Genomic DNA, 271888 nt, shown 5'->3' on the forward strand with positions numbered 1-271888 from the left:
ACGAGGAATAATGCTAATCACATCCATCAATACTTTATTGTAAAATCATAAATTAATAAAAATTAAAGTAAAGATCCAAATCTATAAATCTAAAATATAATGATATAATAATAATAATAATAATAATAATAATAATAATAAATTTATTTATACAACAATACTCTTCTTCCTTAATGCCTACAAATTCTCTAATCTCTCAACCACACCCTCTCTCTTCCATGGCGTGAGTAGGTGCCGAGCGAGCTTCCCTCACTCTTCTTCTTCTTCTTCTTCTTCTTCACTGACTCTCTCGCGCATTCGAACTTCGATCGCATCGCCGCCGACGCCGCCGCCGCCGCCTCCTCCGCCGCTCGATCGCCGGAGCTCTTCCCGCTCGCTTCGCATTGCCTCTCCGTCGCGTTCTCCGCGGGCGGGCGGGGGGGACCGATGCGCGTGCACCGGCGGTAGCGCGGCGAGTTACATGAATTCGGACGCGGAGGAGTCAATCCATGGGGCCTAAGAAGCGAAGCTCTGCTCCCAGGTCCAAGCCGTCTCCGGCGGCGGCTCCTCCGGCCGCCGCCGCCGCCGCCACCGATGGTCGCGGCCAAGGCGAAGGTGAGTCGAGCCTTATCTCGAGTAGGGTGAAGACCGGGGTGGGGAATGAATCGGAGGGTTCGGATTTCTCCGCAATCAAGCTCGAGTGCGAGCGAGCCCTAAACGCGCTTCGGCGCGGGAACCACACCAAAGCCCTAAGGCTGATGAAGGAGTCGTGCTCGCAGCACGAGTACTCGCCGCACTCGGCTTTTATTCATAGGGTCCAGGGCACGGTGTGCGTCAAGGTGGCTTCTATTATCGATGATCCTAACGCGAAGCAGCGTCACATGAGGAATGCCATAGAATCTGCCCGTAGAGCTGTCGAGTTGTCCCCGAGTTCCATCGAGTTTGCGCATTTTTATGCAAATTTGCTTTTTGAGGCGGCAAACGAAGGGAGGGACTTCGACGAAGTGGTTGCGGAGTGTAATAGAGCGTTGGCTATTGAGAATCCTGTTGATCCCGCTAAAGAGAGTCTACAGGAGGAGAGCCAGCAGAAGATTACGAGTGCCAAGGCGCGGATAGAGCACGTGCAGGGCGAGCTGATAAACCTGAAACAGAAGTCCAGCATCGGCTCTCTCTCAACTTGGATGAAGAACATCGGTGGTGAAGAGAAGTTTAGGTTGATTCCCATTAGGAGGGTCACAGAGGACCCGATGGAGGTACGGTTAGTTCAACCCAGGAGGCCCAATGAGATAAAGAAGGCGACTAAGACGCCAGAGGAGCGGAGGAAGGAGATTGAAGTTAGGGTTGCTGCTGCAAGGCTTTTGCAGCAGAAATCTGAGACTCCCGGTGCGCAAAATGAGGGTGACAGAGGATTGGATTCTTCTGGTGGGAGTGGGCAGAGAGGACGTAAGCCTGGGAAGAAAACCGGGTCTTCCGCGGAGGGGAAAGATTGGGTTCGGTCTTATTGGAATACTCTGAGTGTTCCCAAGAAGAAAGAGATGCTTAGGATTAGGATTTGCGATATCAAGGCATATTTTGGATCTGCAAATAACAATTTGGCCAATGAGGTTTTGTCAGAGGCTTTGGAGTATGCTGAGACTAATAAGACATGGAAGCTTTGGGTCTGTTGTAGATGCAGTGAAAAGTTTCCTGACTCGGAATCCCATATGCAGCATGTCGTTCAGGAGCACATGGGTAACCTTCTACCAAAAATGCAGTCGGTTTTGCCACAAAATGTTGACAACGAGTGGGCTGAGATGATCCTTAATGGCTCTTGGAAACCACTTGATCTTTCTGCCGCACTGAAGATGCTAGGAGATCGGCAGAAATGTCAGGGCACCAATTCCAATGAGGACTTTTGCTCAGAGAACAATGCAGATGACTGCGATGACTACTTTAAAGATGCTTGGGATTCTTCCCCTGCTAAAAGTGATTTTGGTTATAATTGCAATGGTTGTACCGATAAAGACGGTAATAACTTTGATAAAGACGTTGATCAAGTTGGGTCAGATCCAAATCAGGTTTTTATTGATAGCTGGCCAATGTTGGATGATCCTGAGTGTGCAAAGCTCTTGGAAAGAATCCGTTCTCTGTTTGAGGTTCTTATCAGAAACAAATGCCTTGCCGCTAGCCATCTTGGTAAGATCCTCCAGTTTACAGCAGATGAACTTCAGGGTATCACTTCAGGTTCTCAGCTCCTGCACCAGGGGGTGGATCATGGGCCGACTCGCATATGCTTATTAGGAGCAAGTCAACTGAAGAAGATCATTAAATTCTTGCAGGAGCTTTGTCATTCTGCTCGTTTGAGCAGATACTCTGAGAAGACTACTAGCCCCACGGATGATGCTAACTTTGTATCACAAGAAGTAGAGATTAAGGAGAAAATCATCCTTAGCGGGGATGCGTCATGCTTAATCCTAGACGAAAGTTTACTTCCTACAGAGTGCACAACAGATAGTAGTCATGACTCTGCTGCATATGATGCTGCTGGGTTGACTTCTGGTAAGGTAGGCGCTGATGCTGATGCTGATGCTCTGTTGTCCTGGATGTATGCAGGTCCCTCAAGTGGGGAGCCATTGGCATCTTGGGACCGCAGAAAAGAAGAGAAAACACATCAAGGAATGGAAATCCTCCAAATGCTTGAGAAGGAATTTTATTTACTTCAGAACCTCTGTGAGAGAAAATGTGAGCGTATTGGCTTTGAAGAAGCACTGCAAGCACTGGAGGACCTTTGTATCGAGGAGGCTAAGAAAAGGGAGAACGCTGATGAGTTTGCGTACCGAAGCTTTGAGTCTGTTCTGAGGAAGAGGAGAGAGGAACTTAAGGGCGATGAAAATGACCTTACTTTCGTTGGCAATAGAATTGAGTCAGAGGTGATAGGAAGGGTCCTAAGGGAAGCAGAAGCTTTGAATGCTAATCAATTTGGATATGATGATGCTTATAGCGGAGCAGCTTCTCATTTATGTGACCTGGAATCTGGGGAAGATGAGGATTGGAGAACTAAAGACTATCTGCATCAAGTAGATACTTGCATAGAAGTTACAATTCAGAAACAGAAAGAAGAATTTTCTACTGAGGTTAGATTAATTGGATACTTGAACGTTAGAGCCTTTTACCCTTGTATTGAGCTTTCAGTTGTTTGGTGATGCAGATTAGCAACATCGATGCTCAAATAATGCGAAATGTCGCTGGGATGCAGCAATTGGAACTTAAGCTGGAGGCTCTTTCTGCATACGATTATCGGTCGATAGTGCTGCCTTTAGTCAAGTTGTACATGAAGGTTGGTTTCTAGGCTATTGATCTGCTTAGGTGCTTCATTTGTAGGGACTTACTTTTGCACCTCTTGTGCTGTTTGCTAGACACACTTGGAGTATCTAGCAGAGAAAGATGCGACCGAGAAGTCTGATGCTGCGAGGGAGGCATTTTTGGCGGAACTTGCCCTTGATACACAAAAAGTCTCTAAAGTAGGAGGCGACACTTTGAGGCATACACAAGAGAGGACAAAGGATAGGAAAAGGCACAAAGGGTACAGAAAAACCAAGGCCACCAAGGTTTCAGCACCATGACCTTTTCTTCGTTGAGGGTATTTAATACAAATTTAGTCTCTCACTGATCTTTTTTTTCTCAATAGGCCTGTGGAATTGATGAGCAACTAATCTTTTCCCAAGAGACTGATGAACCAGAGTAAGTTTGCTGATTTGATGTCACTACATGTAAGGAAAATAAAATGCGATATGGCTATAACTGCTCTTGAACTCCACTTGATGCAGTTCTCCATCGGTGGCATCTGATGGCGACCGGCCAGATTCTGATATCATAGCTTATATGAATGATGATGACTTGAAAGAACAGGAAGAGGAAATGAGAAGGAAAATTGAGCTTGAAGCTGAGGAAAGAAAGCTTGAAGAAACTTTGGAGTACCAGAGACGAATTGAGAATGAAGCCAAAAAGAGGCAGCTTGCTGAGCAACAAAAAAAATCCACCACGTCTTTGAAGCTGGATCAAGTATATCCTGATGTTACTTCGGAGAGTCAAGCTGACTATCAAAATGGACACAAACAGTTCAAATCTCCTTTTCTGGTAAAGATAACATCTGCTCTTTGTTACTTGTCGTTTTGGAGATACTTTTCAATATAGATGTTGGACTGTTTACTTGAACACTTTCTGCTTATTCACAGTGGAATCACCTGCTTTCTTTAATGGATAGTTTCACCTAGAATTTCCAGCAGGATCTTTACGAGTTTGCTATTTTCATGACAGTTGGGACTGAAGAATGACCTGCCAAATAATCATGAGACCACTTCAGTGTATCCTGATAATTTGAAGAACAAAAGTACAGATGAGGCGAAAGTTCAAGGAGGTTGCAATTTAACAAGAATTATGCAGATTGAGGCTTGCACTTTGATTCAGATCAATCAAATCTTTTCTCCATTTTGCAGGCCTTCCCTATGGAAGACTTTCTGAGGAAGGTGTTTTGCTCTCTGATAGACGAACAGGAAGGAGAGGCAGGCGCCATAAGAGTTCCACCAAACCATTGGAGGGAAGCTATGGAAGTTTTCCTTTGGGAAAAGAAAATGTTGAAGCTGGGAATGCACATGTTGAGGGTCCATTCCAAAATAACCAAGATGCAGGTGGCGGTATGTTTGTATGTCACTGAATGTCCGATCTAGAGTTACTTATTTCTACGTCATGGGTTAGTTTTGTTGTTGATTTTTTACTCGGATCTTGTTAAAGAGACTTCTAAGAGCACTTGTTAAGCAAACAATATAGTAAGTTTAAATTTTCATTGAAGACATGAACATGAGTGAATTGCAGTAAGTTTCCGTATCATAAGAAAATGAAGCATGCAAAAGCTATCATTTTATATTTTTGGAAGGACATAAGTTATAATTTAAGGAAGTGCCCCTTAAAAAATCCTTTTTATGAAGCTTGTATTTCTGGAAGGAATTGGCTGATGTCCTAATCATTGGCAACAATGTGTTAAGAAAATGAACTAATCTTAAAAATTGCAAAAAGATTAAGAGAGCTTGTTTCACATTTGGCATGGTTCTTTAGAACATAAGAGTCCTTTCCATCTCTTCCCTCAACAACCACCCTGCTCGATCAAACGAAGAGAATAGGAGTGGAAACAAGAGGCAACCTATTAATTGGTCAAATTACTTTCATTCCTAATATTGTTCAAGAGAAAGTACTTAAACTTAGCTTTTACTGTTTGGCCTAAAAAAAGTTACCTTCTTTTGAGTACTTTTTTAATCACCTGTTCGGTGTTCGCTTCAAGTTCACAATTCATCAAAGCCTTAATAGCCTATAAGTATTCTCCAATTCAATATTGGCACATCATACAATGCACAAGGGAGGAAGAACATATGTTCGTTGAATTTTAGATAAACTGAGCTCTTTGGAGCCATTCTAGTAGCTTGTTTAAATTTCTTGTTAGAGATATTAGGAAAAGTGCATCTCTTTCTTGTTGTGGATTTTAAATCTGATTGTTATGGTGAAAATCAACTTTAGGAGGACATCAGACAAAGACATTGAGACAATTACAAGCAGAGGAGGATGATGAAGAAAGATTTCAGGCTGACCTTAAAAAAGCTGTTAGCCAGAGTCTTGGTAAATTTCTTCATAGTTTATTTGCAAGACCTCTCTTTTTTTTGTCTTTGTGTCTGTTGATGACTATACTTATCAGCAATTTTTGTTGAATGTAAGGAGATCAATTTTTCTGATTGACTACTATAATTTAGCATGTTTTCCTATTGGCTGCCATTGCATTGACATTTTTTTTCTTGGTGATATACATCATCATCACAAATTGTGCAGAACACTAGGCAATTTTTAAAGCTTATAAGTGCGACTATTCTTAAGGGCGCTCAGATTCTTTTCTGTGCTATCATTAGGTGATCCGTGTTAGCTTTGAATATGATGTCTCATGCTTTCGTCGGTTGCATTGCCGACCATCTGATTTACTGATAATCTGATTATGATAGATAACAATTTTTTGTGGCTACTTGTAATCTAAACATTAAGAGCAAGGAGCGATAGTACAATTTTTTTCCTGAACCCTAAACTTAAACACAACACTAAGTATCATATATGACCTGTATGTTCTTGACCAACAAAAAAAAGGTTGACCTGTATCCAAGCGTGACTTTGTATGAATTCAGGCATTTTTTTATTGGAAAATTGGCCCCGATTGGGAGAAAAGTGAAGCAAGTTCGACAAGATGGAATAACCCAAAAAGTACCAATTTCACGAGAAAGAGATTGCATGGAAAACATCACTCATTATTCTAGGAGACAGTGTAGACAGGGGTTTGATGTCTTATAGGTGAAATGCTAGATAGAATGGCATCAACGCAACTTCCTTTGGGCAATAGAATTTCTTCTTAGGTGTGTGTAATGGTTATCACTCTTAGAACATTACTCTTTTGCGGTTGATGTTGATTAGTGTTATCTCCCTTTCTCTCTCTCTCTCTCACACACACGCACGCACGAGCACGTGGGCACGAAGGCACACTTCTGCATTTGGAAAAGCAAAATACTGACTTTGCTTTCTGTTTCAGACACATTCCAAGCACATCAGAAGTCCCCTTTGGCTTCTAGTTTACTGAGGTCACACAAGCCATCCAGAACTGCAGATGATGACGGTGTTATACATGGTGAGGTGGTAATAGAAACCAAACACGGGGCAGATTTGTTTGGTACAGGATTGCAGAACGAAATTGGTGAATATAATTGCTTTCTGAATGTAATCATACAGGTAGGTTTTATGGAAGCAATTTATTACCCTAATCATTTCCTTCTATGGCAAGCTTCTGTTTCTGCATGATTCCAAGGTTACACTAACCTGACTTTTTGTTCTATTCTGTGCATTTATTCAGTCACTGTGGCATTTAAGGCAGTTCCGCAATGAGTTCTTGAAAAGATCTACACTAGACCACGCCCATGAGGGAGATCCTTGTGTTGTATGTGCCCTTTATGATATCTTCACTGCTCTGAGCACAGCAACTGCAGATGCGCAGAAAGAAGCTATTGCTCCAACTCCTCTGAGAATAGCTTTAAGTAACTTGTACCCGGATAAAAATTGTTTCCAGGAGGTAGACTTATTCTTTCCTTCTATTTTATGGTTGTTTTAAATGGGAGATTGGAGGAACTCTGACAGATTAAAGCAATGAAACAGGCTCAGATGAATGATGCTTCTGAAGTCTTGGGAGTAATTTTTGAATGCCTTGACCGGTCATTTACGTATTGTTCAAGTGTTTCTGATGATAAATCCAAGGAGAGTAATTCTAGAGGATCTCGGGATTGTAAATCTTCTATTGTACACTCTCTCTTTGGAATGGATATCTTTGAGCGAATGAATTGCTACAATTGCGGAACGGAATCCAGACACTCAAATTATACTTCGTTCTTTCATAATATTAATGCCAATGCCCTCAGAACAATGAAGGTATGTCTTATTGGAATTAGTGATTTTCTTCACTGGCCACTTTCTAAGGTTAATGATGAGAGTCAATCATTTTTTCAAATAAATTTTACTTTGCTAATCCTCTTCCCCCATATCTATCAGGTCATGTCTGCGGAGAGCTCATTCGATGAGCTTTTAAATCTTGTGGAGATGAACCATCAGTTAGCTTGTGATCCAGTGTCTGGTGGCTGTGGGAAGCTCAATCACATACATCATTTCCTGTCTACTGCACCCCATGTTTTCACTACAGGTAATTCTTGGCAGCTGAGGTCAAAGCATCCTTTTTTATCGGAATTGATTGCGCATATATATATTTGATTTCGTGTTGCAGTTGTAGGTTGGCAGAACACATGCGAGAGTGCTGATGACATAGCAGCAACATTGTCAGCCCTCAGTACTGAGATAGATATCAGCGTCCTCTATCGTGGTCTTGATCCTAAGCATATGCATAACTTGGTTTCAGTGGTACGTATATTTGTTATCCTCGATATGTTTTTCCCCTAAGATCCTGCTTGTGAGATTACGTTACTTGCTTCCATTGGTATGCAGTAGGGTTTTTGCCTCAAGACCCTACACATGAGCTTAGAGTAATCCAACTTTCAGAAAAAAGAAAAAGAACAAAACAAAAGAACATAGGAGTAATCCTCTTCTCGGTATGGGCTGCCCACTGATGGTGTTTTCCTTTCCTTTTAAGTAGAAAACGCTGTGAATGTAAACCAAGTGAGGTTTTGTAGAGTGGAAAACGCCTTTACCTTTGGAAATGCTTTTTGCATCACACTTTCCCCTTCCCATACTAATCACTTTATGCGATGCTAGTGTCCAAATCTACATGCTTGAAACTTTGAGGGCAATACTGGCATATGACTGACTAATTAGTAGTTATTGGCGGAGAAGCTTGAGGTCATTACCTAATGAGATAGTCTTGTGTGCTCGTACAATCTCCATGCCATTGTAGCTGTTATTATTGTATAGTCGCTGCTTGATGGTAGCATTAGTTTGTCCTCAGATATTTTCCGGTGTTATGATAATGTACACAGATTTTCTCATTCTCTTCTCTCTGTAACTGGGGGTTTTTTCTTCTCATTTTGTACGTAGGTTTGCTACTATGGGCAACATTACCATTGCTTTGCCTATAGTTATGAACATGAAAAGTGGATCATGTATGATGATAAAACCGTCAAAGTAAGTTTAACATTTCATCTCAATCATGAGATTGTTTTTGCACAATTGGCAAAATATTATACCTTTTAAATTTACAGCTTGGGCATCTTTTGTTTTCTTTCCCAAGAAAGATGTTGATATCTGTATTTGATTGCATAGGTAATTGGTAGCTGGGCAGATGTTCTCACAATGTGCGAGAGGGGACATTTGCAACCTCAGGTTTTGTTTTTTGAAGCTGTGAAATAGATTGATTAATTTTCCTCTCCATACTTTTGCGGGCGCTGGACAACTCAAACATCTATGTTAGGGGAGCTTCGCTGGTTTCGAATTGTGAGAAACTGTTCATACCGGGATATATCAAAGCTCTTGCTGTTCAGATAACGATTACGTGTCGCCAGCATTTTAGAAAGAAGTTGAGAGAAGACTTCATACGAAGTGAAGTTTGGTGTAAAATGAGAAGTTTTGACGATAACATTGGATTTTGCTTTGGAGCACTGGGTACTCCCTAGAGGAGGAACAATGTATTGAAATTTTGGTCTTCCAGGAAATTAGAGGTTGGAGGAAGCCGTGTTCTTCGACAAGATTTATTGAGAAGTAGGGTCCGATCCTAAAGCTTGCTTGACAATCCAATAAGGTGGGTTTGCCGAGGATAAAGACTGTAGGTACGAGTTTGTCTGCCCATGTATATTTGGGAGCCTATCACGACGGCATCTCGGGAAGTGGTACATCCAGGCGTTGGCAGGCGTATACACCAGTTGTTATAGCTGATAATTATTCTAGGTTCAAAAGCTCTCTACATATGCTTATATGAGAGTATTTTCCCCAAGTTTAAATTGTGTATAAGTCACAGCATGGCCCGTGGCCTTCGACGTCTATGACTGCGAAAAGGTATTCTTGTATGTCATGAAATTATTTGACGGGGAAAATAAAAATAGCTTTTTCTGTTACGTCGGAATTCTGTACAGAGTCAAGTCCTTGTGATTTCTACAGATTAATGTATACTTGGTTCTGTTACATGGATGGCAATTTCCGAGGCACGCCGTCCATGAACTGAACCGGATGTCGGTACTGGATGTCGGTTTTACGTCTAGTGAAAGGAATCCCATTTGAGAGTGTTTGTTCTGTTGCTTCATTGGTTGCGATGGTATAATAAGCCGCCCCGGTAAAATTGCGGCATTAGGTTTAGGCCAGGTTAGACAATGACTTTTTTCCGTAGGGATAATGAAACAAATAGTTCTTGAACTTTGGCCAAATGTGTAATGTGGTCCTTGGATTTTTTGGTACTTTGTCAACGTAGTCCTTGAACTATATGAAATTGTTTAATGTTGTCATTCCATTAATTTAAGATAAGCAACAAATTATAGTCCAATGACTAAATTGAACATGTATCAAGTTTAGGGACTACATTGAATAAATTGATCGTTTAGATACCATATTGAACAAATTGAAAGTTCAGAGACCACATTGAATATTGAGCTAAAGTTTAGGAATCACATTGAATAAATTTAAAGTTCATGAACCATATTACATATAGGGCCAAAGTTTAGGGATCATTTATGTCATTTTCTTTTTTTTATGTAACAGGTAAATTTCAGGTGTCGACTCCGGTCGACAATGTAAAACATATGCATTCTTCTTCTCCAATGCCATGTTGAGCTCGATTACAATGAGAGGTTGACATCTACAACAAACATATGTTTTGAATCGCTGTAACGATTGCGTTTGTGCAATCCTAGGGCGGCGAGACATTCTCGACCACACAAAACTTCATGCGTTTTTCTAAACTCGGGCTGACATGTGTAGTGATCTTCCAAGAGAATAGGACTCTCTTCTGAAACTCTCCAACAAGAAAACTTCAGGAAACACGTCCGTCGAAATCGGCCTCGCCTTTTACTCAGTCTCTCTTCAGACTCATTCACACCATGCTTCCTTCGCTATATCAGTCTCCAACTTCCTCCCACACCTTCCCCTTCTTCTCTCTGAGCGCCCTATCGATAAATTCTAGCAACTCCCGTCCATCCCCGCTTCGCTTCCCGAGAAGTTCCCTTAGTGTCGGAGAGGTAGTAAAAAAGGAAGGGAAATGACCCTGAAGGGTGGCGCGAGCCAGGCATGCGCGGCGTGCAAGTACCAGAGGAGGAAGTGCAAACCGGACTGCCCTCTAGCTCCTTTCTTCCCGGCTGACCAACCGGAGATCTTCCGGAACGTGCACAAACTGTTCGGCGTGAGCAACGTCCTGAAGATACTGAAAGGCCTGCATCCTAGCCAGAAGCACATCGCCATGAGATCCATCATCGACCAAGCGAACATGCGCGATTGGTACCCCGTGCACGGTTGCTACGGCCTCATCCAGAGCCTACACTACCAGATACAGCAGGCCAAGGAAGAGCTCCACGCCATTTACGAGCAGCTGGAGATGTACAGGCAACAGAACCAGATCTCTCCTGTCCCCGAAGACGTGCCTTCTCAGTTGGAGTTAGGCATGGCCCCGCCAAACGGCGCGCTTCCTCTGTTCCACCACCCGCAGCAGCAGTACAGCGCCGTGGCCGCCTTGCCCGCTCCGCAGAATCACTGCGGCGACAATGGAGGCGTCGCTGGTTACGACAACTCCAGTGACATGGTTCCCAAGGACAATGTCGAGAATGCCTTGTGGATGCAAAATCAATACGCGAATTACGACAACAGCAACACAATTCAGATGGCTGCGTCGCAGCCGATGGGCGTGCAGCAAGAAATAGTCCAAGACTACAATGAACTCCAACCTTTCTTCGACACCATTGACGATGCACAGTCTTATATGGATTCCAAAGAGGCATGCGACTCAAGGTACGACTCTTCTTTCACGTAACAGCTAGGAGTCTCGTCGAATCTAATACAGTAACAGCAAAATGCTTGAACGCCCTCATCATACTTCAATGCTATTTACCTTTTCTTGTTTCTCTTCATTGAAGAAGTAAAGAGTTTAACCGCTTATGCAGCTCGGAATCGTCATTGAAGGATACGAGGCAATCCATCGAGCATGCCGGCAAGAACGAATTGAAGAGCGCCGCAGCGTGCTTCAGCCTCACCAGTGTCAACTGATCGGACAACACTCAAAGGGTCTACCCTTTTTTTTTCGGTTCATTAGTTTTGTTACTGCAGTTCCCGACTTTTCCGACTTCTCCTTTTTCCTATTAAGAAATTCCGAACATCGTATAGTCACTCTGTATGCATATGATAGACACGACATACTTTGCTGCTTGATGCCTAAAATTATCGTACCATGGTCAATTGTTATGAACGAAGCCAGTGACGCATGATGAGATCGGATAATCTCTGCGATGGTTTGTCTCTAAACAACTGCAAAAGCATCTGTGGAATGTACAATACAAATCAAGTCGTTGAGCTCATTGATTGTTGTTGTTGTTCTTTTGAGTCCCTTTTTAACTACTTTAAGAAAGCTCAAGCAGGACCAGTTATTGGATGAAAATCCTACCGATCATTTCAGAGATATCTAAGGCCGGGAGCTTCTATGGCACTGCCGTCGTACTGTATAACATTACTGCACTTGGCACAAACATTTGTGACTTAACTTGTTGCAATGTTGGCACACCAGAAGCTCTTCCCACCCATTTCATCTTTTCCCACTATGAAAAGGTGAACTTTCTATTTCCTCAAACACTGGATTTTTCTGCATCATGTGAAGCAGATACATGGAGAAACTCATGCGAACCTAAACCCACTTAAACAAGAAAAACAAGCAACATTACTCGAACATAGCCCAATTCCCCCATGTTGACGGATCGCAAACTCTTGCTTCTTCCATTTCCCTCCTCAGGAGATGGAGATAGTTTTCTACGTCAGGCAAAATGCAGAATTGTTTTTTGCGCTATCTGAATGTCAAGGAGAGTTATCTGATATGTATGCGTCTTAGGTTGGAGTCAAAGCAGCCTTGTGTTATATGAACCGCAATGAGGGCACTTGTGATAAAACCAATGAAAAGATGCGCTTCCTCTCTTCTCGCAGTCGTTGCAGAGAATAACCTGTTAATACGTTTTCTGTCATTTTCGATGTAAGTAAGGACTCACAAGAGAAGAAGCGAACTAAAGCATTAAGCTACATCAACCTGGGTCTTGCTAGAATACTCATCTGGCATTTGCTCCTCGGCCAAGAGTGTATCCAGCATTTGAAAATAAACCTGCACGATGTTGAAATCTAATATTTATCAAATAAATCCCGTGTATGCTCGGTTCTTGTAAACTCCTTTTCGCATTTCATTTTGTCGACCAACAATGACGGCGTCATGCCAATCAAGAATAACAACCTTGTACATTAAGAAAGGAAGTATAATCAATATGTCAAAGGATCTTAGAGAACAACAGAAGGCTCATTCCTGCTAATGCGAGAGAGAGAAAGAGCACATCAGAATATCGGGCAACTAACCTGCATGTCTCCTAGAGACTTGCTACAAATCGGACAAGTATAGTGAGTACAGGTATACTCCTGGAAGCAGAACGAGAATCGTCAATCTAAAGTGAAATATTTGTATGGAGAGACATGAAGACCAGTGACAAAGAAGAAATGCATACCTGGAAACATGCCGAGTGCATCAAGTGGCCACAGGGGAGGGCCTTTACTGGAGAGTTCGATGTAAAAATGTACTCGTGGCAAATAGGGCAATTCTCTTCTAAGCATTTCTGTCTGCATTTGTGAACTGAAAGGGAGTGCGACATGCAAGCATTGCAGTTCATGCAATGGAAGTAGTCAATGCCCAATCCCTTTCCCACGCGACACAAGTTACAGTAAGGGCAGTGATAGATTTCCCTGTGAAATAACTTCCATCTTTAAGCCTTAGCCAACAAACTCTTATCTTACCGAGTAATCCAACAAAGCGAGAATTAATGCATATAAAAATGGGTCATGTTATTCTGTTAAGTAAAAATCTGTGAGTTGTGACACTTCTCTATATAGCAAGAGAATTTGAAGAAAATTAGAGCAGGAATATATTTGCAGTAACAAATATGCACAACTAGTGGCAGGTAATCAATGTAACTTGTTTCCCCGTTAAAGGAAAGAGCAGGACATACTGCATGTTATGGCATTGAGGGCTGTTCCCACCAACAACTATAGTTGCTAAGAGACGTTCTCTCACCTTTCATCGTCATATATGTTACAGATTCTGCAATAGTATTTGGCCATCACTAAATTATCACATGAAGCTGTTGAGCATGTGGTTCCAATTGGCTGAATCGTTAAACATTTCATGCACATCATTTTGGTTATGGATTTCCTGTATCACATCAAAAGATCAGCCAAAGTGCCGAGTACTAAAGTTAGAACCTAAAACTATGAGAGAAGAAGATGCTCACGGATCATGTCATATTGCACGCACCTGTCAACTGAATGATCGTTTTCCTCATCGTGGCATCGCCTGCACGAGTAGAGTTGGTTGCAACATGCAGCGAGAAGCTTGCAGTTCCTCTTGTAGTGCTTGCATCCGTAAGTCGTCTTTAACTGATCATGATAGGATGGAGAATGACCGGGTATTTCTTCTCCATCGCTTGAGACAGTGACAGCCGAGTTAGATTTCTGGTGTGCAACAATCCAACGACTGGATATTCATGCAAGATAGAGAAAACTGTGTTAATTGGGTAGTCTAGTCATTGCTTAAAAGTGGGAGTAAAAAAGTAATGATGATTCAGAAGTGCAACCTCATTAACAGATTCTGTATGATGGATGATTTCTTATGCAGGTCCAAGGAAGAATCACGGGACACTCTCCTAATTGCAGCTTCCAGTTCTTCTTGACTCATCGCAGAAACATTCTCTTGGTGCTCGGACTTTTGGCTGACTTGCAGATGTTTATTTGGTTCCGCATCACCATTAGAAAGTTTTGTGCACTTGGAATATTCCACATCAGACTTATGCCTATTCAATTTTGCTTTATCAACTGCGCTCATTTTCAGTTGCTTGGATTTGGAAATGGTAGCATGCCCTTGCGGAAAGTTAACTACTTGGTTGCAAATTTTCTCCCCGTGTTCCTCAAGGAAGTCTTTGGATAGATACGTCGAGATTATCTCTAAAGGATCTGCAGTCTTTGAAGGCGAGATATCCGATTCCACCTCCTTCTCCACATTATCCCCCTCCCACCATTCCAGCAACCACTCGTCAAACATCGTGTTTCTCGTCACGTGTCTCCATGTGGACATCAATGTCTGCTGTTCTTCGGGTGTCAAAGATTCCATAAGCCATGGTATCATATCTTGTAGTACCTCTGCTCTTATTCTACCAAGCATGCAGCCTATGATCTTTTCCTGTTCTGCAACAGATAAGCATTCCCTAACTGACGACCAAATTTCAATTTCCTCATTTCGGATGTGATCAGAGACTATCCTATGCATGGACCTGCACATATCCTGAAGCTTCAAACAAAGATGACGATGCCTTTGCCTCACACTTAAATCAGAATTATTTGAAGAAATGAGCAATTTAGAGATCTTATCCAGAATGGACGATATATCGATAATGTGTTGAGCTTCGAGTCTGTGGTCAATGGTGTAGGAGAAGCATATGTTCTGAACTTTGCCCTTTTCTTCTAAAGCTGGAAAAGCTACCTCATCCTCCGTAGTACTGTGAATTTGATACAAATTACATAATAGAACAAATCGTTTACGGAAATCTTCAAGGAAACCGGCATCTTCCGTTAGTTGAAGTGTTTTTTGGACAAGATTTGTAAGATCTTTCTCCATAACCTTGTGGAAGAATAAGATAATATTGACTGGCTCCCACCGATCCATATTGGAAATGACATCATTCTTCACTGCTGGAAACTTTAAAGAGTTATCCGATGCCTTCGGCCTCAAAGAAAAGAACGAGCTCCAAGCAATTCTACCAGAGTGAGATGTATTCAACTTAATCAGAGCGGCCGAATCAGTTCCCAATAACCTGGGATAAGATTCTCTGCAAGATTTATTATTCGATTGTGAGGTTGAAGCAGAATACTCAGCTTCTCCCTTGAAATGTTCGGGCAGTGTAAACAACCTTGTTTTGAACAAATATTGTGGGTCCGTCCTGGATTCATCAATGGATTTCTTGCCTGAACAAGCGATGTGGAACCACTCGTGCAGTAGAAAGGTGAAAGAACTGCCAACCGTACTGTCTCCTTGTTTTATGTTAAGAAGAATGGACCTCAATTCATCCACAGATAATTGAGCCGAAAACCAAGTGATCACACATTTGATCCATCCAAGAGGCAACGTGCATATGCTCGTGTGCAGAAGCTGCATTTGCATTTCATGACTGCAGTTTTTGCTAATCACGTTAAGTACCTGACAAAAGCTGAAATAATCTGCATGACGATATCCTAGTTGAAAATGGTTCGGAAACATAAACAACTCCCTGGTGTAAAAAGCAATATGTGAATGTGCTAATCTAGAAAGATATTAACAACCCTCATTGTCCTAATTCGGTAGAATTCTGCATTGAAATGTTGGTCCAACTTAACTCTTTAGGGGCCATAGTGGACTGGAAAAGTGTACCTCTGTCTCTTGGTAAGAAAAGAATCTGTTGATTTCCATTAGAAACAACTTCAGTTCGCAGGAAAGCTGCTCTATATAATTGCATCGGAGCATCTCATCTTGCGCATCAATGTGAAGCAACTGTTGAAGACGTCCAATTTGGCTCTCGTACACAAACCAATCAAATGAGGAAAATTCACGGCCATTGGCTAGTTCATTTAGTTCATGATAGTAGATTTGATGCAATGCATTGCTGCAAGTTGGAAAGACGCATAAAGAACATAAAAAATCAGGAAATAGAAAAACAGAAACGAGGTAGCCCTCAATACGGGAACATGTGAAGAAATAACGTAGAGTATGAGTACCTATAAAAGACTACCACATCTAAAAGGAACTTCAGCTGCAAAAGTACTGCTGACAAATTGGAAAACACCCCTGAGCTTTTGAGTAGATGGAGCGCCTTTAGTGCTGTTTCCAAATCTCTCCTAATGGCGCCGTGCCAAATATTGAAACCATCAATCAGAGAGAATTTTGGAATTTTTCCAACACTCATTCGCTGCTGCTCGAGAGTGCTTTCCGCACTTGCAGATCTGCCATCTAAATCATGCATTGCTCTGATTTCAATGTTGTCCGTCAAGTATGATTGATCTTTCTTCCTAATCCAGCCGATTATTACCTTTTGCACAAGAGGTTTGAACTTATTAAACACAGGAAGTAGAACGTGGTGCCTCAAAAAGATTTGGCATTGGCCTACCTCCTGCAGCAGGCTTTCTTTGGGGACCGTGTCCTTAACAAAATCGATGATTTGTTCCTGTTCGTCAGGGGAAATGAAGGAGATCATCCATGGAAGTAAATTCTCTAGAAGCATGGCCGGGACACTGCATAGGAATTGCCAAACAAGTGAAGCCTGTTCTTTCTGGGAAAATCGTTGCATCAGCAGCCGAAACACCTAAAGTCATGTAAATTGAAGTCAGAAGAAAAAAGTAAACAGAACAAAGTTAATCGATGAGAGAATATTTCAGAAAAATATTGAGGGTATCAGTTCGTACAATAAGTCCCATTTTCATTCTTATAGTTTGACACGATGTCTAGCAACTAAAAAGTGAGCTTCCTTGCGCATAGAATGGGCAAAAGAAACAGCTTTGACATCATCAGATCCTTATACGTGCTAAACAGTACAAACGAACTGTGCATCTACTCGTCTTCAAGTAGCTTCCATCACTATACTCTTCAACCGTCCAAAATATAAAAAAGGATAGATCGTAATCGCTACCTGCTTTTCTTCCTTACGCATATGCTTGCAAATGGATGACTGGATGGTGCCGAGGGAAAGCACGAGCTCTTGATATGGCTTGGGCTCATTATCATCATCCTCCATCAATAAATCAAAGAATAGAATGGTCGAGTTGAATAGTTCGCCTGTGCTTCTATGCTCGAGTGAATATGTACACACCACATTTTGTACATGTGAATCTAATGCCAGAAATATAACCTGTCAAGGAAACAGCAAAGAACCACTTTATGTAATAGAATCATTATGGTTATCACCTAATAAAGTATCTAAAAGTTAAGATACCTATGCTCAGGACATGTCGCAAAGATTAAGATAATGCATGGCCCAGTTTGACTTTCATCTTTTAAAGGTTGATGAGTATGCCAATTATGAACTAACCACAGATACAAGTTTAACTTAAGTGTCAGCTAACACGGAATGGAGGCATTTGATTTTTTTTTCAGCCTTTTCAAAGTGATTATCAATTTGCACCCTTTCTGGTGGTCCGACAGTCAATTGGTTTTCTTATCTTGAATGGTCCGAGAGCTCAGAAGTTTCTGCAGAACTCCACTAAAGCTGTGTTGATGTGCATGAATGCAGTGGACAACAAAATGATAGTGTTGATTCCCCCTTCGAGGTGAATTAGAAAAGCAACTATGATTTTGACGCTGAACTATGATTGAAAGGAGAAGAAAAGCATAGAGCACTCTACGTAAGAGTAATCAATTTGTTCCTCTTTCCAGAGCTATCAATTCTCCAGACATGATGTTCTTTTGTCTGAGCTAATGTTTTGAATCACTTCCCACTATCTTCCCAGACCCCACCTTGAATAAAGCTGTATATTCTTTGTGAAAGGTATCGCTGATAAAGCTCATTGCTCAAGTTGCATAGAGATCCAATTATATAGTCACAGGCAGGCACGACCTTTTGACCTGACAAAGATTCTCATATTTTTCTTCTCGATCTTCGACTATAAAGCCGAGTTTAAGCTAATCGCCGCGATTACTTTTGGTACCAGTTTCGATTTCTTTAACACAACACCAAAACGAGTCAGGTGGTCATTTCTCTCAGACACTTAAATAACTAAAGATTGCCCAAAATTTAGAGGATTGAAAAAGGCACTGTTGTCTTCTGCCTTTCTCAGCATCCAAGCTAAAACGATAAGGAATAAACTATATGTATAACAGAATCAACACCCTAACAATACAATGCCTGATCCTGATCCTAACCTCATCTTCCGCAGCGCTGTGGTACTCGTACGCCAGCACCAAGAACTCGAACCTCCCGCGGAGCTCCCGCAGGCGTTCCTGGCGACCCTGGGGACCCATCTCGGCGAGGACCGCCGCGCCACGGCGGAGCTCGGCAAGCTCTGCGCGGAACGCCTTATGGAAGTAGACCAGCAGGAGGATCGGGGCGTCCGCGAGCCGGATCCCGGAGAAAGATTCCTCGGCCTCCCGCAGGAGCTGCGGCGCAGCCGCCTCCTCCTTGTCCTCCTCCTCCTCCTCGGCGCCGGCCGGGCATTCGGGAGATTTGCCGCCCCCCATGTCCCGTGAGATCGAACATGTGGGGGTCCGTATACAGAGAGAGAGAGAGAGTCGTAGAAGAAGAGGAAGAACAAGAAGATGTGGCGTGAAATTTATCGACGGGGTTTCGAGGAGTTCTCGGTTCTGTAGCTACTCCCAGTCGTTCTTGAAGGTTTTGGGGGAGCATTTTTAAATTTCGGTTACGTTTTTAAAAATCGGTTGACCCGGAGGGGGCGACAGCAACGTCGTACCTAACGGCCTTAGGAGCCAACGTTTCTTCTTGTCTCGAATCTTACGGCATGCATCGTCCCGCCGGTCGACCGTTTGAATTCCGAAACGAAACGATCAAGCCACGCACAAGCGATGGACAGCTCACGGGGCCGCTTCTAAAAGACCGGCTCGAGTTTCAATTCTGACCCGAACTCTCTCTTTTTTTTTCTTTCTCATAAAAAAGCGCCAACTTTAAGTCGAGTTCTTATTATGTCCCGAACCTTCTTTTTTGCCACGAAAAAAGGACAAATGTTCAGTTGGGACCCAATTCCGGTTCAAACTTTTCTTTTTTACTATCGTGAAAAGAACTAACTTTAACTAGTGTCCGAATTCTAGCCCAAATTTGTTTCTCTTGAAAAATGAGAAGAATTACGGCCCCATTTCCTTAAAAAAAAAAACACAAACTCGAGTCTCAATTTTGGCTTGAACTTATTTTTTCATAAAAAAACACAACCTTTAGGTCGAGCTTCTATTATGGATGGAATTTTTTTTTTCTCATGAATAAACACCAACTTTCAGTTGAGTCCTAATTCTGACTCAAACTTTTTTTCTTTTTGTTTCATGAGATAAACACCAATGTTAACTCATGTCCTAATCCTAACCTAAATTTGCTTGTCTCGTAAAAACATCAATTTTTAGTCGATACTAAAATCTGGCCCTCATCAAGTTTCCGTTGAGTACACTTGGAATGATCCATCGAATTTTTAACCGCATCATTGGGTAGAAACTTAACAAGGGGTCATATTCAGATCCTGATTGAAAGTTGGTGTTTCTTTATGAGACAACAAAAGGTTCGGCCGGAACTGAGACCCGACACAAAGTTTGTGTTTTTTTATGAGAAAAAAGTTTGGATTAAAAATTTGGACTGAAAAAAAATTAGGATAGAATTGAGATCAGACCTACAGTAAGTGGTTTTGAAGGGAATTAGGTCGAATAATTATTGTTCAATTAATAAATTCAATCCGGGGCGAACCAAGCCGAATTAATTTAATATAGTTGTTTTCATCGGGTCCACCCCACGCAAGGTTCATGCCGCTGCCAATTGGGACATATAATATCCATGCACATATTATATTTAGATCTAATGTGTCCGGCAAGTATATGACGTCATCAGTTGGTCGTGGATTATGTCTCTTATGTCATACTTGCTTTTGATATTCGTCTGGTCGTGTCCGTACTGCGCGCGCGAGAAGGCGCGTGCCGCCGCGGGCCGTCCACGTGCTGCCCACGCCTTTTCCGTGTGGAGCCGGTGACGTGGCGCCAGCGGATGTGGCGATTGGCCTCCTCCCCACACGAACTCGGCCTAGTCAAATAAGTAAATCACACATCAACGAGGTCGACGGTCAACGCAATGCGTAGATCTACTTAGCTATTTTGTACAAAATATGGATGGCTATACGTAGGATGGAGTCTAATTCAATTTATAACATGAAGAATCGCGATAAGATTATACCCGTTTGAGGTTTTCGATGAAAAAGATCGATCAATCTCAATTTGTGATATTTCACACGAGATCTTATATTGCGTCGCTCGTCGGGCAATTTGGAAAAATCGAATGTTAAAGTGAACGATGGAGTTCGTATTTCAAGACTTAATGCAACTAAAATACAATGCCATGCCTTCACATTACGTGGTCCAACTAATGGAAGATTTGTATTTTGCAAAACGTGGGGGGATGGTCGAATTAATGAAACCCTTAAGACATATGGCCTCGAAAAGAATAGGTTAAGATCTTGATTCCCAAGGAATTCTTGAGACTAGGTCACAATTAAGCAAAACGTTGCAAATTCCTAATATTTGTTGGGGTGTGGTTCATACTCCTATGGGGATTACTTCCTTAATTCAATTATGTTTCCTATTTTGAATAAGTTTCCTAATTGAATGAATTCCTAATTGGAGTAGGTTTCCTAGAAATAGGTTTCTTATTTTGAATCAAATTATTACTTGTAAATATTCTTTTTTTCTTGTAATTGAGAGATATAGCATAGATGTGCGATGTGCTAATTATAGTGAATTACCTAGCTAGACGTAGCACTAGTTTAAAGGTGAACTAAAATAAAACTTTACGTCTCAAATTCTCTTTCTCGCTTTTACTCTCTATTTCCTTTGTGATTGTGCGTCAAATCCTAACAATGTTAAGTTCCGATGCTAGCTCTAATTCGAGGACGGCAGTTGGCTGTGTCTGCTTAAAAATCTTACTCGGTTTAGCTTGAAGGTTTCTTTGGAATGTGCTCAAAATGTATGAATTCGCGATGTGGGAGATTTGTGGGCAACGGAAAACCGTGTTGACTAATTTCAAATACAGTTAAACTGAATAGAGTTGTGCAACTGGTTCGAGTCTACCCTAAAATCGAACCGAACCAATCATGGAAACAAGTTCAGTTCTCGGTTCCAATAGAAAGAGGTCTGGTTTTCGATTCCAAATTTTGGTTGGAACTGGTATTCCAAATTTCTGTATGTTTTGTACGGATATTTTACTTTGAACCGATTTGTTGCTCAATATATTTTGTTGTGACTGCTATTTGTCTTGATTTTTTTTAAAAATAAAACAAAGAAGAAGAAGAAGAAGAAGAAGAAACCCGTTCCCGAGTAGACCCTAGGATCGGAAAACGAGGTAGATTTCAGGTTTCATCTTTGAAACCTGATCACCTTGAAACCGATCACCCTTAAAACCGATACGGTCGGATTATTAGCGGCGTGTCTAAGTCTTGGCCTTTTGAGCCGGGTCGTTGAGTGTAATTTGCCCACAAACGAGGATTGTGTGGGGGGAAAATTACCAAAAAAGTCCTAAACTTATTGCAATTGTGCCAATTCAGTCCATCCGGCCACTTTTGGCCTGTCGGCGCTGACGTGGACGTCGGCTGGCTAACGTGGCAATATTTAATATATATTTTTATTTTTTTCCTTTCTCTTTTTTTTTTCTTTCCTATTTCCCCCTGGCCAGTCAGGGGGAGGCTCGCCAGTGAGGTGACCTTGCCGATCCTGGGGACTGGTGAGGGCGAGCCTCACCCAGCTCCGGCGAGGGCGGAGCTTGCCATGGCTAGGCGAGCTCAACCTCGCCCAAATCTAGCAAGGTCGAGCCTCGCCATGGCTGTGCAACGGCGAGGGTGGAGCTAGAATTTTTTTTTATTTTTTTTCCTTTCTTTGTTTTTTTTTTTTGCCTTTCCTTCTTCCCCCGATTCAGTGGTTGGACCGGCCAGGGGCTAAGGCCGGCGAGGTCTCGCCAGCCACTCGAGAGGCTCGCCCTCGTTGGTCACTGGGGAGGCTCACCCTCATCGGCACTGGCGAGGGCGAGCCTCGCCGTTGCTGGGCGAGGCGAGGGCAGAGCTCGCCATGGCTGGGCGAGCTTGACCTCGTCCATAGCCATGGCGAAGCTCGACCTCGCCAGATTTGGGCGAGGTTGAACTTGCCCAGCGACGGCGAGGGCAGAGCTCGCCCAGCCATGGCGAGGCTCCGCCCTTCGCCGGCCCTCGCCAAAGCTAGGCGAGGCTCACCCGGCGACGGCGAGGCTCGCCCTTGCCGGCTCTCGCGAGGGCGAGCCTCCCAAGTGGCCAGCAAGGTCACCTCGTCGGCGAACCTCCCCCTGGCCGGACCGGCCAGGGGGAAGAAGGAAAGAAAAAAAAAAAGAGAAAGGAAAAAAATAAAAAAAAATTATTGAAATATTGCCATGTCAGCCGGTTGGCGTCCACGTCAGTGTTGGCCGGCCAAAAGTGGCCGGATGGACTAAATTGGTACAATTGCAAAAGGCTTAGGATTGAATTGGCCAAAAAAAAGATTTAAGACTGAATTGACACAATTGCAATGGAAATCAAATTCTTGCCGTAAATTGATTTCTGAATTCTTTCCATAAATTGATCTGTGGAGGAGAAATCTGCTTTGTAAAACATCTAATTCTGTTCCGAAATTGATTTAATGTAAATCTGTTTTGATTTGTTGATTTTTTTGTACCTAAAAAAATTTAAATTTTACTCAAAGTGGGTGGCCACATGTATTATAAGCCATTCTATAAAGTTTTGAAATTTTTGATTTTTTTAATTTTTTGGCACCTAAAAATTTTAAATTTCACTCAAAGTGGTGCCAAGATTCTGCCATTTTGTGAAGTTTTGAATTTTTTTATTTTTTTATTTTTTTTATTTTTTTGGGCACCTCAAAAATTTAAATTTTACTCAAAGTGGTGGCTACGTATATTCTAAGCCATTCTCGTAAGTTTTGAAATTTTTTATTTTTTTTATTTTTTGGCACCTCAAAAATTTAAATTTCACTCAAAGTGGTGGCTACGCGTATTTTAGCCATTTTCATGAAGCTTTGAAAATTTTTATTTTTTTATTATTTTTTTTTTTTTTTGGGCACCTCAAAAATTTAAATTTCACTTAAAGAGGTGGCCACATGTGTATTTTAAGCCATTTTGTGAAGTTTTGAAATTTTTGATTTTTTTTGGGCACCTCAAAAATTTAAATTTCACTCAAAGTGGATGGCACGTATTCTAAGCTATTATGTGAAGTTTTGAAGTTTTTGATTTTTTTTTTATTTTTTTGGCACCTCAAAAATTTAAATTTCATCGAAGTGGGTACCACTGCGTATTCTAGCCATTCGTGAAATTTTGAAATTTTTGATTTTTTAATTTTTTTTAAGACTCAAAAATTTAAATTTCACTCAAAGTGGATGGCCACAGTATCTTGCCATTTTGTGAAATTTTGAAATTTTTGATTTTTTTTTTTTGAAATTTTTTATTTCTTGTAAAATAAATTTGGGCTAGAACGCATTTCTCGGAAGAAAGCTACAAAAAGTAGCTTTCTTTTTAGCCAAAACTCATTCTGAAGAAAATTCATTCTAGAAAAAAAAGAATGAAGTTTTACCAAACGCGCTTTTATTCCGTAACGCAAAATCGCTTCTTAACGCATTCCAAAATTATTTTAACAAACGCATTTCTATTCTCTCGCATTCTGGAGCGAAATTCTGCTCCAGAATGGATTCCATGCGCCCTTAGAACTTTTTTTGTAATTTTCCTTCGTGTGGGCTTGGTCGTCTCATCTTGCGACGAGCTAGCTTCCGCGCGCAGGCCCGACCCGCATCACCGAATTGGGCCTTGAATTTTAATTGGGCCCGCGCTCACCAGCTACGGAGCTCTCCCGAGGGAACGGGCCGAACATCAAGGGGCAATCTCGTCGCTTTGGACACGTGGCGCGCGGTGATTCGCGTCTCGGAGCTGCGACGAGGAGAGGCGTATTTTCGTGCCTTTCGGCCCTCCTCCTCCGCCGGTGGTGAGCTCTGCCCCTCTCTGCTGCACGCATTCGGGTCTGGTGGTTTTTGGCCGCCGCGACGGTGGTTGCTCGCTCGCTCGTTCGTTCTTCCGATAGCCGAATCCGCCGTCGAATCGATCCCTTCTCGCGCGCTCCGATCATCGCCCCTCGCGAACCCGCACGGCAAGGGAGAGAGATGAAGACGACGAAGGGAGGGAAGGTGATGAACCCGACGGACGCGTACCGGAAGGAGCTTCGCAAGAAGGAATTGAAACGGGTGATTTGATTTGATTCCTGTTCGCTTTTCGAGTTGTCTATTTGGTTATCGTGTTCGTGGAGTTCGCTTTGCCCTAGCTTTTTTTTTTTTGGGGGGGACTTGATTCCTCACTGCCTCGAAGCGATTGGCATGGCATGTCATTAGGTTTTGGCTGATTGTGCACCCCGGCGCGTGAATTTTTCGCTCCTCGTCGCCGGGTGATTCTCGGTGTAGAATTAGCGTATTTGGCGATCGCTCTGTCTGATTTTATGAGCTCGTGTTGCTGTCTGTGGTTTTTGTTGTTCCAGAACAAGAAGGAGAGGAAGAAGGTGAGGGAGGTGGGGATTCTGAAGAAGGACCCCGACACCTTGAAGGAGCAGATTGAGAAGCTAGAGTTGATGAGTAAGTGTTGGAATTTGTCGATTTCTAACTCGTTCCGTTCGCAAGCTTGTTAGTTTTAGAGATGCCGAGATGTGATGGTTTATCGAGATTGTCTTTATGCTCTCGTTACTTGTTGAATGCAACTTCTCCCTTGATTGAATGTAGAATTGAATGTAGATGGTAGTTAGAACTTTGAAGTTTGCGTGACTGGCTTGATGTTACCGTTCTCTGGCTTATTTTTCTCGAAGCGATGCTTATATGAACTACTTCCTGGTCTTCCGGGAGTGGGTGGGCTTAGATGTAGTCCTAACTTAGTTCAGTACTGGCTCTATAGGGCACCAGAAGGGGTGCAAACCCATTGTGAATAATGTAATCCTATGTTATGTTTTAAGTAAAAATGAGTGTCTGTCCATTGGCATCTAATTGTGCTTGTCAAATGACACATTTTATTGGATGAAGTTTGTAAGTCTAGAGAACCGGTCACACTCACTTCAAAAGTAATTATGCTATTCGTTCTATAAGGAAGAAAATACTTATCCTATCTGTTAGAGAAGGACAATATCACAAATGGAATGTAGTGACATCGACAGCGTAGAGAAACGGGTAGCGAGCTTTGTATAGTGATGGCCTGATGGGGTTTCAGTGGAGAAGTCTTCTTCGTCTATGTGACAATTAATACAGTGGTGACTTTGCAAAAGATGCCATGTCACTAGCTCAGCGTGCTCCAACTTTTGTTTTTTGTGCAGTTTTGATGACCGAGACATGAAGGCATTGTAATAGGCAATACTAGTAGCATTCCGTGTGTTGCACAGGCGTGAATTTTTTTAATTTGTGTAAAAATATAACATGTATTTTGGTTATTCTTCAAATTATATCCTATTTTATATGAATCTTGATCTTTTGAACAAAATAAGTTTGGAATTCTTAGTTCATATTATGTAGGAACTGGACGACACTTCGAAAATTCTCGATTGTTGTTTTTATATTACATAGGGATCTTTTCAATGTTATCAACTACATCATTGTCATATCGAGATAAAATAATAAAAAACTTCCAATGAATTACTCAGTAGAAAGAGTTACAAAAAAATGTTAGAATTTTCATTAATTACTAATTTACAACATCAAAGCTCATTAGACCTAATGTTCTTTTTTGTTGAACAAAACACATGGTATTGAATGAGGCAAGCACAAATTCTTGTTGGAAGCAAAATGTGTGGAGAGTGCAAGAAAAGTACTCCTTGCAGGGAGATGATTAATCACATGCAATCTGGAGTTTTATTTGTCACTCTTAGAGGCAACCCTTGAGGAAAAGTTTGTGATTATATATTGAACATAGATCATGTGCTTCTTATATGTTGATCGTGCTTTGATTGGTTGAGGGATATTTTGAATGTAGGTTTTCAGCATATAGAAATAGCAAGAATTTCTTGCATGTTTAGCAAATTGCTTGTATCTTGTTTCCTTTTTATCTTTTGGATTTTGTAAACAACATCGCATCTTTTGACTTGCTCAAAATTGGGGAATTTCGATACAATATTCCATGCCTTTGCTTTACAAGGGCCTGAAATGGTATGTGTTTGCTGTGCCTGATCACCCAATCCTAAATCGGGTTGATGGGCTGGCCCATTAGGTGTGATGTGATTACTATTGTAACAAACTACTAATTTTTTGGACCAGAATAGGCTTGATGTCCCAACCAATATTCTATTACCCTCTCTTTCTGTTTCGATTTGTGTTTTTTTGCCTGTGTCTTAAATCTTTGCTTGTGTTTTGCACTTCTATTGACGAGGGAAGAGAGTTTGGCAAATTGCACATTTCTCTCAGGCTTTGTAGAATTTCATCCTTGTGTTTGTTCTTGTATTTCAATGTAAATTCTTTTTTCATTCTGGTTTGTGGCTGCAGCTTGTTTTCATAGCCTCTTCTGATAGGTCAAGTGCACTTTTTTTGTTGTTGTTGCAGAAGCTGATGGTGCTCTGGATAAAGCTAGAAAGCACAAGAAGAGACAACTGGAAGACACACTTAATCTTGTTCTAAAGAAGAGAAAGGTATGTTTATTTATGTTCTTTCATGTTTCTTTAAAATTGTGAAGTCCTATGTTTTCAAGTAAACGATCACGTCTATAGGAATTTCAGGAAATTCCAGGACTTGATTAGATATTATTCTGGATGACGTTATGCTTCTGTAGTTATATCCTTCATTGTGGCACAGAAATAACTCAATATTCCTCCTTCTATTGTTTATTTATGAAGAAGGTTTGTCTTTTCAATTTCTTTTTCCTGTTTTTGTATTGTAAATGATGTACTTGAACAGTTCCCTATCAATGCATTTTTATCTCACCAAAAAAATCCACAAGCGACGCTAGTGCATTGATTGACATATAGATGCTTTGTCTTGTGATTGAGTGAAAGTCTTGCTAGCCAGTCACTTTTATAATGATTATCTTTTCGTTTAAATTTATGCTCGAGAATGTGGAATGATTTTCTTTCCTTCAAACTATGGCTTTTTGTCTAAAGTTAGTGCTAAGCATGCTTGCATTGCATATAATGAGGGGTGGTTGCTACCAACTCTGTGTAGCTTCCTGCTTCCATCTATGACACAAAAGCCTAGGACGTGATTTGTAGGGATGAACCTCTCGTGTTCTTCCTGCCCTTTGTATCTTTGCTGGATGAATTGACAATTGGTTTGTTTTGGTAGAGGATAGTAGAGAAATGAGGTACAGGATCTCAGGACAGGCGTTGCTGATGATGTTAACCTTCCCTTACCTCCTTTTTTGTTTGTTTCTGTGAGCTTTCTTTACTTTTACTCTATGTCTGTTGGCAAATGCTAAATTTTTTCACTCATGTTCTTAGTTAACATCAAGATTTGATAGACTAAGATTTAATGAAAATGAGAACTTTATAAATCTCCAACTAAAACAGCACATGCTTGATAAAAATACGATAAAATTGAGACATTCTGGCAGAAGGAAAAGCAGGTGTGGCCTTACTCTGAAAAAGTCGATTTTATATTTCAGTTTCTTATATTCGGCTTTGTAAACATTAGAACTTGAGAGTGTCGTGTTATTTACAGGATAATAGACAAGACTGATGGACAGCTTGTGATATAGTTCTTGTGGTCCTTGGTATGAATCTGGCTTCTGAGTCTCTGGGTAATCCCTTTTTAACTATCAATTTAATCAGCTCTGAGGGAAGGATTCCTATTTTTCGCATATCTCCAAGCTAATTGGATGATTGGCTAGACGATTGTTGTTCGGAGAGGTGATTTAGCTGTCACAAGGGGTAACATAAAAATATTGCTAACTATCTGTTTGAGAAGATGATGATGCCTTTAATGGGTGGTATTTTGAATAATTCTTTCATTTTCAATTAAATTAGTACTTGGCAGCACCTTTTTCCCGTCAAATACATAGCAGAGGATGAAGATATTGATTTGACAATGTTGATGTTTGAATGGTGCTGCTTAAGAATTGTTCACATACATTTTTGCCCCCTTTCCTGATTGGGTGAATTTAAAAGTTGATGAAGAAATGGGACAATCTAATTGGAGCATTCTTCACCCTTTGTTTAATGTAAAATGCATTATTGATGCGTGAAGTTCTTTGAAATGTAATCAGATGGTTGAGTGTTTCTTTTCTTTTCAGAATGTTCTCTCCATCGGACTATCTTCTCTTTGCACAATATTCTTTTACTGTACCATCTTTAAAATGGAACAGAGAGTGTCAACTAACCTAATCTGGCCACCAGTAATGAGCGGGCTGTTTTGTGTTATTGTACAGGAATACGAAGAGAAGATGCGTGAAAAGGGTGAAACCCCTGTCATGTTTAGGTAGGCTGTATTTCTTTGTTTAATTTGCACATTCATATTGTTTTTAGTCTTTATTTTTGTGTATTGAGAAATGCCTTCTCTAGAAATAGTGAGTTTTTTGGATTTGCAGCCATCTGGGACCCCCTCGAAGAAGGGCAAGTGCAGATGAAGAGAGAGTCAAGCATCCCAAGCCTGAGGTAATTCATAAGTAATTTCAAACTTTAGATCCTTTTTCTATTTACATCCCTGACATGATCTCCATTTTTGGTGCAGGATTCAGTATACTACCATCCTACTCTCAATCCCACAGGAGCCCCACCACCTGGGAAGCCTCCAATGTTTAAATCATCAATAGGTAATTTTTTTTTTCTTATTCTTTGCTTTTACATGCTCTCTTGTCATTTTTCTGAGTTATCAACTTTGTGCTGCAGGACCTAGAATTCCATTATCTGCTGCTTCTGCAGGCACTTCTGCAGGTGCATCATCATCTAATTCAGGCGCAGAGGATGATCCTTCTGCAGTTCCGCCCCCTCCTCCACCTCCTCCTCCTCCTCCTCTGCCATTGGCCTCTGGTGATGCCCCTGCCTTAGCCGCATCTTTGCCTCTACCTCCTCCTCCTCCATTGCCACCAAGGCCTGCTGCCACCAATGTCAGTACTCCTTTGCCTCCACCACCTCCAGGTCCCCCTCCTCCTCCTGGTCCACCACCTAAAGAACCTGTCACAACTGGCCCTTTACCTCCACTGCCTCCACCTCCGCAACAATCTGCTCAGCCACCTCCTCCTGGGTTAAATGATAGAATTTTATCTACATTGTCAGCAGATCGCCAGGGACCTGAGGATGCTCAGGTAAACTCTTCCTATACATGTGTAGTATCAACTGCAATAGTGAGATAGACTAGTGTGCTGAAGTCTTAAATATGAAATTGATGGATATCAAAAGCTGAAGTTTAGAAGTAATATGTAAATACTAGTATGCGCAAGTCTTTACTCTTAACTTGAATGTTCTTGCTATTACTCGCTGGCTTTAGTGATATATGTAAATGGAATTTAATGTTTACCTGTCCTCCTTTCTTTCAACTGAAGGTATCTGCCATGCTTCCATTACCACCGCCTCCTCCAGGATTGCCACCGAAGTCTGCAGGTAATCTGTCTGAGGGCTCACCTGAATATGAAGCCAGTAATCCTTCCGACAACAAGGATGTCACTAACTTGGTCCCACCACCACCACCTCCTCCAAGGCAACAACAGCCAGTGCCTAGACCTGGTATGATCCCAACCATGCAGCCTGATGTGTTACCACCTGGCATGTCACGTTTCCGGCCGCCGCCACCTCCACCAGATATGCGACCACCATTATCTGCTGCCGGGCTTCCCAACCAAGGGGTCCCACCAGGAATGATGGTTCCCTTGCTTCCAAGGCCACCATATGGCCCTCCACCCGGAGCCCCTCCGATGATGAGGCCCCCGCTTCCACCTGGTCCACCACCCGCTCTGCTAGAAGATGAACTCGCTGCTATTAGGCCACCTGTACCCCCGAAGCCATCATATGTGAAGTCGGCAGCCCCCACTGTTGTCAAGAGGCCACTTGCTCAGCATACGCCAGAACTTACGGCCATGGTGAGTCCATTCTCCATTTGCTCACTGCTATCATTGCATCTTCCTTTCTGGCCTTAGGTGTCATTTTCAGTACTTGGTAGTTTTAGCTGAGCATATTCATGTGGCAACAGGTTCCTGCATCTGTTCGCGTGAGGCGAGAGTCTGTGGTTGCAAAATCAAAACCGAAGCCAGCAGTCTCAACGACAGTAGCGGCCCCGCGACCTGCAACTCCTACAGTTGTGAAGCCAGAGGTTGTTAGTTCATCTTCCACCGCTCCAAAGAGCATTGATGACTCGTACATGGCTTTCTTGGAGGACATGAAAGCACTCGGTGCACTGGACAGTTAAAAACTCGATGGCAGCCTGTGTTTTCAATAGGAGGAACAACATAAATCCAAGACACGGGGAGAACTTTAAACCTGGTACAACAGACTTGAATGCTGTCGAGGTAGCGCTACTTGCATCGGTAGATTCCTTCTTTTGCTGCCAACTTATGTCGGGTCGCCAGATTATCGCTAGCTTTGAGGTTAGGGAGAAGTGAGACGTGCAGTTCAGATTCTGTTCCTATTGGAATTATCTTCTCATTTTGTTCATTCGAACTGAAGGCTGCTAATCTTCCATTTTTCTGTTCAGTGTTGATCCGCTACTAATTCGAAAGCCGGGGTAATTTGAGAGAGGAATTCAACTTTGGTAGTGTAAAATCTTATGCTTTCCCTTCTTATTTATAAACTTTCAAACAAAAAAGCAAATCAAAACGACAAAGTAGTTAATTTATATCTTTGTCAAGAGGCGTGCTTGGCTTTTGCTTCTCTTTTCCACCATATTATTGAATAAAGTGAAAAAGGTGGGTGGCGATGGACGATGCGTTGCGATTAAAGGTGCGTTTGTCGCAATCATTCTGTTCTCGAAAATAATTTTTGTTAAAAAATAATTTTTTTTTATTTTGTGTTCGGAAATAATTTCTAAGCATTTGAAGGTATTTGGTAATTGCCCAAAATTTTTATTCTTGGAATATAAAAAGAATATAAATGCGTTTGGTAACCGCACAAAATTTCTTTTTATTAATAATATTTTAATAATAATTTTTTCTTTTTCTTTTTCTTTCCCTTCCTTGGCCATGGCCAGGTCGCCGGCGTCGGCGACCAGTCAAAGTCCAGGACCGGCGAGGGCGTCGCGGCCCTCACGCCCTCACCGGAACAGGCGAGGGTTGGACCCTCACCGTTGCCGTCGCCAGATTCGGTGAGGACGGCTCGCAGCTTGGGTGAGTGCTGCCCTCGCCAGCGAGGGTTGGACCCTCACCGCTGCCCTCGCCAGATTCGGTGAGGGCGGCTCGCAGGCTATAGCCCTCGTCGGCCCTAGCCTGTGGTCGGTCGCTGGCAGCCGGCCACAAGTCAAGAAGATGAAGAAAAAAAAAATTATTTTCCATTTCTGATTCTTGTTTCGAGAATCAGAAAGCAACTTTTTTTTTGTTTCTTAATTTTATTCCAAAATTGATTTTGGGAACAAATTTTTGCAAATTCGTGTCCGGGAACAAAAAATTTACCAAATGAATTTCTGTTCCAAAAATAATTTTGAGAATAAAAAATAGAAATAGTTACTATTTGGCCGGTTGTAAAAAACGCCCTAAGCGGGACAAAACGAAACTCCAAAGAGGACGTCGGTGTTGCTTTAACGACGAAAAAGGGCAGACCAAGAGCTCAATTCAGTGCAAGTGGCAACCGCAACTTCGTTGGATATTGTTATTCAAAATTGGGCCCATGTGTTGGGTTGACTCTGACAACATGGTCATCTATCTATCGGCGGGTTAATGTGGACTTTGTTGTTCTTCAAAATACAGATTCTAGCCTATGTAAGTTATGTTCTTGCACATCGGGCTAACGAAACTCGTAGCTTCGAATTAACGCGGTCTTTCTTACTTTCTTAGTATCTTGCGAGATGGACATGTATTGTAGGGTGACTTGAACTTGAGTATGAAGACTACCCAAATGTGAAAAATGGAAGGGCAAAGACGAGAGTTCGGCTTATTCTTAACCCATACTCGCACGAGGGATGTGATTTAACTGTAAGTCGATCTGATAAATTGAAAAAGTAGCATCTCATTACCTTGGGAATGATGATTATCCAAAAAGTCCTAAATTCGGTTATAAATATTTTAATTGTGCTTATTTAATCCTATACCTATTGACGATTTATTGATTTAATTCTAGACCTTTCTTTGTGTCAATTTAATCCTCAAAATTTTGAAAATTTACCAATTTAGTCATAACAATATTATTTGGATATTTGGCTAGATGGCCTACGTAAAAAGTTTAGGATTATATTGGCATATCAAAAGATTTAGGACTAAATTAGCAAATCGTCAAAAAGTTAAGGACTAGATTGCCACAATTAAAAATTTAAAAATTGAATTAGCCAATGTACAATAGGTTTATAATTTTTTGGACAGTTTTCTCCTTTACCTTGTAATTTGCAAATCACTACTTATCTGACTTGAGTTGGAAGAAAGAATGTTGCTCTACTATAATCCCGGTCTTGAAGTAGCTACAGACGCTACCAAACACCACGACATCAATAGAACAACGATATAATGGTGACTTTCTAACTTCTCAGAGTCGATGTGAAGAGTGCTGCAATGCAGAAAAGCGTCTCTTTCTCAAAAAGTCAAAGCTTCAAAAACCCTCTTCATCTTTTTCCTTTTCACATTTGCCCATCTGAACAAAATTCTTTCTTGGCTTCATCCTCGCCTGAGGACAGGCCAAGAAGAAAAAGCTACTTCTCTTTTTCGTTCTCTTTGTGAACCAGAGAACGAAAACGGAGGAAGAAATGGTCATCTGGGTCATATTCACACACCATTTTCGCTCTCAAATCCTCGCCCTCTCTTGCGCGTTTCCCTCACTTGAATTGATATCAGATTAACATATAAAGAAAGCCAAAACCCTTGACTATTGCATTAGTTAATCGTTTATTACAGACGTGCAGAGGTATCGTCTGACAGTGACGATGCGCATGTGACGACCCTTTTTAAGTTTTATCTAGAAGAGTTTGCCTGGACAGGCACGACACTCGTTTTTCGCTCGTTTGCCCCGTCTCTGGGTCCTCGCGTTTGATCCTGTGAAAAGATGCAAAAGACATAAAGAAAAGAGAGGAAATCTTTTACCATCCTCATTGTCGGCAGTGAACAGAATCTAATCTTATGCAAGAACCATCTGTAGTTTTCACGTGCTAGCATTTCTGCTCTCTTTTCTTATCTGTTTAATGCATATTTAGCAAGAAAAGGACATTATGCCATCATCATGACATGTGGGAAGTCTTGGTTTTCAGCCTCTGTTCGACTCAAAGCGCGAGTGGAGTTGTGTATTGTGTTTGTGTGCATATTTGGCAAGTTTCTTGAAGTTCGTTTGTCTTTTTGGGCTTGTGGAAGTGGAATACCGTTTGAGCTCGCAGAGAAGAGGCGATGGATGGGGTCACAACACACGACACAAGAAGACAACCAAGATTTCCAATGCCAACTTGGGGCTGAGAACATGGGGGAGGGTTCCTTCTCAACCACCCCAACTAAATTCTTGGATTGAAAAATGAAGAGGGAAAGCTTATTCATGTAAAAGTCAACTGTGGAGTCTCCCCGGCACCACCTCTGTCTCTAATTTTCAAGATTTGTGGAGATCTGTTTCCGCCCAGCGATTTGCACAATAGAAAAAGTCTAAAGGCTAGGGAGTCGTGACTCAGAGAGAGAGAAAACTCTGGCTAAAGAGACAGCAAGAATTGTTTATATTTCCCGCTTCTGGATCCTGTTCTCGAGAGATTATGTAGAGAGAGAGAGAGAGAGAGAGAGAGAGAGAGAGATGGGGCCAATAATGGAGTGAAATAAAGGAAGATAGAGAGTAGTTGACAGTGCTCAGAATGTTCAAACCACCTAAAGCTTTGGTTTCTCTGTAGATAAATGTTTCCAAGTGTCAATTTGGAGCTGTGCCTTTCAAATCTTTCACCGGGTGTATAACAAGTGCAGAGGGTGATGTGAAAAAACCATTTTTTGGGGTTTCTGGTGATTCTGGTATTTGATGGGTGGTCTTCTTGCTCTTGTCATTCTGGTTTCTAGCTCTCAGCTGATGTTTCCTAGTCCCACTGCTTCTCTTCCTCTATGCACTGATTCCAGTAAGTTCAATTTCTCTCTCCTTGCTTTCTTTTTCATTTTGCATTTTTAGAGTTCACGATTTGCTTTTGCCATGAAATGTTGTGCAAGAAATGCGTAATTGTCTGAATCCTCTCGATATCTTCCTGTAATGCTAATAGGATCACCAAGTACCCAGACAACTCCACTGACATTCTGCCCTTACAATGGAAGCACATGCTGCAACTCCACCGAAGATTCGCTATTGCAGAAGCAGTTTCAAGCCATGAATGTATCCAATTCTGCTTGCGCGTCGATTTTGAAATCAATCCTCTGCGCGGTACGCCCTTTGCTTGCCCTGTTTGTTAAAATTGCCTGTTGGCTGTTGAACGGAAGCTGAGATTTTGGGCTCATACTTTGACTGAAATTTTTGCACATCTCTATATGGACGTTGATTTCCGAAGAAAAGTTCTAATGAGGCAATAGTGACTTTTGGGCAACATGATTGTTTTCATTATCGGATAGTGGATCGAAGATGCTATAGCTCTCATGATGCTCACTTAGCCATTGATCATAACCTAGTCAAAGTTTCCCATCCAGAAATCACACGAGTTTATCTCCTGTGTCATAATACTCACTTAGCCCATGATGAGAAAAATTCTTCAAATGACACTCATTCAAATTTATTTGATTTGCTTTTTATTGCTCTCGGTGAATCTTTAATAAAATTGTGGACTCATCCGTTTTCCCTCTATCACGGCTCACAGAAATGTGATCCTTTCTCCGCCGAGTTATTCACGGTAGGTTCTGTGCCTCGGCCAGTTCCTATCCTGTGCAATTCGACTGTTTCGGCCAATTCATCGCAGTCCAACCAAGCAGAGACCGACTTCTGCTCCACAGTATGGGATACGTGTCAAAACGTACCGATATTCAACTCACCCTTTGCACCTTCCTTACAAGGACAAGCCGGAATACCGGTCAATGCCAGCTTCACCAAACTGACTGCATTTTGGCAGTCCAAAGGAGATTTCTGCTATGCGTTTGGTGGAGCATCACTTGATGATTCTGTATGTTTCGATGGTGAGCCTGTTAAGCTGAATAGCACAGAAGCACCGAGCCTCCCAAAGGGGTTGTGCCTCGAGAAGATAGGGAATGGGTCATATCTTGATATGGCCGCCCATCCTGATGGCTCCAACCGTGCTTTCTTCTCTGACCAGAAGGGTTATATTTGGCTCGCTACTATTCCCGAGCAGGGATCGGGAGGATCTTTGGAGATTGATCAGTCCAGTCCCTTTTTAGACCTGACTGATGAGGTTCATTTCGATACAGAATTTGGGATGATGGGTATTGCAATCCATCCGAACTTTGCAGAGAACGGCCGGCTGTTTGCTTCGTTCAATTGTGACAAGTCAAAGTGGCCTGGTTGTACAGGAAGATGTTCGTGCAATTCAGATGTGAATTGTGACCCTTCGCAGCTACCTTCTGATAACGGGGCTCAACCGTGCCAATACCAAACTGTCATTGCAGAATATTCTGTTAATGGTTCTGCATCTCAGCCTTCTTTGGTACATACATCAACCGCGACTCCTCTTACATTGTTGCTTTTTAAGGGACAGTTATGTGATCAAGCTTTCATTGTTTGTCCAGGCAAAGAGTGCCAACCCCATTGAAGTGAGAAGGATCTTTACTATGGGCCTTCCATTTACCGCTCATCACGGAGGACAGATCCTCTTTGGACCCGCCGATGGGTACTTATATTTTATGATGGGAGATGGTGGCTCGCCTAATAACTCGGGCGACCCCTACAACTTCTCCCAGAACAAAAAATCGTTGCTCGGGAAGATCATGAGGCTTGATGTCGATAACATCCCAAGTGAGTAACAACATCTGTAGTATTATCTTCTTTTGAATGTGTTGTCTAATCAACCTAGCTTTTTTCTCTGGATTGTTTCAGGTGTTGATCAAATAGACAAACTTGGATTCTGGGGAAACTACTCTATACCCAGTGATAATCCCTTCACTGAAGATAACCAGTTGCAGCCGGAGATCTGGACTCTGGGGATGAGAAATCCATGGCGTTGCAGCTTTGATGCGGCAAGGCCTTCCTACTTTATGTGTGGAGATGTTGGGCAGGTTAGAGATAATTTCGCGTTCATCATCTTTAGCTAGCACTCATAGTTTTTGTGTCAAAGAAACGTCTCGACCGTAAAGGGTTTCTTCGGTGTGTATGCCATAGTTACTTGCTGAAAACCACTTTCAAAGCCAATGTAATATGTCTCTGCCTCCGGCTTCGTGCTAAACACTTCCTATTAACTGAACTAAGTTTCTCTTTGCTGGGGTTCTTTCAGAAACTGTCTGGTACATAATTTGAGTGCTAATTGACTGATGGACATCATGATAGGCACTTCAAGTCTTTCTCTGAACTAATCTCGAAATCGATCGTCGTAATCTACAGGATATATACGAAGAGGTCGATCTAATCACCAAGGGCGGAAACTATGGCTGGCATTATTTCGAGGGTCCGTATCGTTACGCCTCCGATGGAAATACTTCAATAAAGGCGACAAACTTTATTTTTCCTGTGCTGGGTTATAATCACTCTCAGGTTAATAACAAGCTAGGATCCGCGTCCATAACCGGCGGCTACTTTTATCGGTCAACCACTGATCCGTGCATGTATGGAAGGTTAGTAGCGATGAGCGTCTATTTGCATTTGATGTTGTGCATTTGGTACTCATTGTTGATGTCTTTATTTGGTACTCACTGTGGATGTTCTGTATGCATGTCTTGGTCTATTGAGTTGCTGCAGAACGGACCACTTAACTAAAATATCACGCATTGTTTAGGTACTTGTATGCGGATTTGTACGCCGGAGCACTCTGGGCGGGCGTGGAGACTCCAGACAATAGCGGCAACTTTACTTCGAGTGAGGTACCCTTCGGCTGCGCGAAAGATTCGCCTATAAAGTGCGACTCCATGCAAGGAAGCTCCCTTCCGTCTCTGAACTATATCTACTCTTTCGGGGAAGACAATCGCAAGGACATTTACATCCTGGCTTTCAATGGGGTATATAGGGTCGTCCGCCCGAGTCGCTGTGGCTACACTTGCCCGAAAGAAAATGTCACCGACGTCTCGACCCCGGGTCCGAGTGCAACGCCTTCGGGTGCAAACCTGTTGGCCTACAGATACAGCAGTTTGTGTGCCTACTTGCCTCCCTGTGGTTATTCCTCTGGGGCAACATGTAGCCCCTTTCCAGTGGCCCAAAAAACGTTGTAATTCCACGCGAATGCGTGCTCTCCGCCGATTCCGACCGAGTGTGAGTTCCAATTTTGCTTGCAGATCCGAGTGTTCTTGGGAGTTGTTGAAGATCATCATGGAAATTTCTTTGAACTATGTAAATAAGGCGCATGACATGTTTTCACAGAAGACGATGAACTGCTAATGTCAGTTGGGCCAATGGGGTCAACTGTGGGCCCTTTGCATGCAAACAGTAACATGTTGGCCCGAACCAAGAGATTGGGTAGGGTCGGGTCGGGTCGGAAGAGATCCGACTAGAAAGAAAAGGAAAACGTTTGTTGTACCTAAGAAGAATATGCCAAACAAAATATTTAGTTTTTTACCAAAATGGCCAAAGAAAAAGGGTGAAATTGCAAAAAACTTATTTAAGCTAGGTCTAATTGTCCACTTAACCAAGAGGACTAATTTGACCCCGAGTCGAGGAAGGTCAATCGCTAAGGACACTTACGGATGACCGGATTTTGAAATAAAAGGGACGAGAAATAAAGACCATACATCAAGAAGGGCGCAATTTGAATTATCTAGACCATGCTCAAAGAGATGAATCGAGCGGTCGATGGGCTTGTCTCCAGATCAAGCGTCGAAAACCTCGTGAAATTCCAATTTTTTTTTTAAGAATATACTGAAATGATTTCGTGTAATCACAAGATATCGATTTGCGATTTTATGACGCCTTTTTCTTATTGCGACTCATTTTGTCACCTTTTCTCCTTCACATACATCTTCATGTCAGTTGCCGGTTCTGTCTGCCTCTCCCCAATACTTCACTAACCCAAAATAAATATGCACAAAGGCAATGAAAGCAAATATATATTTCTTGGTCATTTTTTTTTTCGAAATTAAATTTGCAAAATAAATTATTGCCCTTTATTTTTTCCAAATAGTCTTACCAAATTGCCCTCATAAAGGGGAACGACATCTTTATAGAGCAAGTTCGGAAAAGGAAATGCACATCTAATTGAGTTTTGTTAAAAGCGTTCGGCAGGCGGTAGTACTCCACAAGCAACTAAATAAAGAAAAAATACCTGTTTAATGCGCAGATTACCTTCGAGATACGCATAATCAATGTTTCGAAAAACTATATACTTCTCACATTTAGTTAAATTTATTCGGTATATCAAGACACTCGTTAACAAAATCCTATTTAAATAAGTGCGCGACGAAATTAATTTAGGATTAATATTATGAAAAACTCCAAACTTGTACACATTTAACAAATTTATGCAAAAATAATTTTTTTACCACTAAAATCCTCAAGCTGGTACGCATGTGATAAATTTATCCAAAATTAATTTTTTTTATCACCAAAAACCTCAAACTGATACACCTGCGGCAAACAGAAGAATTGCCATGTATCATCCAACTCGACAATTTGACAGTAAAATTTAACGAAAACTAACGAATGTTAGGTTTTTTGAGGTCAAAAAATTAATTGAGAGTAAATTTGTCACATGTATACCAATTTAGGGTTTTTCGTGATATTAACCCATTAATTTATCACCAAAAAAAAAAAGAAAAAAAAAGAGGATAAAAAAGAAAATGGTTAAAACTACGAAAAACCCCAAACTGGTATATCATTTTTTGACCGCAACAATCTGCTCAGCCACCTCCTCCAGAATTTTATCTACATTGTCAGCAGATCGCCAGGGACCTGAGGATGCTCGGGTAAACTCTTCCTATACATGTGTAGTATCAACTGGAATAGTGAGATAGACTAGTGTGCTGAAGCCATAAATCTGAAATTGATGGAGATCAAAAGCTAAAGCTTAAAAGTAATATGTGGATACGAGCATGCACAAGTCTTTGCTCTTAACTTGAATGTTCTTGCTATTACTCGCTGGCTTTAGTGATATATGTAAATGGAATTTAATGTTTACCTTTCCTCCTTTCTTTCAACTGAAGGTATCTGCCATGCTTCCATTACCACCGCCTCCTCCAGGATTGCCACCGAAGTCTGCAGGTAATCCATCTGAGGGCTCACCTGAATATGAAGCCAGTAATCCTTCTGACAAGAAGGATGTCACTAACTTGGTCCCACCACCACCACCTCGTCCAAGGCAACACCAGCCAGTGCCTAGACCTGGTATGATGCCAACCATGCAGCCTGATGTGTTACCACCGGGCATGTCACGTTTCCGGCCGCCGCCACCTCCACCAGATATGCGGCCACCATTATCTGCTGCCGGGCTTCCCAACCAAGGGGTTCCACCAGGAATGATGGTTCCCTTGCTTCCAAGGCCACCATATGGCCCTCCACCCGGAGCCCCTCCGATGATGAGGCCTCCGCTTCCACCTGGTCCACCACCCGCTCTGCTAGAAGATGAACTCACTGCTATTAGGCCACCTGTACCCCCGAAGCCATCATATGTGAAGTCAGCAGCCCCCACTGTTGTCAAGAGGCCACTTGCTCAGCACACGCCAGAACTTACTGCCATGGTATGTCCGTTCTCCATTTGCTCACTGCTATCATTGCATCTTCCTTTCTGGCCTTCTGTGTCATATTCAGTACTTGGTAGTTTTAGCTGAGCATATTCATGTGGCAACAGGTTTGTTGAAATATTATCCTATATTGATTGATAACGGGTCCTAAATGCTCTTTATATTCATGTGGTCTCTCTCCACCTAATAGCTTAAGCTCAGGTGAGGCGAGAGTCTGTGGTTCCAAAATCAAAACCAAAGCCAGCAGTCTCAATGACAGTAGCGGCCCCGCGACCTGCAACTCCTACAGTTGTGAAGCCAGAGGTTGTTAGTTCATCTTCCACCGCTCCAAAGAGCATTGATGACTTGTACATGGCTTTCCTGGAGGACATGAAAGCACTCGGTGCACTAGACAGTTAAAAACTCGATGGCAGCCTGTGTTTTCGATAGGAGGAACAACATAGATCCAAGACATGGGGAGAACTTTTAACCCGGTACAACAAACTTGATTGCTGTCGAGGTAGCGCTACTTGCATCGGTGGATTCCTTCTTTTGCTGCCAACTTGTGTTGGGTCGCCAGATGATCGCGCTAGCTTTGTGGAAGGGAGAAGTGAGACGTGCAGTTCAGATTCTGTTACTATTAGAATTATCTACTCATTTTGCTCATTCGAACAGAAGGCTGCTAATCTTCCATTCTCTGTTCAGTGTTGATCCGCTACTAATTCGAAAGCCGGGGTAATTTGAGAGAAAGGAATTCAACTATGGCAGTGTAAAATCTTGTGCTTTCCCTTCTCATTTATCTATTTTCAAACAAAAAAGCAAATAAAAAAAGACATAGTAGTTATTTATTTCTTTGTCAAGAGGCGTACTTGGCTTTTGCCTCTCTCTTCCACCATATTATTGAACAAAGTGAAAAAGGTGGGTGGCGGTGGACGACGCTTTGCGATTAAAGAGGGGTAAATCGATAGTCCGAAGAGGACGTCGGTGTCGCATTAACGACGAAAAAAGGGCTGACCAAGAGCTCAATTCAGTGCAAGTTGCAACAGCGATTGCATTGGACAGCGTTTTTCAAAATGGGCCCATCTGTTGGGTTGACTCCGACAAATGCATCTTTGTCTTTGGAGACAAAAGCGTTAGGGTTTAGAACCTTCTTGCGAAAAACAACATGGTCATCCATCCATTGGTGGGTTAATGTGGACTTTGTTGTTCTTCACGATACAGATTTCTAGCCAATGTAAGTTATGTTCTTGCGCATCGGGCTAACGAAACTCCTAGCTTCGAATTAATGCGGTCTTTCTTACTTTCTTAGTATCTTGCGAGATGGACATGTAAGGTGACTTGAACTCGGGTATTAATACGACCCGAATGTGAGAAAAGGAAGGGGAAATTCTTAACCCATACTCATGCGAGGGATGTGATTTATCAGTAGGGGTGTGCATGGTCCGGGTGGGCGGTTCCCACCCCGGAACCGTGGACCGCCACATAGACCTGGTTCCAAAAATTGGAACCGAGAATCGCCGTCGGTTCCATGGACCTACCCGAGAACCGGACCGCCGGCCCGGTCCGGTTCTTGGGCGGGTCTATGGAACCGGTCTCAACAAGTTTTCCTAGACAAATAAAACAAAATCTGTGGACCAACATCGGATCAACAGAACAAAAGAAAAAGAACATAATTTTTCATACAATTCCTACACTATGATCGATTATACTAATCACATCATCCATAAATCAAGTAGGTACCCATTAATTATTGGGAAAAATGACCAAGGTATCCCAACTACACAAGAGCTTCAGACATGATAACAAAATTTCTTCTTTTTTTTAATTTTTTTTGGTCAGATTTTTTTAATTAAAAATTAAATAAAATAATATATATTATTATTATATTACCGGTCCGATCCGGGTGGGCGGGTGGGCGGTTCCACACCGGGAACCGGGAATCGGCCCAAACAGTACCGGTTCCAAAAAATTGGAACCGGGAACCACCGGTTTCGGTCCGGTTCCGGGCGGTTCGGGCGGGTCCCGGTTCTTTTGCACACCCCTATTTATCAGTAAGTTGGTCCGACGAATTGAAAATGTAGCATCTTGTTACCTTGGGCATGATGATTGTCCTAAATATATTGTACAACAATCAATTCAATGCTATTAATTATGCTTATTTAGTCTTAAACATTTTAACGATTTGCCAATTTAAGTCTAAGCCTTTTTTTTGCCAATTTAGTTATGAATATCTTGAAAATTTGCCAATGTAGTCATAAAATCTATTATTTGGATATTTGGTTGGAAGAATTACATTGGCAAATCGTTAAAAGATTTAGGATTAAATGGGCAAATCGTCAAAAAGTTAAGCACTAAATTAGAACAATTGAAAGATTTAAGATTGAATTGGCCCCGTTTAGGATTTTTTGGACAGTTTTCCCCTTTGCCTTGTAATTTGCAAATCACTACTTATCTGACTTTTTTTTTTTTGCTAAATACTACTTATCTGACTTGAGTTGGAAGAAAGAATGTTGCTCTAATTTAATCCCGGTCTTGAAATAGCTACAGACGCTACCAAACACGACATCAATAGAACAACGATATAATGGTGACTTTCTAACTTCTCAGAGTCGATGTGAAGAGTGCTGCAATGCAGAAAAGCGTCTCTTTCTCAAAAAGTCAAAGCTTCAAAAACCCTCTTCATCTTTTTCCTTTTCACATTTGCCCATCTGAACAAAATTCTTTCTTGGCTTCATCCTCGCCTGAGGACAGGCCAAGAAGAAAAAGCTCCTTCTCTTTTTCGTTCTCTTTGTGAACCAGAGAACGAAAACGGAGGAAGAAATGGTCATCTGGGTCATATTCACACACCATTTTCGCTCTCCATCCTCACCCTCTCTTGCGCGTTTCCCTCACTTGAATTGATATCAGATTAACATATAAAGAAAACCAAAACCCTTGACTATTGCATTAGTTAAATCATTTATTACAGATGTGCAGAGGTATTGTCTGACAGTGACGATGCGCATGTGACGACCCTTTTCAAGTTTTATCTAGAAGAGTTTGCCCGGACAGGCACGACACTCGTATTTCGCTCGTTTGCCCCGTCTCTGGGTCCTCGAGTTTGATCCTGTGAAAAGATGCAAAAGACATAAAGAAAAGAGAGGAAATCTTTTACCATCCTCATTGTCGGCAGTGAACAGAATCTAGTCTTATGCAAGAACCATCTGTAGTTTTCACGTGCTAGCATTTCTGCTCTCTTTTCTTATTTGTTTAATGCATATTTAACAAGAAAAGGACATTATGCCATCATCATGACATGTGGGAAGTCTTGGTTTTCAGCCTCTGTTTGACTCAAAGGGCGACTGGGGGTTGTGAATCGTGTTTGTGTGCATATGTGGCAAGTTTCTTGAAGTGCGTTTGTGTCTTTTTGGGCTTAATGGAAGTGAATACCGTTTGAGCTCGCAGAAAAGAGGCGATGGATGTGGTCACAACACACGACACAAGAAGACAACCAAGACTTACAATTTCAACTTGGGGCTGAGAACACGGGGTAGGGTTCCTTCTCAACCACCCCAATTAAATTCTTGGATTGAAAAATGAAGAGGGAAAGCTTATTCATGTAAAATTCAACTGTGGAGTCTCCCCGGCACCACCTCCGTCTCTAATTTTAAAGATTTGTGGAGATCTGTTTCCGCCCAGTGATTTGCACAATAGAAAAAGTCTAAAGGCTTGTGAGTCGTGACTCAGAGAGTCGGAAAACTCCGGCTAAAGAGACAGCAAGAATTGTTTATATTTTCCGCTTCTGGATGGTGTTCTCGAGAGACTATGTAGAGAGAGAGAGAGAGAGAGAGATGGGGCCAATAATGGAGTGAAATAAGGAAGATAGAGAGTAGTTGACAGTGCTCGGAATGTTCAAACCACCCAAAGAATTGGTTTCTCTGTAGATAAATGTTTCCAAGTGTCAATTTGGAGCTGTGCCTTTCAAATCTTTCACCGGGTGTATAAGAAGTGCAGAGGGTGATGTGAAAAAACCATTTTTTGGGTTTCTGGTGATTCTGGTATATGATGGGTGGTCTTCTTGCTCTTGTCATTCTGGTTTCTAGCTCTCAGCTGATGTTTCCTAATCCCACAGCTTCTCTTCCTCTATGCACTGATTCAAGTAAGTTCAATTTCTCTTTCCATGCTTTCTTTTTCATTTTGCATTTTTAGAGTTCACGATTTGCTTTTGCCATGAAATGTTGTGCAAGAAATGCGTAATTGTCTGAATCCTCTCGATATCTTCCTGTAATGCTAATAGGATCTCCAAGTACCCAGACAACTCCACTGACATTCTGCCCTTACAATGGAAGCACATGCTGCAACTCCACCGAAGATTCGCTATTGCAGAAGCAGTTTCAAGCCATGAATGTATCCATTTCTGCTTGCGCGTCGATTTTGAAATCAATCCTCTGCGCGGTACGCCCTTTGCTCGCCCTGTTTGTTAAAATTGCCTGTTGGCTGTTGAACGGAAGCTGAGATTTTGGGCTCATACTTAGAAATTTTTGCACTTCTCTATATGGACGTTGATTTCCGAAGAAAAGTTCTAATGAGGCAATAGTGACTTTTGGGCAACATGATTGTTTTCGTTATCGGATAGTGGATCGAAGATGCTATAGCTCTCGTGATGCTCACTTGGCCATTGATCATAACCTAGTCAAAGTTTCCCATCCAGAAATCACACGAGTTTATCTCCTGTGTCATAATACTCACTTAGCCCATGATGAGAAAATTTCTTCAAATGACACTCATTCAAATTTATTTGATTTGCTTTTTATTTCTCTCGGTGAATCTTTAATAAAATTGTGGACTCATGCGTTTTCCCTCTATCACGGCTCACAGAAATGTGATCCTTTCTCCGCCGAGTTATTCACAGTAGGTTCTGTGCCTCGGCCAGTTCCTATCCTGTGCAATTCGACTGTTTCGGCTAATTCATCTCAGTCCAACCAAGCAGAGACCGACTTCTGCTCCACAGTATGGGATACATGTCAAAACGTATCGATATTCAACTCACCCTTTGCACCTTCCTTACAAGGACAAGCCGGAATACCGGTCAATGCCAGCTTCACCAAACTGACTGCATTTTGGCAGTCCAAAGGAGATTTCTGCAATGCGTTTGGTGGAGCATCGCTTGATGATTCCGTATGTTTCGATGGTGAGCCTGTTAAGCTGAATAGCACAGAAGCACCGGGCCTCCCAAAGGGGTTGTGCCTCGAGAAGATAGGGAATGGGTCATATCTTGATATGGCCGCCCATCCTGATGGCTCCAACCGTGCTTTCTTCTCTGACCAGAAGGGTTATATTTGGCTTGCTACTATTCCCGAGCAGGGATCGGGAGGATCTTTGGAGATTGATCAGTCCAGTCCCTTCTTAGACCTGACTGATGAGGTTCATTTCGATACAATATTTGGGATGATGGGTATTGCAATCCATCCGAACTTTGCAGAGAACGGCCGGCTGTTTGCTTCATTCAATTGTGACAAGTCAAAGTGGCCTGGTTGTACAGGAAGATGTTCGTGCAATTCAGATGTGAATTGTGACCCTTCGCAGCTACCTTCTGATAACGGGGCTCAACCGTGCCAATACCAAACTGTCATTGCAGAATATTCTGCTAATGGTTCTGCATCTCAGCCTTCTTTGGTACATACATCAACCACGACTCCTCTTACATTGTTGCTTTTTAAGGGACAGTTGTGTGATCAAGCTTTCATTGTTTGTCCAGGCAAAGAGTGCCAACCCGATTGAAGTGAGAAGGATCTTTACTATGGGCCTTCCATTTACCGCTCATCACGGAGGACAGATCCTCTTTGGACCCGCCGATGGGTACTTATATTTTATGATGGGAGATGGTGGCTCGCCTAATAACTCGGGCGACCCCTACAACTTTTCCCAGAACAAAAAATCATTGCTCGGGAAGATCATGCGGCTTGATGTAGATAACATCCCAAGTGAGTAACAACATCTGCAGTATTATCTTCTTTTGAATGTGTTGTCTAATCAACCTAGCTTTTTTCTCTGGATTGTTTCAGGTGTTGATCAAATAGACAAACTTGGATTCTGGGGAAACTACTCTATACCCAGTGATAATCCCTTCACTGAAGATAACCAGTTGCAGCCGGAGATCTGGACTCTGGGGATGAGAAATCCATGGCGTTGCAGCTTTGACTCGGCAAGGCCTTCCTACTTTATGTGTGGAGATGTTGGGCAGGTTAGAGATAAATTCACGTTCATCATCTTTAGCTAGCACTCATAGTTTTCTGTCAAAGAAACGTCTCGACCGTAAAGGGTTTCTTCGGTGTGTATGCCATAGTTACTTGCTAAAAACCACTTTCAAAGCCAATGTAATATGTCTCTGCCTCCGGCTTCGTGCTAAACACTTCCTATAACTGAACTAAGTTTCTCTTTGCTGGAGTTCTTTCAGAAACTGTCTGGTACATAATTTGAGTACTAATTGACTGATGGGCATCATGATAGGCACTTCAAGTCTTTCTCTGAACTAATGTCGAAATCGATCGTCGTAATCTACAGGATATATACGAAGAGGTCGATCTAATCACCAAGGGCGGAAACTATGGCTGGCATTATTTCGAGGGTCCATATCGTTACGCTTCCGAAGGAAATACTTCAATAAAGGCGACAAACTTTATTTTTCCTGTGCTGGGTTATAATCACTCTCAGGTTAATAACAAGCTAGGATCCGCGGCCATTACCGGCGGCTACTTTTATCGGTCAACCACTGATCCGTGCATGTATGGAAGGTTAGTAGCGACGTGCGTCTATTTGCATTTGATGTTGTGCATTTGGTACTCATTGTTGATGTCTTTATCCGGTACTCATTGTGGATGTTCTGTATGCATGTCTTGGTCTATTGAGTTACTGCAGAAAGGACCACTTAACTAAAATGTCACGCATTGTTTAGGTACTTGTACGCGGATTTGTATGCCGGAGCGCTCTGGGCGGGCGTGGAGACTCCAGACAATAGCGGCAACTTTTCTTCGAGTGAGATACCTTTCAGCTGCGCGAAGGATTCGCCTATAAAGTGCGACTCCGTGCAAGGAAGCTCCCTTCCGACTCTGAACTATATCTACTCTTTCGGGGAAGACAATCGCAAGGACATTTACATCCTGGCTTTCAATGGGGTATATAGGGTCGTCCGCCCGAGTCGCTGCGGCTACACTTGCCCGAAAGAAAATGTCACCGACGTCTCGACCCCGGGTCCGAACACATCACCTTCGGGTGCAAACCTGTTGGCCTACAGATACAGCAGTTTGACGTGCCTAGTTGCGTCCCTGTGGTTATTCCTCTGGGGCAACATGTAGTCTTTTTCAGTAGCCCGAAAAACGTTGTAATTCCACACGAATGCGCGCTCTCCGGTGATTCCGACCGAGTGTGAGTTCCAATTTTGCTTGCAGATCATAGTTTTCTTGGAGGTGTTAAAGATCATCATGGAAATTTCTTTGAACTATGTACATAGGGCACATGACATGTTTTCACAGAAGATGATGAACTGCTAAAGTCAGTTGGGCCAATGGGGTCAACTGTGGGCCCTTTGCATACAAACATTGACATGTTGGCCCAAACTAAGAGATCGGGTCGGGTCAGATCCGACCCAAAAGAAAAGGAGAACGTTTGTTGTACCCAAGAAGAATATGCCCAACATGATATTTACCAAAAAGGCCAAAGAAAAAGTGTGAAATTACAAAAATTTATTTAAGCCAGGTCTAATTGTCTACTTAACCAAGAGGACTAATTACTCATTCGACCCCGAGCCTACGAAGGTTGATCGCTAGCGACATGAGAAATTCATCTTTAGATGACGGGATATTTCGGAATAAGAGGGACAAGAAACAAAGAATGTACATTAAGAATAATGCGATTTGAAATTATCTAGATCGCACTCGAAGCGATGAATCGAGCTGTCGATGGGTTTGTCTCTAGATCAAGCATCGAAAACCTCGTGAAATTTCAAAATTTTTCAAAAATGTGTACTGAAATGATTTCGCGTGATCGCAAGATATCAATTTTGCAACTTTATGCCGCCTTATTCTTATTGTGACCCTTTTTGTCGTCTCTTTTCCTTCATATACATCTTCATGTCATCGCCGCCGGTTCTATCCGCCTCTCCCAACACTTCACTAACCCAAATAAATATGCACGAAGGCAATGAAAGCAAATATATATTTCTTGGTCATTTTTTTTAAAATTAAATTTTCAAAATAAATTATGACCCTTTTTTTTTCAAATGGTCTTGACCAAAATTGCCCTCGTAAAGGGAAACTACTTCTTTATGGAGGAAGTTCAGAAAAGGAAATGCATATCTAAATGAATTCTCGATAAGCAACTAAATAAAGAAAAAAGACATGACTATTTAATGCGTCGATCACTTTCGAGACAGACACGATCAATGTTTCGAAAAACTATATGCTTCTCACATTTATTTAAATTTCATCGATATATTAAGACACTCGTTAATAAAATCTTATTTAAATGGGTGCATGACAAAATAAGTTTAGGGTTAGTACCACAAAAATCCTAAATTGATGCACCAATAATAAATTTACCAAAAATTAATTTTTTGATCACGAAAAATCTTAAACTAGTACATCTATGATAAATTTACCCCAAACTAATTTTTTGACTGCAAAAAACCCCAAAAACCGATATATAAGTGACAAGTTTACCTTCCGTTAGTTTCCGTTGAATTGAACTAATGCAACGAAAAACCACAAATTAGTATACCTGTGACAAACGGATAGTAAAACCTCGGACTAATACACTCGTTAACTGCCAAGTGTCATCCAACTTGACAATTTAACGGTAAGATTTAACAAAAACTAATAGAGGGTAAAATTGACATAAATGTACCAGTTTGGGATTTTTGGTGATTTGGGGTAAATTTGTCACGGGTACACACCAGCTTGGGATTTTCGTGATATTAATCAATTAATTTATCACCAAGAGCAAAAAGAAAAAAAAAAGAAGAAGATAAAAAAGTAAAGGGTAAATATCAAGAAAAACCCCAAATTTGTATACCTTGCGATAAATTTACTCTAAACTAATTTTTTGACCACATGGAACCTCAAACTGGTATATTTGTGACAAATTTACCTTTTGTTAGTTTCCTTTAAATCGGATAAATACCATGAAAAATATCAAACCGGTACACCCGTGACAAACAGAAGTACAAATCCCAAACTGTTACACCCGTCAACCGCAACGTGTAATCAAACTCGGCAATTTAACATTAAAATTGAATGGAAAACTAATGATAGGTAAATTCGTCTCTGTTTGGGGTTTTTTGTGGTTAGAAAATTAGTTTATGATAAATTTATCATAATTTTACCGGTTTGAGATTTTTTATGGTCAAAAAGTTAATTTGAAATATAAATTTGAAGCTTTTCAGTGATATTAACCCAAAAGTTAAAAAAAATTACAAAATACCAAATTCAGGTGTCCTCCTCCTCCTCCTCCCCCCTTTTCTCTCTCTCTCTCTCTCTCTCTCTACCCTTCTTCTTCTTCTTCTTCTTCCCTTTCCTTCAGCCCTCCCCCCGTCCCTTCTCTCTCTTGTTTCTCTCTCTTTGCAAAAAAAAAATTTCACTTGCAGAAGCAGCGAAAAGTCGCAGGAGCCACACCTCCCCCGTCAAATCCCTCTCCATTCCCCACCCCCGCGCTCCCGATGCCCTTCCCCTTCTCTCTCTAGAACTCCCCCCCCTTCCCCCCCCCCCCCTCTCTCTCTCTCTCTCTCTAGAGCTCCTCGATTCTCCAATCCCGAACCGCCATGATCTCTTCCGCCTAATCCCCGGGCACCCTAAGCTTCCCCCCCCTGAACAACCCCCTTCCCCGATCTCACCCCCACCCCCCAAACCGACCATGTCCTCCGCACCGCCCCCTCCGATCCCCTCCGACCGATCCTCCCCCGCGGCCGCCGGGGCCCCGAACGGCGGGAGCGGCGGCGACGGCGGAGGAGGCGGAGGCGGCGGCGGGGGCGGGAGCAAGGACGACGACGCGGCGCAGAAGAACGGGACGGTCGTCGTGGTCCCCACACGGAGCGGGAGGCCGGCGCGGGCGTGCGCGATTAGGGCTGCCTCCAGGCTCCAGGCGGCCGCGCAGCAGCAGCACCAGCAGCACCAGCAGGGGGCGGGGGAGAGGAGGGCCAAGGCCGCGAGGAAGGAGGAGCGCGAGCGGGGCGAGGAGGAGTCGCCCGCGCAATGCGCCAGCAGCAGGATTGTCACGCCGCTCGTGGCTGCTCCGGAGACGGGGCAGCTGCCTCGGTGGAGCCTCCGGTCCATGTGGGAATTGGCTTCGATACTTAATTTCTTGCATGTGCGTGAGCTCGTTCGCAAAAGTCTTATGTTTTTTTTTTTTTTTCCGGGGAAGTGGCGTGGTCCTTCGTGTGGGGAAGGTTTTGATTTATATTTTTTTCTTGGCTTTGGTTTGCGCAGGTTTTTAGGCATTTGTTGAATATCTCGGTGGAGTTCTCTGCGGAAGAGTTTGAAACGGCTTTGCTCTCGCCCAATGATACATTAGGGGATATACACATGCCTCTGTTAAAGGTTGGTGCTTTCCTGTCATTGAGGTGCTTGAACTTGAATTGAACTTGTAATGCGCTTTCCAAGTCATGTTTTATGGTTTGCAACCCTTTGTGCAAGGACTTTTATATGGAAGGTTACGTGGTCATGTGATCGTATCTTAGCCTTCGATATGTTTTTGCTGAAGTTGGCTGAATCTTAGTTGGTTAGTCACATGGAATCTGACCGGCCGTTGAACTTATTGGTGGAATAGCCCAGAAATGTATCGTTAGCCAGAAATCCATTTAGTGTGTTGCTTGTTCCTCTAAAATCTGCCATAATTTGGGAATGTAGGCTTTATACAGTTTTTAAGTCTAATGTCATCTTCCTTGTGAGGGTTGAGGGAAGTAGGCAAGATTTCTTGTCCGGGAACTGAGTTTTTTATTCTGTAGAGTGAGCAGGGCGATGGATGAAACATTATGATTAAGGAGCGGCGCTGAGGGGTAAAGCTGGGTGCAAGTGATAGTAGTTTATTGCTGGAAGTTTTGCTTTGGTAGATAAATTAATCAGCAGTTACATTGGAGTAATGGCTGTTTTTTTCCTTTTGTGCCCTCGGCTATTTTCGATGACTTTTTCATGGTACTGAACTGTTTCTAGTTGTGCTTAAATCTTAACTCTTTTGTAGGCAATCCCTCCAATTACAAGGATGGCACTTACTCGCGATACCTGGGTTACTGTCTTGTGCAGAAAGTTGAGAGACTGGTGGCATTGGGTAATTTGAACCTACTATTACCTATAACCAACAGTTCGCATGTAGTTTTGTCTTTTTGCCTCTGGGTTTAACTTGAGCTTTTACAGGTTGCAGAAGGGGAGTTACCCATTGTTGCTTCACATGGGTGAGTGGTTATGCATTAGATTTTTCTGCACTTAGTTAGGGAGTATGTTCTGATTCTATCTTATTATGTTGAGTTATTTTTTCAGGGCTGAGGTTGAACTTTATAAATCTCTTGACCCCGGGGTCCGTGTGGTGATCCTGAAAGCATTATGTGACATACGTGTAGAGGTATCCATTTAATCATGATAATGAAAAATGTCATCCTGCTGCGTGCTCTTCTGCTTGCTAATATATCTATTCATCTGTCTGAAGTACTTCTAGAGAAATGATATGTCAAATTCCTGCATAGCCAACAGCATCTCATCGGTAAATATGCTTTAGAAGTTAATGTGATCGTTGGATATGAAAGAATTGTGGGTTGTGAAATACCTTACTGTGAGAATAGGAGACCGTACCCGCTAAGTCCTTTGTAGTCGACTCTTTGGTTGTGGTCTGTGATTCCTGTTTCCTGAAACCATAATATCAAATATACTATTTGTTTTATTTATTTTCATCATTATCTCTGATCTTTATCAAGTTGCTTCCATCTTGGAATATCTGCTGTGTACCTAAGAAATGCAAACGTTTCTTATTCAGGTTTGTCGTTGATTTTGATTACTCTTTTGCTGTTGATTTTTCTATGCTAGAGTTTGTTACAAGTAGCTTGACCATATTAAATATGAAGGTGGTTTCTCTCCTGAATGTATTACACACGAGCCTTTGATCTCATTGCTAAGATGGGGTACAGCTTCTTTTGCAGCCACTTTTATTCTCACCAAAAGATCTAGAAAGTTGTTAATTGACATGTGTGCAGCTAATTGACTTTTCTATGTGTTGCGCTGAGACAAAGTTATATCATCACTGAGTCATTCTCTCTTCTTATCACTTTCAAGATTTTAGCTTCGATTCATTGAGTTCACCATGCCGAATTTCCTGAATTCGATTTGATGAAACTTATGCAAGTTGGTAAATGTTAAATGGTTGAGGACGGGCTAAAAGTCCCTGGGTCTTTTGTTTATGTCTGATGCAGTTCGTTCAAATGGAATATGCATATTGTCAGATTACATTTTCAAATGCCTAGATATGTCATTACTCCACAGTGAATCTTCAATTCTGGCTTGGCTTAGGGATTTTGCCCAATCAAGTCAACTTTACTTTATATTTTGGGAATATTTAATGTTGGCACTTATAATGTTTGGATAAAGGAACCCTTCATCTAGCTTCCTGTTTTTTTTTCCTGCTCTGTTTTTTTTGGACGAATTTTCCTGTTTTGTTTTGAAAAAGGGGGGAAAAAGCAAGGTAATGAGTACGACATCGGTCTAGCAGTCAGATGTTCAGATGTTACTTGAGTGTCTCCATTCTTTCTTGAGATAGGCCCTAGGCTAATGATGCAATAAACCTGACTACATTTTGGACCCTGTATTTGGCATTCGTCTAGTTGATATGTTCTTCTGTAGTTTCATTTTTTTTTGTCATGGTCTTTTCAGTTTAGACAGGACTAGTGAAATAAACTTTTTATGCTATTTGCAGCAAGAAGATATCCGGAGCTTCATTGAAAATTCAATGAAGCACGGCATTCAACTTTCAGCTTTCCGTAAGGAGCGAATTGGAGGAGATTCAAATGGAGTCCATTATTGGTGAGTGGTTGAACTTATCAACCATCCAATTCCCCACGTTACTGATTTGTCTTTGCAGTTGGTTTATTTTCTACACGTTGTTTATTTTCTGTACTGTGGGAAATTTTCCCAGTACATTCTTACCCCACAGAGATCTGTCATAGTTTGTTCTCATGCATAAGTGCTCTACCTTTGTGTGAAGTGTAATATTTTTAACTTCAATACTTCAAGTTTTGTAAGAATTTATTTGACGTTGGTGTAGGTACGAAGATGATCCAATAATTGGTCATCGACTTTACAGGGAGATAAGGAAAGTTGAGGTTAAAAGAGCGAAGGCAAGGGGTTCCCAGGTCATCCCCATTGCATCATACCAGTGGGAAACAGTTGCAACCAATTTGGATGAATTTCAAGATGTATCTGTGAGTTACAAAAAGCATCTATGGTTATATTCCTGGGTTAGAATAGTTAATCAATTGTAGATGGTTTTTTTATCTGACTATGTAGTGGACCCTCAGCATATTAGGTGGAGCAATGATGGTGGAAAAGAAATGAGAACTCCTATGTTCTTTTTAGTCAAAAGTTAAATTTGCTTTATCTGTTGCAAATGCTATGCATGTGAAATCTATGTTTTCCCACCTTCATCAGTTTCTGCTGCTCTGTCTTATCATAAGTGATATGCTCCAGGAGAAGCTTTTCTCCAGTAAAAACAGGACAGAGGTGTCATTGGGGAAAAAGTTGAAGATAGACATGCTTCCCGAGATTGAAAGAGTTCACAAGGTATTACAACTTCAAGGCAATATTGCCTCTATCAATGTCTGGACGGTTACAAATTACCTGTGGTTTCCAGTACTTGTTCATCCCAGGATGTTGCTGTGTCATCCCCTTATCTGTCTGCAATTTTTTTTTTATTTAACTGCTTGATTGTCACAGAGGAAAGAGAGGCTGCTTAAAAAGCAACACAGAGAAGCTCTTCTGCTTGATAATTTCTTGAACATGGATGGGCTTGCTCCTGGACGCTCCCTTCGTGATAGGAAACCTGTCACCTATACTTTCGGTAAAGAACACAAATCGCCCTCTTTCCCTATGTTCTGTTACTACTGCTCTGTTTACTTTTGAAATCAAAATCGAATGTAGGATGCAATGCACTCCTCCCTGTGTGTGCGCTATATTTCCTTTTGAAAGGAGTCAATGTCTTATTCCAGCTATTGTTGCATATTTTCACCAAAATTCCATCATGAATATGCTCTTTGCTGATATGATTCGTCTAAAAGCAGCTGACTGCCCTGATGAACGTAACTCTGATCGCTCAAATATGTTGGGATCGTTCTCTAATAAATTCTTTATTTGGTCGGAATTCTCTAAGCAATTCAAGGGTATATTTTTCTCAACTTTCCAAACCCTCTTCTTCACTTTTCCACGCAATGGGCGAATATGCCATTTTCATAATCCAAAGCATTTTATCTCGTTACTTGAATGTACCTGTATTGCCTCGTAAGTAGCAGATGGTGTGCTGTCTGAATATGTGGAATATTTTTTTGAGCTGTGTTGCTCGTGTGTTTCTTTTCATGTTTGGTCACACTGTCAACTTCAACTCAAGACATTTTAATTGAATGGTTGAACTACTCTCGTATTTCATCAGATGAATTTTCATCTATCTAAGGTGATTGATATGGTTTATCTGCCATGCAAATTGCTGTGTTTTCTCTTTTTGGGGTTTCCTTGCCTTAAGAAGTATGAGAGTCTGGTGCTTTGACATGCAATATTCTTGTATGATGATGATGTTTATGCATATTGATGGGCATGTAAATTTATTTTGCAGATGATTATGACCGATCTATCAACGAGGCAATCAAGATAACCAAGTATGGAATTTGAATTTTATGGATTCCTATATTGTATATGTTATGATATCACCGTTGTACATGTTAGTGAACCTGATTAGGAATGGCAATTCTCATGTACTTTTCAGGCGTAAGCAGCCTTCACCAGAACCTACCAACCGAAGAGAAGGTGCTTTCATCAAACCTGAAGCTTCTGCAAATGGTAAATGGAGTGAACTCTTGCATGCCTCTCCGTACACTGGTTTTAGCGCCGTATCTCCTGGGTCACCTGATTTTGATGACATGGATGATGATCAAAAACCCGAAACCTTGGACCGAAGGTACGTCAAAATCTGTTTTTATATCATATCTTTTGACTGATCATTTTATTCATCACTAAAAAATTACGCCCAGCTACAGACAAAGACGGAGGCCTCAAAGATATTCGGAGAAAGACTATGTTGAAGCACTATCGGATAATGAGGCAGACTTTGACAGTGATGATGATATAGTTGGAGAAGCTGTTTATGACGAGGAGTATCTCAGGAAACGCAAACAAAGAAGGGTGTCCAGTAGCTCTGAGGGAGATGAGGAGTATCGTTGGGATGAAGAAAATCCAGAAGAAGAGGAAGAGGAAGAGGAAGAGGAACATTCCTTGGGTATGAGTGATGAGGACAGCGATGAGCCTCGAAAGACTAAGAAATTGCCTGGGCGTACACGAAGGGAAACCAAATTAAGATCGGTGGTTGATCTACAGTCAGGTCTGAGACGTAGTAAAAGGGCGACGAGGAATCGTATAAATTATCGACAGTATGAGCTCTCAGAATCTGAAGTGGAGACTGCAAAACCTAACAAGTGGCATACTAACAATGAGCAATCAGAAGCAACCGAGAGTGAGGGGTATTCAATGGAAAGTCAAGATTCAGAAATGAATGGTAATGAGCAGGAACTCAAAGTCGATCATCCTGTTGCCAATCACCCCAATACAGCAGTAAAAGAAGATATTCAGCTGGCTGAGAGAATTGAGAGCCCAAGCCAAGAGGAAGTTGCTGATCAGCCAAAAAGACGTTTTCTTGACCTCAATGAGCTTGCTCCTGGGTCAGGCTTTGATGATGGTCCTAACCCTGAAACGAAGGATGATGATGAAGATGATATGTAAAGCTCCCGCAAGGTTAGTATTACTTTCTGATGGAAGCTCATTGTACCATCTGAGGTGCTATAAATTTTGTATCGAGCCTGCAGAGGAAGTTAATGATCAGATTTTCTCTTATGGCGTAGCCAAAGCAACTGCCACAGTGAGCAATTGCTTTGACAGGCAGTGGGATCACGGTGTAGGGAGCTATGTAGATTAGATAGTCATTTTTTAGTATGGCCACTCTCTTAAAAATCCATAGGATGGATTGGGATTTGTTGGGAGATGTTGACTTGGCCCAATCGATGTACAATAACATCTAACTTATATGTGAAAGATGTCGCTTTGATGTTTAGGCTTTAATGCCCTTGTAGTTCTTTAATTTTTGGCGATCATTACGATGATCTGCGCGTTAGCATTAGGGTTGGTCGGATCCATAAAATCATATTACCACCTCAGGAAGTTATCGTCAGTGTAATAGAGCACCAGCCTCTCTGGTTAGGCAACTAATTATTCTTTGAAGGCATCATTTCTTCGTGCATCATTTTAGCATTTTGATTCTCGCACTTTGAAGCTGATGGATATGTGCTTGATGCTCGAGACTCCAGCTCAAAATGCTTTCCAAAACTGCTCGACCTGAGGGGGATGTGCCTCAATCGCGAATAGGGTTTCGATGGTATGCAGCCGAACCAGCAGTATCTGTTGAAAACGTGGTTATGATAAAAAAGAAAAAAAGCTTCCCTCTTAGTGTTTTGACAAGGTCTTTCTTATTCAAAAGATTTGATAACTCTTGGGTTGTGATTGCTAGTTCGGATTTGAGTTTAGATAGGATGTTAAGTTATCTTATCCGATGTTTGGTGACATTCTCCAAAATTAGATAAACCCAAATACATCTAAATAAAATGCCAGATAAGAAATCTGGGTTAGGGAGTGGGATAAATCTGGATTGAATGTAAAATTTAAAAAATTAACACGCATTAGGAAAATCTCACTTCAAACGAGACTCACTGTCCTAGGCATTTCTCACCGACGGCACTCCACCATTTTGGCGACCAACGTGACAGTCCCTCACTCCAGCGTTCTCAAGTATCCTCGCTGGTGCCCTTACTCGCTGTTCACTTGGAAGGCTATGGCTCATTACCTCATCCGTGACTCCCTCTCTTTTCTCAGTTGGTTTTCCATCACTCCGGCATCCTTGAGTATCCTCAATGGTTGATGGTGCCTTTGCTCGCTGCTCACTTGGAAGGTTAGTGCTCATCACCTCATCTGTGGCACCCTCTCTTTCTTAGTTGGTTTCCAGATTTTCCACCATGATCTCTTGGTTCCTCTCTCTACTTCACCTTTAATTACTCATTCTCGGCCTCCATTGTTCCACAATCTCTCTCTTGGTGGACTCTGAACTAAGCGTTCATCAAGTGTTTATGAAACGCCAAAGAGAAATCGCCTTCGGTTCGGAATTTTACTTAATGGAAGAGGTCATGTCTGTTGAAAGTCGTCAAGCTCCTGAGGCCGATTCCCGAAGACTGCTTGTTGACGATAGTGATTGAGAGGGTTTGAGTCCTCACGTGCAGATATGGGATATTGAAATATTTTCAATGATTTTCAACTATAAGAATTTTAAAAGATTTTCAATTCTTTCTTAGGTTGCAGATTTTCAAAATTTTCAAATCCTATCTTAGGTTGCACCAAATATTTGATTGGATATTTTTACGATCCGAACGATATTTGAAGGATTTTAAATCCTCATTTATTTTATCTTATCTCAATCCGAATCTGGACGACCAAACGCAGTCTTGCTATTTGACTAGGACTTATTTGTACTTTCCATCCCCGACTCTTGTTTGAGCGTAGGCCTCATTTTGGTCCAGCTTCACGAGTGGATTAAAGTGGACAAAACAAAAAATGAAGTTCCGTCGACTTGATCTTAATTCTCTGTTCGACCCCTCATCAGTTTTGGAGTCTACGGCCAGGTGCAAACCAGCGCTCCTTCTCCTGTATCTCCAGAAGTCGAGCAACACAAATCTCGTCCCCAGTCCCACGGGAATAGACGCGATGGAGTGACAAAATACTAACCGACATGGCAGCGATGTCTTGGGATTTATCGTGCCCATCGAATCGGTTGTCCCCCCCTTTATCGTGCTTTTAGATACGCGTTGCAAAGCAATAAGATAGTGGCCGATCGGAATGGCGGGACCTTGCGCGGCGCGCCGACAAGGTATCTCAATCTGAACCCTCAAAATGCACGAGGGAAGAAGATCATGTAGAGAACTTTGGGGGTGGGTGCGTTTTTGGGACTGAGCCAAAATTATTACTGATCAGGGAAAAAGACAAAGGGCTCGTTTGGTTCTTGCTGTAGTATTGGGCTATTTTTTTTATTTTGCAAAAGGCTTTGGGATTTTCTTTTTTATTAAAAAAAAAAAGCTTACCCTTCGCCGGCTTCGGCGAAGGGCCACGGCCGTCAGCAAGCTAGATTTGGCATCGGTGGCCGTCGCATGACCTCAAGCGACCTCGTCGGCCCTTCGCCAGCCAGATCCGGTGTCGTCAGCCACCCTCACCAGCTACCCTTGCGCAAAGAAGATGAACAGTAACAATGAAGGCAAAACCGGAATATTAAAGAATAAGTTAGGGTCATTTGAAAAGAAAAAAATTGATTTCAACATTTGGCAAATTCTGAAACCCCAAAGCTAGTTCGAAAGCCCATGAATGCTTGCCAAACGCCTTAGCATTTCCCCAAGAGACTTTCGTGGCCAAAAAACCCCTTGAAAATGCTGAACCAAATAGGTGCAATCCTGAACTTTGACTAAATAAGCAATTTGATGCCTAAAATTTTAATTTATTCAATGTAGTTCCTAAACTTTTTTTCTAATATTCAATATTGTCTCTGAACTTTTAATTTGTTTAATTAAATCCCTAGACTTTTGGTACATGTTAAATCCTTGAACTATTCACATTAAATATCTTTATATAGTTCAGGAACTAAATTAAACATGTACCAAAAATTCAAAGATCACATTAAACAAATTAAAAATTGACATTAGGCTAAAATTTAAGAACTATATTTAATAAGTTAAAAATTCAAAAATTAAATTACATATTGAGTTAAAGTGAGGAGATTATTTGTGCCGACATCCTACTAATTACTCATGTTGGGACAGGAAACTTGGGCCGTGTGTGTAGGGATTTTACATATTTCAGTCCAAAGATTGGAGGTGACGAGGCACTGACATTGAATTGCTTCAAGAGAAAGAGCACTACAATCGAGACTATGCTGAAAAATTATTTTGCCTAGAGGACCTAACAGTTACAGCATTTAAGATATCTTCCCTAGCGATATACGAGAGATCTGCAGTAAACCAAGAACCAGGAGGGTCTTGGTACATACAGAAGATCCTAGTCATGTACAAAATTTATCTGCCTTAAGCCCCTTCTTCCTCTAGCCATTACCCATGTCGGTATCTCAGAACGAATTTCTGCACTTCGTCTTCCATTTCACCTCCTCCTGGAACATTGTCGCAGCACTTGCTGAGGACACCTATTGCGATACGGCTTGAATTCGCTAAGAAATCGAATTCCAATGCCCAGATAAGTAGAGCAGCATCAAATTTCAAAGAATCTGGAGTGAAGCATAATCATCACCTTGGACGCATTTCAAGGGTGGCAGAGGTTTTTGAGATCCTCCTCCTTGGCAAACCAGCTGGGAATTATCTTCAACAGATGAGGGTAAAGATCCTTGTAGGAATTCTTAATAGTCCCTTCGGCTACTCTAGTGGCCACTGATATATCTGCAATTATGACCATTTATCTTATGTTCAGTCATTGACGCGGTATTAGCACGTGCATGAATCATAACCCAGAAGTCTTGAGCTTTCCAACCTTTAAGAGGCTTCTTGTCACTAGACAGCTGAGTTATGATGTAGATAACGGCTGCTGCAATGGATATAGGGCTCCTCCTGCATAGATTGAGAATAAGTACTTATACAGATGAGAACAATCGTGTGAACACTAGTAAGATGGTCCCAACTCTTCTGCCAAAAAGTTATTGCATACATGTGCCTAGAAAATTCTAACAAGCCATAGCGCATACTTTGGGGTATGCATTTCCTCTGAAAAAATTGTGGCACAAAAACTCATAAAAAAAAAAGCACCGTAAGGTCGCTACGCACAAGACCATCTACAGTGTGCCCAAAGGTACCTTGCACCTGAATCTCATAACAAACAGCTGTTTGTCTATTTAATGCATGACGCTAACAGAGAAAAAGCAACCTTTGATTATTCAGCCATTAGCTAGATGCATACAGAAATCAGTGATAAACAAAATAAAATTTGGGCCTCTTAAATTTTCTGCATTTAGAAACCCGGAACTTTCTTCTAAGTTTTCCTTTTTTTCTGGATAGAGAGCAAAAACTTGCCAATTGCCAAACACAAATTATCAACATAAATACAAGAAAATCTGACCTTATGTCAAGCTCTTCAGACTTCAGGACAACTTCCTGGGCAGCCTTAACTTCTTGATTCGTCATTCCAAGATTAGAGCAGAAACGTCTCTAAGGGTTCACAGAAAAAATCAATGGCTCGACTCTCTCGCTCAAGAAGTTGAAAGAAAAAAGTAGAAGCAAGTGGGAGCAGCAAAAAGACCCTTATTTTCCACCAAGAAGCATACCATGTAATCTGCAGCATGTATGGCTCCCATTTCTACGGATTGACCCATCTCGCCCTCCAGCAGCTTTACTATGAACTCTTTTGCTCTGCCAATTTCCTTTTTCGTAGCTCCATTGGCGACAGAGCATATTTCTAGTCGTGATTGACACATTACACGTTCAGATAATTTACAGCCCAGGAGTCTACTTCTAAGCAAATACAACACGAAAATTACCTTTCACTGTGCGAGGTTTGTTCTCTTGCCGGCAAGCGATATAGAGGCAAGCAGCCAATATCGCATCAAGATTCCGTCCTTTCAGAGGTTTCTGATCTTCCACCTTCTTGTATATCTCATTCGCCCGGTCCTGTGAGCCAAATTCACGAGCCTGTTTAACAGAAAAATAAACCACCGAAACGGGCTAGAACAGAAAGACAAGTAATTCCGAACCCGACATTGTTCAGAAAAGTTACTAGCATTCTCAGCGATCGCAGCATATACCCTCGAGAAGCAAGAAAATAGAACTGGCATACCTTTATCGTCGTAACGAGTCCTAGCCTGAAACAACAAAATTACACCAGTTACCTCAAGAAAGACCATAGTTATTATACAGGGAAGAGGAGAGCAAATGCCCCAGAGCTTGCACAAGACAAATCAAACACAAGCCATGCCCAAGTCCGGGAGATTGAATTGACACTGACCGTACCAAGCAGATCTATAGTTCCATACCCTAACACGAGAAGCGTCAAATGCACCCCACCTTGCCCTTAGCAACAGCAGAAGCTGAAGCTCATACAAGCTTAAAGAATTCACATCATCGTTACCCAGAGCCATTGCTCTTCCTAAAATTTCTCACAATTCACAACAACAAATTGGAAGATACAGCAACAAGAGCCAGTCGCCCGCATACCCACGACGGAACCCACGAACGCAACGCCGAGAATTCGAGGCGTTTACCTATCGGACATGATGGCGATGGACTTGAAGGCCTGGATGAGGTTGCGGTCGGGGTTGGCGCCGCGGCCCTGCCACTTGCCGAGGGAGGAGCTGAGGAACTCGCCGGAGGAGCCGTTGGGCTTGGAGATGACGGTGGAGAGTCCGCCGTCGGTGAGGAGGGGGTTGTAGGGCCCGCCGACGCGGACGGGGTCGTTATCGTTGGACTCGTTGGCGAAGGTCCGCCACTCGGAGGTCTCGTCGATGGAGTGCGCCTCCAGCACCAGGCCGCACTCCGAGCAGATCGTGTCCCCCGCCGCGTGGTCGAACACCACCTCCGTCTGCTTCCCGCAGTCCCTGCAGTACGTGTCCGCCATCTCCCTCCCCCCTCCCTCCTAGAGAGAGAAAGCCCTCGTCCCTCCTAGAGAGAGAAAGCTCCCCCCCTGCGCTTTCTCCTAGAGAGAGAAAGCTTCCGCGTTCCCCCCACCCCACCCCACCCCTGCGCTTTCTCCTAGAGATAGAGAGAGAAAGCTTCCCCCTGCGCGATTCTAGAGAGAGAAAGTTCGGGCGTCGCTGGCTGGTATTATTGCTGTTGTTTTTTTTTTTTGTAAGTTTGGGGTTTGGGGGTTTATATAGAGCCGTTCGGCTGGAGGTTGAAGAAGAAGATGGAGGGGGGGGAGCCAAGAAATTGGAATTTTTTTTTTTTTTGGATAAATTCGACAGCATTTATTTCGTTTTCCTTTTTCCGGAAGAAAAAAAAATTCTTTTCTTGTTGTTTTCTTCTTTTTTATCCCTCTCTCTGGAAAAAGGAAATATGTAGTTGGTTAATTCAATTAGGATACTTGATTTTTTTTCCTAATTCCCCCGAAAAAGGAAAAATGTCGAGAATCGTACAGTAAGGTTATGTTAATTATGAGATTATGGTTGCGTCCGTCACGTTCGGGATAACACAGGTATCGTTCGCGATTGAAAAAGGTCTTTTCCCCGAAGGAGTGACCGTGTAAAAAGGAGAATTGAATTGGGATATTGCTTCTTCTTTTTTTAATTTCCTGTAAAGGAAAAACGTCGAGAATCGTACTATGTGCTTATGTAGATATGGGATTATTGTTGCATCCACTGTTAAGGATAACAGGAATATCGTTAACAATTTAAAAGGTCTTTCTTGAAGGAGCGATCGTAAAAGAAGAGAATTGAACTGGGATATGGCTATTTTTCCTAATTTCCCAAAAAAGGAAAAATGTCGAGAACCGTACTCGTAAGTAGGGGTGTCAACGGGTCGGGTCGGGCCGGGTTTTCATGATACCCGACCCGACCCGAAACAATGAATATATGTGAGCTATCGCACACCAAACAAGACCTCGAACATGATATAGCAAAGACAATCGGGTCGGGTTCGGTTCGGTTCGGATCGGTTCGGGTTCGTGTTTAGAGGTTTACTAATCATTATTGAAATGATACAAAAGATAGAACAGAAAGGGGCTAAGTACATTGATAAGGCTTCGTTGACAAAACAATAAGCTGGCCTTTGCGGCTAATATGGACATTCTCTTTCCAACTATAGATACCCCATCTACATTTTTGTTAGTAGATGGGCCTTGACAATTGTTGTTTCTTCCTGCGGAAAAATCAGTCGATTGCTACGCTTTCTACCACCCATCAACTGTAGAATTCCTACCCTAGCGAAGAGCTTGTGTCTGCAGCTTCATCGTTACTCAAGCTAGATGGCATCTGTGTGGCAGAACTGCATTCCGCATAATGCAACGAGAAAACAGAAGCAACCAGATTCAGTGAATGCTGAAAGTCTTGTCAATAAAGGTAAAGCAGGAATTTGGGGGAAAGTTACAGCAAAGAACCCCGAGAGCATTGCAAAAGCTCCGAATTTGAACACTCAACCAAGAATTCAGCCCAATGTAATCCCGCTGGATACGAAAATCAAAAGCCAAGCAACACCACTGTCGCACCTTAAACATCGCTTGAAATTCAAAGCACGCAACACTAGCACTATAATCACGAATTACAACACCGTAACCCCTTTACCCCAAACTACACCCGAAACAATGAGAACGAGCAGAACGCAACTAGAATCGACCAATCGTGCACCCGAGAGAACGGGAGGAGCACGCAATCAAACGAACGAGCCAATCTGGGTGCAAGAATCACTTTAACGCGACGACCCCATCCAGCGAACACCAACCTAACACCCAAAGGGGAAGACTCACCCGAAGGGACGGGACGGCGAATCGTACCGTGAGGTTATGTTAATTATGGGATTATTGTTGCGTCCGTCGCGTTCGGGATAACACGGTATCGTTCGGGAACGAAAAGGTCTTTTCCCCAAAGGAGTGACCGTGTAAAAGGAGAATTGAATTGGGATATTGCTTCTTCTTTTTTAATTTCCTGTAAAGGAAAAACGTCGAGAATCGTACTATGTGCTTATGTAGATATGGGATTATTGTTGCATCCACTGTTAAGGATAACAGGAATATCGTTGACAATTGAAAGGGTCTTTCTTGAAGGAGCGATCGTAAAAGAAGAGAATTGAATTGGGATATGGCTATTTTTCCTAATTTCCCAAAAAAGGAAAAATGTCGACACCCCTAACTGTAAGCTCCCGTATATTATGAGCCTGTTTTTACATTCACAGTCGTGACGAACACGAGTACAGACTGTCGGATGTGCGACACACGAGTACAGACTGTCGGATGTGCGACGTTCATGTCTCGAATCAGCTTCGCAGTCGGATTCTCCCTCGCATCAATAACCTAGCACCGAGTACCTCGGTTACTTTGGTCATTGTAATGTGATTTGATTAAGGAGGCGATGTTTGAGGGTCCGTTTGAAAATATAATCTTAAAAAACGATCATCGATATCGCTCGAAATAATTAGTTGATAAAAAATGTTTTCATTATCGACAATCGTTCGTGTCTAAATGTTTTCATAAACAATGAAAATATCTTTTGTTTATTTATTTTTATAAGCGATCATTTCTCAAAAAAATATTTTTTAAATTATTTATTTTATCAAATCATTGACCTATCTTGATAAGTGCAATCACTTTCCTTTGAAAAAGCGTGTTAAATGAAAGACAAGGACGTTTCAGAAAACGGGGCGCCGTTTTCCTCTTTCGCCAAGAGATAAAGAGTTAGAGGCGAGCGAAGAAGACGGTCAACAACTGAACAAAAACATATAAAGAAAGAGAGGCGAAACGCTCCGTACGTCAATGAACACGGGTCGTTTCTCCTAAAGTTCGAGAATAACGACGTCGTTTTTTTTATTCCGATGACTATTCCTCTTCTTCGACGGATGAACAACACTTTTTTCTAACCAAAGATGGATTAGGGCACCGACCATGCATGATTGCAAGAGTGATAAGTGACAAATTGATGAGAAATTATCGATTTGATTGCACGAAATGATGTACATATCGATTTGTTTTAAGTTGAAAGTATCGCTCGTCTCGCCTTCTTTTTTTTTCTTTTGCGATTTCTCTTGTAGTGAATAATGAAAAGACGGGAAAAAGACACGGTTAACATGTTTCCGCTACCATCTAACTTCGACTGCTTCTTTACGTGATTAGTTAGCGACTCATTTTTTTTTTCTCCTCTCACGATCACCTAACTACGCGTGTGCTAACACATGCCCAAGCGCTAGTACATAATGTCTTCAAACTTTGAAGATGTCAAGTGTTTTGTGGTAGTAATTGTTGATGTTTAGGGTGAGGTAGAAAATTACGACATAGTGTGTGTGGTGGATCAACCCCAATTAGGGTTAATTGCCATGTATATTGGAAGAGTGATCGGTTATAATCAGGTAACAGATAAAAACGTAATTATAAAAAGACCCCGTAGTATATATAAATTATGCATGAAAAATAATTAGGTAGTTGGATATGATGGTGCAGGAGATGACTATCAAATTTTTAAATGCGAGAAGCATAGGACTCGGTTGGATTGCGGCTTAATTGAACTTACGACTCGATTACATTTTTTGGTAAAATCACAAGACTTGATTGAGCCATTGAAAGGTTTGGACTGCAATTTAATTTCATCCATAATTTACTTGTGGTGTAATTCACCATTTATTATGAAAATATCTAATATGACGTGTTACATGTTGTTGCTTAATACGTGATAAGATGATAAAAATTAAATAAATAGCTCAGAAAAAAACATTGAAATTCTATGGCTGTGACCAGACGACCGCCTCAATTGCACAAGAGAGATTCTGCCGATATATAACTAGTTCCTAAAAGAGAGTCCGTGACATCCAGAATTTTCTGTGTCCAAAAACAATGCTTAGGTTATAAAGCTAAATATTATTTAGCTTAGAAATCGGGTGGACACGTAAAAATCTTAGTTGGATCTTAAATTTTGCGAAGCATCGGAACCACAGAGACTGATTTTGCTGCGAACGTAATCATCCCGAGTCCGACGTGTTGAAATTAAATTGATAAATGTTGATGTATATGATGATGGCTAGAGCGATGTAAATTAATTTACCGTCATCTTAGTTATCGATGGGGACGGATATTTTTCGAATTATATTTTTAATGATTATCGAGTTTGAATTTACTAAATCGAGATTTTCCCAGCATTCGGTATGATTTACTAATAATTTTGGTAAATTCAAGTGTCATGGATTATATTATTTATTTTTAACCTTAGTTAATTATTACTAATCATAATTTACTTACATTAATGGAGAATCATTCATTGGCCGAAGTGAGGGATTTCTTTCAATATATGGTCACCCTCTTATCTACCCATATTAAGACACATGTTAGCCACTTGTCCTTTAAAAATATTTCATGTTAAGCCTTTTGTTCTCTAAAGTTTGGACACATAATGCTCACTTATCGTTTTAATAGTGCATGAGGCCAAGCGTCACTTTCAGATTGAGACTCTTATACTAATTTTGGCACCTAACACTAAGCCATCATCACCCTTAGTATTAGTCAACACTCTTATATTCTGATCCCATTCCACTTGGCCATATAATAGATTAGACTTTACCACATGTAACTCTAAACTGAAGGCCATCTTACATCTAGGAATGTTACTCCAAGTCATTCATCTTTCAACTTTAGTAATATTATACTCAAATTCACCTCGGCCATATCACTTTACCTTCAATTTTCAAAAGAAAATTTCTTCTAACTTTTGATCTTGGATTTTATCTATCAAGAATCACGAGGTGGTTAAGGCATTTGATTGTTCAAGTTTATTTGAAGTAAGTGAAAATTCTAGGCGTTGAGTTAGATTAATCTACTTAGTGTTCTAGACTTTGTTGTTTGTTGTGTGCAAATTTTGATTTTGGGTTAAATCTAACGTTAAGTGTGAGTATGTGCAATAGTATTGTAAAGGTATTGTAATTGTTTGATTTATCTTGTTGATTATGTACATGCCTAAAGGTGTTTGATTGGTTTTCTTAAGGTGTAGTAACATATTGTACTTGAAAATGATGACTCTAAGCTTGGAAATGTTATCTTTTTAATTTCATATTCAACCGTCGTTGGTAATATCTAGCTTAATTTGTTGATCAAATTCACTTGTTCGATATGTGTTTGATTGGTTTTCTTAAGGTGTAGTAACATATTGTACTTGAAAATGATGAATCGATGTTATCTTTTTAATTTCAGATTCAACCATCGTTGGTAATATCTATCTTAATTTGTTGATCATATTCACTTGTTTGAATATATTCACTTGTTTGATCAGATTCACTTCCTAAATGTATCAGATTCACTTCCTAAACGTATCATATTCACTTTTCTAAATATATTCACTTGTTTGATCATAATCACTTTGATCAGATGCACTTTTGGAATGTATTTACTTGTTGAGTATATTCATTTGTTTGATCAGATTAATTTGTCTGAATATATTCACTTATTTGATCGGATTCACTTCCTGAATGTATTCCACTTACCGAGTATATTCATTTGTCTGAATATAGTCATTTGTTTGATCAGATTCACTCTGTGAATATATTCACTTACTGAGTATTCACTTGTTTGAATATATTCATTTGTTTGATCAGATTCACTTTCCGAATATATTCACTTGTCTGAATGTATTCATTTGTTTGATCAGATTCACTTCACGAATATATTCACTTACTTAGCATGTTCACTTGTCTGAATATAGTCATTTGTTTGATCAGATTCACTTTATAAATATATTCACTTATTGGTATATTCGTAGGTCTGAATGTATTCATTTGTTTTATCAGATTCACTTCCAAAATATATTTACTTGTCTGAATATAATCATTCATTTGATCGTATTCACTTACGATATATATTCACTTAATGAGTATATTCAATTGCCCGAACATACTTCCTTGCTGTTTATATCTGGTTTCTGAATATAATCCCATGTTGTTTCCTTACTCGATTGTTTGACTACGGTATTTCATTTCGTTGATGAATGTGTGATAAAATAAGAAAGAGGGCATTGGTATTGAAACACACGCAATTATTTTTTATCATTACTTTCATGAGAAATGAAAGGAGGTAATCATGTTATCATCTTGTGATTGTTGAAAGGGCAACGAAAGTGTATTTCGAATGAAAAAAATGTTATGCACATGTGGAAAGTATTATGAAATGCAAATTCAGTCGCCCACGTGTTAGTGGCGACGATGCCCGAAATTTGGATGCCCCACGTGCCATTTCAGATTTGTAGGATGGTCCCTTTTGGACATGACGATGGTGGGAACGAGATGATGCCGAAAGCCATCAACCCTTGAGTTGGATGATAGCTTGGTTAATGTTCAGGTATGCTTTTGGGTTAGTATTGGTGTAGAGACGCCAATTGACCCGACCTTTTTCCTATGATATTTGTATTTTGCTTGGACGATGTAGTAAAATTGTAAAATTGATGTTTAATATAAATAATGAGGCATATGTTCATTAACTGAACTCGTGTGATTTTCTTATAAGGGAGGTGGCGAAAATTTGGTTGTGCTACCGCATGCGTAATTATAATTATGAATTATAATCGGTAAATACACGTGTCACATATGATATTATGAGGCGTCACAGAATCAACAACAGCCACCTTCGGAACAGTCACCTTTGTTACCGCAATCACCTAACACTGTTGCATAACGGTGAGATCGGATTTCGGTGGGCATCACAAAATTGATGAGATGAGATCCACAACGATCAATCAACGGCCGCTAGCAGCTTAAGCAGTGGCCCCGACACTCAAGGTACTTACAAGCCAAAGATGGTCTCCAGCAGACAGTTTCTATTGGCGTTAGCCTCCAAGAAAAAGGTTTCCCCGAGCCGAACCGAGATCGGCCCTCGAGCGCAAAAGGTAGAAGGGAGCTCGATTATAAGAACCATTTATCGAGCAGGGACAAGAGTCGGCTTTAGTGGTATTCTAGATATTCGATCGGAGCTTCGTTCGGGATCTTTCCGGGCTTTTTCCGGTCCCGAACTCCAAATGCCGGATAGGATATATTTGTTTGCCACCCTCTGGAAGAAGTATTTGTGATTGGGCCGGATCGGCCTGGACCGGTCCGGTTCTTGCTGAGCGGTCGAACCGCCAAGATCCGCCCAGGACGACCATTAACGCCTTAAGCTTTCGGGATTCAAAGAAGAACTCGCAGGCGAACTCGTAAATCGGTTCGCGATTTCTCCATCCGCCGCCGCCGCCGCGACGGGGACCTCATCGGAGGAGAAGGAAGCGGCGGATTCGACCGGCTCCGGCAACCCCAGAAAAATGGTGGCGATCTCCCTGTACAGAGGGAACCTCCACCGGGTGCCCGACGTCCCTCGCCGATGGCTCATGCCCGATCGCAACCTCTCCCCCAAGGACTTCAAGTCCCTCCTCCACCGCCGCTCTCGCGCCCTCTCTCGCGCCCCCTCCGCGTCGATCCCTCCGGCGGTTCCCGACCTCGGTTCCGGTCCGGGCCTCCTCGACGACGGTCGGCCCCCGCTGGAGCCCGAGGCGGAGAAAGGAGCTCCTGACCTTGGTTCTGGTCCGGGCCTCCCCAGCGACGGCCGGCCTCCGCTCGAGCTCAAGGCGGAGAAAGGGAGCGTCGAGGTTCGCGGCGAAGGGACCTCGCAGGGCGGCGTCGCCTTGAAGGAAGAGGTTGATGACCATAGAGAAGCCGTCGACGGTGCGAATCGTTCGCCGGAAGCGAAGCCTGATTGGGCGGGCAAGTCCGTCGATGGCGGTGGAGGTGTCCAAGTCTTGCCTGCCGAGAAGGTGGAGGAGCCGGTAAAGGATGCGGTGCAGGTACGGGAGTTTAGCTTTGGCTATTGAGTTTTTCCATCCTTCTCGCATAATTCGAAGGGAGAGACATAGTTCAATTGCTTGTTGTCTGAAAGAATATGCGCTGGAACTAAAAAGGATGTTTCTTTATGGTGAATTTGGCGTTGATTAGTTGCAATATGAAAATTCGTATCTGTCCGAACCTCGGGAGAATTACCATTTGCAAGGCTGTGTACTTTCTATCCACCTATTCAAGTGACTGATAGAATTTGATGTACTTTTACTTGCTAGGCTGTGGATAAAGTCGATCCACCAACCGACAAAGAGAAAAGGAAGAAGGCTGTTGAGGAGAAGTTGGAACTTTTGAATGCCAAGAAACATAGTTTAGTGCAAGTTCTGAAGCAGGTGAGTGGACTTCTTCTTCTTTTCGCAGCGAAACTAGACAAATGCATGATTTGCCGATAGAGAACTAATGTGTTTTGCCGGTAGATCCTGAATGCAGAAGAGGAATTGAAGAGGAGGAGCATGCAAGGAATGGCTGTTCGGCCATCTGTTCCACTTCATGTGGATGTTATGAATGACTCTGGCTCAATGACCAGGCTTAATACCCCTAGAATGGGCTCCGAGGCCCACCTTGGCGGTGATGCGGAAGGGGGAGAAGCAGATGATGCCTCAAATCATATCATGCCTTCTCGGCCTATGCATCGCATGAGCAGCGTGTCACCATCTTCGGAGTCCCCTCTTAGAAGGACTGCCTTGTCGCAGTACAATTTGGTATGAACAGCCATGTTTCTCTGAATTACTAATCTTTTGCATTATACCTGTTTGCTTGAGACCAGGGAATGACTCAGTTAGCTCTTTGTTTAGAGCTACACCTACAAAACTGTATGTCTGATTGGGTTTTCTTACCAAGGGAAAGCTGAATATTCAGACTGCAAATTTACAACCTACGCTGTTTCTGAAAATGTTTTGACTAAATATACCTTTAGTTAAATACATCTATTGTTTATCACAACCATATCTCTGATTCAAACCATCTTAAAGAATTTTGTATCAACTACACGGAATACTTCAAATGGTCTCCCAGGGAAATTGTCATTTGTAATAGGGAGGCAGCTACAAGCACGTGTTTGATAGCTAAGGTTGATATTCGGATAGATGAGAAACAAGTCGTGCAACAGGATGATTTAGCACAGATCAGTTAATAGCATTGTTGATGCTCACTCAACATTTTAAGATTGAACTTTGACGTGGTATTGGAAAACCACAAGTAACTGAGTGAGGAAAAGCTGTTAGTGACTCTATATTTCCAGAATAGTTTTCTCTGTCCACCATTCTGTTTCGATAGTCTTATGGCAGCTTTTCCTTATTGGATGTGTCTCTAAAATTTCATTACACAAAATGGAAAATGAAAATTTTGAATGATCAGGAAAGAAGAATCGGAATTACAACTCTTTCTGCATGAGCTTTACTGGGTTATTCCAATGCTAATGGACTTTCTTAACCAATCTGTATGTAGAAATTATAACATTCGGCTTTTTACTTTCAATTATTTTATGAAAGAAAAAGTTGGGTTTGCTTTTGAGAGTTTTGGTCCCTTGGTATAGGAGCTATTGAATGTGTATGTAAACATAGAAGCACATTAGTGCCTGGTGGTGATTATATGCTAAATAGTAATTGAGGCAGCCATTAAAAAGTTGCTGTTTCTGATTTATTTTTTTTTGTTTATACGTCACATTATATGAAATTTGAAATTGTACAAGCTCATCCTTTTTCGTTGCTGGCCAAAACTGCATAGTAATCAATGATGAGAGGGTATAATGGGGAGATGTTGAAGATGTGAGAAGTAAACTTATATGGTGCATTAGCTATGATATGATGCGGGCAGTTTTGAAAGGCAGTGGCACTCAATGGGATTTTAAATTCTCAGCCTCTCACCTTCTCCAAAAAGGTAAGAAAGAAAGGAAACAGGTTGGAGCACATATTATCCTCCTTAGCAAGAGGGGGAATGCTGTCCTTGTGATGTAGTATTTGCTCTTATAAGAGGAAGACATGATGAAGGATGTATATCATCTTGATAACTACGATTGGATCATTATGTAAAACTTTACAGGGAGCTCCCGTATCGAGTGAATTTAAAGTTGTCTCAAGTACAAATCCAGACACTAGAATTCGAAGTTCATATAATTCCAGAGAGAACCATAATATCTGGTGCATACTTTTGCTTGCAGGTTCCACATCCCTCCCGATCAAGCTTAGCCGTCAGTGGTAGTCCATCCCGCTTTGCTCTCCCCGCTCCCCAAGCTAATCTAGCAAATCTTCCTGCAGTTTCTGTCTCAGGAACAAATTATGTTGCATCCTCACCATCTCCAGCAGCATCTGGTGGCACTTCGGTTTTCAAGGATGCTCGACTACCTAGTCCGTGGAATTAGAAATTACAAGCTTCACTAGATGCATTGAGCTTTATTTACTGTTCTTTCCATTCATTGTGTAAATTTGTAATTGGCTATATCCACCAAGGACCTGAGCCGATTTCATAGTGTTAGTTTAGGGGATTCCTCCAAATTAGTGGCGGGATGATAGTCCGTAGTTTTCTTGATTTGGATACTTGATTGGACCTTACTGACTTGTTGCTGTCCTGATTGAGCCAGTGTTGTAAGATGATCAGATGCAGTGAAATGCTAAAGAGCTTTAATTTCTAGAAACTTAATTGGCGGCGTGGAACCCTTGTTTATGATTGTATTTGTCAACTAACACTACTTGCTTGGTTGTCAGGTAACCTGCTTTGGTGCGTCAAAAGGTGACTGCTGTGGTGTTTAGTTGTTTCCGAGGGCTTCCAGTTTGTCTAATCCTTATAATTTTTCAGACTTAGATAGGAAAACATTTCTTATTTATCAGGGGAGCTGAAGATTCAATACATTTCTTGTTTATCACGAGTGTTGAATCACGTTCTTATGTAAAAGCTTTCGGTCGGGAATCCAAGAAAGCCTTTTGGATGAAGGGTTTAAAGTCCACGCTTCGAGACTATCTGCTCGTAACTGTGCCTGCAGATGAGGTCAGAGAGTGGCAAACTTGTACCCTGCTGCATGAACTACAATTTAGGAGCAGCGCGGGTGACTTGATCAATGGCTGCTGCACGCCTGCTTATCGAGAAGTGGTGAGTTAAGCCGGATTTGTTCTCTCCCTCTCTACTGAACTGCATTTTCTATGCGTATGAGACTGCTTGGCTTTCCCTTTTATTGCCGGCACTCCGTTATTCATTAGTTCTATAAGCATAAGGGCGGATAAATTCGATCGATTCTTAAGCCCGCGTCATTTTTGGACGGCGAGTGCTGTTCTTCGATTATGGCAAAACTTTGACATTGTTCTTGTAAGTTAGCACAAGGGGGTATGATTGTGAGTTATCAGCATACATCTTAACTACCCATGTGGTTCTTTGCTCTCTAATATTGCTGATGCCTTTATCAGTCTCATCTCATTGGTCACGTAAAGCCCTCCTCGTTTACTTATCTGATGTCATGAACATGCATTTAGCGTCAGTCTCTTCCTTAATACAATTAAATTATTAGAAGGTCAGACATTGCTTTCGGAAACTTTGCATCGCGGTCATCTCACACCTTCCTTATAAATCTCCTTAACGTGAGATGACAGATTCGTGGGATCGAGAGAATATACAAAAGGAGGGCGACGGATTTTTGCAGCATGGATTTTAGGGCTGTGCAACCGGACCGGTCCTACTCGGAATAAGACCGGACCATCCTGAAAACCTGTTCGGTTTCAGTCGGTTCCAAGTGAAGAACCACCGGAGAAGCGGACCAACCGAATATATTTTGGAACCGGTTTCTCAAAGTCTAAAAACTCTATTGTTTCTCTTGACATCTATTTATCGACATCTTTTTCTCTTTCTCTCTTTTTCTATGTTCTCTCTAAGACTCTCTCTTACTTGCAATTCACCACCCTCCTCGCGCGCTTGCAGCTTGTCATCACTCGTTTGAGCCTCGCAACCCTCGCTTGTTCTCGACACGCCCTCACTTAAACTATCGTTAAGTGATTGACTATATTGTTTGTTTTGTTTGCCCTCACTTAAACTATCGTTAAGTGATTGACTATATTGTTTATTTTGTTTTTAGGTGGTTAGAATTTAGAGTAATATTTTTATGGATGAATGAGGAATGAGGTTTTATAATTTATGTTTTTTGGTACGTGTTTTGAGCTTTTTATCGTTTATAATTGTACATGACCACCTGTTCATCTAATGGATTGTTGCTTTTGGCAATAAGAAGATTTATGTTGTTTCTCTTTTACTTTGAACTGTTTTGTTGCTTATATTAATTTGCTATAAAACCAAAAAAAGAAACAAAATTAAAAAAGGATCTTGAATAGACCTTGAGCTGGACCGGGAAAATAAGGTAGGTTTCAGGTTTGGAAGCTACTTATTTATCAACCCGAATGGATCGAATGTTCTTGAAAGACGTACAATTTGTCCATCATAGTTCCGTAGTAGACTCTGGACCGGAAAAATAGGGTAGGTTTCAGATTTCAAAAATTGATAACCGATTATATAAGGGTAGATTCCAAATTTCAGGTCTGAAATCAACTCACCTTGAAAGCGCTCACTCTTAATGAATTTAATGTTCATGGAAGACATGCAATTTGTTCATCACAATTCCGAGAGGTCTACTTTCCCATCGATCAAATAGCATCATATCGTCATCAATAGGAAGTGAGGACGTAAGCAAAATCGACCCAATTTGTCCGATTAATGAAGAAAAAGATCGTCGCTCTTCCTCGCGCATAAGGAAATGCTATTTTCTTCTATAAAGTGATGCGTCATACATATCGGTAGTAGTATCCGACCTATCTATATAACTATATACTTGGGCTGCGTTTGGTCGACCGGATAAAAGCCAGGATAGGATATGTTTTATCCTTACCTATGTTTGGTGGTGGTTCAGGATAGGATAAGGTCGGATATAGACTGGATAAAAAAATCCGAGGGGGGTGGGATAGACCTGGATAGGATTTCTAATGTCTATTTTTCCAGAAACCCTACGCTCCACTCGCCGTCATCTTCATCCTCACACCTTGTGCGTTTTCACCAAAAAAATTTCTCGGCTTTTTTTCCTTCACCGACTCCTCCGGACCCGTGAATAGCAAAAAAAAAAAAAAATTTATCCTATCCGACTTTAAATCCGTAGTCCACCAAACAGTGGATAGAATATGAAGAAATCCCAGGATTTCTTATCCTATCATATCCAGTCTTATCATGTTTAAAAATCCGGACGACCAAACGTATTGTAGTTTTTTAATGTACCCATTAAGTTTAGTAGGAAAACAATCGTTTCATGTCTTGCTATAATGGCCAGAGCCCTATTATTCTCATAGCTAATGTGCTCAGCAGAGCTCATGGAATGCTAGTCTGACCAGCAAACCACAGAGGCTCCCCCGAGCTCAGGAAGACGGGCTCATCGAAGCTTATCGTGCGCCCGGGCGCACCCGATGCCCGCCCTCTGGACAGATCAAGGTCAACGGTCAAACAAATCACCGGCAACCGACCCATCATCCTCCTCCTCCTCCTCCTCCGGCGCATTTTAGAACAAGGCAAGAAGCGACGGATCTGAGCCAGACATGTCCCCATCCATTGAACCCCACCCTCTCTCTCTCTCTCTCTCTCTCCTGTCTCTCACCCGTCACTGCCCACACATTTTCCTCCCAACACCAACACCAACAACACAGCCCCTCTCTCTCATCCCCTCTCTCTCTCTCTCTAGCCACCAACGCCTCCATGGCACACCACACCAAGCACAGGCGCGACTTGGCAGCCACAGAGGTCCAAGCGCGGACTCAAAACACCCTCAGGAAGCACCCAAAGCAAGCACTTTTCGCCACCAGCAGAGCCGTAGCCAAAGACCCAGATCCCACCATTGCCTCCACGCCCTTCGACGTGCCGAAGATCGCAACTTCCCAGAAGCCCACCAGTCTAAGCTCTGCAGCTGCTAGAGACGTCCTCTTGCAAGCCAAGGCCTTGCATAAATCTGCAGACTTCGAGTCCTCCAAGTTCTCTTCTTGCTCGGTCGCGGCCAGGCAAGGGAAGGGAAGTCAAGAAACGGGGAAGCAGCGGGGCAAGAAGACGAAGGGCGATGGTGCAGTGAAGGTGAAGAAATTGGCCAGAGAATGGGAGGATGGGGTCGGGGAAGCTAGGGCATTTGAGAAGGAGAAGAGTAAGGTTGAGGTGTCTCGAGATGGGATCGACATGGTCAAGTTCTCGGCTCTGTTGGTGGCGGAGGAGGAGGAGTTGAGGAAGTGCCGCGAGGATGCTGTTGATGGTGGGAGGAGGAGTTCAACGTCTTCAGCGGTGGCGAGCGGTAGGAGGAGGAGGTCCTTCGGTGGTGTGCAGGTTGAGCTGAGTGATGTCTTCGCGAGCAGCGGAGTGAGAGTTGTTGCAGTGGACATGCCACCCTTTATGCAGATTCATGCTGTGGACTGTGCAAGGAAGGCCTCTGATAGCCTCGAGAAGTTCAGCTGCAGGGCACTTGCTTGCACACTCAAGAAGGTAACAAGAAACGACCAAATCCTGAAATCAATTATAGATATGATTAGGGTTCTAGTAAGTTTAATGGGTTTGCTAGCAGTTTTTGATTGATGAATATATTTGGATGTTGCAGGAGTTTGATGGGGTTTACGGACCTGCTTGGCACTGTATCGTAGGGACAAGCTTTGGGTCTTTTGTGACACACTCGGTAGGGGGATTCATGTACTTCTCAATGGATCAAAAGATGTATGTCCTCTTGTTTAAAACTACAGTACAAAGAGCAGATTGAGGTGGGTGACTAGGGACGAAAGGGTAAAAGATTGGAGAGCTTTTTTTTAGGTAGGGCAGTCTTCTTGTAAGGCTATAAAAGCTACAGGCAATGTTTGTCCTCTTTGTAAATTGTACATCGATTCTGATTTACAAGAGTTCGGGAAATTGCATTGCCCTTTTGCCTTTACCACTTTTCTTATGTTGGAAGTAGCTTTTTCTAGAGTGGGTTCCCATGATGGAAGGCTGAAGCTGAATCTTGAAGACATTGCTTTTGCTACTTTGTCGTGGGATTTACTGAGGGACAAGCCACATGGAATTGGAAGCTCTTAAGTCTCCAATTGTCATTAAGATTTTACTTGGCTTTATAGCTTCTTGCCTATTTCCTGTTCTTCAGTTTTTCAATTTTTTGCATAGGAGAATAGCTTCTCACTTGGGCTTCTCGTTCTGTCTTATGAAGCTGAAATGGGCATGCACATCAGCACTTGGTTAGCTTATGGAGCTTGGTTCATAGATCAGTCCTACTTCTAGACATGGTATTTCAATGGTCCAAAGCGCTTGAACTCGGAGCTTTGTGTCACGAGGTGTCTGGATCAAATCCGAAGCGCTTCATCAGGTTGAAGTAAGCCTAGAAAAGGCAAATCGATTCGACCTTACATTGACTCCATGCTAATGCAAACGGCAATGATCTGTGTAATATAAGGCATCAAACACCCTTTAATCTTTATAAGCAAATTCGAATTTCAAAACCAAGGTCTCAGCGTGCATAGAGTCAGCTGGCCAATAATAATGTGACTCCCCTTTAATCGCGCCGAAGCTCCTTCCAACCACCACATAAAAATCACAAGCTGGCAACCTCCAACTTACACTATGCCGTCTCTAGAATTCAAATTTCGTGAGACTGGCATGGATGATGAAGTGTAATATGCACATCCCATCACATAATTGTGGGGGGGTTGGTCAAGGTACTCTGAAAATGTTTATGACCCTTTTTGCAGATCCAGGGGCCCCGCAAGATTATTGATTTTGCTAGGGGAAAGATGGGTCCGGGTGCTTCAGTTCATCAAGATGTGGGTTAGGGTGCTCGGGAGCATGGGCCCGAGAATCGCTATTCTTTCAAGCTTTAGTCACCCCCGCCAATGATTAAACAAAGGCAAGCTCCATACATAATAAGTTCCAGACAAAACCAATGTTCCTGTCTCAAACAGCAAGAATGGGCCTAGCCTCCCTTATGTGGGCTCTGGTTTTGCTCTGGTTTTGCTCTCCTTTTCCAAGCTGTGTTGACCATGGCCTCAACTTTAAGGGGACTCTCAAAGGAAAAACTTTCCAGCATTTTTAGCAGAAGAATCTAGAATTTGGTGAGCCAAATTGTTTGAAATTAGAATTTCTTGACAAGCCTTTTGCTTTTTGTCAACTTATGTTTAACTCTCTTGGTGACTAAATTTGAAACAACTGTAAAGAAAGAAAACGTGCAAGAAGTTATTTGACTTGTTTGAACTATAAAGGGACCCTCACTTGGAGGTTGGAATAATACTATTTCTGTATAGGGCAACCTAATCTACAGCAACCTTAGCTGTTTTTTTTTTCCATGTGTAGAAACCGTTTCAAATTTAGCTGCTTGGCTCGCCAAAATCAAATTATATTTCGTGGGCACGCGTCTGTCGGGGAGATGACAGAATTTTGTTAATAAGTGCTTCCGGAACACTTGTTAGATAACTCAATAAAAAAAGCTTGTCGTTTTTAATACACCGCCTTCGACTTGATATCTTGACATAAATTTCAAAGTACAATGAAAAGCTTTAAAAACAGTAGATTCATATGTTTTAGAGATTGGAATAAGTTCTTTCGAAATAGACTATATGTCCTCTTACAGAGACTTTCCCAAAAATATCCATTTAAACTTATCCAACAAATGGTTCTTTCGTATGCAATAGTCCATTGTCATGCGAGGTAAGAGTTCGGGAGAATCTGCGCCGCTCGGGGGCCTTCGATCTCTGAACTCGACATTACCTCTAAACGCGTCTCCCCCTCCCCCACCACATGCCCGCTGGGAGCATCGCGACAACTTTGGCTTAGATCCACCAAGGTCATCTCGTCATGAGATCCAAGATCAAATTACGATCGATTGGGATCAAATTGATCGGGAAAACAATGTAAATGCTCGGTAGTATGAAAAAAGTCATCCGAGAACATTGACAGCTGATATGGACGAGCGATTTCCAAGCGGGTCATTTTCAGAGTAGTCGAAAATGGGATGGCAATTTGACAAATGTTAACTGGCACATGAAAAGGATTGGGAGCTAAATTGGGGAAAATACAAAGAGGGCTTTAAAAGAAATTAATTAGGGTTGCTTAGCTGCGTTGCTTGTTTTTTTGATAGACAAGTTAGGCGCACCGCCTGGCGCGGAGCATTGTTTGGGCTCAGTTTCTGTTCATGCTTTGGTAAATTAGCAAAAGCCGAAGGACTAAAGTGCAAAGTTAGGTCTATAATCATATGATACGTGAAAGCTTCTCTTAACTAGAAGACTGTGATTTGAACCAATAAAAAAAAAATAAAGAAACAATTTCGTAATGCTCTCTCTTTCTCTCTCTACATATAAACATGCATTACATAAATAAATAAAAAATGGATATGTAGCACACATCAAGGCCTATTTCTTGGATTAGATCTAAGTTTGTGTAAGATTGAGATGATGGCAATTACTAATATATATAGTCTCGAGCGTACCTTATTCAGGTTTAAATTATTCGAGTCGAGATATATCTCGCTGATGAAAATTAAGCCATCGTCTTACATGCGTGATTAAGGGTATTTACATTTTCCACGTTTATCCAATGATGACACGATTTTTGTTACATTAGTGATCATTGGACGACTTGAAATCGAGAATGCATAGTTTCTTTTTGGAATATCAATTGAAGTCACGAAGACCTCCTCTTCCTCTGCCTTTAATCTGCTTAGATAAGGAAGGAATGAATCCGGGAGAATGGAGATAAATTTCAATTTGAAAAAAAAAAAGAAAAAAAAAGGGTGACCATATGAATTCATCAAAGTTCCAATGACTATGAATATGCTTAGTCACAATGATGAAAATATAGGGAAAATAAGCAAATTTATACCCCAATTTTATTCATTCCCTTCAATTAATTTGTATATATAATACGTTATAGAATTTTATTGTGGTTGTCATACTTGAACTTTAGGAGTCAGACATAGACTAAGTAATAAAATTTTAATGAATTCCTAGAAATGTTCTATTATTAAATTTGCAAAAATTAGGACGCCAAGTTACGGTGTATAAACGCGAAATTAGAGATAATAACTAAATTGTGCATCCAACTAAATTTTCCATGAGGCATATTCATCCACTCGCTCCCGCACATTGAGTAACTTATCGAAGCGAACAAATCTTTAGTTCAACTCATATCGATCTTTTATTTTTTATAAAAAAATAGTATTGATTAGATCGCATTTTATGAACCATCGAGAACGGTTAGCCCAATGGTAATTATGCTTGCCCGTAGGAGATCATGGTTCCAGGTAAAACCTGGAACCGGACAACAGGATCGGTGAGAACTTGTCAGGTTCCAAGTTATAGAGTATGCATGATAGATTCTAGATTATAGATTCTAAGAATTAGGGAATCTATTTTTACGGGTAAGTTCTGGATTCTAGATAGGTGGAACACTGCTCACCCCTACTCGCCCATCTTGCATGGAGTCACAAGTTCGAGCCCCCGTAAACAAAGACGGGAACTTCGCAGAGAAAAATCATCCGCCATCATGTAAAGACAAATCGCAATTTGTTTGTTTCAATATGCTATCGGGGCAGCTGTAATCATCTCGGCTTTTCTGATTTTTCAAGTCATGGATGTTACTGCTGTACTAACGAGTGCGGAACTCTTATGATCAGGCTCTCGATAACGTAAACTTGTCGAATTGGTCGATTCAAGCCCTTCTCAATTGCACTTTCGTAACAATTTTTAGGATCGAATTATACTTTTTTTTAAAGTTTATGGTACTTGAGGGGAGAGAAAAAGGGCAAAAAAAACAGCTCATGACCAGTGGTGGACCAAACCATAAAAATTTCTGCCTTCCTCCTCCAGTGTCTAGGCAAAGGGACACCCCCCACTCATCCCTCTCTCTCTTCCCTCTCTCTCTTCCCCTGTGTTTGTGTTTGTGTTTGGTTTATGAGTTCCCCCATACTTAAACAAATCATCAGCTCCCTGATCTCCCCCCCCCAACACATCCACTGGCCTTCTTCTTCACTCACTGCCACTGCCTTCTGCCTTGTGCCTTGTGCCTCCAATCCCAAGAACCCAACTTTATCATCCCCCTTTTGCTGATCCGGATCCGCCCCATCCCCCCTCGGTTCGGGTCCTGCCCCGTTTCGCATGAGCCCGGACCCTCCACCATCCTCCCGATGGACGCGCCCCTAGTCAACGCATCCTCCTTCTCCGCCGCCAACCCGTCCGCCTACACCTTGGCCGAGATTTGGCCCCTGGGCGTCGGCGGCGGCGGCGACCCCCCCGGCATTGTCGGGTCGGTGGAGGAGTCGACGGTGACGGAGCAGAGCGGCAGCGGGTGGAAGAGGAAGGATGCGAGCTCCGAGGACGAGTCGTCGAAGATGGTGTCCTCGAGTGGCGTCGTGGGCAGTGATTTGGTCAGTCCCGGTGCAAATTTCTCTCTCACTTGCTCCGTTCTGGATTTGGGCTTGTCTTAATGTGTCTGAAGTTTCAAGCTTTAATGGACTCTGATTTTGGGTCGTTGGATTTGAGTGGATTTGCCGTAATCGCTCAAGCATTGACTTTTACAAATCTTGGCTTAGTTTGGTGAATGGTTTCTAGCAACTTGATGAGAACTGGTAGACAGTTTATAGGTCTGGGTTTTTTTTTAGTTTTGCTAGATTTTAAGGAACAAATGAATGGTGTAAAAGTCTGCAATGCATTAACTTCGAATCCGAAGCGAAAAGCTCTTGATCTTTAGGAGCAAGAGATAGGAGTACCAAATTACGGTGGTATTCTTGTTATGCGAAGATCTGTGCTCCTCTCTGTGGGATTGCTGTGTTGATTATCATTCCTTTTGCCGGAACAGAACAATTCAAATGGTACCAAGCGCACGAAAATAGCCGGATCCCGCGATGAGAATGGTGGTTCCAAAGCTGAAGTAGAGGCAAATTCTGTTGCTTGTAATAAGTTGTCCGCGGAACAAAGTGCTAAACCGTCTGAGCCGCCGAAGCAAGACTACATACATGTGAGGGCGAGGAGGGGCCAAGCGACGGACAGTCACAGCTTAGCAGAGAGAGTAAGTAACAGCCTTTAGTGTATGACTTGTGTCGGGCAACATACGTGACTGGAAAATACATAGGCATGGAATCGATTGCTGTTAAATCTATGCCTATGTTCGCATCTCTTTGGCAGGCTAGGAGAGAGAAGATTAGTGAGAGGATGAAAATTCTACAAGATTTGGTCCCTGGTTGCAATAAGGTATGCTATTTGTCTTGGCTGAATCAGCGCCATTGTTAACCATATGTAGGCCATCAAGCATTTTTCATTGTCCCCTGTCGCTCCTCACCTTCCTGGTAAACGGTTTTAACCTTTTCAAACCATTTCAAAGCTAACATATATCATCTACCATATACATGAGTCCTGGGTTACATGGCTAAATTCCTGATGTTGTCCTTCTGATCAGATCATTGGAAAGGCACTGGTTCTTGATGAGATTATCAATTATATCCAGTCATTGCAGCACCAGGTTGAGGTAAGGCTTTTCGGTCACTATACTAGTTATTGCTGGATGACTTGTTATGCTCGTCTTGGCGATCTAAATCTATACCATGGATATTCTAGTTCTTGTCGATGAAGCTCGAAGCAGTCAATTCAAGGATGGACATCAGCCCGGCAGTGGAAGGCTTTGTTGCCAAAGATGTAAGTACACGATGTTTTATGGACAGAAGATAGCTCTGTTAATTTAGTCCACGACCACAATGGGTATGCGGCATGGCATCAGGCCCAATCAAGACTCCCCTTTCCATTTTTCTATTAGGATAGTGATGTTTTCCTCTTGGATCTTCTAGCAAATGCATTCGTTGTCAACGCCAGACCTGTTGTGCTGTGACTTACAATAAGAGCTAGTTTTTACTTTCTACAAGACCGTAAAATGCAACTACATGAGAATGCTAGTTCTAATGCACGTCACTATTATTGCTGGCTTACTTATGTCCTATTTAATTTGAATTAACTTCCAACTGCAACATGGACTTTAGCTTGTGCTGCAACTATTGACTAATCCAATCTGGGTTTTAGCTCATGTCACAGCCTTTTGACGGTACTGGCATGATGTTTGCCTCACAAGCAGCGAGGGATTACATGCAAGGCTCACAAGCACAACCGGATTGGCTTCATATGCAGACCGGTGGCGGTTTTAAGAGAGAGACTTGATGACAACGGACTTGCTCGACTTAACTTAGGATCGAGGGGCCAGATTAACTATTCAGGTCCGCGTCAATATGTAACATGAACTTTATTGTTGGTGCCGAATCCACAAAGCGAAAATTGTCGGTCCATTCTCAATTATGTAATGCCTAATCTTAGCAGGTAATGCATCTGATTTCCATCTGCACTATCTAACCAGATCAGATACAGCGTACACTGTTTATTTGTGGCTTCTTGAACATGATATATGAGGAAGCAAAATTCTACGACTTACTTGTCTTGACATTTCGCCAGACTCGCTTTCTTTCATCCAAGTCTATACGGCTTCTACACGCTATTGACAAACAAAATGACGATATGAACTGCCAAATGAGACGGAGAGATTGATCCGTGGGTTTTTGTGGGCATTACCCAAAGAACGAATATGTTTGAGCATATCAGTGCATTAAACACAATTTCATCGTACGAAATCCTCATTCTTGAGATCGAGTGGCCGGCTTCTTTCCTCGTATTGAGTTGGCTTTCAAGAGCTGAACTTGGCTTTTATCTCATTGATCACATCTTCTTCGACTTGAAAAGCCTCTGTCAATACATCATTTGGAATGGCTGGTGTCGCGCCAAATAGTGTCGTAGCAAGTCGTACCGACCCAGGCAAGTGACTGTTGAAGGCTGTGAAGATGAGGGCCTTCCCTTCCCCAACATTTTTCTGGAAGTGCACTAACCCTTTTGGAACCACAAACATCTGACCTGCAGTGAGGACTTTGGAGTAGAACACGTTATCGGTACTCACGAATCCAACGAGGAGCCTCCCCTCGATGATGATCCCAGACTCGGTTGCACGAGGGTGCGAGTGGGGCGCATTAAGTCCACCAGGAGCGAAATCGACGCGGTTCATCGAAATCCCTAGTGTGTTCAACCCGGGAAAGGTAAGGACGTTTCCAGGGGTCAGGCTCATACCATATTGATTGCTCGTATTGCCTTCTTTGCTCAGGCCATCGAAGAAGAAGTCATCTGGGGTTACTTCTGAGGCCGGTTTGCAGGGTAAGCCATTAATAGTTATGGCGGCCTTCAAGTCTCCGACGCAGAAATCCTGCAACAAATCCGGGTCGGCTGAATAGGAAGGAATAGGAAGAACTAGAACGAGAACTATTGTTAGGCAAAACAACGGTGAGATCTGCGAAGTCGGCGAGATCTCCATGGGAGAGCTGGAAAATGTATTTGGCAGTTGAAGAAAGTACGAGGCTTCGGTGGGTTAAGGGCATCTCTCTGCTGTTATATACACAAGTTTGTTTAGTGGTATTAGTTGGATGGGACCTGGATGCAAGTTGCAGAAGACTGACTGGCCCTACTAATAAAGTTGAGCTACAGCGGCGTGTGAATGAGGCTTGATATAAAAGTCCAAGCACGACGTAAGAAAGCAACAGAAATACCGCAAGGTCTTTGCTAGCAACATCAGCAATGGAGACAAGAACACTTCAATAACTTGTCTAGCATATTTTCCACCTCATCCAAATGAATAAGGAATTCCAGAAATAAGCAACTCTTAGACGTAATTTTACTATTTCCTGAGGAAAGAAAGTAGTTGGTGACAAATAAATTTCTAGCTGAAGGTCCTATCTCTAGGCCAACAAATTAAAGTTGTTGAGCAGATTGATTTGAATAGACCGTACTTGAATGGAAGACTCTCCTCTCGTGAAGAAAGAGAGCTAAGACTTTGACATTTTGACCACTTGATCAACTAGGAAAGCACGGGGGAAGAATCTCTAGCGCTTCCAAATTTTTGTCAATCCACTACTTCTATATGGCCTACAAAATCAAACTTGGTATAACGAGAACAAAAGAAAAAAATGAGGCAGATTGGTCAGCCAAACGGAAGTGCTTGACTCATTCCTAGGACAATGTCTTGGAGACTGTAATGGTGGTCATTGAAACCTTGAAGCGCGTTTGCTGAAGAAAGTGACTGAAAATTGCAACCAAACAGACTTTGCGTAAAAAGTATCCTTCTTTTGCAGGACAGTGTGAAAGGGAAGGCAATGAGCTATCGTCCACCCGAGGAAACGAGTCACGCAATTTGCACTCATAAAGCTGTTCCTCGAAGACTCTCGTCATGCTTGTGTTTTAACCACACATGATCGAGCAGATAAATATAATATGTGACGAGAAAGAGAAGATGCAACAACAGCTTATTCTGCCTCCTACCAGAAAGGATAAAAAGGAGTGGAGGGATCAAGTACCGAGTTACACGGAATTGACCTGGTATGCATGGAGTCAACCTGGTAAATGTCGCAAATTGCTGTCCGCCCAAATGACTTGCTTTCTTCTTTTTTTCCCCTTCTTCTTCTGGTTGTGGGATCAAACCAATTCATTTTTCACCGATGAATTGCTACTTAAGGAGCAATTACACTGTGGTTTCTACACGTCTGTGATCAGAGAGAAGACCCAGAATGACAAAACCTAGCTAAGCTCCCCCAGAGAGCACAGATTCACCTGGGCTACTAAGAGTTCGAATGTTTGATCCATGAAACAGAAGATAAATCAGGAGGATCTTCTCACCTACTGGCTTTTCTATGTATCGATGGTATTAGAGACCAATGAAAAACCAGGCATTAAGGACTTGCGTCATCATGACTTTGATAAAGCCAGCCACATGTTTTAAGCAATGGACATCACCCTTTGCAGGTCCCACACCAGATTGGCAGAGAACCCAGACGGTGTATCAAAGCCCATGTCAAATCTTCATTCTGCAGCCAATTGGACCAGTATTGAGAAATGAATTAGTATAGGGAAAATAAGACCGCAGAATCTTAGGCCAACCTGTCCAAAGCTGCAGGGCTTATGGGAATTACACCAGAAGGGGAGATGAGAGCATCTACCGGGAGGTCATCTGGAGTGACTGGTATGACTCCTTCATCCATAATTTGTGGAGAGCATGACAAGGCAACTGCAAGCATCGAAAATGAACAGGCCGAAACTCTTAAGCTATACCGTCCCATAAATTGAGAAAGGAAAAGAAACTATTCACCAACATACCAAGGAGGGGTTGCTTCCAGTTCCGAGTATGTGCAAGCTCTTGGTAGTTTCTCAGGAAAGTGTCATAATACCTTTTGCAAATGCAATACAGTCAGTACAAAAAGGTAAAAGCAAGCAAAATCCTAATGAAAAATAATTTGATTCTGCTCTCTGGAGGACATGGAACAAAAGTTTTCTAAATTAAAAGTACATTACTAAGAAAACACTATGCCAGGTTAATTGTCACCATCATGGAGAAACTTAACAAGGTCAGGATCCACTATCATAGCAAGTGTATATTTCTGACAGAGCTTAGATCTCGAACATAAAATAAAAGGTAGTGATCACAATCCTACCCTCCACCTCGGCCCAAGCGTCTTCCAGATGCGTCAAATGCAAGTCCTAACAACAAAGACAAGCAAAGCAACTGATGTTCTAGTTTCTCTAACCTTGAAGCATGCCACATGATAATAATAGGATGAACAACAACAATTACCAGGTAAAAGGAACAAGTCAACAGGATCATCTGCCTGCATGACTGAGATAAGAAAAGTTCCTTCAGGCCTCATGTAACCATAGGTTAACAAATGCAGCATAATATGCAACCACAGGGGACAATATCTGGTATACATGTTTGTACGCATATCGAGGAAGTCAATATTTGAGATCTAAGGCATTAACATGAGCTCAAGGATCACAAAGACTAACTACATGAAGATTTATTAACGATGAAGAAGCAACTGTAGCTCTCTTTATTGGTCACGTTACAACCTCCTATTAAAAAATGACTAACAACCATGCCTCTCGCATAAATTTGGAATCCGCAAACGCAGTATCTCATCCTCTGTCAAATTGTATCTCACAATCAGTACAATGGAAAAGTGATAATCCAACCGCCAAAAGCAATTATATGTAGAATAGTATGCCCCTCCACCCACTTTACATGAAATCATATAACACTCATAGACCCTTCCAAATTGTATGTATAATTTCAATACTGTCCATTTCAAAGTAAGGAGGATCTGCCCAATTCTACTACTACAGAAAGGAATTACTCAAACAAGGAGAAACGATCATATTGAGTAAGTAATTATTCTATGCGATAAGCTTTTCTAAAAGTGGACTTAACTGGCAAAAGCTTTTGCAAGTTTAAATCCCGGGCTATAAGAGACCAACATTTTATAAACCACAAGGAATGATGCATAAAGTCGAAACAAATTCCACACGAAAAAATCAGCCCAGGAATTTCAAATGTTATTTGTTACATGATGAAAAGAAGAAAGCAAGGAGGAAGAATGGCAGTAAGAAGAGACATGGTTTTGATAAGAAGACAATTACCATCTTCACGTTCATTTCCATCAGCATCTAACGCAGCAGGTTCTAATATGTCCATTGAGTTTGCAATCATATCGCCGACACTTGAGATGTTGAGCATTCTCATGTGGCTGTTTTTGTCTTCCACACGTGGAACATAAAGCTTCTTCTTCATCTGTATGTGACCATCTAGAGATAAATCGGGAAATATATCAGTTTTCAGGTACATAAGAAACAACCTTAACAATCTCCATGCCCATAGCAGAGACAGGAAATTTGGCGTATTAAGTTGGGCAGCTAAATGTGACTGTAAAGGTGGAGAGCAGGGGAGCACACCTTTGGCTGAATTTTGCAAAACTTGTGAGAGAATTTTCGAGGTATCTACTTCCCGTAAGGCACTGCAGCTGATATATGCGCATAATCTCTGACTAGATTTGAACCACGGAGCATCTAGTACAAGACTCTGAATTGTCTCATCTGACAAAGGCCACACCAATCACATTGTATTGAGCAGGGAAATCTTGCGATGAAGAAAATGACGTCACATCCAATAAATCAATGTCACGGTTTGCTTTTATGTGTTTAGTAAACTCTTGTCCTTGGAAATTGGTATAAGCAGTGGTTAAGTCATCCATATTTTCAAGCGAACCTCTCCATGATTTAAACTACTAAGCCACACCAATTCATACAAATCAAAGCTGGAATGCTTTAAGCCCGCTTTCTTTTGCGGAGACTTTTTTTTAGCTTTAAGGTGCAACATTCCATCAATCATAGGCTCAATCTAGTCCATCGATTTTACATAAGTAATAACACCACTTCTGCTGTCTGCGCATAATGGCCAGAGAAAACACACACACACACACAAACACAAACATTTTGTCCTATTTTCTCGGTATGCATTTCCTTTGAAAATGCTGAAACAAAGGATGGAAATCTCAATGTGGAGCAAATCAGAAAACTTTATTCACCAGATGACAATTTACAACCTACAGTCAAAGAAATCTATGTCACTGCTTTTGCCCCCCGTTTTCATTTTAGTTCCTTTATGAAAAAACTGCACATCCCACAAAAAGTTGCCCCATTGCTCAATCAAACAAAAAATGGCCCAAAACCAAAAGACACCAACAAAAAATCCAGCAATGCACACATACAATTTCATACATTACACAAACAGAGACGCTTCATATGCAAAACCCATCATCAAGAACAAGCTATTCCGACCAACAACAGAACAAAATCTGCAGATACGAGCGAAATTCGAGTACCCTCTTGAGATCTCTGAAGTGGGTCCATGGATTTGAGGGCCCTGCGGACTCTGGTTCGGAGGATCTTCTTCTGCTTGAATATGGACTCAAGCTGGCCCCTTTCTTGGTTTTCGCTGCTGGGGTCGCTCATCTTGGTCCGCGCGGCGGCGCGCAGAGCGCCGGTGGGTGGGCGCAGGATAAGGAGGCGAGCCAAGGAGGAGAGCGATGTCGAAGCGACGGACGATGCTAATGTGCGCGGATGGGTCATCGGTGCCACCCGACTCCGAGTGGTTAGTTTATCACAAGCGAGCATCTTTTTTTTGCGTTAAAAGCAGAGAAGACGGAATGTTTACGCATTTAGCCCGTGAACTGGAGTTGTTTTTTCAATATGGTCCCTCGACTTCGTGATACAGAAATTTCCCGATCGAGCCGCTCCTCTCCGATTCGGGTAAATCGAAGCCGAGGCCGGATTGGTGTCTCCGATCGAATGTCTGACGTTTGAGATATTGAGTGCCTCGATCGATAAGTTAACGAAAATTTATCTAATTGTGCGATTGTATCTTGAAGTACTGTTATTGTAGCTTGGTCAACACAAACTAATCGCCCACCCTGGCTAATTTTTTGCCGCGATATTGGCGGACTCCGACCACAGGCGAGCTTCTAATCGTCGAAGTTGAATATGGATGGGCTTGATTGAAAAAAATAATACAATTTCAGGGAGTCAATTGTAACAAATGTAAGTTTGAAGGCCTACATTGAAACAACAATGAAAGTTCAGGAACCAAATGTGATCAAAGTTTGACATCCGGTTTTCAAGTGCAAGATCTCCCTTCACCGCATGACCAAGCCACAAAAGTGGAAAAATTGCTATTTCATATCTGTTTCTGCAGATAAGTACACAGGCAAAATGTCGAATTCATTCAATTCCCGATTTGCGTTACATGGGATCTATCATGAAATAATGTTTCTTTTGATCACTTCTAATACTGCAAATCATCAGCGGTGACACTCGAAGGGCTTAAACGGGTCAAGAGAGGAATTCAGCTCCGTTAGGCCTCGAACTCCAGAACTCCAGAAATCTTCCCAGGGTGAGAAAGGGAATGTCTACATCCTAAGAAAGATGAAGGTGAAAAGAAAGAGTGAAAGTGGGACATGGGAATGTCGTCGGCATCATCAGTTGCCAGAAACGTGTTGCGGAGGTACATTACGGGAAAAGAAAGTCTATCATCTGTGATCATTGTTGGGGACAAATCATTTTCTTTTTCTTTCCATAGAAGACATGGAAAATCATGATACTATTGGCCATACATGCACAGTTTAATTGATCTTGTAAGGAAAGAACCACGCGCGGCATTGTGTTTATCGATGGTTTGCGTGATAAATTGCATGCCAGATAATGCATTTATTTTCCTACTCGATCCATCGAACTTCTATACGTGTCAGGGTCCTTTTGACCTGACTCGGATTTGAGTTTCTGTCGGCTGGAAATTGTTTGAGACATTGGACAGGACACGATTCAATTCTGCTTAGCAGGTACATTACATATCAGTGTGCAAGATGCTGTTTGGCACCTGACTGATCATGCCAAAAATACAAAGAATATTCAAGCACGTTGAGATGTAGCAAGAAACTTCCGGCGCAAACGCTCTAGGCAAAATTGAATTTACGATAAGCAACCTGCAACTGTCCAAATGTTTAAAATCACTCGTATATACAGGCAAACCTTTCTGTGCCTTGTCAGTTCTCCAGACTTCAAAGGACCAAAGTATGGGAAATAAATTACCATCAAGAATGAATTTATTAAAAGTCGAGATGTTTCGCTCCGGAAGTGCCGTCCCTTAACATCTTTCCGATTGTATTTCCACTCCGTATGATGAGATGCTTCTGTCATCGTAACATTCCCATCTCCGCTTCCTGCCTCCTCTGATAATGACCAACAACGAAATGCACGCGTTCTTAAGTGTAGCAGTCTTACTGGGATCAAATCTTTTCTTCTGGAGATTTACGGACACCTATTTCATCCTGCAACGAATCAAGGATGCTTTGATCCTGTGCAATGTCCCCAACGGTTTCTCCTTGGTTGACACTAGGGGTGTGGCTTCCACATTCGGAACCCCCATCGGAGAACGAATACTGATGCTTCAACTCCTGGCAATCCTTGTCTACTGTTTCGTCCTTGCGAACTTCGAAACCCTCCAAGTATCCATACTTCCCTCTGTACGCTTCCAGTTCGGCCTCCAACAATTTGATGTCTTCCTCTCTCTTGGCAAGCAAGTTACTGATTTCTTGAAGGGCTTCTTGGTCGTATTCTGCCTGCTCCTCCATCATTCTCTGGTACTGCAAGGCCTCCATTTGGACGGCCGCCTTCTCTGCTTGTAACCTCGTGATCATGGCCATTGCATTGTTGGCCGCGACAGCCGAGGCACTTCTTTCCTCGTCTAGCTCCATGTACAGGGCCATCAGCGACTTGCGGTCCAAGCGAACCTGCCTCTTTAAATGGCTCAAGATAGAGTCTTCACTAGCTATGATGCCATCACTGGGCTCAGAAGCAAAATCTACCTTGTCAAGGATCGATTTCTTTAACTGCCTCGAACCCCACCTCGGGCTCGAGTTAGCTGAATCGGTAAGTGGGATGCCAAAGAACTTGTTTCCCCTCCCAAAGGGAGGCGTTCTGACTGCTTCGCCAATGTCATCGCTCTCATTGAGCAACGGCACCGTAGCAATTTTCATCTCATATGTACCTGTCATGGATGAGAAGCAAGAAAAGAATTCAAACTAGGAAATGAATATGATTGCCCTAGCTATTACCTAAAGACAACAATTCTGAAGTCCCTCGAAGAGATCATTGAAGGATGAGGGATGATTTTCACAGGCACAAATATTACCCTGGTTGTCAGGAAGTAGCGCATTCGAGCTCGCATCATGGCCAGGAATATCAGATCCAGCATCGGGGTTGAATTTTAGTTCTGTGTAACGGATATGAGGCAACATCAAGTTAGGCGCCTCGTCATTCCTCAAGGTCACAAAGGGTCCTCTAGGAGATGGAGCGGGAGCTTGCGAAATTGGGCTGGTGCTCCTTCTCGATTTCGGGCCATTCTTCGAATGCGAAGATGGCTTCGTTTTCAGTGGCTCTCCGCAACATGTGCACCGTTGATTTCCACTCTTCTTGACCTCGACCCTCTCATCCTTCTTTCCGGAAGACAACGCCAAATGAACCCCGGAATCATCCTGAACGAAGCATTCGAGATCCTTATGCAATATCCCCACGAGGGACTTGTAGGTATCGCAATCAGATTCCTTCTCAGTCGCGAAAGAAAGAAGACACCCCTCGCACATCTTCCTAATGTCGGACAATTTCTTGTGGACGTGGCAGTATGCGAGGGACGAGACTTCCTTCTTGTGCGCTTCGCACACGGAATCGTTGTAGTAGAAATCGGGACTCCTCCGGACCAGCACGTGGTCGATCCTCGTGCAGAGAAGGCAGGGGACCCGCATCTCGAAGAACTTGGCGAATTCATTGGCGGCGAACGCCAGAAACCCATCGACAAACAGCATGATGATGAGCAGCCATTCGAGCACGGCGTAGATCACGAAGAGCGGGAACTTTCCCAGCTCCTGCTCCACAAAACACTTGAATGATCGCTTCGCCATGCGGCTTTTCGCGGCGACAAAATCAACTAGAAAAGTGAAGTAACTTATCCAGAGAAAAAGTTTAGGGAGGATGGAGTGATTAATCAACGGAGAGTCAGAGAATCATGACCTTGGTGAGTCAGAGCAGACCGAGATCGTGACCTCTTGTTCTCTTCTCTTCTCCTCTCTTGTTTTCCCTCTGGGAAGGACAGAGACAGCTTGGCTTGATAGATTTATGTTTCAACTCAGGATTCTCTAAAGTATTGGCGGTGAGCTTTGCTTCAACTATAATTAGAAACGGTCAAGAACTTACCTGAAATAACGGTTCTCCACTAAACATGCAAGCCAAAGACACCATCTTTGTCTTAAACCGGTTTGTTTGTTCTTTCAATTTAATCTTTATAAATACATAATGCTGGCATCAATCCTCATCCAATGCGTGGAATGTCTATTTTAACGGAATTAATAGATAAATGTGTTTTAAATAGTTCTAGTATTATTAGAATGAATTGGATTTCCAATATTGTCAATTTTGACATGCTATCTACACCATTTTCCAACTCCTTTTAGAAATTAAACTACTCATTTCTTATAGACTTATCGATATTTATTCAGAAGTGAAGTGACACTCATGAAAGATCGTATTTTATTTACACAATCGCTTTTAGACGGTTGACATGTTGAAGAATTCAACTAGCTAATATTCGTCTCTAAATGCAGACAGTATCTAATGTAATGACGACTAAAATTTATTCTCTTTACACCATCAATGGAGTTAATAGAAATCTTACCAATCGTATCCAATTTCAAAACTTTCAATTTGAACGCGACTTGTTTGATGAACGCGATTTTGTATATCATGATGTGCAAATTATATCAATCTTTCAGTACCGGACATGGTATGGTAACCGCTCAAGCTGCCACACTTCTTTCTCATGCGATGCACCAAGCCAGACAAGTAAATCATTCCCCGAACACCAATTTCCTGAATCAAATTAGAGTCAAATTATTCGACAATATTGCTTGCCTGCATAGGAAAATACTTTTCTTTCTGTGGTGCTAACTGTCTATTCGCTTCGCTCCACAGCACATATACTCAACTAGGAAATTTACTCCTACAAGGATATCACTCTGCTTGCAAATTGCTGTCCTGTAACTACTACATTGTACTTCATCTTGGATGTACAATGACTGATCTAAAATACTGCAGGGGCCACATGGCATATGACAACCAACCTCAGCTAACTTGTGGGTAGAACATCTGTAGACATGTATGGGGACATGTATCCTTGCACCTGCAAAGAACAACTGAAATGTTCAGATCTGCCCATATCAGAATGGAACAACTGGTGGAGAATTTAATAATGCCCATCGAAAATGTCATGAACAAGTTAGTCAAGATAGTGACCATAAAAACCAAGGCAGACCGGAAATCCATCGCCGGTGCAGCTAATGCACATTGAATAAAACCAGCACAAATCAAACTAAAACGGTGTTGTTGTGTCCTGCCTATAAAAGGACCATAAAACGAAAAGACATGGATATCAAAGAAGATTCAAGTCTAGATGACAAAGATCTGATGCAGGATGAAATCAAGATTAGGACCTGCAACAGACTTGTTGGTATTTGAATGAAGCCCTGCAGAAAAAGATCAACCTTCTCCAGCATCTTCAAAGGAACAGGGGTGATCACATAAATAGATCCTTTCGATAAGTCAGTACCTCTTACAATACCTGGTCCATCAAGAAAAGTGAGTTAGATAAGTATATATCTTATGCAGAGACTTTATTGAAAGCGTACGTGAACCATAAGCTCATCAGCAACTAATTGTAAACAGATGCGGAAAAAGTAACCTACCAAGACCTACACAAGAAGGCAAATCATCAGGTTCGTTGGAGCTAATTGCCAAGCCGACAATGGATGCGTTCAAGCTATAAAATACTTCAGTACTTGGGACCTACCACAGACCACAAGGAGAAGAAAAATAAAAGGCCTTATTTCCTTTAGGTAATGCAGAAAGCCATAATATAATTGACGAACCATCTTCTAGATAAGTCCCTGTTGTTCGTTGTCCACTTACATCCTCTGTTTCAAACAAGAATGTTCTAAAGAGATTGGTACCAAAAATCTCCAGCAAGAAACTTTCTATCAAAGTTTCGACATTTATCCATTACTAGGAACCGACCTGGCAGTGCAGATGCTTTATCTTGATGGCAGAAATTGGAACTTCATAAGGGGGATGAGAAGCCAATGCATGTGCGAGTTCCTTTATTTTGGTGATGTTTGAGCTACTGGGGAAGCACTGCCTGAAATAAGCCGTTATCCTCATATCTCGCAAAAGTCGCGCATCTTTTTGGGTGAGAACCCTGGAACACATAGGACCATTAAAGTTATACAATCTCCTAAAAGTTCGGTGAACCGGGTTTAGCGTGAATATATGATTTCTGTCGCAAAAGGACAATAGAAACAGATGCATGACATGGTACTCCGCAATCATAGATGAGGAAAGCACCATCATAAACATATTTGATCACTGATACTCAAATAGACGAAAAGAGCTCCAATGGAACATAATAACATAAATACTTCATTAGGAAAGAACATTTGATGTCATTACGGTTACAACCATTTATTCATTAGACAAAGTCCCAAAAAGCTTACTCACACCATGAGAGGCTCAAGACCCATCTGTCACATTAATGTTGAGGACAGCAAGAGCAAGTTCTAGCCAAATTAATTTGCTTCTTGACACTATTGGTTCATCAATAACCATTGAACAGGGTAAATACTTACGATCTATTGAAAGAATCCTGCCGAGCCGACTTGATCTCTATTAAATGTACAGTCTCGTCGTAATCCTCATCTAACCAGAAGTGCCCAGGTGGTAGATTCTTGCTCTCGGCCGAGATGTTTATTTTAACTACATGTGTAGGAGAAATATATCTCAACGCCTTGACCAGTACATCATAACCAACACCTGGAGACATAGTCAGTTAGACATAAACAGCTACAAAGTGAGAAGAAAAGGAGAACCCTAATGGGCCTTAAGGAAATAGCAGAAATGATGATAGTGATTTAGTTATCGAAAAAACTATGCCTTTGACCCAGCCAGGTGTATTGACAACTGTTGGCAATCCAACTACGGCAGGGTCTTCTTTGCTGTTCAAACTCTGGTGCGCCTCGCGTAAGTAATCATAGAGAGCATATATACACTTCAAGTATGCTGCAGGATCCCTTTTGGCAGAAACATCTCCGAAGAAAAAGCATCTGATGCAGGGAAACTAGTAAGCCACACTATAGAGCCTTTTCCCTTAGGGGGCAGAACATCCAACCAACTGATTTAGTAGCAGAATGAATGTATAAAATTGTGAATCCACTCAAATTTCAGAAGCAGCAACGTAAGTAACATGATTATTACCTCTCCGGTGTCTTCAAGCAGGGAATTGTCAAATCTACTTTGCAAAAGTATAGATGATATTGAACAGGAAGAAAAGAAAAAAAAAGTTAGCCATGAAAACAGAGATACGATTCATGGGTTGGAAACGAAAGGAGGCGGTAATTACAAGAACGGTACCTGTTGTCAGTTTGTCAACTATGGTAAGAGAGAGAAAACCAGGGGGAGTGAATTCTGGCTGCCCAACGTCTGTATCCAAATAAGCTACTCTTTTATATCTGCATAGAGGGAGAGCAGCTCAGAAGAAATAGGAAGATGAACAGATAAACATGTTTATTCTACACAACAAGCATACAAATCTCCACTAAGCTCTCAGCACGACACAGTGGAAGAGAAAAACACACCGAATTCAACTTGTCAAATATACTAACCAAACAAATCGACACGGCTGAACTACTTAACCGATAACCGGGCACATCATAAGTGCAACCCAAACTTAAGCACGAAACTCATAGCCCACAGAGATTAAATAGTCAAATCAAGAAGATCTTTTTAGCTCCTTCCCTAACTTATGAACCATTAGCTCATACATGTTCAGCTTAATGCGTTGGCGAGCAAACGTATGTACTGATGAATTCAATCCGGAAAGGAACGTGTGAACTGTGTGACCATCTCATCGAACTGCAGCTACCAAAACTGCTGAGCTAAAATCAAACATTCGCGAACAAGATCATCAAACTGCAATGCCCTCGCACTGATCAACGTATCAAAGAACACACAATCAGCCCAGCACGACAGGAGGCGAAGCACGTTCATCGAGCTACCACATCACCGAAACCATTCTACTCTCAAAGCGCGTAGAAGTCCACGGACCACGGACAAACCGAGCCGAAAATGAAACGAGCATTGGCAGCGCGTGTATCGGGAAGAACGAGAAGGACAGAGAGAGAGGAGGTGTCGGCGGACCGACCTCTGGAGGAGGACGTTGAGGAGGTGGCGAGAGAAGGTGGTCTTGCCGCAGTTCTTGGCGCCGCAGACAAGAGCGGTCGGGGGCGGCGGAGCGACCGAGCCGTAGGCGATGGCGTCGGCGGCGCCGGACCACTCGTCGGGTATGTGTATCGCCGGCGAGGGAGTTTCGGTTTCCGCCATAGCTGCGAGCGAGCGAGCGAGCGGAGCGAGAGCAGAACGATTAGCGTGGTCGTGCGGGATCGGCGCGAGAGAGCCCGAGCTTGATCGATGACGGATCGTGCCCGACGGGCTTTGTCTGGGCTGGCCAGCACGAGATCTTCGGCCCGTTGGGCCCGGTTGCGTCGGCCCAGCCCATTAGACATCAGATGTTGGCTTGTGATCATGGCCCATCAAATGATTGGCGTGAGATATATATATATTTTTTTGTGAATCACAAGATTTCAAGCAATTCATTAATTAATTAATAGTTAATACCAAAATTATGTTAGCGTAATTGGATTCTTGTTCTTTTTGTTAGCAGGAGAGACGTTTCGAACATGTGTATATCTGAAGATAAAAACGAAAAAAGAAACTCGTGAGAAAATTACGAGAAATCTTACTTAACAATTTTACACACATATTGTTCTTAATCAGATCGTCTGAACATTTAAGATGTATAGATATGCTTTAATCACTAATTCGAACATCATTCCTTTAAGAACATGAGTGGAAATAAATAAATAAAAACTTGAGCATTGTCAATCTTTATTTTAGATGATGATTACAAAATCAGTCATAATTTATTATAAAGATGCCAATTTAATTTTAAACTTTTCGATTTTTTTAATGCAACTCTAAACCTTTTCGCAAAATTTCAATGTAATCTTTTGACCAATTAGGAGTGATCCGTTCTTGAGCAGTCCAGTTCACGCCCAAGCATCGGGAATCGGACCGGTTCCCGGGTGGGCCGATGGAATATTTTTTTTTTTTCAATGTTGAAATAAGGTAACGGAAGGGAAGAAAATGGCCAAGCGATTCATGATGGAGCCCTTCATCTTTGATCAAAAAGACGAATTGGGCAAGAGGCATGAATGAGACGTACGAAGACGGTTGAGGCGGGCACTTGACAAAGTTACAAAAAAAACAAAGAGTGAGAGTCGATGAGATGCGAGACAATGAATAGCAAAAATTCGAAGACAAGATAAAAAAAAAAAATCGAAATGGTGTATAGAGAGTGGCAAAAAAAATACAGCATTTTACCTTGATGAGATGTGAGACAGAGAGTGAGAGTCGAGCGGCCAAAACAGAGCAAGAGAGGGAGGCGAGAGTTGATTGAGAGAGTGAGACTGCTTGAGGGAGGCAAGTCATGATAGTTGAGCTAGAGTGAGACTGCAGATTAGGGTTTTGTTTAGATTTGAGAAAGGAAACAACTACTATGGCGGGAAAGAGGGTACTTGAGCCTAGAGGGTCTTTTAGTTTTTTAAAATTTTATAGAATTTCAAGAATATAAAATAAATAGTCGATTCGGATGGTCCGTGTGGGCGGTTCCACACATAAACTTAGGAACTAGATCGAAAACTACTGGTTCCAATTTTTTATAATCGAGAACCAGACCGATGCTTCCGAGAACTGCCTAGAACCGGCTGGTTTGGTCCAATTCGGATGCTTCCTGATCCGATCGATCCATTTTGCTCGCGCTACACCCAATTGCTGATAGAAATTGCTTATATGATTCCGGTCATTGCCGGCCGTCTTATAAGATATGCTGACGTGGGCAGCTTTACTCAAAATGAATTGGCTATTAAGTCGTGAAAAGATTTAAGAGTACATTGTCAGAATTAAAAAGGTCATCCTTGTAATGATTCGCGGATCGAACCGTCTTCTTCGCCGAAGAAGTGAGAAAAAAATGGCCCAAGAAAGCAAGAAATGATGAGGGGATTCAATTCGTGTCTTATTGCTGAGAAAGGATGCAAGGAACCGGGACAACCTAGTCCCAGCTGGAAAAAGATCAAATCAGAGCGAAAAAAAAACAAGTAAAAACTAAAACACAAAAAAAAAAAGCGCCTCGCCAAAAAAGATTTTGTCCGAAACGGAGGAGCGGCTACGATCGTCCCCGCTCCCACGATCTCCCGGCCGACGTTGCGCATCCGGAGGCGGCGGGGCCCAGCCGTCCACCGATCCGCCCAATCGCGAGACGGTCTTTACCGTGGTCCCGCGGGGGCACCGGAACGAAACCCGGGTGCGGAGCTTCCAGGCTCAGGAGAGAGGAAAAAAAAAATCAAATTTTTGATCAGATCAAACGATTGAGTGTAAACCCTCTCTCTCTCTCTTCTTTCTCTCTCCTCGCCATCCCTGCCAATCAAACGCTCTAGAAAGACGGCCCCCCGAAAAGCTTCGTCTTTCTCTCTCTATCTCTCTACGGACGGGCGCCAAAAACCCCTTTTGATCTCGAGAAATCTCTCCTCAATCACCAGCGGAGTTCATCGATTCGCAGATGCTCGTGAGTCCGTAAAACCCTAGTAGCAAATTCGAAGGGCAGGAGGCGCCGTCAATCACCCCCCCCGCCGGTCCCTCCCTCCGCCGGAGCTGCCGCGAATTTCGGGGGATTTCAAGGGCGTGGGGGAGCGAGCCGAGCGGAGCGCCGCCGGAGCCCCGATGGAGCTCCAGAACACGGTGAAGGAGGCGCTGAACGCGCTGTACCATCATCCCGACGACGCCGTGCGTATGCAGGCCGACCGGTGGCTCCAGGACTTCCAGCACACCATCGACGCCTGGCAGGTATTGAATCGTTTCGGTGGGGGGAGGGGAGGAGGGGGTGGGGGGCGGATTGCTTGGAGCGACGAGAGAAGTTCGAGATTCGTTGCGGTCTTTGGTTTTTTTTTGGCTCGCGCCTTTCTCGGTGGGATTAGATCAATGGGCTCGCGGTCGGATGCTTGGGCTCGCGGTATCGGTCTCTCGGATTGTTCCGCGTAATGTCTACGTAGTGCTTTGAAGTCTGCCATACAAGTTTAAATGCTCAAGATGCCTGCTGCACCACGTAAGGTGTTGGAAAGAGAGCTCGATTCTAGTTTCTGAATTTCGGCATTGTGGTTCGTGGTGTGGTTTGTGATCAATCAGTGCTTGTAGCTACCGGATAACTGTGCTGATCCTAGTACTAGGAATCGTTGGCCTTGAGGAACAAGGAAAGAGCGATAAAGTGGGGACAGCCTCACATTTGGGACTTCCATTTTCATGAAAAAAACTTGTGTTTGCGCAAAACCTTTTATTCTTCCGCGGAACCTTCAAGTGGCAGTAGATGCAATCTTGAAGCCTCGGGACTTTACTGAATATCACAATGAATACAAGTGTTTATCTTCAACTGTCATGCAACCGATTTTACTAAAATACTGCTAAGACTCCAACAGGCTTAAACAAGCTGACTACTATCTTCTGGATGTCGCTACACGTGAAACCTATGCAAACATTGCTTGGTCCATGATTTGGCATGCACCAAAGTCCCCTCCCCTCGAAACCTTTGTCCAAGAGGGTGTGTGCTGCCATGGAGAAGATACAAGGACCACAATAAAATGCATTGATAAAACTAACTGGTGGAACCAAAACATGTTCCATTTTCCGTCATCTAATTCAAAGCTTGATTTTGTACTATAGGTTTGGGAGGAAAATGGCTTTCTTAGACCTCCATCAACTGACTTTGTCAGAAAGATGTTCATTCACCACTTGGATATCTGTGCATCCAAATTTCATTTTTACAATATCAGAGGAAGGCATATAATCGACTTTTTCCAACTTCATTATTGGGCTTTATTTCACTAATTTTCCCTCAACTACCAGCTCAACTAGTTCCTCCTCAGGACTTTGTATTAATGATGGGGCGTCTTGTGACATGGCAATTCAGTTGTTTCTTTCATTTGTCACAGGGAACAAAACAGAATCCTTCAGTTCAGCTCGTAAAAAATCCAATTCACATCAAGTTGCTGACCTCTTCTTGGAAATGAGAACTCGATGGTGAATGTACCATTGTCATGCAGCCAAATCTAACAAATATAGCTGAGACTCCGACAGACTTCAATAAAATGTCTACGAACTAAAATTGGGACATCTATTCATGTAAAAAACGCATGAACTGAATAAATCTGCATGCATACACTGGAGCTTGGTCTGCTTCGTATGAAAGTGGATTTGTTATTCTTTTGATAAAGGAAAACCACAGTCTGCAACTAGTTTATAATTGTGGAACTTTAAGTCTTGTTCATTTCTTCTGTCTGCACAGGTGGCTGACAATTTGCTGCATGATCCAACAAGTAATTTAGAAACCTTGATATTTTGTTCCCAGACCCTTCGGAGCAAGGTAATTTACCACACTTCGGACAAGACATGGGTCATGGAATTTTAATTTCACGAGCAACAATGTTAAGAAGGCCAGGCTTCAAATTCTGGGGTTGTGACGAGCACGTTATTCTATCTGCATTCTGACTTTTAATGACTTTTGTGGTTCTCAATAGGTACAACGAGATTTTGAGGAACTTCCTTCTGAAGCATTTCGTCCACTGAGGGATTCGTTAAATGTAAGTGGATATTGTATAAAAAGATTGAACATGGTAAAACAAATACTGATATAAAATTAGACATTTGAGTAAGTGAAATTAGTCTAAAGGCTGGAAAAAATGCTATGGAATTTTAATTTGGAAGTCAGAAAAGAAAATTATGCTATATAAATTAATGATATATCTTGTGCTATCTGGAGAATTCTGGTATCGTTAGGTACGTATGATGACAGCATCAAACAAGAACATGTTCAAGTATCGACCCGTTAGAACTTTTTCTAATACATATGGCTATTCTTTTTGCCCCCTGCTTTGCAGAACTTACTAAAAAAGTTCCACAAGGGCCCTCCCAAAGTTAGAACTCAGGTATTGATTACAAGTTACGTTTGTCAATCATTCTCATTTGTTTTCCATTAACAGTATGGTATTAAGGGCTATTGTGCTTAATCTTCCTGGCCTTCTAGATTAGTATTGCGGTCGCTGCATTGGCTGTGCATGTCCCTGCTGAAGACTGGGGGGATGGTGGTATCGTGAATTGGCTGAGGGATGAGATGAATTCTCATCCTGAATATGTGCCAGGATTTTTGGAGCTGCTCACAGTACTTCCAGAGGTATATGTATTCCTGTTTGGATAATTTTTTTGCTGAGCCTTATTATTCTTTTGCCTCATTATACAAGTTATTTACCTTGATGGTTTCTCTGCTAGAATTATGAAATCATTGGCCATGTGAATAGGATATGGAGATAATTTAAGTTTTCTAAGGATATGGAAATGTTTGCATGTAACTTGATTGAGGTGTCTATTGTCTTCTCCGGTTCAGAGGGCTTTTGTGTGTTCACACTTGGAGTTTATACTGTAGAAGGCATTACTTAAATTGATAGAGATGGACTTTCTTTGCCCTTTCTTTACATTTGTAATTGCTGCCATACTCTTCTAGTGCCTCTTTAGTCATGCAATCCCCTAAAGTTTCCTTTTCCCAAACTTACTTATCTGTTATTGGTGTCCTTGTGGCTATCACTTTGTGAGACTGTCTAGGATAGTGCAACATATCCAGGTCATATGCCTGGAACAAAAACTGTTGAGTAATCCTTTTGAATCCCAACCAGTTTTTCCTCTCTAACCAATAACATTTGGTCAGTAGAAGGGAATGTGGGACCTTTATTAGATGAAAGAGAGAGATTTAAATTATTCAATTGAAACCTGAAAATTTTTATCTTTACCGGGAGTAATGTTTGATCATTACACCCTCACAACTCTTGTTGGAAAGATCAGTTGTAGATTGTGCTTTTTTTTCTTTGTGATGCACGTCCTTTAGTCAAATGATTCGAGTTAATTGAAGTGGTGAATCAAAGTGCTTGGATCTCATGTTTATGCACCAAGGTGGATGGATCATAATATATAGATATCATTAACGTGAAAAATTTGGCAACACAATTGGGCTTTGGAAGACTTGGACAGCAAAATGTTGTTTGTTTGAAATGGAATAATTACTGTAGGACCAAAGAGTTCCGTGAAGATATATTAATGAGCTTAATATGATGTATACCATCAGAATTAGGACTAATTGAAAGTGTTTATATGTAATTTGTTTCGTTTTTGTAGGAATAATCACATCCTAGTGAACATTCTAGATATAATTGCACTGCTTTGGTGTAGGTGAGGATCTGATTAGTATCAAGCCCAGAAATTTGCTTTTTTGAATGGAAAGAAGGGCAGAGGAAAATTTCTCCTTTGACATGACTACTCTTCGGGATCTATCACTTTTATGTCATTTATATGGCGTGTTTAATTATGCTCAGGAGGTTACAAACTACAAGATAGCCGCTCGTCCAGAAAGGCGCCGACAATTTGAGAAGGAGCTCTCATCTCAAATGGAAGTCGCTCTAAGTATCTTGACCGCTTGTTTGAATGTTAACGAAGTTAGAGAGCAGGTAAGATACATTCAACATAATTTCCCTTTGTCGTACTGTCCTTATTGGATGTATGCTATCATTTTAGTGTTGGTGCGAGGTTATATATAATATTTACCACATGTTTAAATATGCAATTACTAAGGATGTTATATAATTATGTTATATCAGCTAGGTTCGCATGTCCCCTCATCAAGGCATTTTTGCATGTTTCTGAATAGTGATAGTATGGCTAATTTTGTAAGGTTTTATTTCTTACTATAGTGAATTGTGTTTTCTAGATGTTATTTGTTACGAAGTGCAGTATGTGAATTGCCAAAAGCAGTTTTTAGATGGTTGTAATGTTTAAATGAAAGAATTTGGTGCCTGGGAAAATAATCTTAGCATGTGGATATTTTTTCTTTGTAACTCTCCTAAATCACACTGCATCTGCTTTTTATCTCAAGAGCAAAATACTTCATGGTAATTCACTAATCTCTCCGACTCTTGGTTCCCTGCACTTACCTTCATTGTCCTTGTTTTTATGTATCTAGCCGTTCTCCATGAATTTTATTTCACTGTTGTTCAGGTTCTTGAGGCATTTGCGTCTTGGCTTCGACTAAGAAACGGGTATGCATATCTACTTTGATGGTTGCGCTTACACATTTATCCCTGCCCCACGAACTACACTAGTGCAATTACGAGTAGCAAACATCAACTTATTGAAGCGCGCACATAAATAAATTTATATCCGGTGCTCGGAAAATATGCTGTCCTCCTTGAGCTAGGTCATGGGTCTCTAAGCAGCTATGATGTTTTCTGCAACTCCTAAAGTAGACTTCTTCTATGTGTCTACATAACCATGGCGTCGTATGAAAGCATTCCGTTCTGTTCTTCTTTGTTATTATATTTCCTTATGTTGTGCTAAATGATTTTTTTTTTATTTAATGACAATTTCATGAAATTTCCTCGGTTGGCTCTTGAGCCAATGTATGACTTTTATTAGCTTTCTGAGTAGGAAAATGTATACGTCTTTACTGGTACTTACTGAGTACTCTTTGTTTCAGGCTACCAGGGTCGATGCTTGCGTCTCACCCTTTAGTACTTACTGCTCTCTCAGGCTTGACCTCAGAACTACTTTCAGAGGCATCTGTGAATGGTATTTTGATTAGGAAAAGTGGGAAGCTTGAGAATTTTCTATTATGGAATTCACTTTCTAGTTATTCAACCTTCTTTACCTTCTTGCAGTTTCCTAGCTCAACCTTTTAGTGTGGGTCTCCGTGCATTACTGTGTTTTCTTCCTTTTTCGCTTCACTCTGTTTTTGTGTTTTCGGTTGAGGGAGAGGGGACCCTGAGATCATGTGATACGTTAGTGACTGGTGATTGGATTTGCTAGCGCACAGGAGTGAACCTCCTAATTTGTCTATCGTGGATGTGACTAATCAATCGGGTTCAGGTCACAAGAATCTTGGAACATTTGTAGTTCATAAAACGGGAAATTTGAAGTGTCCAAGTCATCCTTTTTTGGTATGCTTTGAATATACATGTCATCCTTGATTTTAGACTGCCGTATAGTAATGAGAGACAAGCAACTTGAGACCAAATAGCTAGGGTTTTTTGTTTTATTTCCTCCGTTTATGCTGTACAATATAGAAAACCAATATAATATTGTAAATTGTATATGGAGTTTCTACTCATAAGCATAACTATTTCAGATGTCGAGACTTCTCTATGGTGTTCTTGTACTTGCAGTCCCGTTACTGGAGTACATGTTGTTTAAAAGAGCTTTAACTTTTGGATATTGAAATTTACTGCTGAAATTTGGTGTTCTTGTGTATATCACTCTTACTTTGTTAGGTTTTTGATATTATGCTATGCTTCTTATATATTTTGTCATGCATGCAGTTGTATCAGAATTGATTCACTTAACAGCAGCAGGAAGTTCTGGTGGGGTCGCTGTACAGATGCCTCTGATTCAAGTTATTGTGCCTCAAGTTATGAGTCTAAAATCACAGCTCAGAGATCCTTCAAAGGTAATAAATCATTGTGCTTTCAAACTTTTGCCCTCAGCTGCAGGTTGAGTAGCCTTATTGACTTATGGGTTCTCAGGAAAAGAAAAATGGGCCTATTTTTTCAATAGTGGTAGAACTCTTATTGATGTTTTTTAATTGACTGACTTGTTGCATCGGTATGAACCCTTTGGCACGCATTAACAAATTTTGCTTGTCATAAGGGGACAAAATGGTGGTTATGAGCAAGTTGAAACAGTTCTTCAGAGGGGCATGGTTGTCATTGTTACTAAGTTAGTTGTGGGCTGTCACTTTTTACTGAGCATTATTATTGTGTCTATATATCCCCTTATCTTTTATGATGATTTGGAGAATCCAGTATTCCTTTGGAGAGACCTGACGTGATGTGTCCTACCATCATCAATTAGGTAGATTTTTGGGTGGGGCTGACTTCTTGGCAGTGAGTAGTCGCAGAATCAGCTGACACAATAGGGAATGTTAGAACCACTAGACTTGTTTATACTGTAATGACAACTGCATCATATATGTCTTTTATAGCTTGAATTGTTGGTGCACATACCCCATTTTTTGGAAACTGTCAAAGGACCTTTTCAGAGATCCTATCATATACTGTCTCTAGTTTACAAGATCTCCGAATAATTTTGTCTATCATCATGTCTTTCCACCCGATATCTGTAACAAGGGATTGTCTCCATTATATTCTTCTTGGCTAAAACCAAGTTGATTTGCTAATATACCAACATAATATTTAAATGCTAAATATGGTTCATTTTCTCTTGATATTTAGCCCAAGTCTGCTGCTTCCTGACTGGTGTTTCTTTTGCATGTGTTTCTGCTATCAGGATGAGGAAGATGTAAAAGCCATCGCTCGTCTCTTTGCTGATATGGGTGATTCATATGTTGAACTGATTGCAACTGGTCCGTACCTGTGCCATATTTATACCTACATGCCATCACTTAACTGCATTGCTTTTGCTTTATGCAGGACCTTTGGGAATTGATACTTTTTTATGTTTATAATTAATAATTTTATTACAAAGTACGTGTTCTTGGGTAAAATCTGTTCTATTAATTTGATACATCTTGCCTGTTCAGGTTCTGAAGAATCAATGCTAATAGTGCACGCTTTGCTGGAAGTTGCTTCTCACCCTGAATTCAATATTGCATCAATGACATTTAACTTTTGGCACAATCTTCAGGTTAACTTGACCAGAAGGTAAATCTTTTTGGAGATCTCTCAAATCTTGATTTATTTATGCGAAGTTGAAGATTTATTTTCAAGTTATCATTTTGCTTTAATAGGGACTCTTATGCTTCATTACCAAATGAAGCTACAATTGAAGCTGAAAGAAACCGCAGGCTACATATTTTTCGGTTAGCCTATGAATCACTCGTTTCTCTGGTAAGTCTTCTAGTTAGGATGGTTTGAATATGCCAATCTCTGCATAAACTTTAGAAGTGTGCTTTAGTCATGGTTCTCCATATTAGGGATGTTGATTCAAAGTCCTCATTTGGGTTGCTAAAAACTATGGCACTGTTAGTATAAATGCATTGCATTATGTTGAAGTTAGGTAATTGTTAAGATTTAGAATATAATCTGTGCCATTCTCGAATAACTTGAACTTTTACCGAAACAGTTGTGCTCTCGATTTCAATATAGTGTAAAGCGAGGCTTCTCAAGTTTTATTCCTCATACCTTTATTTCATCCATTATCGGTATCCTCTCTTTATACACGATATGCTTCAACAATTCTTTCGTCAACATGTATCAGATTTTCACATTGGGGCTATTGTTAATCTACTGGTCTTTGATTGAGGGGGATGGGTATTCAGGTGGGTGGTTTTGGGGCGCGTGTATTCTGCTTGTGTAACGATGTTGTATCCATGTGCACTGGTTGTAAACCGCTGGAATCTGGACAAGATGAAGCGATATTCATGGTTGTTCACTCAGTTGCTTTTTCCGAAAGATCTACTTTTGCTTTTGTCATGCTTCTACTAACATGAGATTTATAACTGTCAAGAATAGCTTTCACATTCTCTGAATCAGATAGTGTTACATGTAAGAAAGATAATTTCTTGACTGATTTAAATTTACAATTTGTTCTTTCTGGTAAATTTTGCAGCAGGAAATATTCTCTTTTCTCCTGTTCTTGGGAGATTTAGCAGAGATAATTTACTGATACCTCATGCATCTTCTAATACTTTTTTGCTTATTATTTTATAAAGTAGCATTCACGAATGATGCCTATCGAGTACTTTCAGCCTCCATGGGTGTCTGATAAGATTCGGGTCATCTCAGTCACTGCCTAGGTCATGATAGTATGCTACTGATCTCTGATGATATGCTTGGGTATCCTCCCTCTTAGTTGGTTGTTTGAAAGAATGCTACTTATACCAGCCACTGAAGACTGCGACCTGCTGTCGCATGTCCCAATTGTTGTAATTGGAGATGTCTCTCATCATTTTACTTATTTATCACTGGATGTTGAAAAATTATATAAGGTTTGAAGAAATATTATTTGGTTAAAAGTGTTCATGACTGACAATCAGCCTGAGCAGAAGAGATGGGGAGTTGGAGACATTGACTTTTCCATCATGTCATGCATTGTCTGAGCAAGTTGAGATGTCTTCAATTATTCTTTTGCAGGTGAGCTTTCGGGTTCAGTATCCACATGACTATCGAGACCTTTCACAAGAGGACCTCAGGGAATTTAAGCATACTAGATTTGGTAAGCCTAAAGCACTCTTGCATGTTTGAGAATGGAACTGTTTCTACTTGTTCCTATTGATGCATGTCAGAAGCTTGCAACAGATTATCTCCATATTAATCAGATGTTTTAAGGAAGTAAACCTTATGTCTCGACCAGTATAGTGAAAATCTCGATTTGACTCGGAAGATCATATGATTATATGAGCCAAATCATGGGAATCGTGTCAAATTGCATAAAAATATGCAGCGGAGTGAATCAGGTGAATCCCGAGTCAACTCAATTAAATTGCTAAAATCACGAGTCAACTTGGTTTGACTCGGTGGACCCTTTTTCTTGCTGCCTGTGTGGTTTCAAGGTTGGAATTGGGCCTCTTGAAGCCCATAAGCAAAGGCAGACAATTAGTTATTTAAGTTAAACGGCGAGTTTCACCCTTTCACTAATGCCTTGACTTAAACACAATAAGAAAAATAATAGAACAGAAAGTTCTCTTTTGGTTACGTTTTATGCTCTTTTTAGCAAAAGAATGAGCTCTCTTCCTTGTGTCTCTCTGTTCATTGTTCAACATTTCAAGAACTCGAACAAAGCAGCAAGCTTACAAAATTATACTAGGAAAGATACAATTATCATGGTACATGAAAAAAGACACCATGATATCATATGTAACTTAATTATTCAAGATAATGCCACCAAAGAGCTAAAAAAATTTAAACCCATTCGAGAAATAATTGTATGTTAAGATGTCGACATACAATTATTTCTCGAATGGGTTTAAATTTTTTTAGCTCTTTGGTGGTATTATCTTGAATAATTGAGTTATATATGATATCATGGTGTCTTTTTTCATGCACCATGGCATGGTTAGTGGAGCTGATACTATGAGAATGGTATCATTTAATTTGTTTCTATTGATCAAACTTTGTTTTGGAGCTTTATGATCAATATGTATGGTGACATTTAAGATATCCTGTCACTACTTATATAACGATTTTATAAATTAGATCTTAGAATCCCATTTTAAGGGGCCATCACTGATCCTAGTTAAGCAAGCGGGTTTAACTACCTTGGTCTTGACTTAGATTGCTTTAATTCAAGAATAGTTGTTGCTGTTAATTACATTTGCTGCATTCGATGATTTTGTGGGCTTACTCTTTCTATTTGTCTCTTTAGACCAGTGTTTTTGCTACTATCATGTCTGATCAACATTTCAAACCCTATTCTTCATCTCTTGACATTTTTTTTTCAGTTTCTTTCTGCATTTTGCCTTTGGCCATTTGCTTCTAAATGTCCACTGCTCAAATCTTTAAACTATGTTTCTGTAAGAACAGCTTCCATGTTTGATATGACTTTAGTTGCTGTAAGTATGACATGTCGAAAGAGTCTCTGCAGTAAGTGAGATGAAAAATGGCTGCAAACTTTGTTCTTCCTTGAAATGAATACCATTTTCTGTAAATCTGTATCATAATCCAGGACCTCGCACCTGCTGTTCCTAATGAAATTCTGGTTTTTATTAGCTGTTGCGGATGTATTGATCGATGCGGCATCAATTTTGGGGGGTGACACTACTCTGAAGATTCTTTATGTGAAGCTCATGGAGGTGTGTACGTAATATAATAACTAGTTATGTTCGCTTCCATCACTTTCAGTGGGTGATATGTATTTGTGCCGTGTCAGATTGAATGTTTTGTCTTTTGGAGGGCTAAAGCAAGTACTATCCTTCGTCTGGAGATGCTGGCCTTACATTCAAATTTCCTTGAACTTATTCAGCCTTGATCAGCCATTTTTGCTTAAATCTCAAATGTGTTTTAAATGTTTTTCCTTGCTCTTTTCAGAAGTATAAGACTTTACTGGAGAATTAATTGTGGAAATGTCCCTAAGCTACTAAAAGTTTCAGGCATTTATTGGAAACTCTATATGCTTGAAATGATGCCATTGACATTCCTCAACCTACCCTACTACCATAATTAGCAAATTGCCAATGTTGCTTTTGCTCTGGGAGTGTTTGGAGTTTCACGATCATGACATTTTTGGTCTGATGATTTTCACTAGACATAAAAGGTTGACACATTATGGCAATAGACTCAACAAGAATATTGATCTGTTTTTCATGCAAGCATCACATGATTCTTGGCACCTGAGGATTACTCTCTACCTTGTATTTAGTTGGCTATATAGCTATGGCTTGTTATAGGTGATAGGTCCTCATGTTTTGATTTTCTAGCAAGTTACCTTTATTTACTTTCTCTTGATCAACAGGGTCTTAATTTGTGCCAACTTTTGAGTTGCTGGTTTCTTTTTATATGCTCAAGTAGTAAATTACGAGTAGTTTCTCTAGTTGTGATGATGTACAATCGATGATCCTAAACAGTGAAATCTCCTTTTCTTGGTGTAGCGTTTTTAATTGTTCAGTCTGGTAAACTAATTTTTCTAAAGTAAACCCATAATCAACAGTTTAATAGCAAGAGTAAAATAGGTCTTGAGAGTATTTTGGTGGACTTCACAATTACTTTTTCGTTGTTGAAGGCTGTAGCATGTTGTACAAATGGTGAGCAGAGCCAATGGCGTCCAGCAGAGGCTGCTTTATTTTGCATCCATGCAATATCGAATTATGTTTCAGTTGATGAAGCAGCAGTTATGCCCTCGGTATGAATGCTTTCTGATTTTTCTTCTCTCCCCTCAAAGAAACTCAAATAAAAAAGGCAGTCCTTATATCTTGACTGAGCTCAAGTTGTTATCCTTGCTGTCATGGTGAAGCTGTAGGATTGCGCGCCCTCTTTTGGTTAGTATAAAGGAAAGCAGAGCTGGTTCTCTGCTTCATGAGTTATTTGGCATTGAGCGAGCATATCATCTGAAACTGTGAAATCTCTCCTAATGATATACACACTTTTGTTCAGCAAGCTCCTTCCATGGAGCTTGACTGATGATTTCTCATAAATAGCTTGCTTGTTTATTTGGTGTCTCTACTACTCATGGTATCCTAGGTTTTTGACATAGCATACTTCACCTGAAAAACCGAGTAGTGAAAATGGAAAAGGCTGATGTTTGGTATTTTAAGAGTAAATTCTCGAAGAAGGAAAGGACAGAGTGATCTTAATGGCTGGAACAAGACATCAGTGGACTTCACAAATTTGATCCTCCTCATTGATCACTGATGACAATGAGGAGGTTTGTGCCTTGGTAGATACATCTCTGGAACTTTGAGATATCGTCTGTTTCCCTCAAATGGGTTGACAGTTTTTATATACTACCTGTTTATCAGCCTTTCCATCTTTTTTATGTTGGCTCAAATTTTGTTTGGTGTTTCTATATGACTGCTCTTGACATGTGCCTTTGTTTGCTGCTCTCAGATTATGGCTTTGCTTCCAAAGCTTCCTCAGCAGCCAGAACTCCTTCAAACTGGTAATAAATTGTTAATAGTTCGACAATTTCCTCTTTTTTCTATCATATGGAAATTGGAGCATGGGCATAAATAAATTACTTTGGGCCATAAATGGTAATTGAGGGTCTTTCATGGCTGTTGAAGGGTGGATTTGAAATATACTCGCCTTGGATCAATAGAGTTTTTTAGCTGAGTGGTGTCATATATCGCTTAAATGTTTCAGTGTGCTTGACAATTGGAGCTTATTCAAAATGGCTTGATGCTGCGTCAAGTGGACTTTCTATATTACCACTGGTCATAGATATTCTCCTGAGCGGAATGGGCACATCCGAAGATTCTGCGGCAGCTGCGGCTCTTGCATTCAGGCATCTCTGTGATGGTACGGTGCTTCTTACATTGTCAGGCTCTTTAATATTGGGTTTTATGTCTCATTTGTATACCATGCTCTCTCTCTCTCTCTCTCTCTGTGGATTGTATTCTACACATCTTTTTTTGCCTAGATATTACATGACTAAATAAGGATATCTGTACTGGTTATAGATTGTCGAAGAAAGCTCTGTGGATGTTTGGATGGCCTGTTTCATGTATATCATAGAGCAGTTAGTGGTGAATTCAAAGTCTCTGCTGACGACTCGTTGCATTTAGTTGAGGCGTTAAGGTACGCTGGTTGATTGAGAACATTTAGTTGTTGAGTTTGCTTCGTATTGTAAACTTTTGTTTGAATTCCTCACACTGATGTCTGTTCATATCCTGTCCTTCAGTGTTGTCATAACAGAGCTTCCTCCTGACCATGCAAAGAAAGCTTTAGAAGCATTATGCCTGCCTGTTGTTACGCATTTACAGGTTGGTTTCTTTCTGGTCTATGTGTTCAGGTGCCCTTCATTAAGAGTATTCTCAGCTCCTTAAATTTGAACTCCAGGAGATCATAAACCAGGGTCCAGAAGTAGTTGAGAAGAAACATGCTCGTGATTTAACCGTCCATATTGATCGGATTGCCTACATTTTTAGGTTGGTCATGAATTATGGAATTAATATTCTTTCTTCCATGTTATTTCTGCTCATGTTTCTTTCTCCTCCCTTATAACTTGATGGAAGCCAGATATGTGAATCATCCTGAAGCTGTGGCAGATGCTATTCAGAGGCTCTGGCCAATTTTCAAAGCAATCTTTGACCTGTGAGTATGCATGAATCTCTATTTTGAATAGATTCATCCTGTGGAAGGTAATTGGTTCACGACCCTTGTACGTTTTCAAGTGCTTTTGATGATTTGCTGCAGTCGTGCTTGGGACATGCGAACAATGGAATCTCTTTGCCGTGCTTGTAAATACGCTGTGAGTGTGCTAAACTATTCCGCGCTGAACTTTTGGGTGTTCATTGCTTCTGTCCATCCCTTATTAAATTTCTGGTAAACAACTTATTAACACTCATTTGGTCCACCGTCCTTATCTTTGCCTTTCACTCATCTAAAACTAGAAGTGGATCACTGCAACAAACTGGAAGAAATCAGAGGATATGACTTTGCAGTGCCTTGAATTGGCTTGCTTAAATTGTCATATTCATGTTAATAATCATGTGATAATTGCATAAGTGTGTACTATATAAAATGTTTCACTTTTGTGCAGTAGATAAGAGTTCCTGTAAATGCTGGATGCATAATTATATAATCACCATCAATTGTTTATCTCAGGTTAGAACTTCTAAGAGGTTCATGGGGATCACGATAGGTGTGATGCTGGAAGAAATACAAGGCTTATATAAACAGCACCATCAGCCTTGTTTTCTCTATCTCTCTAGTGAAGTTATTAAGGTACAGTTGCACTGTGAGCTGTGATTTGCATCATATTTATATGTGCATATATACTTAAATATGCAATAAACATTTGGATGCAGATATTTGGTTCCGATCCTTCTTGTTCGACCTATCTAAAGAATTTGATTGAAGTGCTTTTTAAGCAGACGACATGCCTTCTCCCCAACATCAAGGTATGGTTCGAATGAGTAATAAACTATGTTTCTTTCTGCAGATGAACATGTTCTGCTGACACATTTAAATCCTTAATTGTTCAGGAGTTCACTGCTAGACCAGATATAGCAGATGATTGCTTTTTATTAGCATCAAGATGCATTCGCTATTGTCCGCAGTTATTCATACCATCAGATGTATTTCCTTCCTTGGTTGATTGTTCATTGATTGGGATTACTGTTCAACACAGGTTTGGCTTCTCTCTCTCTCTCTCTATATATATATGATTTTCTTTGTATTGCTTTGGTTTTTCAGATATACTATATGCCTTTGTCATTACCAATATTTAGTGCTTGTGCAAATTTCCAAGGGGAGGAGAAGAGCAAATTCTGCCTTTGGGCTCAGTACGCTGCTCCTTTTTCTCTATCACTCCAATATCCAGTGAAAATATTTCTTGTAATGTAAGCCTGCGTACATTGGACCTAAAGTGGTCTGACCCTTTCCTGGACCCCGCGCATAGCGGGAGCTTGGCGTACCGGGCTTTCTTTTTCAGTTATCCTCATAGTCTAGGCACCTCAGGTCTTCAGCTCTCATATTTTCGTAGGGAACTTCTTAATCTCCCCACTGCTTCTGAAAGCATGCAATATCATATTTGGCACTTCAATTACTGTCACCATTTTCTGGTTTCAATTATTGCGAGTGATGTCATTTTTCAACTGAAACAAAAAAGGCTAGTCTCGCTGGGGATAAATGTGAAAAACTATTTCTTCCACTTTATTATACCACTTGATAGCGCGAAAACTCTCTCTCTCTTGTGCGAAACATTTGATCAGCGTGTAAAATCACAAGGTGTATGCGGTGTCTGGGTTCATCACCTGTTGCATGTGGTTGGACCATGTTGACTCAAAGACGATGAATATTAAATTACTGAAATCAAGTGAAAATTAAAGAGAAGAAACATAAGATGAGTAAAGGAACTCCTTTACAAGGGGAACTGCTCGAGCATCTTATGCTCCATAAGATATATTAATTGGAAGTTGGAAAGAAAGATATTATCATTTTCTCATCGTGTGCATTTTGAACACAATGTTTGTTGCTGATCATATTCACGATCTTGCATTTTGTTGTGGAATATTCTTTATTAGTGTCTATCCAGAAGGTAAGCTGTTCCTGAACCTATGATTATTTGTCAATTATGTTACCTTGTAGGGAGGCCTCGAAATCAATATTGGGCTTCTTGACCGATATATTTGATCTAGCACAATCTCCGATGGATAAGCAATACGTGTCCATCAGGGATAGTGTGATCATTCCACGAGGACCTTGCATTGCCAGAATTTTGGTGGCTTCAGTAGCCGGAGCTCTTCCGAGCTCCAGATTAGAAACGGTAAGGACTGGTTCTCTGGAGCACTTCCACGTTTTAGCGCATCGAGTTATACCTCGAAAATGAGAACCGAGACTGTTCATTTCACCCCGATCCTGCTTTTTTTCCAGGTAGCATATGCGCTATTAGCATTAACACGAGCATACGGAGTTCAGGCATTGGCGTGGGCCAAGAACGGCATCTCTCTAATTCCATCAACAGCTGTAACAGAGGTGGAGTGCGCACGGTTTCTACAAGCATTATCTGAAGCAGCATTGGGGACTGATGTCAATGCCCTGATGGTTCCTATCGAGGAGCTATCTGACGTGTGCCGAAGAAACAGGACGGTTCAAGAGATCGTGCAAGGAGCCCTGAGACCGCTTGAGCTGAACCTGGTGCCTGTATCACAGTAAGGCCTGATCGGCACGGAGTGGCCATTTTGATTAGGCCTCTCGCGTCGTGTCGGCCGTCTTGTGTATAAGGGTGTTATAAATTTTTTCTTCTTTTTTCGCATGGTGCTTTTGAGTTCACATTCTCCGATTTTTTAGGAGATTATCGCCCCCCCTTGAATGTTTTCGGATGGGATAGACCACGGTCTGTTGTATTTTTCTAGTGAGGATGTTTTGAGTGGTTTCGGTTCTTTGATTTATCCATTTTTGGGGTATAATTGTTTGTATAGAGGATTGTAATTTCTTTTCTGTGCGATAATTTACAGTGGAAAAAGAAAATTAGAAGTTGAAAGATCTCAGGTGCATTTTCTTTAAGCATGTGCTCTGGGAATTCTGATTGAGGAACCGTTGGCCTTTTTGTGAGCATGCATTGCTTTGACTTTTTAAATTTTTGTAAACCATGTAGCCTTGACAATTTGATTCTTAGTGCAGGAAGCTAAAAATGTTTTGAAATGTAAGTCCCATTAATTTCTTGAAACTATTTTTTTTTCGTACCAATTTCGAATTTTTGAGTGAAAATCGTAAGTAGAAAAGACTAAGCGGGTTTTCGGTCTTTTCAAGAGTTGAAATCGGTTATTTGAAATCGCGAAAATAAGGCATTGTGCATGGGTGCATGCCAGTAAAATATTTTTGTGATTATTAACTTTTGCTAGTAGTCTACCGATTAATTAGGGACTTGCATTGGGAAATTGTCTCGCTTTTTTGATTGTCTGAACTAATAGTACATCCATGTCTATGTTTTCTTTTACAAATCATATGTAAACAAATCAAATGTGAGTATGTCACAATGCCGGAGGAGGTGCAAAGGAATCAGTGGAAGGGAGGTCATTTTCTCAAAAACGGGCTTGAGGCGGATTATATTTAAAATAAGAAATCTAAGGTGGCTAAGTTAATCTCAAATAAAGTTCTAAGCTAATCGAGCGACAATCAAATGAGATTATATTATTTGAGAATTTTTTTTAAAATTTGACTTGTCACTTATAGGGTCTCGACCAAAAATTATGGGTGATAATAGAGCGGGGTCTCGAAACTTATATTCAAGCCTAGAACACTCCACTTAGGGGATGTGGGACTCTATGCTCCACTGCACGCCTGATGCCCGGTCCTTGTCACTAGGGCTAGCCACCAGGGACTGAAGGTGGAGAGAGTAACCTCGACAACATCGATCGAAAGCCATGCTCCGATACCAATTCAAGGGGGGATTTCATACGAAAAGCTATAACTAATAAAAGAGGGGAGCCCAAGGCAAGTTCGCTCATGTCCTCTTTAATAGGGTTAATACCATGAAAAATCTTAAATCGATACATCCGTGACAAATTTACTCCAAACTAATTTTTTTTACTATAAAAACTCCAAACTTGTATACTTGCGAAAAATTTACCCCAAATTAATTTTTTAACCACAAAAAATCTCAAACTAATTTGTGACAAATTTATTCTATGTTAAATTGGATTAATACAAAAAAAAATCACAAATCAGTATATCTGTGATAAACGGAGGGTAAAACCTCAAACCGATACATCCGTCAACTATCACGTGTTATTTAACTTGGCAATTTGACAGTAAAATTTAATGAAAACTAACGGAGGGTAAATTTGTCACGGGTTTACCGGTTTGAGATTTTTTATGATCAAAAAATTAATTGAGAGTAAATTTATCGTAAATATATAAATATAAAGTTTTTGACGGTATTAATAAAAAAAATAAAAAAGAAAGTAACTTTCGCTCCTAGCCCTGGTTTTGACCTCTCCTTCCTCCTCGTGCGTATTTGATTCTCTCTCTCTCTCTCTCTTCTCTCTCTGAAAATGTGAATCGGCAGCCGCCATCTCCATCATTGCGAGATATCTCTCTCTCTCTCTCTCTCTCTCTCCACCCTCTGAAACTCTTACCCATCTCTCTCTATCTCTCTCTCTCTCTCTCACAATGTGATCCCCCGTTCTCCCAGCCTGCCTCGAAGCAACCTTCTTGGCTGGCTCCCCACCTCCCCATCCACCTCCACCTCCACCTCCGCCGCCGCTCCTCAGCCGAGCGCCGCCGCCGCCGCCTGGCTCGAAGATGTCGCCCCCCGCCCCCGCCGCCGCGGCGTCGTCCTCCTCCCAGAAGAAGAAGAAGAAGAAGAGGCCCCTCCATTCCCTCCTCACCCACAACCTCGCCAACCTCACCATCCCCTCCTCCTCCGCCGCCGTCGCTCCTCCTCCGCTCTCCTCCTCCCCCTCCCAAGACTTCGATTTCGCCGAGGTCTTCGGTCCCATCACCCCCCACCCCCCACCCCCACCCCCTCCACCCCAACCCGTCGTCGTCTTCCTCCTCCGCTCTGCATCCCCCGCAGGACCCCCCCGTCATCCAGCACCGGTCCCACTCCTTCGTGGGCCCGTCCCCTCGCTACACCCACTCCAACTCCCTCCCTTTCATTGACTCCTCTTCTGAAGACGAGGAAGAAGATGGTGATGGTGATGATTGTGAAAAAGGAGGGATTTTGGATGGAGATGAACGGGAAAGCTCGCATCTTGGTGGCGTCGGCGGAAAAGAAGTCGCGAAGAGCGGCGCCAAGATCGGGCCTGGGGATTTCGAGATACTGCGGGTGGTGGGGAAGGGTGCTTTCGGGAAGGTTTTCCAGGTGAGGAAAAAGGGCGGGCACGGCGAGGACGGTAAGGGCGACGGGATATACGCGATGAAGGTCATGAGGAAGGAGACGATCATAAAGAAGAATCACGTGGATTACATGAAGGCCGAGAGGGATATTCTCGCCAAAGTTGTGCACCCCTTCATCGTTCCCCTCCGATATTCTTTCCAGGTGCTGTGCTTTTTGTTTCCAGATGTGTAGAGCTCTTTTCTTGGACTTCAGTTTCTCGATAGATTGCGCATTTTAGAGTGTTGTTTAGCTGTTCTGGAATGCGACGCGGCGTGAAATTCGCGCCGTTTAAGGATAGTTAACTATTTTGGTCATTGGATTATGGAGACTTCTTTGGTTTTTCCTGGATGGGAAGTGAAAGTCCCTTTGGTTAAGAGTAGTTTAACTGTTTTGCTCGATTGCCTCTCATTAATGGTTCGAGAAAAAGTGCATTTTGGGGAGCTGTTGAAACAGGTATGAAACTATTAGACTGATAAATAGAGCAGCATAATTTGCCTTTTCCCTGCAATACTCGAAGTGCCCATGAGCACTTGAAAAATAGATACGCTCGTTTCATGTTTTTTAGCAGGCTGTAAGTGTCGAAAATTGATGCTTTTGGTGACCATGACTTTGCCCATTCTTCCACGGTCGGAGCCGATTGGCCTCGGTCATGAGACCGTGTGGAGCATGACGAGTTTGATTCGCTAGGCCAGCCTTCTTTTCTAAGAATCGTGGCTTGTATAATGGAATGCTTCATTGTGGTCAATCGTATCACGTCTCCTTTAAACTCGGGCATCTCGTATGCTGGATGTGTCTCGATTCGACACAACAACTAGTTTCGGTCTGCTGTGGCCATCATTGAGAGAGCAGCATATGCGTCCGGCCAGTTTTTGTACAGAGGGAAAATCCCACCTACGAACATCTTCCACATGATAGTCCTTTCATCAATTGATTTGAGCACAAACTCTCTAACACCACTCACACGACCCAGTTGTATCGTCCACCACACATTATGGCAATGGAATATTGTCTTCCACATGATATTTTACATGATATATCTCATGCTTCTCCCAGTATTACGAAGTTGACATTTGTGCCTTCGTGGAATGGGGAAAAGTCGAACCGTGACACAATTATGGCAATCGGTGTTCTTCCCAATGAGTTTGCTTGGGCTTAGTTGGACCCAAAATTATAATTTATTGCATAAATACCTGCCTTGCAATGTTACTCTAACTCCTCCGGTTGTAAAAAAGCACGATGACATAAGGACTATCCTTTAGTTGAGTTGGTGCTTAGAGTATAATTTGCTTTTGAAGCTCGGTTTTCAACTTTGAGACGTGAATTTGCTTTGGAGAATTGTTGGCCTTACCATCGCTATTTCAGGCCTCCATCAATTTATTTATCGTTATCTCTTTTAGGTTGTGACACATTTTCTCTTCTCTTCCTTTGTCCACTTGACAGACCAAGTCGAAGCTTTATTTGATCCTGGACTTCATAAACGGAGGGCATCTCTTCTTTCATCTTTATCGACAAGGGATATTTAGGTATCTCATGACTTGAACTCTTGAATCACTTTCTAATGTGGTTAATTTACAGTTGTTTTAACTAATTAGTCTTTTGTGACGGCCAGTGAGGATCAGGCGAGGTTTTATACTGCTGAGATAGTATCTGCTGTTTCACATCTTCACAAATGCGGAATTGTGCACCGGGATCTCAAACCTGAAAATATTCTCGTGGATGCCGATGGACATGTAATGCCACGTAACTAAGTGGTTCGACGGAAACATGCATTCTGCACATGATTCTGGTTTTATACATTGTTTAAATCGGCTTTCATTATCTGTTCTTCAAACAGGTAATGCTTACTGACTTTGGTCTAGCAAAGGAAATCGACGAGTCAAGCAGATCAAATTCGATGTGCGGAACCACCGAATACATGGCTCCTGAAATTTTGCTTTCTAAAGGCCACAATAAAGATGCAGATTGGTGGAGCGTCGGGATACTTCTATATGAAATGTTAAATGGACAGGTAATGCTCTGTGCATATTGGATGGTTCATTTTACCGGTGACCTAATTCATTCTACCCTGACATATCCCAGGCATGCCTTGCTTTCAGTTTTTCTCATATCTAGGGGGATCAGTCCGCCTTTTTCAGCTGTGATTCCTGGAATCTTAGATGAAATTGGTCATTTTTTAAAGCATTGGCTAGCATGATAAGCATTGATTTGGGCATAATTTAGGCAGAAAAGGTTTCTGTAACTGAACAGCATATTTCTTTCCCACTTTCTGCATTGCTCTGGCTGGTTTTGACTAAGGCATTCAGTATACAGATCTACTGCCTATGATCCACTTGTTTCCGGAATTACGTTGGTTCTTATAATCTTTGCAGCCACCGTTTACGCATGCAAATAGGCAGAAGCTTCAGCAGAGAATTATCAATGAGAAACTTAAACTGCCACCACGCTTGACTAGCGAAGCTCATTCTTTGCTCAAAGGAGTAAGCATTCCATGCGAGCTTTATATTTTTTATTGTGCAAACTAACAAATAATTAGAATCGGTTGTTTCCCCTTCTTTGCAGCTGCTACAGAAGGAACCATCTAAAAGATTAGGAAGTGGACCAAAAGGTGGAGAAGAGATTAAAGGTCACAAATGGTTCCGGGCAATCAACTGGAAAAAATCGGATGCTCGAGAGGTGCAACCAAATTTCAAGCCGGATGTTTCTGGAAAAGATTGTATAGCCAACTTTGACAGATGCTGGACTGCAATGCCTCCAGATGACTCACCAGCTCCAACACCTACTGCAGGTGAACATTTTCAGGGTTATACCTACGTTCCCCCTAATCCTTGGCTTTCATCCAGTTCTTTGGAAGGGTAACGCCCGCCGTAGCAGCACTGGAAGTGGGAAATAAGCTACTGTAAGTTTGCATTAGCTGAGGGAATTAGAGATAACCACAACTTACCATTGCTTGATTTAAGTATATTCTCACTGAATTGCTTGGTTTGATTTTTTTTTAACTGTAGCTACTTGTACCCTACTGTATTTTTTTACTTTATTAGTTGTTTAGGGACATCCCTTTAGTAATCAAATCTGTTTCTTCATTTCTATTTTTTTTTTATTAGTGCTTCTTCATTTGTCGGTGTTGCCTATATAAAGTAATGCTTATTTCGGTACTTGAGATGAAGCCCGCACTTCACCACCTGTACTCTCCATCATTCCTTTATTGTGATATAAAATCAACAGCCTGCCAGCTGCACCGTTGTATTGCCTTGTTACTTATTAAGACGCAAATTATTGTTGACTGCCAATGCTAAGTGCTTGTTCCTATAATTCGAAGTAATCCATTGTGAGATTCATATTTAAGCCCACTGTTGAGGTTCATTCAAAAGTAATTCAAACGAAAAGAGCAGCTGATTGGCTGCTCTAGCTTGCGTTGACAAGTTGGCAATGTGAGAGGCCTTTCTTTCTTTTGGGGTCTGAGTATCTCATTCCAAATGAGAGAGAGAAGGGGTGAGGAGGCGTCATCTTGAAGGTGACACAATGTAAAAACGAGTGGCAGAGGCAAGCATTCAGAACTGCAATTAGAAAAGCAGACGGAGGAATCTAATTCTACTGTTCTTTACTTACAAAAGAAGCAATATGTATAATGACTGACTCACAGAAGTCCAGACACCTAGAATACCTCTTTTGACAAAATAAAGGATCAGATGTGACCCTTGATGGTGTAGGGTGGGCAGGAACATATAGTTGTCTAGGGAGCGAAACTTCTTCGTGAAGGTTACTGAAGGGAATGCCGAATTGATTGGAAGCTTTCAGAAGTGCATGGTGAAAGGATGGTAAGAGTGGAATCTAGCTTTATCCAAAATGAAGCGAAGTCATGGATGCAGCTTTAGAGCTAGATGCGTCACTAGCACATGCTTAGTTTTAAACTGCTACTTTGTGTGGGATCTCCAAGAATGAACCCCTCTTTCATGGAAGGACTTGAGCAAGTTCCCTTTTTCTTCTGTCAAGATTATATTAGTATCAATACAAAAGTTCTTCCTGGAATCTGGACGAGATAAATTAGGATTAGCCTCAAATCCCAACTAGTAAAGATATTATGATCACTTTTAGAAAGTATTAAGGTGTGGTGTTCTGAAGTTATTTCTTTTGTTCTATAGACCAATTGCTGTAATTGCATATTTGAAAATAGAATCCATGCTTTTTGTTGCTTCATAGAAATATATTATGAACCTACAGCTATTATTCTTCTCATTTCTTGGAATAAGAGAATCCACAGTAAAAGTAGGTCTCTTTGAGTGTAGAGGACCCCCGAGAGACCGGAAGAAAAATTAACTAGCTATGTCTCTCGTTTCTGTCCCTGTGTTGCTCTATAAGAGCTCCATCCTTTTTGTTCCGTATAACCCAATTCTCCTGCTTATTATTTTCTGAGAGCTGTTTACTAGAGGTAGTCAAGAGTGAATTGCCATGAATTATAAGAAAAGAAGCAGCGACTCCCTTTGTGAGAGGTCTATGAAGATGGTGACAAACGTCCTTAGGTTATCATCTCTTTCAATAGCCAGCATGAGCTTAGGAACCACTGGTCGTTCAGTTTCAGCTCAAAGTCATAGTGCTAAGGATTCTTCCATGATGGCTGATGAACCAGTTGTTCCGCAATTTGCTGGTAGCCGCCGATCACAAGAGCCGCAGAGCTGGTCCAAGCCCGTTTCATACTTGGTGGAGCTGGAAGATGGGATTGAGTCTGCATATGTGTTTCGCGATGACAAGAACGTCGATGGTATGGCTTCCGACTATATCGAACGGGTCCACAAGAAGAATCAACATTATTGCCGCGAAGCATCTGAGGATTCTCCTATCATCTTGCCTCCTCCACCTAGTATGCTGAAGTACAAGTAGCTATCTTTCACCGCCTGTTCTGGGTAACTTAACTTTCTTCTTGTTCAAAAGAATCTTAATCTTGTTTTCCGTTGCCTCTTGTCAGTGAAATAAGGCTTAATGGAAAGTTCATATGGAGCTGGCTCTCCCTCTCCCGCCTTCTCTCTCTCTGTCTCTCTCCCTCCCCCCCTCTCTCTCTCTCTCTGGACCCTGCACAAACAGGGGAGATCACAGTGTGTGGCTGGCTGTCTTGGCTTTGCTGGTCAGTTGTATGTAAATGATTTGTTCCTAACTTCCTTTTTTGACTTCCTCTTACTTTCTCAGTTATTTTGTTGGATATGCCTTGTGCACTCCGTACAGGGCCCAAGGGGATTGGCGGCGGTGGCAACCGTCACAAACTGTCGCCGTAATTTTTGTTGATTTCTGTTATGTTCTTAATAGTTTCCATGTAAAATGTCCGTATCTCGCCCTTTAACTTTAGATTTCGCCAAATTCCCTAGCCTGCAACCTCAAATCGGAACTCTCGATTCGCTTTCTTTGTCAGTTTGGTTTTAGCAGTGGGGGGTCTCTCTCAATTTGGAAAGAACCCTGAAGTTCTCCGATGCTTCACTTTCTATCTTTGACGAATAAAGTGGGTTTAGACTCTGTTTTTTCAAACGAGTTTTTTGCACTGAAGCGCGCTTCTGGGCGAATCTTTGAGAGGGTGAACTTGGCTGATGTTTTGGAATCTCGTGTTCCGCGAGGGATGAAAGATGGTTTAACGATTCTGAGGGCTGAGGCGGGTTGGACCTTCCAAATCATTGGATAGATCACTTCTCTTCAATAGATCTGTCAAATCGGCGGGTCGGGTCAATTTGCATTGGATCGAAAATGATTCGACCCAAATTGACCTATTTCTATGCAATGTAAATATGGTAACTCGTACTCGACTCGTTCCATATTGCTAAAGAACTTTCATATTTAATTAAATCTTGAAAAACTCATACCCAAAATTGATGTCAAAATACGGAGTGAGTGAGTGCGAGATCTAGTGAGGGCGAGAGAGACTGAAGAGGGTCATAAAAGTGGATTGTGTTTAAGTAAGTTATGAATCCATTTATGATCGATTTATGATTCATTTAACACCCATATGTTTGAATATAGGGAAAATACCACCAAAAATCTCAAATTATGCCACTTACGATAAATTTACCCTGAATTTTTTTTTGTGACACGAAAAACCCCAAACTATACCACTTATGACGCATTTACCCCACAATACTTTGGCCCAAGGGCATTTTCGTCTTTTTCTTTTATACGTTTTTTTCCTTTTTTTTTTCTTTTCTTCTCTCTTCCCTCCGCCATGGCCGGCGGAGGGAAGCCGGCGAGGGCGGCCCTCGCCAGCGTTGGGTTTGGGTGAGGGCTGCCCTCGCCGGATCTGGTGAGGGCAACCCTCGTCGGCATCGGGCGAGGGTGACTCTCGCCCGACGCCGGCGAGGGCAGCCCTTGCCCAACCCTAACGCCGATGAGGGCCACCCTTGCCGGCTTCCCTCCACCTTGGCCAGTGGAGGGAAGAGAGAAGAAAGAAAAAAAAAAGGAAAAAAAAAACAGAACAAGGAAAAAGACGAAAATTTCCTTTGGCCAAAGTATTGTGGGGAAAATGTGTCACAAGTGGCATAGTTTGGGGTTTTTTGTGTCACAAAAAAAAGTTCAGGGTAAATTTGTCACAAGTGACATAATTTGGGGTTTTTGGCGGTGTTTTCCCTTAAATATATTTATGACCCATATAACTGAATATAACTAACCCATATAACAACTTAGCTTATTATATAGGGGTTAAGAAAAGGGTCTAAGAATCATTTTGACAAGTCTATTGTTCATCAAATCTTCCCAATTTCTGCTCTAGTTTGGATAAAATGTAGCGAGGTGCTATCATGCCGTTCAATAGGATGATAATGTTTTTGGCCACAATTGTTCTTCACAACGTTTTAAACATTCCATTAGTATCCTAACCAACTCCCTGCCAAGTGCCCGTGCTACTCGATATAGTCGATGTTGCACCTATTTCGTCAAAATAATGCGGTGAACCAAACCATGTAGATATTTCACGAACTAACTAGATGAAGTGTACATGAACGGCACATTGTATTCAGTAGGGGTATGCAAAAGAATTGGGAATGCCCAAATCGCCCAAAATCGAACCGAACTGGCCCAGAACCAGCGAATTCCAGGAGTATCGATCCGATTTCCGATTCCAGATGTAAAACCATCCATCCGCCCACCCGGATTGGACCGGTATATATATATTGTGATAAATATATGTAAAGAAAAAAAAACCCCTAATCAGGCTTCACACATACAATTCTTGAATACTCCTATCCTCCACCTTCTCATGCACGCTAGCCCTCTCAACTCTCTCACCTCATCTTAAATGTGTTTTCTTTTCACTGTACGGTCTCCCTTCTCTGCTTACACCACCGACCCACCATTAACATGACATCTTAAAATTTATAACATTTCTTGCTTCGGACCGAGTCAAAGAGTTGGGGTTTGTTCAAAGAGAAGGGAAGGGAGAGTTCTAGGTTGGTGTTAAAATGGAAGGAGAAGAGAGATCACTGGCTTAGACACCCAACATATTTAGTCTTGGTTGCTCTGGATTTCTTCTTTCAAGGCTCTTTGAAGAGGGTTGGAAAGGTCTGAACTTTTCTTTTCTGAGCTTTCTCTATTTATCCTTTTGGTTCTTTAAAATGTTTGAGGAAAGTTGGAAGAAGAAAAGAGAAGGAGAACGAAAATGTGTAGTTAGTTGCCGTAGTATCGTTTTGATACTGAACAGAGAATCCATGCACACACGCACACACAAAAAGACCGGTTCGGTCCAATTCTTGGGTGAATCCATGAAACCAACAGGCGATCCCCGGTTCTCATTTTATGAAACTAGTACTTAGTGGACGGTTTCCGATTATAGGATGAGAACAACCCACCTTGAAATCGATCACTCCTAATATTCACGGGAGCTTCTTAGTCATGAACCTGTATAATCATGTCCTTTTTCTTGTGGATGGTATATGTTTTGTTCGGTGGAATGTGCACCTCGAACCGAACGAGCCGTTTAACATTCTTACCAGGTTAAGAGGTCGAGTCTTCTTGAACTTGACATCAGTCTATCCGAATATTATTACAAAATGTAAGTAGTAACTTTCAGTAATAATTTACCACTGGGGGTTTACCCCAGTGGCCACCCTTCTCACTTGATAAGGGGGAGGTGGGGAGTTCGAATCCCCACCTTCGCAGGGGGGTAGGGGTGGGGCCGCGTAGTTTAAGAGGTGGGTTTCGACGCCACGCCTTGCAAGAGGTGGGGCGCAGGTCTGAATGTGTATCGTGAGTGAGAGATAGAGTAGGACCGACCAAAAAAAAAAACTTTCAGTAATAATTGGCAGGAAAATCTTCCGTAGGAGAATATTAACTTCTCACATGACAAAAAAAAAGTAGGTGTAAAATGTATCCTTCTCTTATGATTTCTAATTTATCATACGCAGAATAAGATCAGTAAATGTCGTCAAACAACTTTCCCATGTGAACTGGTAAAAAACTACCAAACAGAAAAGTTAAATACTAGTGTATCATGTAGTTGGCAATATCATACACAAATGTGAAAGACGACTAGCACCATACCCCTAGTAACCCGGGCATTTTGCCATCCATGTTCAGACATGGAGGAGGCTTGTCTGATTTTTTAGCCAACCCAAGCTGCACAAGATCATGAACAGATTGTGACCAATCAAAGGAAAGGTCAGTACCACCCTAGACTTTGTCTGTATACAAAGGATAAAAAGAAAACCAAAGCGACACAATTATTGAGCTTATCTTATCCAAGATCACACAATCTCAAATCGTGTCCCTCGATACAGGTAAATAAAAGATCTGCCCCCACCAACCACTGATGGACTCAGTTGATTCTCCTTTTGCTGTCACAAGATCTACACGAACCAGTAGAACCAGTAGATATTGAAATCAGACCCCACCAATGAATGAAACGGCAATGAACGGGAGAGGTTTTGTTAGTTCAGTTTAGAGCGCTTACAGATACAGACAGACAGAAGACAAAATGACTAAGAATCCAATGGGCTTACAGAACAGCAGCATCAACAACACAAAAAAGACACGATCATCTTTTCCGTTGTCCGTACAGATCGGCAACTGTACAGATCGGCGACGACCCCTATCTTTCTCTAACCTAAGTTATCCCGAGGGTTTTAGATAACCCTTTACGACGCCACCCCAGAAGCTCTCATGCGACGCTGATCATGTTGTCCCCCTTGCCGAAGCTCGGGGTCATCTGGAAAGCCGAATGTCTTCTCGAAGACTCGCTCTGGTCCTGAGGCGATGCCAGATTCAGCGACAGCTGCGAAGGGCTCTTTGGGGGCATCAGAGATAAGTTGAGATCATGGACAGCTGGAGCATGAGGAGCTTGAAGAACGGGAACTGGGCGCACTAGCTTTGCTGGAGAGTTTTCGAATTGCACGCCTTGCACGATGCTCAGATTTTCCACTGGATTCTCCACCGGCACTGGCAATACGATGGACGTAATTGCCACTGTCGCCGGCATCATCGAGAAACCTGAGATGTTACTGGTTTCTAGCAGCGCCACTGGTGTTGGTGGTGAAGGATATGACTCAGACGCAACATCTACTGAAGGAGCTTCCTCTTCCATCAGTGTACCAGCAGTGACCTTGAAAAAGAAAACACAACCAGTCATTAGTTAAATGCGTTCTTTATCCCCCAAAAAGAGCGCTTATCATATTCAATTTTACAAAGAAATGAGAGCGGGTTTTGATTTTTAGTAGCCCAGTACTCAAGAAATCAAGTAATCTCCGCTCACCCAAGCATTTCATTTGTTAAGGTCAACTTCCCAATTACGAAGCCCCTCTGCCCACATAAATATGATTGAATGATGGTTTACATTTACATACTGTATTACTTAGTATGAAAGCAGTGTCTAGTCAGCAATTTTCTTGGATGCAGTCCAGTAGCAGAGAAAGAAGAGGCAAGGGAAATAACAAAGTCCAAGTTCCAAACTTCAAAACGTGCAAGCCATGAAAAGACTATATATACCTCCCCCAACTAATCCTAAGAGAACTGCTCACCTAAGAGAAGTCAACACCAAGGAAACGAAGGCTATAAGTTGTAACAATATGCAGAACGCGGTATGAAGCAGCCAAAGAAATATAGACAATGCAGCAATTTTCCACAGAAAAGAGGAACAATTGACTCATAGAACCCAAACTGGGAAGCAACCACACTGTATAAGCCCACACAAAACTAACCCAAACCAAACAAGTTCTCATTCATAAGATAACAAATTAAGGCAATTATGAATGAACAAGAATAGGTAATCGGCGGAAATAGTTTACTGTATCAGTGGTGATATCAAACAGGCTAGTACGGCGGCGACGGCGATTGAGGTTGCTCCGGCGGAGAAAGTACTTCTGGGCATGACTCGCCACCTGCGTGGGCGTCCGAGTCTTCACAAAGTTCTTCGAAATGCCTCTCCAATCACCCTTTCCCACTTTCTGCAATCCGAGCAGGAACAGCCTGTGTTCCTCCTCTGTCCACGGAACTCCTGATCACAACAGACGGACCGCAAGGATCAGAATGAGAAACCCTCGGCAGAACATCATTAATTTACAGTTCATGGTATCGATACAACACATCTCGACTAAATCGCACTAGCGACGAACATACTTCCGATTCGAAACTTAATCGAAAGAAGAAAAGGATCGAACTAGAACAGAGAATCTCTTCCGGCGAGAATCGGCCGATGATATCCGTGATTCGAGTCAATCCGTAGAAAGGGCAAAACAAAATTCAAATTCCTACGGCAGAGTTCAATCATAGGTCCGATCGGCAGCAATTGCAGAACTCCGGCAGCAAAAGTCGAAACGTCTCAATCTCAAGAAACGATTAAAGCAGATTCACGATGGAAACTGGAGGTGGACCGTACAGCACGATCTAGAAATCCAAATCGAAAATCATCGCCACGCGAAACTAACAGGAAGGCATCGATCGACGATCTAAACAGTAAACAGAGCATCTCGAAAACCAACACGAGAGTATGGCGATCACCATAAGCGAAAACAAAAAAGAACCGGATCGTTACCTCGCTTGCGCTCGCGGCCCGCCCCGCCCTTCGCGCCCTGCGCGACGGCGTCGTCGGCGGACGCGTAGCCCGCAGCGGCTGCGGCCGCCGCCGCCTCATCCTTGCCGCCGCCGCCGCCGCCGCCGCCGGCCGCGTCCTGCGGCCGCTCGTACTGCGACAGGTTGTTCAGGCTCACGCTCTTCCTCATGGAGTCCAACACCACCCTGACCCCGAAGAGCATGAATTCCCCCGCGCCGCCGGGGGCGGGGGGGCTCCCCTCGCCGGACGTGGCGCGCGCGCCGCTGCCGCTCGACATCTCTCCGCCGCACGCAGAGGCCGCGGAAGAAGAACCACCGCCGGCAGCTCGCTCTCCCTCTGCCTCGGCGCGATCGCGAGAACACCCGATGAGCGGCGGCTAAGGGAGGCGTTTCGTTTGGCGTTACTCGGCGGTGGTGGTGGTGGTGCTGCGTGTGGTGAGGAATCTGAATGGGCCGTACAGTTGTCGAGAGGGAGAGAGATGAAGGGATTTGGTGGTGCCGCGACGGGACGCGTGCTGCTGCTTATATGAAGGGTGAGGTGCAGCCACGTGGACGGCGTGGAGGGCCGCGATTGGCCGGGGCGAGGCGCCACGCGGCGCTCGGGTCACGGTCCGTCTGCTCCCCCCCGCGTTCGTACTCCCGTCGCTCTATCGTGTCCGCGGGGGGAGAAAAAAAAAAAAGCGAACGACGATAATTGATGTGGTTTGGAAATGCGAAAATGACGCAAACAATCTCTACACTTTCTCAAAATGTGTAATGTAATCTTTAAATTTTTAATTTGTTTAATATAATCACCAAACTTTAACTTAATATGTAACGTGATCCCTGAACTTTTAATTTGTTCAATGCGATCCCTGAACTTTTGATATATGTTCAATGTAGTCCCTGAACTATATAAAAATGTTCGATGTAGTACATCGAATATTTTCATATAGTTCAGAGACTACATTGAACATGTACCAAAAATTTATGGACCACATTGAACAAATTAAAAGTTCATAGACCATATTGAATATTAGGTTAAAATTCAGGGACTACATTAAACAAATTAAATTTCATGGACACACGTTGCATATTGTATCGAAGTTCAAAAACTGTTTGTCATTATCCATTTGAAAATTAAAGAAAGGAGAGAAGGACGATGGGTAATGATGCTCAGTGTTGTGCTAGTTGTTTTTTTTTTTTTTTGGTCTCACTTGCTACTCTCCCTTTAAATTCAACATTATATTACTTTTTTATATATAGTTTAAATCGGTTGTCGTGCTTCTTCGATACGTTAACCATTATTAGTCGTTCTCATTTCGTCAAATTACTATGTTACAGAATGCTGAGTTGAACTTTGAATCGCTTATCTGTAGATTCTGTACGAATTGGGAATGCAAGTTTAATTCGCTCGATAGCTTGTACGAAACTTATGTCGCCGCAAGAGCTACTACATTAACGATCGGGGTGAAAAGAAAGTATAAGGATCATTTTGACTCCTTACTCTATAAAATTCCTTGAGCTATGAGCTAATGTACAATGTGGTCCCTAAATTTTTACTTTGTTTAATGTGGTCCCTGAACTTAAGCCCAATGTTCAATATCGTCCCTGAACTTTTAACTTGTTCAATGTGATCTATGAACTTTTGGTAATAGAAGGATCACATTTATTATTTTCATATAGTCCAAGAACTAGTTTGAACATTTGCCAAAAATTCAGGTACCACATTGAATAAATTAATAGTCAAAAGACAACATTGCACGCCGAGCTAAGGTGTATGGGGCACATTGAATGAACTGAAAGCTCGAGAATCACATTATATATTGGGGAAAAGACCACAAAAAACCTCAAACTATGCCATCTGTGACACATTTACCCTGAACTTTTTTTGTGACACAAAAAACCCCAAACTATGCTATTTGTGACACATTTACCTCAATGGACTTTAGTCCATGGGCATTTACGTCTTTTTTGCTTTTTCTTTTTTTTTCCTTTTCGACGGGGCGACCCTCGCCGGATCCGGCGAGGGCGACCCTCGCCCGACGCCGGCGAGGGTCGCCTCTCCTGGGCGAGCGACGGCGGCCCTCGCCCGACGCCGGCGAGATTCGCCTGACGCCGGTGAGGGTCGCCCTCGCCGGAAAGGAAAAAAAAAAAGAAAAAACCAAAAAGACGAAAATGCCCATGGACTAAAGTACATTGGGTTAAATGTGTCACAAATAGCATAGTTTAGGGTTTTTGGTGTCACAAAAAAAAGTTCATGATAAATGTGTCACGGGTGACATAATTTAAGATTTTTTGTGGTCTTTTCCCATGTATTGGGCCAAAACATCATGAACATTATCACGTGGACTGGGGCAGTAGGAGGACCACTAAAGCGAAATCAATTTTTTTTTTGTCAATAAAATCGGATTATTTTAAAAATAGAGAATATTATCTTATCGTACGAGCGAGCGCGCGATTATCGAGGCCAGATCGATCCAGTCAATGCCCGACACTGAGCCGTGTCAACTTGACTTTCGACAATATTCCAACTTGTAAATTTCAAACGCTACTTTTCCATCCAAAAACGTGTCGACGAGTTGATTTCGACCCCACTCAGAACGCAATCCCCCAAACCGATTAATCTTTTTCATTTGTTTGACCCACCACCAATGGGTATCCCTCACCTTTTCTCATCCTCTCTCCATTAATAATCAAATTTGAAAATGGACTATTACGACGAAAAATCCTAGATCGATATATTTACGATAAATTTATCATAAATTAATTTTTTGATCACAAAAAATTCCTTCAGATCGATATACCTGTAACGAATTTACCCCGAACTGACAAATTTATCCTCCGTTAAATTATATTAATACCACGAAAAATCGCACATCGGTACACTCGTGACAAATCGGGGGTAAATCTCCAAACGGGTACATCCGATTCAGCAATTTAATGGAAGCCAACGGCAGGTAAATTTGTCATGGGCGTACCGGTTTGGGGTTTTTGACGATCAAAAAATCAGTTCGGGTTAAATTTGTCACAGATACACCAGTTTGGGATATTTCGCGATATTAACCGCGGAAATAAAAAATACGTTTTTTTGCTCGAAAGGGGTCTCGAGAAATTACGCCCAAACACGAATCGAAATTGTTTCGGGGACGGTAATAATCTATTTCCAGATCGCACAATCGACCGCTTTTTTTAAAAAAACGAGACAATCGAGGCGGTCGTTGCTAGGTCTATTCCGATTTCATGGAACTCTTTTTTTTATTATTTTTTTATTTATAAAGGGCATGCTTTTTGGCTCATCTTTTCTTTCGTTTTTTTCCTAATTTTTCAATACGGTGACGTTATGAGAGCGGGGTGCGGAAGATGGCAGCATATGGACCGTTGAATATGTATTAGGATATTCGGCAAGATGGGGGTTGAGGAGGGATCTTTCATACTTTATATTATCTCGAGAAAGCAGTCCGTACCATTGGAGAACGATAATGTTGTTATTATTATTTGATTTATTGCCATCATTCATTGATTATGGTGGGGCTGTGCGCATAGAGGGTTATAGGATAAAGCCAAAGATGAGGTTATTCGTGGGCCTCCACCAATCAAAGCTTCGCTTTCCTTCCCCACGTTCCCCGAAGCCATCTTGACTTTTCTTCTTCGTGCCAATTGGTTGTCAAATTCGGCAATCGATTCCCCGGTCGTATACGAGTGCCGTCTGTTTCGCGAAAAAATGAAAAGTTAATGGTACAAAAAATTCTAAATTAATACATTCGTAATTAATTTATTTCGAACTAATTTTTTGACCATCAAAAATCCTCGAACCGGTACATATGTGACAAATTTACCCTCCATTGATTTCCGTTAAATTTTACCATCAAATTACCAAGTTGGATGACGCGTAGCAGTTGATGGGTGTAACCGTTTGGGGATTTATCCCTCCGTTTGTCACAAATTTACCAATTTGTGGTTTTTAGTGGTTTTAATCCAACTTGACGGAAGGTAAATTTGTCACATATTGACCGGTTTGAGGTTTTCGGTAAATCTGTCACGAGTGTACCAGTTTGGAGTTTTTGATGGTCAAAAAATTAGTTCGGGGTAAATTTATCACACCAGTTTGGGGTTTTTCGTGGTATTAACCCAAAAATGAATGGTTTTGAAAAAAAAAATTCTAAATAGGATCGATTGTATCAATTTAAAAAAATGAACGAAAATATTTACACATAAATTGTTAAAATAATTTTTCACTGGCTAATTATTTCAAGCAGCCATTTTTAGGAATATGCTTTTCGAATAATTTATTTTCGACGGAACAAATCGAGCCTTAAAGACACGGGGAAATTGGCATCCATCACGTGAGGCAGATTTGAGTGTTTGTTTTTTTCTCATATGAAGGGCTTGCACATTTGAGATCTTTTGGCCGGCCTAGCTCATCAAATCGGTCTTGTACAGTGGCGTAGAGTTCCTAAAGTGTGTAGATTTTGGAGGTCACCTTTTGGGATGAAATCTTGCTTTCTTCGGATGCCTGCATAGGCGACGGTGGTGAAAGTCGAGGCTATAGGTTGGACGGGAGCGGAACGGGAGGAAAAGGGACAAGAGAAGTTAGATTCAAACGAGATTCGGGACAGCTCGGATTATCACGTCGAAAGACGAAAAACAACGAGTAATTTCACAGTAATCTCTTTTCGTGCTTATAGATGTTAGTCATTTTCTTTTTTAATCTCTCGGTTCCGGAATGAATCCGTGCTCAAATGAACGAAACGTCGCGACGACGGCTGTTCGGTGAAAAGCGGTGTAAAGGATCGACGCGTTATGTCGTTCTATGTGGAGTGTCGGGAGTCTCGTGCCATCGGGATTGATGAGTAATTCGATGAGGCTAATTAGTGCTCATAGGATCAACAACTCGTGGAAATGGCATGCGGCTGATAGGAACAAGCTAGTTTCTGTTTCGAAAGTGTACTATGATGTGTAAATCCAGCCTCCTAACTATGCTCTAACTAAAGCTAATTTTCTATGGCCAACAGGCATACTGCCTGCTAGTAAAGAGATTGGCCAGTGGAGCGCAGAGTATCAGGTTCGGAGTTCGATTCCCATGAGTACCATACACAAATATACATAGTAGAAAGGAGTGAGACAAAAAAAAACGAGAGCTCATTTTCTATGTAGTTTGGCTCTTTGGTGGAACGCGAGTCACTAGATGAGTGTAAGAAATTGCCCATCAACGATCTAATATAGTAACACATTCCCCGCTAAGAAATATTCCGATCGGACATTTCTGATAGAATTACATTAACGAGTGTTGATACAGCACTTGCCGAGCATATTCAATGAGGAAAATTTCAATTGTTTAGGTAGTAAATAGCCAAACGATGCGAAAAAAGTCGACGTCAAGAGTTACGGTGTGTTTTTAGGGGTACTCATCGGGAAGATCCTTTTTATCTTTTTTGAATCCTCTTTGTGGGTACGACGATAATCCGAGGGACGAGACCCGTCGACCTGCGGCGTACCTATCAGCATCTAAGGTGATGTTCTTCGGACATCAGACTTTAGCAGGTACAAAATATTCGGACTCTTCGTACTAAGTATTCCCTTTGACGGGCCGGACGATCCCGCGAGGGCGAACCCCGGGCAACGATAGTTTCTCATCGGACCGAACCCGAAAGATCTAACCGATAAATTGGACGAGTCTAGACAAGCGATCCCTTCTAAAATGGCCCCGATGTACCCCAAATGGGCCCACTCATGCTTGCCCATGCATACCTACTTAGGCCCGGCCCATACAATTGGCCCATCCCGGCCCGTAATAGGCCCGGCCCGGCCCATTGATTGCCTGCTTTTCTTAGTTCTAGAGAGAGAGAGACGAGAGGAGAGAGAGAGAGAGAGAGAGAGAGAGAGAGATGGGAGCTGCGAGCAAAGCAGGGGATTTGGCGTTCAAGTCTTTCACGGCGGCGCTCGGCGTCGCCACCGTGTATCTGGCGGCCACCCTCTCCGTCAACGTCTACCGAGGCCTCGCCTGGCACAATGCTCAATCGGTACCTCTCCCCCCTTCGTCCCTCCCTCTACGAGAATTCGCGCCTATCTACGAATCCGTCGCGCAAGGCTGAGCGCTCTGGCTAGGGTTTTGTCTCAGTTTCCTCGATCGTGGCTGCGCGATCAGCGGAGGATTGTGCGGTTGAGCTGTTGTTGCATGAACTGTGTTATGATTCTAGGCGATTTTGCTTAATCTTTGCTGATCTTTTTGAAAACAATGTATATCCTGCTTAGTTGTTACAAGGATGCGTTTTCCTTCGCGAAAAATGAATAATTTGGGCAATATTTTCCTATAAATGATCGCCCATATCGCTTACAGAAATGAACGAACGGAAAATATTTTCTTCGTCTATGAAAATGTTTAAATATAAATTATTATCGATAATGGAACTAATTATTTCAAGCTAGCGACATAAGCGATCATTTTTTGGAAAATGGTTGCCAAATCATTCATGTTTCGTGAAGCGAACGGACCTTAAGAGTAGGTTACTTTGATAGTGAACGGGGGAATGGAATTGGACCAGTTGATGGGTTAGCTTAGAACCCAATGATAAGACTGCTGAGTCAAGCCGCAGGGTAGGCGAGGAAGATAATCGCGAGCGAACCTCGCGTTCGGTTTCAGCTTTCTCTTTTGTAGCATCTCGTTGTTGATAATTTCGATTTCAACAATCAGGCCTATTTGAATATATTGTCTTGTTACTGACCAATAGAAAAGAAACAATATATTGTCCCGTTGTTCAGAAGGGGTAAAGTGGGAGCGGGTAGCGGAGAGAAGTCTACATTTGCACAAATAATTTGGTCCTTAAGTTGATATGTCAAACTTGGCCGCTATCTTATGTTGCAAGTTGGAGATCTCGCAAACTCATCGACGCTTCTTGTCCTGTTTATAATCAGCATTTTTCCAGTTTACTGGAAAAGCAGAGAAGTATACAAAATTTACTGTATTACGATCGCAGGAGATGATATTTCATGTATATATTCTGCGAGCTAATCTTTACCCGCGCGTGATCCTGAGACTATGTGCTTGCTTCCTGTCGCGTCAGCAAGTTTCTATTTTGTGATACCTTCCTATACAATTGATTGTTCTAAAGGGGGCGAATCGAGTTTTCTAATATACCTCATAAGTACCCCGACAGTTGCTGCAGTAAAGAGAAGTCCTGCCAAACGCATAAATTAAACGTGAATATTGGCTATGTGGAGGATCTGTTGCTACTTTTTTTTTTATTTTTCCCTCGAGAGGTGCCCTTATTTATTTCTTCTTATCTCTTGTCCTGCTATTTCCAGACCGATAATCTAGATTTTGCTGAGATATTGAAATGTTCACCATTATATAGTCATCGAACGCGGAGCTTTGAAGTTCCAGAGATCAGGTTAGGGCATGATGAGATGGTGTATGTATATTTGGGAAAATGAATGAGTGCCTATGTTTACTAGCACCTTTTTGTTGGATGAGTTATCAAAATCTAGCCATTGCATAATTGCATTTTTGTTACTTAAGCTCAGTCAATGTAGTTACGCCGAGGATTTGCTGCTCCTAAGTGCATTCCAGTATCGGTCAGTCCCTGTCGATTGGTTTTTTGTGTGTTCCCCATGAGAGTTATACATGATTCGTATATGCTTTTGGCCTTTCTGTCTTTTAGTATTTCACAAACGAGTCCTTTTATTGGAGTTGAAGGTGGACCTTAAGTCTCCTTAGAATCTTGTACAATGGTGAGATGTTGGTGTGGATGCGTTACTTCATAAATGCTTGCAGATTTGAAGATTCTCATGAAGTTTTGTTGAAAAAGTTCTGTTCTTACATATTTCTTCAATTTTGGCCACTGCAGAAAATTGATGAGCAAGGCTCTAACGAGGAATCTACTTGACCTCTAACTCTCGTCGGTGCTGCCAATCTACAAGCGTATCAAGCAGCTTCAATTGCCATATGATGTTTGCTCCTGCAATGTGATCCGTTGAGTTGAAGGATAAATCCCGCCGCTCCGGTGAGGAAGCATTGGCTTTATGCAGCTGGTATTTTTTTTTTTGCTAGGGATGTTAAACTGCTTGTGATAATTCTTATACGTTGAATTTTAAGGCTGGCATTGAATAGCAACTCTTTCTTCCGTTGATACCCATTTTGATGGTTGCCACAACAAAACTCACGGGTCAATCATAGAAGGGCGACGATGGAAGGGTGAAATAAGGGCATTGTACTATGATTCTATTTTCACTATATTGCTGCTGCTGCTGCTGCTATTACCTTCCTATAATTGTTGGATAACTCCAACTAGTGTCTTAGGACTTGAACCATTGGGTTAAACTACTGCTTGTATCTTATCAATCCAGTCAAGAGAAGGACATTGATCCCACCCACCATTTGGAAAGTTGTGAATAAATCCCTAATCGGTTTCCTTTCAATCAGTTGGAGTATGTTGTGTATTGGGTCGATCGTACATAGCCTTTTGCGGTCGAAATGCTTCGAAAGGGAGTTTTCTCTTCCCCGTCGTACATAAGAGGAACTAGACGCCGGCCTCTCTCGTTTCTCATTTTAGCTCTTGGCTCCGACCTGTTTCTAAACTGATGAATTACAAAAGGGTTTCGTGTACGAGACGAGACGAGTCGATAAAGTTGATGGACTTGATAAAGCTATATTCATTGAGAATGGTAATAGAATAAGATTGTATTGTCGCATCACAATCGCTAACTAGATCTTGTTAAAGAATGCCTTCGGGCTCTGTTAACTTGCTATTTGCTTTTTCTTCTGTTTTGAACTATTTCTTTAGCTGAAATTGGACAGAGAGAATATGGCCATAAAAATATTCATATCTTCTCGGGTTTCGATTGTGTCGAGACAAATGAACGATTTTAGAAAATATTTTTCATTATCGATAATAATTTATATTTAAATATTTTTTAAATCGTTTATTTTTCTCAAAATAAAAACGAATTCAAACCGTCGAACTGGCGTCAACTAGACGACGCCGTAAGAATCAAGAGGATCTTCTTGCGCATTTACCAGCTTAACCCCGATGGGTTTGCCCCGTCAATCGCGGGGAAGCCCGAGGGCATACTCGTAATTTTCTCCGCCGGCACCTGTTTTTAGCGTCGCTCGTGCGGGTTTTGTCCGCCGGCGAGTCACAGCGAGGAGAGCCGCCGGCGAGAGAGAGAGAGAGAGAGAGAGAGAGAGAGAGGCGTTTCGGTTTCGGTTTGTTTCATCCAAAGTCTCTACCTTTCGCGTGCGCCCTGCCGCCTCCGTTGCCGCCTCCGTTGCCTCGCAGGGCTTTTCGATTCGAAGCCGAGAGGGAGAGGTTGATAGGAAGTGGAATGCAGCAGCTGCTCGTGGAATCGTCGGCGGGGATGGTTTCCGACTCGGTCGCGAACGCTTCGTCCCTTCCTTCGGTCCCCATCTCCAAGGATTTCGCCAAGAAGAAGAGGGTGCGCGCGCTCTTTCCCTCTCTCTCTCTCTCTCTCTTTGTGCGTTGGTTGACCTGTCAATCCGGGTGCGTTTCTGGGTTTTGTGCATTTGCAGGCCAACAGGTCGGCGAAGTTGAAGCAATGCAAGCTCGACGCCCGGCGGGAGCAGTGGCTTTCTCAGGGTACGCGTTTTTAATCGATCCGGTGTTTTTTCTCGGTTCCCTTCTTTGTGTTTTTGGTCTGGGTTGCTGGATTGGTGGTGTGCGGTCAATTGGGTATCTGAGAAATTTCGTTCTGGGGTACTGGCTTCGGTTTTTCGCGAGTTTCCGGATCCTTTGCTTGGTCTGGTTTTGGTTGTTTATTCGGGGAAATGTTTGCCCTGTGCAGTGAAGAAGAAAGAAGGAAAGGTGGAGGCTTGGGACGGCTGTCATGGGCAGCGAAATGGAAGTTATTGCTCGATGGGGAATGCGAACATGAGGAGGACGGTAGATGAGGAGGAGCATTACGGGTCATTCAGCCGTGAGAGTGATTCGGAGCTTCGGTTGAACAGCCCTGTCGGTTTCGACGGTGCGCTGGGGAAACATGAATCGGGGTCCAGCTACGGTGGTAGCAGCACCAGCTGCAGCAGCAGCAGCGCCGGTTGCTGTTCAGGGAGTATTACGGAAGAGGAGGATGGGGATGATGAGTGCTTGGATGATTGGGAAGCGGTGGCTGATGCCTTGGCTGCCAACGAAAGCTGCAAGACTCCACCACCCTTTGACCCGTATCCGGAAGAGGAACCTATTGGAAGATCGCAGTCTTGTGGTGTGATCCCAAATGAGACTGAAAGATCAGCATGTGAGGGTTTGAGAACGGGTTCAAAGTTTGCTCTAGTGAATTCCCGAGCATGGAGACCTGACGATGCTTATCGGCCGCTGAGTCTGCCTAATTTGTCGAAGCAACACTGTTTTGACAATTCAAATTGGCGTCATGGTAATGGAGGAGTCCCCTGGTTTTGCCCAGGTGTCTTGCCGGTCCCTACTTCTTGTCCCATTTGCTATGAAGATTTGGACTTAACAGACTCTAGCTTCATGCCTTGTTTTTGTGGGTTCCGTCTATGTCTTTTCTGCCATAAGAGGATTCTCGAGGAGGACAGCCGTTGCCCAGGTTGCAGAAGGCCCTACGAGCAGGATCCTGTAAAAGCAGAGGGGACTTTGCAAAGTGGCCTTCGAACTACCCGTTGACTCATTTTTACAACAACGCGAAGATCTTAGGAATTCTGTGCTGTTATACACAACGTATCTGGTCTGTCCTTCTCTGATGTCTGTTCAGCCTTTAACTAGGTCTAAGGTCTGATTTTCATGGACGTTCTCACGTGGTTTTTGAGTATCTGAGTTGAGTTGCTTCTCTCGAGAGTGAGTTAGGTTATTCTTACCTGTAACAAGCATGTCCTGTTGTAGAGGACTCGTTTTGCTATGTGAATACGCGAGGTGATATAGAAATTTCAAAAAGCGTCAATGGGGTTCTTTTCATCAAATAGATCCTTTTCCCTTCTAATTCTATATTATGTGAATTTCTGCTCTTTCACTACTAGAGGCTACCTTTGATTTATGTTGTCTAAGAAACCGAGACTACCTTATATCAAGTCTTAATCAGGTCCGACAAAATGAATTTGAGATCTGATTCTCTGAGGGCACAAATTTGAGTGACAAAATATCGTGCCATCTTGCTCTGGATGCATAGAGAAAACTCTACTTCTGAATGAAGCACCTTGCGGGATGATGTTTGGGGCTCGTGCATGTAATGCAATGAACAACGTGCATGTAATGCAATGAACAAAAAAGGCTTATGGTTAAATGACATAAAATTGCCAGCAAAGAAATGTTCTCCAAAAGCTCAGCTAATGGTGTGCTACTTAAGAGTCAAAAACAACTGAAGGTGTTCCCTTGCAGCATTCACTTAGGTTATTTCTTGAAATCATTACGACTGTCCAGTTTTATTTCCGCAAGTTAGCAAGATAATTCTGAGGAGAGAGCTAACTTACTACTGCTGAATGTTCAACGAGAAGTATTGAGATCGTTTCTTCCCAATTGGGTCTAGCATTTCCAACTATCCTCTACAACTTTCTTTTGTCCCCTATTATTGCCTGAAGCTGTGGCGTGATCAAAAATCATCGTCTGATTCACTTGAGGATGTTGTCATTGGTGTGTATGTCATGAAGTGGAACGACAAGTTCTGGAACTTCAATGGACTTCTAGGAGGTGAAGATGGTGGTGGGGATAGTCCTTCATTTCTGGTCACATTCTTCTTCTGTATTTTCTGAGTGATGTCCACTTTTACTCGATCGACCATCTCAAGGAAAACTTTCACGAGAAGAAACAATTGGAGCGGTTGTGTCCCCTTGTCATTATAAACTCCCACTTGATAATAGTCCGTGGTTCGCTTCAGAAGCTCCAGGACCCTTGCTTGCTCCTCTCTGACCACCTTGAGCTCCCGATCACACTCATCTAAAAATTCTTTCATTTCTCTCAGGTAGCTTCCTGGTTCACCATTATCAGATGTTGCCACAAGATTCCTAATTTCGGCAATGCGGCTTGAGAGAGAGGAACACATATTGAACAAACTTTCGTATTCAATGGTTGCTGCTCTTCTGACATTGGAAAGTTCTGTGTTTAGATTTCCTAGCTCTCCCAATCCTAGCATTAAACACTCTTTCTTATCCGCCATACTCTCGTCTGAGTCTGCACCGAATTGTCTGCTTCCTTGACTGCTAGCTCTGCGGATGTTATGGTTCTTGTTGATCAAGCGACGTTTTCCCTCGGAATGGGCAACCTGTTCGACTATGAAGTGCAGTAGAGTTGTCTTTCCATCAGTGCTTTTGATGTCTGAAAGCTTTCCAAGGGCATTTAAGTTGAAACCTTGTGCATTGCCTCTGGCAGTTCCAGCATTCATGCGGTTTCCTGCCTTGAGAATAGCTTCGAGAAGTTTGAATAAGAGGCCCCGATTCCTCAGCTCCTTGCATCCCAGTTCAAGCACTTGCAAGGATTCCTTTAGGTAAAGGACGTCTGAATCATAATTCGCCCGAAAAAGCATTGCGTTGAAGCGGGTGAAGGCCGAAGGAACGGCTCTCAGGATGTGGTAGAAAAAGCATTCTGCATCTGCAAGTTTGGTTGGGTCGCCATCGAAATGGAGGATTTTAGATTCTTCTTCTTGGGTGGGAGTTATTTTGGTGAGTTTCTCGAGCACATCACTGCTGAGTCCATGGCCCTCAAGGAGGGCATAGACAATTTCTTGACGGGATACTGCAAGTGATTTCAGTACAATTGCATTGTTTTGGGACTTCCGGGGTTCAAAAATGAAAATTCGGGATGATGAAGCAGAGTTGGGCCTGACTGAAGATGATTGCATGTTATTTCTTCTCTTTTCAGTGGATCTGGGATTCATTTCAGTGTATCCAAATAGTGTTTCGATTAGCTCATCGTCAAATCTGGATTTTAGAGAAGACTGTCGGTCAGCAGAAGTGAGATAAGCAGGTTGAAGCATGAGCTTTAGGAAAATTAACGAGTCAAATATCATATCAAAGTATTATGAGGACATCTTACCGCAATGATCCATCATTAATCTGATCCCACACTACTGAGTGATCGACATTGGAGATGACTTTGTCCCAATGCAATGGCTTGAGCTTCATCGGGCCACGATCTGCCCCTCTCGAGCTTTCTCCTCTTGGATTGCATGTCCTGCTTTCTTCTGCTGCTTTCCCTCTTGGCGCCGTTGGAGGTTTTGTTGATGAGAACATAACGCCTGCTGCTGCTTTTGGGGGAGGTGGTGGCGGTGTTGGCATTGAAGATCCTTTTCTTTTCACAGGAATGAGGGATCTCAGTAGCTGTGATGGTGGAGGTGGGGGTGGGGATGGGGGTGGTGGTGATGGTGGTGGTGGTGGTGGAGGAGGAGGTGGAGGTGGAGGAGGTGATGCTGTCATTTGCTGCATCGACATATAGGGGACTGAGGCCGGAGATGGTCCTGGAGTTGGAATAGCAAGCTGAGGGGGCAAAACATGTGGCTTTGGACCTGGATATTTTAGAGTCATTTTCCCTGGTTGCATGATAGTACTTTCATACGACGATTCGTGGTCGTCATAGATTGGATGCATATTTTTCCATGTTGATGCGGACTGTTCTAAACTCTCCGTCAGACAACACACTCTTTTCTCCTCTTTATGGTCTTCATAACTAGGATTAACGACCGTCTTTGAGGAGAAGCTCCTATGTTGGCCTTCTTCGAGCTTCCTCAGATAAAGTACATCCACACCACCCTCATCAACAATCAATCCTTTCACATTTTTACCTAGTTTCCCAAACATTTTGTTGGTCTCCTCAACTTCATACCGAAAGTTTGTGTTAGTCGTACTTCTCTTGACACGTCGAGCAGCAATGAATTTCCTGAACACCCAGAGGAAGATAGCAGCTACAACTAGAGTTCCAACCGCTGTACCAGTAACAGCCTTGATGATAGAATGGTCTGCTGATGGCGACGATGGAGGCGACGACATCTTGTGAAATTTTTTTATCCTTGCTACAAAGTGTAAAGAGAGCGTGTTCACCTCACTACTTATGTAATTGGTGGGAGAGGTATAGAATTTCAGATGGAAAACACCATTGCTCTAAACAATGACCGCAGACTTGCGGCAAGCGGGTTTTTGTTGTCTTGGTTCTAGTCTGTGAGTGAAAACATCAAATGATTGTGAGCATTCACACCTTGTTGGCTGCTGACAGTTTCAATGAAGGTAGTTGTTTGCAGTTGGTTGGTTAGACTTGTCAGAATTGTGCCAACTGTTGGGTTGTCAAAAATTATTAGGCCGTCCTGCCTCCTTGTATTGTAGTTCGCAAACAATGCATAAGCTTTGAGGCGAGAGGGCGAGTATTTTGGAATGCCTCGTGTGTCGTTGTTTTTGTTCTCTTCCCTTTGTTCATTGTGGGCATTTACTTCGAGTTGTTTCATCAGTTCCAGCTACTCTTGAGCTGGAGTTTCTTCATAGTTTCCATTTGTATTTCGATGATTACAGGGTTATTAACAGCTAGGCATGCACTCGAATTTACGTGGGCTAAATGACAATGCACCACATGGCACGAGCGGCTTGCGTCTGTCGTGCTGCTGATTTGGCGATTTCCTTGTTTGTTAACCGGTCACAGCACTTCCCGTGGAGGTAATTTCGACCATCTATTTTCAGATCACTTCCCATGCTGTTGTTAATGCGACGGATGAACGTTTGTGAATGCCGTGGATAGATGGGTGATCTGCCTTGGACGTTTAATGCTGGTCGGATCGGTTCGTCTACTTATGCCTTTGACATCTTAAATACCATCCTGTTTTAGCTCTCGACTTTTCGCCGTTGCTAATATCGAATCTCCATTCTCTCTCTATTTGATGGTAACACCACTGTTGGGTCAAGATCAATTCACTCTAATAGCTACATTTGCATTCATTGGCACCCATATGGGCCATGGAGTGTAGGTCTGAGCTCAAGGATGGAGAATCTAATCTTGCTCGTGGTGGTCGACAGATGAAGAACCGTTGAGCATCGAATGACGGCCTGAAATTGGCAAGCATGTATTGAATTATGTAAATGACAATTCAGGCTTTTGGTAGATGGTCCCCCAACTACTGATGAGACGAGAAATAATTCGAGATCAGATTCGCGCATATAAAAAAGATGATTGGGAAATAATTTTCAATCTCGTAAGAGTAGAATTTGCCGGTTTCGATAGGTTCAAGTTCTTCGTCAGAACCCCACGTGCTAGTATAAACACTTGAACGTAGAATGAAGGGGAAAGAGAACATATTATATTTGCTGACCAAAAAGTGTCATTCCTAACCGTGAATGATCATGGGTCAAAAAACATCAATAAATCAAATTTTGTTATATACGAATGAATCTGTTCAACCTTGATGATGTATCTTAAGCCTCTTTGATGAAGAGGGAGCTATAGATGGTGACGAGGAATCGGATGATGAAGATGTGCACGCTGCGCGATCACAACTGCACGGTGGTGACACTGGCGATGGGGCATGGCCGTCGTCGCGATCGTTGTTTTCTTCGAGTCTTCTCTTGTTGATTCTTCTGTCCGAGCAAACTTCTCCCCCTCCCATCACGAAATTTTTCAGGCGCTCAACGTCGGACAGTTTCACCGGCTTCGCAAGAAATTCCTCTGCTCCTTCCTCTAGACATCTATCCATCAAGAAAAAAAGATCCCCCACAATATGAGAAACTTAAAATAGAAACTGCAGATAAAAGTATTCATGAGGCGATAGAGAGGCTAGTTTAAATAAGACTGGTAGCCGATCAAGGTCTCAGGCTATCTTCCAAATTCTTATACTTATTTTCAAGGTATAATTCAAGCAAATCTGCAACTTCAACCAGTATCAAACATTGAATAGCAATCCATCTATACCAAATTATCCTCCCTACTGGTATTTTGGGCCAGATCATCCTCTTGATGTGTAATGCCAAAGACAATCTTTTCAATTCAATCTCTTGCATACAAAACTTGTAATGACTACTGCAGGAAGTTCCCTGAACTAGGTCAATCCTGATGATTTGTTTATGCTTATACACTATAACATACATGGTGAAGAGCCAAATGTTTCTAAACTTCAAATAGCAGTAGACTCGAAGCGAAACAATACCGGTTGATACGGGCAAGGATTCTTTCGGAGGACATGATAACCACCGGTGTTTCTCTGAAAGCTGATGATTCCTGTTCAGATTTACAAAGAAGTCTCAGACCCTGTCCCAAAATGATGCCTTTGAAGCAGAACATGTGGGGGGCATGAATAGTGAGACCCATCACACTTCCACCCCTTTTTCTTGGTTTTCTTATGCTTTCTTCACAACAAAACTTGCAGATTTGACAGAATGATTCTCGTAAAAGCGAAAAACCACTGACCTTGATCTTCTTGAGAAGCTCATATCCAGTCATCCCGGGCATAGAGTAATCAGTCATTATCAGATTAACCTTCAGATCCTGATTTTCAAGAATGAACAGTCAGCACTCAACATCTTTCTTATAGCTCAAACTCAACAAAACAATTCTTCAGACAAGCAAAACTGCCGTCCAAAAGCAGCATTACTACAAAACACAATTTCTTCTCGCTAAGGCTGATTTCTTTATTAGTTTCCTGTCGTTTTTTAATCAACCAACAAAACAAAGCAGGCACAGCGCAAATGAAGAAACCTCACACAAGAGCTAAACTTGGTTCTTACATCAAATCCAACAGAGCTCTTCTCTCCATCCAATCCCAGATACTGCAAAGCTCTTAATCCACTGTCTACAGCCGTAACTGCAGATTCAAATGCCAAATAGGATTCAATTCAACCGAGTCAAATCATTACCCAGTGCAAAATAAATCAAGAAAAATTTAAGCGAAGAAAACATACACCCACCTTTACAAGACAATCTCTTGAGCAGCTTCTCGATGACCTTCCTATCCACAAGGCTATCATCCACCGCAAGAACATGCAGCTCCTGAGCCGACCCACCACACACATCGACCTCCGCCGGCGACTGCCGCCGGAGAATCTCGCCGGCCATCGTCATAATAACTCGCAAGAAAAGATGGAGCAAAGAACCTGCTCTCTTTCCCTTTTGTTGATGTTGATGAAAACTGTACCAAGTGCCCTGTTTCTGATGCAGGGTCTCGATGAATGAATGAGGAAGAAAGTGGAACGTTGCAATGACGGGTCTTTATAGCCCCGGGAAGTGGTGGGCAACAGGGAGAGAGAAAAACCAGAGGAAAAAAAAAAGAAAAGAGAAAAGGAGAAGATCTTGGCGATTTTGCCTTTTCAAATTGAATGGAAGGAGGCAGATAAAGGCGAGATTCTCAGAAAGATCCTATTTCCTTGGCGATATCTTTTTGCAAAATCCACCGGCATTATCTCCCCCCACTTGTCCCTTGTCCTGTCAGACAAGTCCCGTTTCCGCTGTTGCTCTTTTGTTTTACTCCTTCTCCTCCTCCTCTGGCTAACGTTTGACAGACAGAACGCATTCATGTAACTTCATGTCCTCTGTTTTTCAGTGCTCATCAATATGGGCTGGGTGTGCTACCCGCCCGCGCATGGATTTTTGAGCCACGATTGTTTTCATTGTACACGCACAGTATCCGATTATCAAGAATAACGAAAGAAAGAAAGAAAAGAACAGGGCAACAGATGTTAGGATTAACATCACGTGAAATACTAAATTGACACACGTGATAAATTTATCCAAAATTAATCGAAAATTTCAAACTGATATATCCGTGATAAATTTCACAAACCGGTATACATGCGACAAAAGAAAGGTAAAAACCCTCCAAATCGGTACACCTGTCAATTTTCGCGTATTATTCAACTTAGCAATTTGATTGTAAAATTTAACGGAAATAAATTTGTCACGGTAATTCCATTTTGGGACGTGTATTGATTTAGAGTGTTTTTTTGTAGTATTAACTCCGGATATTATTGGTAAAATGGCCCTTGATTCTTGCTTTTTTTCAGGTCCGGAAAGGATCAAACTTTTAACGCAGGAAAAGATGAATTGCATTTGACTTTTGGTACGATGCCGAGAAACCTTCGGATCCAAGGAAAATGAGGTGACCAAAGGAAGGGTCCACCGAAAGATCTTGCTCGGATCTTGTCATGGTTCTCAAACAGAGGACAGGTTGGTGGGGGTTTTCAAGAACCGGGTATTCAAACCTGGGGGTCCTGCTTTGGCAAGAAGGGTGTTAGAAAATGGAAAAAAAAAATAAAAAAAAAAACAGGACCATCAAAATTGTAATCCTGTTTTTTTTTTTTCTTAAATAATGCGTATCGTGAAATTTTAATAAAAATCTTAGGAATAGAATATCGTATCGCTGCTTCTATAATGACCATGCCACGTGAGATAATGACACGTGATGTACATCTAATCAGTCGTCATCGTCCGATTGACAAATATGCACGTGAATATTTCGATTTGATAAATCTCAATCTCCACAGACGCGTGCGAATTATCCCGTTTGCGAGCATTGAATGAGAACCCATTACCTGTGCAGCGACAGGCGTGGCCTTTGGAAAGTTACTTTAAGTAGGAAATCTTATTTCGACAAATCGATTACCCAATAAACCTTTCCCGACGGACGTCGACGGGTCGTTTCTCAACCCTTTACCTCTTTTACTTTTCATGAATATATATATAGCACGGTCCATAAGATTCGACCGTATAATCTAATATCTCTCGCGATCATTCTGTTCAGCTCCGAAATCTCCGTATCCGTATTACGTTGCTCTGCAAACACAAATTCGAAAACGGGCTGCTTTTTCCTCCCTTCTATGAACCGAACGAAGTTCTCAACAACTACATCTCTAGTATCGGATTACAAACATGGACATCATTCACGTACGAATCCTTCCCAAAAACGAGCATGTCCCGGATGACCTTTAGAGCTCATCCTTTCAAGCACCCCAGTGACCGAAGAAGCTCAATCGTCCTGTGTAAAAAAAGGAGGGAAATCCCAGAAAGCCAAATCTGAATCCCAAATCCAATCATTGGATCCTTCACCAGAGATTTAGATGCCCCGGATAAAGAGCCAGAGCCATTGAAAAAAAAGAAAAAGTTGTACAAAAAGAAAAGATGGGGTCCTCGCTTTTACAGGTGAGAAAACTATTACATCATAAAAAAACATAAATAAAAAGAAGTCTTTCCTTGAGAAAACAAAAAATATATATATGTATAAATATAAGATTAATACCTTAAAAAACTCAAACCCGGTATAAAAATTCTAAACCGATACACCTACGACAAATTTATCCACCGATAATTTTGGTTAAATTTTATCGTTAAATTGGTATAATTGATGACATGTAGCAGTCAACAGGTGTACCGATTTGGGGTTTTTTATCTTCCGTTGCATGTGATTTTTTGCGATATTAATTTAATTCAACGGAAACTAACGGAGGATAAATTTGTTGTCACTACTGTATCAATTTTAGGTTCTTTTAGTTTTGGGTAAATTTATTACGGGCATTTCGATTTAGGATTTTTGAGGTAGATTTATCGTAAATGTACCGTCGTGGATTCTTCGTGATATTAAATTCAAAAAGAAAATATGTATATAAATATATTAAAAAATAGGAGAAGGAAAAAAAAGGGAAGGTTGAAAGGGACGGCTGAGGTTTGACTGGAGAGGGTCAAGACATTGACTTGGGGTATCGTGTGGTCTGATCGAGTCCGTCCATGTGGCGGCTCTCGAGAAAATCAAAATGAAAATTGACAAAAAAAAAGGAGGAGGAGAAGGAAGAAGACAAAGAAGTGGGGATGTGCGATGGGTCGCCATCCTTGAAGATATCAGAGCGAAGCGAGATATGCTCTTTGCACGGACCATATCTTTCGATTTTGTGTTCAAAACGGGTCGGTAGGTCCCATGAATCTTCTACTCCCCCCTATTTTGATTTATTCGGCAAACGCTCCTTTCTGTCAAACTTACTTGGAAATAGATTTGGGACCTCTAGACGGGGATTTCGATCGCAAAAATTGTACACCTGTCAAATGGATTGGTTAGATCGAAAATTGCCGATTCAAATTGATTCATTTATCTCATTTTGACTCAACATAAATTTAGTGGCTCGACCGACCCCGTACATACCCGATCCAGCTCATGTTGTTAAAACACATCCATAATCCGGAAAAAACCCATACCTGAACTGAGGTGAGAAAATAGAGCGAGTGAGGAAGAGTTATAGAGGTGAGTTGGATTTAAATAAGTTGCGAATCAATTTAGCACCCATGTTATATTGGCATTTACCATTCTAAACCCATTTACTAAATATAACTTAATTCATACAACAATTCAGCCAATCAAACGTGGGTTAAGAAACGGGTCTAGTGACTTATTTTTGACATGTCTTGTGAAAAGAGATATTGCGATTCTATAAGGCGTTCCGCATAAGCCTCGCGATTTCCAATATCTCCCCGGTCGCAACGGCTTTTTAGGAAGTTGTTCCACCCAGTGTTAAGGGTGCTACAATTTCCCGACATGAATTATCAAATGCGTAAACCACATCACTTCGCGTCACGACACTAGTTACATCTCAACCATTAGATATAGAGTAAGCACGGATGTGGGATCATGACCCGAACGAGACAAATTTGCCCCACTTGGCTCAATCTTCGAACTCAAATTAAAGCATCGTAGGAAGTTCACCATCTATTTTGTCATTGGCATAGTTAGACTTGTAACATTATGTTGTCCAAGCTTAGGATGCGTTTGTTTAACGAAAAATAAATTACTTGGATAACATTTTCCTAAAAATAATCTCTCACATCACTTACAAAAACGGACGAACCAAAAAAAGTTTTCCTAAAAATAACTTGTGGTTTTTGTTGATCGAATTTTTTGACAAGCCACGTCGGCCAATTACTAAAAAATTCATGTCCCGTTAGATTTTTCGGCCATACAAAACGTCGATGGCATTTAAACGAATGATTATTAACCAATGTGGCACTCAAGTGATAAAAAAAAGAAGATATGACACTTAAATGAGTATTGTAAGAAAGTTACTATATAGAGAAGGACATAAGATAAGATCGTAAATGAATAAGAGGATGTGTTAGCAGATGTTCACTATATATCATCATTATTTTTAGATTATAGTCCAAAAATAAGTATCCTTAAACTTTAGAGTTAATATCACGAAAAATCCCAAACTGGTATATCTGTGACAAATTTATCCCAAACTAATTTTTTGATCACCAAAAATTCAAAACTGATAGACTTGTGATAAATTTATCCAAAACTAATTTTTTGACCACCAAAAATCCCAAACCGGTACACTTGTGACAAATTTACCCCCCGTTAGTTTTCGCTAAATTGGATTAATACAAAAAAAAATCAAAAAATGGTATGCTTATGATCAATGAAGGGTAAAACATAAAACCGATACATCCGTTAACTGTTGCACGTCATTTAACAAAGTAATTTGACAATAAAATTTAACGGAAACAAATTGAGTGTAAATTTGTCACAGATGTACCAATTTGGGGTTTTTTGTCAAAAAATTAATTTTGAGTAAGTTTATCATAAGTGTACCAATTTGAGATTTTTTATGATATTAACCCTAAACTTTATCAATAGGAAATGACTTTCCCCACAAAGCCCGAGTAAAGTTCCTTACTATGTCAAAAGTCGGGATTACTTAATCAGAACTCTCGAGTCACGATTCAGGTCACTATCTATAGAGTCGTGGATACTCGTTGATATACCAACGTATATAGAAAATCAAGTTACGACACATAAAAAAAAGGTGGTCAAGATTCATATTTTCAAAGTAGGATTAAATTTCTACCTACCAAAAAAAAAAATACGATTAAATTATTATAAGAAGACTCTTTTAGGATCTTCTCCATATTTTCAGCTCCAAGCAGTAGCTAAAAGGAAAGTCGCAAAAACATAAGAGAAGTTTAAAGAAAAAAAACTGAAATAGAACACCGTTTCGAGTTCAACCTGATGTTCTCCGTCTTCGCGTAACGCGAACGAGAGACAGAGCGAGCGAGAGAGATTTGCCTTCGCGATATGGGATTCTCACGAGTCACATCGAGGCGTCGTCGTCTTCTCGATCTCCGTCCGCGGGAGGAGCCATCGCTCAGATCTCTCTCTCCCTCGATCAGAGGAAAGGAAGCCTTCGCCTTCCAGCTCGATCTTCGCCTTTCGGTGGTGTCCGAAAAAGGAAAACGCCGAAGCAAAATCCGAAAGCTCTCTCTCTCTCTCTCTCTCTCTCTGAAGACCGATCGGTGGCGAATCTGATGATGGTGATGATGATGATGATCCGCGTCGGTGTTTGTGTGCGATTGATTGGGGGGGTTTTCTTGCCTCCCTCTTTTGGCGAGCAAACCGAGGTGTGGTGTGGGCCGCGAGATGAGATGAGATCGGATCGGATCGGATCGGATCTCGTGTGGGAGGGAATGCGAGGATTGATCCTCATCGAGCTCCGATTTTGGGACCGGCGGAAGCGACAGATGCTTTTTCGACGGGCGACGACGCCGACGTCTGATCGGAAGCGAACGAGGGTCAGGTTTCGATCGATCGATCTCCTCTGTCTCGCGCGCGCGCCTTTGACGAACCTTTGTTCATACGCCTGCATGCAAACATTTTTAGGAGTTTTGCGTATCGTTTTGGATTAAATCCTTCGACCGTCAATTTTATCCAATCGATATTTTTTGAACTTCGCATGATTTTTCCTAATCGCACCCGATTCGGCCCCGAGTCTAATCAACTGGAGTCAGCACGTGGCGACCAAAAGGATCAACGTGAAGATTATCATGTTTTGAGCGTTTGAGATATCGAATCAAATCAGACGGAAAAAAAATTTTTCAATTATTGAATCTTAATCGTATGGAAAAATGACACAAATGGTTCATGAACTTTAATCCGATATGATTTATGTAATTTATGAAATTTTGAACATTTTCATATAATTTAGGGATTACAATAAACACATACCAATACGTCAGGGACTACATTGAATAAATTAAAGGTCTAGGCACGACACTGCATACTGGACAAGAGTTTAGGGACGATATTGTACAAATTAATAATTTATGGACGATACTGCATATTAGATCGAAGTTTATGGATCATTTGTACTAGTATCTCTAATCATATATACGCAAGTGATTCTCGATAGGTTCTGAAAAAATTGAATCGTTGATTCTTGGTACCCGTAGAGCCAGTCTGCATTAACTAAGAAGATGTGTGATTTAAACAATTACTTCAACAAAAGGTGAACTTTGGCCTTAGTTTGGAAACTAGAGTTATGTCCTCTCTTTGCATCTATAAAAATAAGAAAACCTATCAAGTGTAATTGCCATTGGCTAAAAAATTAGTCAAGCGTTGTTCGATAAGTTATGCGGTGAAATTTTTAATGTAAATTTGAACCATAGCTAGCAGAATTGATAAATTCTCAGTTCGTATCTTATGATTCGATTTAATTTGGAGTCCAAATGATATGTATATAGCAGACGAATCAACAATCTCCCAAATCATAGCAATTTTACTATTCAATTATTTCGTGTGTCTATTTAGTGACATAATGTTGTAGTATTTTATGATGCGTACAATATTTAGATAGTCACAGTACAATTAAAATAAAAATTTTGAACTTTAGAATGCAATAATAAAAGAAACGATGTAAAAAGGTTTGCATCGTATATTTGCATGTAATCTTTGTGCTAGTAAGCAATGAGATTATATGTTCTTATTCATAGGAATTGTCACATTCGTTAGAGGATAAGATTTTTTTTCGTATATCATAAATCATGCTCAAAATTTCATATTTTGCAATACTCTTCACAGAACTTATATATGCTAGTGACACAAAATACTAATTTTAGGTAGATCCATCAAAATGGATCATAAACTCATTTTTTAACGCTCACTTCTAGGCTTCTTGGGCCCAATAAAGCCCAATAGCGTGTCGTAACTCGGCCTTGTAGCCCTCATTTCAATGCAGATGGCCCGCAATTGGGCATCATGGACACAGATAAGGCTAAAATCGGTCCCGTAAACCCTATTTTGGGCTTCGTTGAACAAATGACACCAAAATAACCGGCCTATGGGCTTTGAATTGGCATTGAACTGGGCCTTGTTTACCCATTACGGCCCACAGCCGAGAGGTCGTGTTTTGGGCCTAGTGGACCCTAATTAAGGCACATTGTGGGTGAACCATGTTTCTTCTTTCGCGGGCAAATGCAGGCCCAGATTAATCGGCCCATGGGCCCAAATAGTGTGTCTTTTGGCCCATTGAGGATGAGCCCTTGTTTGGGCTTGGAGCGACCAAAATAATCGACCCGTTGGCCTAAAGTGGGACTCAAACTGGGCTTAAATAGTGTGCATTTTCGGCCCATAAAGATGGGCACTGTTTTGGGCTTCTAATGCCTTACCTGGGACTAATTGAGGCAAAAATAATCGGCCCATGGGCCTCTAACTGGGCTTAAATGATGTTGGTTTTCGTCCCAATAAAGATGACTCGGATTTCGGCTTCAAAGGCCCAAAATAATTGGCCAATGGCCCTAAAATTGGCTACAAACTGGGCCTAAATGCGTGCCTTGTGACCCATTAAAGATGGCCTGATATGGGCTTCGAAGGCCCAAAATAAATGGCCAATGGACCAAAGTGGGTCTGGAACTGGGCTTGAATGATGACCTTGTAGCCCATGATGGCTTGAATGGCCTGATTGGGGCCCAATTCAGAAACAAATGAACAGCCTATAGGGCCTTGCAACTATTAGGCCCAGCCGTGAGGGTTGTTGACCCATTAAGGCCACTGCTACTTACTCAAACGTACTTTTTTGGGATTCATGGATGATGGCTGCAACTTGTGTACAAAGCTTGGTTTTGCACAAGGAGAAGTGAAGATTGGGCGTGATAGCCAGAGTGCTATATTCTTGGCTAAGAATCTTGGATTTCATGCGAGAACAAAGCACATCGGTATACAATATCACTTCATCCAAGAGAATGTGGAATAGAAGGTCGTAGTGTTGAAGAAAGTTGATACATAGGTGAATAATGCATATTTTTTACCAGGATTGAGTGCAGAAATATTTGAATGGTGTATAACTGTGTTGGGTCTAAAGAAGCATGTGAAGTATTTACCAAGTGGAAGAAAGAATCGTATTAAGGAAGCAACAAACCTAAATCATAACTCAGTCTGCCATAGTCAAAGTCGCGGAGATGACCATTACTCTGGCACCGATGCTAGGGTTTAAGATACCGAACATAGGAAAGGCACTCAAGAAATAACAATGGTTTGGAACAATTTCGTGAACAGGGCAAAGTCCAAATCAATCCGCCAGATGCACGAACTTCTTTTCTACGGTAAAAATCGAAACGAGAAAACAACGAAAGGCGTGATGAGCTCACAATTGGAACAACACTCCGGCACTAAAACGCTGCTACAAAATATGAGAAGGCGAATGGAGAGAAAAAAAAAATGATTTTCATTCTCAAACAATTGTAGTTTCTTTTATTGGTTCATCTTCCTCTCTTTCGTGAGATGCAATACCTTCGTAAATTGGGCCCTGAATGTTTGGATCATGGGCCGCCAGGTTGTCCCGAACACCGTCTTCAACTTCGGACAACGGCCCAATCCGGCGGTGAAAGACAACCGCTCAACCCAATGAAAAGTGATTCACCCCCAAATTTAAACCAAAAAACAGAGAGAGAGAGAGAGAAAACTATAACCAACGTCGGGTAGATCGGGTAGGGTTTGGGTCTAATCGAAAATGATTCAAACAATTGACCCATTTTACGTCTCCTATGGGTCACGAGAATGTCAATTTTCTTTCATTTGATGGGCTAGAGCTGTAATTTCTTGTTCTCTTTTCCGTGAAATGCAAATTCCCTAACATGCCATAATTTTCTCATTTTTTCTTAACAAGAAAAAGTGCACCAAAAATCTTAAAACTTATCACGAAACTTTCAGTGCAACTGAGTCCCGAAACTTCCAAAAAGTGCAATTAAATCCCAAAACTTATCACTAAAGTGCAATCGAGTCCCAAAACCTTTAAAAAAGTGTAACCGAGTCCTGAAACCTTCAGAAAGTGCAATCAAATCCTAAAACTTATTGAGTTAGCGCAATCAAGTTTTAAAACTAATCAGCATTTTCCGTTTGTTCAGTATGATGTAATTAATGAAAAGACTTCATCGTACCAACTTGACAAGTTTAAGGATTTAATTATACTTTTTGAAGGTTTATCGTATAGCTATCTCTGGTCAAGCTGCCACTCCTCTGCTCAGTGGCAGTGATTTTCGGACCAGAGGATCATTCTACCTTCAGTGGGTGCCATTAAGAAGACAGATTGCATAGGATGCATTTCATTTCCTATCATGGCCGAAATCATTGCATCAGTGATCATAGCCCCTTGTCCCCCACCACCTCTCTCGTCCTCTCACTTTCTATTCTTTGCGCAGAAAGAAGGAGGCCTTTTCCCTCGCCGCGCAAACCATCTCCTCCTTTGCCCTCCTCTCGAGCTCGGCAGCAACCATCCTCCTCCTTTGCCCCTCCTCTCGAGCTCAAGTCATTTGATGATGGCATCACGTATCCCAGAACGAGTATGCAGAGAACAGCAGACGTAGCGTGCACTAGGCACGTATGCGTGCGGCGCGTACCGAAATAAGCCTTAATCAGCAATATATTTTATTTATTTATTTATTAAATTTCGAATTTATTATTTTAAAATAATTATTTTTGTCCTATTGAAGCCGCAATAGAATGTCAATTACTTTTTGATAATTTAATTTCGAAATTTTATTTTCCGACTAACGGTAATTAGGCTCTTTTACAACTTTTTGAAGGTTGTGTCTGTTATGATAAAACTGTCCATTTGAGGACATGAAAAGATATGTCCAAAATTGACAGTTTTCATGCGCAAAGAGTTATGTCCGAATTGCAGCTTTTCGAACATGAATGGGTATATCCGTATTGGCAGTTAGACACCAAGAGGTGTGTTCTATTTGCTTTATATATTGAACAATTCTGTTCAGTTAAAAATAGAACAGAACTTCCTTCATTTTCTTCTTCTTTAAGAGAAAAAACGAGACAATCATTTTCTCAATTGTTTCGCGGAAAGTTTTAGGAGATTTACTGGAATTGTTATCCAGTATTCTCACCGTGACTTTATTGTATCCTGAAGGGAATTTGTCACTGACTTATAGCAACTTCGTGGAGCAAATTAATCTTAAAAGAGAGTGATTACACACCTTAAAGTCTGACTTCATTATTTTTCTCTATTCACAGCTGTATTTTCCCAACAGGACTGCCTGGCCGTCTTTGGGAAACTGTTCGAACACACGACAAGGTCAAAGAGCCCCATCCCTCGTCGGGCTGGAGTTAGGCGTCCTTGTCCTCAAGCTGCCAAAACTGGGGAGGGATAATGATGATTAGCCATCATTTCAAGACCAGCCCCCCCTCCAACACATTCCCCCCCTTGGCCAACGAAACTGATGTGTGGTGTTTGGATGGATGACTGGCGACAACGCCTCTCACGAAGCACTATGGCGATTGGAAAAAAAGCTTGAAATGATTAGTTGACGCCAGCCCGATATTGTCTGAAAAACCTTGGGAGGGAGTTGGCGGCAAAGGTGGCGCGATTGGTGGGTAATCATTGCATCGTTTCGTGTCCCGTTCTCTTTTACCTGCGCCACCTAGAATTCCTTGGATCTAGCAAAGCCTAGCAGCACCTACATAGTTGGATACATTGCTTTGGATTCGTAGGCTCCACGGGATTCAAATGCGGTCTCCTTTTCTCTCTCTATCATATCACATTAGCAGCTGTTTGCGGACATGGATGACCCGATAACGAAAAAGGAGATGAAATGCGACGCTTACTATTTACTACTCTTATCTTGTTAGCAAGAGAAGAGCTTCATGGACGTGCTTTTAGTTGGTGGAGTGATGGAGTGATATCAAGCTAGAACTATGACAGAAGTCTGATCTGTCATGTAGACTCTCTATTGCGTGATTGCTTTGTATCTGTTGACTGTGTATTGACCCCAGATCGAGAATCTTTGTTCTTGAGAGCTTTGTCTGTGTTGTTCCATCTTCGAGACAATTTAAAAGGGTCCCCATATAAATCAAACCCTATTCTTTAACAGAACATCATGCCAGAAAAGGGAGAGACCCACTTAAATCAAGAACAGTTGGCACATGTTTGGCATTGGTTTTGACCTTTTTGTTTCTCTTCCCAGCATGTGGTCTCCGGGTTCTCTTGGCACTGTCATACACCCCCATCGTTATGTAATAGAAACATACGCTTCTTTTGTTGTTTTGTACTGAAAAAGCCCAACGATCTCTTTCAATATCCATCGTCGATTTGATGTACTGTTTATGGCCAAGCATTCCGAATGATATCATAAGTCGAAAGAACATCTGGATCCCTAAGTTTATTACATTTACCACACTTGATGTTTTCTAAGTCACTGCATGCATCTGTTGTGGCCAGACTCGGTATCTATTCGATGCTAGTTCCTTCTACAGGAAAACAAGAACAAGCTTTTGTATGTCCGCATTGAGAATTAAAGGGAAAAGAGAGATTAATCACTTATAATGATTACTTCGGATCAAGGTGAGAAAAGGGAATGCGTTTACAAGCCATCAAATACAAGATCTAGAGCGTACTCGTCCAAATGTTCCAGGAAATCGGGACTATAAAGATTTAGACCATCGTTAAATAACCAAAAGGGATTTTGGAACTCATTGCCCGGAGCAGCCAATTGCTGTGAGGAATCGCACTCGAGCGCTCTCTGAGACGGCTCGTCGTCCCCCGCGATTTTCTGAGCAGTTTCGTTTAAGTGGTCGCCGGAGGGTTGATTCGGGCTCGAGCCCAACGCTACGGCCTGATTCTCCTTCTCCTTTTTTAGGCTGGTTCTCGGACTATCGTCGGCTCTGCCCTTGCCTTTCTTGAACCCGAGCCTCTTGCTCAAATGAGTGTTCCAATGGTTCTTCACTTGATTATCGGTTCTCCCAGGAACTCGCCCCGCAATAAGCGACCATCTGGATAATAAGACGAAGGACAGCGAAAACACGTTTTAGAGTTGTTCCATGTTCTTGTTTTGGTTTTCTTTTCGGGCATGAGCGGTAATCTAAAGTCACATGCAGAAAAGTTCTGAAGTTGTTGCTATCACCGGGTCCTAGAGGATATCTATCACTATATGCTATGCAATCATCATTCATCGCCATGGGCGTACTGTTCTTGATAAAGCCAATTCTCATCAAACAGGGAGATTGGTGAATAAAGTTAAGTTCAGTACATCCAAAAGTGAAATGATTTGAAAGTCACCTTGCACGGCAAGAGGTACCACTAGCATAGCTCCATTACTGTGGCATTATTGACAGCTACATATGTGCATCATTTATGTCTAGAAAGTTTACCAGCAATAATCATAATGAAGGCCAAAAGGATGGGGCAAATCATTGCTTCAACCTTCAAGGACGAATGCATAAGGCTGTGTGATCTTACTGTTCTTGGGTCACGAGTCGGTGTATATCAGAAACATCGTTCAGAACACTGAAAAACAGAAGTAAATGTTTGGAGGAACTAAAATAAACCAGAAGCAATTCTTTGCAAAGGGTCTCGCCATAAGTTAATTAAATTACCACTTAAAGTCTCAAGGAGTGGGAATAATCAAGACAAATATGATTTTCATGTGAAAAACACAGGAAGAGAGAAGAACTGCATACCCACTACCCAGAGATGTATGTCCACTCATTCGGCTTAATCAGCGATATCAATAATGGACGAAAATTACAGGTTCTAAGTTCTAATTGCAGATACATTTCATATCAGAAGAGATCGAGAAGAAGGAGAAATAGAGAGGTGAGAGAGAGAGACCTGTTTCCAAGAAGATTGTGGAGTCTGATGATGAGGTCGTCTTCTTCCTCCGAGAAATCACCTCGCTTCACGTTCGGGCTCAAATAATTCATCCACCTCAACCTGCAGCTCTTGCCACATCTTTTCAGGCCTATACAAAAACAAAAACAAAAACATTATAAGGCACAGACACCAACACATGTTTTTCAGAGTTCTTCAACCGTATCCATAAAACTCATGAAGTTTTGACCAAAAAAGAAGAAGAAATGATTAAATAGTCTAACCTGTCATCTGGGGAATGCGATTCCACCTCCCCTTGCCATGCACACTCACGTAGTCCGCGAGAAGTCTGTCCTCCTCTGCTGTCCACAACCCTTTTTTGTGCTCCTTCTTCTCTCCCTTCATTCTGCTGCCAAGCTTTATGATTTCGATGCTTCTGTGACAGGGAGAGAGGGAGGGAGAAAGAAGGAAAAGGTTTGCTCCTTTTTCTGAATGAGTGTTGAAGGTCTATTGTTGGGAAGTGCAGAAGCAGTGCTTTCTCTGTGTGTGTACATATATACTTGTCAGGGAAGAACAAGATTGAGGGCGTAATTGTTGTGGGTGCCTAGCTACGAGCTAGCAAAGCTAAATGTCATGTGAATAAAAAAATTCACAAGTAGTGCTAGGTATACTAATATCGATCCATAAATAACTGGTAATTAAAGTGATACGACGAGCTGTAATTGAGCATTTATACGAACTCTCGATCCATAAATAACTAATAATTAAAGTGATACGACGAGCTGTAATTGAGCATTTATACGAACTTTTCTCATATTCAAACGCTCAATAATAGTTTGTTATATAACCCAGTGTGTGTTAACTTTCTAAACTGGTTTTTGTCGTAGAACAAAGTTATAATCGAAGTATGAAGGTGCTCGGCTTCTACTAAAGATTAATTTTTATCGAACGATAGACACTTCAAATGGTACGAGAAATCAATGCACTCCATACGTCCGATCAATTAGGATGCAAAAAAAAAAAAACAACTTAATTATGTATTACTTGATTGAATAATGTATTATATGGAAGGGAATAAACACAAGAAAAGTATAATCGAATAAGAAACTTAGCCAACTTAGGAGATCTCATGCACCGAAGAAAATGGTTGGGGGATTTGTTAACATAACAGTTTTTGGGCTACTGTTAAAATAATAGTATGTTCAAAGTCACAATTTCTTGGAGGAGTGGACCCCATAATAATTTTTAATTATTTGTTATTTATTTTTTGTGGCCCAAAATAAACCGTTCTTCTCGTAGAAGGTTAAGAACAGTCACATAAGCATTTCTCAATGGTGGTTAATATCCTAGGATAATCCTGAGTTAGGGCGCGAATGATAACCATTCTGTTTTCCTGTTTTTTCATTTTTTTGTTTTCGGAAACAGGTTTGGAACAGAAATCCGTTTGGTAAAATAATTTATTTTTTTATTTATGGGACAAATTTTGGCCCATAAATAGATTATGAACAAAAATGAGAAGTTAAAATTTTTTATTTTTCTATTTCTAAAACAAAAATAGAAATAACAACTCTTTTTTATTGTTCTCTCTTGCCGCCCACCGCCGCCCACTCGCCACCACTTGTCGACGCTCGCCGGCCGGCTGTCCGCTGCCGTCGCCTTTTGCCGGCCGTCTACCATCGCCTACCGCTAGCCGACCGTTTGCCATCGCCCGTAGCCACCGCCGCTCGCCAGCCGTCCACCGCCACCGTCTTTCGTCTGCCGGCCATCCGCCGCCGCCACCTTTTGCCAGCCATCCGCCTTCGCCTTTCGCCGACTGTCCGCTCGCCACCCCCCATCGCCGCTCGCCCACCACTCGCTGGCCATCCGCCGTCACCCGCCGCCCATCCGCTGTCGCCCATCGCCACCGCCGTTCGCCGGATGTCTGCGGCCATCGCCGCCGCTTATCGGCCGACAGGAATAGAAATTTTGTGTCGTTATCAAACGAATTTCTATTCCGGGAACAGAAATTTCATGTCGTTATCAAACGCTACTTTTTGCTTAGAAACTTGTTCAAGAAAGAAAAATAAATTCTTTAATTTCTAGCCAGAAATAGAGTGAGAAAAGAGAAATATTGTCAATCGCGGTTTCAATGTCGCACACAGAAAATTTAGACGAGGAGGTTGACTTGTCAATACCTGTACATGGCCAAGGGCTGTCGTGTCTCCCGCAGCAGGATGCAGATCAGGACCGAGGGTTTTTTGTTTGATACCATAACGCTTGCATATCATTAAAGGCCATCGGGCCTCTGTGCGACGGTGTCCACACAACAGTATTATCTTTCAAAAACACACGTGAGCTTAACCCCACTTCCTCTGACTCTCTGAGGCATGTGTCCAAAGCTGCTGCTTCTCTTGTTCTCTTGAAAAAAGAAAAGAGTAAAGTCATGGAGATCCAAATCTGATAAAAGAAGACATCTCCCCTTCTCGCCCGATCAGTTCTCCCTTTTACTTTTTGGGGGCGTTGGGTGGTTGTTCTTGGATTTCTTTTTGGCTCAGATGCTTCGAGTTATTTGCCAAAATCTAATTATCGGAGAGTACTTTTCTTGCACAATCTAAACCCTTCGCTATTGATTTGGATAGCTTGTCAAATATTCAAACTCATCATCCATGATGACGAAGGTGGCTTTTGTAACCACGGAGTTACTCAGGCTATGCACCATATAATTCGAAAAATTGTGAACTATTTTGGTCGCGCATCACAAAATAATTTATGGGTTGCTAATGATAAAAGTATTAAACATAAACATTGTTCTTCACACGCCATGATGATGTGGAAAGAGAGTGAAGTGTTGAAGTATAATTATGGATATTCAAGAATTCTCTATTAGAGAATTTTCTTAGAGATATTATTTGATAGTTCATTATTTTCTAAGATAGCTAATTTTTTTGTTAGATTAGATTATTCCTTTCCTATGCATATTGTTCAGGTATAAATACCCTTTTCTAATAAAGTGCAATGCGAAACTAATTGAGTAAATATATCGTTTTTATTGATTCTTTATCTTCTCTCTATTGGGGTGTAGTTCATACTTCCCAGCGACTAGACGGAGTATTGCTCCCCGGTGAGCGAATGGGGGTCGCAGGGTGGCCCCGAGCCGCTAGAGGTCTTTTATAATTTGAGACCGAAAAACGAAAGTTTATTAATGGTTTCCTAATTGAAGTAAGTTTTCTAGAAAGATCTTTCCTATTTTGAATCAAATATTATATATATATAGATGTATATATATTCTCTTTATCTTGTAATTGAGAGATGTAATAGATATATGCGAGGTGCTAATTATAGTCGAATCTAGGATAAAATTTGCGTCTCAAATTTTTCTTCTCGCTTTTACTCTCTATTTTCTTTGTGATTGTGTGGCGAATCGTAACACTCTCATCCTAGAACATTACATGGTACTAGAGCCGCTAAAGAGAAATACCCAAATCAAAACTCTAGTTTTGTTTTTCTTTCTTCTTCTGATCAATCTCAGTCATGGCTAGTGACTTTAGCATCTTCATCTTTGTTAAGGTGTCGAGCTTCATTCTAATCTCTACTCATCGTTATGGGAGTTGCGCCACGCGGTCGTCAGTCACCTCATCTTATTAACTTCCCAATTTTGTCAACACTCAATAATGCTTATCATGGAACGTTATTTAGTGTGGAACTCTCTTTCAATTTCGAGGTTTATTGACGAATGAAGTCACGGTCAAGTATCCAGGTAGTTGTGAGCGCCGGAATCGAGTACATCTCTATTGAGTGGCTAAAGTTGAGCTCGTGGGGTGATGCCGTTAAGTATTTAGGCAACTATGAGCGCCGAAATCAAGCATACCTTCATCGAGCAGTTAAAGTTGGGCCTCGTGGGTTGATGCAATTTAGTTTTCCGCAATTCAAGTTAGGTTTCCACACAGTTCTATCAAGGTTGCATGAGAAAGATACGTTAAACTTTCTTATAATATGTTTCTTCAATGCTTGTCAAATCTGGTGATGATGTAGATTACATTCAATTTGTTGTGTAAGGTTCGGCTTACACCATTGTCATAGTCTTGAATCCGGTTTGATGTATTCACATCCTTTATTTAGTGTAAGGCCCAGTTTATGTGGTGCATGGTCACGGACTTCAAAAGAAAGCTACACCTGTCATATGCAAGTTGGATGCTCCAGCTTGAAGGGAAGTGTTGAAGTATATTTATGGATATTGGAGAATACTTTTAGAGATATTATTAAATATTAGGGATATAAATTGATATTTCGCTATTTTCTAATATAGCTCATTTCAATGTTAGATTAGATCATTTCCTTTCCTATGCAAATTGTTCGGGTTTAAATACCATTCTCTAATAAAGTGTAGTGTAGAGCCAGATGTAGTCTCTCTCCTCTTTTTTGAAAATCCTAGAATATTTACATGAACAGTCATTAGGTCAGTGTCTACATAGGTGCGGGTCACCAAAGCTACCGAGAGTTGAATGGTTCTCTAAATTGTTTCAAAATGTTTTTGATTTACACTTTGTACGATGTTTGTATGGAGTACACTGCACTGCATGGTCCAACGGTCCAACCCTTGTTTTTGGTGTCATCTTATATTCTGTGCATGTCAAGTTACTGTTGCGCTCAAATGGCTAGGCTCTAAGCTTTTTGTGTGCGTGATTCACGTTTTGCAGACCCTCTGTAATGTTGCGACGAGTCGTAGCTTTCTTGAAAGTGATCTCTCTTGGTAAGCTCCCGAAATCTGCAGACATTTCGTTCCCTCTAAAGGGCTCACGAAAATCTCTGTTGTATAGTAAGTTGTCCCTTGAAAATTGGCAAGGGAGAGATTTGTGATAGGATTTGTTTCTTGACCGTCTTCCACTCTGCTGCGATCGTCTTACTTATTAGAGCATTGAATTCCCGCCCTAGATAAGCCTGTGAGACAGTGACAGAGGTCGAGCTGTGGGAGAAGTTCTCGGACAGAATCTTGAATCTTTTCTAGTATTGATTGCAAGATGGCGTGCTTGTTCTTTGCTTTGTCTTGCTCGTGGTTTCGTTGATGCACAATAGCGCAAAGCTCATCGCCTTTTCACCTGTACAATGGAAGTTTGATCACAATGAAAATGGTTTCGTTACTATTTCAATAATGACCAAGCTCCTACTTTTAGGGACAGTTTCGTTCCGATACAATGAAGGCCGTCCGCACAATTACAACTCACTTGTCAGTCTCGACGATACATAAAACCTCTTGGTCTGATGCACTTTATAAGGGAACAGGAATTGCGAGGGCCGTCCCCGCGGTGGTCTTTTAAGGACAACGAATGTCATCTTTTCGTTATACCCTAGATAAGAGCCATGGACAATTGGACATTACTAATTAACACATTTAGATGAGTAGAATGACATTCGCAAAAATTTGAAACATGACATATATGTAAAATGTCAAGTAGACAAACCTCCTCTCTATCCATACATCAGCTTTTATGTCATTTAATTTATATAGGATTGTGGAACGTGTCACTTAAAATCAAACGTGAACTAGACAAATGTCAAGATCCTATGCATAGGGCATTGGCTTAAAACACAATAAAGAGGTAGAGGATTCTTTGTTCCATAGTGGGTCTCAATATACATCTTGTTTGATGAATTACGACATGTTCCTACACGGATATACAACAACTTGTTGTACATGAGAGTTAATACATTTGATGCCAAGTTGATTGATATCAATCAATGGCTAAGAAGTCCAAAAACCCAAATGGACAAACATCCAAATCACGCCACCTACTTTATCCCTAGGTGTGGAGACAGCATCATTAGTCAATGACAAGCAATAAATAATTTACAATATCTAATCCATGAAAAATGCCAAAATGGAAAAAGGCAGGCAGAAATTCATAGGTTTAGAGGTAGATTCCGGGTGCATAAATTAATCCCCATTTTTCTACCATAGTCCTAAATACCGTAGGGATCGGCCATTGAGCCTACAGAATCAGGGAAACAATCATTAAAAATGGCTCGAAATAGGGATATTACCATGAGAAAACTCAAATTCAAAACTTGTTAATATATTCAGTTGGACTCATCTTCACACAAAAGTTTAGACTACACCAAATCGGTTCTCCGACGTCGGGTTTTTTTCAACACAACTCACACGTGCGTCTTGACACGATGAATAAAACTAAGTAGAAGCTTGGAAAAACTCATTTACAGTGTGCACTACTAGTCAAATCATTTCACATGCAAATCAAAATCCCTCACGCTGAGGAACCGTTCAAAATGTGATCACGAGTCCTAAACAGGCAAACAGTAGTAGACTTGAATACGAACGAGGGATACAGTGGCCCTAGTTGGTCGATGAATCTGAAAGGACACACCTACATCGCATTATAGGGGGGATGCATTTAATGCAATGCAATAGCTCCAAAAGGGAGCCAGGACAACGAGCTTTAATGCGATGCAATGGCTCCAGGAGGCGGGACAACAATTTACTAGTTCCCGAGCAACGGGACTTTGCTTGAGTTAGATTCCCTTGTTTGCATTCCCATTTTCTGTTCAAGTTTTTGAAACAGGAGAGTGAGTGAGCACTGAGCAGAGCCCGGAAGAGCAGGTGGGTGCCTGCGATTCATCGTACTTCATCGAGACACGAGAATATTGGCTACAGTGATTGATCAGCACAGAGAGCGCGAGCGAAGACGCATTCAATTTGACTAAAACCTTTCGATCAGTATATTACAGACCACGGGACTCGTCCATATCCCGACCTGTTCCAGGGACTGTGATTGTGTGCGTGTTTGTGTGGCAATTAAGGGCAACCCGGTTCAATCTTGTACTGTGTTTGGAGGAGGATGTTGTATCTTTCGTGAGCGCGTAACTAGTTCCCGCCGGGTTTTTGACAGTCCTCCATCTCTATGTCGATTGAGCAATTGTCAAAGTAAACAGATCGTATGGTTAGAGATGGCCCCAAAAAATGTGGACTTTGAACTCGACCTCATTTGATAACCTCTCCGTCTTCTGTACTTAAAAGGTTTATCTTTCCTACAGTCTATCTAGATTTTTTTTGGGTGCCTTTGCTCAATGCAAACCGTCCACGTCTGGTTTCTCAAGGGTTTGTAGATATGGAAGGAATGGAAGCACGTAACTCTGGAATGTAAAACCCCATGAATTCAAAACTCTGCAAAGCACACTAACATTAGAGAGAGAGAGAGAGAGAGAGAGAGAGAGAGAGAGAGAGAGAGAGCACATATAAATTACCAACACCGAGACTGAGAAAGACCACCTCGGGTGGTTGTTGAAAGCAGCTGAAGGGGTTGTTCAAAGCTGCAAATAGTCTCCACAAGACAGAGAACAACCACCTCGGGTGGTTGTTGAGAGCAGCTGAAGTGGTTGGATACTAGGTTGTTGATGGCGATGAACGCGACTCATTGCCATGGATAGTCGTGGTGGCAAACAGCAAGCAATGTCTTCATGAGATTTAAACACAACTCATCTGTCTTTTCTCATATCTAACGCATTTCACAGACTATATCCACAAATCGCGTTCTAAAATTGCACCAAACAGGGAAAGAAAACTGTCAAATTGGCCCCATCTATAAATCAAAGGTTAATGAATTTCACTACAAGTTCCTGCACGAGCGTAAATAGCTGGATTGCAATGGCAATCTTCACCTTGTACCTTCATTTGCACTCTCTATCAGCTCGCGAGGACATACACGGGCTCTCGCATCAGGAAGATTAAAACTTTCAAACCATTATCATTGAGGGAGAAAAAGAACGTTTTTCATGACATTGTATCCGTGAAGATGATTTATCTGGCGACAAAGAGATAATATTACCTTGGCAAGGCAGGGATAAAACAACTTGTATGAATAAAAAACAGATCATTGAATTCTATCGAGCAGCTTCTGGACCATAATTCTCTGCTGCACCCCACTCAAGGACTCCGACTTCATAATCGCATTCGAAACAACAATTATGGTAGATGGAGATGCCGCATTTACCTGAAATTTAATAATAACTTTTAACAAATGAGATTTGTCATCGGGACCAACTATAGAGAGTAAAAGGTTGCTGTTCAGCAGGCGACAATAAATTATACACAGAAAAGAGTTATGGAATTATGATTTGCAGAGATGGTATCGATGTCCCAATCATGCATAAAGCAACATACCCAGACCCGGCCATTCAAGCCAACTGCTATCTCGAAAGATAACTTCTTGCCAAATTCCTCAAGTACTGGACAGGTCGGCGAACTGAGCAGCCTAGAAAAGGAAAATAGAAATGGAGGTAAATGACCACTAGAATAGAGAGATATTGTTCGTGTCTTAAACTTGTGTGAGTGCCCAACAAGTAGGATGGAAGAGCAAATTACATCCTTGATAGACCAGTTGAACACTCAAACGAGTAACCATCTTTCAGGGGTCCAAATTCTGCTGCTTTCCCGCTTGCTAATTGATAAAACAAAATCATAACTCAGCGAGCGTGCATATATCTGAAACACTAATTAGGGACAAGTGAAATTGCACAGATGACATGAATGCACTGCAGATTCAAGCAAACTCACCATCAGTACATGAAAGCTCCGGATTAGTACCAGGATTTGCTTTTGCAACCCGCGCATAAAGCAAAGTCCCTTGCTACAGCATACAAAACATAGGTTAGGCATGCGAATGCTATCATGGATATATAAGTCTCATAACTGTAAACAATTCAAGCTTAGTCATAATTCATCATACAACCACCATATCCTTCACATACATCATTTCTTGATAAAGTATTCACTTCCGCAGTTTTATAAGCAATTTACTTGCAGGAAAAATGCTGCATCTATCAATATGAGCATAGTAACAGACAAATAATAACATCCATGAACAAAAAATTTGATGACCAGCACGTACAAGGCTATAATCGTTACTTCTAACAATAGAGCTCGGATCTTTATCTGGCCAAGAAAAAGGGAATCTGCTATAGCCTATAACCATAGATTTCTTAATCATGAATCTCGAATTAATCATGGCGTACACATTCTTTAGTGATTATTATTGCTTCCTCCACTTTCTAGACCATGATGTGCTTGATAAGCCAGATTCCATGATCATGTTATGATTCTTATCTTTGTCAGAAGATTCGAATGCATGCTCAACCAGCCATTACCATTGAGCATATAATGCAGCTGAATCTCCATGAAACAGAGCAGTACATTTAGAGAGAAGCCCATTGATATTAAAATTTCTCCGTTAAGGATTTTTACAGAACTACTTAATGCATCCACAAAAATCAAAAGGAACACCATGTACCTCAAACTTCGGTATGTTTCTTCTAGTTCCTCCTTCGAAGGCAAGCACAGGCAAAAAGGCCAATGCCGGTCCTTTGATGTCAACAAGGAAGTTCTGTAATTATATGAAAATTAGGGTAAGAAGGTTAAAGATAAATGTGATAACAACAATAAATATCAGCCATCCATGGCGAGCTAAGTTGACATCATTTCATATTGGACAAATAATAACATAATAAGCAAGAGAGACGTCGACACTGAACCAGCAGATTAGAAAGCAGAACATGAACAGAGGCATTATGACTAACTAAGAATCTCTGAAACATTAACAGGGACACCTCATTATCCTTACAAACCCATCGGCAACATATATATTCCTACGAACAATGCAATACACACTGAATGAGATCATACATCGATCTAAATTGCTTCTCATTGCCTCATTGATCTTATAGTAGCAGAGATAATTGTTTGCCATTGCCATATTGGTCCTTGTGCATGTAATCCAACTCTCCTGCTATCATTTTAATTTATAAGGGTAATATTTAGTTTAATGTCTCCGAATGTACTGGCTTCTCTTTCAGACATTACTCTTTCCTTCACATTCTTGCAGTTCAGAATCCAACTCTGCCAAGAAAGGTAATCACTGGTGCTGCAGGGTAACTTTGAACAAGTTCAGATCATGTTCAATCTTTTTATTTTGCTTTGATAGGTGAGACCTTATTCAATCTGTTCTAAATTGAAGGTAATCAGACTGACCTATAAGCCAGGTACTAGTAAACTAAATAACAGCTTGTTTATTGTCTATAGTCTACTCTAGGGGGAATCCATGACAGTTTCAGCAAGGCTAGAAGAAGTCCTTGAATCTGGCCACCTGATAAGAAAATTCCGTGCCATCTCACATAGCTTCGCATTCCAACATACCTTGCTTCCCACCGCATTACTCTACTTTACATGACTTCATTTCAAAGGGGAAAAAAAGAGAGAAAAGCAAATGCACATGTGCCTCACCCATACATTTCCTCACCATAGATATCGCTACTCTCTCAAATAAATGACTGAGGAAGATTCTTCGCTTCAAATAAGACATGTTATCAACAGCGTATGGCAGTTAAAACATCTCTAGTACAAGAATAGATCAAGTCATGACAAATTCAGAGGCAACTTACATCTGCTTTAGTGTCGACCACGATTCCAAGGACAGTGTCTTCCACACAAGGTACATACTGCAGAGAACAATAAATTTTTTTCAAAATGCTACATAACCATGTACAACTCCTCAATTTCCAAAAAACCTAAAGCATTTAAACCTCTATGATGCAGACTGCCAGGAATTTTGGTTTCCTTGTTCAACAATTAAAATTACTCAAGCAGTAGAACTTCATGCTGAGAATTAAAATACCTTGGATTTATTTATGCCTATTTCCGTCTGGAGGGTACTAGTTAGACCACTCGGACTGTAAAGATCAATTCAAATACTTAAACACTGCAATGTTCTGAGAAGTTTTTAGGCCCTAATTCAGTTTAGCCGCATCTGAACAGCATTGCGCCTAAAAAGTCAGGTTTCCAATCCATATATATCCCAACTTCGACAACTAATTATTTCAAATAAAATGAAAAGTGCCTTAAGAACTTAAGATCCATTGGAAGAGACAGACCAATAGCCAGTGGCAGCACAATTCCAACATATAGTTAACCACAGACCCAATTATTATGGAAGAATACAAAGAAAGTCCATCAACACGATAAGCTAGTCCCTTTTATATTGTTCCCCAAATATGCTTCACTTTTCAAATATCAAATAAACTGTCCATATTTCAGTCCTGAAACCATATTTGTGTCCCTTCTAGATGAGCTCCAGTCTAATACTAAATCCAAGTAAAGTTATGTTAAAATCTCTATCCTGGTGATAACATCTACATAGGTCTTCCCTCGTGAGGAGAAGTTTCAAGTGCTCTAGGAGCACACATGACTGTCCACCCAACCAATCATGGAGCAACAAGAGTTGTCAAATTATTTTTCTATGGAGAAAAATAAGCCAGTATATAACACGTGGTGCAGTGTGATCAGTTGGGTAGGTAGCCACTAGTTGTCCTGGAGTACCTTTAAGACACATTCAAAAAAACCTTCCTATGCTAATGAAGATAAACCAAAAGACATAACAAAAGCCTGGTCAACAAAAAACAATCGGTCATCTTTTCCTGGGGTGGCTGTTGAATTGTTGCTCAGCGAAGCGCAGACAGGACACCTCCTGAGTACTAAAGCACAATGCGACAGTTGCTCTTTATCCCCTTGTCAAGAGCAAACTGGATAAAATACTCACCCTCTTTTGAGAGCTTTCAACCCAGTATTTATTTGGTTTCGAGAATCTTAGTTTCCCAGCCTTCATGACTGTAATAAAGTCAGATTCCTGTAAAAACAACGAGTGCCCAAATAAGAATGAATGCTATTCTCCTTCAATAAGAAAAAGAACAACCAACCATCTTCAATATTTTACTTAAGGAAATAAGACCTCTAAGAAGAAGTTTCTTTTCTACACTATCATAACTGGAAGTTGGACTTGAAAGAGCCAATCCTCTATAGGGAAAACCATTTTGACTGTCACTGGAAATATAAGGCATAAGCAATTTCGGTTTTCGGAATAAAGTATTCACAGCTATAAAGACCTGAAATTCGCAAAATCATCATGTCCCAGTGTAATGCTTGTGGAATTTTTAATGAAATATGTATCGCAAATCCCCTCATCCTAGATGTAAAGGCCACTCAATACACAATCGTGTCCCTCAAAACGATCAGACAATGCCTTTGGGAAAATAAAAAACCTCCGAGGTAGAAACCTATGTGCATCAATCTCTAGCTTGGACAGTGCTCATTGATAGCCAAATTGTATAAGCCAAATACAGGACAATGCAAATGATTCAAAAATCAATTTTTCTTACAGAAATACGTTAGTAAATCTAAACCAACGTGAACCGTGTCGAGAAAACTGCAATAGAGAAAATGAAAGAGCGAGGAGAAAACATAAAAACAAGAACAATGCAATGACATTCCCCGCTTTCTGATGGAATCACTTCAGTGGCCAAATCAATTTCATTCCATCGTCTTGACAATCTTTGTCACAATAGTTTCGCAGAACTAACATATAAAAGGGGAACTAAATTTGGCATTATATCAGGAAAGAAAGGAAAAACCTGACGAAGGCCGCCACCGATCTTAACAGTCTGATTAGAAATTTTCGACAGATCAAGAACCAAGTCTCCCGGTACCTAAGCCCAATGCATCAATGCACATGCCATAAGTCATCAAGTAGTAAGAAACGCTATCAAATGGGGAGGAACAAATCAGAGAGGAAGCACTCACAACTTGGCGATCAACAAAACTTGATGCTTTATTTTCCATACTGGATTGGCTGCACATCAACGAAATAACAAAGCACTCAGCCGGTCAAAGCTCGCCCATTCAAGACACGACACTCTCCAACAATTTACCCAACTGGCCATGAAAAAGAGAAGCTAATGGTCCCGAGGGGGGAAGAATCAAGAAAAGGGTCTGAGAAGAAAGAACTCACAAGTCGATGCCTTTCGAATTCAGGGGCTTCCTTTCTTTGGTGGGTGCTCTCTCACTTGGATTTTCCTGAACCGCAGAGGGCAGAATCCCATGAAAGTTCCGACCTTGAACAAGAAATCGGACTCAGACGCGAGAATCAGCAGCAAAGGGCGAAACTTTTTGCGGGGGTTTCGGTCGGAGAACAGAGAGACTTCTTTCGAAGCGCGAGGTTTTGTGTTCTGCTCTCGTTTAGTCATGTCGTTTCGGACCGACGAGGGTTTAAAATAATCTCCTCGCGATGATGGGAAATTTTTTGGGAAAATACCACCAAAATCTCCAAATTATGTTACTCGTAACAAATTTACCCTGAACTTTTTTTTATGACGCGAAAAATCTTAAATTATGCCATTTGTGATAAATTTATCCTGAACTTTTTTTTTTACATGAAAAACCCAAACTATGCCACATGTGACACAATACTTTGGCCCATAGATATTTTCATCTTTTTTCCTTTTTTTCTGTTTTTTTTTCTTTTTTTATCTCTTCCTTCGCCATGCGGAGAAGCGGAGGGATCCTGAGGCTCTTCCTCCGCCGGCCGAAGGGCAGGAGCTACCTTCCGATCGGGCGACTCGCCATGGCTGGCGGAGGGAAAAGAGAAAAAAAGAAAAAAAATAGAAAAAGGAAAAGTGGTATTTTCCCAAATAATTTTTTTAAAATTTCGTACAAAAGGATAACAAATTACTTATAAAAAAAACCAAGTTCTCAATTTGAGCACACTTAAATATTTTTTTTGTTTCCATTTTATGAGTAATTAAATTATTTATTTTATTTTTAATTTTTTTAAATGTTTCTTGATTAAAAGCATCGTTTAGTTTACGCCTGATTTAAAAAATTTATGTAATTTCATCTCCATTAAAAAATATATTTATCATGTCTAGCTACATTTTTTATGTTTTATTACTCCATAATACCTTTCGCTCGTGAACTATATATTTAAAATAAAATCAATTAATTCGAATAAACAAAAGAAATATTATAATATGAAAACTTAAATATAAAAAAGTTTCATCATGAACATATTTAAACTGCAATTGTTGGGAGTTTTAGTGTAATACGTATTAAGACTTAAATAAATTTATATAGTTTGCTAATAGATTATCGATTTTAGGTGGGTAAGTTCCAAACTCGAACATGAAATCTACTTGTTAGAACCGGTTCCCAATTTTTTGAAATTGGAACCTACCTTATTTTTCATGGAACCGATCAACATATCCTATTTGTCTGATCCAATTCTAGGGTCTACCCGAGAACTAGTTTTTTTTTTTTTTTTGCTTCATTATTTTAAGGGAAAATACCACAAAAAGCCCCAAACTATGCTACTTGTGACAAATTTACCCCAAACTTTTTTTTGTGACACGAAAACCCCAAACTATGCCACTTGTGATAAATTTACCCGAACTTTTTTTTTGTGACACGAAATCGGCGGAGGGAAGAGAGAGAAGAAAAGAAAAAAAAGGAAAAAAAAATAGAAAAAGGAAAAAGACGAAAATGTCCATGGGCCAAAGTATTGTGAGGTAAATATGCCGCAAGTGGCATAGTTTGGCATAGTTTGGGGTTTTTAGTAGTATTTTCCCTTATTTTAAAAAATCAAGACAAATAGCTGTTACAGTAAAATAGTAAGAGTAATAAAACAGATTAAAGTAAATGTTGATACAAAACACATAGAAATATAAAGCAATAAGGAAGTTAAGCTCGTTTTAAAAAGATAAATAATCTTTTTCTAACTTTATAAAACGAATTCTAACTGCTTTCGGATGGGTGGGTAGATAGGTTTGCACATGGAATCTGAAATCTACTTGCATATTACCGATTCCAAAAATTTGGAACCGAGAATTGGACCTATTTCCATGGGCGATCGGTCAAATTCCCGGGTATTGCACAACCCTACCTCAACTTTGCCCACGACGGCAAGTTTGAGACTTGACCTCTAGCAACCTACCAAAGGAAGAATGGAAGAAAAGAAAAAGAAAAAGAAAGAGAAAGAAAAGAAAAAAAATAAATAATTTAAATAATATTAAAAATTATTCATGTCAGTATTGGCAGTGCCACATAAAATGACTAACGTTTATATCAGCGATTTTCAGCTAAAATTGACCGAATAAGCTGAATTGATACAAATGCAAAATGTTCGGTATCAATTGACAAAAAAAAAATTATGATTGAATTGATACAATTGTAATAGATCTAGACTTTTTTTGGTAAGTCTACCCACTATCTTACTAGCGAGACAACAGATTCATCGACTTCCCCATGGAAACACCACACATAACCTATTTTGACACAACTTGCCCATCTCCAAGCCAAAACATAGAAAAAAAGCTGATTTGAGATTTGATACCATAAGAGAGTTCACATGCTGAACATCGCAGATTCCACCACACCTGCAATGCTTTTGGGTTATTCCCCGTCACAAAGTCGCTACTCATCACAGATGCAAACACTCTCCGTCCCACATTCTCTTGATCCAACAATTCAACCTCCAAAGAGAAGAGTGCTTGCTCAATGACTTCAGAGCCGAACCAGTTCCAAAAAAATCAAAATGATGGTACAGAAAGGTATCTTCAACATTGAAAAGGCCAGCATGATTTGAGCTTGACCGTCCACCAGCACCCACTCTTCCACGATTCTATATAAAGCATTCAAATCGGGGGCCCAAGCAACTTGAATGGATGAACACAATCATTATTGAAATCGTGTATTATTTGATTGTTACGTACATATAACCCAGCATGAATAGACCTTATCGACATCCGTTCGGATCTTATAATTGACCATCCAACTGCATCTATAAATAACAGTACTGTTGCCGTGATCAAGCAACCCTTCATCATTTCATCGAACGATCAACACATATCTGAACATCAATTACAGAGGTCCAGAGAAGGGACCGAGGATACATAATGGACACGGCAGTTAAAAGCATTAAGAGAAGGAAAAAGAACGCACAAACTGCCGACATCCATATGATGCAGCTATTGATGTATCATATACCTTTGGGATAAAACTCATCCCAGTACAACAATGTGAGGGAAACTGGGAATAAATATCCTCAAACCTGTTGAATAAATTACGACAAAGTAACCGATTTCTTCCAGAAGGTAATACAATCATTGTAACAATATAAACAAACAAATGGAAAGGAACTCCCGCCCTGTATTGCATGTGCCAGAAAAGATTATTACACCAACACCAATGGCCTCCTGTTCATCTCTTTTTGTTCACCAACTCTTTCTCTGTTTCTTTAAGTAAGACCTATGATACATATGTTCATTCTGCATCGGTGACCATCGCTGTCATACCTTAATGCCATTGCTATTTACATTCTGAGCATTAGCATCAAGAAGGTTCTCCAAGGATCTGCCTTTTCTGCTCCGAACCCTGCCCGCTTCTTTCAGTAACTCGGCCAACCTCCTCTTCTCATCATCAACATCAGGGTTCGCTGTCCCGAGCTTTTCTTCTCTCATCTCAACAACATACTCCAGGATCTTTATCGCGTCATCCAACCTATTGTCGTTCAAAAAGGATCAGTGAGAAAACATAAACCATGAATGGTTGGGACTCTTCTTTCTACACACAAAATTGCAGATCCTACAAACTCAAAACTTCCTAGCCACGAGCGTACACATAAAAGATATTCTATCTTATGGATGTTGCTCGGATGGGATGCTTAATGCCATATTGTAGCAACAAATCTATCACTGCCTAATTAGGCACACCCCTGATGCAAGTTCACTCAATAAGATGGCAAATCTTTTGATACACTTAAATGCAGAACCACATCAGATTTTATCTCATAAAAGAGGGAGGCAAAGAGAAGAAAGAAGAAGAAAAAGGTAAAGAGTGGGAACCTGCCGATTGCATCATAAGTGCCCGCAAGATTGCTATACACACCGAGCGTATCAGGATGATAAGGCCCGTATTCTTCTTCTAAAATGTTCTTGGCTTCTTCGAACAATTCGGCAGCCTCATTTATTGCATAACGCTGCACACAAGCCAGCCCCATCTGATTAAGAGCAATACCAAAAAAGGCAGACTTCCTCTCCCCGCTTGCACGAAGTTTCATTATGGCGTTGTTAAATGATGCGTACGAATCAGAATAATTCCCCAGCATGTAATACATGACCCCCATCTGGGCTTCAATCCCAGCTACTGTGCTTTGCTGACCCGGGGCATCATTATAGATCTTAAGTGCCTTCTCAAGCAATTTAATTGCTTCCTCCAATTCGTTCATTGACTCATATATGGCAGATACATCAGTGAGACCAGTAGCAAATTCCTCAGGAGGTATCCCGTGCACAGGCTTCTCGTAAATCCTTAGAGCATTTTCACAGTATGACTTTGCTTCTCTAAACTTCCCCGTCTTGTTATATAACTCAGCCAAACGAACAAACACCGAAGCTACAGAAGGATGGTTCTCTCCTTTGGCGGTCTTGAAAACTGTCAGAGCTTTCTGATAAGCAAACACAGCCTCATCATATCTAGACAGAGACAAGTACGAGTCACCAATACTGACATCAACAGAAGCCACCTCCACTTCCTGGCCATTTGCGACCATGGCCATGCTAGCTAACACCAGATGTTCAAGAGCAGCTTCATGATCCCCCTTGGTTTCACATATGAGGCCCATAAGCCTCCGATCTGCCGCTTCCTCGAGAGAAGCAGGGGAACCATTCTCGCGATGAAAGTCGAGGGCCATCTGACAAAACTGCTGAGCCTCATCAAACTGCAACGCTTGAACATGAGCTTCGGCCAGATACCGACAAGTCTCGCCAACTCTAAGATCCCCTTCACCCAGCACCTGTTTCTGGACCTCCAACCCCGTCGTATAGCACCTTATTGAATTCTCAAGCTGCCCCAACATTGCATAGGTATCACCCAGCTGCATGTGGCCTGCGAACTTTGCAAGAGCATGGTCTTGACCTTCCTCAACAACAGGTATCTCAATTGCCTGCTCAAGAACAGGAATCGCCTCACTGTACTGGCCTAAGCTGCAGTATATTGCGGCAGTAACATGTAAACACATAACCAGCTCTAAGCTGGGTTTGCCATTTGCACATAATTCAAATGACTTTGCTGCTCGGAGTGCCAACTCGAGAGCTTTCTGGGGATTATCCCCAGAAGAAACCAAATCCCTTGCTTGCTTCAGCAAAAATGGCCCTAAATCAGGATTACCCAATCCAGATTCAGATGAATTTGAAGTTCCATTCTGCACCTTTGGCCCCACTGGAGATAGATTCTTTTGCTTCTTCCCAGAGGCAACATTTGCATTTGGTTTTTTCGCGTTCTTGTCATTCCTTCTATCAATAGGAGGTTTCTCAGAAGGACTCTTGGTCTTAGGAGATGGTCTCGATGTCGCTTCTGATTCCATCCGAGACTGAGAAGCTTTCTTGGATTGTCCAGAAGAAAGGGATTTCGTACTTGGGGATCCGGCCTTCTCGAGCTTCCCTGACTTCTTACTGGAAGCCGGACTATCCTTCTTGGAAGCGGCATCGCTGTGATTGTCGTCCGCCGGTTTCTCGACCTCGTCCTCTTCCATTATCTCCACCTCCCTCATTTCACCACCAACAAGATGGCGCAGCTCCGAGTCGATCCTAGACTCATCCCCCTCGGACTCAAAGCTCTGTCTAGAAGGAGACTGATCAGAACTCTGCATTTCATACACGTTTGCATAAAGCTTCTCGATGGAGGTGTCCACCACTCCGTCAACGGGGATCTCAAGACGGGCACCGTGATGGCTTTGCTGACTGACGGTGCTCTTTGGGGATGTATTAGCGACCGGACTTTCCTTATAAGGTGCGGAGTTTCCGTTATCAAGTTCGCTCACTACTTCTTCTCCGCTGGTTCCATCCAATACAATTCCAGGCATCCTCGGGCTCCGAATTTAGACTAAATAAATTATCTGCAAACGGTCATTTCACAATGAAACAGTGATTCGCGGTCCAAACTACCAAGATCAAGAACACAGGAATTAACTCAAACAGTTGCCCAATCTAACGGTAACAAGAATGTCACATCTGTAACAAAAGCTTCGATCTTCACAATCTTATAACCGCTCAAGAGCTTTCCCAAGTTTCTTTCCCCTCCGATTATCAAACAAGTAAACGCAAACGCAAAAGCAAAAGCAGTAATCGATGACACACTAGATCTTTGCAAATCAACCGCATCGAATCTTACCCATATCAAGAACTGTCTCATGTTCTTCACAAAACATGCCCAGAAACGAGACAAGCGAATAACGAGCAGCGCCCGAGAAATCAACCGAGAACAACAAATCAAGCAATTGGGTCCCTGAAGATGATCCCACTACAGATAAAGGAGACAAGGTCCCGACTGGAACCACAGGAAAAACCCACCGAAACTCCAGAAGACATACCTTTGAATGACCAGACCTAAACGAATGTGTTTCTCTCGAGTCCTTTCTATGGAGACACCCAATCCAATACAGGGGAATATATACACGGGCCAATGAACATGAGGAACCCAGAAAAATTATCTCCTTCACAGAGACAAAAACGAGCACAAGAAACCAAAAGCCACGAAATTTATTCGTTTTTTTTTGGTGGGGTGTCCGTGTTTTCAACTGTGCATATATAAAAATAATCGAAAAAGCTGTGGAAGATGACAGAGGGAGAGAGAGACAGAGGGGATTGGAACTGCAAAGGGGTAGGGGCAGTTTGGGAAATCTTGGACAGTGGGAAGAGGGAGAGCAACAACAACAACAACAAAAGGTGTGTTTTTTTTTTCGATTTAGTTTTAATGAGAAATTTCGACAGAGGTGGAATGTCAGAGGAAAGAAGAAGACGACTTCTCGCCCCACCCCCACCCTTACCACCTCTCCTTCCTCTTCCTCTTCCTCTTCTTCTTCCTCCTCCCAATCCAATCGTGACCGGAGCAAGAAAAGGGCCTGCAACTGCCGACCTGCTTTCTTGTCCTTTCTTGTTTCTTTGGTCATGGGGGGTGTGCCACGTGGCGCGCCTCGTTTCTTGCTAATCTTGGAGGACGGGACGGTTATGCCGCTGCATGAATTATATATTAAATTCACAAATTTACCGCATGCATACAAATTTTTAATTTTTTTATGATAAAAAATTAATTTAAAGTAAATTTATCACGAGGTAATATAATTTTATCATCGTATGTTAAAAAAGTGAATACAATTCTCAATGTCCTTCGATATGGGTTAAAGATTACCCTTTTTTTTGAATTTTAAATTCTTATCGAGTATCTTTTTCTTTGAAGCTTGGCCGCAAGAGTTGAATTCGTTTAGAATGTAAAAAGCAATTATTAAAAGAAAAATATTTTATAGTTTATAATGTGCAGAAATTCTTTTCAAATTTTTTACCACGAGTCATTGCGTAAGGTCATCGATGATTCTATTTCTTTGCTCCGTGTAAGGACTTTTACTAATCTATATCTTTTTCTGATTCGTGTGTACGTTCGAAAGAGATCTTTTACTTCGTTGCTTCTCGTAAGGATCACCACTAATTGATTTTCTAACATGTACATGTCACGAGCCGGCAGTTTCTTGGCCACATACCAGCCCTCGTTATGTAATTGTTCCAAATAACAATATGACGAACAGTTTTTTTGTATCGAATCGTACCACGTCCAATTTAACTCAGACATTTAGTCCATCAAGCGATACACACAGAATACTTTAGGCACCACAATTGGTTTCGGCCTATTATAGCCTCATCAGGAGAGGGACATCAGCTCACGATCAGTTTGTGCACAGAAGGTTAACCTCGCCTCCAGAGCTCATAAGAGTATGTTTGTTCTATCCTAAAACTCCCAACACCAACTATCTCGACACTACTCCCACAACCTAGTTGTATTAATCCCTTCCATTCTGTATTACTCACTTTTCACTCGATAACCCCAAACTCCACTCACAAGGGTATAGAAGTACGTGATAATCACAGTCCGTGACATATGCACATTAGAAAAGATCTTTGAATTTAAAAAACTTTCAATGGACATTCGATGAGCGGATTAGACATATTACGGATCTAATACATTCTAATCTGTCTAGTATATTACAGTAAAATAGACTTTGGGACATCGAATACATTTAATTTTTATGAGAGGATCTTTTCTATTAATAAATAAAATTATAAAAAGTTTATGAGTGGTAAAACACAATTTGGCGCATTTAACGCATTTGATTTTAATGAGAGGAGCCTTTCTTTTACAAATAAAAAGTTAAGATGTATCTTCAAAGTTTCAATCTAATTGCATTCATCTTGCCGTATTATGAATATTTAGTCGTAAAGAAAAATAATTCAAAAAAATATACAAATTTGTCACATTTAACGACACCGAATAAAGCGGTCCATAATGTGAATCGCCCGGAATTTTCAAATCCGAAGTACTATCTAAGGGAAAAATGGAGGGGTAGCGATCTTTTAAATTTCCTATAATTTTACCAACGAGACGCCGCGCACGACACCGGACGACGGTATCAATAGCCCTATTCACGAATCGAATGTGAGTGTTAAGGAACTCGATAGTGGGGGTCTTTGTTGTCGAAATGATTGTGTTATTGGTGAAATGTTGGAGTTAATCTAGACAGAGGGTCGGGGTCATGGAAACCTTACTTTGCACTCTCCTAAACTTGGTCTCTAAGCTCGTCATTTGTTGGTTTTGGATCTTGGACTTTTGGCGTACATGTAAACACGATCCCATCACTTTGGCACAAAGCTGTACCTCGTATAGATGTTCCGAAGAACGAGTTAACTCGGACCGCCATGATCGGGAGATTCAGAAGATCGTTAGGGAAGCGCCCGTGGCTTTTCGAAAGAACGAGTTGGCCCGTCGATGTCTTAGTTGGGTTCCCGTCGAATCGTAACTAGGTTTCCATACTCATATCGCCGAGGCCCCGGCAACCGGTGGAGAAAAAAAGACAGATAATAAAATAAGAAATAGAAGAAAAAAATTCAGAAAATTTGTAAAAAAATTATAAAAATCGTCAACGCTAATGCCGGCTAGTGCCAGTTATTCTACATAAGATGGCTGGTGCTGACTGGACTGGTACATCAGTAATTTCTAATCTAAATTAGACTGCATTTTAGGACTACATCGGCCAAATTAAAATATTAAAAATTGGATTAATATGTTTAGGACTTTTCTAACAATTCTCTTCCGAGAGCGACGGGCATTTACATTTCATCGACATCAAAGCAAAGCACACGTGAAGCAACAAGTAGCCCTTGCATGCTAGCATAAGATTTAGCTCCTCTCTCTTATTTTTCTTTTTTCTTTTTACTATCTTATTTTATGATTAATACCACGAAAAACCCCCCAAACTAGTACACTTATGATAAATTTACCCAAAATTAATTTTTTTACTATGAAAAATCCCAAGCTGATACATCTGTGATAATTTTACCCTATATTAGTTTTCGTTAAATTTTACAGTTAAATTTCTGAATTGGATGACATATGACAGTTGACGGGTGTACTAGTTTGGGGTTTTACCCTCCCGTTTGTTACAGGTGTACCATTTTGTGATTTTTTGTAATATCAATCTAATTTAACGGAAGGTAAATTTGTCATAAATATATCATTTTGGGTTTCTGGTGGTTCAAAAATTAGTTTAGGGCAAATCTGTCACGGATGTACTAATTTGAGGTTTTTTATGGTAAAAAAACTAGTTTAAGGTAAATTTGTCACAGGTATACCGGTTTGGAGTTTTTCGCGGTATCAATCTATTATTTTATATTTCCGTGTGGATCCCACGGATAGAGTTTTAATTTGGTTGCCTGATTCATATCTTTATTTTTTATTTTTTATTTCTAATGAATGCAGTGACTAATCTCGAACCCTACACACTTTATAATGGGGTTCGTGACTTTTCGAGATGTGCTCAAGGTTGGCTTGATCTGGTATCCAATGATATTTTGTACTTGTTGAAAATATTATAAGCTTTATAAACTGTTCATGCGGCATGACCTAATTATTGAATATTGGGACCATTTTGAGATTTTCGATTGATCTCACCTCACCATTATCATTCAATTTTTACATGTACTTTGGGCATGGTCCCCGTCTTTGTACATTAACACTAAAGAAAATAAAGTCCTCATTCTGAAGATTTTCATGTACATCCATTAGTAGAGAAAAACGGTCAGCGTCGTGGATAGGTGATAATACAGTAATCGCATTAAATTCGAATCATTATAAATTATGGGTTGTTTTTGTTTGAGCGAAAAAAATTTCCGCGAATTAATTTTCTGGACTTTCACGCGTTTGGTTTGCTGAAAATAATCAAAAACCAACTTATAGTCAAAGTCAGAAAAATGAATACCCTAATCTGAAAAAGGGGAAAACATTTTCCTTTATCGCGAGGTTTTTCCCGAAACACACGCGTCATTCGTGTCAGATCGTGTTGCCATATTGATTTTATACCTATCAAGAGGCGGTATTCCTAAGAACGTTAGGTAATGCAAGTCTGATTCTGGGCTTTCACGCGACGGTTTGGCGACGAATCGACCACGAGACGCGAGACCAAGAACATTGGTAAGACTAATGATGAGCCATCATTTTAGTCCCCTTCAAACTCTCTCTAAACATGCCCTGATAATTTCTGCTGCCGATCCAACTTTTAGCACTTCATGAGGTACGAGTTTTTACTTAAGAGGGGGGGGGCATGATGGAAACCCCATTCGAGGGAACAGAAAGGTAGGTAGGTCAAGTCGAGAAAATTCAAAAGAGGACCGAAAGGTTAGAGAGATCGAGAGACTAAAATCTTCAAAATCACGTTGACGTCACTAATTTGGCATTACTTAAGCGTTGATGATCAGGAATTTTGGTAGGTCAAGAGGTAAGTAGAAAGCCAGCAAGAGAAACTTCAAACCTAGGAGCTCGTACCTTCCCCTGTCCTTGGTGCTTTTGAATGAATGAAGATTGCGTCCTAGGAATGTTTCGAAAGTCCAAGAAGCTCATCGATGTTTTGTTAGCAGCGAGAGACCTGCGGCAACGCTTTTGGGAAAAACCTTTGGATAATACAGATGAATTTTAGGCGAGAGGGTATTTTCAAAATGCAAATGGTGTTTGATAAAGTGTGATTTAAAAATATATTGAGAAGCAATTTCGGTTTAAAATGCCGTTTGGAAAAAAAAAAACTACACTTCGCGAAGAACTTTTGCTAGTAGAAAAAACAAAATCTCGAACCTTTGCCAGCAGAACTCAGGCCGCTCTGGTGGCCAAATCTAGCTGCCAGCCAGCCAGCCTTGCCAGAGGTCGTGCTGCGACCCCAAGCAACGCCACCTCGGGCGACCTCAGGCAAGATTGGCCGGCGGCTTGCCAATGGCCGAGTCCTTCGCCGACGAGGCCACGTAAGTCGAGGACATCTTCGTAATTATGAAAATTCGATGAGGGTAAAGTTGGAAGAAAAAAGTATATACTGGCATTCCGGAAATGCTCGAAGCCGAAAGCACCTTCGGACCTATCTTGGATTATAGGCCATTGGAAATGCAATTGCATCTTTCCATAAACTCTCCCGAAAAAAAAAGTCAAACGATACTTGCATTTGCCCAAGAACGCATCCTACATTCTACGTTTGCTCATTTTTGGGTTTAGGGCCCAAGGACCCTCGTGAATAAAGTGGAAGATACAACAAGATGATTCGGTCCAAAATAAAATTGAACAATTTAAAAAAGAAAATAGAAAAATAAAAAGAAGAAAAGTTGACAGCTGTGGGATTTGAACCCACGCCCTTTCGGACCAGAGCCTAAATCTGGCGCCTTAGACCACTCGGCCAAACTGTCTCCTATATTGACGTGTCGACCACTTTATAACTATAATCCCTAAGATACGAAACAACAAACGACGTCAGCGTCGTACACGACTTCAGTGATCGCACGTTTGTCCGGAGAGCAACGGCAGATTCATGGACAGAGATCAGATAATATAGCCAATATACCGAGCGTAAAATCGACGGTTATGCGCTCCGAGAAGCAGGGTCGATCGCTTCGTCAGCCAAAACCGACGACGTGCTTATCGGTTTTAACATCGGATTACACGCAACTCATGAGATGAAGATCTTCACGGGTCTGGAAGTTAGATGATACAGGTAAAAGATTGTTCTTATTCCCAGGAAGAAAAAGGACGGGCTCCTTATTGATTTCGGTATGCAAAACGAACCAGTATACATGCATAGCCATGTCCAGGTGCTTTTATATAGTACAACTCTACAACATCTACATGCTCCCATTCAACAGCGTAGAAACTAGAAAGGATCGAGTCCCTAGCAATTATTTCTCCCTGTACAAAAATCAAATCATAAGTTATAATTTTTAGATGTCGGGGAAAAACGAATTTCCTTCATATGTATAACTAATTCCAGAAGTAATGGGAGAACAGGCTGTAGCCGGAGCTGAGGGAACTGATGGCGAAAGCCATGAAGGCTAAGAAGGACATGGCGACGGAAGCACTGGCCATGTCCGTGAACTTGTCCCTCCCCCAATTCGCTTTCCAGTCGTCGACGCGGGTCGCCGCAGAAGACGATGCCGATATCAGGAGATACGCCAGGATCTGCAGTGAAATTTTCGGGTCAGGACGTTCCCATCAATCTCCTCATAGGAATAGTTGCTTTTATGCACATCATGTTTAGGGTTAGACACAGAACACCTTGTGCTAACTGGGATTTAGCTGACTGGTGTATAGATTCTTGAGCATGGATCAATATTTGCTTCCCTGCCATGTTGACGATGCAATAAAACTCTCGACTTATCGGGAAAAAAATAAACACATCATGCATATCCCTCCTTTTCTTTTTCCTTCTGGGAACACAGATAGTTTCCTTAGTAGTTTCATCTTTCCAAAGTTAGATTGCGCAAAAGCAATCAAAGAAGCCATAGCCTTGGGATTTGGAAGCTTTAAGGCTGGTCATTAAGGCTGTTATAGGCTTACAGCCAACAACAATATCGAGATTGCCTGGACAAGTAGTCCAAGGAGTGAGATTGGTAAGTGAGGCAACGAGATCTTTGGAATAGAGCAAGGTACATTCTAAGATAGGATTCACAAATTTAGCATATCAAGTGAAGTAGCTGGCTGACTCTTATCGGGTGTTCCATATGACTCGCTTGTTCAAATGACCGCTAATAGTCTACCACATCGTCTTTAGTATATCAATTTTATTGACAATTAATTCTCAGTATACTTACCATTACTCAAGATCTTAGAAGGAACTGAGGGGATCTTAACTCTCTTCTAGTAATTCTCATTCCATCCCATGAATAGTTTCATTCCTAATGTCTCCTGCTGCACCCATTCCTTCTTCAATGGTATTGGCTTAGCCACAAAAGGAGGAAAGTATGAGTCGATGCAGCAGGAAACGGCATCCCTTCCAAGTTCCAATTTTCACCGTATTCTAAGTTCCAATTTTCACCGTATTCTTTACTAATTGATACTGCTGAGCAGCCCCGAAACCATCTCTAAACGATGTTTAGAAGGAAGAGCAATACCCGTGTCTGCCATAATCTCGAGAGAGCAAAAACTATAGGATAACAAAGACACTCTGCAAGATGGCACTCCAAGCTCATGCTCAAATATGAGTAGATACGGTGCAAAAGTCATTTACCAGTGACAAAGACAACAGGAATAAAGACAATTTTATACACCATTTCTCTAGGACAATCGTTATGATTCGTATAGAATGTGGCCGGGCCTGTCAGCATGAACACTCAGAATTCATCCATTTCTACTTGCAGTTAGCGCGGCAATCAATCGAACATCATAATTCAGCAGGCAGAAATGACACTATACATGGAAAATACTTGCCTGATCCATGAAGAAATTGAAGTGATACTGGAATTGGTGCTGGATGACGTGCCTGCCCTTGCTCAAGTGGAAGGCCAGATCAGAAGCTTGAAAGCCAGCATAGACAAAAGCGATGACATTCACCGACAAGCAATACCTGCCATCGAACCAGCTCACACAGCTTTAGCTAACAATGGAAAGCAGAGCACGCCACTACAAGAAGAGGGAATCAGAAACGCACGCGCCCTTCCCACCTGTACTCCTTGTAGCGATCGTAGGAATCGCCGCTCCACCCCTTGGTCTTGTCAGCAGCCATGACCGAGAACGAGATCATGCACAGGACCACCTCCAAGACCCTGACGCACAGGCCCGCTCGGTTCAGCCTCTCCCAGCCCCTCGGCCTCCTCACCCTCCTCACCGCCGTTGTCCTCTCTCCTCGACCCCGTCCCCTTCCCCTCGTCCTCGTCGACGGAGCCGTCCCCTCCTCCCGCACCGCCCTACTGAGCACCACCGTCGGCGGCGGCGGCGGCGACTCGTCGTCCGACGACCCGTCCTCCGCGCTCCCGGCCTCCACGGCGAGCCCCCAGGGAGGCTCCGGCTTCTGGGCGTCCGGCGGGGGGGAGGGGAGGGGGGAGCGCCGCGCGGGCTCGTCGGGGGCGGCGGGCTTGGATGGGGGCGGGGGCGTGGGCGTGGGGGAGGCGGCGGGGGAGGCGTAAGGTGGGGTGTCGGCGGGGTCGCCGAGGTCGGAGCGGAGAGGGGAGTGGAAGTCGGAGCGGAGTGGGGAGTGGGGGGAGTCCGGCGGGTGGGGGTGGTTCGGGGATTCGAAGTCGCGGGAGGAAGGCTTCTTCTTCATCGCGGCGGCGGCGGCGGTCGCGGCGTCGGCAGCGACGGTAGTGGAGGGGTTGTTTGAGTTTGGCTGTCATGGCGATCTCTTTCGTGAGGTTGCTTAATAAGTTCGCAGACAAAAGAGAGCTTGTGGAAGGAGAAAACGAAAGAAAGCGAAAAAGGTTATATGAGAGGAGAGAGAGAGAGAGAGAGAGAGAGAAAAGGAGGAGGGAGGATCGTTTCGGGTGGGGTCCAGTGCCACGTGGGCTCACGGTTAACTTGTCCCGTCGAGTTGAGCCGGCCGAGCGTGTGGGGTCCGCCCCTGGGGACACGGAACCGAGACAGCTTGCGGACACGGGACACGTGTGCGGTCCCCACCGTGACGTGTCGCCGAACTTAGGGGCTAAGGTTCTTGTCCCAGAATGGGTAAAGAGTATCGCGCTAATCAACTCCCCCATTGGATGCCTAAACACGTACGATCGGGAGCCAAGTTTTTAGCCGAACAAAAGTCAACGACGATCCTCATTTGGTTTTCATGCGGGGCCAAGATGGACAAAACCAACGACGAGACTTCGGACGGCCGACAAAGCCCCCGGTGCACAAAGGGTCTCGGGAGAGCTGGACGTGGTCGGTCGGCCGGCGAGGGCGGACCTCGTCCTAGGATTAGCAAATTCTCGTCATGATCAGCGCCCCCATGGGAAAAGGCTCACTCGTAATTGGAGGAGATGCGAGGCTTTGAAAGCGAAAGAGCTGGTACGTAAAGGAGGCGCAGAGGGGGTGGTTTACTTTAACAGGGGGCTATTCTTCCATGGATCTTACCCTACACAGATTCTCCTCAGTGAAGTTTCTCATATGGACACGTCCGCAACGCGCGCGCGCGCGCACAAAATCCACGAGGCCGACAAAAAGAGGATGTCACGAATAATGTCCCAAGCATTTCTGCATCTTCGCCCGACACACATCACCTTAGAGAAACAAGAAAAGCATCAATCAAAACCATGGCCATCTCCCTCCCTCCTACTTTTCCCACCCCCCCCAAGTTGAGATGCAAAACAGCTTCTCCACCAAGGCAAAAATTTTAGGACATCACATAAAGATCCGGACATGATACCTCTTTATTTACGGCGTAAAATCACGACGCATCAACGGAAAGAGATCGATGAGAGCAATTGAGAGTTGAGATGCTAGTCGCCCTATCGACTGCTTCTCATTTTCTCTCGGGATGTATGAACTAGCCCCGCAAGGAGATACGAATTCCTTCGTATAATGGCATCGATCCACAGTACATTCACTATTTCAAGTTTTCCTTGAGTCAGAACTTCGAACCCCCTTGGTTTTGGCAACTTTATTAAAGAAATAAAAACCCTGCCAAATTTTTTCGAAATTTTGAATCACACCAACAGGCTAGGCATATGATCAGTTTGGTAAAGTCATATATTTGCATATCATTGATCTGAAAATGAGTGGCAACTAATGTTGTTACAAAATTCGTACCCTACATCAGTAAACTTACCGCATATGATGGGCGACACACGATGGACAAACGACGATCACATGGACAAACATTTCTGTCTTTACACGGGACAGGGTTAGCGTAAATTAAAGGTAAAACTTATGTGCGACAAGAAACAATGATCAACATACTCTTCACCTCAAATAGACTGTCCATTGAGCCCAGACCTATCAGGAGGTAGCGGTCCCATGCCGTTCGCTCGTTCCTGAGTAGCTGCAGCAACGTGTCCATTCTCACTGATCTCCAAGATAACATCGTTGCTGTTGGGCGGCCCCGCATTCTCAGACCGAACCGGACGCAGAAAGCCGTGCAATCTCAACAGATAGCTTTGGCTAGAAGGTTGTTGGGTCCGCACGTAACGGTTTGTTGTGACGATTGAGGCCGGTGATCGTTCCGATTCAGGACGAAGGTTAGACAAGGCGCTGAGGTCCAGGTTTGGGAACACAGAGCAGCGGCACCGAGGACATTTCACGTTAAGACGCAACCACTCGTCGATGCACTCCACATGAAAATTGTGAGCACAAGGAAGGCCTCGAACCTGAAATTTTTTTGGAGTAAGGTACTTTGTCCCCAACCCTTTTAAGTTGAAAACAATGGAATAACACAGCATTAACAAGAAACTAGTTATAAGCACTAGCGTCTCCACCTCTGTGCAATGTAACCCTTTTAAGTTAAAGCGGAGTTACCGAAACTAGAGGAGGCTCAATCACAATTCCATTCGTAAGCTACAAATCTCTGAAGAGGAGTAAATCTTACCTCATTCCCCACATGGAACTCTTCTAAGCAGATGGGACATTCACTGCAGTCAGTTGGAACAGCTTTAAGCCTGAACTTGGGGAGTTCCTGGATGAGTGCTTCAACTGCTTCCCTCTGCGCACAGCAAGAGAGGAAGCACGCCTCAAAGTTTAAACTTGCCATCAACAAGTTTATTAAAAGCATTGCCGCTGCTAATAAAGTTTTTTGAACAAATGAATTTAGTGATGACTCTCATATGAGTATCATTGGATCAATATTAACTAATGCCAATTTATGGAACGCCAACCATGACTTTAGGTTTTAGCTCTTATTACATCAACCGTGTTCCCTGCATCCAAGATCATAGGGGCTCATATTCCACACGCAAACAGAATAACCTATCGCTTAAGGAGTCTAAATCCTTGATCTACAAACCAAATTCAAAAGAGCCACTTGCCTGTGTAGGAGTTAAGTAAAGACCGGGGTGGTAAGTAGCAGCATCTGGTCCCATACCCCTCATCTCTTGACCGGCTGCTTCAAATGCCCAGTCTGGCACCCGTACCATATCAACTACAACCTGTAGAAGAACTCCAGGGCACGACATAGGAATGAGCAAACGCATGATGTGGCGGAAAAACATTTGCACTGGTAAAAAATACAAATATACAGGGGAAATTAGCCAAATCCTTTAGGAATCATTTCCAAGAATACACAGAATAGATCCACATCATTCTGGATGCCGAGGAGGGGAAAAAATGCTTCTGCAGTTCCCTAATCACTACAGAATGTCGCTCAGGACAAAGGAATCATAACCGACATCAAAGGATCAGAACCTTGACCCCCCGCATATCCAATGAATTTTTTTTTTTTTTTTTGGGTAAAGATATCCAATGAAGTTACTTCATGCAAAACTTATAAACGCAATTTACTCATGGTTATTGTAACTTTAAATGCCAGGAAGCCATAACAGGAGATTGAAATAGATATTCGCCAGAAATAAGGATCTATCCTTGATCCTTACCCCAAGTTTGTGTTGTGTTACAAAACAATTGCAATCAAAGAAACAACAGTTTTGAAATACCGGGACAGACAAGCACAAGTATATTCTTTAGTGCAGAGGTGCTTGTATTTGTCCTTCTCTGTAGAGACGGAAGAAATAATTTATCCAAAATAACAGCAAGATGAATAATAAAGAGATAAACATATAAAAGAACCTCAAATACTAACATAAAGCTTAAAGAAAATAATTAGAAGTACAACCTTTTAGACATATATCCATATCTCTGCATTAATTTAGGGGACTTACCCCATACTCTGATACAGGTATGCCTTGCTGAGCTCGTACAAGGTGTGCTTGTCTTCGTGTCAACCACTGTAATTTTTTATACATGACAGGTAAAAGAAGAAGGAAACTCTATAAATAAACAATTACGCAGGTCACAGCAAGACTACAGGTGAGTACAGGGAAAATGTTGAGACAGTTTCAGGAGCAGTGGGAAGGGGCAATGGAAATATAGACAGTGGTCAAATGAATGAAGCCACAAACCTTTCCCACGGACATGCAAGCTATGCAAAGGAGGCCGCAATAGCTGAAAAGTAGCCAAATAAGGAAACCCCATTTCTGACCCTCTTCTGGTAACTGCGAAAACCAAAATATAGAGTCTCCAACTTAAGCTCACAGAAGATGCAGTCGCTGACACAAATTTGACAAAAGAAAAGACTTACACAATTTTTTGCACTTGTGAACCATAGGGTGCCAATTATAGTCCAAGCCCAAAGAAACGGATATAGTATCAGTGAGAGAACAGAAAGTACGACTACTCTCCCACAAAATCGAGCATATCTCTGCTGCCAACCGAAGTCCCTAAGAACCCACACAATATTCAATATAAGTACCAAAAGGATACTTGCTACTTACGCAAGCAAAATCAATTTTATTCGTTGTCACTTCTTCAGGCAACACGAGCATGAAAGTTCCACGGCAGAGTAAAAAAAAAACTCTGGAGTCCAGACCACACAGTTACGAACAGTCACCAACCGACAGTCCAGCAACTTGACATCACCGCATGTGATAAGCATTCTAGATGCTAGAGAAAAGCGGGATTCTATTTGAACCACATGGATGCACAATTATCTACAAATTACACCTGGTGTCCGCTAATTCTCAAGTCAATGAATCACAGAGAGCAAGAATATGATAAGCAACCAATAGACCATACCGTCTGTAGTAAGGATATCGATAGAGTAGATGAAGTGGTGTTAAGCCATGCACAGACAAGTTGTTACAATGATTAAAAAGCGCTATATGGGTAGTCCCTGATGCGATGAATAGTTTGAAACTGAATGCGTAAAACAAGTTCTCTAGAATGGCAAAGTATTCAAGCAATCATCCATGCACAATCACTTCACAACCATATCAACCCCACACAATATCTAAAATATCACTTTATACATAACGAATGGTAGAAGGACATACAATCCCATTCCAGCAGCGAGTCCATTATCTACAAACATCAACAAGCGAAAAACGAATACAGTCGTGTAATCAACCTGCACCAAAGAGTATCCATAAGTTAGAAAAGACATTATTCCTTCTGAGAAGAACAAAAGATCCTCACACACACAATATAATCAACTTGAGATGAGATGCGAAACCCACCACAATCCATATGTGCAACGGGTATGTACAAAGATGATACCGTTTCCAGTTGATTGCGACAATGACACTGAAAACACATTGTTAAGAATAACACGACTTCGCCAACAAGTAATATAATAAAAGATTAGCCCATAATCGATCTTCAACAACGAGAAATGCACCAAAAGTTGCACGGTATCTCGCAAGATCAAAGATTCAATCAATTCCGCGAACTCTTCCCCAATCATATCGGAGCAATCAAAGCACACCTATAAAAAGCAGTGCATCACATCCAATGTGGAGAATTACTACACCGATTCTTGAAATTTTGCCAATGTGACACGCACTCGCATCCACGAAACGACCCATCATCCCGACGAAACCCCATTCCTAAGAGCACAACAACTCGGAAGAGACACACCCAAGGATACACACTGGTCGCGAGCATGGACAAGAAGAAGCCGTCGTACCTGCAAGAAACCCCATTTTTTCATTCCCCCGAGAAATCAAGAAAGACCATCCGAGCAAGAACGCCTCCCCGGGAAAACTCGGGGCCCGAGGAGGGAGGGATCGGGAACTAACCACTTGAAATCGACACCCCGGATAGCCATCGCAAGGGAACGACCGCCGATCAAGAAAACCCTAGAGCCGCATCAAGAACCCACCCCTTTTGGCCCCCCCCTCTCCACCTCCACCTCCAAACCGAAGACCCAGTGAGGCCCCTCTTCAAAGGGAGGATGAAGAGACAGAAAGAGACAACGAGAAGGAGAAACGCAGGCTCAGTAGAGCAGTGATGTGTGAAGCAGAAGCAGAGTGGGACGGCGATGGCGATGGCGATGGCGATGGCGATGGCGATGGCGCTTAGAAGAGACACGGTTCTCGACGGCGTTCGGAATCTTTGATAATCAAATCGAACCGAACGAACGAAACGAAGGAGAGAGATTTGGCCGTATGTTCCATCGTACGTGTCGCGTATTTTCGAATTTGTTCCTCGTTTTCCCCGACGCCTTTTCGTACCAAGAAAAAATCGTTCACATATGTCTTTGGGAGTAACGCATTAATTGCGTTGGTGGGCGACACGTCATGCGCGAAGCGCTGACGTGTCAGGTTCGGATTGGGCTGGGTTGGCCGGAGCGCCTGGCGACTCCTCCTTTGTGCCTTCTTAACCGAAAAAAGGCATGTCTCCTTTCCAAATTTTCAACTTCCCAGTGCAATTCTTCTTCTTCTTTTTTTATAAAAAAAAATATATTTATTTTGTTCTGCTCTTTTTGGTCGGTTTATAAATTTCGTTTGTCCGAGCACATAAAAAGTTGCAAACTTACGCCGCCCGATGATTGTTTGTGCATCGAGTAAGACTTCACTTTGATACTCTGCGTATCGTAAATTAGGCGGTGTTTAAAAAACGAACTTCAAGCTCCGTCTGTTTCGAGAAAAATGAACAAATTGAAAAGTATTTTCCTAAAAATGATCGCCTGTATCGCTTGAATTAAAAATATTTTCACTATTGATCATAATTTATGTTTAAATTTTTTGTAGATAATGAAAATATTTTTTGTTTATTCAATTTTGTTAGTGATATGAGCGATCATATTTAGGAAAATATTTCTCAAAACATTTATTCTTCGCGAAACAAACGGAACCTTAGTGTATTTGGACGTATACCGTTAAAAGAAAAGAACAATTCCTGAATGCAATATATATTCTCAAGATCAGAATTTTATGGAATTATGTACTGGAGTCATAAATGCGAGGGTTGATGGTGGGGGTTGAGCTGCTTAACCAAACGTAAACACACCAGCTGCAGCTACCAAAGTTTCATTGATCTGGCATCAGAAGAGCCCTCAAAATTTTTTAATTTTCCTTCCCACCTCTCAACTTACACAAGCTAAAACCACAGAAGCCGAGTACCCTGGTTTTTACTCGGCATCTCATCATACGGCTTACGTTGCCCGTGATCAGAACGAATGCCTTCCTCGCTGATCTCCGCGTATCTGCAGCGATGCCATCCGAAAGGAAAGGATAGTTTGTACCTGCAAAAATTGTTTGGCTGTCGATTTGAGAACTCCACAGAAGGCATTGACAATGAGCAGAAGAAAGATTTAGGTGGGTATAACTGTAACCAGATAATCTAAATTCAGAAATCTGCTTACCACTAAACACTTGAAAAGGATAATTTTACAAGAGGCGGTCTTAAAGCAATACGATCTAGTAGTTTCGGCATGATCCAAATTTGAAACGGGACAGAGTGTCATAATTTCGGCAGAGAACACAGAGTGGGCATACGAGGTCAATCATGATGCAAAAAGGCTGTGCTTCTTACCCCTCTCATAGGTTTTTGTGATCAAATCCTCTCATGGGATCCGTCACAATACATTGAACTCAAATATCGAAAGCCGTCCTATTCTCACCAGGAGGCCACAAGAAGAAAAGGAAACACCAAGCATTTTTAGAGGTAAAGAAGTAAGGAAATATCAACATTAGTCCTCATGGAAAATCAGTCATCTGATGCCTCGAAAGGAAGAGAGCAAATTCCATGAGGACTATTTTAATGAGAAAGAGTAACTAATGAAGTGACGTGGAGAAGCTGGCCCAAAACATATAAATCCAAAGCAAAATAAAAGTCATGAACACCTAGACAAGCCGATAACAGATGCAGTTTTCATAATTGACTAAGAAACATGAGATGGATATTGTTTCAGAAAATGCATTTAGAAGGAATGATTAAAACAAGTGAAGATGAACTCCAACAGTCTCACATAAACAGACTTACTAGTTTCAGCAATAAGTGAACACGAACTCCAACATGAACCGAGATTTTCCTCCCAAGTTCCTGATGCAAGAGCTTTAAAGCCTTCAATGGGAATAAAAGATGTATTAAACAACTTACTCCCTTAGCAGATACAGCCAAACCATAAAAGTTCATTAACAGCAGCTAATTCATAAAGGCCGTAATTATCAAGACTAAGTCCTTGAGGTACAATATTGATTCACATGATTGGTGATGTCAAAATTATACTTAAGATGACAGGGGCAGGACAGCAAGAAATATAAAACTTAGTTATGAGTTTTCCCTCTTACTTGGCCTTTGCCCTCTACATATCCAAATGTCACAGGGTTAGTCTCAACCTTTATATTTTAAATAAGAGAAGGCTGGGATACCTCATACTAACTACAGATATTAAGTGCGCGCGCGCGCGCGTGAGAGAGAGAGAGAGAGAGAGAGAGAGAGAGAGAGAGAGAGAGAGTATACAAATTCAGGTACAACTTGGTGGATTTAAGCATTTATAAACAGCAGATGCAGGCTGCTTATAAGTTGGTATGCTGCTGGTATCGACAAATTTGACCTCTCCAGGAGCAAAAGAAAGCTCTCTGTGCCTGAAAAACTAGACAAAATGAAGCAACAAAGACCGCTGTTTACAAGATATATGTGTCATATAACTTCAATAACATCTACCTCCGAAGGTCAAGGCCAACCATGCCAGCTTGTAAAACTGACAAATTGTCAGAATCAGGCGATACAATGATCACGGTGTCTTCTGAGTACTGGGTCTCAAGAATTGACATAAGTTGTGTTACGCGAACAAATACGTCTGCGACACTCTCATTTGGAGTCCCATCATCTATGGGAGGAGGCCTGATCCTCGGAGAGATGCTGTCAGATTCATATACCTAACGCTACCATGGATGAGAGTTTGTCCAGTTACAAAGAGAAGGAAACACACACATGGATGGGCATGTGAACGCGCAAACATAAAGTATCCAGTAGAAGAGATGGTTAATCCTCTCCAGGTCTACATTAACGTAGAAAACCCACCACTAAACATTCCACTTGGTAAGTTATGAAAGATGCTTTCAAGTTTGAGAAAAGCTAACAACGCGGAAATAACAACATTCAATCATACCGAGATAACACAGCTTTGTTCACCCTTACCTCAGAAACAGAGTCAAGGTTCTTCCCTTCATAGGCTCCCAATCCCCTGGCATCTAGGAAGCTATACTCTGGGACTATGTAGCTGCAATTGGAGAATGAAACAATTGGAGTGACAAGTAAACAAAACAGCATGATATTTTTGCCAAAAGTGATTGCAATATCATTGTGACATCCAACTTCAGAATTCTAACTACTGAAGGGTATGTTCCAATCAAATCAGATAAGCAAGAAGGCTAAGAGACCATAGCTTATGCTTCTGACGATTGACTTCTAAGTTCACCACAGCTTGACAAGGGAAAACCAATTGATCCAATTTATCTGATTTAAGCTAAGTTGAAGTTCGCAAATTCTTTAGTCAAAACTTACAATACCAAGTACCTGCGCTTCTGTAACTAAAACAGAGGTTTATGACTAAAACCCTGCGCAAAATTTAAGTCCAGCGACATGAACTCCTAAACCCTCTTTACATACCGGTTTCTAAGAGGTTAACGACTCACCTCCGACTGATCTTATTGACCGAAGCAATGATTTCAGCAGCCTGGTAAGCTCTCTGAGTGATAGAAGGCCAAATCCAACAATTCCTTTCGCACGCCCCCATCTCCTTCAAATCGAAAGCTGCCCGAACCATCTGCTTCTTCCCTTTCTTCGACAACCCGCTATCAACCGACGTCTTCGCAACCGGATTAGTGTTGATTATGCCCAAGCTCTCATACTCAGATTCCCCTGCCCTCACCAAGAAATACCTTCCCACAGCAAACCCACCAGTAAATATATAATTCATTCCTCTAAACTTCACCCAAAAGAATAAAACGACTTAAGAGGGGGTTGAACTCTGAAAGTGCAACTCTAAAGTAACTGCAATCACTCATACAATCAGAAATTTAATCCCCAATCAAAATGCAAGTCGAATTCAATCGTAGCAAACTAAAAAGCACAGCTTCTTGAGACGTGAGAATCAGAAAGGACAGGACTTGAACCAAAACTTCCTCCAGCAACGCTAACATCAGCAATTAACGGCAAACCCAACACGGCAAGAACAACAAAACGTCCAAATGAGCAGAATCACGAACAAGGGTCGGTCTCACCTGTTGGTGAGCCGAGGAGGGGGCATCTGGAAGAGGCCGCGGGCATCAGCGACGGGCGAGAACGGCGACGTGGGCTCGCTCGAAACGAAGAGAGGAGCGATGGGTAAGACGAGGGCAGTGAGGAGTTGCCGCCGGGAAGCGGGTCTGAAGCGAAAGCTTTGATCTTGTTGAGGAGGATGGTGGAACCGCGATGGCGGACATGGGGAGGTGGCGCAGGTGGACACCGTCAGCATCTTCGTCGAGGAATTCGGAATGGATTGTTTTGCAAATGTTTAATGAAAATGGATAGGAAAAATCTCAGTGCTGCTCGGTGAACTCGCCGGTGCACGGTTTGCTGATAGTTCCCAAGAACTCTTGAGAGGAGCTTCCTTTTTGCGCCAAATCTACTTCTTACCTTTTTCTTTTTCAATCTATCTTTTTGAGTCGTTTTTTATTTTTTTTGGGTTTATATCGCAAAAAACCACCGATAAATTTACTCAAAATTAATTTTTTTGATAACCAAAAGCTCCAAATCGATATGGACGTGACACATTTACTCTCTGTTAACTTCCGTCAAGTTTTCCCATGAAATTACTGAGCTGGACGATACCTAATAATAATTTGGTTGACGAGGCAAGTTCGGGTGGAAATTCATAACTCTCTCTCTATTTTCGAACTTTGTTTCTTCGATTATCCCTAATTTGAAAACAAATAGGCCTCATTCTCTCTCTCTCTCCATCAAAGTATTCTAATCTTTCTTCGTCTTCCTCTTCATTGGGCACACTCCTTCGTTGTTGTCTTTGTTTTCGTGATTAGGCATTGGGACTTGTTCGAGCACACTTTTTATCTCCAATGTATGGATTTCCACGTGAACTTGTCACGTAGACTGAGTTATTGCCACGATTCACCCAGCTCAGCTATTTTACTGGAAAATCTGAAGAAAATTAACGGAGAATAAATGTGTCTCCCGTATACCAATTTTGGGTTTTTAGCGACTCAAAAATTAGATTTGGGTAAATTTATCATATGAGTACCGGTTGGGTTTTTGGTGATCCAAAAATTAATTTAGGCTAATTTATTACATGTATATAACTTTAGAGTTTTTCGTGATATAAACCTTTTATTTTCTTAACTTTGATATTTTGTTCCCTTGTCACATTCACGTTTATTTGAATTTATAGCTTATAAATTTTCTAAGTTTAACAAATAGAATAGCATGCCTGAATTCAAAAAAAATATAAAAAAGGACAAACATAATATAACATTTCCTCCATCTTCCCGGCTAAAGATAAGAAAAGGGAGAAGCAATTGAGTAATGTTAGGTTTGCTGCACTTTTGAGTAAGTGAATTATGTACGATCCAGCCAAATAGGCCTGCGTCTCTCTTGGTAAAGGAATTTGGGGGTAACGACGCTAGTATCATAGATGCGGGATTCGACTCCCGCGCTTTGCAAGAGGCAAAGCAAAAGTTAGAAAATGAAGAGAGTTAAAGTTAAGACAGACCACAAAAACATATATGATCCGATGAAAGTTTTGTCGTATCACTTGATACGTCAGTTTGAGAAGTGGATTTAACATTATACAAGAAACGAAGATTTCCGACTAGCAAAAAAGAAGAAACGAAGTTATTAATAACAGCATTTTATCGACAAGTGTTCCACTGGCACTTGTTATATGCCAAATTAAGGGAAGCTTTTCTTCGTGTTATGTAAAATCAATGTAAGTTCGTCTCTTTTTTTTCTCTTTAAGAAAAAGGGCTTAAGCCGAATATAGAAATTAATGTCAAAAATCGATTATACCTATTTTACCACATAACATAATAAGAAGTGGCTCTCTACAAGGTAATAAAAAGAATGTAGTGTCCAAGTGCTTATCAATTTTAAGATTAGTAAGTCAATCAGTAGGGCGATTTCATTCTCGAAAATTATATTGCACTTTGAACTGAAAAAACGAGAGCTCGAAATCTTCTAATATCTTTAAGCAAAGTAGGGCAGTATCATCGATTATAAGCTCCGGACTCACAAGATTAATGACGAATTTAGAGCAATGATCTTGTGATAACCAAGTTGTTTTGCGAAATTGAATCCCAACCACAAAGCCCAAAGAACTGCCGGTGACAGATGAACATATTCTGACGAATATGCAAGTCCTAGGTTACCTTTAAGGGCTCATCGATATTTAATTTACTTCACAATCTCAACTGACCGAAACAGGAGAACTGCGAAATCCACTTAACGTCGAGCTATTTGCGGACCGAAGCCTTTGATGATTTCCTCCACGCGTGTCCGAATCACTTGTACCGGATTCAAAGGAAAAACGAAATCGTCCCGAAAACGCGACTCGTTTCTTCATTGCCCAAAAAAAATCAAAAAAGCCCACATGCTCGCTCGCTCCAAAAGTCATGCTCCGACCACGAGAAAAATAACGCTTTCCGAAACGAGAAAATCGACGAGCGCCTCGGACCACTTACTAGTAAAATTGACCAAAAAAAGGAAAAAAGCATTACGAAGAGTTAATGCCGAAGCCCATACTCAGCCAGACATCATGATATACGTTGCCCTACACATGACGTGGCGACATTAAAGAATTGCAGCTGTCGAGTCAGCCGCATCAATTTGCCAACGCCAACGGAGCAGGTCCGGATTTCAACTGCGAATAGTTATTGCGGGAGGGGGGGAATTAAAGCACTAAATTTTGGTCAAAAGTTTCAAAGCGCCGAATAAAATAGAGGTTTCCTACGCTTTCTGCCGTACCGATTTTGTCCAATTAATACGCGATAATCCATATTTACATTCCATAAATTAACATATCATATCCCGAAAAATATTGGACATAGAAACTGTGCTTATCCAAATGAAGGATTTGCTAAGAGGAATACGCGTTTTTCCCCTTTGGATGCTTCTCGCACGGAGAAATGCGCGTTTATAATTTTTACATTATTCACTAAGACTGATTTGTAAAATCGATGCGCTAATAAGTAATGTGATCGGGTTTTTAGTGCCCCACCTCAACCCCTTCCGAATGTTTTATGTTCTCACAGACCCGTTTGGGTTGTTCTTTGTTTTTAAGTGTATGATATGGAAAGTGATAATCCGATAAAAAAAAAAAAAAGTAATGCGATCGGGTACGTTAAGATCGTTTGTAAAATCGAAATACTAAATGACGCTGTGGATAACACGTTCGATGTTTCGAGGGAATGGTAATTTTAGCGTTATTTTTATATTTCCATTACCCATTATTGATTTTAATTCTTTTCGTTCCGTTTCAGTTGGCTAATTTTCAAATCTTTGTGCTCTTCTTGAATCCATCGCTCGGTCTCCGAGCTGGTTCTTGTTTTCCTATATATTCTCTGCCATGTCGAATTAAACTTGATTATCAGCCCCATCACTTCGTGCTTCATATTCTGCAACCAATTATTAAAATAATATTTATCCATGACTAGTTAAGTAGCAACATAGCACATGCCACGCAACAACAAAAGGACGTTGGTCATGAGATTAGCTCCCTAGCTTGCCCAAAAAATCCTAAACCTATTGTACGTTGTCTAATTTAGTTTCCAATTTCTCAATTTTGCTAATTTAATCATAAAATTTTTAACATTTTATCAATTTAATCCTAAATCTTTTGAATTAACAGGAAATGACTACATTGTCAAATTGTCAAATAGTTTAGGATTGAATTGGCAAAATTGAACAAAAAATACGACTGAATTCGCCACCGCACAATAGATTTAGGACAATCTTCCTCGAGCTGAAAGTCATTGTGTTCGAAAAATATTAGATAATATGAAAAATAAGAATTGTTGGAAATTTGTTAAAAAATATGAAAAAATAAGATAAGAAATATCTGAGGCGTGCAAGCATACGAAACTTGATGCGATAGGCTCCAGCAACTATTCTTTCAAGATACAACACACCTTTTTTTTTTATTCGGCACTAAATAATAAAAGGAACATCATCAACGTCATGTGTATAACCTATCATAGAAATGAAGATGTGCAAAGAGAAACAAGAATGTTCTTGTTTTGATATATTCATATCACTTTTCATTTATGTTTGGAGTAATAAAAGAACGAGAGAGTCATTTTCCAATATCAATAATTCTCGTGTTTGATTGGAAAAAACGTTACGAATAGTAGTTACAAAAACCGTTACTAGACCGTTATAAAACCTTACAAAAACCGTTACAAATCGATAACGGTAAAAAGACCGTTACAAAAAAAATAATAATAATAGCTGTCAATATTTCAAAAAAAACTTATTGCAATATGCATCACATCGTTCTTGTGCAACATGATCCTTTCGTGCCGATTGAAGAAAAGGGAAGAGAAAGCTCGCAAGGCATTCCCTCATGGCTTCATGGGCGTGCCACAAATGTCTGCTATATGTTTTTTTTTTATGGCGTGATCTGCTGCAATAAAGACGGCAGAATCATGAAGAGTGTGCATGAATGCTCATGATAATGTCCATGTCCGTCAACCTACGCAAAGGCTATATATAACTCTACGAAAAGCAAACGATAAATATGATTGAAAAACCAAGTCGAAATAACTTCACTCGACAGAAACCAAAGCAACTTTCATCATTTTAGACCAAGAAGAAAAGAAGGAAAAGAGAAGCAGAAGTGCCCCGCTCTCTCTCTCTCCTTTGATTTCTCTCTTATATGTTCTTCTTGATAGGGGAACAACACACAGCTGAAGAAGCTCTCACTCTCTCTCAAATGGACAGTCGTCGCATCTGTCTTCTGATCTTCTTGCTCTCGTCACTTTTCGCTTGGAATGTACGGCTTCGCTCTCGCTCTTCCACTGATTTTTCTTGATCTTGTCTCTGTCTCAACGTGGCGTTTACGCGAGCTTTTGTCTTGTGCAGGCAACTTCAAGTGCTGCGGCGACGGCGACAGGAACCAGCACAGCAACAAGACCGAACCCTTTCACGCCTAGAGCCGCCTTCGTTCGCTACTGGAAGGCGCAAGTCTCCGACGACCGCCCGCCGCCGCCTTTCCTCCTCTCGAAGGCCTCCCCGTTGTCCGCCGCCGCCTACGCCCTCCTCGCGAAGCTTGCGGCCGGGAACTCGCTCTCATCGCACCTCCGCCTCTTCTGCTCCTTGGCCAACCTCTTCTGCTCCTTCGACGAGGACTCGAGGAGTACCCAAAAGGATCTGGATGAGGACGCGAACTTCGCGGTCTATTCCAACAAGCGCTTCGCCAGCTACGGCACGGACCGGGTTGGTGGGGCCGACTCGTTCAAGAACTACTCGGAGGGGCTCAACAAGCCCGACTTCTCCTTCAAGAAGTACACCAAGGACGGCTCGGGCCACAGCGAGGGCTTCGCCAGCTACGCGACGGAAGGCAACGTCGCCAACGGCAGCTTCGCCAGCTACGGGTTCGGAGCCAACGGCGGGTCCGGCGAGTTCAAGAACTACCACTGGAGGGTCAACGTGCCGAATCTGCTCTTCACCACCTACGACTCGGACGGTAACTCTCTTTGAAAACGAAAATATATTTTTGAACTTGAATCGTGATCGATTCTGCTTGATGGCACGACCTTACGTACAGGCAACAATCACAAGCTGTCTTTCGCGAGCTATAGCGACGACACCAACAGCGGAAGCCAGTCCTTCACGAGCTATGCCAAGCACGGGAATAGCGTCCCGACACAGTTCGCCACCTACGGCGACGACTCGAACACGATCGCGTCGACCTTCACGGGTTACGGGCTACTAGGCAACGCCGGAAACGACACGTTCACCAGCTACGGTGGGACCGCCAACAACCCGCATAGCACATTCAAGAACTACGCTGCTGGCGGGAACTCCGCGACGGAGAGCTTCACGAGCTATCGGAACGGAGCCAACGTCGGCGACGACTCGTTCCAGTCCTATGCCAGGAGCGCAAACTCCGCGAAGACGACATTCGCGAGTTACGGGAAGTCGTTCAATCCGGGCAACGACACGTTCAAAGAGTACGGCAAAGGATCGAAAGGCAAGACCGCGATCGAATTCAAGTCGTACAGTGTCGATCGAACGTTCAAAGAGTACGCCCAAAAGGGTGTCACGTTTGCTGGTTATAGCAATGTTACAAGCGAAGCAAAACCATTATCACCTTCTTCAAGTACTACCAGTGGCAATTCCGTGAATGGGTGGGTCGAGCCGGGCAGATTCTTCAGGGAGTCCGCGTTGAAGCCGGGGAATGTCATGCAAATGCCGGACATCGTCGACAAGATGCCCGGAAGGTCGTTTTTGCCCCGGGCCATCGCGTCGAAATTACCGTTCTCGACCGCGCGGCTGCGGGAAGCGAAGGAGCTGTTCCACGCGGGGGAGGGCTCGGCCACGGAGCGCGTGATCGTCAATGCGCTAAGCGAGTGCGAGAGGCCACCGAGCCGGGGCGAGACGAAGCGGTGCGTCGGGTCCGCGGAGGAAATGGTCGACTTCGCGGCGTCCGTCCTCGGCAGTGGCATCACAGTCCGGACGACGGAGAACGTCAATGGGTCGAAGCGGAGGGTTGTGATCGGTCCGGTCAGAGGGATCAACGGAGGAGAACCGACCGAGTCGGTGTCGTGCCACCAGAGTTTGTACCCATACTTGCTGTACTACTGCCACGCCGTGCCCAAAGTCAGAGTGTACGAGGCTGAGATTCTGCACTTTGTGGGGAGGAGCAAGATTAACCGCGGGGTCGCCATATGTCATCTCGACACGTCATCGTGGAGTCCGGACCACGGTGCATTTGCCGCGCTCGGGTCCGGACCCGGGCAAATAGAGGTGTGCCATTGGATCTTCGAGAACGACATGACCTGGACGGCCGCAGATTGAGCGAGAAATCGTTCGATAAAGGCGGGTACACGTGCCCGAATGGAAAAATGGACCGTTGGATCCGGTGAAATTCACGTGAGATTCATATCAACCCGCCACCATTGTCGATGATTCAAATCTAGCTCAGTTTGTACACAACACTCATGTAATAATTTCTCAAGCTTTTGCTTTTTCCTATATTGGAACTAGGAAAAGATGAGATGGGGGTATTTCATTTCATCCAATTCTTCTCGGAATCAAAGGTTGCAGATTGGTGGAAAACGAAAGCTTTTTCCTTTTTGGTTGCTTTATTTTTTGGCTTTTTGGGTTATAAATGGTTCATTCGTAACTTATTCAATCGAATTGAAGTGAAATGAAACTGCTTTTGTATCCTCCTTCTTTGTTACATTTACCAAACTTCAAAATGACGTGAAACCCTCATGAAATTTTGAATAGGCCAATGTTCTTTTACAAGGAAATTAGCTCATAACCGGAATATAACACCACAATTAAACACCCGAAACTTACAGCATCGACTTCGTATTGATGACATTACATTCTAAAGAACAACTTAAAGCACTGTTGTTAAATCTATTGCGAATAAAGTAAAGAAAAGGTGCTAAAGCTGAATTGAATAGAAATCTTTAGCCAGAAATGTTGGGACAAGCTTAAAGGGATTGATTCTCTTCGGAGGCAAATGCAAAAGGCAGGAAATCCGATGTTTCTTGATTTTGATTTCCAAAGGGGCAAGAAATCTCACGACGACAAAGTCATGTCTCTTCTCTTGTCCCATTCATCCCCCCCATGCAATGCAATACGAAACCTAAAGAAAGAAGAAGAAAATCTCGAATTTCACTTGGTGATTTCCACACTCTTGGCGATTCAAGAAGAGGAGGGCCATTGAATTGACAGAAAGTGCGCGTGTTCTGCGAGTCTCCAAGGCTGACAAAAGTGAGGCCAGAGAGAGAGAGAGAGACAGAGAGAGAGAGCAAGCATGCTGTATCTCCGTAGATCCATGCAGCTTTAAGTGCAACCAAAGGAAAGCATGTAAATATTCATATTTCTATATTACCGAGGGTACCTCGGTAATCATGGGCCTGCCTTGCATCCTTGGTAGATCTGTTAAACGGGTGAATCGAATCGAGTTTAGGTCGGATCATAAATTATCCGATTCAAATTAATCTATTAACCCATTTATGATCCATTTATTTGTAATGTAAATATCTCGACCCATACCGACCTGACCCGATCCATACCCAACCCATATCCAACCCGACCTATATTGCTAAAACATTTATATATTTAACTCAATATAGGAAAACTTGTTTCTTATGACTTTTTAAAAAAATTATGCTATTAAAATATTTTCATACAATACAAAGCTAGTGAACAATTTTTATAATTTTTTTTAAAATTGAGGTTTTGTTTGTTTCGCAAAAAATGCAACATTTTTATAAATATTTTTCATGAAGTTATTATCCAAGAAAATAAAAAAATTTCAAGTATTTGGCTGAAACCTAAAAATGAACTAGAAAATATTTTTCGACGTTTGGTATATAAAATCTGATTTGATTTTACTTCATGTATTCATTTTAATAATTTTATTATTTTAAAATCCAATTTTTTATTTTTTAATTTTTTAATTTTCCTTTATTTTTGGCCGGTGGTTGGCCACGACGACGGCCGGCGTTCGGCCACTGGCCACAGGCGAGGACGAGCTCACCCAATTCAGGCAAGCCCAGCCTCGCTAGCCTCGGACAAGGCTCCACCTCGCTAGATCCGGTAGGGTCGAGCTCGCCTGAGGCCGGCAAGCTCGAGACTCGCCAGATCCCGCCTTGCCACAGGTCGGCGAGGTCAAGCTCACCCGATTCCGGCGAGCCCGAGGCCTTGTCGGCCTTCGGCAAGGTCGTTCCTCACCCGTGGCCGGCCACCGGCCGAAAATACAGAAAAAAAAAATAAAAAGAGAAAAAAATAAAAATAAAAATAATTTCGATTTTAAAAAAAAATATATTTTTATAAAAAGGGGTGAGCTTAATGGGTGGGTTGGAAATGGGTTCCACACTCAACCCATTAAGACCCATTTATGATAGGCTTAAAACTTTGAAACCCATTTAAGATGGGCTCTTCAAAATTGTATTGACACATTTATGACCCATTTATTTTTTAAATGGGTCATATATGGATTGTAAGACCCATTTAATAGGTCTAATCCTTGGTGGTGGTTACCGAGGGTACCTCGTCAAAGCAAGGAAAGCAGAAGCTTCTACTGGGCCGCCCCACCTATCTAGGTGTATACACCTGACGGGCTAACAGATCTTCGTTCTTTATTTTTACGTGTCGGTACCCACACGCTCAGTCCTTAAGTTGGGGGATAGTTTTTTTTCCCTCACCCCAAGAAATACTCCCACGTTTAACGTCTCAGAGTCCAGACAAAATAGTTTAAGGACATGCTTAGGTCCAATATGTATATATATGGATAATTACCAAAAAAATATTGCAATTGTACCAATTTGGTCTAACCTTTCATTTGTGCTAATTTAGTTCTAAATCACATTTTACTAATTTAGTCACTCTGGCCAATTTTAACCGAAAATCATTGTATGTGGACGTCGGCCGTCATACGTGGCACAATCGGGTGCTGATGAGGACATTTTCAATAATATTTTAATTTTTTAAATGTTTTTTCTTTTATTTTCTAATTATTATTTTTTTCTTTCTTTTCTTTTTCCTTTCATTTTGGGTCGCTGGCGGGAGTAGCAGCCCTTGCTAGGCCCTTGCCAAATCTAGGCGAGGGCCACCTCGCCTATGGCTAGTGACAAAATGAAAGGAAAAAAAGAAGAAATAAAAAATAAAGTTATTTTTTAAAAAAAAATTATTAAAATTATTTACATTAGCACCAGTCATGCCATGTAAGACCGCTGGTGTGTCCACATTAGTGATTTTTGACAAAAATTGGCCAGAAGGACTCAATTGTCAAATGGTGAAAATGTTTAAGAATAAATTGGCACAATTGAAAGGTTTAAGACTGAATTGACATAATTATAATATATTTATGACTTTTTTGTAATTCCCCTATATATATATATGTATATTATGAAAATCTTTATCGTATTCTAAGTTGGGTCTACAACCCCCCCACCCCCCCCAAAAAAAAGATGATTATCCTGGAGACGATTCTTAATTGTTTTGTGTTGGCTTCTCTTAAATCTATTGGTCCAGTCATTACTTTCTTGAGCTAGATCTTGCACCCAAAGCACCATCCATCTTTGTAACCCCTAAAGAGAAGACTACGACCCGTTTGCTTCGGTTTTTGGAGAAATATCTTTGGGAAAATGCAAATGCCTTTAGGCGAATGGGGATTTTCGAAATGCAAATAGTAGTTGGTAAATTGTAATTTGAAAGTGCATTGGGAAATGACTTTGGCTTAAATGGTGTTTGGCAAGATCACACTTTGAAAAGCATTCATCCTTAAAAAAAAAATAAAAAACACAAAACCGGCAAGATTCAACGGCCGGCGAGGCTAATAAATTGGTTGTTGGCAGCCTCTCCTAGGTTGCACAACCCCAAGCGTCGCGGCCTAAGGTCCGGCGACCTCAAGCAACCGTCTCCTGGGTGCAAACCTAGGCAACATGGCCTGGGTCGCACGTCAGGCGACCTTAGGTGAGGCTGCCGGCGCCAAATCTGGCTCACCGGCAGCCACATATAGCCTCGCCGGAATCTCGACCAATGCTTGCCGGCGGCCTAAAACCTAGCCAGTGACGTCGCATTAAGTAGGGACATTTTCGGAACTATGAAAGTTCAACGAGGGTGAAGTTGGAAGAAAAAAAATCTATTTGCATTCTGAAAATGCTACTTTTCAAAGGACTTCCGGACCTGGCTTGAGTTAAAGGCCTTTAGAGGTCTTTTGAAATGCAATTGCATTTCCTCAAAGTCAAGCAAATAACGAACCAAATGCTATTTGCATTTGTCAAAGAGACTTTAATGTCCCAAATAAAATTTGGAATGCTGAACCAAACGAGGCCTACAGATCGTCCTATCATGATATTTGTTTAAAGAAATGTCGCCTGTCATGGTTTCTTTAAGACACACCACCAGAAAGTTCATTCGGGATTAATACACGGTTGGCGCTCGTCTTCAAGTGTACCGGTGGCTCAAAAAGTGTCGTATATAAGCGATCAAATTTATAAAAACATTTTTCAAGGCATTCATTTATCGTAAAACCAACGTAGCCTTTAGTGTCAAATCATCATATGCTATGAGAATAATTTGAGAACTGTTTTTGCTCATGGTCAAAGCACAAAAGATGATTCATATCTACCCCAGCAAACACCTATTAAGAGTCCATTGCTTGGACGAAGTTGCTTTCTTCGCAAATCAAGAGTCTAAGGGCTCGAGAACAAGCCTCGTGGGCCAATTTGGAGTAGAAATGGACTTCGGTTGCCTCAGGTAACAAGACTAACCAACAAGAAGTCTTGACAAAAAATCCTGAAAAATTGGATAACATTAACTTTTTCCAAAAAAAAAAAAAATGAAACCAACAAGAAGGAAGTACACTCATAGCAATTTGAATAACTACTTAAATGTAAAACTCAATTTTAATAGCGTACTCGCGAAAACATTTCACCAACTTAATGAAATTTCAAAGTACTACCAATCAAGTGAAAAAATTCGAAAGTTGGCTAGCATGGTGAAAAAGTGCGGTTGTACAAAAAGGAAAAAAGCAGCGAGGTAAAATTTTTTTATTTGTAAAGATATACTAAGGGAAGGTTTTAACAGATACCCCATATGGTATACCGACGATTAGCTGATGATCTTTTATTTTTATTTTGTAATTATGATTATTTGATTTGATTTTGTGAAATTTGTTGTCGAGCGTAGCTTACTTATATTTGATATAGTGGCATTAGGAATTTTCGAATTTTACAATATAATCTCCAAAGATCGAAACAACAAAAAATGATTATAATCAAATTCCAATTAAAAATTTTGACGCCTTAGGTTTGCTGTCTTTGCCTAAGGCGAAGGAAAAATTGGACCTAAGATGTTTTGTCGCCTTAGCCCATTTCTTTACACTGGTCGCGCCGGCCTGATATAGGGGAGGGAGGGAGGGGCCGACGAGCGACGACAATGACGGCAAGGATGCACCGGTGGCAAGGACGACGAAGGCGGCGGGGCAGAGTGAGGGCCGGGGGATGAGGTGTTAGGGTTTTGGCTTCATGGAATAGAGGCATTGTTACTTTGTTAGTCTTTTCTGGATAGTACACGATATGGTACGATTAACGATTAAAGTTTACAAATTTAGCAAAAAAAACGATTAAAGTTTACAAAAAAAAGTTTATCTCACAATAAAAAGTCGTCCTTACTTTACTTTACATGACAATATACATAGCTGGATCGGCTAGCGTTAACTACGTATTCATGTCATTAGTAGAGATGATTGTATGATTATCAAACCATCATTTGATCTTTCGATCGCTTAACTATGCGTTTCAAAAGGTCATGTTTTCACACTTGCAAGTAATTAACAACTTCAGGGCAGATTGCATTTTGCAGATCATTTTAAAAAAACTACAAGTTTCTAAGCACATTGAACACTAAAATTATGATTCATCCACTATTGCGCTTCATCTTAAGAGGCACAAAAAATAGGAAAATTCTTTGAGGAGAATCCAATAGAAAATTGTAATTCTTTCGTCTCTTTTATTTTACAAGTTTAGTGTACTATAAAATAGGAATAGTTCTCAACGAGCGGGCTCGGGAGGGGATACAGCTGCAACGCAATTGTTCCACGTCTCATTGCTCCTCCTATGGACATCGGATACTGTCCCCCCAATCGGCTTGTGGGTCGAAAGGGTCAACTCCACGAATTGATCGTGGCAGTTCTTCCCCGCCTTCACGAGCTCACGACAACATTCATTGGTGGGTGCAACAGTGTTGGCAAGGACTATGATTTGAAAGAACGAAGACCCGCAATCGCTAGTCATTCCCTTTGCGCAATCAGGGTTTCCGGCGAAGGTAGCTCTAGGAAGCAATGCAGCAGTGACGACGAACAAGGTCATGAGAGCAGACAACTTCTTGAGCGTTGCCATGATGGTCATTTGGGGACGGAAGTGTCAGAAAATTGTCTGTGATTGTTGATTATTTGATGATGTAGTCGATCTAGAGATGAGAACTTATATAGCTTGAGGGAAGTAGTGCATTAATGAAGTGGATCACCAGTTATGATTCAAGAATTTATGTAGGAAACTTCTACAATTATTTCCCTTGCCATAAATTCTTCTCGGGCTTTATTGTTCTACAAGGATTGAGGGCCTTGTCATCTCACTATGTTTGCGATTCAATCATTTGCCATAAAAACAGTAGTAATGAGTTGCTTGGTTGAAGAGAATTAGCCGGGAATGAAAATACTCATTTCGGGTTTGACTTTCAATCCCGTGTTTGGTATTTAATAGGAGCTAGTCACATGCCCTCGTGGGCTTAAAATAATTGTATGAAATTAAATTTGCTTAAAAAGTTTCAACTTATATACTTCTGTAAAAATGGCCACAATTAAGTTTTAGAGCTAAACTAAGACAGACCCTAAAACGCATAAGGATACATCATTGCAACCGACTTGGAGAGGCTGAAAATGAACCAAAAATGTGCTGAACGCCCCTAAAGCCGGTCTAGTTACACGTCCCATGGAAAATTATAATTTGGCTTTTAGGTACGTTTATTCCGCGAAAAATGAATAATTTATAAAGCATTTTCCTAAAAGTGAGCACATGTATCGCTTGAGATCATTTATCCACAACAAGTAAAGGCTCCCTTTGTTTCGGAGGAGAACGAATGATTTGGAAAATATTTTTCTAAAAATGATTGCCCGTATCGCTTAGGAAAATGGGCGAATGAAAAATATTTTCATTGTTCACGAAAATATTTGGATATAAATTATTGTCGATAACGAAGACATTTTCCATCGATGAATTATTCAAGCGATACGAGTAATCATTTTCAGAAAAAATATTTTTCAAAATATTTGTTCTCCGCAAAATGAACGGAACCTTACTTGCTTTGGGCTTTCATTCAAAGAATGGGGAAGGAAATATCTTTTTTGTCTTTGCATTACGTGTGCTGATTCTCCAAACCGAACGGTGAATTGATGACCCCTTCAGCTCTATCTCTTGAGCCTCACTGATTCTCTCATAATTCATTCCTAATTGGTGCATCAATGCTGATGACTACACCCGTTTTTGTCTCTCACGTTCATGCATCCGATGTCCATGGAGATTATATCAGGAAAATTATCCAAAAAGTTATAAACTTATTACACTTTTATCAATTAAATCCTAAATCTTTCAAGTTTATCAATTGAGTCCTAAATCTTTATACTTATTGCCAATTGAGTCCATCCACTGGAAATCACTGAAGTGGACGCCGGCCGACCACGTGGCGCTAACGTGGACATTTTTAAATAACATTTTAATAATTTTCTGAAATTTTTATGGTTTTTTTCTCTTTTTTTTCCTTTTCTTTATTTTTTTTTTTGGGTTGTAGAGTCTGCCGACAAGGGTGGCCGGCCAACCCTCACTGGCTAGGGGCGAGGGTCGGCGACCCTTGCCAACTCTAGGCGAGGGCTGCAACGCCGTCGACGGCCCTAGGCGAGGCACTTGGTGGCCCCATGCCCTCGCCTGGGGCTGGTGAGGGCCGTCGACCCTCGCCTAGCCAGATCAGGCAAGGGCGTCGCAGCCCTCGCCCAAAGCCGGTGAGGGTCGGCCGGCCATCCTCGCCGGCCAACTCCAAAATCCCAAAAAAAAAACAGAGAGCAGGAAAAAAAAGAAGAAGAAAAAAACCGTAAAAATTTCAGAAAATTATTAAAATATTATTTTAAAATATCCATATCAGCGTCACGTGATCGGCCGGCATCCACATCAGCAATTTCCGGTCAAAATTGATCGGATGGACTCAATTGATAGGAAGTGTAAAGGTTTAGGACTCAATTGGCAAGAAGTGTAAAGGTTTATGACTCAATTAGCAAACTTAAAAGATTTAAGACTGAATTGATAAAAGTACAATAAATTTATGACTTTTTGGGTAATTTTCCTGATTGTATCATGCACGCTTCCTTTGCTTCCCTGGCGTCCGACGGAGCCCACGAACCGAATGACACCAATAATTCCATCGAAACAAGACAAAAAGCTGGTTCAAAACACTCACGCAAACAAGATCTATGGATAAATGCCAGCGGAGCCGAACATCATCCGATGTTACAATCGTTTGGACGGACTATCAATGATAACATGTCTCTTGGATTCACCTTCTGGGTGCACATAATCTCCGTACTAAATTAGAACGTTTTTAAAGATTGTCTCGTGCACATTTGTTTTTGGTCGGAGACGTTTCATACTTGGATTTATCTTACACCGCACCTTGTCAGTCTTTCTTCCCCCATGATATCCGGCTGATCTCCAAGCTGACATAGGAAAAGAGAAAAAGGAACCAAAAAATTTTAAAAAATTATTCACGTCGGCGCCGGTCAGCATTCCGATTTCGGGCAAAAACAGATTAGATTGATAAATTATTAAAATGGTTTATGACTAAATTGGCCAAATTGAAAGAATTCGCAAGTGCAATGAATTTAGGATTTTTTTGGTAATTTTCTCGCCTCCGGAGCTACGAAATTTGTGAACCGAAGAAACCAGAACTTAATCCATATTTAATGTATCAGATCAAGAAGAGATTAGGTAACAAGGCGACCGTCTGGCCGGTGGATGATTTATATGCGGATATTTCTGAGGAATATGTCAAGATTCAACACAGAGGCAAGACTCAACACGACATAAAGATGGCCCATGATCTGTAATGATGAGGTGTCATCTGCACGGTTGGTGCAGTCCGTGGTCAATATCCATGAACAAAAAGCCAAAGCTCTCGTCTTTTTGCTAGGATGACATCATTTATATGGTCAGCCGATTATATGGATTACGGGAATAATTATCCAAAAAGTCCTAAACGGCAGTCAATTCAGTTTTAAACTTTTTAACTATGCCAATTTAATGCTAAATCTCTTGACGATTTTTCAATTTAGTTTTAAACCTTTCTTTTTATCAATTTAGTCATAAATATTTTGAAAAACTTGCCAATTCAGTTCTTAATCTATTATTTGGTTATTTGATTGAAAGGACTATATTGGCAAACTGTCAAAAGATTTAGGACTAGTTTGGTAAATTATCAAAAGGTTTAGGATTAAATTAGCATAATTGAAAGGTTTCAGACTGAACTGACTTCCGTATAATAGGTTTAGAATCTTTTGGATGATATTCCTTGGATTAAGTGGGGCATTTTCTTTTTCACATCTTTTAATCGAGAAATGCTAAGGATATTGATATACTAGAATGCTTGCGAAAAATAAGATTAGAGATTTATTTGAATTAATAGCTCTCCGAGAAGTAATCCTTCTAACTATGGTTACGGCTCCACCTCTTCCAAAATGACAGGCATGCTTTCCATATGTCAATAAAACTGAGATTATATTGTTTACAAATGACATTTTGAGTAGTAAACCGAGCTTATCATTTGTCGATGGCAAAAGTTAGTCATTTTTTGGTGCAAACGAATTGTCAAATAGAAAACCTCATTCCACCAAGTCTTGAATTGTCACGTCTTTAAACATGCTCAACGCATCATATTGTCAACTCTATAAGGAAGCATATTGAAAATCCTACCGTTCACTGTAATTTTCAGGTTAATGTTCTCTAGCTCAACCATGCAAATTATATGTGAAGAATGATTGAAGTCTTCTAATTTAAGCAGTAAATTCATATTTTAAGTTGTCCTCCTTTAATAATAATAACTGTTACTTCCCTTCCCATGATATCTAAGTAGAACCGACAAGCCGTGATAACTTCACATGTCGAACCAAAAGCAAGTACACCCCATTTCGCTGTCTGAATGACAACCGACCTTTCCAACTTTCCACGCTCATTTACACGAGGCTGCATCGTGTTCTTCTCTCGTTTTCCTTTCCTTTTGTGTTCCCTTGGCAACATCTATGAACTACTCAGTACTCACTGACGATCATCTCTCTCTCTCTCTCTCTCTCTCTCTCTCTCTCTCTCTCTCTCTCTATATATATATATATATATATATACAGCAGGAGGCATGCATTTGGGTCACATTGATTCCAGCTTCCACATGGTGACAAACCCTTGCTCGATTCTTGAGTTAATTGTCATCTTGTTAACTTGTGCTGTTTGTGTGCTTTCTTTGTGTTTTTGAACAAAAAAGGGGTTGCTAAGAGAGGAGTGAATAGAGATGAAGACGAACCGGGCAACTGAATCTATCAAGCTCGACCGGAAGACATTGGAGAGAAATCGAAGAATCCACATGAAAGGACTCTGCTTCAAGCTCGCTTCTCTCATCCCTCCCCACCATCTCAAATACTCACAGGTACCTTCTTTTATATATTGATGTCGTCGTGGGTGTATTTCTGCGCGCGCTCGTGTGTTTGAATCTCTCTCTCTCTCTCTCTCTCTCTCTCTCTCTCTCTGGTAGACGTTGAAGAAATTTGCGACCGGCTCTCATCCTTAACTCATCCTTAATTTCCAAGAATTTGCGAGGTATGTCATGGAAGGAAAGGAACGATTTGAAAAGAAAGAGTGTGTGCGAAGAAAATATGCCATTACGTAAAGGGTAAATGAAAGAAATGGACGTTAAACCAAGAACGTTTGGTCAATATTTTCTCTTAAGGTTTTCTCCTAAATATCAACTTTGCAACGTTAGGGGGTAGGGTTTTGAGAGTTCTTTCTTTTTCCGTTGTTCTCCCATCTCCGGCTATAGTGAATTTCTCCTCCTCCTTTACCTGTGGACATAGGTCATGGATTGAATGGCGTAAATTTATTGTGGTGTCTCTCTACTCTGTAATTTATTTACCGTCTTTTCATCAATTTTTTTCCATGAGGAGTATGGAATTGAAAGGCTTATGCACGCAGCTTTAGCCCTTGAATGTAGAAAAAAAAAGTTAAATTTTCGTGCTTCGTACCTTCCTGGTGAAGGGACGTATCGAGAACCGAAACAGAACGATCACGCAGAAAATCAGAGAAAAATAGACGATGCACAAATTTACCCAGGTTCACCCTCGATTAGGGCTACGTCCTTCAAAGAGATTTCACTATGTTTTCGGTTTACAGCCACTCAACTCATTACAATGATCAGAAAAACGAGCAAAATATATATATATGCCCCAAACGGGCCCAAAACCTAAACCTATATGAAATCTCTTAATCTCGCACTATACGGGCCAGCCCAAACGGGCCCAAACGGTTCCTGGTCAGCGGAACCCCCGTCGGGGGGCGCTGCCCCCGAACCCCCGCATTCCGCACGCATGGGTCACATGTCGTCGGACAACACTTCAGTTTCCCTAAGCTCACGTGGGCGTATCCGGTGTGAGAAACAAGGGTCCCCGAAGTATTCGCCAACTCCAACACCTGGCTTTGATGGGCCTTGCTGTAACAATTAGTTTTCAGTGATGGAAGACAATTTCTTAAAGAACATCATGTAACCTTACTCATCAGAGTTCACGAAAAAGTTCTTGCAGGCGTGCATGATATTTACTATACTCATGCAGTAATTCTTTTGCTGCCTATTAGCCTATCTCTTCTCGTTGTGTTTTTCTCAGCACTAATTTGTCCTTTTCTATGCGCATAAACTTCAGTTTCTTAAGGATTAGAGAGTTGTTAGTCCATGGCCCTTCGTAGTGCTAAAATAGAAAAAAGAATTTGGGTTGTTCTAAGATAACTTTAAACTTGTAGAACAACCCATTGCGCCCTCAATTTTAGCACGACAATTCACCGATTGCAAATACACAAGGCAATAGAACTAATGTAGGGACCCATTTGTATCTCAAAATCGAATCCTTTCTTCTAAAGAAAGTATTCACATCCATAAGTCATAAAGCTAGGAGATGCATCGTACAAGTATAGGATTTCTAGAGATGGTTCTCTCTCTAGAAACCCTAGAAGAGACTCGTCAAGTTTGAATCGGCACTCATGAAGTTCAAATCGTTTCGATATTCTTGATCACACAAGAGCTCTATGTCGTAATGCTCATCCAATATGTATAAGGAATTCAGGAAAATAGTACAAAATGTACTCCAAAAAGTAATTACTCAACCGCATTTCTTTCGTTTATATTTCCTTATAGGACATGTTGTCCCAGCAAGATGCAATCGTTCAAGCCACAGCGTACATCAACCAGTTAAAAGGGAGCATCGAGGAATTGAAAATGAGGAAGGAGCTCACGATGAGGTCCAACGGCTCAAGCAAGAGTGGAAGCGAGCACCCCCCGAGCTTGATCTTGCCGGTCATCGAACTGGGGTTCTGGGATTCCGGTCTCAAGGTCACGATGATCAGCGGGACAGACAAGAACTTCACGTTGTCTGAAGCCATTAGCATTCTCGAGGAAGAAGGAGCCGAAGCCGTGTACGCTAGCGTTTCCACCGTCGGTGTTAAGGTCTTTCACACAATCTATGCTCAGGTATGATATCAAAGGTTGAACCTTTTTGTCGATCTGGTTTGGCACTCGTTATCGAAGCATATGAGGTTGATAAATAAATCATATATAGGAGATGAATTTGTGAACTAGTTTCCACGTATTTTGCAGGTGAGACTTCCTCGTATTGGTGTGGAGACTTCAAGGGTGTGCGAGAGACTGCACAAGTTGGTCTTCTCGTTTTAGCAAGCTGTTGATGACCACGAAGTTATACAGTTTGGTCCGCCTCTTTGGTAATTAAGTATGTGGCGGTCTGAAAAATATGTACCACAAAAATTAGGTACACGGGGACAATTGATGTGAAGGTGCAAAGTGATCTTCAAAGATAAAACTCGGGTTATATTTAAGTATAAAATAAAATACATAAATGATGGTCGAGTGAAATGTAGAGTACGATTTTTTCCCTAAATTATTAATAGAATAGGGTATGTGGAAGAGTGAGAAGAAAATGCCTTTCCGCAATGCAGAATGTGAAAGTGTTAGAAAAATGATAACGTGTACTATTTTCTCTCTATCACGAAATCAAGAAAGTTTCAGCACCATCGGTTTCTGCCCTAGCCACTATTCACTTTGCGCAACATAGTTCAAAAGGTTATGGGGGCTATGTTTTCTGTGTCCTAAAGCAAACTCGGTAATTTCAACCTAAAAAATTCGAATTAAACTCCAACGATATGTGCATTAAGTCCAGGATATATATATAGAGAGAGGGGGGAGCTGTGACGGAGAGATTGGAGGTGGCGAAGCTAGCGGTGACTAGAGGTGGTGGCGCGGTGGTGCACGGTGATGTTCAGCAGAGTCACAGCGAACACATCGTGAAGAAGAAGACGAAAAAAAATGGAACAAACACCCATATCAAATCGGCTCTTTAGAATCACTAAGCTCAATGTGTCAACCATTTAGAGGGCTTAAATTCATCTATCAAACCTAGAGGATCAATAACTTTCAGAAAAATGATTAAGTAGCAGTCCTTGATTTATAATGAGATTAACAACATGTTCCAGACCATAAAAAAAATTATAAATTGTTGTGGGGTCTACTCCCTTAAGAATTTTGACTTACAACATGCTGTTACTTTCACAATGGTGGATAATTGTCCATAAAGTCTAAATCTATTATACGGAGCCGACGTCAATTCAATCCTAAACCTTTCAATTGTTAATTTAGTCATAAACATTTTGATGATTTGCCAATTTAGTCCTAAACCTTTTGAAGATTTGCCATTTCAGTCATCTTAAACCTCTTATTTAAATAATTGGCTGGAAGGACTACATTGATAAATCGTCAAAATATTTATGACTAAGGCTCCGTTCGTTTGGCGGAAAATATTCTCCTTTTGGAAAATATTTTTCCAGAAGTCATTTTCCTGGAAAATGTTTTCCCGGAACATAATTTTACAGTGTTCGGCGACCAATATGAAAAAGTTTCGGAAAATATTTTTCGCTGGCGACCGACGGCCAACGTCCTGCGTTCGGCGGCGGCGGCCGGTGACCGACGGCCAATGTCTTGCGTGCGTCCGCGGCGGCGGTCGGTGACCGGCGGCCAACTTCCGGCATCCGGCGGTGGCCGCGGCGGCGACGGCGGCGCGGCCGCGGCGCGCGCGCGCGACCGGCGGCCTCGGCGACCGGCGGCGGCGGCGGCGGCCGGCGACCTTAGTGAAGAAGAAGAAGAAAAAGAAGAAGCACCGGAAAATGATTTCCGCTTTTGAAGAAGCGGAAGTCATTTTCCGTAGACCTAGGCTATTTTGTGAGAGGGGAAGGAAAATATTTTCCCACGGAAAACGTTTTCCGCCCCCCGAACACCGGAAAACCCGGAAAATATTTTCCGGGAGAATATTTTCCGCCAAACGAACGGAGCCTAAATTAGCAAATTATTAAAAGTTTAGGACTAAATTGACACAATTAAAAGGTTTAGGACTATATTGGCAAATTATTTAAATGTTTAGGACTGAATTGGCACATTTGAAAAGATTAAGACTGAATTGACTACCGTACAATAAATTTATGACTTTTTAAATAATTTTTCCCTCACAGTGACCCAAAAAGCGTTACGCTAGCAAAGCCCTATCTTTAATCATTATGTAAGTCTGTTGGACTCTATGATGGTGCAAGTCACGTGGAATTTCGCTGACCTCAATCAAATTATCTACTCGACGATTTTGAGTGTATTTGCATAGCCAAGTGTTTGCAAATATGGCCAAAAATAGAAACAGATGGCCCTAATTTCTCTACCAAGTCACGAACGAACAGAGATGGGTCGAGAGGATCTTCACATACATGAGCGTAGATGTGTGGAATCCCTTCATTTTCGAGGTGTTGCCGGTCAGTAGGGGAACCCGAAGCCACCGTTTCCGCACATCCAAAAAGGATGGTTACAGAGACCCCAAGATCGTTTTGCTACCACTCGAACAAAGTAAGTTTGTCATTTCTAACGTGCCGTTCTCTTCGTGTTACGTGTAATCAGCGCATTGAACGTTCGAACATTCTTTAATTGAATTATGGCCGACAAGTGCCATCGGAACACTCTGTAATGAGACTCTTTACAAAATAGCGGCAACGGTCATTGTGGTCGGAATATGACATTAATGGCCATAAATCGATTTGTAAAGATAGGTATGTCGGACACCATCGTATGTCTGAGAAATCTCTCAAAATAAGATTTTTTTTTTTTAAGATTGCCTCAATTTGCATGGTGTGGATAGCCAATGCCGTGGAAATGAAATCTTACTTCATTCACATGTTTAAAAAAATTTAAACATATTTCCCTGTGGACATGATTTCCTCAACTGTAGTCCATGAAAGCTCGACCTAGCATTGCTTGGACCCTTTTATGCAACGTCGTCGATGATCAATCAGTGGATACTTTTGTTCACCCTCGTAAACGGGTTGTGTTTTTCTTTATATAGTCCTTTGATTGGTGTATCATAGATATGGACATCACAACTTAACTAGAAAAATGTTGATTAATCATCGGTTAATCTCTCCATCTTTTGGGAGGTGCTCCATGTAGAAAACCAATGTTGCTCTCTCGTGTTTGCTAGCTTTTTGGCTGTTTTTTAGGTCTAGGTTATTGGATGAATTCATTCCGAATGAGATTTTATTATTTCGGGATTCGTCCGTCTCGAATGAGAGATATTTCACTAAAACTTGACCCTGATATATCAATTCAATCGAAATCGTTTGAACACCTACTTAAGATGAATTATCGCCAATGCTCACCGGGTCATTGACCTAGCTAAGAGCCAAAGGTAACATGAAGTTCTAAAAGCTTCGAATCTAATTCTGATTTTTGATATAGCAAAACAACCGAGCTTTTCGCTAAATTAATCCTTACACGCAAATCAATCGGTAGCGGGCAATCTTTTTGGTACTGATTACTTTAAGTGGGAGAAAGTATTAGGGTAAATATCACGAAAAAATCTCAAACTGGTACACTTGTGACAAATATATCTCAAATTAATTTTTTGATCACTAAAAATCCAAAACTAGTACACCTATGACAGATTTACCCCAGACTAATTTTTTAACTACCAAAAACCCTAAATTGGTACACTTGTGACAAATTTACACTTTATTAGTTTCCGTTAAATTGGATTAATACCACGAAAAAATCATGAACTGATACACCTATGACAAATAGAAAGTAAAACCCCAAACTGGTATGCACATCAACTGTCGCGAGTTATCAAACTCAGCAATTTGACAGTAAAATTTAATAAAAATTAACGGAGGGTAAATTTATTATAGGTGTATAAATATAGGGTTTTTCATGGTATGAAGCTAAATTACTATTATTATTCTTCTTTTTGGCGACGAGTGGGAAACTAGACTAGATCAAACTAATATGACGCGGAGCAGCACATATGTGGCGCAGTGGCAAATTCGTTATAAGTTGGCCGGCGCAACCGCGGATCTCTTGCGTGACTGGACAGTGAGAAGTAAAGTCAAAGGGTCAAGACTGAACAGGAAGGGCCGCCACCTAGGACGCCTCGAGGGACAAGATTACTACTACGTCGAAATGAATGACGGGGAAAGGACAGCCGTGGGGGCCCACGTCATTAAATTACGAAGAAAAGGACTCGTTCGTCCCTTGCCGTGCTTTTAGCAGTTAGGTACAAACGATAATCATTGTTCACATGTATGATTAGCTTTAACATAAATATAAAAGTGAATGATGTCGATGCTTGCAACTCACTTTATGAGCGAAAACGCGACTGCTAAAATAAAAATAGAAGAAAACGTATTGTACGCGTTGGTGTGCGACCGGGATAACGTTTCTCGACTGTTATACCTCTCGCGTGAGGTTGTTACGACCAAGCAATGCTGGGTATATTAAGGTCAGTCTCTATTGTCGTTCGTTCGTTCGTCCGTGGCCGTGCTTTTAATTAGTTAGGTACAATCTATAGCCATCGTTCACATGTATGATTAGCTTAATACAAACGTGAATGATGTTGATGCTTGCAACTCGCTTTATGAGCAGAAATGCGACTGCTAAAAGAATATATGAGTATCGTACGCATTGGTGCGCCACCGAGATGACGTATATCAACTATTATGCTTTTTGCGTGAGATTTTTAAGGCTGAGCAATGCTGGGTATATTAAGGTTGGTCCACAAAATTTATGGCAGATCGAAATTGGGCAGCAAAGCAAATGGGTCATCTTCAACGCCCAACGAACCAATTTTATAGCATGTATTTAATGAAGGGAAATGTACCAAAAAAGTCATAAACTTATTACATTGGTACCAATTCGGCCCTAAACATTTCGATTGAACCAATTTAGTCTTAAACCTTTCATATTGGTATTATTTCAGTCCATTAAGCCAATTTAGGCTAGAAATCGCTGACGTGGATGCCGGCTGTCCTAGTTGGCACTGCCGGCAGACGGTTGGCGCTAACGTGGAATTTTTTGATATGTTTTTAAAAATTTTAAATATTTTTTTCCTTTCTTTTTTTTTTCCCTTCCATCTCCTACCTTGGGCTTGTGGCCGGTGCTTGGCCATGGCCAGCGACCAGCTACAGGCAAAGGGGAAGGAAGGAAAAAAAAGGAAAAAAGGAAAGGAAAAAAAAGGGAAAAAAGAAAAAATTAATTAAAAATTATCCACGTCAGCACCAAATCGACCTTTAGACTCGCGTCTTACTCGATTCACAAATCGAATCATGGCATTTCATGTTCGTGGCCGTGCTTTTAATAGTTAGGTACAATCTATAACCATCGTTCACACATATGATTGACTTAATACAAATGTGAATGATGTTGATGCTTGCAACTCGCTTTATGAGCAAAAATGCGACTACTAAAAGAATATAAGTATCGTAAGCATTGATGCGCCAGGAAGATGACGTATATCAACTATTATGCTTTTTGCATGAGATTGTTACAGCTGAGCAATGCTGGGTATATTAAGATTAGTCCACAAAAATTATGGCAGACCAAAATCGGGCAGCAAAGCAAATGGTTCATCTTCAACGCCCAATGGACCAATTTTATAGCATGTACTTAATGAAGGAAAACGTATCAAAAAAGTCATAAACTTATTGTATTGATACCAATTCAGTCCTAAACATTTTAATTAAATCAATTTAGTCTTAAACCTTTTCATATTGATACCATTTCAGTCCATTCGGCCAATTTAGGCCGGAAATTACTGACGTGAATGGCGGCTGTCCTATTTGGCATAATCGGCAAACGGTTGGAGCTGACATGAAATTTTTAAATATTTTTTAAGATTTTTTTCCTTTCTTTTTTTTCTTTTTTTTTTCCTTGCATCTCCTTCCTCGGGCTTGTGGCCGGTGCTTGGCCATGGCCAGCGACTAGCCACGGGCAAAGGGGAAGGAAGGAAGGAAGGAAAAAAAAAGGAAAAAAGGAAAGGAAAAAAATGAGAAAAGAATTATTTAAAAAGTTATTAAAAATTATCCACGTCAGCACCAAATCGACCTTTACACCCGCGTCTCACTCGATTCATAAATCGTATGATGGCATTTCATGGCCATGGGGGTAGATTCGGTAGAAGCTAATTTTAGAAACATAGAAAATGCGACCGAGGATTGGATGAGCACGTGCGGGGCCCAATGCCTCTCGTCACGCTTTCGTCGTGGGCCAGCCGTTGTTGACAAAGCGGGGAGGTTTCGCCGTCCGTTCCTTCGCCATGTGTACGTTGTGAGAACAGTTTATGTTTTTAGCGTTTATGTAGGCTGTAGCGTCTGCGACCCCCGGAGGGCCCGCGCTGCCCCTATTTATAAGTGGCCGCGCGCGCTTTGTTCGTCACACTACTCCCATCTTCTCCTCTTCCCATCCTTCGTCCCCGAACTTCGAATTCCATCCAAATCGCCTCGCTCTTTCGACGATCAGCTCGTTCGAGGTTGCAGGAGAGAGAGAGGGAGAGATGAAGAAGAGCAGCAGCAGCGGCGAGTCGGTCAAGCTCGACCGGAAGACGGTGGAGCGGAACCGGAGGATCCACATGAAGGGCCTCTGCTTCAAGCTCGCCTCAGTCATCCCTCCCCACCATCACAGGTCCGCCTCCAAGGTACGCCACGAGCTCGTCCGGACGGCTCGAGCCGATTCGGTTCCTGGGTTTTCGCCTGCTTTAGTCTTCTTTTCGGGAAATTCAGCGGGCTCCCCCTGTTTTTTCAGGACATGCTGTCGCAGCAGGACCAAATCGATCGGGCCGCCGAGTACATATCGCAGCTGAAAGAGAGGATCGAGAGGCTGAAGGCGAAGAAGGAGCTCATGGCGGCGCGGCTGAACGTCAGCCGTCAGGAGGAGGGCGGCGGGCCGGCATTGGGCGAAGGGCCGTTCTGGCGAGCCTCGACCTTGCCGGTCGTCAACATAAGAGAGTGGGACTCCGGCCTCGAGGTGACCATCATCAGCGGGAGCGGGACGAGCAAGAGCTTCATGCTGTACGAAGCCATCGGCATTCTCGAGGAAGAAGGAGCCGAAGTCGTGAGCGCCAGCAGCTCCAGCATCGGCGACAAGGTCTTCCACACCCTTCATGCTCAGGTGAATAAATTCAAGCAGCAAACTTCAGTTCATTCGATGAAAAAGTTCATTCGTTAGCATGATTAGGTTGACCATGAAACATGGTTTGACTTCCTCCTGAAAACGCTTTCTACAGGTGAGACTTTCTCGTGTTGGAGTGGAGACTTCAAGGGTTAGCCAGAGACTACACGAGCTGGTGTGCTCGTTTTAGCTGCGGCTCGACGGCAAACGAACTGTTTTGACCCAGAATCCTTAAAGAAATATATAGATAATGTTTAGCTTCTTGATTAGGGCATGTGATTAGAAGATCAAAGAGATGTTAAGCCTTGTTGGTCCGACCACGTTGTAAAAAATTTGTAAGTGAGTTGGTAGAGAACCTTGTTCGGAATGAAGAGTTAATCTTTTGCAATTCAACTTCTAAAAATTTACAGCAGCCTATCCATCTTTCCTCTTACGATAATATCTCGATCCACACAATATGGGATATGTGATTCATATGATAGATTGAATCTCTTCTATTTTACTTTCTTATACTTTTAGATTGAATCTCTTCTATTTTACTTTCTTATACTTTGATCTTTACCCAAATGGCCAAGAATGGTCTCCATTGATTTTTTTTGGATGGTTCGATGTTGAAGCCTTAGCAGCGAATGAGATATGTCCCAATCACGTCGAAACCCTTATTGGCAAGCAAAAAAAAGAAAGAAGTATTGATATAATTGGAAAAAAAAGGCAAAATAAAAGAGAGCTAGCTAATCTCTGCTCGAGGTAATTACTACTTTGTATTTTTCTTGGTGTAAATCATGCGTGTCTCTTCGTAGTTTGACTTTTATTTCATGTGAAACGTCCAACTTTTCAAAATTATGCATCTAATGACAAGTAAAATTTCTACGTATATATTCAATTTTTCGGATTTATAATGATTTTGTTTCGAAATTCGAAAGTAAAGTAAGAATTAAAAATGATAAATAGTTTATTTTCTTTCCCATCTCCCACGAAGTAAATGAACCACAAGAAATTAGGCCAACTTCTTGCCCCCATATAGGGGTAGATCTTAAGTTTTGTATGATGATATTTACTCACCCATCAAAGATTTCTTTTGGTCTTTTGCCGGAACAATAGGAGATTGTTATAGAAATGATTGATGATTTTACTATTCCTTCCGATTGTCCGAAGAATGTCGCGTTCGGAAATGCACACATCGATCAAGTACTATACGACGTCATTTTAAGGGGGCGATTCTACGGGCGTTACAAGATATTGAGTAATCATAACCATTCAAATATCGGGTACCAAGGCTTTTAAGATAGCAGTTAAGCATTGCTTTCGACATATAAAAATTGAACATCGAAAATCATAAAATCTGCTCATTTAATTGCTTATTAACAAGTGCCCCCTTTTTAAATAAAATTCTCATAAGAATATAAACAAAAAAGAAAAATAGATGCCATCTTATCGTCACGAAAGGGGGACATTACGTAGTTTAGATTCAAACCGGAACAGATCCGCACGAATTGGTTCAGAAAAAGAAAATCAAGAAGATGGCCGGTCCGGTCGGTCGGTCCGATCCTGGTATTCCGGTTCAGGACCGATCACCCCGGAAACCACCTGAAACGTGCCGATTCGATCCCGTCCTGAAGGGACGTATCGAGAACCAAAACAGAACGATCACGCAGAAAAACAAAGAAAATAGACGATGCACGAATTTACCCAGGTTCACCCTCGATTAGGGCTACGTCCTGCAAAGAGATTTCACTATGTTTTCGGTTTACAGACCACTCAACTCATTACTGTGATCAGAAAAACGAGCAAAATATATATATGCCCCAAACGGGCCCAAAACCTAAAACTATATGAAATCTCTTAATCTCGCACCAAATGCAGATTCATTGGAACCCCGTCAGGGCGGCGCCCGAACCCCGCCTACGTGGCCAAGGCGGCGTGGACACCGTGTCGGGCGGCGCCCCGAACCCCCGCATTCCGCACGCAGGGATCACATGTCGTCGGATAACACTTCAGTTTCCCTAAGCTCACGTGGGCGTATCCGGTGTGAGAAACAAGGATCCCCGAAGTATTGGCCAACTCCAACACATCCGATCTGGTACCCGGTGAGTTGGACCGGGACCACCTCTGAGGTTAATTAATTCGAATGATCATTAAACGGGGTAACCGCTACGGTTTTGTCCGCTCCCGCATGCTCAGGTTCGACGAAGCACCCCCACCCACACCAGCAAGCGGGAGCGACCGCGACCAGGGCAAAAGCAGCACGTGGTCAAATGGCGGGGAGCATCCCGAAAAGTCAAACCTTCCTCGAGATGTGAACACGTTTTTTTCTCTTTTTTCACAGCATCCCCACCCGGATCAGCAGTTAGCACCTGCGCGTGAAGACCCGGCTCCGGCTTACCCCCGCGGTGACGTCATCCGCCGAGCGTCCGAAATCGGGGGCCCCACGTACGGCGACCCCGCGGTCGTCGATGTCGTAACGGACAAGACCCGATCCGCGGAGCACGTGCGCAATTTGCAGGTGTACGGACGACGCGTGGGGGATTTGCAGCGGGAGGAAGCTGACCTGGCAGCTTCGCGCGTGGCGCCCCGCCAAATGGTCAAATCGATGTTTTTCGGCACGAGTAGAAAACGAAGCGCACGGTGATGTTGGGATGGGGCCCACTACCTCCTCTTCGGCAGTAATAAAAAAATTTATCTGACTTTTTTTTTTCACTATTTGTTTTGCTCAAATTGATTTTGGGGCAACGAAATAACTTTTAATCTAAAGTCGTTTTTCGATTTTTTTTTATTATAAAAAACGGGTTTTGTGAAAATTACGGACGGTAAATATCACGGGTAGACGAGAGAATTCGCTTCAAGCGGGACTGAACGTAGACAAAAACGTGAGAACGTGAGCACTTTGTGCGGAACCCAAACGTACACAAACTATGCCGAAATTTATTCGATGACAAAGTTAGAGAACGCAAAAATACAACGATGAATTTAATCGATGACGAGGCACCTAGGATATACAACAAAGACACTCGCCACAAATTAATCGACGACGCGAATGTGGAAATTACAGTTAAGAAACACGCCGAAATTTAATTGAGGACGTGAGTCTGGAAATTAGAAGTATGGTGTAGTAATAAATAATTGAAAGATAACATGTTTGTTTGTTTCTATGCAAGGGTCTCGAAAGAGTACGACGTGTCTATTCAAAACCTATAATCAATGGTTACCGATGGAGGTTATAAATAGGCGTTACAAATGGTTATCAAACGGTTATATGGACTTCACTACCCTAACGATTTCATCAACTCCACTATCTCGATAGTTTCTTTGACTCTACTATCTTGACGGTTGCTTTATTCCGCTATGTTGATAGCTACTTCTTTGACGGTTTCATCCGAGATTGTCGACTCCATTTTTTGTCGATTGCCCAAGTAGTTGACTCAAGATGTCGATAATGACTAAGCTCTGCTCTCATCGACTAAGATTAGCATATGTCGACAATAATCAAAAGTTGGTCATTTTTTGGTGCAAACAGATATATTAAGTCAAAACTCAAAATTATACTCTTGTATGTTTTTTTTAAGGGCCAAAACCACCAAAAACTCTAAACCATGTTCACTGTGGCTCATATACCCTAAACTTTTTTTTTTTTGGTAACTCGGGAACCCCCCGCACGACCGACAGCCGGAGAGGTAAACCCGGGGTACCCACCACCACGACGTCACGCTTAAGAATCCCTAACGACAACGCTGGGATTCGAACTCCTTCCCTTCGTGAGGGGAAGAGAGCCCGAAGCCAACACAGCCGCTGCGGGCGGTGGTTACCCTAAACTTTTTTTGTGACACCAAAAATCTCAAATTTGTACCTGCGCGACACATTTACCTTTCATCAAAGTCTTGTCATTGAGAGCGGTTAAAAATCTGTTTACATAGACGCTTGAAAGAAAACAGTGTTGACAAAAATAAAAATGACTTGAGTGAAATAAAAATGACGTTTTTTTGGCTGAAAAATCATTTAACGAAACTCTAAGGAAGGGTAAATTTGCCATATATATATATACAAATTGGAGGTTTTTTTTATTTTACGTCACGAAGAAGTTTAGGGTAAATATGTCAAAGCGAGCATAATTTGAAGTTTTTGATGTTACAAAAATAAGTCGAAAGTAAATGTATCATAGTGGGCAAAAAATTGGGGGTTTTTTTTTTATGGCTGTTTCCCTTTATTTAACCTACTCTCGAGTCTCGAGTTACTTTTATTTTATGTAATCTCTAATAGTCACCGATTTAAGTTTTGCTCAAATAACACCCAATAACCAAATCATAATTGAAAGATATGGTTAAATAATACTTACACCATTATCATTGTTACTTTCACTTTGGAATCCCGGATGGTGGAGTTTCGTAAACATACTTGTGATTGTCGGATAGAGATCATATCTTACGCGTTGGAAACAAAAGGAGCTCAAGTACAAACGCAATTTCAAGAAATTTCAAACCAACGCATTATGAGTCAATTCAATATATCAATTGTTTCGTACCACAATTAAGTGAATTCACTCAAAGCAAAAGTCCACTGCCTCATAGTCACATTAGAATATCACCGAGAGAGAGCTCAAGTTCGATTCGACAATACTAAAAAGTTTGTAAAAATTTCAGGAAAAGTGTAAAAAAAGTCATAAATCTATTGCACTTTTATTAATTCAGTTCTAAATCTTTTAATTGTGTAAGTTGAGTCAATCTGGTCAATTTTGGCAGGAAATCGCTGATGTGAACATCGGCCGTCATACGTGGCATGGCCGGTATTGATATGAACAATTTTCAATAATAATTTACTATTTTTTGAATTTTTTATTTTCTCTTTTCTTTGTTTTTTTAAAACCTCAGGACTGCGAGGTCGCCGGCCGACCGTCGCCTGGGCTGGGCGAGGGTGTCGCGGTCCTCGCCGACCATGGGCAAGGGCCTCCGCGTCTTCACCAAGATCAAGGCGAGGACGTCAGGCCCTCGCCCAGACCGCATCAATTGACTCGAGACGTTTTTTGGGCGAGCAGGGAAGAAAGGAAATTCCGCTCGGATCCTCACACATACACCCATGCATCGTGCGGACCGATTCCCGAATGTTCATGGTTTTTCTCATTAGACCGAACCAGCGACCGTGTGATTTCAAACTGGAACGAGAAGAGAAAACGCGCAGATGGCGTAGTCTAAGAGCATTGAAAAGTCCCAATGAATCAAAATACGTTTTCTCATGGTCAATTGGAGTTGTATCCCAAGGGATCTGAAATGTGAACTCCTGACCCAAGCTTCGCCGTCGTCGCTAATTCCCTTTCTAAGAAGCAAAGCATGGCATCATCACATCTTCATCAACTGATGAAAGCTCCTGAGATCATTGTCTGATCGACTGTGCATTCCTCAGTGTAAACGCAAGACTACTGCCGATGACTGGGCTAACCGTCCATTGACTAGACATAAGGTAGGACGGAAAAGTTGTTTAGAGAGTTCTAAACTTATTACAACTTTTAATTATGTTAATTGAGTCGTAATTATTTTCACGTTTTATCAATTTTGGCCGAAAATCACTGATGTGGACACTGGCCGTCCTACGTGGCGTCACCGGCGCTGACGTGGACAATTTTAAATATTTTTCAAAATTTTATTTATATTTTTCTTTTCTTTTTCCTTTTCTTTTCCTCCCCTTCTTCATCTAGCCGGTCGCCGGACACGGCGAGGTTGATCCTCACTGTCGCTCGGTAAGGTTCTCGACCATGCCCATATTTGGCGAGGTCGAGCCTTGCCATTGGCCGGTGGGGGGAGATTCGCCAGAGGCCAGCGAGGCCTGGGAAGAAGGGCAAAAAAGAAAAAAAAAAAAAAGAAAGAAAAGGAAAAAAGAAAAAATATCAAAATATTATTAAAAATTATCTATGTTAGCACTAGCTGGCGGAGACACGTAGGACGGCCGGCATCCATAACAACGATTTTTGGCCAAAATTTGACCGGATGGATTCAATTGGCAAAACGTGAAAATGTTTATAATTCAATTGACACAATTAAAAGGTTCAAAACTGAATTAACAAAATGCAATATGTTTAGGGCTTTTTGACGAGAAAATTACTAAAACAGTTCTAAACTTAATATTTAGTCTTAAACCTTTTTTTTTATGCAAATTCAGTCATAAACCTTTTGTATTTGTGTCAATTCAGTTCATTTGACCAATTTTGGCCGGCCGACGCCAATGTGGACGTTGGCCATCCGGCCAACGCTGACGTGGCATTTTAAAAATATTTTTAAATATTTTTTTCGAAAATTTTATTAATTTTTTTTCTCTTCTCTTTTTCCCTTTTTTTTTCTTTTCTTTCCCTTTCTTTTTTTTTTTTTTTCCTTTCTTCATCTCCAACCTTTGGCCAGTTGCCAAACCCAGCAGAGGCACAGGGACCAGCGAGGTCGGCCCCACCAGCCGCTGGCGAGGTCGGCCCCACCAGCCGTTGGCGAGGTCAAGCCTTGCCCAGCCAAGCCGAGGCTCATCCTCGCCGGCCACTAGCAGTGGTTGGCGAGGCCTACGCCCGCGAGGTCGAGCCTCGCCTATCAACCTCATGAACGACGGAGAGCCTCGCTAGATCTGGTGAGGTCAAGCCTTCACCAACCATGGCAAGGCTCGTCCTCGTTGTTGCTAGCAAGGTCAGCAGTGGTTGGGTGAGGCTCACCTCGCCCCTGCCGACCTCGCCAAGCCCTGCCTCTACCGGTTGCCGGAACCGGCGACCGGCCAAAGGTTGAAGATGAAGAAAGGAAAAAAAAAAAAAGAGAAAGGGAAAGAAAAGGAAAAAAAGGGAAAAATAAAAAATTTAATAAATATTTTTGAATAAAATAATTAAAAATATTTTAAAAATGTCATGTCAGCGTTGGCTGGATGGCCGGTGCCGGCCGGCGTCCACTTTAGTGCTAGCAGGCCAAAATTAGCCCAATGGACTGAATTGACACAAATACAAAAAAAAATTAGGATTGAATTAGGATAATTGCAATATGTTTAAAACTGTTTTGATATTTTTCCCCTTTTTTGACAATTTTCGCGACAGAAGGTAAAACCAATCACGATGATGGGCTGGACATGGACAACGTACGATCCCATGTAGCAAATTCAGAACTGAAGCCCACATACTTACTCTTGGTAATGGCTCAAAAGCAGGCCCAAAAGGCATCTTAGCCCATCTGGCTCAGTCAACCTTAGTGCCCCAGTTTGTGCAAACATATGCTTCTGTTAATTCCAATTGGGTCTCTTGCATACAGAAGTCAAACTTGTTTAAACATTCTTGAATTTTTCAGATCAAGTCAATCACATGCCGCGAAAACAGCCGGACCGATATCGAATTCCATGAACAAAGAACGAGCTTTCATACAATTTCTATATTACAACTTACAAAACATGCTAGTTTCGACGTTACACTCTTTTCTGTCAAAGTTTCACGAAAAGCCGCTGTCAATGAAACCAAATTTCTGAACTTAGGGTCAACATAGGAAAACACGCAATGGCAAGATGAATTGCGATCATTCGTGAAGTCTCTCCAATACATGATCTAAACCTATGCCATGCACAATATTGTCAATTCAAAGCTCATGAATTTCCAACCACGTGCGATCCTTCGATGTCCAAAGCGTGAATCTACGTAGTATTCCTGGTGGAATTCGAGTGATCTCCTTGCCCTAAACCAGTGGCGGTGGTAGTAATTGACCAAGAGATCGTGACCTCGATGGGCCGAGGTAGGCCCCCCTAGGAATGTCGTAATTGCCGTAGTGGGTCGATGTTTATCCCCTTTGCACGTTCTTGAAGAAACCCTTTCGTTTTCTTTCGTTTTACCAAATTTTGGCAATGCTTCCCTCCGGTCACATTGATATGCTACCCACCTCAAAAGACACCTAGCCCCATGTAAAAGCTAACTCGACGACCTCATCTCTTCCTACATAATTGCACGAGAAAAATCAGCATTGAATCAAAATTATCTTTCTTATGTTCTTGAATAATCGGTTTTGCAAGGGGAGGACTTTACGTGACGTGAATGAGTGAATGAATGAATCGACGAGGCGGCTGTCAAATGTCGCGTGCACAGGTGGAGCGGCGAACGTGAGGTTTATTGACAAGTTTAGCGAGGAAAAATGTGTTTTCTGTTGGACAAATATTAGATGATATGGAGAAATAAGAATCGCTGGAAATCTTATTGAAAAAGATGAGAAAATAAAATCAATTGTCTGACGCGTGCAAGTACCGTTCTTAAGAATAATTCCGCCAATCGGAGTACGAAACTCGGTGTGATAAGTTCTAGCGGTCATCCTCCCAAGAGACAACATACATTTTTCTTTATTCCGTATAGAATAATAGAAGGAAGAGAAACAATGTTACGTGTATAACCCATGAAAGAAAGAAAAAAATTATGAGAAGGAAAATAAATGCTCTTTTAAGTCACTATCTTTTTTTTTGGATTGTGGTTTGAAGTTTTGATTTTATATTCAAAATGAAAGAGATAGCCGTTAAAAAATCGTCATAAATTAATTGGTAATTATTGAAGAAGATAACCGTTACATAGCCATTATAAAATAATGAAGAGTTTATAAAGAAATTAATCAAACGTTACAAAGCTCTTGTAAAACCATTAGAAAGCCATTAGAAAATCGTAGCAAAACCATTACAAATGACGGCTTTCATGGTGGTCATAGCTACTATCAAAGCCATTACTTTCAAACATTTCAAAATTGCTAAAATATCCAACAATCCTTCATATATTTCAAAAAAAATTTGAAAAGCAAAAAAAAAAATAATCCTGGGTTATTGGAGTGTAATGCATTGGAACTAGTGCTTGTTAGGCTATGAACTAGTCTTAGAAAGAATGAAATATAATTCAGAAAATTATTGTTGAAATTTGAAACTTCTATGAGCTAAGAATTTTTTTTGTGAATTGTAATTTTCACCAATCACATGTTGTTCAACGCGGTTTTGCGCTAATAGGTTGTGTGCTTGCTTGGTTTATTCATAAGTACTCTAGAGGTTATCGTTAATAATTTTTATAGGAGTGGCCCCACTCCACACTTATATAGGTGATTCCATTAAGTGTACTCAGCAAATTCATACACCACTAATAATGGCTATAGAATTCGTTAAGAGCTTAACTCAACCTCTTTTTTCATTGCAATCTTGCACAATTTTCACCTTAGGAGGGATAGAAATTTTTAATATTGCATCACTAGATCAACAAGTGACTTGTTATTACCCATATGAACCTAATTCACTAGATTGTCAATCACATAGGTTGGGTTACCTTCACTGTTGATTTTCTTTAACTGGCTTAAGTCCCATTCTCTTCGATGTATAGTTAGATAAGCAGCCAAAATATCTACATCAGCGCCTAGGACGGCCGGTGCTAACATCCATGTTAGCGATTTTCGGCTAAAACTGATTGGATAGACTCAATTGGCAAACGTGAAAATGTTTAGGACTCAATTGACACAATTAAAAGGGTTTAAAATTGAATTGGCACGCGTGCAATAGATCTAGAACTTTTTCGGTGATTTCTTTCTTGTCAAATATAGAGGCGAAACATTGAGATTGATGGGGCAATATGTTTCTACTAAACTCCCAAGGTTATTCAAGTAATTGTAATTTGAAAATGAAAGTAAAGAAACAAAAAAAAGGCGGTTTACTTGATTAGGATGTCTACTTCCCCGGAAAAGGCAACTCACTCCCTCTTTGGCTCCTCTGATGTGATGGAGATGGAGATGCCGGAGGAAGAGAAGGCTTCTCCCCTTAGGCAAACCCAAGGGACTTCTGCTCTGACTTTACCTTTCGAGAAAGTGACGTTTTGCCACTTGTTGAGTTGCTCGTAGCTCCCTATGGTTTCATAGTCAAACGGCCCCGATTGAAATTGGTTATGGTTGTCATCTCTTCTTCTGCCGATTGGGCGTTCGAAGCTATCCGCGCACCTAGCAAATCTTTCGCTAAGATCAAAATGATCCGTCGTTCTCGATATGTACTGGCTAGTAGTTAACTGTCGGGGCACATGAACCGGTTCGTAAGAGATTTTGCACGAACGAGGTGATGTCGACCTCGATGCCGAGCGGAGAGAGGGTGAGCACGCTTGTGATCTGATATTAAAACTATTTGCTCGCTCGTCCAAGAAGACGTGATTTTATATTGCGCCGTGTTCACCACGCTATACATCAGAACCGCCGAGCTGAAATGGATCACTCACCGAGTCTCGCTGGATCAAGAAAAATATTACTATTTAATGGAATAGTGACGTTTCGAAATATTTCGTCGCCCACGAATAAGTTTGAAGTGTTAAAATGAATTACTTTTTCGAATATCTCGATCATTGCGGAGCCATAAACTGCTCGATCTAACCTAGCGAGATTGATTTAGAGGTTGAATTTAAGAATCAATATGTCTGTCCCGATTAGACTCGGGGCGACGCGTTCGATTTTCCTCACGCCTCGGAGTGATTATTAATTTCAAAGAAATTTACGTGAGTTTTGCTACTTGATTCAGAAGATTAGTCGGTATTTGATACGTTTGGAATATTACCTATCTCGGGTGGACTTTTGGCAACAAAAAAAGAAGTCAATAATGAAGATTTTGATTGCGCACTCTCTTTAACGTGTCGCAAACCTCACGCCAAAATGATCAGCACCGTGACAATAGCCGTGGTTAGGAGGTGAAACTTGACGAAGACTAGGAGACAATAGTAATGAATTTAGCTTTGCTTGAAGATCAAGCAGCTGAAATTGTGTAATCTTGTGTCCCCTATCATCAACACTCGATTTTTGCCTCTTTTTTACCATATCAATTACTGTCTTTTTGTCTTCCTAATTGATCGATAATCTCGTGAATGTGGTTCCGTCTACAACTTGACTTGCGCGTGTAAGAATCGGCTTATAAGCGAGGGAAGTGTTAAGTAATCTGCTATGGATACACCGTCGACATGCTTTTGATAGCTTGAGTTTTTCAGAGAAAAACGGTTTGTCAAGCAGCATGGAATACTTATAAGGAAAAATGACACAAATGGTCACTGAACTTTAGTCCAATGTGTAATATAGTCCATAAACTTTTAATTTGTTGAAGTGATCCATGAACTTTAGCTTGATGTGCAATATGGTCCTTGAATATTTAGTTTGTTCAATGTGATTTATGGACTTTCCGTACATGTTCAATTTAGTCCTTGAACTATATGAAAATGTTCAATGTTGTTTCTGAACTTAACTTAATGGAAGGACATTACTGAACATTTTCACATAGTTCAGGGACTAAATTGAATATGTATAAAAAATCCAGGGACCACATTGAACAAATTAAAAGTTTGTGAACTACATTACACATTGGGCTAAAATTCAAGAATCATTTTGAACAAATTAAAAGTTCAAGGATCACATTGCACATTAGGCCAAAGTTTAGGGACCATCCGTGTCATCATCCCTAAATATAAATAATAAATTAATTGTCGAGAATGAAAATGATGTATGTCAATGTATATGTTCTTGAATTGGACTCCATGAGTGTGCTACAAGCTTACGCAAGAATTAGTGACCAAAGAAGCATATACGGAACAATATTTTGGACTTAGCCTTCTTTCTATGTTAGCTTTGCTCATAAAACATAAACAACTTTAATGGCAGCTCTATCCGCATAGGATATCTTCTTTTATTAGGAATATTCTCTCAAAAACATAGAAAATCTTTACTTTCCCCATTTTAGATGTTTGGAATTATTTAGGTACACTTTTTGGCTGCAATTAAGTTTTTGGGGAAAATTTATTTTCGAAATTGGTATGAATGCTTTTTACCAATTTTGGGCAATAGAACTATAATCGACGGGCAATGCTAAATGTACTAAAGTTATTTGCTATGCGAAATATATGTATCACTTATCTAACGGTGAATCAAATGAAGTTGACAATCTTGCCTTAGGCTCTATAATTTTTACTAGCCGTTCAATTATCTCCAGGTGCAAAATTTCGATGCCTCTAGCATTACAATTTTAAAGTAATGATGTTACACGGGTTTTTTTTTATGAATGTTTTTGAAGCTTGAGTGATTATTTGACTGCCGAATGACTCGAGATTTTTTTATTTTTTTTTAAATATCCAGAAAGTCATAAATCTATTATACGACGATCAATTCGGTCTTAAATTTTCTAATCTGGTCAATTTACTCCTAAACCTTTTGACAATTTTTTAATATAATCATTTCGGCCAATATTGAACAGAAATCGCTGACGTGAAGGTTCAAATTGACCGGAAAAATTACATTGAAAAATTGTCAAAAGATTTAGAATTAAATTAGCCAGATTATATAAAGTTTACGATCGAATTTTCTGCTGTAGTATAAACTTGGGATTTCTTAAACAATTGTCCTAATTTTTTAAAGATCTTGAAAGGGGATCCAAACAAGAGCTTCCCCAAAGTGTCACGAAGCTCCCTAAATCCTGGGATAACTGCTCCCTTCCTCAATGACATTTCACAAGAAAAATTTAAAAATCAATTAACAGATTCTGTTTTTTACCGCATTTTTTTTTCAATAAAATAATACGAATTACCAAAGTCGGGCTTTCCATAAAAATCGAATATATATATATTTTTTAACCATATCTACTAAATAAATGCGCCCCACTTAGGGAGAAGCGCACTGCACCATAAAGTCAAAGCATATAAATACGACTGCCCAAGAAAGATGATGATGGTAGGATCAAGATTTCCAAGAAAGCAAAGCGCTCCCCCATCTTCTTCCGTCTCCACAGGCAAAGGCAAGGCAAGGCAAGGAAGCAACAACTCCATGTGCCGCTGTTGAATGATTGGACTGGACACAACACTCCTCCCCATCTTCAAGAAATCCCAGGTTTTGGTCAAGATCGCCGCCACCCACATCCAAGAAAGGGAGGAAGAGGGTGGAGGAGCAGGAGAGGAGGAGTGGGGGGGCCCTTGTTGTTGTTGGGTTTGAGTGGAGGGGGAGAGTGGGGAAAGATGAAGGAGAGCGGTGAAGGGTATGTGAGGGCGGATCAGATTGATCTGAAGAGCATCGACGAGCAGCTGGAGAGGTTCACCAGGGCCGCGACCATGGACAAGAGCAAGAAGGCGGCCGAAGGGGTAGGCGGGGGAGGGGGAGGAGGGGGAGGGGGTGAGGAGGCGGCGAGCGGGAACGGGGGCGCTGCCCTGGTCGCCAGCCTGTCGCTGCCGAAGCCGAGGAGGGAGGAGAGGCAGGAGTGGGAGATTGACCCGGCCAAGCTGCTCATCAAGTCCGTCATTGCGCGCGGCACCTTCGGCACCGTCCACCGCGGGGTCTACGACGGCCAGGATGTCGCCGGTGAGTCAACGGCCGGTCCGTGCGGTTTCCCGCCCCCGCCGGTTTCTTGATCGCGGGAATGCGCTTCAATCTGCGATTCTGGTGCCCAGAATCGTTTTCGTTATTATTTTTCCATTCTCGATGTCTCATATAGTTTATAATAACAGCTGATGTTGGGTCTCTCGAAGGTCATTTTTAGATGAGATCTTCCTTTTCATTTTTCCCTTCTTGAATAGCTTATCGGGTCTAGAAATGAATGGATTTTACTTGGTCCTCCCTGCCACTCGTATTTTGTACTTTAGGATACTACCCTTTATGTCTAAGCAGCAAGAGGATATGCGATGTTCTTGACACACTGAAAACTGACCTTTTGTGGCACTTAATAAAACGGTGAGTTGAAGGAAGGAATTGGATTGAATGTCCACAGTGATATATGTCTATATTAGCCGTGATCTGGATGATGTATTGGCTTTGATGTTTGCACCGTGATTCATACTGATCCAGTGGCCATGCTGATCATCTGGGGAATGGTTTGTTCGCCTTATCATCAGTATATGGAACGCCTTTTAGTAAATTATTCGCTCAATTCCCTTAAATCTAGCTAACTCACATGCGATCGTGGCGTTGGTGTGATTTCTGTTGGTGATTTGCCTCTGCCTAGCTCAGTAAATTTTGTTTGCTTTGCCTCACTGACCTAGTATGTCTTTTGATAGTTAAACTTCTTGACTGGGGTGAAGAGGGACAGAGGACCGAAGCTGAAATCGCTTCACTGAGGGCTGCTTTTACCCAAGAAGTTGCAGTGTGGCACAAGCTCGACCATCCTAATGTTACCAAGGTTATGCTTCACCATATTGCTTTCTCTCACTATGCTTTTTCCTTGACCATCATGGTATGCAGAGCCTGGGTATGCATTTCTGTGCCTGCACAATTAGCTTGTGTAGGGACCACCTTATGCTGCATGACTTCTGTCATTGTGTTTTATGGAAGAATTGATAATGGAGAATGGCGGCTAGCCAGCTTTGGTGTGTACTATCTGCCGACTGTGAGTGTTACAGTAGGAGAAACTCAAACTTCCCCTGGTGTCAATCACTGTATTCTCTAAAGGCTGGTTACATTAACAAGTTTCATTAGTTTTCCTTAAGCATCGTAAACATGTAAAAGTATACTTGGTCGACAAATTTGCCATTTTTATGTGTCATGGGAGAAGACTGGACTACGGGTGAGTCATGTTTGTCAAGCGCCATGTAAGCAGAATGATAGAGGGAATAGCAAAACGGCTATGACTGAAATGTCTACTGAAAAAGGTGGTTGAGATGGATGGATATTAATGTGTTTTATAGATCTTTTGCCAAACTTTGACCTACCGGTTTGTGTTATCATCATATAATTTTTTTTTCTTACTTAATAGAGTTCTCTGGAACTTATAATCTCCATGTTAATTGGTAATATTCACTTGCTACGTATATCCATCTTCTCAGCATTCTCCAAAGCTGCAGTGTGGTTTATGGTGTTATATTATATCTTTGTTTCTCTTCCTAACTAACTCAAGAATGCTTTTGGAAGTATTTTCAAGCAGAATGTTAAATGACAAAATAGGATGTGCAAGAACTTTAGCATTGTCCTTCTTTGCTTGTACACAAGAAGTTATTTCTACAGGTTCTAAATTTCAGTCTCGTCTCTCCTTTTCAGTTCATTGGGGCAACAATGGGCTCATCAGATCTACAAATACAAACTGACAATGGTCCAATCAGTATGCCCCGGAATATATGCTGTGTTGTTGTAGAATATCTTCCTGGGGGAGCTCTCAAGTCTTACCTCATCAAGAACAGGAGAAGGAAACTAGCATTCAAGGTGGTTGTCCAGCTTGCACTTGATCTCGCCAGAGGGTATATAATAAAACGCTATGTGCTTTTAATTGGGCGCTCCGTAGATTTCAGCATCCCTAAATGCTTAAGTTAATTTTTATTCTAACTATTGCAGCTTGAGTTACCTCCACTCGCAGAAGATTGTCCATAGAGATGTGAAGACAGAGAACATGCTATTGGACAAAACACGTACTTTGAAGATTGCAGACTTCGGGGTGGCTCGTGTTGAAGCTTCAAATCCCAATGACATGACTGGAGAGACTGGGACATTGGGTTATATGGCTCCTGAGGTACTATAGCAATTTCTGGTTTTTTATTTCCTGATAAGTTGTAGCAATTTTCGATCCGTTCACACTTTGGAGTTTGAAAATTGCATAGTACCATCCAGTAAGGCCATGGGAATCCTTTTTTCCCCCTCTTCTTGTTCCTGTTTCTATCGTTTCTTCTTTTCAGCTTGCAGCATATGTAGCTAAATTGGAGTGATGAGTTGGTGTTTCATCATTTTAAGTAACCGAAAACATGAAGTAGAAGGACCAAAAGTAAAAGGCAGTTTTGCTACAGAATAATAATAGGCGACTCAACAAAACTGGGTGCAGGTACTAAATGGAAACCCATATAATAGAAAATGCGATGTCTACAGTTTCGGCATCTGCCTATGGGAAACATATTGTTGCGACATGCCGTACCCTGACCTTAGTTTCTCAGAAATGACTTCAGCCGTGGTGCGCCAGGTAATGTTTCGGTTCTATCTCTTGTATTATGAGTGGCAGATAGTGAGAAGTAATTCTGCTGCTACTGGGAAGTTGTTGTCTCTGATTTCTAATCCTCTTTTTGGTAACTATATGTGCAACAGAACCTGAGACCTGATATTCCGAGATGCTGCCCGAATTCTCTTGCAAATGTGATGAAACGATGCTGGGATGCTAATCCAGACAAACGTCCAGAGATGGATGAGGTTGTCTCTTTGCTCGAGGCTATTGACACATCGAAAGGGGGTGGCATGATTCCTGTCGATCAGTCACAGGGTTGTCTTTGCTTCCGTAGGTATCGCGGACCTTGAGGAATTAGTTGGTATCATTATTGCTTTAATTTTCAAAGACTATAAATAGCGCTATCGACCTCTAGGGGGAAGGTATTTGCTTACTGTATCTACAGCCGAGAAATAGGGCGGGGGAATTATCAGAAGAATAGGGATGGCAGTTCGTCAATATAGATCAAGGAGAGTGCGTGCCACTGCATATTTCCTTCTTGATTGGTGTAAAGCTTCATTTTCTAATTATTTGTTCTTCTATTCCTCTTTTGCACGTCAGTTTTAGAAGCTTTCGGGATTTCACAAAACTGTGTACTATTTTTGACATACGCAGCTTGGAAAGACTGGGTCGGCCACCTGTACTGTATGACTACGCTTCACTTTCTGTTAATAAAGAACAATTTTAAGACTACCATTCTGTTTTTGCTCCCAAGAACATCTACATCATTGAGCGGAGAACCTGCTCGGCCGAACATACAGGAGACAGATGTTCTGTGACCTTTCGTTTGGTCTGTAAGCATCTAACTGATGGAGTGCAGCATATGTTCTAGACAAATTGCTGATGTATGCCGGGCATTCCTGTGTTTCCATTCTGCTATTTGCCGTTTGGCTGGAAGTACGTCGATTAGTTTTTTACAACAACCATTCATGCCAAACATCGTACTCATGCAAATTAAGTACTAGGGTTAAAAAAAAGAACTGAATCTTGAGGAGCAGAGGACACCGCTTCTGTTTAGTGTCTCTATCTTAAGCACTATATCTTAAGCACCGGAAAGTTCAACCTGGGACGTGGGTTTCCCCTCCGGCCCGTCCCAGTTGGTGGTTCTGTAGTATGTTGCATAGAGAATCAGCTGCACCAGACCAGACAAGGCTCCCAAACCATTCGGCACCTGCAAAAATGTATGGACACACTTACAAAACCAAATGCCCAAAAGATGTCTATAAAAAGCAAGCTTCATCCTCCTGGCAGTTTCAGTTATTGAACTGAAAAATCGTACGCTTTCACTCTCTATTTCCTTAAAGCTAGTACGGAAGAACGTGATTATACTGGAAAGATTTGGATGAAGCAAGTTATATGCGACCGAAAAAGAAGTTTCGATTTGCATGTTTCAAGACTTTACCAGGACGTAGGGATCAAATTTGAGGAGCGCATAGATAGCCCAGATGATGCCGTTGAAGAAGTTGGCGAGTGACAGATAGAAGGGCATGTACCTGACACTTTTTGTCTGGATGACTCGGCGCTGCCAATACCAAAAAGAAGGAAATTCATTGCCGTTTTCTTGGCTGTTGATCAGCAACTTATTAGTTTCCGAGAAAATCCAAATAGTCGACGTACCATGATTGTCAATGGCGAAGTGTACATCGCTATGTTGAAGATGATACACAACATTCCAACTAGTATAGACCTCTTGCCTGTGGTATGGAGAGTCAACACGGCGATCACAACTACTGCAGCCATGAAGATCAGTTCAACGAGAAGCGCAAGTAAGATGTTCCGCTGCGAAATGGTGACAAAAGCACGAAAAACAAATCAGACTACCGAAGCTGCAAAATGAATATAGGACAAGCACTCTCATCTTCTTAGACAATTTAGGTGTTTCAAAAACTTCAAAAACTTACACGTTTGTTCCATGGAGAGTACGTGAAAAATATCGCAATGTAGAAGAGCTCGAGACAAAAACCGAAACCGTTGATTGTGACGACAAGAATGCTGTCCGGATGGACAAAGGGCATGCCGTAGAACATCCACATCGCACAGTTGAGTACCGTCGCTACATAGGGATCCGGCTTGAATCCCGCCACCGATTTTTGCTTCCATATCGTGACGAATGTCGGGCTGATGAGATCCATCCATGATGCAAAGCAAATCGAATTCTACTGTTAATCCTTTGATCAAAATAAGCAAGACAAACCAGACTTTCGTTGGTAACTTATGAGAGGAGTAGAAGTTGCCGAGCTAACTTACATGGGAGACAGGAATAAACCGAAGGAGACGACATTTCCTGCAAAAGGGTTGAATCAAAATATTGAGATCCATGGTCATAATATTGGCATTTCACTATTTATTATATATTTGATTAGTTATTAACGCTTCTCCAAACATACTCTGCTTCATTTCATTATGTAATCCTTCGGTCGCTTAAGGATTTTTCACACATATAATTTGACAGTTCAATGATCACTTTGCACGATAATTTATTCAAAACAGTTATTCGATTATATATGGATTTTTCATGGATTAGGATCTTTGTTCTTCACCTTTGTATTGTACGTTGTTCAGGTGCGTGAATCAACATAATTTATTTACAAATGAGGAGGGGCTTCGAAAAATGGTTCCCATGCATTGTTAGCAGAGCAGCTCTATCCACATATTCAGGTTCATCTTGATCCTGAATTGATCATATCACTAGGTCACAAGAGCCAATGCAAGTCGGCGAGAAGATCTTACATGGACGACGCAAGCAAATAGAGAGGTCGTGCATTGCCGGATCTTCGAGAACTCACCGATAATGCCTATGATCGTTCTGGCCGTCTCGGTGTCCACCATTTTCGCAGGTTCTCAAGGACGAAGAGCAAAGAGATCCAGAGGAGGAAGAGAGAGCGAATGATGCTGCCTAATCTCCGGTCGCTGCGGATTCAAAATCGGCGATTCGGGGTTTTCTCGGTGATTAAGAACTCTGTCTTCCCGTTCCCTGGTCTCAAGCAGACTGCGCAAGTGTTTGCAGTTCCGGATGATTTATATGTACACATTGGAATGCCAAAAAAACTGCGGACATTCTAAATTTGGACATTGACATAGGCATGGCATGGGGAAAAAGGAAACCGACAAACTTCCCGCGACTTTTTCGAACGGATGAAGAGTTTTGGCTTGAGAGGATCGGCGACGTTTTCGCTCGCTCTCTGCATGTAGTGCATGCAAAGTGCCAGGTACGTGTCAAAATAGAACGGCAATGTAGTTTCTTCAGTTTGCATTGTGCGTATGCAAATTGGCTGAAAGATCTAGGTTTTAAATTTCGGTTTTTTTTGTTGATGAAATGGCGATTCGCGGTTGGGCCACATCATCGGAAAGCTCCATCCCTTTTCACTTTCCTTAACATTGATTTGAACCAACCATCCAGACACATCAGATAAAAAGCTTGATTCTTCACTTAATAATATGAGCTTGGAAAGATTATTAATTTGGATGAAATTTGATACCATGGTCACCCACCAATTGAGATTATTTTTTATATGGGGTTTCTATCTAAGTCCCAAAGTAACAAAAATTGTAATTGGATGACGTTTAATTCTGTTTTTAATTTAAAAATAAACTTATGCATTTACTTTGCAATTTAGAATTCATGTATTACAAAAGCTTGAGGATTAATATCACGAAAAACCCCAAACTGGTACATCCATGACAAATTTACCCCAAACTAATTTTTTGACTATTAAAAACCCCAAACTGGTACGCTTGTGACAATTCTATCCTCCGTTAGTTTCCGTTAAATTTTACCGTCAAATATGTGAGTTGGATGACACGTGGCAGTTGACGAATGTACCGGTTTGGGGTTTTACCCTTCATTTATCACAGGAGTATCAGTTTGTGATTTTTCGTAGTATTAATTCAATTAAACGAAGGGTAAATTTGTCACAAATGTACCAGTTTGGGGTTTTTGATAGTCAAAAAAATTAGTTTGGGGTAAATTTATCATAAATATACCAATATGAGATTTTTCGTGATATTAACCCAAAGCTTAAATAATCATATCCTTAAAGTTTGTATGAAAAAGTACTTACTGATTCAACTATTGCTTACTGTATTACACTCATTCCTTCACATAAACGCTCACCACAAAAGTCTTATCAGATCAAACAGTTTCGTAGATTTAGGAAAAACAATCGAGAGTATTTCAAATTTGAATAGAAACTAAAGAAACTTTCAAATAGATAACATATAATTCAGGATGAGCTCCTCCAAAAAAAAAAAATTCATTGGTCCTACTACATTTTTGTTGGTTGATTGATAATTAGTATAAATTATTTGTAATGCAGAACTTTTATATAGTTGATTTTTTTAATAATACTATATAAACAAAGAAAAATATGATCATATTTAATCAAATAATAGCGAGTCAAATTTCAAATCGGTGTAACGCATGCAATTTTCAACTAGTTAAGACTGTATTGATCAATTTGTTTTGTCAAAACACTTGATTTTGCTGGAAAACATTTTCCAATAAGTCGATTTCAAGAGAAAAAGTTCTATTATCGAACATTCGAAAAAGTTATTTCGTACATAACGGAAAAACTCTGAACCCTCTTCTTTTACTGGACGGACTCAAAATAGGGTCTTGAGTTTGCTTGTTGGCGTCTCGGATCTGAGTGCACGGGTGCATGGTCATAGATGCGGCCATTAAGGTCCTATGATCGAACCCTGGGTCAGAATGTCAATATTGTGTTAAGATGTGCGTGTGAGTTGTGTTAGAGAAATCCAATAATGAAAAATTGATGTGGTGAGAATCAATTAATATATTTTAATTGGCCCGCGATCCGAGAAATCGGGATGTCGATGGCAGGAGGAGATCGAGGTGAACTTCGGAAACGATTTCAGCATGTAAAGGTGTAAATCGTTCATCTGAGGCTCATTTCCCTTGAGCGTGGTCAAACAATGTAAAATTGGAGATATACTTTCCGACCATCCGAGCTTTTGCTAAGCAAACAGAAGATTCGCCATTGTCATTTTCAGGATCTTCATCATCATTGTCATTGCTAGTATGGCTATTGTCGTGCCAGAACAGCCTTCGGCATTGCCAAATCCTCTCTCCTACTCAGTGGCTTGTTCAATTACCAACGCTCGATGCATAATTCTCTTGGGCCGGGCCATTTGAGACTTGAAGAAGATCGGCCGGCCGGAGATTAATGGTGATCGGTTTTAGGGTGGGCCGGCTCCCAATTTGTGAAACTGAGAACCGGTCCACCTGGTCTTGAAACCGGGCTGATCGATCTGGTCTGGTTCCCAGATGAGACCAGGAACCGGCAGTATCTCTTCTTTTTTTTGGACTCCTCAGTTCGTCTCCTCACTCGCAGAAATAGAGAGGGGAAAGAGAGTTCGCATTGACATAGATTTGACGGAGAGAGGAAAATTCACTTCGATTTTGCGGGGACTTTGGTCTTATGAAGAAGTTGCTGTCGCACTTCCATGGCTTTTCCGGCGAGACAATCAAAAGCCACGGAAGAGGACACCAACATCGACGCGCGCACGGCGATGCCAATACGCTACCTCTCGCTTGACGACATCTACTCGGCCACGACAGCTTGGCTAATCGCCTGGGATCGTCCATGCTCATGTTGAAGAAGATTAAGGCCCACAAGCTCCCCTCCGTTACCAATCAGTCGGATGGGCCTGAAGTTGAGATCCACAGGATCGATGATCACTTAAGAAGTGGGACTGCAAGGGTAATGATAGTGGCGCTCGTGGTTTTTGCAGGCGTGACCGACAGTGATCCTCGTCAGCGAGGCTGCGAGAGGCGTGACTGAGAGTGAGTGTCGTGAGCGAGAGGCATGAGCGTGACTGAGAGTGAAGAATGGGCAATTACTAATTAGGGTTTTCAATTTTGTAATAATAAGAATTGAAAAAGAAAAAAAAACTACAGTCCGGTTGGTTCAGTCCAAACTTGTTATCAAGTACTAGACCGATTATCACTAGTTCCAAATTTTAGGAATTGGGAACCGTGCAGAATCGGTCGATTTTTGCTCACCCTTATTAGAGATCATAGATGTCACGGACGAAAAAGAAAAGCAAAAGGGAAAAATCTTATCTAGATAAAATGGAAGGGACAAATGAATATTTTTATTGTTGCTCAAAAGCCTTTAAATTTTGAAAAGTTATAAATTACTCGCCATGAACTTTGGCATTGTTGCTAATGGCTCTCAGACTTTGAAAAGTTAGGCTGCGTTTGGTAACTGACCAAATAGTAACCGAATCTATTCTTTTGTTTCAAGAATCAGTTTTGGAACAGAAATCCGTTTGGTAAATTTTTTTGTTCCCAGACACAAATTTGTACAAATTTATTCCCAGAATTAGTTTTAGAACAGAATCAAGAAGCAAAAAAAAAATTGCTTCTTGATTCTGGGAACAAGAATCAGAAATGAAAAAGAATTTTTATTCTTCTTCTTCTTCTTGGTTTTCTTCTTCGTTTTCTTCCTGGCCCGTGGGTCGCGCCGGCCCCGGCCACTAGGCATGACAGTCGAGCCCGGGGGTTGGCAAGGGTCCCTTCTCGCTCGGCGCTCGGCGACCTGCCTATGGGCCAAGGAAGGGGAAGAAGAAGAAAAAAAAAAGAAAAAAAAAGAAAGAAAAATTAAAAAGTTCAAAATATTATTAAAATATTATTAATAAAAAGAAATTTTGGATAGTTGTCAAACGCCTTCAAATGCTTAGAAATTGTTTCCGGAAATGGATAAAAAAGAATCATTTCTTAGCAAAAATTATTTTCGAGAACAGAATAGTTACCAAACGCACCCTTAAAGATTACTTCCCTAAACTTGGATTTTTATTGGAGCCATTAGCTTCTTTTGTCTGCAAAACCCTTAAGTATTACATGATAATGGCTAATTACTACACGATTAATGAAGTCAAGAAAATACAAAAGGAACATGATTAATGATAGGGTTAATACCACGAAAGACCCCAAATTGATACATCTGTGATAATATTATCCCAAACTAATTTTTTGACCACAAAAAACTTCAAATTGGTACACCTGTGACAAATTTAGTTTGTGTTAATTTCCGTTAAATTTTACTATTAAATTGCTGAGTTTGATGATACGTGACAGTTGACGGGTGTACCAATTTGGGGTTTTACCTCTCTATTTGTCACATGTTTATTAATTTGTGACTCTTATGGTATTAATCTAATTTAACAAAGGGTAAATTTATCATAATTGTATCAATTTTGGATTTTTTGTTGTCAAAAAATTAGTCTGGGATAAATTTGTCACAGGTGTACCAGTTTGGGGTTTTTTTGTGATATTAACCCTTAATGATATTATGAAACTTTGGCTGAAGTTGTTTTAATCAACAAAAACGAGTCTGTCCAATTTCAGACAATACTCCACAGCTATGCAGACGGAAAAATTAGCAAATTGAAATAGAAACCAAAGTTCGGGGGTCAACTTGTAACTTTTCAAAGGTCGGAAGTTATCGCACAGCATTGCTAAAGTTCAGGGGAGTTCGAGCAATTATCCCCGAAAAGAAGTCGAATCCATTGATTTATGCGATGGCCAAAACAGCAAGTACAAGCATCTTCCTCTTCCTTTTTCTCTTTTAGTCGCACGATTTTAGCATTTGCAGCCAAGTGCACGCAATCTATTGACTAAGCCTGAGTTGAATCCTACTTGCTTTATGAATTTATGTTATAGCATTTGGTGGTTTTTTTTTTTTTTTTGCTGTGGTGCAAGTCATTATGCTTGTCTCTAACTTAGGAGATTCGAAAACACAGTTGAAGCCTCAAAGTTCGCAGTTAAAAAAAATAAAAAAATAGATCGGTGATAATTTAAACGGGAAAAGAAAGACGTGCTAGTAAGAGAGCGTTCAATAGAAAGGAGAGAATGATTTCAGGGTTCGTTTGGGACGGGATAATCGGTCTAGTAATCTTGCCTACATCTCCCCTAAAAAAGAGAGGAGTTAGGGTTTCGATATGGTTCCCAAACTAGTATTCCATTCAAATATGATCCAGCAGCCGGCTGGCCTACTACTTTATTTTTAAATAAGATGAAGACCCTGCCTTGAAGAAGATGCAAACTCTTAAAATATAAGTTCAAATGTAACATATATATATTTCTATACACACACTCGATCAGGTGATACTATGCGAAATAGTTGTTTTATTACATATATATTCTAAACCCTAAAGAAAAAAATTTGAAAATAGCAATTAAATATGACCCAAATCCTGCAGACCATTGGTAGAGTTCTGGCTAGACGTTCACCAACATAATAGCTCTTTAAATCGATTCTTTAAAATTTGAATTAAAAAGCTAATTTTTTTTTAACATATATGCAGCTTGTATTTATTTATGCACACATAAATTTATTTATTTTTTTCTAGTTGAAACCTTGGCTATGGTTAAAAAAAAAAAAAAAAGAGCCGTGGAAAATTGCTCCTCAGATCCAACGAGAATGAGAAGGAGCTTCCCTAATAAGAACCTCTTAAGTGATCTTCTGCTTCTGCATCGCGAGGATGATGACGTGAAGCCTTTTTGTGCTCGTGAAAAACATTCATTATTTTAGGGAAAATATAGTTAAAATAGAGAAAGCATGATCAACATATAAACCCCATTTCACATCACATGCAAGTTATCGAAATTGGGTAAAGCAATTATTGTGATTTCATCATCTCTCATTTGTTTTTCAATCCTACAAGCTAACTCAGAAGTCGCATATTAGACTCTGTTCAAGCATGGCCAGCTGAAAACCATTTGACATTCACCATATGCTGCCTTATTCTCCATGTCCAAGCCTTATTCATATTTCGCCTTCACAAGATAGATATCCTTGCAACACCATAGATGGGTGCGGCGGCGGAAAAATTATTTGAAAAAATCCTAAATTCATTGTATGACGGCCAATTCAATCCAAAACTTTTCAATTCGGTCAGTTCAGTCACTAATCTTTCGAGGAATTTTACTATGTAGTCATTCCAAGGCCAGTTTTGGCCTGAAATCGTCGACGTGGCGCGAAACGGTCGGCGTTGATCTGATCGCCACGTTAACAATTTCCGGCCAAAATTAGCCTAACGGACTACATTGAAAAATCGTCGAAAGGTTTAGGATTGAATTGGCCAAATTAAAAAGTTTAGGATTCAATTAGCCGCCGTACAATAAGGTTATGACTTTTTGGACAATTCTCCCGTATAATGGCGAATCTGATTATGGTTTTGAATAGCATAGTTGTTAGATTGAATTGATTTGTAGGCAATCGTAACTGGTATTACATATTTTTGGTTCTGAGTCTTTAGTAATAACCACTCATCAAGCATCCTACTTGATCGAACAATTGAATTCAACGGTCGATCGGGTCCGGTCGGGTATATGACCAGTCTTGAACATGCAGGCCCGATGACAGAAGTAATCTTTTCATCATGTTAGCCGTAAGTTAAGAGTTTGATATTCATTTAACTTAGACTTGTAGAATATGGGAATCACTGTCAAGATAGGTCTATCTTGGGTAGAATTTTGTGTAGCCATCGGCTAGGGGAATGAACATGAGATTCTTGCATTTCTTTTTTCCCCAGGTTCGTCACAGATGTCACCTTAAGCATGTGGTCAAGCAACTTTCTTTCAGGAGACGTTTCCTCGTCATGATCTATCTGGGGATTCAGATTTGGAATTAGCTTTAATACCATGTAGGGGAGGCTTTAACACAATCAAATTTAAAAGACTCAAATCTCCAACCACCGTGGGGACCCACCCCCAGAAGAACACGTGAACTAAAGATATAATATTTGCAAAAAGTAAGAGCTTGGGTTCCTTTCTGATTGATTGAGGTTGATGTAGGAATTGGGTAGTGTCTAAACCAGCAAATTGACTTCCTTAAGTGAAGTCATGATCCTCGATCGAAATCTGGGGTGGGTTCATTTTTATCACCTCCTACTGAGGCTGCTTTCATTATCTTATAGGTAACAGCTATAATGGTTTCGACACAAAAAAAAAAAAAAAAACTTCTATCATGGTCGATTTATACTGAATCGAACAAGTTTTTTCCGTAGATGACACGGCGACTAGCTATCGATGTCATACATGGGTGATTCTAAAATTTCATTTAAAAAAATGGATTTTTTTACGAGCGGGTAAAATTATTGGAAAAAATGGTAAAGTGGCAAAAAAACTGTTACCAACGAAAATTATCGATCACCTGATTTTCAATTAACTTACCGACAACTTTTTATCATCAACTTTTTTTATAGTTTGCAATTACCAAGTTTTTTTTAAAAATATTTTATCCTTTTTTACTTGTCTTTATTACCAACACCTTAAAATTATCCACTCTTATACGAATTTACGGATTTTTATTTGAATAACTTACGACCTTTTTGTCTGATTAAATTTCCCAATAGTTTTGGATTACCAATAGTCATTTAAATTGCTTACCAATGTTTTTATGTCCTTTTTTAAGTTGATCAACTTTTGTAATCATTACCCACTTTTAATTTGTTTTTCTTACAAATGCCTTAAATTTAGTAACTCCTATATGAATTTTTCAATCTTTTTATGTGTGACTTACCTGCTTTTCTCTCATTAGGTTATCATTTAGTTTGGATTTACCAATTTTGATTCGAGTTGCTTATCAACATTTATTCATTTGGCTCTTTTTTCAAGAAAAATTATCAATTTTCTAATTCAGTTACTGTCTTTTATTTATCTTACTTACAAATCCGCTAAAATTTACCCAATTCTTTGAAGAAAATATTAATATTTATTAGAGTGATCATTAACTATTCTCCGATTACTTTACCAACTAATTTTGCGTTACAACTCTTATTTATGTTAATTGCAGATGCCGTCGACTTTTATTTTACCTTTCTTACCAATGTCTTAAATTTACCAACTATTTTATGAAACAACCAATCTTTTCGTGCGGCTTATAAATTTTTTCTTCAATTAAGTTACCAACTAATTTTGGGTCACCGACTTTCTTTTGAGTTGTTTACCAATGCTTCGTTGATATTTTTCTAATTCATCACCTTTTCTATTCATATACCACTTTTATTTGTCTTGCGTATCAACCCCTTCTCTACGATTAAATTACCAACACTTTTTTAAACTTACCCGACACGAAAAAAATGTTTCACCCACCCATGGGTAGTCAGTTGGTTAGGGCGTACTTGAGATTGTGTGGTTAGGCGCACTGATCCCAGGTTCGATTCCCCAGCTGAGCACTTGTGATTTAAGTGGGAAGCCATGGCGGTGGGTTGCTATGCTAGTCTCCCCCGAGGAATAGTCGAGGTGCGCGCAAGCTGGCCCGGACATCTCGGTTACCAAAAAAAAAATTTGTTTTCTAATCCCCCACCCCAAATTTCCAACTAATTAAATGGGATTCAAAATTTAAAAATTTATTCTACATATGTGGTGTCCAGAACAACCCAAGATTAGTCAACACAAAAAAAAGGTAGACAAGGGTGCGCATGAATATCATTACGTGTCTGAGAGCATTTCGAACGTAAATGATTTTTTTTTATTCTCGTGCCCTAAACAATTTCGAGTATTTGAAGCGTTTGATAAACTGTCCAAAATTTCTATTCCTAGAGTAGAAAAGAACATAAATGCGTTTGGTAAGTACACAAAATTTCTGTTCTCAAATAATATTTTGAATTGTTTAATTTTTTTTTTTACCCATTTTCTTCTTTGGCCATGGCCGATCGCGGAGACCGACCACGGCGGCGGCGAGGGCGAGGGCCGGACCCTCGCCGCTCGGGCGAGGCGGCCTCGCCCCGGGCAGGCGAAGCCGACCTCGCCGATCTCGGGCGAGGCCGACCTCGCGATCGCGACCGACGGTGAGGCTCGGCCTCGCCAAGGCGACGAGGTCCGCCCTCGCCCTCGCCGGCGAGGGCGACCCTCTCCCTTCCACCGGCGGCCGACGAGGGCCGTGACGCCCTCGGCGGCCTGGGGCGTGGCCGGTCGTGGCCGCCGGCTCGCCGGGGAAGAACAACACAAAAATAAGAAAAGAAAAAAAAAAAAAGAAAAAAAAACCGATTCTCAAAATTGTCGAGAAACAAGAAGAACTTTTTTTACTTCTTGTTTCTCTTCCAAAATTGTTTCTCGGCACAAATTTTTGCAAAAATGTGCCCGGGAACAAAAAGTTTACCAAACGCATTTCTGTTTCCAAACTATTTCTGGGAACAAAAGAACAGAAATTTTCACTATTTGGCACGTTACCAAACGGGCCCCAAGAATGCTTTCTCTCTCTTCCTTTTTTTTTTTTTGCCTAAAAAGGTCAGACAAAAATGTTGCGTATGAACTTTACGTGAATTGATCGTGCAAAGACTTTTTTGTTTGCAAAAGTTGTCTCATTACGATACTTCATTGGCTTCTTTTTCCGCCCCAAGAGTCCTGTGGGTTGCTTATGTTAATATGTGGTGCACAAAAAAGACACGTTTAGGTGCCATTCTTGCCCCCACAACGGCGGCCGATTTCGGATAGGCATGATCAAAAGATCTTCTCTTTTTAAGCGTCATCGATTTGATCTTTTGATCTGCCATGCCTCTCTTGTGTTTTGGTTTTAACTCTTTCTTCGAGAGCTTCCTCCACCATATAGGCTTTTAAGGAAACTTCTTGTTCTCTTCATTTCGATCCCTGTGCAACGTCCGGAGCGGAGTTGGGTCGGCGATCCAACACGTCCTAAATTTATTATACGGATGTCAATTCGGTCCTAAACTTTCTAATTTTGTTAATATAGTCCTGAATCTTTTTCGTGATTCCAATATTGTCTTTCCGGCCAATTTTTGCCAGAAATCGTTGACGTAGAGGTCCGGTAATCCGCGGCCATCTTATGTTGCACCTCGCCATGTTATTAATTTTTGGCGAAAATTGGCCGAAAGAGTTATATTGAAATTTCACGCAAAAACTTAGGACTAAATTGATAAAATTGAAAGGTTTAGAACTGAATTGACATTCGTACAATAGGTTTCAAGATTGATTGGACAATTTCCCCTCAATCTTTCACAATCTCATTAGTTCGAGCCATGTCATGAGTACGTCTCTAAATGATTTGTGCTCTTTAGTGTTGTAACGTCGTTCGGGAAGATTACGGATTGCTGACACGTCAATCGAGCCGTGAAGATGGCTTGATATCTATCTGTTCTTGCACACTACGAGTGGTCGGGAATTGGCCATAAGGACTACATTATCACGCAAAGATTCAGGACTGAATTGACAAAAATAAAAAATTCAGGACTGAATTGACATCCGTAAAAATAGGTTTAGGACTGATTGGGTAATTTCTCCTCTGTCTTTCACAATCTCATTAGTTCGAGCCATGTCGTGAGTAGTCTCTGAACGATCCGTGCTCTTGAATGTCGTCACCTCATTGGGAGAAATTACGGATTGCTGATACGCCGGTCTAGCTGTGAAGATGGTGTGATATTTATTTGTTCTTGCACGCTACGCGTGGACCGGAATTTAGCACGACTCGGATTCATGTTAAACCTAGTTAGCACTTCCACCAAAAAAAGAAAGACCTAGTTAGCACCACGTCTCTCTTTGATTATATCTTTGGTCATAACGGCATGCAAACCTTTGAAAAATTCCAACCTTGTTTCTTGAATTTGTTTTCAATTGAAATTTGTCTTGAGGACCAACATGGAAATCGTGGGCGCTCAACGAGGTCGTGACTCAGACGGTCAGACAAATGATTCCTTCAATCTTGTGCAACGTGGATAGGAAGAAAAGATCCGATCACCCCAAAATCGACATGAACTCCGACCCAAAAATTATATGGTTTTTGCGCTATGATTTCATCGTCAAGGAGACGGGGTTGATCTGAAAAAAAATCAGCACCTTGGTGAACATGTAGTTGAATCTTTGTTTCGGACAAGGAACAAGGAAATATCCAAAGTTGTCGCGGTCTAAAACCTAAACGGACCATTTGTTTATCCTGCGATTTTTCCTGTACAGTACAGGGGACATTCGATGACATCTTCGGTATGGACATCACGGTGCACGCGATAGCGACGCACCGAGTTTAATTTAGTGTTAACTCCAATCCTCAAAAGTTTTCTGCCTAATTTCTATTTTGGCAAATTTTCCCACCTTGCAAGAAAATTTCTGTGCTGGATTCTGCTCTTTAGGTTCGGTTTTTTGCATAATGCATGGCCTCATAATAGGGAAAAGTGTCAAAAAAGTCCTAAATCTTTTACGTTGGTGCCAATTCAGTCCTAAACCTTTTTTTTGTGCCAATTCAGTTATAAACCTTTTGCATTGGTGCCAATTTAGTCCTAAACATTTTTTTGGTTCCAATTCAATCCTAAACCTTTTGCATTGGTGCCAATTCAGTTCTAAACATTTTGCATTTATGCCAATTTAGTCCTAAACCTTTTTTTTTGTGCCAATTCAGTCTTAAACCTTTTGCATTTGTATCAATTCAGTCATAAACTTTTTGTATTTGTATCAATTAAGTCCTTCGACACGTGAATAGTTATTAGCCGGAAGGATTGAATTGGCATCAATGCAAAAGGTTTAAGACTAAATTGGCACAAAAAAAAAATTTAGGACTAAATAAGTATCAATGCAAAAGGTTTAAGATTTTTTTGACACTTTCCTTCCTCGTAATGGGATGATGCCGGGCTGTTCCAACACAAACAGCACCCCCCCCCCTTCTTGGGCTAGACTAATCATGGGAGATCTTAATTTCTATAGAGAATTTTAATGGAAAACGGATCATTTTCTCAGGAAATTTGTCATAGCCCTACTAAAGGTTTAGAAAGTCCTTCAAGATCTTAGGGGGGGCCAACTGGTTTAGGAAATGCGGGACTGACAAGGATGGAGGATTGACGAGTTTGTTTACTCTTTCTCCACAAGAGAATCGGGATTACTGGCTAGCTATAGATGCTCCTTCCTGTTATATTTCTTTAATAATACTTGACAGAGACAAAAGGAAACTGCCCACTTGAGAGAAAATGCTACCCTTCAGTTTCTCTGTTTGCCCACCAAACTTCTCTTCTCTCGGGCTGTGTCATACACAACACATGTAAGCTACAGTTCCTCCTTCCCTCTGTTTCTGTCGTGCCACTTTCAAATTTTGATTGGGTTTCGATGAGATCAACGATCTCAAATGCATGAATGCAACTACCAAAGAGACTTTTGGGCTTCTGGGTATTGTTGATTCTTTGATGGGGGTGACAAGACCAAAAAACGACGACGACAAGAAAGAGGTCACATGGACATGATCTTGAAGTTGAAGCTCGCTTGTTGCGGAGGAGGAGGGTTCTATCGCTTTTTATGTCCTGCTTGGCTGGTGTCTCTCTTTCTGCGATGAGAGCTGAAAGATTTGACCTTTACCGGGACATACTCGCTCTTCCTTGTTTCTTGATTTTTCCATATGCAGAAGGTCAACATGGTAATGGACATAGTGATCTCGGGGGTATTGCTGCTTGTGGGGATTGCTGTGTTGGTGGTGATACATTTGTGCATAGTTGGGAGGCTGTTTAGAGAAGGGCACCAAAATGGGGCCTCCGTCCAAAGGGTCAGTGCTCCAACCGTGACCATCTCGAGTCAGGATCTGGACAACCTGCCTTGCTTTGATTATGCGGGAGGGACAGCGGACAGAGGGACTAATAACGGGCCTGTGGACTGCGCAGTTTGCTTGGAGAGCTTCAAGGTGGGTGAGAAATGCAGGTCACTGGCCAATTGCAACCACAGCTTCCATGCTCAGTGCATTGACTCTTGGCTCTTGAAGACACCCATCTGCCCAATATGTCGAACTCGGGTCATCATCCGCTCGAGGAGTTTCAAAAACTTGGTCGAGGAGACTAGCGTGCCCGGTGATGTTACAATTGAATTGACATAGAAAGCAAAAGAGCATCACGGTATTGTTACTGCAAATTGTTGGATCCTCGGCGATTCCTGGGTGGCCAGGGGGTTGAGCTCGGCTGGCTTACTCTTTTACTGTTATCATTGCTTGTTTCGCCTTTAGGCCTGATGGATTCTTTCAAAGGCCGAGTTCTTTTTATTTGAAGAAATTTTAGGCAAACGCAAAATTTTGTCAGTCATTCTCTGTAAAAAGAAAAAGGTTACACAGTTATTCTTCTGAGTGGTAGGGCTATGAGAGCAAGGCAATGGTGTCAAAGTTCCGCACCTGTTCTTGGTAATATGGCGATGGTGCGCTGGAAAACAGAGGTTGTGTTCAGCTGTGCATTTTGTCATCTAGGCCTTCTTTTGTTTCCTTTCTCCCTTCTGTTTATAAAATACACACGACTTGTAGCTTGTTCTTGCACTTTCTTGGGAGACATTGCACTGTTACATTCCATCGTTCTTTTAGCTTCGGGTACCTTTTTGTTTTTCTCAACAGAAAAGACAGGACAAGATTTTTTGAACACAACAGGCTCATTGAGACTTGATCCAGAACCAACATCAAGGAGGACTGGACAAAAAAGTACCCTAAAGTGTTCCAGCATGCTATATCGAAATGATCCATGAAGACTACCAATGGCAGGCACGCCGAGATAACAAAGTTTTAAAACAAACTAGGATTGCACCGCACATCGTATTCCCGATGGAAGTTGAGGGCGATGGCCTACGTCAGGCCCTCGTGGAACCGCCTGCGCACAACCCACCAAAGAGAGAATAACAAACCGACGGTACAACCAGGACCGCAGCTCGACAGGCAGCTCGGTCCAACGGGCCAGATGTTAGGAAGGGTTGTCCAAGATACCTAATTATTCCTCGTTTGTATTTGTACCCGAAGTCACTCTTACAAGGCAGCAAAAGTACGGTTAAGAAACAAACGCTACGCAAACAAAGTAGTACCCAACACAATGCAGACACAGTTTCATGTCACATCCCAAATTTCACCAGACAACCAATTAAGCGACCTCATGCTCCATAATTACATATGATGTTATTCCCAATCCAGCGTATGAAAACTCTGAAAGGCATGGAATCTACAAAGGCCTGCAGATCTCTGCACCAATGACAGCATGCAACTTCATGTAGATCTCCTCAATCTGCCATTTTTTTGTGCGGGCAGTTCATATCAATCATCACTTGATTGCGCACATGCACAAATACAGACAAACAGATTATCAAAATCTAACCCCCTAATTGATTAATCACTGCATTGCAGGACAAGCACTCTGTCAGTGACAAATCAAGAGGAGTCATCAGCAGCAAGTTTTTATGAAAAAGCAAAATAGCTCTCTAGTATTCCAACAGACTAGCCCATCACAGCTGTATGATTTCACGCCAATTCAGAAGCCCAGAAAGTCGAAGATAGACAGACACCGCTAAAAATTATATTGCTATAGACACACTGAATAGGATCTTAACTCGTGCGCTTTTGATTGCTTCTCAAATCCTCGTCAGAAGACAAGAGAATTGAGTTCTCTACCAGTACAATTGTCTATTCAAGTGAAGCAACGCTCGAAGTCAAATCCTGTTCACAATTCCATTTCTTCAAACTAAGTAAGTTCGCTCGCTGATGTTCTCAAAAAGGGGAAAAGAAAGAAAAGGCCAGGAATCGTCTATCAAGTTTAGAAGGCGAAACATAATAAAGCAAGCATATTTCTCCAAATCTGTCTCAGTTCTTCTCAGCATTGTTTTCAAGCTCCCTCCTCAGCTGCAGCGAAAAATCATCATTGACATCATCATCATCCCAGTCGTCTTCCCACTGCTGAGTCACTTCCTTCCCTTCTTCTTTATCCTCCCATTCTGTCAAAAAATTTTGGGAACAAAACACAATTAAAGAATTGAACGGCGGTCATGATCAGCTAAAGAGGACGAGAAGAAAAGTCAAATTATCTGGAACAAATGGAAGCCGCTCGCAATAAAACAACAGAAAGATGATAAGCTACTTGAACAGTAATTAGATGGTGGGCAAAAACGACTGCAAGAATCTACATTTAGAAAGAGGCAGAAGCAGGCCATAAACACACAGAGTAAGTAGTAAGATCCTCAAATATTCATGTATCTTCCCTCCAAAGAAGCACAAATGAATCTGGTCTGGCCCTACAACATGAAATAAATGACATCTTGGCCCGCATTGCTGCGTGAGCAATTGACAGCAACACCTATTAAGCATTTGTATCTGGATAAAAAGACCAGTACGAGAAAGAATTGCCCTCATCGGTTTAGCAACCCCAATATTCTTGAATTTCAGTACTATGATCGCCTGTCCTACTAGAGATAAAATGATATACTTGAAGCTGGCAATTTTCTGTGACGCTCCGGCAGATCGTTCGAAATGTCTCCACAGCCTACAACTTTCAACAACAGCATGCAAATAGAATACCGATTCTCCGACAAACTCTCCTACGCTTCAAACGGTGGATAGAGCATGCAAGATATAGGATCTCCCGATGTAGAAACGCAATAGTTCTCAATGACCGATACCCAACCAACATAAACAGACGATCAAAACGAGCACATCCAAGGGATTCAACATGCTACAATAACAGCTAGGGTATTTCATCAATGAAATTCTCATCCCTCGTCCTTCAGAAGCTCATCACCTGCGCTAAAGCTACAAATTTACCTCCTCGCGGCCATTCCCTAGAGCTGAATTCGTGAAAGAACTAAACCTCCCTCCAACCGAGTTCAGACAAACAATGCTCGATTACATCTAACATGCCCATTTCTCGCGCATATGAACTAAGCTCGAAAGCGCTCGAACCATAGGCGGCGCGTGCCCAGGTTCAAGAAACGCAGGAGGCTCCGCCGAAGAAAGCAGTTACCTTCGTTGATCTCAAACTCCTCGAACTCGTCGTCGTCTTCGAACAGGTCCATCTTCGCCTCTTCCGTCGCGGGTTTCGTCTCGGTCGCCATTTCAAGCTCGGATCAAGAACACCCTCTCCCTCAAACAGAACACCTGCAAAAGGGGAGGCCCAAAAAAGTACAGTCTCAAGCTCCGCCGTCTCGCGATCGCAATCGACGGGGGTGGGGGTGGGGATGAAAAACGAAATTTTGCAACTCCAAAGCACGCGCGATTAGGTCAAGAAACCGACCAAACGGAACCGTCGAAAACAAGAACAAGACGACCCAGATTCAGACCGAAACCAAAGGAACCGACCGCAAACAAGAACCGATCGAAAGATTCACGAACTAGCAGAGAGAGCAAACATCGCCGCCCAAAGCTTACCTCTTTGAATCGAATCTCCAGATGCTGGTGCTCTCGAGCAAACTCCAACGTAGCACGCAATCCCCCGCAAAGAGCGATTTTTTTATAGATCATGCGGCCGTCGCCCTCCCTTCGAGGCCCACTGGCCCAAGAAGAGAGAGATTGAGGCTTGGCCCTCAAGCAAAAGGCTGAAACTTTGGGAGGGGGAAACGTGAGAATTTGAAATCGATGGTAGAATTATTATCTTTCTCCTCGTGTAAATGATGATCGACGTGTTTAAGCCTCTCCGTCGAGACAATGGATCGAAGAAACTCGGATCATGTTTCTGTGGGATCTTTGATTTCTGCAAACCCCATTTGATTATTGTCTGCTTTCGAGGGAAAAGTGCCACAAAAGTCTAAACCTTTTGCATTGAATGTGCAATTTAGTCCTAAACATTTTTTTTGGTGCCAATTAGTCATAAACCTTTTGCATTGGTGCCAATTTAGTCATAAACCTTTTTATTTTTGTGCCAATTTAGTCCTTCCGATCAAAATTGACCGGAATTTGCCGACGTGGATGCCTGCTCGGGTCGGACGAGCAAGTCGACGTGGCGCCGACGTTGACAACTTTAATAATATTTTTTTTTCTTTTTTTTTTTTTTTTGTCCACTTTTTTGGGTCCCCCTCCTTCCTCTGGCCAGTCGCCGGTCTGAAAAAAAAAGTGGAAAAAAAGAAAAAAGGAAAAAAAAATTAAAATTAAAAAATTATTAAAGTTGTCCACGTCGGCGCCGGTGACCGGCCACCGGCCGGCAGGTGTCCACGTCGGCAAATTCCGATCAAAATTGACCGGAAGGACTAAATTGGCACAAAAACAAAAGGTTTAGGACTGAATTGGCATCAATTTAAAAGGTTTAGGACTTAATTGACACCAAAAAAAGGTTTAGGACTAAATTGGCACCAATGCAAAAGGTTTAGGACTGAATTGGCACAAAAAAAAGGTTTAGGACTAAATTGGCACTAATGCAAAAGGTTTAGGACTTTTTTTGCACTTTTCCCCTGCTTTCGACGTCCCGCGAATGATGCACGAATTATGCAGGCTTGTGCTCGTTTACTTGAAAACGATTCCTCCCGAGTGTGCAAGCTCCAAGCTATCGAAAGTCACGTACTTTGTGTTTTTTTCCGAAGAAAATTATATTCATCTCAAAAGAATACATGAGAAGAACATGGACTTTCATGGCAAAGCAAATCAAAGCCTAGAATACTATAAAACAAAACCAAATCCAAAAAACAAGGAGGATCAACAAACTGCCAGGTTAAGTACATACTCGTTCCATAAGAACACTGTCAAGCAAAATTATCGGCCGATCATTGGATATCATATCATCATCAGTGATAAGTACATGCTGGAAATTCCTTCTCCAATAATTACGACATTGCCAGCTAGCAATGTTTGCCTAGGTTCAACTTCCTCTACACCGTACAACCAAAACAGTTTGAATAAACACATATCTTACTTTTGGAAGAGAAAATCTTCGTAATTCAGTGAAATGCTAGAGCTCCTATGATCACATCATTGAAATAGGCAGAGCACAAGGTATCGAATCCCTGAAAATATTACTAAACTCTCATATCTAAATCGAGAGAAAATAACTCCTAAATCTATAACTAGGTCAAGATAGTTCAAACTCTCGGATCTAAGATCTAGAATTAGACTAGGAGAAAAGAGTTCTCAGATATGCAATACATATAAGATCCACCTTTATAGATATCATCATTTACATATAGAAAGCTGTATGATCTAACTTGTACAATTTTTTCCATTTTGCCATTCAATTGCTAGCTAGGCCAAATACTCTTTTCAGGCGATTCTGATCAGACTCGATCATATCATAAATTAACAGACTCCGTAAGATTTAGTAGAATAAGTAATGTGACGTTAAGATAGATTTTATTTTATCTATTTTATATTTTACCTACTTACAAATGAAGCCATTTTCCTCGGCATCTAACTGTATTAGTGTCTACAATTGATTTTTTCTGTGTAATACTAGATACTTTATTCTATGGATAAAGGATCTAATTGATAGGAGAAAAAAGCTATGTTGCTAAGATTAATTTGGATAAATCCATTGCATGAAACTATTTACCTGAGATTGTCCCTTGGCCCGTAGTTTCATAGGGACCAAGAAATTGGACCTAGCCGTAAGAAGGTTTTTTCAGAACATTCATTCAAGCTAAAGTAGACCTATATGCTTGTGTCACGGTCAAGAGGTTTTCTAACACCAAGGACCGTGACACATTGACGAAGACCCGTCCACAACCCAATGGAGCTTCCGGAATTTTCCCAAGGACGGGCGAGACGGTAATTGTGCCGGGGTTCTAGAGAGTTCTCGGCATAAATGCCGGTAGTTGATAGCTTTCGGAATAAATGTCGGTAGGTGGTCGACGAGAAACGATACGATCTTGGCCACTCGTCTAGAAATCGATCAATGGTTGTAATCCGAGGCCTTCTACTATATAAAGGGGTGTCCTCCTCCTCATTTGAAGCATCCAAACAACAAGAAGCATTTCCTTTCTCTCCCAGAGCTTCTCTCTCTAGGTTCTCTCTCTACGATTCGAGTGTCCGAGCGAGTGAGCTATCGGGAAAAGGCTTGGCCTAGGCATTCCAACTATCCAAGGAAGCCTAAGTCGCTGTACGGGTCGTTCCCAAACTATCGGCCCGTGACAAGTGGTATCATAGCAAATAGAGAGTCCATCCAAGGAGATCGAGGAGCACACCAATTGGTCGAGAGAATGTCGAACCAAGAACAATTCGCTTCGGTTGTTGTGGATGAAAGGGCTCCCAATGAACCGGTTCCCAATGAGCCAGCTGCCCAACCAAAGACTCGTGGAAAATCCAAGAAAAGGGATGCTTCGTCGAACGCCATAGCCGCGGTCGATGAGAAGCTCACGAGAATGAGAACAGCAATGTTGGAATTCATCGAAGAACTCGACGAAGTTAAAGGGCGGATCAACGAGGTTGAAGAAACTCTCCGCCACGAATTCACAAACGTCGTCAATCGCACGACGGCCCCCTTGTTCGATAGGGATGATGTCCTCGAAGCATCCATTGAGGCTCTAAAGCTTGAAGTCGTGGAGCTCAAAGAAGGCAACTCCTCCAAGGCCGAAGTCGAAGCCTTGAAGATGGAGGTGCAAGAGCTCAAGATCGAACTCGTCCTATGCAAAACAAGCATCGCAAACGGTGCATTGTCCATCCAAGCGGCACACAAGCTAGATGTACCGAAGCCAAAAGAATTCAAAGGCAACCGGTCCGCCAAAGAGGTGGACAACTTCCTATGGAGTATGGGACAATACTTCGACGCCATTGGAATCCAAGAAGACTTGGCCAAGGTACGAACCGCTTCTATGTTCCTAGTCGATAATGCCATGCTTTGGTGGCGAAATTGATGTGATGAGACAAAGTGAGGCGCCGATCCCATCACTACTTGGGATGGATTTGTCGTGTTTCATTTCTTCTGGAACAATCACAAACACTTTTTTGATTATGGATCTACTACCAGAAATTCAATGCGTAATCTTAGCATTCAATGTGTATTCCTGAATAATCTCATTTTTCAATTATTCAACCATTTCATTTTACCAAGTTCAATGTTAGCCAGATTAGTCAACATTTATATGTCTCGATGCAACAACAAGATGTTATTTGTAACAAGTAGTTTTGTTGGTTGGTTAATTGGTCACATTTTTTCATGAAATGGGTTGAATTGGTATTAGTCTGGATACAGCAAAATAATTCTATTCGATCGAATGTACAAGTTTCGGATCAAGAACACCCTCTCCCTCAAACAGAACACCTGCAAAAGGGGAGGCCCAAAAAAGTACAGTCTCAAGCTCCGCCGTCTCGCGATCGCAATCGACGGGGGTGGGGGTGGGGATGAAAAACGAAATTGCAACTCCAAAGCACGCGCGATTAGGTCAAGAAGCCGACCAAACGGAACCCTCGAAAACAAGAACAAGACGACCCAGATTCAGACCGAAACCAAAGGAACCGACCGCAAACAAGAACCGATCGAAAGATTCACGAACTAGCAGAGAGAGCAAACATCGCCGCCCAAAGCTTACCTCTTTGAATCGAATCTCCAGATGCTGGTGCTCTCGAGCAAACTCCAACGTAGCACGCAATCCCCCGCCCCGTCGCCCTCCCTTCGAGGCCCATTGGCCCAAGAAGAGAGAGATTGAGGCTTGGCCCTCAAGCAAAAGGCTGAAACTTTGGGAGGGGGAAACGTGAGAATTTGAAATCGAAGGTAGAACTATTATCTTTCTCCTCGTGTAAATGATGATCGACGTGTTTGAGCCTCTCCGTCGAGACGATGGATCGACGAAACTCGGATTGTGTTTTTGTGGGATCTTTGATTTCTGCGAACCCCATTTGATTATTGTCTGCTTTCGACGTCCCGCGAATAATGCACGAATTATGCAGACTTGTGCTCGTTTACTTGAAAACGATTCCTCCCGAGTATGCAAGCTCCAAGCTATCGAAAGTCACGTACTTTGCGTTTTTTTTCTGAAGAAAATTATATTCATTGCTCAAAAGGATACATGAGAAGAACATGGACTTTCATGGCAAAGCAAATCAAAGCCTAGAATACTATAAAACAAAACCAAATCTAGAAAACAAGGACGATCAACAAACTGCCAGGTTAAGTACATACTCGTTCCATAAGAACACTGTCAAGCAAAATTATCGGCCGATCATTGGATCTCATATCATCGTTAGTGATAAATACACGCTGAAAATTCCTTCTCCAATAATTACGGCAATGCCATTTAGCAATGCTTGCCTAGGTTCGGCTTCCTCTACACCATCGTTGTACGAAGACAACCAAAACAGTTTGAATAAAGACATATCTTACTTTTGGAAAAGAAAATCTTCGTAGTTCAGCGAGATGCCAGACCTCCTACGATCACACCATTGAAACGGACAGAGCACGAGGTATCGAATCCCTGAAAATATTATTAAACTCTCATATCTAAATAGGGAGAGAATAACTCCTACATCTATAACTAGGTCGAGAGAGTTCAAACTCTTGGATCTAAGATCTAGAATTAAACTAGGAGAAAAGAGTTCTCAGATATGCAATACATATAAGATCCACCTTTATAGATATCATCATTTACATCTAGAAAGCCGTATGATCTAACTTGTACAAATTTTTCCATTTTGTCATTCAATCGTTAGCTAGGCCAAATACTCTGTTCAGGCGATTCTGATCAGACTCGATCATATCATACATTAACAGACTCCGTAAGATTTAGTAGAATAAGTAATGTGACGTTAAGATAGATTTTATTTTATCTATTTTATATTTTACCTACTTAGAAATGAAGCCATTTCCTCGGCATCTAATTGTATTAGTGTCTACAATTGATTTTTTCTGTGTAATACTAGATACTTTATTCTATGGATAATGGATCTAATTGATAGGAGAAAAAAGCTATGTTGCTAAGATTAATTTGGATAAATCCATTGCATGAAACTGTCTACCTGAGATTGTCCCTTGGCCCCGTAGGTTCTCAAGGACCAAGAAATTGGACCTAGCCGTAAGAAGGTTTTTTCAGAACATTCATTCGGGCTAAAGTAGACCTATATGCTTGCCCCACATTCTTTGAGAATTAGAAAGAATCTTTCATTCGAGCTAAATTAGGCCTAATATAGCCGAGCATGAGGGAAAGATCATTTATACCAATACAGACAAGATCATTTTATTGGGCAATGGAGATACTTTAAGCATTCAATTAGTTAGGAAAAATAAGAAAAGAACAAGCACGTACTTGAGTGGGGCATTTCAACCTGATTCTGTTGTCTGACTTTATTCAACATCATCTCCATAATGCAATCACACTACTAACAAATTGGGCATTTCAACCTTATTCTGCAAGCAAAAATGAAGGCTAGCTCCTGCAAAAACTGAGCCAGCGTCCTTCATCACGCACTGAATGACATATCTATTTACATGGGTCTTCTCTAGATCGTCGTTTGGGAAAGGCGGCACGAGCGAATCACGAGAGCCGAGATCTGTTCCTCTCGTTGGAGTTGAGCAAGATCTTGAGGAGCGACCGCGCCTTCTTGCTAGCGTGGGAAGTCCCGTCGGTGAGGAGCGAATAGAGCGACGCCGTGACCGAAGAGTCCCTTGCCAGCACTTCGATCACGTCCCTCCCTCCGTTGCTGCATATGGACAGCAAGATTGAGACGCTGTATTCCTTCCCGGTTTTAGAAGCGGAGGACCGCAAGAACCTGATGATCAGAGGCAAAACTGGAGTCTGTAGGATCGCTGCGGTCCCATCGGCGTTCTCGGCTAGAGACGCGAGAACTGCCAATGAATCGACTATAAGTTCATCTTTTTCTGAGGAAGCGAGAATGTTCGCCAGCAATGGAATAGTTCCCGCTGCTATGACTCTACACTGGTTCCCGGGATGAAGAAGCAGCCCGAAAATCGTGACCACCGCATTCTGTTTCCCACAAGGCTTTCCATTTCTGAGGAGGTCCACGAGAGCTGGGATCGCGTCGGGCGTTTCCCCTATCAATTTCCGGTACCCCTTCACGGAAGAAAGATAAAACATTGTTGCGGCGGCAATTTGCCTGGCTTCGAGGCTCGACCCTTTCCTTAGAACCGAAAGGATCGGGCTCAGTCCGCCGCCATCGATTATTACCCTTTTGCCGCTGGTATGCTTTGAGAGCTTCAATAGAGCCGCGATTGCATTCTCCTGAGTAGCTGCATCAGGCGAAGACAAGAGGTTTAACAGCGGAAACACTGTGCCGGCTTCGATCAGGCATGTCCTATTGAAGATATTCGACTTTGCAAGCAGACGGATTTCGTAAGCAGCCTTGCTCTTCTGCTCAGTCGTCCCGAAAACCAGCCTCCTCGCAAGAAACCTCGAGAGTTTTTTCATCGCCTCCGCAGCCACCATGCTTCCCGGAACAATAGTCCTCGCGATGTCGCTACTTATCCTTCCTGAATTGGCGAGCGAGATCCCATTATCGGCACAAAACTGTTTTATAAGCTTCCTCAGAGCCGAATTCGGCACCAGCTCGGTGCTCGTGAGCCTCTCTCCTGTTTTCGGGCAGGTAATGTTCCCGGCCTTAAGCCATCTTTGGATTGATGACCGATCGTAGGTCTGTCCCGTGGAGACGGTCACGGGGTCGGTCATCAGCTCGAGCGAGATCGGGCATCGAAAGTCCTCCGGGTTCAAGCTACTGAGAGTCTCCAAGTGCTGTGCCACATCTGCTTGCTGGGTGCTTCTGTGATCCAGAACTTCAAACAGAACCACTCTGCAATAGCTCATGAATGCCATCAAACTGCTCAGCAATGGAGCTTCTCTCTCATTACCCTCCGAGCACTCCAGATTGATCTCGCCCTCCAGGAACTTGATTTCCTTGTGGCAGTCGCTCCAGCTCCTTATCTCAAGATACTCGAGAACCCGCCCGATCACGCCTCTATCCGGCTCGATCCCTTTCTCGAAGTAATCGAGCATCGACTGGACTTGCCTCATTGTGTACTCGTCCCGGCGATCGAGCTCGAAGTTTGCCCGCATCGCCTGCTTGGCCACCAGCTCGACCAACTCCTTCACCTCGCGGCCCGCGTCGATCGAGTCCAGGGGCAAAACATCCAGCGCCGTGCCGATCGCTCGCACCAGCACCCGGAACTTCGCCGCGACGAACCGCGACCTCATCAGGATCCACACCCGGGCGCCCTCGCACGAGCAGTCCTCGAGCAGGAACCTGATCTTCTGGAACGCGGTGTGGAGCTCGGAGAAGCATAGGAGGACGGCGGACACGGACCCGGCGGCGAGGGCCGGCCCGCGTTCCCGGACGTCCTCGAAGAACTCGAGCAGGACCCGGACCTGCCGGACGGCCTCCCGCGCGTTCCGCCGCTGGGTCGCGAAGAGCCCCGGCTGGAAGCCGCAGATGGCGCGGGAGAGGGCGATCAGGGAGTCGACCAGGATCGCCGGCTCGACGCTCTCGCCGGGGCGGACCGCCGGGAACGACAGGATCCGGCGGTCGGCGCGGTCGAACTTTTGAATCATCGGAACGACAAAGGAATTACGAGCTCCTCGTTAGATTTTTCTGAGCTCAAAGTTCTGAACTTTGAGAGATAACAGAAAAGAGTGTGTTTCGGTTATAAGAACGAGGAAAGAGGAGGGAAGAGAGAGAGAGAGAGAGAGAGACAGATCTTGGTGGACACGTGGCGCGGAGATGCGGATCTGGCCCTTGCTGAGTCCCAGAACCACGTGGTGGGATTTGGCACGAAAGGTCCCGGGACACGCGCGGCGTTGACACGTGGAGGCGCGTGGTTGGGCGGGGCGCTGCTTCTTGGATCCTGGCGAATTAGTGTTTTTTTTTCTTCTTTTTGTTTTCGGGAGATGATTTCGGCGGGCCCCACGGAGACCGACCGCCGCACACGTGGACGAATGGGGGGGTGACATGTTCCCCAAGACAAGGGGGATGCCAGTGCATTGAAGGCGAAGCAAGATGCAGCTGTCGATTTTTCCTCTTTCTTTTCTTTTCTTTTCTTCTTCTTTTTCCATTTTTTTAAGGAAATCAGGTGAATTTTTGGGGATTATTAAGGAACACATAACGTGTGGTTACGAATTACTTTAACAATAATAATAATATGTGTGATTTAATTTCGATAAACTTCATTTTCTACAGGCTGGTCATGTCAATGATGGTACAGATTCACACACTCCCGCGGGATGTACAAATATTTTATGACTTAGGAATAGTGGCATGTTGAGTGGGTGCGGCCGACATGAATAAAGATTAAAAAAAGAGTGAGAATGAATGATTTTTTTTCTTCTCAAAAATATAGATTAAGATACGTATATTTAGACAATTGAAATTTCACAAGTGCTTGCGACGGCCCTAGGTTAAAGGACACGCTCTAAAATCTGATAATTAGTCTGGTGAAATTTCGCAAATACTCATGTTAAACCAAACGCACCCTTCAAGAATGCTAAAACCTCGAGTGAACGAGAGTGATATAAGGATGGGATAAAGATGGGAAACCATAGACGTGATTTAATTATCGGATTTGGATTATGAACGGAGCAAGTTCGGCTTAAGACGTGTCTGGACAGGAGGAGGACACCTAATCGCGACGAATTCCGGCATTTGGTGTATTGTCTAATCGATATTCGTTTGTGACAGAACAAAACATAACGAATAAGCTCGCTTGAGCTTGATGTTAGAGATAGTGAAGTTTTAGCAACTTTTAAGGCTCGTACGTTCCACCGAAAACTTCACAATAACAAAAGATATTTTCTACGAAAATTATTTTCACGAAAAATGGTTAACTTTCATCGCTTTCATTTCTTATCAGGAGAGAAAGTTATTTTTCCCGAATTTAAATTTATCGCCTTCAATTCATGGAGAACGTTGTTATTACGTAAATGTGAACCCGGGTTTTCTTCCATTGTCCTGGATTGAGGGACAGCAGAAGGGGCTAATTTAAAAACGGAGACAAGTCATCTGGGTCGTCTCCTAATCATCCACAGTACAAATCTTGATTACCGCACCACAAAAATAATTAATTAATTGAACTGATAAACCCAACCTGCAGCCTCGCAAACTTTGATTCAAGAACAGCTGCAGATTTCCACACTCGACAGTGACCGATGTGAAAAAGAGGGTCGGCCTTGACGTGTGCCAATCACGGACTGATCAGTGTCCACGCGGTGTTTCCCTCTCAATGTCGCCAACGAAAACGAAAGCTTGTGGCTTCAGCTCAAGCTCAGAGCAAGGATTTTGATGCGAGTCAATCTTTGCATGCTAATGAATTGGCGAAAAGGACAGGTTTTGTCATTGACCGGCCTAATGAAATAAGGCCGGTCAACAGATGAATACCATCATTCGTCACTTGGCCGATTCAAGCAGGGGCTCGGCATCTGAATTTGTCGGCAAATTAATGGCAGGACACAGGTTGGGCTGAGCTTCTCACCGGATCTGTTTTGGGCAGGCCCCCGGTTAAGATTGAGGTGTTTCCTAGCCGAAGCTACTAACAGGAACCTTTATAGCCTGTCCGTTTGCGTTATAGTGACAAAAGGCTTCACAGATGCAGTTCTTATTTTAACGTGCCAATACCCGTTTATCCTGTTCCCAGCACACCCTGCCCCCCAAGTTGGGAGATAATTTTTCTTCCCTCGTCTCGGGGAATACTTCGTGTTTAACATCCCAGAGTTCAGATGAAGCCTCTTAGGACCAGATTTAAGCAGGGCTTGACATCTGATTTTGTTGGCAAATTAATGGCAGGAGGCAGCTTGGGCTGTGAGCTTTTTCACTGGATCTGTTTTGGCCATTGAAGGGGGCCCTGAGATTGGCTTTGAGCATTGTGTCGATGTTTTCGCACCGAGACCGGACTGGCCGGGTTTGATCGGTATGGGACGAATTGCATTTTTTCGGCCTGACCGATTGAACCGCAACACCATCTTGGTCCAAAAGAAGGTCGATGCCCGAGCAGTTCGATGCCCGGACCAACCCAAGAATGATGGAAAGAGATGAACAGATTGGACAGAAAAGTAGCTACACATGGGTCAAATGGTCTTTAGAAAATATGCTTTCATCACTAAGAGAGAGAGAGGAGAGGGCATTACCTCAAAGACAGTTACTACAATGCACGCATAATTTACAGTCTCACTTGGTGTTGCTATCTTTGGTTTCAACAGTTCATTGGCTGAGTTTTACAGCCAAGCCGGATTCTTCAAAGGCATAACTACGGCCTTGACTTGCAGATAGTTGTTGAGGCTGTAGATCCCCTTCTCCCTACCTATCCCGCTCATCTTGTAACCGCCAAACGGAATTGCTGCGTCGAAGACGTCAAAGCAATTGATCCACACGGTCCCGACCTTCAACGCCCGTGATAGCGCGTTGGCTATGTCCATGTTCTTAGTAAAGACGCCCGCAGCTAGACCATAGCGCGTAGTGTTGGCCCTTCGGACGACTTCGTCGAGGTCCCTGCTCGAGAGAATATAACTAGTTACCCAGTGCTAAACAGAAATTGAACTAAGAAAATGATGGACAAATACAGGCTAGGTGTTTTAAAAATGAAATACTAGTTCACAGATTTAGAAAAAAGAAAATCCTCATTGAAGTTTATAATAATTTCTAACAATTTTTAGTATTCGTTCAACATAAAGGAGCAAGCCTTGCAATATCTAAATAGAAAGCTCTTCACTCACTTGAATTTCAATATCGATTGCACAGGGCCGAAGATCTCATCCTTTGCTATCAGCATATCATCCTGAATGAATAAAGTTTCGTATAGGGGTTACCAATTAGATAACACTCTACCGATGCACAAGGCAACCAGCAACTAAATGACCAAGCAATACCTGGACATTCGAGAAAACTGTTGGCTGAACAAAGAAACCTTTGGAGCCTAATCTCTCGCCTCCACATTCAAGAGTCGCATTGCCATCTATGCCAGCTCTTATGTATCTAAGAACCTTCTCGAATTGCTCCACATCAATCTAGGAGATATGGCATCACAAGTTCATAACAGCATCAGTCGAAAGCTCTAAGTAAAAACTCTGACGTAATTATGACAGATTATATCGAAAGAGAAAAGCTGCAGCGAGCTCTCAGGTCATTTACTGATTCAGAGGCTTGAAAACATTCGTACCTGAGGACCTTGTTCGACACCCTTCTTGAAAGGATCACCGACACTACGTTGCAGCGCCCGAGCTTTTGCCTTCTCAACAAACTCATCATACACTCTTTCATGTACATATGTACGAGACCCAGCGCAGCAGCATTGCCCCTGTTTATATATCCCTTCATTCATTCATCTATGGCAACTTCATTTTCATCCCATAAAACTGTCACGATACTAAGATCAGACGGACCTGATTAAAGAAAAGAGCAAAGTGTGCAAGTTCCACGGCATGATCAACATCAGCATCCTCACAGACTATGAAAGGCGACTTGCCTCCTAGTTCCAATGTCACAGGCTTCAGATTGCTCCTTGCAGCCAATTCCAGGACAACCTTGCCAGTTTGGGTAGATCCAGTGAAGGCGAGCTGCACGGCAGAGCACAAGTTTTTTGGCCTTAAAAGGCGCATATGCCAAAGTTCGGAATATTCATTTTAATTTGCCAAAATTATGAAATGATGCTAGATGATGTCCTTTCATGAAGCCTAGATGAGCTGACATTCTTGGATGAGAATCTTTTCAAGCCACGTAACTGCTATATATTCAAACCAGTCTATCTAATGCCAATCGACCATGGATTTAACATTTCAACTTTATGAAGCAAGTAGACATAGGATCTCAGCAAGAACTCATGACATTAGTATTTCCATTAGGAGACACAGGTGCTTTGCCTAAAAGCCATCAGGAAAGAATAGGCCGTCTCTCTCATCTACAATCCTTTGATCACATCCTTGTAAAGTACGATGCTTACATTCGTGGACTAGGCAGTCGGTGAATATTCATGGGGATTAGTAGAGAAGAAGGTTCGGATGCCCATGATATCCATTAAAAAGTAGGATGCTTCCCTTTAAATCAGAATACTATGAAAAGGATTATTTTTATGCCATCATTTGAAAGAGGAGGTTTTTTTTTTTCTTTTACTGTGTTGCACAAGAATCCTGAAACATATTGTAGAAAAGAGCGACTTGCATGTTAGAGATTATTGAGAGCTTGAGCATCACATGCACATTGTGGCGTATCCATTCCTCATATTTTTTTTTAAATTATAACACCTTAACTCATTATACGAAGTACTCGTAAAATTGGCTTGTTAGTTGAATTATCTCCATTCAGATTACCAAGCAATCCCAGATAGTATTTTCAGCTGATTGGTCTAATATACCTTGTCCACATCCATATGGCTTGCAAGAGCTGCACCGGCTGTAGGACCATAGCCAGAAACAACATTTAGAACACCAGGAGGAAGGCCAGCCTGTCACCAACACAATCACTTCAGCAAAGTAGGAATGAACCTTGGCAAAACAGAGAGCTCTTGCATGAGTGAGAGTTTCTTATATAATTTGAAAGGTAATTAAACAGCCTGTTTGTCTAGCTTTCTGCACGAGTTACATCCTTGTTTTTCAAAGTTAAGATATGCTGATTATCTTTCCACCTAGACCATAAGTGCTAGGCATTTTCTTTTGCCAATCAGACCATGAAGCACTAGGTACCCATCTCGACCTGAATCCACACTCACTGCTTTAAAATTTGGACTACAAAGACACACTGAACCAATAAACCAAATCGGCTAAGAAATACTCATTTGCGGAGGATTCCTCTAGCAGCTAAACTCAGACTGAGTCTCAACATATATCAAAAGTATCCCAAGATACCAGCTGTCAATTAAATTTTCTGTTTAGTCTGATAAAGAGTGGCAATGGCCATGCAGACCTCAGAGACTTAAGAGTTGTAAACAAAAATAGTTCCAAACAAAATTTATATGAAAGAATATCAAAATAGGCTCAGTCCGAGTATAGACAAATTATTCCTCTGTACTTGAGAGAGAGAGAGAGAGAGAGAGAGAGAGAGAGAGACCTCCTCGAAGAGTTTTGCAGCATACAGTGCCGTCAAAGGTGTTTGTTCTGCAGTCTTTAGGACAATTGTGTTACCACATGCCAATGCGGGTCCAACTTTCCAAGCAAACATGATAAGAGGAAAGTTCCACGGAATGATCTGCCCCGCAACACCAATCGGTTCATGCAATGTTTGCACATGGTAATTTCCATCGGCCGGGACTGTAAGCCCATGGATTTTATCGGCCCAACCTACAATATGAGAAGAAGAATCAGAAACATTGACAAGACAGGCTAGTCAAATGATAATGACATAGAAAGAATGCATCATTCCTTACCAGCATAATACCGAAAGAGACGTGCCAGCATCGGCAATTCAGATTTGGCAGACTGCTCATAAGGCTTTCCACAATTCCATGTCTCCAGAGCTGCAAGCTCGTCATTATGCTTTTCAACCAAATCGGCGAAGCGCAGCAGTATCTTTGATCTTTCCTGGAGAGCAAGCGCAGGTACATCATCAAATGGATGAACTCAAGATGTAACAACAGGCGGATGTATGTAACAGAAGGAAATCGTGGCTATAATTTTTTCAGTCGCACATAAGCAGTCATCTTTGGCCACGGTCCTTCATCGAATGCCTTGCGAGCGGCCACCACAGCGCGGTTAATATCTTCGGCATCACCCTCGGCAACAAGAGCAAGGACATCCCCAGTACGAGGATCATACGTTGGGAAAGTTCTTCCTGAGATAGAATCAACTTTCAGATCCATGTCAAAACAGCTACATGCAAGAATCCTATCTACTAACAACAAACCAAGCAATTACAAGCCATCGCCATTACTTTCCAATTAGCGTTACTTACCTGACGCCGCATCCACGAAGCGCCCATTAATCAGATGCTGTGTGTAATTTATTTGGACGGGCGGAGAAATCAGCTCTTCGACTGCGGCTGCAGTACTGTACCTGCTGATGCTACTTCCCACGCCATGGTTGCTTCCTAAACATACAAAAGTACCAACAAGCAAGCAGAACTTATCATATAAGGAATCCGGAGAAAAATAATGAATATAGCAAAAATATTAAGGAGAGAGAACTGAAGCTAATTGCATTTACATAATAATTTGATAAAGAGCAAATAAGAGACGAGTACTGCTGACAAGAAATGAATGGTCGGCTGGACACGAACT

General features: G+C 41.6%; 36 protein-coding genes, 1 long non-coding RNA gene, 1 other non-coding gene and 1 pseudogene across 54 annotated transcripts in view; 19 read left to right on the plus strand and 20 right to left on the minus strand.

Annotated features, from left to right (window-relative positions):
- The first annotated feature begins 200 nt into the window (after positions 1–200).
- Positions 201–9587, plus strand: LOC115678789 (uncharacterized). The gene is made up of 15 exons (XM_030602223.2): positions 201–3092; positions 3167–3295; positions 3375–3566; positions 3647–3699; positions 3786–4095; positions 4276–4375; positions 4455–4652; positions 5527–5625; positions 6575–6771; positions 6893–7108; positions 7192–7461; positions 7582–7729; positions 7811–7944; positions 8575–8661; positions 8800–9587. Exons 1-15 carry the CDS (start codon positions 489–491, stop codon positions 8884–8886), a joined length of 4824 nt encoding a protein of 1607 aa, XP_030458083.2. The 5' UTR covers positions 201–488; the 3' UTR covers positions 8887–9587.
- Positions 9588–10505: 918 nt separating this feature from the next.
- LOC115678831 (LOB domain-containing protein 27) lies at positions 10506–12026 on the plus strand. The gene is made up of 2 exons (XM_030602287.2): positions 10506–11463; positions 11616–12026. The coding sequence occupies exons 1-2, from the start codon at positions 10721–10723 to the stop codon at positions 11716–11718; spliced, it is 846 nt and encodes a 281-aa protein (XP_030458147.1). The 5' UTR covers positions 10506–10720; the 3' UTR covers positions 11719–12026.
- A 126-nt stretch (positions 12027–12152) lies between these two features.
- On the minus strand, positions 12153–19086 carry LOC115678830 (zinc finger protein BRUTUS-like At1g18910). Of its 2 annotated transcripts, XM_030602286.2 has the most exons (12): positions 18635–19085; positions 17406–17624; positions 16887–17081; positions 16498–16808; positions 16154–16385; positions 14328–15943; positions 14009–14227; positions 13769–13906; positions 13206–13440; positions 13060–13119; positions 12743–12814; positions 12153–12659 (listed from the first exon to the last, which is right to left on the minus strand). In XM_030602286.2, the coding sequence occupies exons 1-12, from the start codon at positions 18947–18949 to the stop codon at positions 12558–12560; spliced, it is 3714 nt and encodes a 1237-aa protein (XP_030458146.2). In that variant the 5' UTR covers positions 18950–19085; the 3' UTR covers positions 12153–12557. The 2 variants fall into 2 exon arrangements, 1 of the variants encoding a protein (XP_030458146.2); XR_008818332.1 differs by lacking the exons at positions 12153–12659; positions 12743–12814; positions 13060–13119 and having other exon boundaries at positions 13405–13440; positions 13704–13906; positions 18635–19086.
- Positions 19087–24452: 5366 nt separating this feature from the next.
- Positions 24453–31110, plus strand: LOC115678947 (protein EARLY FLOWERING 5). Of its 3 annotated transcripts, XM_056319076.1 has the most exons (9): positions 24453–24715; positions 25003–25096; positions 27038–27123; positions 28854–28903; positions 29013–29079; positions 29156–29237; positions 29314–29729; positions 29967–30500; positions 30611–31110. In XM_056319076.1, the coding sequence occupies exons 1-9, from the start codon at positions 24635–24637 to the stop codon at positions 30824–30826; spliced, it is 1626 nt and encodes a 541-aa protein (XP_056175051.1). In that variant the 5' UTR covers positions 24453–24634; the 3' UTR covers positions 30827–31110. The 3 variants fall into 3 exon arrangements, with proteins under 3 accessions (XP_056175051.1, XP_056175052.1, XP_056175053.1); XM_056319077.1 differs by lacking the exons at positions 24453–24715; positions 25003–25096; positions 27038–27123 and adding an exon at positions 28142–28226; XM_056319078.1 differs by lacking the exons at positions 24453–24715; positions 25003–25096; positions 27038–27123 and adding an exon at positions 28180–28199.
- Positions 31111–33924: 2814 nt separating this feature from the next.
- LOC115664667 (HIPL1 protein-like) lies at positions 33925–37939 on the plus strand. Its single transcript, XM_056319075.1, has 7 exons — positions 33925–34630; positions 34769–34926; positions 35354–36151; positions 36234–36459; positions 36541–36719; positions 37042–37271; positions 37433–37939. Exons 1-7 carry the CDS (start codon positions 34537–34539, stop codon positions 37860–37862), a joined length of 2115 nt encoding a protein of 704 aa, XP_056175050.1. The 5' UTR covers positions 33925–34536; the 3' UTR covers positions 37863–37939.
- A 1557-nt stretch (positions 37940–39496) lies between these two features.
- Positions 39497–40409, plus strand: LOC115664668 (protein EARLY FLOWERING 5-like). Its single transcript, XM_056319066.1, has 2 exons — positions 39497–39548; positions 39786–40409. The coding sequence occupies exon 2, from the start codon at positions 39795–39797 to the stop codon at positions 40407–40409; it is 615 nt and encodes a 204-aa protein (XP_056175041.1). The 5' UTR covers positions 39497–39548; positions 39786–39794.
- Positions 40410–43630: 3221 nt separating this feature from the next.
- LOC115664743 (HIPL1 protein-like) lies at positions 43631–47754 on the plus strand. The gene is made up of 7 exons (XM_030586629.2): positions 43631–44439; positions 44578–44735; positions 45159–45956; positions 46039–46264; positions 46346–46524; positions 46845–47074; positions 47236–47754. Exons 1-7 carry the CDS (start codon positions 44343–44345, stop codon positions 47633–47635), a joined length of 2088 nt encoding a protein of 695 aa, XP_030442489.2. The 5' UTR covers positions 43631–44342; the 3' UTR covers positions 47636–47754.
- Positions 47755–50082: 2328 nt separating this feature from the next.
- Positions 50083–56629, plus strand: LOC115678948 (DDT domain-containing protein DDR4). Of its 4 annotated transcripts, none has more exons than XM_056319178.1 (12): positions 50083–50639; positions 50759–50869; positions 51510–51596; positions 51683–51720; positions 51806–51887; positions 53229–53335; positions 53577–53733; positions 53999–54091; positions 54245–54368; positions 55134–55176; positions 55257–55475; positions 55549–56629. In XM_056319178.1, the coding sequence occupies exons 1-12, from the start codon at positions 50187–50189 to the stop codon at positions 56291–56293; spliced, it is 2259 nt and encodes a 752-aa protein (XP_056175153.1). In that variant the 5' UTR covers positions 50083–50186; the 3' UTR covers positions 56294–56629. The 4 variants fall into 4 exon arrangements, with proteins under 4 accessions (XP_056175153.1, XP_056175154.1, XP_030458325.2 ...); XM_056319179.1 differs by having other exon boundaries at positions 50089–50639; positions 55555–56629; XM_030602465.2 differs by having other exon boundaries at positions 50156–50639; positions 55284–55475.
- A 2840-nt stretch (positions 56630–59469) lies between these two features.
- Positions 59470–62248, minus strand: LOC115678960 (transcription initiation factor IIB-2-like). 4 transcript variants are annotated; one of them, XM_056319428.1, is made up of 8 exons: positions 61860–62248; positions 61436–61460; positions 61140–61269; positions 60927–61057; positions 60722–60810; positions 60140–60216; positions 59903–60048; positions 59470–59765 (listed from the first exon to the last, which is right to left on the minus strand). In XM_056319428.1, the coding sequence occupies exons 1-7, from the start codon at positions 62210–62212 to the stop codon at positions 59915–59917; spliced, it is 939 nt and encodes a 312-aa protein (XP_056175403.1). In that variant the 5' UTR covers positions 62213–62248; the 3' UTR covers positions 59470–59765; positions 59903–59914. The 4 variants fall into 4 exon arrangements, with proteins under 4 accessions (XP_056175403.1, XP_030458332.1, XP_030458333.1 ...); XM_030602472.2 differs by having other exon boundaries at positions 59470–59798; XM_030602473.2 differs by having other exon boundaries at positions 59470–59822.
- A 7184-nt stretch (positions 62249–69432) lies between these two features.
- Positions 69433–72771, plus strand: LOC115678922 (uncharacterized). Its single transcript, XM_030602433.2, has 4 exons — positions 69433–70085; positions 70353–70466; positions 70551–70835; positions 72293–72771. The coding sequence occupies exons 1-4, from the start codon at positions 69567–69569 to the stop codon at positions 72491–72493; spliced, it is 1119 nt and encodes a 372-aa protein (XP_030458293.1). The 5' UTR covers positions 69433–69566; the 3' UTR covers positions 72494–72771.
- Positions 72772–75485: 2714 nt separating this feature from the next.
- LOC115678735 (uncharacterized) lies at positions 75486–77242 on the plus strand. Its single transcript, XM_030602154.2, has 2 exons — positions 75486–76614; positions 76727–77242. Exons 1-2 carry the CDS (start codon positions 75847–75849, stop codon positions 76880–76882), a joined length of 924 nt encoding a protein of 307 aa, XP_030458014.1. The 5' UTR covers positions 75486–75846; the 3' UTR covers positions 76883–77242.
- A 3882-nt stretch (positions 77243–81124) lies between these two features.
- LOC115678843 (transcription factor bHLH79-like) lies at positions 81125–83563 on the plus strand. Of its 2 annotated transcripts, none has more exons than XM_030602302.2 (6): positions 81125–81523; positions 81955–82164; positions 82281–82346; positions 82552–82620; positions 82710–82787; positions 83166–83563. In XM_030602302.2, the coding sequence occupies exons 1-6, from the start codon at positions 81284–81286 to the stop codon at positions 83298–83300; spliced, it is 798 nt and encodes a 265-aa protein (XP_030458162.1). In that variant the 5' UTR covers positions 81125–81283; the 3' UTR covers positions 83301–83563. The 2 variants fall into 2 exon arrangements, with proteins under 2 accessions (XP_030458162.1, XP_030458163.1); XM_030602303.2 differs by having other exon boundaries at positions 83178–83563.
- Positions 83564–83677: 114 nt separating this feature from the next.
- Positions 83678–85499, minus strand: LOC115678844 (germin-like protein subfamily T member 2). The gene has a single exon (XM_030602305.2). The coding sequence runs from the start codon at positions 84490–84492 to the stop codon at positions 83818–83820; it is 675 nt and encodes a 224-aa protein (XP_030458165.1). The 5' UTR covers positions 84493–85499; the 3' UTR covers positions 83678–83817.
- A 139-nt stretch (positions 85500–85638) lies between these two features.
- Positions 85639–89189, minus strand: LOC115678842 (5-formyltetrahydrofolate cyclo-ligase, mitochondrial). Its single transcript, XM_030602301.2, has 8 exons — positions 88883–89189; positions 87954–88094; positions 87642–87806; positions 86800–86841; positions 86660–86705; positions 86325–86395; positions 86109–86235; positions 85639–86035 (listed from the first exon to the last, which is right to left on the minus strand). Exons 1-8 carry the CDS (start codon positions 89172–89174, stop codon positions 86023–86025), a joined length of 897 nt encoding a protein of 298 aa, XP_030458161.2. The 5' UTR covers positions 89175–89189; the 3' UTR covers positions 85639–86022.
- Positions 89190–90496: 1307 nt separating this feature from the next.
- Positions 90497–92908, minus strand: LOC115678949 (probable myosin-binding protein 5). Its single transcript, XM_056319070.1, has 2 exons — positions 91747–92908; positions 90497–91602 (listed from the first exon to the last, which is right to left on the minus strand). The coding sequence occupies exons 1-2, from the start codon at positions 92510–92512 to the stop codon at positions 90842–90844; spliced, it is 1527 nt and encodes a 508-aa protein (XP_056175045.1). The 5' UTR covers positions 92513–92908; the 3' UTR covers positions 90497–90841.
- Positions 92909–93457: 549 nt separating this feature from the next.
- On the minus strand, positions 93458–97081 carry LOC115678997 (polynucleotide 5'-hydroxyl-kinase NOL9). Of its 2 annotated transcripts, none has more exons than XM_030602518.2 (9): positions 96856–97081; positions 96066–96163; positions 95910–95943; positions 95589–95758; positions 95285–95468; positions 94677–94857; positions 94349–94448; positions 94097–94224; positions 93458–93786 (listed from the first exon to the last, which is right to left on the minus strand). In XM_030602518.2, the coding sequence occupies exons 1-9, from the start codon at positions 97032–97034 to the stop codon at positions 93733–93735; spliced, it is 1128 nt and encodes a 375-aa protein (XP_030458378.2). In that variant the 5' UTR covers positions 97035–97081; the 3' UTR covers positions 93458–93732. The 2 variants fall into 2 exon arrangements, with proteins under 2 accessions (XP_030458378.2, XP_030458376.2); XM_030602516.2 differs by having other exon boundaries at positions 95910–95946.
- A 2064-nt stretch (positions 97082–99145) lies between these two features.
- On the plus strand, positions 99146–115504 carry LOC115678731 (transportin MOS14). Its single transcript, XM_030602149.2, has 27 exons — positions 99146–99611; positions 101104–101181; positions 101336–101398; positions 101696–101743; positions 101842–101988; positions 103178–103309; positions 103857–103897; positions 104335–104426; positions 105173–105300; positions 106140–106215; positions 106393–106513; positions 106600–106699; positions 107945–108026; positions 109520–109602; positions 110529–110648; positions 111353–111404; positions 111608–111763; positions 111925–112042; positions 112146–112227; positions 112304–112392; positions 112484–112558; positions 112661–112715; positions 113072–113191; positions 113275–113367; positions 113452–113597; positions 114557–114734; positions 114842–115504. Exons 1-27 carry the CDS (start codon positions 99489–99491, stop codon positions 115121–115123), a joined length of 2880 nt encoding a protein of 959 aa, XP_030458009.1. The 5' UTR covers positions 99146–99488; the 3' UTR covers positions 115124–115504.
- A 1575-nt stretch (positions 115505–117079) lies between these two features.
- Positions 117080–120877, plus strand: LOC115678732 (serine/threonine-protein kinase AtPK2/AtPK19-like; annotated as a pseudogene).
- A 149-nt stretch (positions 120878–121026) lies between these two features.
- Positions 121027–122937, plus strand: LOC115678733 (uncharacterized). 2 transcript variants are annotated; one of them, XM_056319142.1, is made up of 2 exons: positions 121027–122662; positions 122752–122937. In XM_056319142.1, exons 1-2 carry the CDS (start codon positions 122238–122240, stop codon positions 122924–122926), a joined length of 600 nt encoding a protein of 199 aa, XP_056175117.1. In that variant the 5' UTR covers positions 121027–122237; the 3' UTR covers positions 122927–122937. The 2 variants fall into 2 exon arrangements, with proteins under 2 accessions (XP_056175117.1, XP_030458013.2); XM_030602153.2 differs by having other exon boundaries at positions 121027–122656.
- A 3885-nt stretch (positions 122938–126822) lies between these two features.
- Positions 126823–129305, minus strand: LOC115667769 (transcription factor MYB1R1-like). Its single transcript, XM_030589314.2, has 3 exons — positions 128782–129305; positions 128036–128244; positions 126823–127353 (listed from the first exon to the last, which is right to left on the minus strand). Exons 1-3 carry the CDS (start codon positions 129074–129076, stop codon positions 126913–126915), a joined length of 945 nt encoding a protein of 314 aa, XP_030445174.2. The 5' UTR covers positions 129077–129305; the 3' UTR covers positions 126823–126912.
- A 4111-nt stretch (positions 129306–133416) lies between these two features.
- Positions 133417–137195, plus strand: LOC115678737 (uncharacterized). Its single transcript, XR_004005421.2, has 3 exons — positions 133417–133431; positions 134322–134800; positions 136625–137195. It is a non-coding gene; the product is annotated as an uncharacterized LOC115678737 (long non-coding RNA).
- An 830-nt stretch (positions 137196–138025) lies between these two features.
- LOC115678865 (uncharacterized) lies at positions 138026–139732 on the plus strand. The gene is made up of 3 exons (XM_030602336.2): positions 138026–138212; positions 138307–138373; positions 138579–139732. Exons 1-3 carry the CDS (start codon positions 138102–138104, stop codon positions 139412–139414), a joined length of 1014 nt encoding a protein of 337 aa, XP_030458196.2. The 5' UTR covers positions 138026–138101; the 3' UTR covers positions 139415–139732.
- Positions 139733–140333: 601 nt separating this feature from the next.
- LOC115678864 (formin-like protein 4) lies at positions 140334–142430 on the minus strand. Its single transcript, XM_030602335.2, has 2 exons — positions 141773–142430; positions 140334–141657 (listed from the first exon to the last, which is right to left on the minus strand). Exons 1-2 carry the CDS (start codon positions 142321–142323, stop codon positions 140334–140336), a joined length of 1875 nt encoding a protein of 624 aa, XP_030458195.2. The 5' UTR covers positions 142324–142430.
- Positions 142431–143992: 1562 nt separating this feature from the next.
- LOC115678866 (two-component response regulator ARR5) lies at positions 143993–146240 on the minus strand. Its single transcript, XM_030602337.2, has 5 exons — positions 145615–146240; positions 145435–145511; positions 145118–145195; positions 144858–144928; positions 143993–144399 (listed from the first exon to the last, which is right to left on the minus strand). Exons 1-5 carry the CDS (start codon positions 145766–145768, stop codon positions 144111–144113), a joined length of 669 nt encoding a protein of 222 aa, XP_030458197.2. The 5' UTR covers positions 145769–146240; the 3' UTR covers positions 143993–144110.
- An 11033-nt stretch (positions 146241–157273) lies between these two features.
- Positions 157274–159097, minus strand: LOC115678729 (transcription factor WER-like). Its single transcript, XM_030602145.2, has 3 exons — positions 158835–159097; positions 158572–158701; positions 157274–157733 (listed from the first exon to the last, which is right to left on the minus strand). The coding sequence occupies exons 1-3, from the start codon at positions 158953–158955 to the stop codon at positions 157325–157327; spliced, it is 660 nt and encodes a 219-aa protein (XP_030458005.1). The 5' UTR covers positions 158956–159097; the 3' UTR covers positions 157274–157324.
- A 6995-nt stretch (positions 159098–166092) lies between these two features.
- On the minus strand, positions 166093–171601 carry LOC115678728 (uncharacterized). 2 transcript variants are annotated; one of them, XM_030602143.2, is made up of 11 exons: positions 171375–171601; positions 171167–171215; positions 170998–171072; positions 170130–170216; positions 168976–169032; positions 167829–167921; positions 167096–167168; positions 166904–166979; positions 166703–166793; positions 166368–166532; positions 166093–166249 (listed from the first exon to the last, which is right to left on the minus strand). In XM_030602143.2, the coding sequence occupies exons 2-10, from the start codon at positions 171203–171205 to the stop codon at positions 166413–166415; spliced, it is 711 nt and encodes a 236-aa protein (XP_030458003.1). In that variant the 5' UTR covers positions 171206–171215; positions 171375–171601; the 3' UTR covers positions 166093–166249; positions 166368–166412. The 2 variants fall into 2 exon arrangements, with proteins under 2 accessions (XP_030458003.1, XP_030458004.1); XM_030602144.2 differs by lacking the exon at positions 166093–166249 and having other exon boundaries at positions 166264–166532.
- Positions 171602–174350: 2749 nt separating this feature from the next.
- On the minus strand, positions 174351–178036 carry LOC115678727 (protein KINESIN LIGHT CHAIN-RELATED 3-like). Of its 2 annotated transcripts, none has more exons than XM_030602142.2 (3): positions 177786–178036; positions 175261–177311; positions 174351–174916 (listed from the first exon to the last, which is right to left on the minus strand). In XM_030602142.2, exons 2-3 carry the CDS (start codon positions 177276–177278, stop codon positions 174706–174708), a joined length of 2229 nt encoding a protein of 742 aa, XP_030458002.1. In that variant the 5' UTR covers positions 177279–177311; positions 177786–178036; the 3' UTR covers positions 174351–174705. The 2 variants fall into 2 exon arrangements, with proteins under 2 accessions (XP_030458002.1, XP_056175048.1); XM_056319073.1 differs by lacking the exon at positions 177786–178036 and adding an exon at positions 177587–177778.
- A 5064-nt stretch (positions 178037–183100) lies between these two features.
- Positions 183101–183180, minus strand: TRNAL-UAG (transfer RNA leucine (anticodon UAG)). Its single transcript has one exon. It is a non-coding gene; the product is annotated as a tRNA-Leu (tRNA).
- A 325-nt stretch (positions 183181–183505) lies between these two features.
- On the minus strand, positions 183506–186072 carry LOC115678863 (CASP-like protein 4A3). Its single transcript, XM_056318951.1, has 3 exons — positions 185428–186072; positions 185195–185330; positions 183506–183946 (listed from the first exon to the last, which is right to left on the minus strand). The coding sequence occupies exons 1-3, from the start codon at positions 186024–186026 to the stop codon at positions 183749–183751; spliced, it is 933 nt and encodes a 310-aa protein (XP_056174926.1). The 5' UTR covers positions 186027–186072; the 3' UTR covers positions 183506–183748.
- Positions 186073–187418: 1346 nt separating this feature from the next.
- On the minus strand, positions 187419–191751 carry LOC115678860 (E3 ubiquitin-protein ligase SIS3). Its single transcript, XM_030602332.2, has 10 exons — positions 191467–191751; positions 191316–191354; positions 190906–190972; positions 190723–190796; positions 189972–190110; positions 189793–189885; positions 189553–189618; positions 188704–188823; positions 188268–188381; positions 187419–188049 (listed from the first exon to the last, which is right to left on the minus strand). Exons 1-10 carry the CDS (start codon positions 191493–191495, stop codon positions 187651–187653), a joined length of 1140 nt encoding a protein of 379 aa, XP_030458192.1. The 5' UTR covers positions 191496–191751; the 3' UTR covers positions 187419–187650.
- An 814-nt stretch (positions 191752–192565) lies between these two features.
- On the minus strand, positions 192566–196135 carry LOC115678862 (uncharacterized). Its single transcript, XM_056318955.1, has 7 exons — positions 195901–196135; positions 195313–195558; positions 194816–194897; positions 194339–194553; positions 194136–194259; positions 193655–193735; positions 192566–192914 (listed from the first exon to the last, which is right to left on the minus strand). The coding sequence occupies exons 1-5, from the start codon at positions 196131–196133 to the stop codon at positions 194139–194141; spliced, it is 897 nt and encodes a 298-aa protein (XP_056174930.1). The 5' UTR covers positions 196134–196135; the 3' UTR covers positions 192566–192914; positions 193655–193735; positions 194136–194138.
- A 4318-nt stretch (positions 196136–200453) lies between these two features.
- LOC115679000 (polygalacturonase 1 beta-like protein 3) lies at positions 200454–202903 on the plus strand. The gene is made up of 3 exons (XM_030602520.2): positions 200454–200657; positions 200747–201350; positions 201432–202903. Exons 1-3 carry the CDS (start codon positions 200541–200543, stop codon positions 202682–202684), a joined length of 1974 nt encoding a protein of 657 aa, XP_030458380.2. The 5' UTR covers positions 200454–200540; the 3' UTR covers positions 202685–202903.
- A 10053-nt stretch (positions 202904–212956) lies between these two features.
- LOC115666259 (transcription factor bHLH162-like) lies at positions 212957–215491 on the plus strand. The gene is made up of 3 exons (XM_030588018.2): positions 212957–213091; positions 214844–215176; positions 215303–215491. Exons 1-3 carry the CDS (start codon positions 212957–212959, stop codon positions 215375–215377), a joined length of 543 nt encoding a protein of 180 aa, XP_030443878.2. The 3' UTR covers positions 215378–215491.
- Positions 215492–221438: 5947 nt separating this feature from the next.
- On the plus strand, positions 221439–222575 carry LOC115678897 (transcription factor bHLH168-like). Its single transcript, XM_030602382.2, has 3 exons — positions 221439–221714; positions 221822–222187; positions 222303–222575. Exons 1-3 carry the CDS (start codon positions 221574–221576, stop codon positions 222375–222377), a joined length of 582 nt encoding a protein of 193 aa, XP_030458242.1. The 5' UTR covers positions 221439–221573; the 3' UTR covers positions 222378–222575.
- Positions 222576–234833: 12258 nt separating this feature from the next.
- LOC115678913 (serine/threonine-protein kinase STY13-like) lies at positions 234834–238786 on the plus strand. Of its 2 annotated transcripts, XM_030602413.2 has the most exons (6): positions 234840–235497; positions 236190–236311; positions 237166–237362; positions 237457–237631; positions 237938–238072; positions 238195–238786. In XM_030602413.2, the coding sequence occupies exons 1-6, from the start codon at positions 235158–235160 to the stop codon at positions 238399–238401; spliced, it is 1176 nt and encodes a 391-aa protein (XP_030458273.1). In that variant the 5' UTR covers positions 234840–235157; the 3' UTR covers positions 238402–238786. The 2 variants fall into 2 exon arrangements, with proteins under 2 accessions (XP_030458272.1, XP_030458273.1); XM_030602412.2 differs by lacking the exon at positions 237938–238072 and having other exon boundaries at positions 234834–235497.
- Positions 238787–238916: 130 nt separating this feature from the next.
- Positions 238917–241096, minus strand: LOC115678950 (bidirectional sugar transporter SWEET5). Its single transcript, XM_030602467.2, has 6 exons — positions 240877–241096; positions 240338–240374; positions 239992–240208; positions 239708–239869; positions 239493–239612; positions 238917–239261 (listed from the first exon to the last, which is right to left on the minus strand). Exons 1-6 carry the CDS (start codon positions 240917–240919, stop codon positions 239133–239135), a joined length of 708 nt encoding a protein of 235 aa, XP_030458327.1. The 5' UTR covers positions 240920–241096; the 3' UTR covers positions 238917–239132.
- A 14257-nt stretch (positions 241097–255353) lies between these two features.
- Positions 255354–257336, minus strand: LOC115678857 (protein DELETION OF SUV3 SUPPRESSOR 1(I)-like). Of its 2 annotated transcripts, none has more exons than XM_030602322.2 (3): positions 257203–257336; positions 256799–256932; positions 255354–255776 (listed from the first exon to the last, which is right to left on the minus strand). In XM_030602322.2, exons 2-3 carry the CDS (start codon positions 256887–256889, stop codon positions 255646–255648), a joined length of 222 nt encoding a protein of 73 aa, XP_030458182.1. In that variant the 5' UTR covers positions 256890–256932; positions 257203–257336; the 3' UTR covers positions 255354–255645. The 2 variants fall into 2 exon arrangements, with proteins under 2 accessions (XP_030458182.1, XP_030458183.1); XM_030602323.2 differs by having other exon boundaries at positions 257134–257273.
- Positions 257337–263006: 5670 nt separating this feature from the next.
- LOC115678855 (U-box domain-containing protein 19-like) lies at positions 263007–265318 on the minus strand. Its single transcript, XM_030602321.2, has one exon. It carries the CDS (start codon positions 265245–265247, stop codon positions 263223–263225), a length of 2025 nt encoding a protein of 674 aa, XP_030458181.2. The 5' UTR covers positions 265248–265318; the 3' UTR covers positions 263007–263222.
- A 2444-nt stretch (positions 265319–267762) lies between these two features.
- LOC115678824 (aldehyde dehydrogenase family 2 member B4, mitochondrial) overlaps positions 267763–271888 on the minus strand; it is a 4745-nt gene continuing 619 nt past the window's right edge. Inside the window, exons 2-11 of the mRNA XM_056319407.1 lie at positions 271564–271698; positions 271301–271443; positions 271040–271193; positions 270724–270953; positions 270032–270121; positions 269064–269237; positions 268841–268978; positions 268551–268688; positions 268398–268459; positions 267763–268173 (exon numbers count right to left, since the gene is read on the minus strand). Coding sequence (XP_056175382.1) covers positions 267900–268173; positions 268398–268459; positions 268551–268688; positions 268841–268978; positions 269064–269237; positions 270032–270121; positions 270724–270953; positions 271040–271193; positions 271301–271443; positions 271564–271698 — 1538 coding nt within the window. The 3' untranslated portion in view covers positions 267763–267899. The remainder of the gene's footprint in view (positions 268174–268397; positions 268460–268550; positions 268689–268840; positions 268979–269063; positions 269238–270031; positions 270122–270723; positions 270954–271039; positions 271194–271300; positions 271444–271563; positions 271699–271888) is intronic.

Source organism: Syzygium oleosum, unplaced genomic scaffold, assembly GCF_021117445.2.
Source record: "Syzygium oleosum isolate NSW1041296 unplaced genomic scaffold, Sole_v2.1 Sole_v2.17, whole genome shotgun sequence".
Lineage (NCBI taxonomy): Eukaryota > Viridiplantae > Streptophyta > Magnoliopsida > Myrtales > Myrtaceae > Syzygium > Syzygium oleosum.

What these genes read in the sequence shown, in the direction of transcription:
- LOC115678913 (XM_030602413.2), top strand. Translation starts at nt 235,158, where the DNA reads ATGAAGGAGAGCGGTGAAGGGTATGTGAGGGCGGATCAGATTGATCTG. An exon ending in ACCATCCTAATGTTACCAAG is followed by an intron (nt 236,312 to 237,165) that starts GTTATGCTTCAC and finishes TCTCCTTTTCAG; the next exon opens with TTCATTGGGGCAACAATGGG. An exon ending in TGGGTTATATGGCTCCTGAG is followed by an intron (nt 237,632 to 237,937) that starts GTACTATAGCAA and finishes AACTGGGTGCAG; the next exon opens with GTACTAAATGGAAACCCATA.
- LOC115678922 (XM_030602433.2), top strand. Translation starts at nt 69,567, where the DNA reads ATGGTGGCGATCTCCCTGTACAGAGGGAACCTCCACCGGGTGCCCGAC. An exon ending in CGGTAAAGGATGCGGTGCAG is followed by an intron (nt 70,086 to 70,352) that starts GTACGGGAGTTT and finishes TTTACTTGCTAG; the next exon opens with GCTGTGGATAAAGTCGATCC. An exon ending in TAGTGCAAGTTCTGAAGCAG is followed by an intron (nt 70,467 to 70,550) that starts GTGAGTGGACTT and finishes TTTTGCCGGTAG; the next exon opens with ATCCTGAATGCAGAAGAGGA.
- LOC115678789 (XM_030602223.2), top strand. Translation starts at nt 489, where the DNA reads ATGGGGCCTAAGAAGCGAAGCTCTGCTCCCAGGTCCAAGCCGTCTCCG. An exon ending in GAAAAACCAAGGCCACCAAG is followed by an intron (nt 3,567 to 3,646) that starts GTTTCAGCACCA and finishes TTTTCTCAATAG; the next exon opens with GCCTGTGGAATTGATGAGCA. An exon ending in ATGATGATAAAACCGTCAAA is followed by an intron (nt 8,662 to 8,799) that starts GTAAGTTTAACA and finishes TTGATTGCATAG; the next exon opens with GTAATTGGTAGCTGGGCAGA.
- LOC115667769 (XM_030589314.2), bottom strand. Translation starts at nt 129,076, where the DNA reads ATGTCGAGCGGCAGCGGCGCGCGCGCCACGTCCGGCGAGGGGAGCCCC. An exon ending in GGGCCGCGAGCGCAAGCGAG is followed by an intron (nt 128,245 to 128,781) that starts GTAACGATCCGG and finishes TGTTGTGATCAG; the next exon opens with GAGTTCCGTGGACAGAGGAG. An exon ending in TTGATATCACCACTGATACA is followed by an intron (nt 127,354 to 128,035) that starts GTAAACTATTTC and finishes TTCTTTTTCAAG; the next exon opens with GTCACTGCTGGTACACTGAT.
- LOC115678735 (XM_030602154.2), top strand. Translation starts at nt 75,847, where the DNA reads ATGGCACACCACACCAAGCACAGGCGCGACTTGGCAGCCACAGAGGTC. An exon ending in TTGCTTGCACACTCAAGAAG is followed by an intron (nt 76,615 to 76,726) that starts GTAACAAGAAAC and finishes TGGATGTTGCAG; the next exon opens with GAGTTTGATGGGGTTTACGG.
- LOC115678866 (XM_030602337.2), bottom strand. Translation starts at nt 145,768, where the DNA reads ATGACGATGGCCGGCGAGATTCTCCGGCGGCAGTCGCCGGCGGAGGTC. An exon ending in CAAGAGATTGTCTTGTAAAG is followed by an intron (nt 145,512 to 145,614) that starts GTGGGTGTATGT and finishes TTGAATCTGCAG; the next exon opens with TTACGGCTGTAGACAGTGGA. An exon ending in AGAGCTCTGTTGGATTTGAT is followed by an intron (nt 145,196 to 145,434) that starts GTAAGAACCAAG and finishes CTTGAAAATCAG; the next exon opens with GATCTGAAGGTTAATCTGAT.
- LOC115664667 (XM_056319075.1), top strand. Translation starts at nt 34,537, where the DNA reads ATGGGTGGTCTTCTTGCTCTTGTCATTCTGGTTTCTAGCTCTCAGCTG. An exon ending in CTGCATCTCAGCCTTCTTTG is followed by an intron (nt 36,152 to 36,233) that starts GTACATACATCA and finishes TTGTTTGTCCAG; the next exon opens with GCAAAGAGTGCCAACCCCAT. An exon ending in TGATGTCGATAACATCCCAA is followed by an intron (nt 36,460 to 36,540) that starts GTGAGTAACAAC and finishes GGATTGTTTCAG; the next exon opens with GTGTTGATCAAATAGACAAA.
- LOC115679000 (XM_030602520.2), top strand. Translation starts at nt 200,541, where the DNA reads ATGTTCTTCTTGATAGGGGAACAACACACAGCTGAAGAAGCTCTCACT. An exon ending in CGTCACTTTTCGCTTGGAAT is followed by an intron (nt 200,658 to 200,746) that starts GTACGGCTTCGC and finishes TGTCTTGTGCAG; the next exon opens with GCAACTTCAAGTGCTGCGGC. An exon ending in CACCACCTACGACTCGGACG is followed by an intron (nt 201,351 to 201,431) that starts GTAACTCTCTTT and finishes CCTTACGTACAG; the next exon opens with GCAACAATCACAAGCTGTCT.
- LOC115678857 (XM_030602322.2), bottom strand. Translation starts at nt 256,889, where the DNA reads ATGGCGACCGAGACGAAACCCGCGACGGAAGAGGCGAAGATGGACCTG. An exon ending in GGAGTTTGAGATCAACGAAG is followed by an intron (nt 255,777 to 256,798) that starts GTAACTGCTTTC and finishes ATTTTTTGACAG; the next exon opens with AATGGGAGGATAAAGAAGAA.
- LOC115678865 (XM_030602336.2), top strand. Translation starts at nt 138,102, where the DNA reads ATGCAGCAGCTGCTCGTGGAATCGTCGGCGGGGATGGTTTCCGACTCG. An exon ending in ATTTCGCCAAGAAGAAGAGG is followed by an intron (nt 138,213 to 138,306) that starts GTGCGCGCGCTC and finishes GTGCATTTGCAG; the next exon opens with GCCAACAGGTCGGCGAAGTT. An exon ending in GGAGCAGTGGCTTTCTCAGG is followed by an intron (nt 138,374 to 138,578) that starts GTACGCGTTTTT and finishes TGCCCTGTGCAG; the next exon opens with TGAAGAAGAAAGAAGGAAAG.
- LOC115664668 (XM_056319066.1), top strand. Translation starts at nt 39,795, where the DNA reads ATGCTTCCATTACCACCGCCTCCTCCAGGATTGCCACCGAAGTCTGCA.
- LOC115678863 (XM_056318951.1), bottom strand. Translation starts at nt 186,026, where the DNA reads ATGAAGAAGAAGCCTTCCTCCCGCGACTTCGAATCCCCGAACCACCCC. An exon ending in GATCGCTACAAGGAGTACAG is followed by an intron (nt 185,331 to 185,427) that starts GTGGGAAGGGCG and finishes GTTCGATGGCAG; the next exon opens with GTATTGCTTGTCGGTGAATG. An exon ending in TCAATTTCTTCATGGATCAG is followed by an intron (nt 183,947 to 185,194) that starts GCAAGTATTTTC and finishes ATTTCACTGCAG; the next exon opens with ATCCTGGCGTATCTCCTGAT.
- LOC115678842 (XM_030602301.2), bottom strand. Translation starts at nt 89,174, where the DNA reads ATGCTCGCTTGTGATAAACTAACCACTCGGAGTCGGGTGGCACCGATG. An exon ending in TGGAAATGAACGTGAAGATG is followed by an intron (nt 86,842 to 87,641) that starts GTAATTGTCTTC and finishes TTCTTATCTCAG; the next exon opens with TCATGCAGGCAGATGATCCT. An exon ending in TGACTTGTTCCTTTTACCTG is followed by an intron (nt 86,706 to 86,799) that starts GTAATTGTTGTT and finishes CTTTGTTGTTAG; the next exon opens with GACTTGCATTTGACGCATCT.
- LOC115678728 (XM_030602143.2), bottom strand. Translation starts at nt 171,205, where the DNA reads ATGGAAAATAAAGCATCAAGTTTTGTTGATCGCCAAGTT. An exon ending in GGAGCTTTCATGTACTGATG is followed by an intron (nt 166,980 to 167,095) that starts GTGAGTTTGCTT and finishes TTTATCAATTAG; the next exon opens with CAAGCGGGAAAGCAGCAGAA. An exon ending in TCAACTGGTCTATCAAGGAT is followed by an intron (nt 166,794 to 166,903) that starts GTAATTTGCTCT and finishes TTCCTTTTCTAG; the next exon opens with GCTGCTCAGTTCGCCGACCT.
- LOC115678727 (XM_030602142.2), bottom strand. Translation starts at nt 177,278, where the DNA reads ATGCCTGGAATTGTATTGGATGGAACCAGCGGAGAAGAAGTAGTGAGC. An exon ending in ACTTATGATGCAATCGGCAG is followed by an intron (nt 174,917 to 175,260) that starts GTTCCCACTCTT and finishes GAACGACAATAG; the next exon opens with GTTGGATGACGCGATAAAGA.
- LOC115678830 (XM_030602286.2), bottom strand. Translation starts at nt 18,949, where the DNA reads ATGGGGGGCGGCAAATCTCCCGAATGCCCGGCCGGCGCCGAGGAGGAG. An exon ending in TGCGTAAGGAAGAAAAGCAG is followed by an intron (nt 17,082 to 17,405) that starts GTAGCGATTACG and finishes ACATGACTTTAG; the next exon opens with GTGTTTCGGCTGCTGATGCA. An exon ending in ATACAGAATCTGTTAATGAG is followed by an intron (nt 14,228 to 14,327) that starts GTTGCACTTCTG and finishes ATGAATATCCAG; the next exon opens with TCGTTGGATTGTTGCACACC.
- LOC115678948 (XM_056319178.1), top strand. Translation starts at nt 50,187, where the DNA reads ATGTCCTCCGCACCGCCCCCTCCGATCCCCTCCGACCGATCCTCCCCC. An exon ending in ATGAATTTCAAGATGTATCT is followed by an intron (nt 53,734 to 53,998) that starts GTGAGTTACAAA and finishes GATATGCTCCAG; the next exon opens with GAGAAGCTTTTCTCCAGTAA. An exon ending in ACCTGTCACCTATACTTTCG is followed by an intron (nt 54,369 to 55,133) that starts GTAAAGAACACA and finishes TTTATTTTGCAG; the next exon opens with ATGATTATGACCGATCTATC.
- LOC115664743 (XM_030586629.2), top strand. Translation starts at nt 44,343, where the DNA reads ATGATGGGTGGTCTTCTTGCTCTTGTCATTCTGGTTTCTAGCTCTCAG. An exon ending in TCCTCTATGCACTGATTCAA is followed by an intron (nt 44,440 to 44,577) that starts GTAAGTTCAATT and finishes TAATGCTAATAG; the next exon opens with GATCTCCAAGTACCCAGACA. An exon ending in GATCCGTGCATGTATGGAAG is followed by an intron (nt 47,075 to 47,235) that starts GTTAGTAGCGAC and finishes CGCATTGTTTAG; the next exon opens with GTACTTGTACGCGGATTTGT.
- LOC115678947 (XM_056319076.1), top strand. Translation starts at nt 24,635, where the DNA reads ATGAAGACGACGAAGGGAGGGAAGGTGATGAACCCGACGGACGCGTAC. An exon ending in TTGTTCTAAAGAAGAGAAAG is followed by an intron (nt 27,124 to 28,853) that starts GTATGTTTATTT and finishes GTTATTGTACAG; the next exon opens with GAATACGAAGAGAAGATGCG. An exon ending in AGGGACCTGAGGATGCTCAG is followed by an intron (nt 29,730 to 29,966) that starts GTAAACTCTTCC and finishes TTTCAACTGAAG; the next exon opens with GTATCTGCCATGCTTCCATT.
- LOC115666259 (XM_030588018.2), top strand. Translation starts at nt 212,957, where the DNA reads ATGAAGACGAACCGGGCAACTGAATCTATCAAGCTCGACCGGAAGACA. An exon ending in ACCATCTCAAATACTCACAG is followed by an intron (nt 213,092 to 214,843) that starts GTACCTTCTTTT and finishes ATTTCCTTATAG; the next exon opens with GACATGTTGTCCCAGCAAGA. An exon ending in TTCACACAATCTATGCTCAG is followed by an intron (nt 215,177 to 215,302) that starts GTATGATATCAA and finishes CGTATTTTGCAG; the next exon opens with GTGAGACTTCCTCGTATTGG.
- LOC115678831 (XM_030602287.2), top strand. Translation starts at nt 10,721, where the DNA reads ATGACCCTGAAGGGTGGCGCGAGCCAGGCATGCGCGGCGTGCAAGTAC. An exon ending in AAAGAGGCATGCGACTCAAG is followed by an intron (nt 11,464 to 11,615) that starts GTACGACTCTTC and finishes CCGCTTATGCAG; the next exon opens with CTCGGAATCGTCATTGAAGG.
- LOC115678843 (XM_030602302.2), top strand. Translation starts at nt 81,284, where the DNA reads ATGGACGCGCCCCTAGTCAACGCATCCTCCTTCTCCGCCGCCAACCCG. An exon ending in GTCACAGCTTAGCAGAGAGA is followed by an intron (nt 82,165 to 82,280) that starts GTAAGTAACAGC and finishes TCTCTTTGGCAG; the next exon opens with GCTAGGAGAGAGAAGATTAG. An exon ending in CATTGCAGCACCAGGTTGAG is followed by an intron (nt 82,621 to 82,709) that starts GTAAGGCTTTTC and finishes TGGATATTCTAG; the next exon opens with TTCTTGTCGATGAAGCTCGA.
- LOC115678855 (XM_030602321.2), bottom strand. Translation starts at nt 265,247, where the DNA reads ATGATTCAAAAGTTCGACCGCGCCGACCGCCGGATCCTGTCGTTCCCG.
- LOC115678950 (XM_030602467.2), bottom strand. Translation starts at nt 240,919, where the DNA reads ATGGTGGACACCGAGACGGCCAGAACGATCATAGGCATTATCG. An exon ending in AACGATCATAGGCATTATCG is followed by an intron (nt 240,375 to 240,876) that starts GTGAGTTCTCGA and finishes ACCCTTTTGCAG; the next exon opens with GAAATGTCGTCTCCTTCGGT. An exon ending in AATTTGATCCCTACGTCCTG is followed by an intron (nt 239,262 to 239,492) that starts GTAAAGTCTTGA and finishes ACATTTTTGCAG; the next exon opens with GTGCCGAATGGTTTGGGAGC.
- LOC115678844 (XM_030602305.2), bottom strand. Translation starts at nt 84,492, where the DNA reads ATGGAGATCTCGCCGACTTCGCAGATCTCACCGTTGTTTTGCCTAACA.
- LOC115678960 (XM_056319428.1), bottom strand. Translation starts at nt 62,212, where the DNA reads ATGGCGGACACGTACTGCAGGGACTGCGGGAAGCAGACGGAGGTGGTG. An exon ending in ATCGCCATCATGTCCGATAG is followed by an intron (nt 61,461 to 61,859) that starts GTAAACGCCTCG and finishes TTGTTGTTTCAG; the next exon opens with GCTAGGACTCGTTACGACGA. An exon ending in GACTCGTTACGACGATAAAG is followed by an intron (nt 61,270 to 61,435) that starts GTATGCCAGTTC and finishes TTTGGCTCACAG; the next exon opens with GACCGGGCGAATGAGATATA.
- LOC115678729 (XM_030602145.2), bottom strand. Translation starts at nt 158,955, where the DNA reads ATGAAGGGAGAGAAGAAGGAGCACAAAAAAGGGTTGTGGACAGCAGAG. An exon ending in TCGCATTCCCCAGATGACAG is followed by an intron (nt 158,702 to 158,834) that starts GTTAGACTATTT and finishes GTTTTTGTATAG; the next exon opens with GCCTGAAAAGATGTGGCAAG. An exon ending in CACAATCTTCTTGGAAACAG is followed by an intron (nt 157,734 to 158,571) that starts GTCTCTCTCTCT and finishes CTTATTATCCAG; the next exon opens with ATGGTCGCTTATTGCGGGGC.
- LOC115678731 (XM_030602149.2), top strand. Translation starts at nt 99,489, where the DNA reads ATGGAGCTCCAGAACACGGTGAAGGAGGCGCTGAACGCGCTGTACCAT. An exon ending in TTCAAAGCAATCTTTGACCT is followed by an intron (nt 112,559 to 112,660) that starts GTGAGTATGCAT and finishes GATTTGCTGCAG; the next exon opens with TCGTGCTTGGGACATGCGAA. An exon ending in CGAGCTCCAGATTAGAAACG is followed by an intron (nt 114,735 to 114,841) that starts GTAAGGACTGGT and finishes CTTTTTTTCCAG; the next exon opens with GTAGCATATGCGCTATTAGC.
- LOC115678862 (XM_056318955.1), bottom strand. Translation starts at nt 196,133, where the DNA reads ATGCTGACGGTGTCCACCTGCGCCACCTCCCCATGTCCGCCATCGCGG. An exon ending in GTCAATAAGATCAGTCGGAG is followed by an intron (nt 194,898 to 195,312) that starts GTGAGTCGTTAA and finishes CTCCAATTGCAG; the next exon opens with CTACATAGTCCCAGAGTATA. An exon ending in ACCTTGACTCTGTTTCTGAG is followed by an intron (nt 194,554 to 194,815) that starts GTAAGGGTGAAC and finishes TGGTAGCGTTAG; the next exon opens with GTATATGAATCTGACAGCAT.
- LOC115678864 (XM_030602335.2), bottom strand. Translation starts at nt 142,323, where the DNA reads ATGCATCCAATCTATGACGACCACGAATCGTCGTATGAAAGTACTATC. An exon ending in ATTAATGATGGATCATTGCG is followed by an intron (nt 141,658 to 141,772) that starts GTAAGATGTCCT and finishes TCTAAAATCCAG; the next exon opens with ATTTGACGATGAGCTAATCG.
- LOC115678733 (XM_056319142.1), top strand. Translation starts at nt 122,238, where the DNA reads ATGAATTATAAGAAAAGAAGCAGCGACTCCCTTTGTGAGAGGTCTATG. An exon ending in CCTAGTATGCTGAAGTACAA is followed by an intron (nt 122,663 to 122,751) that starts GTAGCTATCTTT and finishes GCCTCTTGTCAG; the next exon opens with TGAAATAAGGCTTAATGGAA.
- LOC115678897 (XM_030602382.2), top strand. Translation starts at nt 221,574, where the DNA reads ATGAAGAAGAGCAGCAGCAGCGGCGAGTCGGTCAAGCTCGACCGGAAG. An exon ending in ATCACAGGTCCGCCTCCAAG is followed by an intron (nt 221,715 to 221,821) that starts GTACGCCACGAG and finishes CTGTTTTTTCAG; the next exon opens with GACATGCTGTCGCAGCAGGA. An exon ending in TCCACACCCTTCATGCTCAG is followed by an intron (nt 222,188 to 222,302) that starts GTGAATAAATTC and finishes CGCTTTCTACAG; the next exon opens with GTGAGACTTTCTCGTGTTGG.
- LOC115678949 (XM_056319070.1), bottom strand. Translation starts at nt 92,512, where the DNA reads ATGGCGAAGCGATCATTCAAGTGTTTTGTGGAGCAGGAGCTGGGAAAG. An exon ending in GCTACTTCCTGACAACCAGG is followed by an intron (nt 91,603 to 91,746) that starts GTAATATTTGTG and finishes CATCCATGACAG; the next exon opens with GTACATATGAGATGAAAATT.
- LOC115678997 (XM_030602516.2), bottom strand. Translation starts at nt 97,034, where the DNA reads ATGGCGGAAACCGAAACTCCCTCGCCGGCGATACACATACCCGACGAG. An exon ending in CAGGATTCTTTCAATAGATC is followed by an intron (nt 94,858 to 95,284) that starts GTAAGTATTTAC and finishes TATGTGTTCCAG; the next exon opens with GGTTCTCACCCAAAAAGATG. An exon ending in GCCTTCTTGTGTAGGTCTTG is followed by an intron (nt 94,225 to 94,348) that starts GTAGGTTACTTT and finishes TTGATGGACCAG; the next exon opens with GTATTGTAAGAGGTACTGAC.
- LOC115678860 (XM_030602332.2), bottom strand. Translation starts at nt 191,495, where the DNA reads ATGGCTATCCGGGGTGTCGATTTCAAGTG. An exon ending in CGTTGCACATATGGATTGTG is followed by an intron (nt 190,797 to 190,905) that starts GTGGGTTTCGCA and finishes TCTTTGGTGCAG; the next exon opens with GTTGATTACACGACTGTATT. An exon ending in CTTGCATGTCCGTGGGAAAG is followed by an intron (nt 189,619 to 189,792) that starts GTTTGTGGCTTC and finishes AAAAAATTACAG; the next exon opens with TGGTTGACACGAAGACAAGC.